The sequence below is a fragment of the Salmo trutta genome, chromosome 20 (genome assembly GCF_901001165.1).
Source record: "Salmo trutta chromosome 20, fSalTru1.1, whole genome shotgun sequence".
Classification (NCBI taxonomy): domain Eukaryota; kingdom Metazoa; phylum Chordata; class Actinopteri; order Salmoniformes; family Salmonidae; genus Salmo; species Salmo trutta.
This window is the reverse complement of record NC_042976.1, coordinates 20597714-20855213: the sequence shown is the minus strand read 5'-3', so window position 1 is coordinate 20855213 and position 257500 is coordinate 20597714. Positions and strand designations below refer to the sequence as shown.

At 44.7% G+C, this 257500-nt stretch overlaps 4 protein-coding genes across 6 annotated transcripts in view; 2 read left to right on the top strand and 2 right to left on the bottom strand.

The window, feature by feature from the left end:
• itprid2 (ITPR interacting domain containing 2) overlaps positions 1-30865 on the bottom strand; it is a 61341-nt gene extending 30476 nt beyond the window's left edge. The window contains exons 1-3 of one of the 2 annotated variants that reach the window (XM_029702516.1): positions 30737-30865; positions 4510-4781; positions 4186-4228 (exon numbers count right to left, since the gene is read on the bottom strand). In XM_029702516.1, coding sequence (XP_029558376.1) covers positions 4186-4228; positions 4510-4714 — 248 coding nt within the window. In that variant the 5' untranslated portion in view covers positions 4715-4781; positions 30737-30865. Of the gene's footprint in view, positions 1-4185; positions 4229-4509; positions 4782-5299; positions 5438-30736 lie in introns of those variants that run through there. The other variant, XM_029702517.1, reaches the window with a different exon arrangement.
• A 17526-nt stretch (positions 30866-48391) lies between these two features.
• On the top strand, positions 48392-51414 carry LOC115155662 (neurogenic differentiation factor 1). The gene is made up of 2 exons (XM_029702515.1): positions 48392-48538; positions 49152-51414. The coding sequence occupies exon 2, from the start codon at positions 49161-49163 to the stop codon at positions 50229-50231; it is 1071 nt and encodes a 356-aa protein (XP_029558375.1). The 5' UTR covers positions 48392-48538; positions 49152-49160; the 3' UTR covers positions 50232-51414.
• Positions 51415-60935: 9521 nt separating this feature from the next.
• Positions 60936-169425, top strand: cerkl (CERK like autophagy regulator). 2 transcript variants are annotated; one of them, XM_029702512.1, is made up of 13 exons: positions 60936-61412; positions 85120-85353; positions 109486-109617; positions 133419-133482; positions 149679-149821; positions 153694-153768; positions 159339-159516; positions 159958-160026; positions 160283-160308; positions 160416-160524; positions 165401-165497; positions 167105-167304; positions 168837-169425. In XM_029702512.1, the coding sequence occupies exons 1-13, from the start codon at positions 61061-61063 to the stop codon at positions 168916-168918; spliced, it is 1761 nt and encodes a 586-aa protein (XP_029558372.1). In that variant the 5' UTR covers positions 60936-61060; the 3' UTR covers positions 168919-169425. The 2 variants fall into 2 exon arrangements, with proteins under 2 accessions (XP_029558372.1, XP_029558373.1); XM_029702513.1 differs by having other exon boundaries at positions 167815-168919.
• itga4 (integrin alpha 4) lies at positions 169257-201226 on the bottom strand. Its single transcript, XM_029702511.1, has 28 exons — positions 200432-201226; positions 199979-200094; positions 199618-199712; positions 197970-198099; positions 197407-197474; positions 196977-197106; positions 195788-195873; positions 194733-194795; positions 194208-194345; positions 189151-189259; positions 188369-188463; positions 187448-187538; positions 186238-186283; positions 185670-185824; positions 184765-184919; positions 181662-181814; positions 181107-181183; positions 179789-179939; positions 179530-179628; positions 178404-178480; positions 176572-176661; positions 176376-176463; positions 176132-176239; positions 175491-175616; positions 173508-173633; positions 173283-173381; positions 171244-171363; positions 169257-171131 (listed from the first exon to the last, which is right to left on the bottom strand). The coding sequence occupies exons 1-28, from the start codon at positions 200605-200607 to the stop codon at positions 171039-171041; spliced, it is 3060 nt and encodes a 1019-aa protein (XP_029558371.1). The 5' UTR covers positions 200608-201226; the 3' UTR covers positions 169257-171038.
• Between the last annotated feature and the right edge of the window lie 56274 nt (positions 201227-257500).

Sequence of the window (257500 nt, the reverse complement as noted above, 5' to 3'; positions counted from 1 at the left end):
TGTCTACAACACAGAGACACAGACAGTTAGTCTACAACACAGAGACACACACTGTTAGAGACACCAGTGTCTACAACACAGAGACACAGACACTGTTAGTTAGAGACACCAGCGTCTACAACACAGACACACAGACACACAGTTAGAGACACCAGCGTCTACAACACAGAGACACACACAGTTAGAGACACCAGAGTCTATAACAGAGACACACAGTTAGTTAGAGACACCAGTGTCTACAACACAGAGACACACACAGTTAGCGACACCAGTGTCTACAACACAGAGACACACCAGTGTCTACAACACAGAGACACACAGCTAGAGACACCAGTGTCTACAACACAGAGACACACACAGTTAGAGACACCAGTGTATGCTACACAGAGACACACACAGTTAGAGACACCAGAGTCTACAACACAGAGACTAGAGGTCGACCGATTATGATTGTTTTTCAACGCCGATACCGATTATTGGAGGACCCAAAAAGCCAATACCGATTAATCTGACATTTTTTATTTGTAATAATGACAATTACAACAATACTGAATGAACACTTATTTTAACTTAATATAATACATCAAAATCAATTTAGCCTCAAATAAATAATGAAACATGTTCAAGTTGGTTTAAATAATGCAAAAACAAAGTGTTGGAGAAGAAAGTAAAAGTGCATTATGTGCCATGTAAGAAAGCTAACGTTTAAGTTCCTTGCTCAGAACATGAGAACATATGAAAGCTGGTGGTTCCTTTTAACATGAGTCTTCAATATTCCCAGGTAAGAAGTTTTAGGTTGTAGTTATTATAGGAATTATAGGACTATTTCTCTCTATACGATTTGTATTTCATATACCTTTGACTATTGGATGTTCTTATAGGCACTTTAGTAATGCCAGTGTAACAGTATAGCTTCCGTCCCTCTCCTCGCTCCCACCTGGGCTCGAACCAGGAACACATCGACAACAGCCACCCTCGAAGCAGCGTTACCCATGCAGAGCAAGGGGAACAACTACTCCAAGTCTCAGAGTGAGTGACGTTTGAAACGCTATAAGCGCACACCTGGCTGACTAGCTAGCCATTTCACATCGGTTACACCAGCCTCATCTTGGGAGTTGACAGGCTTGAAGTCATAAACAGCGCAATGCTTGAAGCACAGCGAAGAGCTGCAGGCAAAACGCACGAAAGTACTGTTTGAATGAATGCTTACGAACATGCTGCTGCCTACCACCTCTCAGTCAGACTGATCTATCAAATCATAGACTTTAATTATAATAAACACACAGAAATACGAGCCTTAGGTCATTAATATGGCCGAATCCGGAAACTATCATCTCGAAAACAAAACGTTTTTCCTTTCATGTGAAATACGGAACCGTTCCGTATTTTATCTAACGGGTGGCATCCCTAAGTCTAAATATTCCTGTTACATTGCACAACCTTCAATAGTGTGTCATAATTACGTAAAATTCTGGCAAATTAGTTCGCAACGAGCCAGGCGGCCCAAACTGTTGCATATACCCTGACTCTGCGTGCAATGAACGCAAAATGACACAATTTCACCTGGTTAATATTGCCTGCTAACCTGGATTTCTTTTAGCCAAATATGCAGGTTTAAAAATATATACTTCTGTGTATTGATTTTAAGAAAGGCATTGATGTTTATGGTTAGGTACAGTCGTACAATGATTGTGCTTTTTTCGCAAATGCGCTTTTGTTAAATCATCCCCCGTTTGGCGAAGTCGGCTGTCTTTGTTAGGAAGAAAGTCTTCACAGTTCGCAGCGAGCCAGGCGGCCCAAACTGCTGCATATACCCTGACTCTGTTGCAAGAGAAGTGACACATTTTCCCTAGTTAAAAGAAATTCATGTTAGCAGGCAATATTAACTAAATATGCAGGTTTAAAAATATATACTTGTGTATTGATTTTAAGAAAGGCATTGATGTTTATGGTTGAAGCAACGTGTACATAAGCGATTATATGCAACACAGGACAGGCTAGATAAACTAGTAATATCATCAACCATGTGTAGTTAACTAGTGATTATGATTGATTGATTGTTTTTTTATAAGATAAGTTTAATGCTAGCTAGCAACTTACCTTGGCTTCTTACTGCATTCGCGTAACAGGCAGGCTCCTCGTGGAGGGCAATGTAAAGCAGGTGGTTAGAGCGTTGGACTAGTTAACCGTAAGGTTGCAAGATTGAATCCCCGAGCTGACAAGGTAAAAATCTGTCGTTCTGCCCCTGAACAAGGCAGTTAACCCACCGTTCCTAGGCCGTCATTGAAAATAAGAATTTGTTCTTAACTGACTTTCCTAGTTAAATAAAGGTGTAAAAAAAAAAAAACAACGGCCAAATCGGCATCCAAAAATAACGATTTCCGATTGTTATGAAAACCTGAAATCGGCCCTAATTAAAATCGGCCATTCCGATTAATCGGTCGACCTCTAACAGACACACACAGTTAGAGACACCCGTGTCTACAACACAGAGACACCCGTGTCTACAACACAGAGACACCCGTGTCTACAACACAGAGACACCCGTGTCTACAACACAGAGACACCCGTGTCTACAACACAGAGACACCCGTGTCTACAACACAGAGACACAGTTAGTTAGAGACACCAGTGTCTACAACAGAGACATACAAACACTACAACTGTTTCTTCTTATTATTAGTCAACTAATCATATAAGCATGATCAATATACTATACATACAGAGTAGTCCTACATCCACAGATACACTAGTCCGACATCCACAGATACACTAGTCCGACATACACAGATACACTAGTCCGACATACACAGATACACTAGTCCGACATACACAGATACACTAGTCCGACATACACAGATACAGTAGTACTAGACAGTGACTGTCATATGTTCTCTGTCACAGAGCAGTAACAGAGCCTCCAGTCTCCACTGTTAGTGTACAGGAAGGCCTGGATGAAGCTAAGTCAAGTCTGGCTGAGCATTGTGAGAAAAAACAGCAAGTCAAACACAAGGCTCTAGTCTAAGGGCTAAAAATAGCAACGTGGCACAACATCCCTAACACTGCGCTGTGACGCTCCTAGCTCACCTCTTGGTCAACAGATCAAACAACTTCATATGGTCACTGTCCCAGACCTAATCAGGTCTATAGGCTTTCTGATGTCCTACTGTACTCTGATGCAACTATACTTCTATACTGAGTGAGTCAGACCAAGTCAAGTTGATATGCTTTCTGCTCATATAACATCTAGGACTGGGACAATACCAGCATCGCAATATTGTTTCCATGGCAAAAATGAAAACACGAAGCAGTAAGAATGCGCTGGTCATTTAAAAACCTGCTGTATGTAAAATATTGAGTTCTATATCTTGGAATATAAATAAATGTGACTCTGGGTGACAACACGATGTTTCCAACATTAGGGCTGTTTTTCTAAAGTTAAATCTACTTTGTGTTTTGTTTCCTTGCCATGATGCTAATGAGTATGACGATGCTGGCATCGCCCCGGCACTAGTAACATCTAGGTTAACAGCATGGAACACCTGTCTGTAGGCCTATACCAGAAAAAGACATATGACATGAACATTTCATAAAGAGACATTGTGTAAACGCTCATGATCAACATCATGCGACTTTCTGTTTGCTCTTTCTCCTCATCACTTCGTCTTGCTCACATCAGTTTTTGGGGGAATTTTTTACCATCTAGATTTTGACTCAATAAACAGATTCTAAGTTCCATGGTAATGTTTGTTGAATCAACTTGAGGCAGTACAACAGGACCAGACCAGTTGCTGATAACATAGGCCCTGGGCTAACGGAAAAACTTCCCAAAGGCATAGATAGCAGCATAAAGCGCACGGCCTTCACAAAGCAAATATAACATGTCTGACAAGGAGAGAGTTGGACCACAACAGCTTCCAGATACAAGGAAACACAATACATGGTTGCTATGCTGCTCTTTCTCTGTCATTATTAAGGGCTTTACCAGGGCCCTGTCTTCTGTGTTCATTAGACATCAAACTGAAGAAAACCAATTGAAACAAAGAGGGGCTACCCTGACTGGTCCAATAAGAAACACATTTTCGCTTTCTGTTGCACAACGTTTTACAACGTTGTTCATTGTGTGCCCTAATGTCAATTTACATGTCAATATAGAGGTTTCATTGTAACACAACATTACTATACCTGCAGTCCTTGAGCCAGCTTGCAATCTTGTTAGGGAAGCGCCCTGAGAGAGGAAAACAAGTACAATTCCTACATAACATCATACTGCCTGGAACTATTCTACAATGTCCGTAACCATAACAATTGGATTCAAACATCTAAATAAACGGTTTGCTGTTGGAGGATTTCATTCCTTTTTGGGCTAGTTACTAATAGAGCAATACGACCTTAAAGTAGGGTTTATTGTTTAATCATGACTTCCATGCAGCTTTCTATCAAGTCGTCAAAAACCCAAACCGGAATTATTCCCGTCTGCTGCTCTCTCTGTAGCTCTTCCTGACGTACCTGGCTCCTCAGCCGGGGCCGTCGTCTCCATGGTGGGCTCTGGGGACACCATGTCCTCGCTGCAACCCTCCTGATCCTGGGTGTCCTGACTCTCAGAGGGGCCCTGCCAGGAGTCTCTGCTCTGGGCCCAGGCCCTCCTCTTCATGGTCGCTGCCTTCCATGGGTGATCTCTGCTGGGGCTCGCAGAAGTCTCACACTGCTCCATGGTCCTCTCCTGGATCCACTCTTCCTCTTCTCCACAGGCTGGGTTGCTACAGCGAGGGGCAAGTCACCTGCAGTAGAGAGGAGGGAAGGAGGTGTCATGAGACTAAATGGAAGCCAAGCCTCCTCTTTAGTAATTTATGACTAGTTTATTACGGCTCTCTAAATATGCTAGGTTACATCACACCACACTGGGAGGGGACACACACACACACACACGAGCACAGTTAACGCCAAGGACACACCATTTAATTCTAGAAGGAAAGCTCTGCAAACCTGGCAAGGCCTGTAATAGAACATCAAACTGCATGATAACCATGTATGCTAACAGAACAGCCACAGCATGGAATGACAGTAACATTGAGCTGGAAACAAGCAAATGTCCAATAATCCAATAACAAAATTGACTTAGGAAAATAAGTTATTATACAAACTATGAAAAACAAGACTACGCAATTTGTTTCTTTCCAAAACTTTGATGGCTAAACGAATTAAGAGCAGAACACCAAATTAATAAATGTGATAACCTCTGCAAGAACAAGAAGCAAGACAACAAAACAATCCGCATAAAACGAGACACTAATAATACCTGGTGGGGATTCCTCCTTCCTCCAGAACTATTATCCTAACAATCCTAAGAATACTTCCAAAGCAGTCTGAAATGTCACTTAAAAGTAGTGCCTTCCCAGCCAGGCAGAGATATGGGACAGAGGGCAGGCAGAAAGGATGGATGAGTACAGAGGAGCTAATGAGAGCTAGAAGTCCAACTGACAACAACCGGAGGAGGAAATGTCTGTTTAGTTAAAAGATTACGAGTTGTTTCCTGTTGTGGATCAGCTCTTTTCTGAAGGGAGGGATAAATGGATAGACTGATGGAGTTCACTGGAGTGTAGAAGCCAAACCCCGATGGACAAATGAAGGAGGCTATTATTAGGTTACTTCTATTTCCAGAGTAATCATCTGAAATAAGGAATGTGACTAAACAACACAGACGATCACTCTGCTTTCCAAACAAACCAATGGCAGTGACGGCTAGCTATAGATGTGTGGGAATCTTAAAAAGGGGTCAGTACAAAAACACAACAAATAGGCTTGCCTCTTTCAATGAAGTACAGTGAGACATTGACGACAGGTGTCGATCAACTTAAAACTTGGGGTTTTCTGATGTCAAATAGAGTATCATCTGAGAATGTGTCAACATAATCCAGTCCCGTCCTTGTCCTCTCTTGCACAATATTTTCTGTTTCAAATCAAATCAAATTTTATTGGTCACATACACATGGTTAGCACATACACATGTAGCTCAGTTGGTAGAGCATGGTGTTTGCAACACCAGGGTTGTGGGTTCGATTCCCACGGGGGGGCCAGCACAGAAAAAAAAAGTATAAAATGAAATGTATGCATTCACTACTGTAAGTCGCTCTGGATAAGAGCGTCTGCTAAATGACTAAAAATGTTTAAAAAAAATTTTTTTTTAAAGTCTAGCGAAATGCTTATGCTTCTAGTTCTTACCTGATACACACACAAGTGTAAAGGAATGAATAAGAATATGTACATAGAAATACAGTTGAAATCGGAAGTTTACATAAACTTAGGTTGGAGTCATTAAAACTCGTTTTTCAACCACTCCACAAATTTCTTGTTAACAAACTATAGTTTTGGCAAGTCGGATAGGACATCTACTTTGTGCATGACAAGTAATTTTTCCAACAATTGTTTACAGACAGATTATTTCACTTATAATTCACTGTATCACAATTTCAGTGGGTCAGACGTTTACATACACTAAGTTGACTGTGCCTTTAAACAGCTTGGAAAATTCCAGAAAATAATGTCATTGCTTCAGAAGCTTCTGATAGGCTAATTGACATAATTTGAGTCAATTGGAGGTGTACCTGTAGATGTATTTCAAGGCTCAGTGCCTCTGCTTGACATCATGGGAAAATCAAAAGAAATCAGCCAAGATCTCAGAGAAAAAAACAAGTCTGGTTCATCCTTGGAAGCAAATTCCAAACACCTGAAGGTACCGCGTTCATCTGTACAAACAATAGTACGCAAGTACAAACTCCATGGGACCACGCAGCCGTCAAACCGCTCAGGAAGAAGATGCGTTCTGTCTCCTAGAGAGGAATGTACTTTGGTGCGAAAAGTGCTAATCAACCCCAGAACAGCAGCAAAGGACCTTGTGAAGATGCTGGAGGAAACCAGTACAAAAGTAGATCCACAGTAAAAACGAGTCCTATATCGATATAACCTGAAAGGCTCCTTAGCAAGGAAGAAGCAACTGCTCCAAAACCGCCATAAAAAACCCAGACTACGGTTTGCAACTGCACATGGGGACAAAGATCGTACTTTTTGGAGAAATGTCCTCTGGTCTGATGAAACAAAAATAGAACTGTTTGGCCATAATGACCATTGTTATGTTTGGAGGGAAAAGGGGGATGCTTGCAAGCCGACCAACACCATCCCAACCGTGAAGCACGGGGATGGCAGCATCATGTTGTAGGGGTGCTTTGCTGCAGGAGGGACTGGTGCACTTCACAAAATAGATTGCATCATGAGGAAAGGAAATTGTGTGGATATATTGAAGCAACATCTCCATCAGTCAGGAAATTAAAGCTTGGTCGCAAATGGGTCTTCCAAATGGACAATGACCCCAAGCATACTTGCAAAGTTGTGGCAAAATGGCTTAAGGCCAACAAAGTCAAGGTATTGGAGTGACCATCACAAAGACCTGACCTCAATCCTATAGAAAATGTGTGGGCAGAACTGAAAAAGCGTGTGCGAGCAAGGAAGTCTACAAACCTGACTCAGTTACACCAGCTCTGTCAGGAGGAATGGGGCAAAAGTCACCCAACTGATTGTGGGAAGCTTGTGGAAGGCTACCTGAAATGTTTGACCCAAGTTAAACAATATAAAGGCAATTCTACCAAAAACCAATTGAGTGTATGTAAACTTCTGACCAACTGGGAATGTGATGAAAGAAATAAAAGCTGAAATAAATCCTTCTCTCTACTATTATTCTGACATTTCACATTCTTAAAATAAAGTGGTGATCCTATCTGACCTAAGACAATTTTTACTAAGATTAAATGTCAGGAATTGTGAAAAATGGAGCTTAAAATGTATTTGGTTAAGGTGTATGTAAACTTCCGACTTCAACTGTACATATGAGATGAGTAATGTAGGGGATGTAAACATTATAAAAGTGGCATTGTTTAATTTGACTAGTGATACATTTATTACATCCAATTTATTATTATTAAAGTGGCTAGAGATTTGACTCAGTATGTTGGCAGCAGCCACTCAATGTTACTGATGGCTGTTTAACAGTCTGATGGCCTTGAGATCAAAGCTGTTTTTCAGTCTCTCGGTCCCAGCTTTGATGCACCTGTACTGACCTCGCCTTCTAGATGATAGCGGGGTGAATAGGCAGTGGCTTGGGCGGTTGTTGTCCTTGATGATCTTTTGGGCCTTCCTTAAATCAAGCCTACCACTGTAGTGTCATCTGCAAACTTGATGATTGAGTTGGAGGCGTGCATGGCCACGCAGTCAAGGGTGAACAGGGAGTACAGGAGAGGGCTGAGAACACACCCTCTAGCACAATATTTTTTATTTCACCTTTATTTAACTAGGCAAGTCAGTTAACCTGTTGGGGCTAGGGGGCAGTATTTGCACGTCCGGGAAAAAAAACGTACCTGATTTAAACTGGTTACTACTCTTGAGAGAATATGCATATAATTAGTAGATTTGGATAGAAAACACTAAAGTTTCTAAAACTGTTTGAATGGTGTCTGTGAGTATAACAGAACTCATATGGCAGGCCAAAACCTGAGAAGATTCCATGCAGGAAGTGCCCTGTCTGACAATTTGTTGTCCTTCTGTTACATCTCTATCGAAAATACAGCATCTGTGCTGTTACGTGACACTTTCTAAGGCTTCCATTGGCTCTCTAAAGCTGCCAGAAAGCGGAATGACGTGTCTCCCGTCTCTGGGCAAAGTACAGCAGCAGAGTTTGTAAGTGGCCTGCCTGGGGACAGTGAGACAGATGCGCATTCACGAGACTTCTCCATTTTTTTTCTTTCAGTCTTTGAATGAATACAACGTTGGTCCAGTTAGAATATTATCGCTATTTTACGCGAAAAATAGCATAAAAAATGATTTTAAACAGCGTTTGACATGCTTCTAAGTACGGTAATCGAATATTTTGACATTCTTTGTCACGAAATGCACTCGCGCGTTACCCTTCGGATAGTGACCTGAACGCAAGAACAAAACGGAGGTATTTGGATACAACTATGGATTATTTGGAACCAAAACAACATTTGTTATTGAAGTAGAAGTCCTGGGAGTGCATTCTGACGAACAACAGCAAACGTAGTCAAATTTTTCTAATAGTAATTCTGAGTTTAGGTTGCCCAAAACTTGGTGGGTGTCAAATTAGCTAGCCTGTGATGGCCGAGCTATGTACTCAGAATATTGCAAAATGTGCTTTCGCCGAAAAGCCATTTTAAAATCTGACACCGCGATTGCATAAGGGAGTTCTGTATCTATAATTCTTAAAATAATTATGTATTTTGTCAACGTTTATCATGAGTAATTTAGTAAATTCACCGGAAGTTTTCGGTGGGTATGCTAGTTCTGAACATCACATGCTAATGTAAAAAGCTGTTTTTTGATATAAATATGAACTTGATTGAACAAAACATGCATGTATTGTATGACAATGTCCTAGGAGTGTCATCTGATGAAGATCATCAACGGTTAGTGCTGCATTTAGCTGTGGTTTGGGGTTTTTGTGACATATGCTTGCTTTGAAAATGGCTGTGTGATTATTTTTGGCAGGGTACTCTCCTGACATAATCTAATGTTTTGCTTTCACTGTAAAGCCTTTTTGAAATCGGACATGGTTAGATTAACGAGAGTCTTCTTTAAAATGGTGTAAAATAGTCATATGTTTGAGAAATTGAAGTTATAGCATTTTTGAGGTATTTGTATTTCGCGCCACGCGATTCCACTGGCTGTTGACTAGGGTGGGACGCAAACATCACACTGGCCCAGAGAGGTTAAGAACCAATTCTTATTTACAATGACGGCCTACCAAAAGCCCTCCTGCGGGCTAGGATTAAAATACACACACACACACACACACACACATATATATATACATATACTGCTCAAAAAAATAAAGGGAACACTAAAATAACACATCCAAGATCTGAATGAATGAAATAATCTTATTAAATACTTTTTTCTTTACATAGTTGAATGTGCTGACAACAAAATCACACAAAAATAATCAATGGAAATCCAATTTATCAACCCATGGAGGTCTGGATTTGGAGTCACACTCAAAATTAAAGTGGAAAACCACACTACAGGCTGATCCAACTTTGATGTAATGTCCTTAAAACAAGTCAAAATGAGGCTCAGTAGTGTGTGTGGCCTCCACGTGCCTGTATGACCTCCCTACAACGCCTGGGCATGCTCCTGATGAGGTGGCGGATGGTCTCCTGAGGGATCTCCTCCCAGACCTGGACTAAAGCATCCGCCAACTCCTGGACAGTCTGTGGTGCAACGTGGCGTTGGTGGATGGAGCGAGACATGATGTCCCAGATGTGCTCAATGGGATTCAGGTCAGGAACGGGCGGTCAAGTCCATAGCATCAATGCCTTCCTCTTGCAGGAACTGCTGACACACTCCAGCCACATGAGGTCTAGCATTGTCTTGCATTAGGAGGAACCCAGGGCCAACCGCAACCAGCATATGGTCTCACAAGGGGTCTGAAGATCTCATCTCGGTACCTAATGGCAGTCAGGCTACCTCGGGCCCTCATGGAGTCTGTTTCTGACCGTTTGAGCAGACACATGCACATTTGTGGCCTGCTGGAGGTAATTTTGCAGGGCTCTGGCAGTGCTTCTCCTGCTCCTCCTTGCACAAAGGCGGAGGTAGCGGTCCTGCTGCTGGGTTGTTGCCCTCCTACGGCCTCCTCCACGTCTCCTGATGTACTGGCCTGTCTCCTGGTAGCGCCTCCATGCTCTGGACACTACGCTGACAGACACAGCAAACCTTCTTGCCACAGCTCGCATTGATGTGCCATCCTGGATGAGCTGCACTACCTGAGCCACTTGTGTGGGTTGCAGACTCCGTCTCATGCTACCACTAGAGTGAAAGCACCGCCAGCATTCAAAAGTGACCAAAACATCAGCCAGGAAGCATAGGAACTGAGAAGTGGTCTGTGGTCACCACCTGCCGAACCACTCCTTTTTTCTGGGTGTCTAGCTAATTGCCTATAATTTCCACCCGTTGTCTATTCCATTTGCACAACAGCATGTGAAATTTATTGTCAATCAGTGTTACTTCCTAAGTGGACAGTTTGATTTCACAGAAGTGTGATTGACTTGGAGTTACATTGTGTTTTTATTTTTTTGAGCAGTAATATATATATATATATATATATATATATATATATATACATATACATACATACATACATACATACATACACACACATATACATATACATACATACATACATACATACATACATACATATATAGCCGAGACAACACTACATAAAGAGAGACCTAAGACAACAACATAGTAAGGCAGCAACACATGACAACAGAGCATGGTAGCAGCACAACATGGTAGCAGCACAAAACATGGTACAAACATTATTGGGCACAGACAACAGCACAAAGAGCAAGAAGGTGGAGACAGCAATACATCACGCAAAGCAGCCAAAGCTGTCAGTAAGAGTGTCCATGATTGAGTCTTTGAATGAACAGATTAAGATTCAAACTGGACAGTTTTGTGTTTGTTGTAGCTCTTTCCAGTTGCTAGCTGCAGCAAACTGAAAAGACGAGCTGCCCAGGAAGGTGTGTGCTTTGGGACCTTTAACATAATGTGACTGGCAGAACGGGTGTTGTATGTGGAGGATGAGGGTTGCAGTAGGTATCTCAGATAGGGGGGGAGTGAGGCCTACGAGGGCTTTATAAATAAGCATCAACCAGTGAGTCTTGCGACAGGTATACAGAGATGACCAGTTTACAGAGGAGTATAGAGTGCAGTGATGTGTCCAATAAGGAGCATTGGTGGTAAATCTAATGGCCGAATGGTAAGAACATCTAGCCACTCGAGAGCATCCTTACCTGCCGATCTATAAATTATTTATCCGTAATCTAGCATGGGTAGGATGGTCATCTGAATCAGGGTTAGTTTGGCAGCTGGGGTGAAAGAGGAGCAATTAAGATAGAGGAAACCAAGTCTAGATTGAACAGCCTACAGCTTTGATATGTGCTGAGAGAAGGATAGTGTACCGTCTGGCCATACTCCCAAGTACTTGTATGAGGTGACTACCTCAAGCTCTAAACCCTCAGAGGTAGTAATCACACCTGTGGGGAGAGGGGCATTCTTCTTACCAAACCACATGACCTTTGTTTTGGAGGTGTTCAGAACCAGGTTTAGGGTAGAGAAAGCTTGTTGGACACTAAGAAAGCTTTGTCGTAGAGCATTTAACATACAATCCGGGAAGGGGCCAGCTGAGTATAAGACTCTATCATCTGCATTTAAATGGATGAGAGATCTTCCTACTGCCTGAGCTATGTTGTTGATGTAAATCGAGAAGAGAGTGGGGCCTAGGATTGAGCCTTGGGGAACTCACTTGGTGACAGGCAGCGGCTGAGACAGATTTTCTGACTTTATACACCTCACTCGGAGGTAGTTATCAAACCTGGCCAAAGACCCCTCAGACACCCCAATACTCCTTAGTCGGCCCACAAGAATGGAATGGTCTACCGTATCAAAAGCTTTGGCCAAGTCAATAAAAAAAGCAGCACAACATTGCTTAGAATTGCTTAGGAAAAAAATTAAATAGAGAATCAAGGGCAATGGTGACATCATTAAGGACCTTTAAGGTTACAGTGACACATCCATAACCTGAGCAGAAACCAGATTGCATACCAGAAAGAATACTATAGACATCAAGAAAGTCAGTCAGTTGATTATTTGCAAGTTTTTCCAGCACGTTTGCCATCCAAGCAATGGGAACCTACCCAGACAGGTTAAAAAGGTCAGAGATAGGCTTGGCGATGATAGGGGCAGCAACCTTAACTTACATCTAGATGTTCCGCTAGCGGAACGCCTCACCAATATCCAATGATAGGGCGTGGCGCGAAATACAAACTCCTCAAAAATCCCAAAACTTCCATTTTTCAAACATATGACTGTTTTACACCATTTTAAAGACAAGACTCTCCTTTATCTAACCACATTGTCCGATTTCAAAAAGGCTTTACAACGAAAGCAAAACATTAGATTATGTCAGGAGAGTACCCAGCCAGAAATAATGAGACACCCATTTTTCAAGCTAGCATATGTCACAAAAACCAAAACCACAGCTAAATGCAGCACTAACCTTTGATGATCTTCATCAGATGACACTCCTAGGACATTATGTTATACAATACATGCATGTTTTGTTCAATCAAGTTCATATTTGTATCAGAAAACAGCTTTTTACATTAGCATGTGACGTTCAGAACTAGCATACCCACCGAAAACTTCCGGTGAATTTACTAAATTACTCACGATAAACGTTAACAAAAAATTTTTTTTTTAAAGAATTATAGATACAGAACTCCTTTATGCAATCGCGGTGTCCGATTTTAAAATAGATTTTCGGTGAAAGCACATTTTGCAATATTCTTAGTAGATAGCCTGGCCATCACAGGCTAGCTATTTTGACACCCACCAAGTTTGGCACTCACCAAACTCAGATTTACTATAAGAAAAATTGGATTACCTTTGCTGTTCTTCGTCAGAATGCACTCCCAGGACTTCTACTTCAATAACAAATGTTGGTTTGGTTCCAAATAATCCATAGTTATATCCAAATAGCGGTGTTTTGTTGTGCGTTCAAGACACTATCCGAAGGGTAACGAAGGGTGACGCGCCCGGCGCGTTTCGTGACAAAAAATGTCAAAATATTCCATTACCGTACTTCGAAGCATGTCAAACGCTGTTTAAAATCAATTTTTATGCAATTCTTCTCGTAAAAAAGCGATAACATTCCGACCGGGAGTCGTTTTCGTTCAAAGACTGAAAATGAAAACATGGAGTCGTCTCGTGCACGCGCGCACCAGTCACATTGTTCTCAGATCGACCACTTACCAAATGCACTACTGTTTTTCAGCCATGGCTTGCAAAGTCATCATTCAACGTTCTGGCGCCTTCTGAGAGCCTATGGGAGCGTTAGAAAATGTCACGTTACAGCAGAGATCCCGTTTTGGATAGAGATGATCAAGAAGGCCAATAAATGGTCAGAGAGGGCGCTTCCTGTTTGGAATCTTCTCAGGTTTTGGCCTGCCAAATGATTTCTGTTATACTCACAGACACCATTCAAACAGTTTTAGAAACTTTAGAGCGTTTTCTATCCAAAGCTAATAATTATATGCATATTCTAGTTTCTGGGCAGGAGTAATAATCAGATTAAAATCGGGTACGTTTTTTATCCGGCCGTGAAAATACTGCCCCCTATCCATAACAAGTTAATATTTTAGATGACTCCAAAATGGCGGGTATCTGTATTGCCTAGTGTATTTTTCTGAGCCCAGTACTCAGATTATTGCAAAGTGTGCTTTCCCAGTAAAGTTATTTTGAAATCTTTCACAGCGTTAGCATAAAGGAGATGTTCATCTATAATTCTTTGAATGACAGTTTAATATTTTATCAACGTTTATGACGAGTATTTTTGTAAATTGTAGTGCTGATTCACTGGCAGTATTGGAAGCAAAATATTTTCTGAACGTCACGCGCCAATGTAAAATGCTGTTTTTAGATATAAATATGAACTTTCTCGAACAAAAAATGCATGTATTGTGTAACATGATGTCCTAGGAGTGTCATCTGTTGAAGATCGTCAAAGGTTAGTGCTTCATTTAGCTGTGTTTTGGGTATTTGTGATGCATGCTAGTTGCTTGGAAATGGCTGTGGTTATTTGTGTCTATGTTCTCTCCTAACATAATCTAATGTTTTGCTTTCGTTGTAAAGCCTTTCTGAAATCGGACAACGTGGTTCGATTCAGGAGAAGTGTAAAATAGTCATATGTTTGAGAACTTTGAATTATGACATTTTGTGCTTTTGAATTTGGCGCTCTGATTTTTCACTGGCTGTTGAATAGTGTGGGACGATTGCGTCCCACCTACCCTAGAGAGGTTAAGGGACATGGGCAGCTGTGAAGAGGTTTTATTCTCCAGGTTTTTAACCGTTTTCCAGAACTTCTTGGTGTTAGACCCACAGAAAGAGAACTGCTCCTTAAAATAACTAACTTTGGCCTTCCGGATAGCTTGAGTGCACTTATTTCTCATTTGCCTGAACCAGAGCCAGTCAGCCTGAGTATGCGTGTGCTGAGCCTTCCGCCAAATGCAATTCTTGAGGTGGAGTAACTCTGCAAGATCACGGTCGAACCAGGGGCTGAACCTGTTTTTAATTCTCTTTATGGGGGCGTGTTTGTTAATAACAATACCACTGAAAATATCAAAAAAGAAAGGCCAAGCGTCTTCGCTGATTCGCCGATTTTTCCACTTTACAGAGGCCAGTTCATGAAGGAATGATTGCTCATTCAAGGTTTTTTAGCAAACGTCTATGACAAATCAGGACAGGTCGTTTCACTGAGCAGCCATTATGAACAAAGGCTGTAAAACAGTTATCACTAAGGTCATTACAGAAAACACCAGACTGATACCTATCAGGATTATTTGTGAGGATAACACAAGAGAGTAGTAGCCTTTTCTGGGTGTTTGCAGTCATACCTTGTGGGATTGGTAATAATCTGAGAAAGATTTAGGGTCCCATTGCTTTAGGACTTGGTCAGGTGGTTTAAACATGTCCCAGTTTAGGTCACCTAGCAGGACCAATTCAGACTTAGTGTAAGGGGCCAGGAGAGGGCTTAGGGCAGGTAGGGTACAGGCCAGTGCTGATGGAGGAAGATAGCACCCAGCAACAGTCAACAAAGAGCTATTTGAAAGTTTAATACTTAAAACCAGCAAATGAAATTGTTGTTCGGGGATAGCTTTGGTGGAGACAACTGAGCACTGAAGGTGATCCTTGGTAAAGATTGCCACTCCCCCACCTTTGGAAGATCTGTCTTGCCGAAAAAGGTTATAACAAGAAAAGTTAACATCAGTATTCAACACACTTCATTAACCACGTGTCAGTAATGACCAACACATCTGGATTGGAGCTGTGAACCCACACTTTAAAATGTATCCATTTTAGGTAAGAAACTTCTAGTGTTAACGTGCAGAAAACCCTGGCATTTACGAGAGCAGAGCACAAGTCAGAATTGGGATAGCAACAGTTGGGTGGGCCAGGGTGTACTTACACATTTCCAGATATTATCAACAGTAATACAATCAAGGCACGGCATAAGACAGGGAGAACTCTGCAGTGATACTTTATGACATCTGAATGCATCAGATCGCAACAAGATCATATTGTACAGCAATTTCATCAGGTAACATGAATACAAAGCCGGCAAAGGTGGTTAGAATAGGATGGGAGGACAAAGTCAGCGTAACCAATAGACTGTCAGAGTCAAGTGTGGGAACAAACAGTCTGTCCCACGGTTGGGTAAAGAAAACTCGTAGTCAACAAAGCATGCAGGAGTCTTGAGGCAAATACCAAAATTCACAATAATTTTTTTATTTTTATATATATATATATATATATAACGACTTGGGGCTAGCCATTGTAAGTTAAGAGTCACTCGCCCCAACAGTGCCTGTGTGCTGGAGGCAAGCGAAAGCTCAGGAGGGGGGGAGTAGAGACAACCAGGGCAGATGGTGAACAGGCTCGCCAGGTGGAATCCAAGCAGCAGTGCAGCAGGAGTAGGTGTCACATCCACTTGAGAGAAGCTTTAACTTCTGGAGGAAGTATCTCCCCATATTAGTCAATGTTCCCAAGCAAAACATCCCAATCATTCATACCACATTCTTCCAAGGCTTGACACTGAATCCATAATAGTGAGGTTCTAGACATAGCCTTCAACATTGGTTGGCCACTTGGGAGTATACGGGCGGCAGGTAGCCTAGCGGTTAAGAGCGGTGGGTCAGTAAACGAAAGGTTGCTGGTTAAAATCCCTGAGCAGACTGAAAAATCTGTCGATGTGTCATTGAGCAATGCACCAAACCCTAAAAGACTCAAATGTAAATGTAATGGATATGCAAAGCGACAGTTTCCAGTCCATCTTTGAAATGGAGGGAATGGGATGTTCTTCAGCTGTAAACAACCCCCAGCCTTCCTCTCTCCACTCCATTTTAGACCTGTGGAAAAACATCCACTTTACTAAACAATCATGTCTGTACAAGGCCACATACTCTGCTTTAAATGGGTACAGGCTGGGGGAGACGGATTGGGGAAGCTCTCCTTTATCTAAATAACTGCCTCCCAACTCAGTGAGGGCAAAGGCCTACTCCTTCCACTGCCTATGAGAGATTGAGAGAGATATGGGAGAGAGGGAGGAGAGACTCGACAACAGACAGATCAGTCAGCCCAACTGTGTGCTGCACATGACAAAGCCATCTTCCCTCATAACTCTTCCACCTCTCTTTCTTAGGGTATTCTCTTCAGTGGGACAGGAAGAACATGTGTGTGTGTGAGTGAGTGAGTGAGCGAGAGAGAGATGGACAGGTCACCACTGTCTGTCAGTGCCATGACTGATGTGCTTCTCCTCTGGCTTGCTACACTACTCGACAACAGTACAGCTGTGGATGTCATAAGGCCTACCTTGCTAACTTCTGTTCTGAACAAATCAGTTCTGTTCATCACACGGACAGTTACAGAGAACCCAGGCTAGCAGCATTCATTCATTCATTGTGTTTCATGAAGACAGATCCTGATTTTTGGCCTAAGAGACAGTGCCTACATCCCAAATGGCACCTTATTCCCTATATAGTGCACTTATTTTGACCATGGCCCTATAGTGTACTATATAGGAAACAGGGGGCCATTTGGTATGTACCCTGAGACACAGAGGAAGTAATCTAGCAGCTTAAATCATCTCTGAGTGCAAATATACACAGATGCAGAGTCTCATATGCAGATAAGATGTTGGATAAACAAGTGTGAGAAAGAAGGAAACAGGCCAAGACGGATTAGTGTAGTGAGGGGTCGCTTTATTATAGCAACTGTGTTGATTATCACTCTTTGCACTTATAGGCCTATCCTCCGGATCAGACACCCAAACTGACTAACAACGCCTTGGATACACCCCAAATGGCACCCTATTCCGTACATTGTGCACTACTTTGGACCAGAGCTCTATGGGCCCTGGTCAAAAGTAATGCACTATATAGGGAAGTGTGTGCCATTTGGGACACACCCCTTGCCTGGAGCAAAGAGACTAGCTATTTCATATCAGGGTGTGCTAGGCCAGGCCGTTTGAAACTGTCGTCTCCAGTCCTTACCTCCTTATAAATATGTTTAAAGTGCTGATACTGCAGTACAATAGTGGATTGCTGTACGGAGTACAGACTTTCCCTGTCTAAAAGGCAGACAAACCAAGCACAGCACAGAGAGACTAGAGGGGAAACGTTAGCTTAGCAACAATGACCATAGCAAACACCTCGGCTGGAGCTGGATGTTAAGGATATAGAGAACAGAACAGCTGGAGTTCAGTGGGAGTGTGCTACAAAACTCTGTGCATGTCTGCTGGTCCAGCTTGGTCAGAATAAACACTCCTCTGCTGCTGGTCCAGCTTGGTCAGAATAAACACTCCTCTGCTGCTATCTCGCCTATTAACATCAAACCCCCTCAAGACCAAACATGTTGTAAAGAAGATATCTATATTTAGGTCCCAGTTTGCACCCCCTACACACATCAGCCCCTCTACCCCCTGACCCCTTTCAACAGAACTAAGGATGTCTCAGTTCCCACATCATGGGCCAAATGTGACCCATCATCCATCCACCCATCGTGATGTGACAGCCCCCACGTCCCAAACACCCATGCTGCTGAACAGCAACAAAGATAGACAAAGACACCGCACTGTTGGATACAGACACACACAGACAAGGGTTGTGTCCAGTAGGCACAAAAGGAAATGCGCCAAAACTGCGTGAAGCAGCGAGGTCCTAACTGAATATAGGCAGCAGGTAGCCAGGTGGTTAGAGCGTTGTACAAGTAACTGAAAGGTCGTTGGTTCGAATACCCAAGCTGACAATGTGAAAAATCTGTTTTGTGTCCTTGAGCAAGGCACTTAACCCTAATATGTTCCAGGGGCGCTGTACGGCTGACCAACAACACATTTCACTGCACCTATCCAATGTATTAGCATAAAAACATTTATGAACTTGTGCATTAAGAAACATTTGTTTAAGTGCTCCATTGCAAAATGTTTTGCTACAGTGAAAGATAATGAACGCGATCCAAGCATCAACTCCCAAGTCCCGACAAAACAAAGCACTTGTTAGAACTCCACTTAGCCAACAAGTAGGTTAACATGTTAACAGTTAAGTCCTCATAGGAGCAAAGATCCTGAAAGAACATCCTGAGCTTAACGGACAACTCAGGAGTGTAGGCCTACATAAGTTATTTAATCATGCTCCAACCCCTTGGGTTGTGTGTGTGTATGTGTATGTGTATGTGTATGTGTGTGTGTGTGTGTGTGTGTGTGTGTGTGTGTGTGTGTGTGTGTGTGTGTGTGTGTGTCTCTGGGGTGGGGTGGGGGGTTAACTTTAAAACACAATTTGTCTTCTTGCTTTTATCGGCAAATAAAAATTCTCTGTCTAGTTTCTCAAGGATTTTGCCTCTAGGGACAAACTACTATGTTGTTTTTCTTCTTCCCCATCTATCGGTTATGTGTGACCTTTTAAAATAAACATCATTGCACAGCAGAACTACTATGATGTTTCTTAAGCAGTGTTCAAATGGCTGGTCAAAATGGGTCAACCACAGTATCGAATCTTACTACAGGTCTATCTTACGAAATAAATTCATCTAAATGAGAACGACCTACAAATAAAGGTTACATGAAAAAGAACATAGGTTACTTCTTCTGGAAAAATAGGCCTGCTACATCTGTGCCAACAATGGCCTTTTGCTATGCCAAACTTCTTTCATCAAGTTCAGATCAAAGTTCAACAAATCCAAACATTCTGTGGTCAATTATGACGCAGTCTGCATCCCAAATGACACCTTATTCCCTACACAGTGAACTACTTTTGACCAGAGCCCTATGGACCCTGGGCAAAAGTAGTGCACTATATAGAGAGAGAATCCGTTCTGAGCCCCACCTGCTTTGTCTAGAACGGTAACAGAATACCTCAGCCTCCAGCCACCTTAGTGCTTCATCACACACATACACACGCACACAGCCTCCTGACCTTTTCTTCTGACAAAAGCGTCTAGCTAGCTACCAACTTGGGCAGTTGGCTACCACTGCAGCACACTGACTGACACAAATACCCTCCATTCTCTATTGTGATATTGTTTCAGAGAGCAGGGTAGCGCAGGGCGTCAACCTGCATCAGAGGAGGGCTGAGGTGGGTCACCTTCCTGTGCCCTTTCTCTTTGTTCTCCAGGGAGTCTAGGGAAGCAGCCCCAAGACCATTTGAAACCACCAGGCACTAAGGACTGGCGATATAGAGCTAAACTACCAACTCAATAACATGACAGGGATGGGGTGTGTCTCTGGGTAGCCTGTGACGTAGGCCAAAAAATGAAAAATTACCCAACACTCAAAGACAACCAGTTGTTGCTGTCATGTTTCCTTGTTTGGAAATCATACAGAGACAAGCCCACAGACAGTGGACTCAGAGACAAGCCCACAGACAGTGGACTCAGAGACAAGCCCACAGACAGTGGACTCAGAGACAAGCCCACAGACAGTGGACTCAGAGACAATCCCACAGACACTGGACTCAGAGACAATCCCACAGACACTGGACTCAGAGACAATCCCACAGACACTGGACTCAGAGACAATCCCACAGACACTGGACTCAGAGACAATCCCACAGACACTGGACTCAGAGAAAAATGAAAGGGAAATTGAATTTGTATACCCTTATTCAGTTCATTTGAAGTTATGGAGGATTATATTTACAGTGCCATCATCAGCACCATCATTGCAACTTTGGTGTAAAATGCACATTAAATCCTAATAAACGTGGATGCAAGTCCTGAAGAATCCAATACTTACATGCCGTTTGAGGTCCTAAAAAGTCTAATGAATAAAGTAGGGATGGGCAATATAGGCCAAATATCATATCACGGTATTTAAATAAATAATAATTGGATGGTATGACAGTATTGTGTTTTGTTAATAATAAAAGTTTGCTTTATGAGTAGTGTGTGACCCAAGGGTGGCAACACATACATTCTCAGTGATTTCAATAGGTCTTTCTCCATTCTGATTGTTTTATAGTATTCAATTAAAAACTTACACCCCCCCCCAAAAAATCTGCATTTTCAGTTACTTCCTGCACTAACTTGAGAATTTCCACACTGCGGCGTAGGGTTGCGCCATAAGGCCAAACAACCTAGGCCTTATTTTTAACAAAATGTTGCAGTTGCGATTTGACTTGTGATTTAGAGCCAAAACACTTGGGTGAATTGTTGGATTCATGGAAATATAATAATTATTCCAATTCTATAGCTAGAATATAATAGTGGGCATTTTGAATACAGTGTTGTTTGACATGACGAATTAAAACTCTAATTGTTGACAAGTGTTTCCTAGGGGACCCTATAATCTTTGGCTACATTTAATGTTCTCTCTTAGCTACTTCATGTTGCTAACATATTCATGCTTCGCGTATTCCTCTTTGATTTAAATGATACTGTTGCACAAACAATATGCTGAGGTCTACACTATCAGTGGTATTAGCAGGCTGTAGAGCTAATTGCATTTGCTCTGACTGAGTGCATTTATTACATAACTAGACAGCGAACTAGCAATTAGCATTAGCGGCTAACAAGATTTAGGCCCAACTTGCTAAGAAAAGACAAATTAGGTAACGCAGATGTAAGAAACAAACTAGTGTAACTATAGAACGCTAGTGGATTTATATTAAGAAGCAAAGTGAAAAAAGGCATTGCTGTCGTCAACGCTGCATGTGCTCCATTGACCATGAAGTGTCTTGTGGAGGAACAACAAAAGTGCTCCTTGACAGGGGGCGGGGCTAGGTATGTGTGGAAAGCGGCATGGAGAGAGATGGTATACATACACATTGTATATACACACACAATGACATTTGTAATGTCTTTATTCTTTAGGCAATGTTAACATATGTTTCCCATGCCAATAAAGCACCTAGAATTGAGAGGAGAGAGATGACTCAAGTAGCCTAAATCCCGAACGAACCTGAATGATCCACCTTCTAAGTCAAGAAGAGTCTCAAACACTCACTAAATATTATAACTTGGAAATGTCAATCTAAATAACTCAAATATGTAAAAGACTGCACTTTATTTAAGAACATTTTTACCCATTCAGCATTTTGTTATTTTAGTGAAGCTCACATTCCAACAGGGTAGAGCTTAGGCCTACGTTTCCGCTTCAATTTAAACAAAGCATCGTCGTGGCAATGTGAAGTTAAGATAAATCTTGGATAAATCTTGAGGAAGATCAAACTGTGCTTGACCTCAAGAGGCTCCAGGACTGACATGGCGGAAACACTCTCCAGCGAGTGAGAGTGAGCTTGAGAGTGAGAGTGGTTGTGAGTGTTTCTGTCACTTTAACCCTCGATCTCCTTGTAGAGTCGAGCAGACCGGAGGTAACCACTAAGGTTGCATCCCAAATGGCACCCATAATCCCTATATAGCACAATAATTTGGGGCCCTGCTCAAAAGTAGTGCACTAGTAAAAGGAACAGGGTGGCATTTGGGATGCAAGCCTAAGTCTAAATCACAATGCCCTAATTTAGAGAGCGACAGTGGAAAAATGATTGCTGCTGGCAAACCATGCCCTGGTTTACAGGAGGTTATTTAAATGTGAAATGGCAGGAGAAGTTTAGTGTCAAGTTTAACCCAATTGAAAAATCACTCACAGCTGGTGCAGATGAAGCATGAGACCAACAGAGTAACACTTAACATTAAAAGTGCTTTTATACCGGCGAATGTAATAATGCTGTAATTACACTAGTGAAAACATTGTATTAACATGTGGTTATATAGTACCTTAGCATTGTAATGTAAAGTGGTACCCATGATGAGTTTCAGTCATATGATTGTCAATGAGCTGCAGGCTAGAAGTTAGGCCATAGGCCTTAATGACCAGGTAAAAGAGAGGACTGTAATAAACTGTTTAGTTCCTCTCTGGCTGTTTGCTTTCCTCATTGTTCCTGCTCACTGGTACACTTTGTATGCTGAACATGCTGTTATAGGGACAAGAACAGGAGAACAGGGGTAGGGGAGCTCTGCTATGCACCAGCCAGCAACACACAAGGACACAAACCATTAGAGCGATCCTATTGCATCTTCAGGCTTTATAACATGTTTTATAAGCAAAGTCAACTCCCCATTTGCAAGACAGAGGTCAGGGGTTAGGCTAGTTAAGACTTTATGGGCCAAGTCCTAATCCCCAGATCACATGCTTCATACAAGACCCATCAATAACCATAAAACTACACATATCACTGTCTGGCAAAACAGCATTATGACTTCGGCCTAATTAGATAGATTTCAGTGATTTTGTCATTTAACACTTTAATTACTTTGATCTTACCATTAATTAGATCTACATGCATCTTTCGGGAGCTTTGCCTAATGCTCACAAATTCACTGTAAAGCTTGGACCAGTCCTGCAGACAGACAGACTCAATTGAGGAGAGGGAGTCTGGAGTCACATGAGACTAACAGTGCTTCTCGGAAAAAGATCTTGGAATTCAAACCAACCAGCTCCACAATCTACAGCACATTCGTTTTTCAGCGCCTCCTTTATCCAAGCCCCCTGCAGGGCACTTCCACAATGAGAGGACTGGATAGACTGACTGCCTCTTTGCAAAAACAGTCTGGGACCATTGTCCTGTGCTGTGTTCACCTCCTGAGGCTGCCTGCCTGCCCGTGCGCATGCCCGCCTGTTTGCCCGTGCGCATGCCCACCTGTTTGCATGCCTGTCCGCATGTCCGACTGTCCGTCCGCATGTCCGACTGTCCGTCAGTTTGCCTGTCCTCATGCCCGCCAGTTTGCCTGTCCGCCTGTCCTCATGCCCGCCAGTTTGCCTGTCCGCCTGTCCTCATGCCCGTTTGCCTGTCCTCATGCCCGCCCGCCCGTTTGCCTGTCCTCATGCCCGCCCGCCCGTTTGCCTGTCCTCATGCCCGCCCGCCCGTTTGCCTGTCCTCATGCCCGCCCGCCCGTTTGCCTGTCCTCATGCCCGCCCGCCCGTTTGCCTGTCCTGTCCTCATGCCCGCCCGCCCGTTTGCCTGTCCTCATGCCCGCCAGTTTGCCTGTCCTCATGCCCGCCTGTTTGCCTGTCCTCATGCCCGCCTGTTTGCCTGTCCTCATGCCCGCCTGTTTGCCTGTCCTCATGCCCGCCTGTTTGCCTGTCCTCATGCCCGCCTGTTTGCCTGTCCTCATGCCCGCCTGTCCTCACGCCCGCCTGTTTGCCTGTCCTCATGCCCGCCTGTCCACATTCCCGCCTGTCCTCACGCCCGCCCGTTTGCCTGTCCTCACGCCCGCCCGTTTGCCTGTCCTCACGCCCGCCCGTTTGCCTGTCCTCATGCCCGCCCGCCCGTCCGCCCGTCCTCATGCCCGCCCGCCCGTCCGCCCGTCCTCATGCCCGTCCGCTCGTTTGCCCGTCCGCCCGTTTGCCTGTCCTCATGCCCGCCCGTCCGCCCGTTTGCCTGTCCTCATGCCCGCCCGTTTGCCTGTCCTCATGCCCGCCTGTCCTCACGCCCGCCTGTTTGCCTGTCCTCACGCCCGCCTGTTTGCCTGTCCTCACGCCCGCCTGTTTGCCTGTCCTCACGCCCGCCTGTTTGCCTGTCCTCACGCCCGCCTGTTTGCCTGTCCTCACGCCCGCCTGTTTGCCTGTCCTCACGCCCGCCTGTCTGCCTGTCCTCACGCCCGCCTGTCTGCCTGTCCGCCCGTTTGCCTGTCCTCATGCCCGCCTGTCCGCCCTCATGCCCGCCTGTCCGCCCGTTTGCCTCTCCTCATGCCCGCCTGTTTGCCTGTCCGCCCACATGTCCGTCCATATGTCCGCCTGTCCTTCGACATGCCCGCCTGTTTGCCTGTCTGCCTGTTTGCCTGTCCTCATGCCTGCCCACATGTCCGTCCATATGTCCGCCTGTCCTTCGACATGTCCGCCTGTTTGTCTGTTTGTCTGGACAGCAATGCTACACCACCAGCCAAGAATACAGCAACACGCCATGTACCATCCAGCAGCATTATCATATTGCAAATCATTAACACCCAACAAGGCCAGCGTTGCCCTGGGCTTCCGTTTGACTAGTGTGAAACGCACATATGGAGCGAGAAAGAGGCTAGGAGAGATAGATGGGCAAAGAGGTAGAGGTAGAGAGAGCAAGAGAGCAATAGCAATGCAATAAACCTGGCAGAGGATTGTTACATTAGTGGCTTAATTTTCATATTACAGCTGAGAATGAACAGTTAAAGTTGTTTTTGACAAATGAAAACATGTCAGTTTGTCACTTTCACGAGGTTAGAGTAATAACATGTTGAGCTACTTAAGACATTGGCTCGAATCAAGGTTACGCCTTTAGATTGAGAAAATTAACAACTATGGAAGATTTGGCACTTTAATTTTCAATCCCAAACCCCAGCCTGGTCTGGTCTGCTTGGTCTATTTTGCAATCATTCCCGGAAGTCTTACGATGTTGCGCCTCTGGGTTTAGAAACTCTGTGGTAGTACTGTAAGAGATGTGCTTTTACAGTGATTGCATGAATTATTTTCATAAGATAAACATGGCTCTGAATAATATGGCATAAGGTTTCTCCTTGGCTGTTCGACATCTTGCTGATACTGGCTGCAAAAAAAATCCTGGTTATGAAATAGGAATGAGAAGGCAAAACCACACTGCTTAGGACCTTAGCCTGCTACAGTACACCTGCAAATACTTAGCTAGATGAATCAAAATAGAGGCTTACTGGCAATGGCAATTATGTTCTTTCACAAAAACATGATTACAAGATTCAGGATTCTCCCTCAAAGTCTCTCATAAATGACAGCGTGACAGGAAGAAAACAGCACGGAAATGTTGAAGTTTTGTACATCTGGAAATCACAAACAAAGCTCCCCAGCAACCCACACTACTCCCCGGATGTCACGTTGGTATTGACCCCGTCTTTCTCCCCCTCTCATGGTTACAGTAAATGGGAGCTATTCTGTTTGTGGGACTCAGGCCAACTTCATTTCCTGTGTCCAGACATAGCAGAGCCCCAAGACCTTCAGAATGCACTGAGAAAACACACACACACTCTCTCACCCCCCTCCCTCCCTCCGTCACCCTTCAGCAGTGTTGTTTCTGTGCTACGTGACTACACGGACCTGAAGCAGGCCAGACAAACAAACCATGGAGAACAAACTGTGATGTTGATAACAACGTCTTGTACATTGGTTCATGTGCTGACTGACCTGAAACATCGGTTTACAGATTGGATATTTCACACGGGCTGAGATCATTCTCTCGCAGCAGTGCGCTTGAAAGGACAGGATCAGATTCAGAACCAGCAGTCAACTTTACATCACAACCTCATAGCCCATTCACACATACTTCATAGGTTAACAGTGTGTACCAAATCAGTTCTAAATACCTGGGCCCGGTTTCCCGATAGTGATGGAACTTAGGCATAGGTTTTAACCACGCATCTTTCCTACAACGACCGAAGATGTAAGATGCGTTTCCAAAAACACCACTCAGAGAGCGAATGGTCACTAACTGCGTCGTTGGAGCATGGATGAACACTGATAGGATGGAAAGAAAGAGAGCACTGCTCTCGGATCAGCGCTCTCCTTTCAACGCTTTCCTTAACATTAGAATTATTTCACAATACTGACGATGGATAAGCACCTAGAGAGATATTACCGCATACGGCTGCAAATATTCTGCCGGCTTATTCTAATGCTTACCCATTAAAAATGCGTACATATTAGGCTACACATCATGAAATATGTTGAGACAAATTACAGCCAGTAGCCTACAAGTTGCAAAATAGAACCCAAATGACTGAACATGAAACGTATTTCTATATGATTGAAAGAGCCCTATAGAGCCCACTGTTTATACTTTAATGCAGTCATCTCCGTTTCATTTGAAGCATATTTTTATACTTCGCTTGTTTGTGTCAATTGCAAAGACATTGGAAACTTTGTATTTGCAGACAACTTTGTTCTGAAGTTATCGACGGTTACAGAGAAGCGGATAAACTATGTGATTCTGTTTAGCTGAGATTTCTGTGCATAAAGTGACACGGCAGGGCAAAAAAAGTATCTAACGACACACTTACAGGCCGACTATACCGCTCACGTTGCAAAATAAATGTTGAAATCTATATTATTAAATTATTGCACCCACACTGCTCGCTCGTGTCAACAAGCGTCTCCCGTTGCCAAGGGCTAAAATAGAAGGCAGTTCTATTTGACGCAGATCGCGCTGCAAGTCCTGCCTCTCCCATCTCCTCATTGGTTTATAGAAGAAGGTACCCATGTGCCATCTCCTCATTGGTTATACCCACATGGGTGACTGAAAGACGAACAAGGCCAGTGGAGGTAATGCACCTAATTTATGAAAGTTGCCAATCGCAATATAAAGTCATGAGAAGAAAAGGCCTGGAAGGAGGAGAGATGACTAGAAACAGTTCGGTTGACCGTTTTATGTGTGGATTAATTGTTGGAGTAGAGGACCTTGTGCATTTCAGGTAAAATAACTCAATGTTTATATCCCAGGACAAATTAGCTAGCAAGTGCAAGCTAGCTAGCTAAATTGCCATAAATGTTTTTCGCCCTGTTCCCAAATTAATATAATTGGTTCAGAGTTTGCTTTGATATTTTAACCTGCGTGTTGTGATCGCGTTTGGTGTGGGGGGACAAAATACATGTATTTTGTCCTCATTTTGTCCTCACCACATCATCATGATGCTATCCAAAGTGAAACCACCTTCGCCACGGTTGCACACCAGCCAGCTGAAGCTAATTGGCAAAATAATTTGGCTAACTCTTCAAAACTGCAAACACGCACCAAATCACACCCCGAAACCAACTCACAATTGAATTCATTTCTTGGCCGCTAACATTTCTTAATGAAACAAATCTCAAATGAGGCCAATACTTTCTGGTAAACCCCTTTACCATTTGTTTGACAAGAAATCAAAATCAAAGTGTTTGCTTATTCCTAATTTTAAGGATGGAGAATGGTTGAAAAATGCATATATGCCTTCATTTCCCAAAAATATAGACTTGACACCTAATTTTAAATGCTCCTATGAACTTCACTTTTTGATGCTAACGGATCTTTTACATTGGAAATTACAAAAAAATTGATAGAAAGCACATGAATAATTCAATCAAAATATGGCATGCCTTTGAAATCAAAGTCATGAAATGTCTTTAAAAGGCTTGCGAGTTGTTTTATTTTACATGTCCCTAATTCTTCAAGCATGAGTCATTCAGTCAGGGGCCTTCTCCTAGAATAATAACAGAGCATTTCTGACATGCAGGCCGGTCTGTTCTTTTTCCTTAACTCTCTCCTGTAGTTGTAGAAATATAAGCTACTGGCAACACTTTCACAAGTCTGGTAGAAATGTAGTCAATGGTCCCAATGCAGGCACGCATTCTGTGATAGTCTACTTGGTGGATCCACCTGTGTTAGTTCTGCAAACATTCACTATCAGCACAGGTGTGGCACACCCACCTGGATGACGTCATCAAGAAAAACACAGGCCACGTCCCAAAGGCCACCCTATTCCCTATATACCGCACTACTTTTGACCAGGGCCCATATGTCTCTGGTCAGAAGTATTGCACTATATAGGGAATCGGGTGGCATTTGGGACACACAAACACGAAGCATGTGACCCCAAGTCAGATAGGCAGCTAGTTTGCTCAAGGAGGAACGTCTGTGCCCTACTGTTTAATATGTAAGATAAAAACCAACACAGCAGGAGAAAGTAAAGGGCCCCTAGCCACTGTATAGCTAGCATATACCTCTACCAACTGATGCCTATTTATTTTTATTTTATCTTTATTTAACTAGGCAAGTCAGTTAAGAACAAATTCTTATTTTCAATGACGGCCTAGGAAAAGTGGGTTAACAGCCTTGTTCAGGGCCAGAACAACAGATTTGTACCTTGTCAGCTCGGGGATTTGAACTTGGAACCTTTCCGTTACTAGTCCAACGCTCTAACCACTAGGCTACCCTGCCTCTGCTGGTCCTATATCTTAGTTTCAAGTTCTATTATTTTAGTCCTTGTTGCCACCTTTATTATTCTGTGCATCTTGTAAAGTACTAGGCCACTAACTACCTTTTAATTCTTGGTTAATGTTTTTTGCCCCTATTCATTAAAGCCTTTTTTTAATGGTTGCTCACAATGTGGAGATGTGATGTATGTAAATTAAAATGCCTCTAGAAATGAAACGTATTATTATTTATATGGTATAGGCTGGCCTCTGAAGAGATGACAGACCTCCCCTGTGCAACACCTGAATTCAGAGAAGCACGTTAGCACAGGAGAGAATACCAGACACCAGTTCTATCTATGGCCTGTCTATGGCCCCAAATACTGTATGTATTCGGCTGGCCTCTCAGGAGACTACAGACCTCCTTCACACAATTCCTGGTTTTCAAGGAAGCACGTAACCACACACAGCAAAACGTTTATCTTGAACATGTAAAAACATTGTTGTGAACATTTCCTCATACAGGCATCAACCATTAACATAAAATGTCATCTAAGTTACTTCAAGGATGGGACACTCAGATATACAGTAACCTGTAAAACATTGAATAGCAGACATGAGTTCTAAGTCCTGTTTCTCCTGTACGAATAGAATACGTACAAAAGGCTTTACCTGGAAGTGCTGAATCTAAGGCTCTCTTGTTGGTCAATATTATGCAAATGTATGGCTATTTATATACACATTTGTTGGCAGAGTTTTTTTCTCTCCCACATCTATTCATGAACAGAACATGTCGGAAATAAAGTTATTGAAAAGCAGGCTAAGAGTAGAGGGATTCTTACTGCAACTTCTAACCTGCTTAAAGGTGATGTGGCCAGTATTTAAACACAACCAAAATACACAGCGAAATGAAAGCATGATATACAGGAGATATGTTTACTCGTTGCCTGGGAAGCCCACATAGAAAAAAGTATTATATGTTGTTCAATGTCGGGCAGAAACTAGCTTTTGAATCAGGAAAGTTCCCTCTCAGGACCTCTACAAGTCAGAATGTTTAATAAAATGATATGTTAAAATATAATTGTATTCAGCATTCTAGCTTGTAGAGGTCGTGAGAGGAAACGTTCCTGATTCAAACGCTCATTTCTGCTCGACGTTGGGGTCCAGGCAAGTTTACTCATTACGTTTCTAATGTGTCCCATGAGGGGGCGTATGGGACGAGGAACATTGGAAAGGAGATAGGCCTATTGACTTAACAATTGTAAAACAGTAGGCTACTTCGCTGATGTCTCAGCCTCCAATGTCTGAAAAATAAAGCCAGTATTGGGAACACGTCGGGTCTCAACACGTCTTGCACACAAAAAAAAGTGTAGTCTCTCACCTGAAGTGTTTTGCCTTTTATCCTAAACTGCCTTTCTAACGGCTATTCGTGACATAACATGTCGGGCAGTGTAGGCTATGTAATTACATTGTTTTGTGACTTCCATTTGCCATGTAAATCAGTTGATATAAAAGTCGTCAATTTGTTTCCCAAAAATTACTTGAGGATTGAAATCGGTGACAAGTGAGGTCCATGTGCATTGCATCAGGCAAAGTGCGCCACGGTAAAAGTTTGGCATCAGATGTCGAGTTATCCTCGTATGTTGTTTCCATAAAAACATAAACACTTACCATTGTGATGCGGGTTGGAAAGGAGTTTGAAGCGTTGAAAAGTAGCTCCGTTGATCTGGAATCTGACAAACTTTGCCGAACTTCATTTACGAAGAAAACTATTCTTCCGCTTCCGGAGGGAGTAAAGTAACATAACAAGGGGCGGGTGGCCAGCGAGTCTGTTTTCATATCTAGGATGAGATGACGTCTTCCACTAGGATATTCTGTAACCTGCTGGTGGCATACGCGTAGTGCAAACATCAGTCAAATACAGTAGGCGCCTAGTAATAGTAAATTAAAGTATTAGTGAAAAATGTTAATGTATTTGAACTTCCTCGGAGCAGGTCCTGACAATACAACAAAATGAATAAAATGTAATAACTTTATTTTTCCCACAGTGTAGGAGACACTTTGGCCTAGCCTGCATATGTTGCTGTTTTGTTTTGTAGACTATAGTTAGTCTGTCTTTGTATATTCTACTTAATTTGTACACTAGAGCAGGATTTTTCAAACCTCTCCTCGGGACCCCCAGCCAATCCATGTATTTTAACTATTCCTGATTCAACTTGTCAACTAATAATTATTTTAACTATTCCTGATTCAATTAGTCAACTAATAATTATTTTAACTATTCCTGATTCAATTAGTCAACTAATCATTATTTTAACTATTCCTGATTCCACTTGTCAACTACTCATCAAGCCCTTGCATAGATAAATCCAGTGAGCTAGTTCAGAGCAACAACACTATTGTGAAACGTCTGGGAGTCCCCGAGGAGAGGTTTAAAAACTGCATTAGAGGGCACTATATGTTGAGTCATGGGTCACTGATCACGTGAATTTAGGCCTTTGGCACACAGGTGACCTGGAAGTAGGGAAGCAGTTTTTTGTTTGTTCAGAAATTCAAAATCGAAATGTAATTTGTTACCATCCATTAAGTGGCACGACCACCTTACTCATTTACACCTTGTAACTATGCGTGTTTTCATCTTTGCTGCTAATAAATTGGCAAAAAAACCATCCAGGTCCACCTCTGGAAAGCATTTGTATTGCGCACATTTATGGACATTTGAAATCCCACCTGACTAGGTAAGCCACTTTTGACTAGGTTAGGCCTACACTATTGCAGAAACTTTTAAAATGTTTTAGGTGTTTATCATTTTAACAGCTGTGAAAGTAAGGGAGAGCAAGGTATGTTGTCATACTTTTCACACTGTCTTACATTTACTGGGCACAATACATCACAATGGTATAAATGTCATACCAAATGAAAGAAGGAAGTCTTGGGCACATATGTTGTATTCATTACATCTTCGTGTCTTGTTTCAGTACGGAGTTGTAGACCGTTAAATAGGGAGTGTGCACTTGTGACAATTTTCCCCATCAGCGGGTAAGTTGTCACATTGGATTATCAACAAATAAGAACACAACTAATTAATTGTGAATATTGATTTTAATTTCAAATTCAAAACCAAATTCAACTTCATTAAAGAACTCAAAATAAAAACAATCATGCCTATAGAATCTGGTAAATCATGCCTTTCAATCAAAACAATAATGCTGGAAGAGCACACATTCATTAATTGGCACGACCACCTTACTCTGAACTTTGAAATCGAACGTTCTCTGGCGTGCACATAGATCCACGGTAGTTGTTGTAATCAGAATGGAATGTAATGCTGCAGATAACTTGCTTAAATGTTTCAAGTCTTAACAAAACAGATGTGGTGTTTAAACACACTGATGCACTAATGCACCGTTTTGTAACAGTTTATACGACCTACATCCGTATCTGACTAATCAGACTCATCTTCAGAGTCACAGTTCTGGCACACATAAATTGCCTGGTCTGAGGTGCATTCATCATGGGCCCATTTGTTGCATCTCACACACTTCACCCAAGTCTCTTTTGGAAGGCTGTTTGAAAATGGCTCCACACAGACGAAGCAGAAACACTCCTCTTCATCTGATGATGACTCTTCTACGATTTTTCTTTTTTTTAGCTGCCTTCTTGTTCTTTGCAGATCCAGATTTTGACTCCCCCTTGCTTCCCTTTCTTCGGAAACAGCCTTTTGCTAGATCGTGCCTTATTCTTTTCCATTTCTAGTGCATGCTTGACTAGTGTGTCAGTTAGAATTGCTGTTTTGTGCTGTTTTCTTCCTTTGCAGCTCACCCTTGCCCAGTAATGCCATTGCTGACAGCGGAATACCGACTCCAGAGGAGATGCGGCCATATCCAAAAGTTGGCCCCCAGAAAGCTGGTTTTCTGGAGGGCCAGTGGCCATATCCAAAAGCTGGCCCCCAGAAAGCTGGTTTTCTGGGGGCTAGCTTTTGGATATGGCCGGATGTCCTCAATGGACAGATGAGACTCATGGTTGTCCAAAAGGAGTAAACAGGGCTTCTCCTTTGAACATTTCATATGCTCAACGAAATGTTTCAGGAAGTCAACAAAGTACACGTCTTTCAGCCACCCAGAGGGATTTACCCCTCCTTTGCTGCCAGGTGGCCCATTGATCAGGAAATGATTGCGGAAGTTGACACGGGAATATAAAATATGGAGGAATACTATTCCCTGTAGCTGAGATAGCATAGGCCAGTGTGACGAGGGTTCCCCTTTCAGCGGAGGTCAGTGACCCTACTTGTCTGAATCCACGTCTGCCCACCACTTTGTCAGGTTTATGTACAGTGGTCACCCCAGTTTCATCGACATTCCATATGTCTCCTGGTCCAAATTGATATCTCTGTAGCACTTATGCTACATTGTTGAAGAAAGCATTAACATTTTCTCTGTTGAAGCTATTTGCCCTGGCAAGGCTAGTTGCCTCTGACTTTCTCAGCGACAGCATTGGGTGCCGCTTTAAGAAGCCTGTAAACTACTCCGAGCTGGCCTTTTCTTTTTCTGTCCACATTGGCGCGAACTCCACCTGGTGTGCCACAGCAAACAGGTAGGCAAATCTTCTGACCTCACTTGGAGACAGACCAAAATAAATGTCAGCTGACCTAGTAATATACTGAACAAGCTGCATCTCCAAATCAGGTGAAAAAACCTGCCGTGGCTTTGTATAGCCAACCACTGTTGTTGGCGTGGCTGTCTGACTTTCAACTTCTTCTCTGGTAACCTTTTGACAATACCGAGTCAGAGTACGGTAATTTATGTCAAAATCCTTTGCCGTTCTCCTGATTGATTTGTTCTGCAACTTCACCTCACCTGCCTCTGCCTTTAATATTATGCCAGGTGGTGTGCTGCCATACTCTGTTTTTCTTTTATCATTTCTAACCATCTTTCTTTCCTTCACCACTTTCTTTCCGTCCTTCCTTCTTCCTTCCTTCAAACACACATTTCCTCATTGCAATTACATATTCATTACAGGCTTATTACTCCCACCTCCCTGTCTACTATCCTTGTTGGCACAATGCAATTCATAACGCCACACTAAATTCATGACACTGTATGAAGTAGTGTGTGTGTGTGTGTGTGTGTGGATATACTGTCTCATACAGTAGGCATGTAGTGTGTTAGTAGACACACACACACACACACACACCAAAGCTTGTCCTGTGTAGTCCAGGGATATGTCTGCTGCTCTAAACTATATGTATATATAATAATCCATTTACAGTAACATTTAATACTATTATCAGACCTGATTACACAATATCACAATGTATTTTGAGCATGTTCTATGTGTCTATGTATACTGGGGCAAATTGTCACATGTGAAGACTTGCCAAAGATCATTGAGACCACTTGTCCCAAACTGACAGGTTAGCTCAACATAGGACTGCAACTAAAGTATCAAAAGAGACGTTATTGTCTCCTTTACTCAGTGCAAAATTATAATTTTGAACATTCATACCTAACAAAGTTTTATTGCATAAAATGTAACGTGTCAATTTTTTACTTTTGACCACATGTGAACATGAAGTTGACCATAGAACATGTAGTCACATAAAGTAGCTATTTGAGATTGCGCCTCTAGTGTTAGAGGTATGAACAGTTTGCCAATTTACCCGAATGACAATTTACCTCGCTCTCTCCTACAACTTTATAGCAAAGTTTAAAGATGAAAAGTATAATATAAGCTCACCTACTGCCTCCGACGTAATGTTTCATATCCACCACAAGACGACGCCATTGTATTTCCAATGCAACCGCAGGCCTCATCCTTAAAAAAACAAATATTTTAGGAAGCGAAAAACATGTATTGCTCTGTTGTGAGAAATACAGATCTCTGACAGTGTGCCTGTGCACATATCAGTGACTGTGACGTCAAGCTTTCTCTCACCCACGCCAACTAAAATCTTATGGACCCATATTATGCGTTCCCGTTCTTAATGAATAAACAATGACATTTCATAATTTCATCACATATTCGAGTGGCACCTGTGTTTCTTAATTACAAAAACAAAAGTTACGATTACCGTTTTATTGTCTTCTTCGAAGAACGTAGTAAAAAGGAAAGATGTAATTATGATATATTGGTGACTGTTATCTGTGTTTTAATAGAACAACAAGACATACAATTAAAGTTCCCAACATTTTACAACATTGATTCCCTGAACATTATTATTGCCTTACGAAGAGGTGCGCTTTTTTGCCTTAAAATAATTGATTTCTTTACTTTTTCCAAAACTTTTATTCCAAGTCAAATCAAATTGTATTTGTCACATGCGCCGAATAGGTGTAGGTGTAGACCTTACAGTGAATGCTTACATACACTACAGTTGCACACACTGTGTGTAGTGCACTATTGGACATCATTCTGAGTCAAATTATAATACTTTTATACTACTTTAATTATTATTATATTACAACTGTAGGCCTAATATGTTAATATTTATATTACGACATAGTAATAATACTAACATTATTATGATTATTATTTATTGTTAGTATTAGGATATTGGTGTTATTATTAATTTCCCTAATAAGCTATATAGATCATGTGCACTCTATAGGGGGTTCAGGCAGGCACGTTTATGCAGCAGGTGGTCACCTGCTATTTGAAACCCCCGGAAGTGTTCTTAGCATATTATTGAAACCAAAATCCATCCCGCTATGGGCCACACCTGGGTCCCGAGCCAGGATTTTACTTTCGCATCCCAAATGGCACCATATTCCCTACATAGTGCACTACTTTTGACCAGAGCCCTATATGCGCCCTTGTCACAAATAGTGCACTAAATAGGGAATAGGGTGTCATTTGGGACATTTTCACTGTCTGCACCTTCCAGCGTGATTTATTACACGCCAATACCAAATAACTAATCAGTGGTCTAACTAATTAATGCACATTTGCATTTTTGCATAAGCAATTAGTGCGATGAAAGTGAATTAATTCCGTTTAGCATTTCATTGCAATCTAAGCGTCTATTCAAGCGGAAGGGCATTAGTGAAAGACTTGGAGTAGGGACTCAGGATGGTTTCCCTGCTCTGAGACAAGGCCGGGCGGGGTTCTGATTAGGGAATGGAAGGTCAGATACTCATATTCAAATAGCTGCAATGGGTTTAGGTTTTGTTTGCATCCAAACACCGAGTTGAACACAGTGCATGTTCTCTCTGGTGAGACGGAAGAAGGATTCGTTAAACTATGCTATGAGGTCACTGGGAAAACGGCTTGCTTTGCGGATTTTGACACAATATAAACCTGGTTTATATTTTTGCATTTAATATTTGGTTTTAAGAGCAAACAATAAAGTATCATATTATTGAGCACATAATACATTAATAATATTTGCAAAAAAGACAACACTATTACAATATGGATACAATATAAAGGAATTAGTTGAATTTGCACACTTCTATTTGTGTCTGAAAACGCTTGGCAAATATGTTTAGCTAATATGTTTAACCGATAGCCTGGTCTTAGGGCGGTCACCAGAGTTTCATAACATTTGGGGATAAGTCCTGAAGACCAGGGGCTGAGAAAAAAATAGCCTTTTCGAAAATAATTTCCTGCAATTCTACGTAACTTTAAATGACTGTAGACATTTCAATAATATGTTTTTTTATACCACACAAAATGACAAGCTACTCTGACATTGACATACTGAGATCAATAAAAGGACGACCCATGTCTTCGATGCAACCAATAGCATAGGCCAATGAAAAGACAGATCTCAAGCCTACAATATGATGAGGAAATTAATTCACTTCATTCACTTATTATACAAACAGTTTTTTCCATCAATTGTATTTTGAAATAATGCTAAATATAATTTAGCTGCTGGCTGCTGTTGATCGACAGCCACATTGACACCAGCAACAACTCAACAATCATCTGTTTGATATTTGTCGCGCGGGCTGACCATTTGCTTGATTCCCAACTCTAGGCCTATGCGCTCATAACGTGACAAAACACAATCTACAGAAATACATTTTTTAAATAAGCTATTAATCCTCTGTGGCTAAATTATGCTCTATGGTGTAGTATTCGCAATTATTTCATTTATTTCTGTAGAGACAGGAGTAATTATATAATTTGGCAAATGTATTTCAATTTTTCTGCGGCACTTCCAGCACCTCTTCCTGAAAACGCACGAAATGTACATATATGCACGAATTGAATGTGAGATTGTGTTGCTTCCTGCTGTGCTATGTTTTCTTCAGTACGCTGTGCTCTCCCTAAGGCCAAATAATCAACACTTGTTGTTATTAATTGAATGGATGGTGGTCAGTAACCCAATAGGAGATTATTGTGTAGGTAGGACTACTGTCACAATAATATTTAAAATAATCTATCAGCAAGTAGTCTAGCCTACAATTACAAGAGAATAAATGCAGTAAATCAATCAAGTAATAGGCTAGTGGTTTCAGCTAGATTGTTTTTCAAACGATGTAGGCATTATTTTTAACCAATAAGAAAATATGTCAAAATTACTTGAATAGCCTATAGGAAAGGTGTAAAAGTGGATTCGCATCAGTAGACTAAGTGAAATGCATCAGAAAGTATTGGAAAGTTCAGGAAAACATCAGGGAAACTCATCGGGTAGGCTATAGGCCTAATGTGTGTGTGTGTGTGTAGAGAATATCTGCATTGCTTTCAATTGCTAGACTAATGATCACGAGCACTCATAGCTAACATTTCCCAGCATAATTGTAACTAAATATCCAAACGGAGATTCAGCGCAAACAACAATCTGACATTGATTGATTTATCAAGGCTTGTCTCAAGGCAGCAACGATGCTGTCCCAATCAAAACTATGCTGTCCCAATCAAAACGATGCTGTCCCAATCAAAACGATGCTGTCCCAATCAAAACGTAGCTGGAACTATCAGTTGACCACAAATGGCAATTGCTTTACATTTATTATAACCAGTGGTGTAGTGCTATCTTTTAGGTAGCCTACCGGAGCGCCATTTTGTATTATTATTACATCATCATTTCTGAATGAAAGTTGGTACCTACATGTAGCCTATTGTAGGCTATAAAATCATTGTAGAATATACATACAATCGGCCTACATCCTCCACATTGCACGATTCCATATGCCTACACATAAGTGTAGGCATAAGTGGTTATTATAAATTAGGCCGTCATCACTGTCAATCATGAATAATAATTCTTCACGTTTTACAGGTAAAACGTCCATGCTGCATGCATGCCAACCATTGGATCCCAATCTGTTTCATGTGAATATGCATTTACGGTCTTCTTGAATGATGTAGGCTAAGTAGCCTAACTACTGTTTAATCGAATTTTAGAGCAGATGGAGTTGAACACAGCCACCTGTGTCTTGTGTCATTCAAAGCATAGTTTAGACTACGGCACCTGCTGTTGAGTTCTATTCACATGAGAAAAATCCTAAATTGTCATAAGAAATTAAGTGGTGTTTTTGGTATTCGTTTTGTTATGTAAAATACTAATGAATCATTAAGTGATCTTGCAAGACATAGCACCATTCTGAGAAGTGGCTGAGCGTGGAAGTGGCACTACACCCCTGATTATAACGGTTGGGTGACTTCGGGAGTTTCAGCTCTAACCACAGCTTAAATTGCTCATTCAGTTGACTGCATTTTTTTACACCATCACAGCAGTGCAAAATATTCATAGCTGACCCAAAAAGTCTGGTCTTACAGTGTATTATTGAAGCCTAAGTTAGTAATAATGGTCTGTAAAACAAACAAATTGTTTCGTTTATTTGTTGTTTTCCCCCTTTAGAGCAGCCCACGTTTAGTTTTTTGCCCCATCACTACACAGCCGATTCAAATAACCAACAAGGGGACAGGACCGAGGGAACCCTACCTTGGGCGGTGTTGAAGTGATGTGGGCGGTGTTGAAAATCTCAACCGTCTGCTTCCACTGTTTACATGGTCATAGAAATATATAGTCTGGGAAAATGTGTGATGGACCTTCTTCTAGCATTCTAGCAGGGTACTTTCGACCAACACAACTTGACCTGGTTTTATGAAAGAATCAAAATAAGGTGTTCCCTGCTTCTCTCTCAGGCAGTACTTCGAGGTGACCAGGTTCTGTGGCCACTTGAAGATTACCTAGTTATCACTAAGCAGAGCCGTGCTCTGGGCTGCTCAACAGGGCAATTTTAAAAGAACCTGTTAAATATAGACCCACGCGGATGATTCAGAGCTGAGCAAACTGTGTGAACTTGTGGTGTTTTTCTTGGGGTGTCAAACACTATGGAGTTTAACTTTAGGCATTTTGATGGAGATTGTTGCTGCCCGTAGCATTGAATGCAAGGGAAGCCAGCTAGAATTTGGCCTCCCTTGATAAAAAAAAGTACAACATAATAGCCCATCAGCATTGAGCTAAAGTGAGTGAGCTCAACTGTGAATGGTCCTGCTGTGCCAGTTTGGATTTGGCGTCAGTCCTATTAAATCGCATTGAGAGCATATGTCATTGACAGAAAAAACTTGAATTGTTGCATCTGATTGTGTTGTTGTCCTCCAGTGTTTAACTAGCTTGCTAAAATTGTCCCTTTCCTAAGTTTGCCATGGATGGAAATAGGGATTTGGACTTGTGGTTTACTTAATTCTCCATACTGGGCAATTCTCCATGTTGTTAAGATGGCGCCGAAGAGGATGGCTCACGTTTTACATGCTCGTAACCAATTGTGCTATTTTGTTCGTTTTTTGTTGTTGTTTGTAACTTTTTTTGAAAACTTATTTTGTACATAATGTTGCTGCTACCGTCTCCGACTCACCAAGAACTGAAAGGAGCTTTTTCCTTTAACAAGTCCGACGAGAAGGATATACTGCTCTGCCGGGAACAGGCCCAAATCCCCATAATTTGCGTGAAGAAAAGATGGAGCAAAAAGAGGATGCAGATCGGGCTGACATCTGAGAATCCGTAGGCGAGCGAGTAAACTCCCACTGCCATCCATTATACTTGCTAACATGCAATCAATGGAAAATAAAATTGATAACCTACGATTACGATTATCCTACCAACGGGACATTAAGAACTGTAATATCTTATATTTCACCGATTCGTGGCTGACGAATGACACGGATAATATAGAACTGCCGTGATTTTCCATGCACCGGCAGAACAGAGAAGCTACGTCTGGTAAGACGAGGGGTGGGGGTGTGTGTCTTTTTGTCAACAGCAGCTGGTGCGTGATGTCTAACATTAAAGAAGTCTCGAGGTATTGCTCGCCTGAGGTAGAGTACCTTATGATAAGCTGTAGACCACACAATCTACCAAGAGAGTTCTCATCTATATTATTCTTAACCGTCTATTTACCACCACAGACTGATGCCGGCACTAAGACTGCACTTAACAAACTCTATAAGGCCATAAGCAAACAAGAAAATGCTCACTTAGAAGCGGCACTCCTAGTGGCCAGGGACTTTAATGCAGGCAAACTTAAATCAGTTTAACACATTTTTTTACCAGCATGTCACATGTGCAACCAGAGGAAAAAAAACCCTAGACCACCTTTACTGCACACACAGGGATGCATACAAAGCTCTCCCCCGCCCTCCATTTGGCAAATCTAACCACAAATCTATCCTCCTGATTCCTGCTTACAAGCAAAAACTAAAGCAGGAAATACCAGTGACTCACTCAATATGGAAGTGGTCAGATGACACGGATGCTACGCTACAGGACTGTTTTGCTAGCAAAGACTGTAATATGTTCCGGGATTCATCCAATGGCATTGAGGAGTATACCACCTCAGTCATCAGCTTTATCAATAAGTGCACTGACGACGTCATCCCCAAAGTGACCGTACCTATATCCCAATCAGAAGCCATGGATTATAGGCAACATACACATCGAGCTAAAGGCTAGAGCTGCCGCTTTCAAGGAGCGGGACATTAATCTGGACACTTATAAGAAATTCCGCTATGCCCTCAGACGAACCATCAAACAAGCAAAGGGTCAATACCGAATTAAGATTGAATCCTACTACACCAGCTCTGACACTCGTCAGATGTGGCAGAGCTTGAAAACTATTACGGACTACAAAGGGAAACCCAGACGCGAGATGCCCAGTGACAAACTGAATGCTTTTATACTTGCTTTGAGGCGAGCAACACTGAAGCATGCACAAGAGCACCAGCTGTTCTGTATGACTGTGTGATAACGTTCTCAGTAGCCAATGTGAGCAAGACCTTTAAACAGGTCAACATTCACAAAGCCGCGGGGCCAGATAGATTACCAGGACGTGTACTCAAAACATGCGCTGAACAACTGGCAAGTGTCTTCAATGACATTTTCAACCTCTCCCTGACTGAGTCTGTAATACCTACATGTTTCAAGCAGACCACCATAGTCCCTGTGCCCAAGGAAGCAAAGGTAACCTGCCTAAATAATTACCGCCCATAGCACTCACATTGGTAGCCATGAAGTTCTTTGAAAGGCTGGTGTCACGTATTTCGTTGTGTTGAGGAAAGGAGGACCAAAATGCAGCGGGATTGTGAATACCCTCTGCCACGTCCTTACCAAACTACAATACCAATTAACCCTTACACTGGCCAGGACGTGACACTACCCCCCCCTAAAGGTGCTAACCCCGGAAGCACCATAAGAAAAAACAACAACCCCAAACAAAAACAACAACAAAAAAATTCCCCCTACTAAAGGGAGGGAAGGGGGGTGGCTGCCGTCAACGACAGCACTGTGCTACACCCCCCCTACCCAACCCAACTATATCTGGAGGAGGCTCCGGTTCTGGCCGCGTTCCAGGCAGTCGGGCCACTCTGGCAGGCCCGGGGGGCAGTCGGGCCGCTCTGGCAGGCCCGGGGGGCAGTCGGGCCACTCTGGCAGGCCCGGGGGGCAGTCGGGCCGCTCTGGCAGGCCCGGGGCAGTCTGGCCGCTCTGGCAGCTCGGGGCAGTCTGGCCGCTCTGGCAGCTCGGGGCAGTCTGGCCGCTCTGGCAGCTCGGGGCAGTCTGGCAGCTCTGGCAGCTCGGGGCAGTCTGGCCACTGTTGACTGGCGGGCAGCTCTGGCGACTGTTGACTGGCGGGCAGCTCTGGCGACTGTTGACTGGCGGGCAGCTCTGGCGACTGTTGACTGGCGGGCAGCTCTGGCGACTGTTGACTGGCGGGCAGCTCTGGCGACTGTTGACTGGCGGGCAGCTCTGGCGGCTGTTGACTGGCGGGCAGCTCTGGCGACTGTTGACTGGCGGGCAGCTCTGGTGACTGTTGACTGGCGGGCAGCTCTGGTGGCTGTTGACTGGCGGGCAGCTCTGGTGACTGTTGACTGGTGGGCAGTTCTGGCGACGTCGGACTGGGATGACGCACTTGAAGCCTGGTGCGTGGTGCTGGTACTGGACCACGCAAAAATAATTATTGGGGGTGCCTCTCGTGCTTCTCCCTCAGCGCGTCCAAGGCCTCGTACCTCCGCCTCTCTGCCTTGGCTGCCTCAATTTCCTCCCGTGGGCGACGGTACTCCCCAGCCTGGTGCCAAGGTCCAGCCCCGTCCAGAACTTCCTCCCAGGTCCATCTCTCCCACCAGTCCAACTCGAAATCCCTTTTCCTCTGCTGCTTGGTCCTTTGTTGGTGGGAGATTCTGTCACATATTTCGTTGTGTTGAGGAAAGGAGGACCAAAATGCAGCGGGATTGTGGACACTCATGTTTATTCCTGATAAAAACAGGTAAGGTATCCACTTGAAGAAAAAACAAAACAATAAACAATACTCACAACGGCAACAGTGTGGCAGGCTCAAACAAACACAGTGCACACAACAATCTCCCACAAAAGACACATACAAACACACCCTAATATATGGGACTCTCAATCAAAGGCAAATGACAACACCTGCCTTCAATTGAGAGTCCCAACCCCAATTGACCACACATAGATATACAACAGCTAGATCAATCATAGACATACATAACAAGGAACAGTGCCCAAAAACCCCAAAAACCCCGGAATACACAAATCAAACAAACACACCACCCCGAATACCATAAAACGAAAACCCTCTGCCACGTCCTGACCAAACTACAATAACAATTAACCCTTATACTGGCCAGGACGTGACAGCTGGTCATGGCTCACATCAACGGCATCCTCCTGGATACCCTAGACCCACTCCAATTCGCATACAGCCCCAACAGATCCACAGATGACGCGATCTCAATCGCACTCCACACTGCCCTTTCCCACCTGGACAAAAGGAACACCTATGTGAGAATGCTGTTCATTGACTACAGCTCAGCGTTCAACACCATAGCGCCCACGAAGCTCATCACTAAGCTAAGGACCCTGGGACTAAACACCTTCCTCGGCAACTTCCTGACATGCCACCCCCAGGGGGTAAGGGTGGCAACAGCACATCTGCCACGCTGATCCTCAACACTGGGGCCCCTCAGGGGTGTGTACTTAGTCTCCTCCTGTATTTCCTGTTCACCCATGACTGCATGGCCAAACACGACTCCAACACCATCATTAAGTTTGCTGACGACACAACAGTGGTAGGCCTGATCACAAATAACGATAAGACAGCCTATAGAGAGGAGGTCAGAGAGCTGGCAGTGTGGTGCCAGGACAATAACCTCTCCCTCAATGTGAGCAAGACAAAGGAGCTGATCGTGGACTACAGAAAAGGCGGGCCAAACAGGCCCCCATTAACATCAACGGGGCTGTAGTGGAGCGGGTCGAAAGTTTCAAGTTCCTTGGTGTCCACATCACCAACAAACTTTCATGGTCCAAACACACCAAGACAGTCGTGAAGAGGCCACGACAAAATCTTTTCCCCCTCAGGAGACTGAAAAGATTTGACATGGGTCCCCAGATGCTCAAAAAGTTCTACAGCTGCACCATCGAGAGCATCCTGACCGGTTGCATCACCGCCTGGTATGGCAACTGCTCTGCATCTGACCGTAAGGCACTACAGAGGATAGTGCGTACGGCCCAGTACATCACTGGGGCCAAGCTTCCTGAAGTACAGGACCTATATAATACGAGGTGTCAGAGGAAAGCCCATAAAATTGTCAGAGACTCCAGTCACCCAAGTCATAGATTGTTTTCTCTGCTACCACACGGCAAGCTGTACCGGAGCGCCAAGTCTAGGACCAAAAGGCTCCTTAACATTTTCTACCCCCAAGCCATAAGACTGCTGAACAATTAATCAAATGGCCACCTGACTATATCATTTCCCCCCCCCCCACTTGTTTTGTACACTGCTGCTACTCGCTGTTTATTATCTATGCATAGTCACTTCACCCCTACCTACATGTTCAAATGACCTCATCTAACCTGTACCCCCGCACACTGACTTGGTACCGGTACCCCCTGTATATAGCCTCGTTATTGTTATGTTATTGTGTTACTTTTTATTATTTAAAGGTTTTTACTTTTGTTTATTTGGTAAATATTTTCTTAACTCTTCTTGAACTGCACTTTTGGTTAAGGGCTTGTAAGTAAGCATTTCACGGTAAGGTCTACACTTGTATTTGGTGCATGTGACAAACAAAGTTTGATTTGATTATAATGGGGATTCTGATCCAGCCATTAATTCATACGTAGTGCCCCTGGCTTCAGAGGATGGAAGTTCAATGTAGCTCGATGTAGAAGGCCAATGTTAACTAGCTAACATTGCCCATGAAAGGAAGTTAGGCTAGCAAACAAGCATTTTAGCCAGGTAGCCTAGGACAACAAAAAATACAAGTTTGTATTGTATGATAGAGTGATAGACCATTTCGGATGTCACTGTTTAGACTAAGTGTAGGTGATTTGATGATGTTGAAATGTTGAAGTTGAAATGTTGCTGGAAAAGTGGAGGCAGCTCCTGTTTTCTTTGCGACTTGTGGTAACTCTCCGTGGTTCTAAATCAATAGTTGTTTAGTGGTCCGTCCAAAAATGTCACAAACATTAACTTGCTTGACCATGCTTTAAATCATGTAACTGTTTGTTACATGCAATATGCTTTGTGGACTTCACTGGACAGAGGTTGCTCTCTGGTTTTGTGATAAAACAAAGCTGTGGTTGAATTTATTCTGCCACTGTATCGTCTTATTGTCTCGGCCTTTGGGCCTATGTCACAGTTGCAAGGCATATGAACTAACAGGTCATAGAGCAAACAACACAATTATCACAACACAGGTTGTAATATGGCTTTTATGTATGGCTTCCCCAGTGATTATACACACGCATTGCTACTGCAACAATGCCATACTCTTTTGGACCAGACAGCATCAGATAGATGGCCTATACATACATAGACAGAGAGGGGGCTGTTTCGCTCACTCTGATGCTTTCTCCGGTGAGATACAGTACATTCAGCCTCTTGTGAATTAAAGGAAATTATGAACACAGAGAGAAGCCTGGCTTTTCTTGGCATCCATGAATACACACAACTGGCATATTTCCCATTTGCAAGTTAACATTTTTGTGATTGTCCATCATTTAGGCAAAATGGTTTTACTTTACGCCTTTTGTTTGGAATAAAGAAGGGAGTTATTTTAGCAATTATCCATCAGCAGGCCCAGGCTACTGTAGGCTATATATATATATATTTACTGAACAAAAATATAGACGCAACATGCAACAATTTGAACGATTTTACTGAGTTACAGTTCATATAAGGAAATCAGTCAATTGAAATAAATAAATTAGGCCCTAATCTATGGATTTTACCAGACTGGGCAGGGCCGCAGCCATGCGTGGGCCTGGGAGGGCATAGGCCCACCCACTTGGGAGCCAGCCCCATTTTTCCCCACAAAAGGGCTTTATTACAGATAGAAATACTCCTCAGTTTCATCAGCTGTCTGTGTGGCTGGTCTCAGACAATCCAGCGGATAAAGAAGCCGGATATGGAGATCCTGGGCTGGTGTGGTTACACGTGGTCAGCGGTTGTGAGGCTGATTGGCCGTACTGCCAAATTCTCTAAAACTAGGTTGAAGGCGGCTTATGGTAGAGAAATGCACATCCAATTCTCTGACAACAGCTCTGGTGGATATTCCTGCAGTCAGCATGCCAATTGCACGCTCCCTCAAAACTTGAGACATCTGTGGCATTGTGTTGGGTGATAAAACTGCAGATTTTAGGGTGGCCTTTTATTGTCCCCAGCACAAGGTGCACCTGTGTAATGATCATTCTGTTTAATAGTTTTCTTGATATGCCACACCTGTCAGGTGGATGTTTTCTATTGGCAAAGGTGAAATACTCACTAACAGAGTTGGAGTTGTAAACAAATTTGTTTTCAAAATTTGAGAGAAATAATATTTTTGTGCATATGGACAATTTTTGGGATCTTTATTTCATGAAACATGAGACCAACACTTTACATATTGCGTTTATATTTTTGTTCAGTATAAATAGGTTTATTTAAAGGTATTTATAAATGAATAAAATATTCCCATTGATTCTTGAAGAATATAACTTCTAAATGTCTCATAAGCTTAGTTCAACTGTCCTACCATATCACAACCCAAAATATAAACTTGTTTTGCTCCAATGTTTGAAAAGAAAGTAAATGTAAACAAATACTGTACAGCCTAAAAACATGGTTAAAACTTTAATTTTGATACCATGGATGGTCAGTCCTTGCATCCAAAGCTCTGTCTATGAATTTGAGAGTGGTACATTTCTCCAGCCCCATCCCTCAGCTTTTTACCAAAACAACGGCTGAGAGTCGCTTTGTTATTTTTTTCTACTGCTGGTTGCTGCTTTAAAGATATTCATAATTCATCCCTATGTGCTTATGGTTGCATTTCCATGTGACCAAATGCAAGTAACTGTCACGACTTCCACCGAAGTTGGTGCCTCTCCTTGTTCGGGCGGCGTTCGGCGGTCATCGTCACCGGCTTTCTAGCTGCCACCATCCACATTTCTTTTTCCATTTGTTATGTCTTGATTCTTCACACCTGGTTCCCATCTATGGTTATCATTATGTTTTGTGCGTGATTGTTTGCTTGTCATCGTGTTAGTTGTTTTGTGTCAGGATTATTTATCCCTGCGTGCATTTTGACTTGTGAGTTTCTTCGAGAGTAAAGCACGTTATTTTACTCAGTTCTGTGTCCTGCGCTTGACTCCATCCTCACCTCCACATAACTGACACTGATAGTAACCAATGATTATATCCTGAAGATATAAACTTACTCATTTTGTGAATGACCAGACAGTCCGTATGGTTTTAGTTTGGGTAGCAGATTGTCATTTTCATTATTTATATGGGGCACATTTTATAGTCCCGCTCTATAACTATTCTGCTTAAATATTAATAATTTCTCGTGGTTCAGTTCTGTTTTGATTGTCTGTTGTTACCCCCACTTGTTACGCTGTCTTTCTGTCCAACGGTCAACACTTCTATTTTTTGGGGGGCATTATATTGAACAGAAGACAGCAGATTTTGGACGTTGCATCAGGGTAGTGAGCTGTGAAACAGGCTTTTGTTAGTGCGCGTGCGACTTGCGTGCCGACCAGCAGACTGAAAAGAGAGGCAGATTCCAGGCTCATAACTTCAGCAGCTCCGTCCAGACATTACAACCACTGTTGCCAATCAACATCACGCACTGCTAGAGATGGGGGACAATAACACTTCAACTATTGCAGATAAACACTGATGCAGGCAGCAGTGAGCAAAACCCAAAAAAGTAATGCAGTTGGTCTAAATTCATTGTTGTAATTACAATGTTGCATAGCATATAATTGTATTAGGTCTTCTCCATGGATAGCCTACTTTTATTTGAAAAAATGTCTCACAATATAATCATTCGCTGATAAATAGATATGAAGGGCCAGTATGGGGCCTTTACGGTCAGCAAGGGCCTTATTCTTGCCTTGGTGACTTGGCGTGTTTATTAGGCTATTTAATGTGTGTTCAATATCCGCAAAGTGGGCTAATGTGCAAAACTACATTATTCTGTCATTATGATATTTATGATTAATAACATCATAATCAACCCATTATAAGAGGACACACGTGGGGAATGGGTTGGGCTTGAGTGTTAGTAGTGATTGAATATGTCCTATGCTCGAAAGGGTTAATCCATCCTGCGGGTCCACACGGATCCATGGAGGCCCTAACTGGCGACAGATGGCCACTTTCTTTTGGCCACAAAGGAGCGGAATACAGAGCCCTGGCGAATACAAATGGGACCGTGTCACGTGATGCTTGGGGCCGTTTCTGCTTGACGTAGATGGACCATATGGCGCGTGCCGAGAGTAAGGCCATGGGTGGGTGGAGCCTGTTCCTGCCAGTCATTGGGTGAAGCGGTGGTGATGGTATTAGGGATACAACCATAGAGACATACAGGTTCATCTCTCTCTCCCAGTCCCCCGCAGCATCAGCAGCAGCACTATATAACACGAGCATCCGTCGGCGCAGCCACATTACAGTCCATTCACCGGACCTCACACTTCAGGAGGGGCATGCCAGAGTCATAACAAGATCATTCTGCAAAACATAGGTATTTATTTATAAATCATATAATGTAATAACTTATTTATGCAAATGTTTTGGGTGAAAGGAATGCTGTGATTTGTCTGTTACATTGCCATAAAGCAGGCTACAATTATTCAGCAGTTAAAGGTTTTCTGAACAAGCTTGAATTATTTATTGATACAAACCTTCTCAGATGAGAGGTGATGTGACCATTTCGCACCTGTTACAGAAAGGAAACAGGGATTCAGATATTCTTATTGAACTCAGATTTCAGATGTCTCAGTTTACTGGAGATTTAAAAATAAGTAATTGAAAATAATTTTGATCAAATTGACTTATGTCAAGTTATTAGGTGATAATTTAATAATTTATGTATTATGCTCCTATGTTTTGGTTTATCCTGACCACAAATTAATGTTCTACATTTTGCTCTTAAATTCTTATGAATTTGTATGATACATATAATCATCGGTATTGCAAAAGTAATATTGGTTCTGATACAAAAATATGTTTTTGTTTGACTTAGATTAGTAGCCTAATACACCTGTTCCAAAACGAACTCTTACTGAATAGGCTGTTAGTCAAGTACCAAATGATGTCCAAATGAGTCTGCTCACGGATCTCTTTTTTATTGACAGATTTCCAATATGACTAAATCCTACACGGAACAGACCATGATGTCATCAGAACCCCAGGATTCTGCGACCTGGACTGACGAATGTCAGCGCTCCCAGAACGAACAGGATATGGAGAAGAACAACGGCGCGCTTGAGTCCATGCACGGGGGCCTCGAGGATGACGACGAAGATGGGTTAAACAGACTGGATGAGGATGATGAGGAGGAGGAAGAGGAAGAAGAGGAAGAGGAAGGCGACGATCAAAAGCCTAAACGTCGTGGACCAAAAAAGAAGAAAATGACAAAAGCCAGGATGCAGAGGTTTAAGATGAGGCGCCACAAGGCGAACGCGCGGGAAAGGAATCGTATGCACGGACTCAACGACGCGCTGGAGAGTTTGCGTAAAGTTGTGCCATGTTACTCCAAAACCCAAAAGCTCTCAAAAATCGAGACTCTGCGACTGGCAAAAAACTACATCTGGGCCCTGTCAGAGATCCTGCGGTCAGGGAAGAGCCCAGACGTCATATCATTTGTCCAGGCCTTGTGTAGGGGCTTGTCTCAGCCCACTACTAACCTAGTGGCAGGCTGTCTCCAGCTCAACCCCAGAACTTTCCTCCCGGAGCAGACACAGGAGATACCATCTCATATGCAACCAGCAAGTGCTTCCTTCGCCGCGCATCCCTACTCCTACCAGACTCCGGGTCTTCCCAGCCCTCCATATGGTACAATGGACAGCTCCCACGTCTTCCACGTCAAGCCCCATTCATACGGAAGCGCGCTGGAGCCATTCTTTGAGACCGCGCTGCCGCTTACAGACTGCACTAGTCCATCATTCGACGGACCCTTAAGCCCACCACTGAGTGTCAACGGGAACTTTTCCTTCAAACACGAGCCTTCGTCAGAGTTCGAAAAGAACTACGCCTTTACCATGCACTACCAGGCTGCTGCGGGACTGGCAGGTCCGCAGGGACACGGGCCCCTTTACCCGAGCTCTGCGCCGCGGTGTGAGATACCGATGGAAAACATTATGTCGTACGAAGGACACACTCATCACGAGAGAGTCATGAATGCTCAGCTTAACGCTATATTTCATGAGTCGTAAATACATTGAACGTGCATCAAAGACTGATAAGCGTGCGTCATGATATGGTATCCTCTTGCCACTGACGCAAAATAGCAATTATAATCCGCTTGTATGTATTTATTGTTGTTACTGCCTTTAGAAGTGCGGATGCATATGCATATTATTTTTCACCAAATGTACTGTATTGTATTCGCTTCTACATTATGGTACAGGTCACATTGTGGAAATAGTGGTGACCATACTGAGAATGTGTTGATTATCCATGTTACAAAATCACAAGCAATAATTTGGAAAACTATGCAATTTCTAAACAAATACTTGGGCCAATAAAAAATATATAATAAGTATTTCTATATTTTTCAACCTGCATTTTACAAGTGATCTATCTATCCTATCCTGAATAATTTTGTTGTGATTTTGTACAGCATTATTAATTATTAGTTCCTATTTCATTTCACGTAACTCCATGTTATGTTTTATAAAATAGTTATGTCATGTTTATATGATGCAACCGTTTTATGAAAGATCATTATCTATACAGAGGCAAGTGCTTATACTCTGTTGCGTTAGCGATTATTTACTGCAATTCATGCAAAGCTGCACAATATTGAACATTTTATTATCTCCCAAAACATAGCCTATCTTGGCTACTTAACAATCAGGAATGTTATATCGCTGAATAGGTGGACAATACATAGGGGATACTTACTTGCAAAGTAGCCTAAATACCTTGATTGTGTATAAAAAGCTTAACTATCACCTGGAAATACTCATTGTATAAAACGAATTACTTATTACTTCATATAAAACATGTACATTGACCGTGGGCCATACCCCATGCGAAATCATCTGCAGCACATTTTGGAACAAACCAGGCACCATCTCATTGTGCCATTGCATGAATGTGCAAATCAGTGAAGAAGAGCCATTTGCAGCATCTGATGCTCAAATTCAATGAGTGTTGTATATTATTTGTAAACATTTTACAATGTAGGAGGGTGTTAGGCCCCATTAGAGGACCGTGTGCCATTACATTACTCATAATATGTTCGTTATTTATCCTATATTTTATTTCGAAGGTTTAAACGTTTCATTCTCTCCCAATGTGATTCAAGTGTACATAATTGCGTTGAGATAAATGTATAATGTATATCTCATGAGGAGCACTCAATTATTTATATAATAAAGTGAATGAGTAGCCTACAATTTCTATCATTATTGTCTGTTAACCTACCAACATCTCTATTATAGGTTCATAATCACATTATAAGTAAAAATAACATCTAAAGTAAACGTACAGCTTAAACTCTCAAACCACGTGTTTTTAAGGCAAAACTAAGTAAGATTTCGCAACGGTTTAAAATCCCTCAGCCCGCATGGTTGCAAAATAACCTTGACTTCTATTGGGATTGTCCTTTTGGTCTGGCAAATCATCCGACACAATCTAGTCCCGATTATTATTTTCATAAATCACTGTTACGCACGATGGATAGTGAACATTTATTTGCCCATGTTGAAACTATATTATTCTCTTCTACAATATTGTCCTTTAAGATTGTTTGCTTAAAATCTTAATAGATTATTAAAATTACAAAGCAACTTAATATGAATGAAAATGAGCAAACACCCCCCCTATTAAATGTAGGCAGACCTTTAAGGCTGAAGGACAAAACAAGCGTTTTTCCTGCCATGCCACGGGTAGCTGCAGTCAATGGGCGTTCACATGCCTCCATGGCGAAGTCCCAAATGGAACCCTACTACTTTGGATCAGAACACCACGAGTCCTAGTCGAAAGTAGTCCGTGATATGTGCCATTTAGGACTTAGGACCATAGTGTATAGAAACCGAGCGAGGCACAGATGTTACTTCTGCAGGGGAGGTTTTTCATTTATGAAAATGATATTGTGTATGCATAAACACCCTGGCTGCATCTATAACCCAAAACTTCCATCATAAGGGAAAACCCCAGCGAGTGAGCTAGCCAGCCAACATCAATATGGTAGTCATATTCTGCATTGTGCTATATATTTCCTGTTAAAGTGGAATGAATAACAATTGGTGTATTGTATCCGCCCTTCCTCGATAATATACCACCACCACCGTTCAATTGGCATGGGTAAACCATTGGAATAATTTAATGACTACATCTTAGATGAAAGTAAACCCTTACTGCATGCCCCCAAAAATGACAGAAATATGCAATCCTGAAATCTGTATCCCATAGCCTCTGTCAACGGGTCTCCAGAACACTTATTTATAATTTCATACATGTACAGTTTTATTTTGAGACCTTTACCCTGGACCAATCAAATCACAGGGAATGTGCATCCTTCTGTGTCATCTGAATCTTTATAAATGGGTGTGCAGGGTCCCTGTGTTAAATCAGGAACTGTCCATGGTGCTGCCCTGTCTAGGTCTATACCTTTATTGCTCAGTATATAACAGCATATTCCATTGAATGTCAGAACTATATAAAGGCCACTGTTCTGTATTTAGTTCGATTGAGTCATAAACCCTGATAAAACAGAGTTAAACACAATGTCATAATAGACATCAGGATAGGCAAAAAAAGATCAACCATAGCCTACCTGTGCATAACTTAAACTTTATGCATACGCAATTTGGATACGGTTCTAGCCTATTGATAGACCAGGTTTATAATTACATTAGCACTTTAACCATGTAAAATAGTTGATAGAAAGTCAGGGTGACTAATAACTGTAGGTTACACCATGCATAATAATGATCCTACACCCTGAAAAAGCCGCGTTGTTTGGTTGACCTAACTGCTGGGTTGCAGGCGTTGGATCACTTCGTTGAGTTCTTTTCTTTAAAAAGAGCAAAGTTGGGTTGTTAGTGCTGTGTTACTGAGATATGACACAGCTGATCAGATCAGAAGACTAGAGGTATAGTTAAGTAGAGGCATGGCTTTCAGATAGTTCATTTTAGCCATACATATTAATCTGTTCCGTTGTATAGTTATCACATGTTTAGGTTGAACATTAACATTTTTGTAGCTTCAATTAGGCATACAGAAGTGTATAAGTTCCCTAAAGCCTGCAAATCCCATTGTTGGGATAGATACCATTTTATTATAATATGTAATAAATAATCTTAATATTCTAGAAGAATGTGTAAAATGCAAAAACAATTAACACAATGAACAGGAATGGCATTTACTCTTGTAGTGTCACGTTTGTTGTATAAAGGAGCGCACCAAAGCGCAGCGTGTGTATCGTTCCACATCTTTATTTATCTGTGAAACTATGCAATACATACAATAAACTAATAAACAAAAAACAAACCCTGACGAAGAGGTGCAACATACTCTAACTGAAAATAATCTCCCACAAAACCTAGTGGGAAAAACAACAACTTAAATATGATCCCCAATTAGAGACAACGATAACCAGCTGCCTCTAACTGGGAATCATACAAAAACCCCAACATAGAAAAAAGAAACTAGAACCAACATAAAAATAAATAAACTAGACAAAACCCCCTGTCACGCCCTGACCTACTCTACCATAGAAAATAAAAGCTTTCTATGGTCAGGATGTGACAGTAACCCCCCCCCCCCCCCAAAGGTGCGGACTCCGAATGCAAAACCTGGAACAACAAAAAAAGAGGGTTAGGGTGGGTGTCTAGTGTCGGTGGCGGTTCTGGTGCAGGACGAAGAACCCTCTCCTCCTGTGGATCCACCAGCATAGGATGCGGCTCTGGTGCAGGACGAAGAACCTTCCCATCCCGCGGATCCTCCTGCATTGGAGGCGGTTCTGGTGCGGGACGAAGAACCCTCTCATCCTGCTTATCCGCCAGCATAGGAAGCGGCTCTGGTGTGGGACGACGAACCCCCTCATCCTGCGAATCCGCCATCGTCGCTGGAGGCTCCGGACCGGGGCACGTCGCAGGAGGCTCCGGACCTGGGAAGTCGCAGGAGGCTCCGGACCGGGGGACGTCGCAGGAGGCTCCGGACCTGGGAAGGCACACTGGAGGCCTGATGCGTGGGGCTGGCATAGGTGGCGCCAGACTGGTAACACGCACCTCAGGGCGAGTGCTGGGAGCAGGAACAGGACACACCGGACTGGAGAGACTCACTGGAGGCCGGGTGCGTGGAGCAGGTACAGGATATACTGGGCCGTGGAGGCGCACCAGAGGTCTTGAGCGTAGATCTGGCACAACCCGTCCTGGCTGGATGCACGCCCTGACCTACTCTACCATAGAAAATAAAAGCTTTCTATGGTCAGGACGTGACATGCAGGTAACCAATAATACCTGATAACACTAGAGATCCTTTCAGTCTCCACATATTTGGGAAAATCTGCATTTAGTGTTTTTGCCCCTAATTTGTGGAACAATCTGCAGAGTTCACTGCAGTTAGATGTGCTGGTGCCACTTAGGCAGTTTAAATTATTGTAGTCGAATGTGATTACATTTATTAAATATGTTTATTTTGGTTAATTGTGTGTTGAATTATATTGTGTGCTGAATTATATAATTGTGTGCTGAATTATATTGTTACATAAACATATACGGTACCAAAAGTTGACACACCTACTCATTCAAGGGTTTTTCTTAATTTTTACTATTTTCCACATCGTAGAATAATAGTGAAGACATCAAAACTATGAAATAACACATATGGAATCATGTAGTAACCAAAAAAGTGTTAAACAAATCAAAATATATTTGAGATTCTTCAAAGTAGTCACCCTTTGACTTGATAACAGCTTTCAACACTCTTGGCATTCTCTCAACCAGCTTCATGAGGTAGTCATCTGGAATGCTTTTCAATTAACAGGTGTGCCTTGTTAAAAGTTAATTTGTGGAATTTGTTTCCTTCTTAATGCGTTTGAGCCAATCAGTTGTGTTGTGACAAGGTAGGGGTGGTATACAGAAGATAGCTCTATTTGGTAAAAGACAAAGTCCATATTATGGCAAGAACAGCTCAAATAAGAAATGAGAAACGACAGTCCATCATTATTTAAGTCACGATAGTCAGTCAATCCGGAACATTTCCGGAAAAGTGCTGTCGCAAAAAACATCAAGAGCTATGATGAAACTGGCTCTCATGAGGACCGCCACAGGAAAGGAAGACCCAGGGTTACCTCTGCTGCAGAGGATAAGTTCATTAGAGTTACCAGCCTCAGAAATGCCAACCCAAATAAATGCTTCACAGAGTTCAAGTAACAGACATCTCAACATCAACTGTTCAGAGGAGACTGTGTGAACCAGGCCTTCATGGTCGAATTGCTGCAAAGAAACCACAATGAAAGGACACCAATAATGAGAAGAGACTTGCTTAGGCCAAGAAACACGAGCAATGGACATTAGACCGATGGAAATCTGTCCTTTGGTCTGATGAGTCCAGATTTTTGGTTCCAACTGCTGTGTCTTTGTGAGATGCAGAGTTGGTAAACGGATGATCTCCGCATGTGTGGTTCCCACCGTGAAGCATGGAGGAGGTGGTGTGGGGGTGCTTCGCTGGTGACACTGTCAGTGATTTATTTAGAATTCAAGGCATACTTAACCAGCATGGCTACCACAGCATTCTGCAGCTATACACCATCCCATCTGGTTTGCGCTTAGTAGGACTATCATTTGTTTTTCAGCAGGACAATGACCCAGCACACCTCCAGGCTTTTTAAGGGCTATTTGATCAAGAAGGAGAGTGATGGAGCGCTGCATCAGATGACCTGGCCCCCACAATCACCCGACCTCAACCCAATTGAGATGGTTTGGGATGAGTTGGACTGCAGAGTGAAGAAAAAGCAGCCAAACTGTGCTCAGCATATATGGGAACTCCTTCAAGACTGTTGGAAAAGTATTGCAGATTAAGCTGGTAGAGCGAATGCCAAGAATGTGTAAAGCTGTCATCAAGGCAAAGGGTGGCTACTTTGAAGAATATAAAATATATTTTGATTTATTTAACCATTTTTTGGTTACTACATGATTCCACATGATGTGTTATTTAAATGTTTTGATGTCTTCACTATTATTCTACAATGTAGAAAATAGTAAAATAAAGAAATACCCTTGACTGTGTAGGTGTGTCAACTTTTGGCTGGTACTTTATATGTGTATGTTGTTTCATTATTCCTTTTTTATTGCAATGTATACAGGGCTCTTTTGTAAAATAGATGTTTAATCTCAATGTGACTTCCTGTTTAAATAAAGGTTCAATAAAAAAACAAGGGCTATCTGAAAGCCAAGTCCATAATAAGACACGCCTCCTGAAAATATCCTAATTATTACATAAAAAAAGACCCAGCTGCTAGGTCAACCCAGCATGAGAATAAAAAATACCCAAATAATGGTTCAATTAACCCATATTTGGGTTATTCACACAACCCAACTGGTTGTGTCAAAATAATCCAGCATGTGTTCTGCCCAATATTTACCCACCAAAAAAACCAAATAGTTTAATTTTTTGGCAATATGCAATTGGTAGTTACATTCTTGTCCCATCGTTGCAACTCCCGTACGGACTCGGAAGAGGCAAAGTTCGAGAGCCATGTGTCCTCCGAAACACAACCCTGCCAACCCGCACTAGTTCTTGACACACTGCTCACTTAACCTGGAAGCCAGCTGCACCAATGGGTCGGAGGAAACAAAAGTCAGCATGCACTGCGCCCGACCCGCCACAAGGAGTCGCTAGGACAAGGACATCCCGGCCTGCCAAACCCTCCCCTAACCCAGACGATGCTGGACCAATTGTACGCCGCCTCTTGGGTCTCCCGGTCAGCTGCGACACAGCCTGGGATCAAACCCGGGTCTGTAGTGACACCTCAAGCACTGCGAGCAGTGCCTTAGACCGCTGCACCACTCGGGAGGCTCCAAATTGGGTTGTTTTTAATCCAGCATTTTTAAGAGTGTAACATACTTCAATATAGAAAAATAAAATGAATTTTCTTTTGAACTTCTATTATGTTCAGTTTAATGTTTTACAGTGAACTATCCCTAATAGACTCTATGATAATACAGTTTTATTATGTTCAGTTTAATGTTTTACAGTGAACTATCCCTAATTGACTCTATGATAATACAGTTTTGCTTAGCATTTTAATAGAAGTTACAGTCAACCTTGTGTCAAACTAAACTACACAACAAAAATATAAACGCAACATGCACCAATTTCTAAGATTTTACTGAGTTACAGTTCATATAAGGAAATCAGTCAATTGAAATAAATTCATTATGCCTTAATCTATGGATTTTACATGAATGGGATTATAGATATGGATCTGTTGGTCACAGATACCTTTAAAAAAAAGTAGGGGCATGGATCAGAAAACCATTCAGTATCTGGTGTGACCACCATTTGCCTCATGCAGTGAGACACATTTCCTTTGCATAGAGTTGATCAGGTTGTGGAATGTTGACCCACTCCTCTTCAATGGCTGTGCGAAGTTGCTGGAATAGATATTGGTGGGAAGTGAAACACACTGGCCAATGAATGGCACGGCAATGGGCCTCAGGATCTCATCACGGTATCTCTGTGCATACAAATTGCCATCAATAAAATGTGTTCGTTGTCCATAGCTTATGCCTGCTAATACCATAACCCCACCACCACCAATGTTGTGAACATAGTGCCCCATGACATCAGCAAACCGCTCGCCCAGACAACGCCATACACGCTGTCTGCCATCTGCCTGGTAGAGTTGAAACCGGGATTCATCTGTGAAGAGCACACAACGAGCATGCAGATGAGCTTCCCTGAGACGGTTTCTGACAGTTTGTGCAGAAATGCTTTGGTTGTGCATACGCACAGCTGTCCGAGGGGCTGGTCTCAGACAATCTCTCAGATGAAGAAGCCGGATGTGGAGGTCCTGGGCTGGCATGGTTACACATGGTCTGCGGTTGTGAAGCCGGTTGGACGTACTACCAAATTCTCTAAAACAACGTTGGGGGTGGCTTATGGTAGAGAAATGAACATTCAATTCCCTGGCAACAACTCTGATGGACATTCCTGCAGTCAGCATGCCAATTGCACACTCCCTCAAAACTTGAGACATCTTTGGCATTGCGTTATGTGACAAAACTGCTAATTTTAGAGTAGCCTTTTATTGTCCCCAGCACAAGGTGTAATGATCATGATGTTTAATCAGTTTCTCGATATGCCACAACTGTCAGGTGGATGGATTATCTTGGCAAAGGAGAAATGCTCACTAACAGGGATGTAAACAAATTTGTGCAATACATGAGAGAAATAATATGTTTGTGCATATGGAACATTTCTGGGATCTTTTATTTCAGCTAATCAAACATGGGACCAACACTTTACATGTTGCGTTTATATTTTTGTCAGTGGTGTAAAGTACTTAAGTAAAAATACTAAGTAATTTTTGGGGGTACAGTTGAAGTCGGAAGTTTACATACACCTTAGTCAAATACATTTAAACTCAGTTTTTCACAATTCCTGACATTTAATCCCTGTAAAAATTCCCTGTCCTAGGTCAGTTAGGATAACCACATTATTTTAAGAATGTGAAATGTCAGAATAATAGTAGAGAGAATGATTTATTTAAGCTTTTATTTCTTTCATCACATTCCCTAGGGGTCAGAAGTTTACATACACTCAATTAGTACTTGGTAGAATTGCCTTTAAATTGTTGAACTTGGGTCAAACATTTTGGGTAACCTTCCACAAGCTTCCCACAATAAGTTGGGTGAATTTTGGCCCATTCCTCCAGACAGAGCTGGTGTAATTGAGTCAGGTTTGTAGGCCTCCTTGCTTGCACACACTTTTTCAGATCTGCCCACAAATTTTCTATTGGATTGAGGTGAGGGCTTTGTGATGGCCACTCCAATACCTTGACTTTGTTGTCCTTAAGCCATTTTGCCACAACTTTGGAAGTATGCTTGGGGTCGTTGTCCATTTAGAAGACCCATTTGCAACCAAGCTTTAACTTCCTGACTGATGTCCTGAGATGTTGCTTCAATATATCCACATAATTTTCCATCCTCATGATGCCATCTATTTTGTGAAGTGCACCAGTCCCTTCTGCAGCAAAGTACCCCCACAACATGATCACGGTTGGGATGGTGTTCTTCAGCTTGCAAGCTTCCCCCTTTTTCCTCCAAACATAACAATGGTTATTATGACCAAACAGTTCTATTTTTGTTTCATCAGACCAGAGGACATGTCTCCAAAATGTACGATCTTTGTCCCCATGTGCAGTTGCAAACCGTAGTCTGGCTTTTTTATAGCGGTTTTGGAGCAGTGGCTTCTTCCTTGCTGAGCAGCCTTTCAGATTATGTCGATATAGGACTCGCTTTACTGTGGATATAGATACTTTTGTACCTGTTTCCTCCAGCATCTTGACAAGGTCCTTTGCTGTTGTTCTGAGATTGATTTGCACTTTTCGCACCAAAGTACATTCATCTCTAGGAGACAGAACGCGTCTCCTTCCTGAGCGGTAGGACGACTGCGTGGTCCCATGGTGTTTATACTTGCGTACTATTGTTTGTACAGATGAACGTGGTACCTTCAGGTGTTTGGAAATTGCTCCCAAGGATGAACCAGACTTGTGGAGGTCTACAATTTATTTTCTGAGGTCTTGGCTGATTTCTTTTGATTTTCCCATGATGTCAAGCAAAGAGGTACTGAGCTTTAAGGTAGTTCTTGAAATACATCCACAGGTACACTTTTAATTGACTCAAATGATGTCAATTAGCCTATCAGAAGCTTCTAAAGCCATGACATCATTTTCTGCAATTTTCCAAGCTGTTTAACGGCACAGTCAACTTAGTGTATGTAAACTTCTGACCCACTGGAATTGTGATACAGTGATTTATAAGTGAAATTATCTGTCTGTAAACAATTGTTGGAAAAATTACTTGTGTCATGCACAAAGTAGATGTCCTAACCGACTTGCCAAATCTATAGTTTGTTAACAAGACATTTGTGGAGTGGTTGAAAAACAAGTTTTAATGACTCCAACATAAGTGTCTGTAAACTTCAGACTTCACCTGTATCTGTACATTACTATTTATATTTTTGACAACATTTACTTTTACTTCACTACATTCTTAAAGAAAATAATGTACTTTTTACTCCATACATTTTCCTTGACACCCAAAAGTACTCGTTACAATTTGAATCCTTAGGAGTACAGGAAAATGTTCCAATTCACGCACTTGTCAAGAGAATTTCCATTGTCATCCCTACTGCCTCTGATCTGGCAGACTCACTAAACACAAATACTTAGTTTGTAAATGATGTCTGAGGGTCGGAGTGTGCCTCTGGCTGTCAATTTAAAAAATAATAATAATAAGGAAATTGTGCTGTCTGGTTTGCTTAATATAAGGAATTTGATGTATAGCATTTACTTTTGACAATTGAGTACTTTTCCCACCACTGTACATAAGTACATTTAAAACCAGATACTTTTAGACTTTTACTCAAGTGACTTTCACTTTTACTTGAGTCATTTTCCGTTAAGGTATCTTTACTCCATACATTTTCCTTGTATGGAGTACTCAAGTACGACAATTGAGTACTTTTTCCAGCTCTGATTTATGTTCACAGCTTCTTAAACTGATGTAAGGGTCTATCCTTAATAAACGTAGTCATGATATATTATTTATCAAAGTAGCAAAGTCATCTTGGTCCCATATGTCATCCATAAGACGCAAATGAGCAACTTCAAGAAATAAACTCTGAACATGCAGGCGCATGACCGGGAGGAACGGCCCCTCCACGGGCGCGCGAGGCCGGGGGGGAAGTTTCAACTGGCGGACCAGCCATAATAACCTTACCGTCGCGGGCACGCGCCCACCCAGTAAATAGTCTCCAAGGCACCATTCCGGAAATTAGACTTTACTGTTATCGTATTTAAATCATGTTTGAATCCCCTTTAAAATCAAATGCACGGAACGCTTGGTCAGAGAGCCAGGAGGAGTTGAGCGAGACGGAACCGGTGTCGCCCGTGAGTAAAGGAAACCGTGGGAAGAAGAAGAAAAAGAGAAGGCAACAACCACAACAACAAAAAACGGAGAAACGCTCGGTCTCAGCTCCCCAGCTTTGCGCGGAGGAGTCGTTTGATCGGGAAGATGAACAGTCAGAGAAACGGTACACCGATTACGACGAGCCGATAGTGAGAGGGATATTTCAAATAGGGAAGAAGAGTCACGACGTCCTTCTGACATCGATGAGGGTTACATGGAGTCCTATTCAGCCAGAGACCCCTACAGGTGAGCTCACTGCCAGACTGCTGGTGTGCTGGTTTCTTCTGCCAGTGATGCAGCCGACTGTAGCACTGGCATACACCGGGGAGTTGATTCATAAACCATAGTATTTTAACATGAAAACACAGGTGTTCCATTTTCACAGCTTTAGTGAAACAGAATGTTCATGCATTCGATAAATTCTCATGAAGTGACAATGTCAGAATAAGCTGGATGAAGATGTAACTAACCTACAGCTACATGATTCAGTAGCTGACCGGAGAATATGAGCAACATCAATGACAGCCTATCAAACGCAAGTCATGACGTAGTGCAGCCCCTACTTGGCTGAGGCGTCAGCCAGAACTTTTAAACAAGGCTTATTGGCTGGCTCTGCTCTACATGTGGTCGAATACGATTTTAAATAATGTATTTCGGCCTACAGAAACATAACACAAAGTAGCCTAGTATTTGTTCCAGCATAATATGCCTGCCTATAAGGCGCATGATATCACTCTCACTTTAAGGTAGATGACCATTAACGAGGCTCATTATCCTACAGCAGGGGCTGGCCATTGACTGTGCTCTTCCATTTATGTCACCGTTGACAAGGAGGGATGAAATTGATTTAGACTTATCTTTGACATAGCTTGACAACTAATGAAACAAAAGTTTTGAACCATAAAGTTTTGAATATTGATAGGTAGGCTAAGCGACTATAGTAGTTTAGCAACAGTTATTAGGCCTAGCCCTACATCAAATGTTGTAAACAAATACTGTATGTGTAGGCCTACAGGAAGCTACCTTGTTTAATAACAAAGTATATTATACATTACATTTGTTCATCAATATTGAATTCTCTGAGCTGTTTGCAGAGATAAAAAAACAACACTGAAATAGATGACTAGAAGAGAGAACGTGTCCGTTGCCAGAAAGTCATGTGTAACAGATGTGTTGGTAATAGACTCCGTCTCTGACCAGCCGGCTGACTGTTCTAAACACCTAAAGCACGGCATCTGGCGCTACTGTGGACAGTTAGGATGCGTCACAAATGGCACCCATTTCCCTACATAGTGCACTACTTTTGATCAGGGCTTCTGTCAAATGTAGTGCACTGGGTAAAGAATAGGGTACCATTTGGGATGTAGAGCTAGAATGTCCAAGTAAAAGATACTAACACATCGCCATCTGCATCTCCACATTGAAGGATGGATACATGAAACATCGTGATCATCATGGGGTGGTTTAGGAAGCCCCACTTGGCTACATTTTTAACATCCTAAATGGGAATGTATTGTTATTTTTTAATGTACAAATATAGATGAACATTTGTATTCCATCACATTTGTTTTTAAGATTTACAATTTTACTCCAAGTTGAATTATATGAAGATTTACCTCAACACTTTTCATACTTTTAATTTTCACATAAAAATATTCACTTTTCATGATAATCAATGTAAATTCTAGCAGTTTCTAATGTCCAGTCAGACTTCATAAAAATGATGAAATGCTAATAATGGTTGATCCTGAGTTGAAACGTTTCCATCCAAATAAAATCAAAACATCTAAAACATATTGGAGAGTTTGCAGTAGACATTCAACTCTTTATGTTGTTGTTTGTTGTTGTACAGTTTTGCACAGTATAGATCTCATGCCTCTAATAATCAATTGCCTAGTGAAAGAGAGAGCAGACTTCATTTAGCTGAAGCTTATTTTTTATATATATTTTTTGTAGTAATTTTTACCCCTTTTTCTCCCCAATTTCGTGATATCCAATTAGTCTTGTCCCGTCACTGTAACTCCCGTACGGACTCTGGAGAGGTGAAGGTCAAGAGCCATGCGTCCTCCGAAACACGACCCCGCCAAGCCACACTGCTTCTTGACACACTGCTTGCTTAACCCAGAAGCCTGCCGCACCAATGTGTGGAGGAAACACTGTACAGCTGACCACCGAAGTCAATGTGCATGCGCCCGGCCCACCACACCACAGGAGTCGCTAGAGCTCGATGGCACAAGGACATCCCGGGCCGGCCAAACCCTCCCCTAACCCGGTCGACGCTGGGCCAATTGTGTGCCTCTCGGGAGTTCCAATTTTGCTTAAGCTTTAGAGGCAATACTTTTTGGTTATGTGTAATCCAAGCTAATTGTATTTAGCCAGCACTCCCAGAAAGCATCAGTCTAATAACCCCCTATGGCTGGTAACAAATGCTCATAAAAAATTACCACGTCTGATTCACTGGAAGTTCTCGATTTGATGGGTTCTGCCCGGGATAGCAGATCCTAACAGTGGTCTCAATCATCACATGAAAAACAAGTTACAGTTGCCTGTATATCTGACATGCAGAAGTTAACCTAATGCTCAAAGATATACAATGTTGTGGAGTTTTTAATTGACAGAAAATTAGCTTATGTTATTATTGAGGAATAGGTAATAACAGTTATTTATGAGGTAGCCTACTGAGCCTATCGAAGTAGATACTATTCTGAAATCATGCACTTATTATATAGCGTGACAATTCTTTTTGCAGTAAATATTCTGCAGTTTCATCACGCTTGCAATGATATCTGAGGGTGAAAAAAACAGTCTTCATTGTTTGTAGTTACTTCGTTGTTGTTGTAATATCCAAAATAGATGTTTCACCTAGAGGTCGACCGATTAATCGGAATGGCTGATTTAATTATGGCCGATTTAAAGTTTTCATAACAATCGGAAATCGGTATTTTTGGATGCCGATTTGGCCTATTTTTTTTTTCTTTATTATTTTTTGAATTTTTACATTTTAAATGTTTTTTTAGACCTTTATTTAACTAGGCAAGTCAGTTATGAACACATTCTTATTTTCAATGACGGCCTAGGAACGGTGGGTTAATTGCCTTGTTCAGGGGCAGAACGACAGATTTTTACCTTGTCAGCTCGGGGATTCAATCTTGCAACCTTACGGTTAACTAGTCCAACGCTCTAACCACCTGCTTTACATTGCACTCCACGAGGAGCCTGCCTGTTACGCGAATGCAGTAAGAAGCCAAGGTAAGTTGCTAGCTGATATTAAACTTATCTTATAAAAAACAATCAATCAATCAATCATAATCACTAGTTAACTACACATGGTTGATGATATTACTAGTTTATCTAGCCTGTCCTGGGTTGCATATAATCGCTTATGTACACGTTGCTCCAACCATAAACATCAATGCCTTTCTTAAAATCAATACACAAGTATATATTTTTAAACCTGCATATTTAGTTAGTATTGCCTGCTAACATGAATTTCTTTTAACTAGGGAAAATGTGTCACTTCTCTTGCAAACAGAGTCAGGGTATATGCCGCAGTTTGGGCCGCCTGGCTCGTTGCGAACTGTGAAGACTATTTCTTCCTAACAAAGACAGACGACTTCGCCAAACGGGGGATGATTTAACAAAAGCGCATTTGCGAAAAAAGCACAATCGTTGCACCACTGTACCTAACCATAAACATCAATGCCTTTCTTAAAATCAATACACAGAAGTATATATTTTTAAACCTGCATATTTAGCTAAATGAAATCCAGGTTAGCAGGCAATATTAACCAGGTGAAATTGTGTCACTTATCTTGCGTTCATTGCACGCAGACTCAGGGTATATGCAACAGTTTGGGCCGCCTGGCTCGTTGCGAACTAATTTGCCAGAATTTTACATAATTATGACATAACATTGAAGGCTGTGCAATGTAACAGGAATATTTAGACTTAGGCATGCGACCCGTTAGATAAAATAAGGAACGGTTCCGTATTTCACTGACAGGAAAAACGTTTTGTTTTAGAGATGATAGTTTCCGGATTTGACCATATTAATGACCTAAGGCTCGTATTTCTGCATGTTATTATGTTATAATTAAGTCTATGATTTGATAGAGCAGTCTGACTGAGCGTTGGTAGGCACCAGCAGTCTCGTAAGCATTCATTCATACAGCACTTTCGTGCGTTTGCCAGCAGCTCTTCGCAATGCATTGCGCTGTTTATGACTTCAAGCCTGTCAACTCCCAAGATTAGGCTGGTGTAACCGATGTGAAATGGCTAGCTAGTTAGCGGGTGCGCGCTAATAGCGTTTCAAACGTCACTCGCTCTGAGACTTGGAGTAGTTGTTACCCTTGCTCTGCATGGGTAATGCTGCTTCGAGGGTGGCTGTTGTCGATGTGTTCCTGGTTTGAGCCCAGGTAGGAGCGAGGAGAGGGACGGAAGCTATACTGTTACACTGGCAATACTAAAGTGCATATAAGAACATCCAATAGTCAAAGGTACATGAAATATAAATCGTATAGAGAGAAATAGTCCTATAATTCCTATAATAACTACAACCTAAAACTTCTTACCTGGGAATATTGAAGACTCATGTTAAAAGGAACCACCAGCTTTCATATGTTCTCATGTTCTGAGCAAGGAACTTAAACGTTAGCTTTTTTACATGGCACATATTGCACTTTTACTTTCTTCTCCAACACTTTGTTTTTGCATTATTTAAACCAAATTGAACATGTTTCATTATTTATTTCAGGCTAAATTGATTTTATTGATGTATTATATTAAGTTAAAATAAGTGTTCATTCAGCATTGTTGTAATTGTCATTATTACATTTTTTTTTTTGGCCGATTAATCGGCAGCGACTTTTTTGGACCTCCAATAATCGGTATCGCTATCGGCGTTGAAAAATCATAATCGGTCGACCTCTAGTTTCACCGTTACGGAATCAATCTTTAATAGAGAGTATCACCCCATTTCTTATTCTGTATGCATCAACTCACCACAGACAGATAATATTCATAGTGAATTCTAATTTCATGTAAACATACTGAAGTGTTGTGTTTTCCCAGAGGCTCCTACAGATGTAGGATCTTCATTTGAGCCAGTTTGCTACGGCAGAAAAATAATCCTGCAGCAATAGGAAATGTGAATTATTATGTGGATTCTAATTAATGGACATTTTTGTAGGGGTTGATAATATTTTTGAGTGGAAATGATAAACTTAGAAGCACTGACTGATGTTATCTGTGTGATGTACTGTATGAGTTCATGCCTCCAAATCTAATTATATTTGTCACATGCTTCGTAGGTGTAGACTAACAACAATGCAGAGTTAAAGATATAATAAAAATAGAAATAGTGACACGAGGAATAAATACACAGTGAATAGCAATAACGAGTAAAAATAACATGGCTATATACATTGAGTGTACAGAAGATTAGGGTTAGGGTTAAACATTAGGCTTACCTTCCTAATATTGAGTTGCACCCCCTTTTGCCCTCAGAACAGCCTAAATTCGTTGGGGCATGGACACTACAAGGTGTCGAAAGCGTTCCACAGGGATGCTGGCCCATGTTGACTCCAATGCTTCCCACAGTTGTGTCAAGTTGGCTGGATGTTCTTTGGGTGGTGGACCATTCTTGATACACACGGGAAACTGTTGGGCCTGAAAAACCCAGCAGTGTTGCAGTTCTTGACACACTCAAACCTGGTGCGCCTGGCACCTACTACCATACCTCGTTCAAAGGCGCTTAAATATTTATTCTTGCCCCTTCACCATCTGAATGGCACACATACACAATCCATGTCTCAGTTGTCTCAAGGCTTAAAAATCCTTCTTTAACCTGTCTCCTCCCCTTCATCTACACTGATTTGAAGTGGATTTAACAAGTGACATCAATAAGGGATCATAGCTTTCACCTGTATTCACCTGGTCAGTCTATGTCATGGAAAGAGCAGATGTTCCTAATGTTTTGTACCCTTGGCTGTATGTATATGCATGTAGCTTAGCGCTTAGAGCATTGGGACAGTAACTGAAAGGTTGCTGGTACGAATACCCGAGCTGACAAGGTGAACAATTTGTTGATGGGCTCTTGAGTAAGGTACTTAACCCTAATTGGCTCCAGGAGGGCCGTACTACTATGGCTGACCCCCCCCCCCTTTCACTGCACCTATCTGGTGTATGTGACAATAAAATGTATTTATACCAGCACCGAGTCGATGTGCAGGGGTATGAGTTAATTGAGGTAGCTAAATACATAATGGTAGGGGTATAGTGACAAGGCAACAGGATAGATAATAGACAGTGAAAGAAGTGTATGTGGTGAGTGTGTGTGGCATCAGTATGCATGTATGCGCGTGTGTGTGTGTGTGTGTGTGTGTGTGTGTGTGTGTGTGTGTGTGTGTGTGTGTGTGTGTGTGTGTTGGGGCGTCAGTGTAAGTATGTGTGAGTGTACTGAGCCGTACTCACCACTAGTGAGGGGGGGAAAAATCGATACAGTTACAGTCAAAATAAATATTCTGATATGTATCGCAATATTATTTTGGCTCTAGTTGGCTGTACCTGCACCAAAACTTCAGTATTTCTTTCCTTCATAGTTTGTTCTCCATGTTATTTTTAAATAGGGAGCCAATTTCTTTTCATTTTTTTTATTTTGTATTTTTTATGACTGATAAAAACTGTGTCTGCAGCAGACATATGGTGAGCAATGTGTTTGAAACACCGAATCGCAATAAAATCACAGTATTGAATCGCAGAACATATAGAATCGTGAGAATCGCAGTACATATCGTATAGGCACCAAAGTATTGTGATATCATATTGTGAGGTCCCTGGCAATTCCCAGCCCTACTCACCACCCTCTGTAGCGCCTTGTGGTCGGGTGCCTTGCACTTGCCATACCAAGCGGTGATGCAGCCAGTCAAGATGCTCTCAATGGTGCAGCTGTAGAACCTTTTGAGGATCTGAGGGCCCATGCCAAAATATTTCCAGACTCCTGACGGGGAAGAGGTCCTCTTCTGTCATTCCCTCTTCACAAATGTGTGGGTGTGTGTGGACCATGCTAATTCCTTAGTGATATGGACACCTAGAAACTTGAAGCTCTCGACCCGCTCCACTACTTCCCCATCGATGTGGATGGGGGCGTGTTCGGCCCTCCGTTTCCTGTAGTCCATGATCAGCTTTGTCTCGCCGAAGTTAACTTAAGGATCGGTGTCCTGCTAGCGGGACAATTTCCGTTAAAACTGGAGGGTGCGCATTTCAAATAAATAATCATAAATCTTATGGATTTTAAACATTTAGGTACATATAAGTGTCTTATATCGGCTGAAAGCTTAAATTCTTGTTAATCTATCTGCACTGTCTGATTTACAGTAGCTATTACAGCGAAAACATGCCATGCGATTGTTTGAGGATGGCGCCCCACATCAAAATATTTTTCCAACAGGCACAGGTTTCATACATTCACATAAAACGATTAAATATTCACTTACTTTTTGAAAATCTTCCTCTGATTTGTCATCCAAAGGGTCCCAGCTATAACATGTAGTGTTGTTTTCTTAGATAAAACCCTTCTTTATATCCCAAAAAGTCAGTTTAGTTGGTGCCATCGATTTGACTAATCCACTCGTTCAACTTGCAGAGAAAGGAATCTGAAAATCTACCCCTAAACTTTGTTTCAACAAGTCAAAATACATTTCTATTTACTCCTCAGATACCCTAAATTGTAATCGAACTATAATATTTATTTCGGAAAGAAGTATGTTCAATAGGAAACCGATTTTGGCAGGTGCGTAATGTCTTCATGGCGCATGCAAACACGAATTTCCAAGACTGTGTCCTTCTACTAAAACGGATATTTCTTATTTGTTTTTGAAGTTACAAGCCTGAAACCTTGAACATAGACTGCTGACACTTTGTGGAAGCCATAGGAATTGCATCCAGGGAGCTAATTTTCAATATAACCTTTCTCTTGCGATTCTAAGAGGATGGTCTCTCTCTCAAAGAAAAATCTGGTTGGTTTTTCTTTGGATTTTCTCCTACCATATCTATTGTGTTATATATTCCTACATTATTTTAAAATGTTTTCTTTCCAATGGTACCAATTATATGCATATCCTGGCTTCAGGTCCTGAGCTACAGGCAGTTTACTTTGGGCACATCATTCAGGCAGGAAGTGGAGAAGAAAGGGGCCTAGCCCTAATAAGTTTTAAGGGAGAGGTTGTTGTCCTGGCACCACACTGCCGGGTCTCTGATCTGCTCCCTATAGGCTGCCTCATCGTGGTCTGTGATCAGTCCTACCACCATCGTGTCATCAGAAACTTGATGATGGTGTTGGAGTTACCAGTCATGAGTGACCAGGGAGTAAAGGATTGGATTAAGCACACACCCCTGAGGGGCCCCCGTGTTGATGGTCAGCGTGGTGGATGTGTTGTTACCTACCCGGCCCGTCAGGAAGTCCAGGATCCAGTTGCAGTGGGAGGTGTTCAGTCCCAGGGTCCTGAGCATGGTGATGAGCTTGGAGTGGACTATGGTGTTGAATGCTGAGCTGTAGTCAATTAACAACATTCCTACATACAGTTGAAGTCGGAAGTTTTCATACACATAGGTTGGAGTCATTAAAACTCGTTTTTCAACCACTCCACAAATGTCTTGTTAACAAACTATAGTTTTGGCAAGTCGGTTAGGACATCTATTTTGTGCATGACACAAGTAATTTTTCCAACAATTGTTTACAGATAGATTATTTCACTTATAATTCACTGTATCACAATTCCAGTGGGTCAGACGTTTACATGCACGAAGTTGACTGTGCCTTTAAACAGCTTGGAAAATTCCAGAAAATGATGTCATGGCTTTAGAAGCTTCTGATAGGATAATTGACATAATTTGAGTCAATTGGAGGTGTACCTGTGGATGTATTTCAAGGCCTACCTTCAAACTCAGTGCCTCTTTGCTTGACATCATGGGAAAATCAAAATAAATCAACCAAGACCTCAGAAAAAACATTGTAGACCTCCACAAGTCTGGTTCATCCTTGGGAGCAATTTCCAAACGCCTGAAGGTACCACGTTCATCTGTACAAACAATAGTACGCAAGTATAAACACCATGGGACCACGCATCCGTCATACCTCTCAGGAAGAAGACGTGTTCTGTCTCCTAGAGAGGAACGTACTTTGGTGCGAAAAGTGCAAATCAATCCCAGAACAACAGCAAAGGACCTTGTGAAGATGCTGGAGGAAACAGGTACAAAAGTATCTATATCCACAGTAAAATGAGACCTATATCGACATAACCTGAAAGGCTGCTCAGCAAGGAAGAAGCCACTGCTACACAACCGTCATAAAGAAGCCAGACTACGGTTTGCAACTGCACATGGGGACAAAGATCGTACATTTTGGGAGAAATGTCCTCTGGTCTGATGAAACAAAAATAGAACTGTTTGGCCATAACGACCATCGTTATGTTTGGGGGGAGACTTGCAAGCCGAAGATCACCATTCCAACCGTGAAGCACGGGGGTGGCAGCATCATGTTGTGGGGGTGCTTTGCTGCAGGAGGGACTGGTGCACTTCACAAAATAGATGGCGTCATGAGGCAGGAAAATTATGTGGATATATTGAAGCAACATCTCAAGACATCAGTCAGGAAGTTAAAGCTTGGTCGCAAATGGGTCTTCCAAATGGACAATGACCCCAAGCATACTTCTAAAGTTGTGGCACAATGGCTTAAGGACAACAAAGTCAAGGTATTGGAGTGGCCATCACAAAGCCCTCACCTCAATCCCATTGAAAATGTGTGGGCAGAACTGAAAAAGCATGTGCGAGCAAGGAGGCCTACAAACCTGACTCAGTTAGACCAGCTCTGTCAGGAGGAATGGGCCAAAATTCACCCAACTTATTGTGGGAAGCTTGTGGAAGGTTACCCTAAACATTTGACCCAAGTTCAACAATTTAAAGGCAATGCTACCAAATACTCATTGAGTGTATGTACATTTCTGACCCGCTGGGAATGTGATGAAAGAAATAAAAGCTGAAATAAATCATTCTCTCTACTATTGTTCTGACATTTCACATTCTTAAAATTTAGTGGTGATCCTAACTGACCTAAGACAGGGAACATTTACTAGGATTAAATGTCAGGAATTGTGAAAAGCTGAGTTTAAATGTATTTGGCTAAGGTGTATGTAAACTTCCGACTTCAACTGTAGGTGTTCCTTTTGTCCAGGTGGGTGAGAGCAGTGTGGAGTGCAGTAGAGATTGGGCCATCTGTTGGTCTGTTGGGGTGGTATGTGAATTGGAGATGGTGGAGACCACAGAGAGCATGTTGAATGTTGAACAGATCATCTGGTCAGAACGAATGGTCTTGACCTGATCAAAGAGGACTGTAAAGACTTTATTATATTTAGGCTATTGTATGTTACTAAACCCCTGGCTACAGCAGAGACTAAATGGCATGTAAAATATGCCACTTCATTTCTCAAATGCCTCTTATTACATGATAGGCACCTGAGGAAACAATATCATCTCACAATTTAGAATACAAGATTAGTTAAATTATCAAATCACAATTTAGATTGACACACATAGCATTTGTTTTTTCTAAATGTAATTTAAAAAAAATTCACTCTGGCCTAGATATATTTTGGTCAGGATCAGTTCCTAAGAGAGGGATATGATTTCTCTGGCCAGTTCTCGTGTGGGTAGTCAGATGTTGAAGTGAGATGTATAAATAACCTGTCATCCCCAAAACTCTGAGACAGTTCTTGGCTCATCAGAAACCTCAGTCCCCACTACTGGTCAGCCTGGACAGCCTAGTCCCAGTTTTCTGAGTTTTATTACCCCACAGAGGTTTTTGGTAGTGTCTAAAGAAAGTCACATTTTATTTTTGTCTAGAATAGAGTCCTATTTTGAAAGATTAAAATGTATTATGGAATAGAATCTATGCAGTATGTCCAAGCTTGAAAACCAATGAGGATAATTGGGATTTCAGTTTACTTCATGAATAAACAACTACAATCCCTTCTTATAACACAAATATAACAATATTATCAGCTAATTGTCAGCATAAATCTCAGGCAACAGGCTTGAGGATTGATGGCTAATGCAACATGAGCATGTGTAGGCTACATAGAAGTTGAAATATGAGCATGTGTACAGTCGTGGCCAAAAGTTTTGAGAATGACACAAATATACATTTTCACAAAGTCTGCTGCCTTAGTTTGTATGATGGCGATTTGCATATACTCCAGAATGTTATGAAGAGTGATCAGATGAATTGCAATTAATTGCAAAGTCCCTCTTTGCCATGTAAATGAACTGAATCACAAAAAAAAACATTTCCACTGCACTTCAGCCCTGCCACAAAAGGACCAGCTGACATCATGTCAGTGATTCTCTCGTTAACACAGGTGTGAGTGTTGACGAGGACAAGGCTGGAGATCACTCTGTCATGCTGATTGAGTTTGAATAACAGACTGGAAGCTTCAAAAGGAGGGTCATGCTTGGAATCATTGTTCTTCCTCTGTCAACCATGGTTACCTGCAAGGAAACACGTGCCGTCATCATTGCTTTGCAAAAAAAGGGCTTCACAGGCAAGGATATTGCTGCCAGTAAGATTGCACCTAAATCAACCATTTATTGGATCATCAAGAACTTCAAGGAGAGCGGTTCAGTTGTTGTGAAGAAGGCTTCAGGGTGCCCAAGAAAGTCCAGCAAGCGCCAGGACCGTCTCCTAAAGTTGATTCAGGCCCGGAATTGAATTGACAGCATGCCAGGGCGGATTGCAGAGGTCTTGAAAAAGAAGGGTCAACACTGCAAATATTGACTCTTTGCATCAACTTCATGTAATTGTCAATAAAAGCCTTTGACACTTATGAAATGCTTGTAATTATACTTCAGTATTCCATAGTAACATCTGACAAAAATATCTAAAGACACTGAAGCAGCAAACTTTGACACAAATATTAATTTCCACTTTCTCAAAACTTTTGGCCATGACTGTAGGCTACATGGAGGTTGAAATATGAGCATGTGTAGGCTACATGGAGGTTGAAATATGAGCATGTGTAGGCTACATGGAGGTTGAAATATGAGCATGTGTAGGCTACATGGAGGTTGAAATATGAACATGTGTAGGCTACATGGAGGTTGAAATATGAGCATGTGTAGGCTACACATGGAGGTTGAAATATGAGCATGTGTAGGCTACACATGGAGGTTGAAATATGAGCATGTGTAGGCTACACATGGAGGTTGAAATATGAGCATGTGTAGGCTACATGGAGGTTGAAATATGAGCATGTGTAGGCTACATGGAGGTTGAATATGAGCATGTGTAGGCTACACATGGAGGTTGAAATATGAGCATGTGTAGGCTGCGTACATGTTCTGAGACCAAAGTTGTTGACATTTTCAACAAGCCTTTGTTTTTCCTCTCTAGTTTAGGATTGACAGGGAAACCCAACCCCATGCTGAGGCCCTATAGTTGTCTGCTATTGTCTTTAACTGGTGATGTATATATCTGCTCCAGGCCACACAGCAGAGTCTATGTTCAGCCCATATGTTATGGGTCACGGCTGTATAAGGGCCAGATCAATACAACACGTAGTTGACACACAGGGTCATATAACATAGAGCCTCTCCTCTCTAGAGTCTGACTATAGATATATATTATATCTCCACTATGTCTCCAGAGATCTTATCTGAAAGATAGATAAACCTGTGGGGGCTCTCCCTGCTCTGATGGATTTACAGTTGAATCCTGAGTACATTTTGGGAATACTCAAACATTTATCAAGGTGTGCTGAAAGCAGCCATTCAATTTGTGATATAATTCAGTATAGTCATATAATTGTGATGAAAAGTTGGATGTCATCATGCCTTTAAATCTGAACACAAAATACGATAAAACATAATAATGTGACATTGATGGAATTCTTTCGGGGGCCTAAAATAATCTAGTGTGGTGTCCCGCAACGCTCCATACAAGGGCCTCACTTGTTCCTGATATACAGTACCAGTCAAAAGTTTGGACACACCTACTCATTCAAGGGTTTTTCTTTATTTTTACTATTTTCTACATTGTAGAATAATAGTGAAGACATCAACACTATGAAATAACACATATGGAATCAGGTAGTAACCAAAAAAGTGTTAAACAAATCAAAAAATTTTTTATATTTGAGATTCTTCAAAGTAGCCACCCTTTGCCTTGTTGACAGCTTTGAACACTCTTGGCATTCTCTCAACCAGCTCCATGAGGTAGTCACCTGGAATGCATTTCAATTAACAGGTGTGCCATGTTAATTTGTGGAATTTCTTTTCTTAATGCGTTTGTGACAAGGTAGGGGTGGTATATACAAGATAGCCCTATTTGGTAAAAGTCCATATTATGGCAAGAACAGCTCAAATAAGCAAAGAGAAATGACAGTCCATCATTACTTTAAGACAGTCAGTCAACCTGGAAAATATCAAGAACTTCAAGTGCAGTAGCAAACACCTTCAAGCGCTATGATAAAACTGGCTCTCACGAGGACTGCCACAGGAAAGGTAGACCCAGAGTTGCCTCTGCTGCAGGGGATAAGTTCATTAGAGTTAACTGCACCTCCGATTGCAGCCAAAATAAATAATTCACAGAGTTCATTTAACAGACATATCTCAACATCAACTGTTCAGAGGAGACTGCGTGAATCAGGCCTTCATGGTCGAATTGCTGCAAAGAAACCACTACTAAAGGACACCAACAAGAAGAAGAGACTTGCTTGGTCCAAGAAACACGAGCAATGGACATTAGACCGGTAGAAATCTGTCCAAATGTGAGATTTTTGGTTCCAACCGCTTTGTCTTTGTGTGACGCAGAGTAGGTAAATGGATGATCTCTGCATGTGTGATTCCCATCGTAAAGCATGGAGGTGTGATGGTGTGGGGGTGCTTTGCTGGTGACACTGTCAGTGATTTATTTAGAATTCTAGGCACACTTAACCAGCATGGCTACCACAGCATTCTGCAGCGATACGCCATCCCATCTGGTTTGCGCTTAGTGGGACATCAGATGACCTGGCCCCCACAATCACCCGACCTCAACCCAATTGAGATGGTTTGGGATGAGTTGGACTGCAGATTGAAGGAAAAGCAGCCAAACTGTGCCCAGCATATGTGGGAACTCCTGGTTGAGAGAATTCCAAGCGTGTGCAAAGCTGTCATCAAGGCAAAGGGTGGCTACTTTTTGAAGAATCTAAAATGTAAATATATACTTTGATTTGTTTAACACTTTTTTTTGGTTACTAAATGATTCCATATGTGTTATATCAATGTTTTGATGTCTTCACTATTATTCTACAATGTAGAAAATAGTAAAAATAAAGAAAAATCCTTGAATGAGTAGGTGTGTCCAAACTTTTGACTGGTACTGTATGTTAATATTTGCTTTACCCCAAAATGAATCTAATCAACTCAGTCAAACAATGACAGGCACACTGGTCCATATAAATACGGTAGAATTAGAGCAGTTCTGATATATCTTATATCTCTAAACTCTTCTCTCCAGCCTGACTTGTGTCTTTCTCTGATGAACATGATTCTGATTTGAAAGGACATGATGGGTACACCCCTTCATTTGGGGCACAGTGAGGAGCTCTAGAAAACGGAATTGCTGCCAGATGGAGACAAGATTCCCCCCAACACTGCTCCTGCTTGCAGCAGACGGGGCAAAGCATATCATGTACTGTAAATAATGTATTGTTAATGTATGGACACAACGCATCAATTCAAAACCCATTTTCAAACATGCATTTCATCTGATATCAAGAAATTACTTTTTTTAAATAAATCTGTACGTTACAGTAGATGTGTAAATATGAATCTCTGTTGGGTTCTTCTTCATTCAATGTGTTAATGTGTGATCAACAACAATGGCTACAAGACAAAGAGCAGTTTAAGGAGAATAACAACGTTTTAGAGATAACTATGTCTTAGTTATCTCTAAAACATGTTTTTCTCCTCAGATTAAACTTCTCTTTGTCTTATTTCAGATGTAGCCGCTGTTGTTTCGTACAGTAGAGTGCTCTGAGTCCCAGATGAGTCTGATGTTTGTTGTGTTGACAAGTGTCCAAGCATAGCCAGTCTGTGCCAGGTCAGTGTAACGCTCTTCTTTCCCCCCATGTTGTGTGGTTCACAGTGTGGTGCCTAGGATCATATTTTCCACCTGTGCCTTCGGTGGTCTGCCTACGCGTCCACATGCACGCGCACACACACACACACACACACACACAGTGAAACCCAATATTTCAGTTTTTATATTGCTGTTTTGAAGCACCCAGGAAGCAATCAGAGCATACGCCAGTGTCTGTTTGTTCCCTTTGTGCAATTAGACTGTGACACAGTCAGTCCCAAATGGCACCCTATTCCCTATTTGGTGCACTAAAGTAGTTCACTATATAGGGAATAGTATGCCATTTGGGACGCATCCTCTGTCTATCTGTCCCTCTTGTAATATGGAGGGGTCACACACATTCTGAACCCTCACTGTGGTTACTGTACTCACTGTACCGTTCAGCTAATTCATTTCACTGTCATAAATTGTGGCGCAAATATGACTACAGATTAGTCCTCTCAATCTGTCACTTACTCTTCCAACAATCATGATGTATAGTCTTGATTCGGCTGAGGAAACTACAGGATAGTATTTTCTGGCAAATGCAGTCCATCAATGTATTTAGTTTTTATCAATCAAAGCATTTCTACACACACACCTGTCTAATGACTAGTTGTTGATAGTAGTGAGTAATCCTTTGTATTTTCCCGGCCAAAATTTATGAGAGAGAGAGATGCACCCATCTGTTTTCATTTTCAGTAGTGATGAGGCTTCTTCTATCACAGTCACTTAAGATAGATAGATAAAACCTGAGTTTTAAAAATATTCCCATCCTCTATAGTCTAGAACATAACATATTATTGAATTGTAATTTAATGCCATGACTTGGAAATGATGAAGGATAATCCATTAGGGACTATGTTTGCATCCCATACAAACCAAATCCACCCTTAACTCTTCCTAATTAGTTTCACAGATTTAAGTGCCAAAACCCTGAATAACCCAAACCATGTTCCAAACAACTCTCAGCCAGCCAACTTTGTTAATGTGAATCTGGGCCTGAATGAAGGCATGAGCAGCCCTTTCTGTATGGAGTGAATCTTTATATGCAGAGCAGAGTAGCACCTGAAAGATTGGGCATGTGCAGAAACTGCGAACACAATTAGCGTCAAGCGGATGAGTTCCCCTATAATCCTGTTTACGGTCTGAATCAGGCAGATGTGCCAAGATTGATTCAGACAGGACAGGGTGCCAGCACCAGCTTACTGTAATGTTGGAGGTGAGGGAGGGTAGTTTTGGGACAGGGGGGAAATCATAAGCCTAAACCTCCCTCTCCACGCTTTACCAAAACTACCTCCCTTCCTTTAGTGCCTTTTCCCCTGTACATCACTGTATTGTTGGAGAGGAGAGTGCGAAGGAGGTGGGTGAGGAGGTACACTCTTCCCCCCCTTTCCCAAAACAATTCACCTACCCCTCTACCCCCCTTCTCTCGGTGGCTTTTTCCCCTGTAAGTATATCACTGTTGTTAACACAGCCCTGTTTGTCATTTGGTCCCTGTCTCCAGCCAGCTCTCTCTGTCAGTCGGGGGAGATGATCTTTATTCTTCCCTCTAATTAAATTGGCTTGCTTCTTTTTGCAGCCACCAACAATGGAGTGAGACGGAGAAGTTAGATCAATATAATGATTTTGAGGAGTTAGAGGAGAAGAAGCCTGAGCATAGCTGACCTGGGTTCAAATAGGCTACTCTATGAAATCATTTCAACAAGTACTTTATATTGAGCTGCATCCCCCCTTTTGCCCTCAGAACAGACTCAATTCGTCGGGGAATGGAATTTACAAGGTGTCAAAAGCGTTCCACAGGGATGCTGGCCCATGTTGATGTTCTTTGGGAGGGGGACCGTTCTTGATACACACGGGAAGCTGTTGAGCGTGAAAAACCCAGCAGGGTCGCAGTTCTTGACAAAAAACGGTGTGCCTGGAACCTACTACCATACCCCGTTCAAAGGCACTTAAATATTTTGTCTTGCCCATTCACCCTCTGAATGGCACACATACACAATCCATGTCTAAATTGTCTCAAGGCTTAAAAATCCTTTTTTAACCGGTCTCCTCCCCTTCATCTACACTGGTTGAAATGGATTTAACAAGTGACATCGATAAGGAATCATAGGCTGACCAGGTGAAAACTATGTCATGGAAAGAGCAGGCGTTCTTAATGTTTTGTACACATTGTATGTACTTTCATTGAACTTGCCTGGCGTAATGGAACCAATAGAATAGTCCCACAACTGCAAACCCCGCCCATATGGCACTTCAGGCAGGCTAGAGCAAATGATCATGGTATTTGAAAGATTTCAAATAGTATTTGAACCCAAGTCTGGAAGAAGCCTGAACACCAGGAACAGATGGTGGCAGCCGGTTTGTCCCGCTCTAACCTGCTCCGTTCAGTAATGTGAGAGGATAGATGGTAGTTAATGTTCTGAAACACTGAGGAGCAGGCTGGAGCCGGGGCTTGGGATTTTACTAATGAAGAAAGGGTTTCACATGAAGGGAGACGGACTCATTTAGGGAAGAGAGTGAATCACATTCAGGACAGGTCAGCCTTCTTGGACAAAGATTTCAGAGCTGTTAAATTGTGTTTGATTGTCCTCAGCAGGAGCGCCACAGAGAACAAGACACTAAAGATATAACGACTCAGGATAAGACCCCCCAGATGTAGACACAGGAGGCGGACAGTTTGAATCTCAGATATTTATTATAAAAACTGGGGGCAAGCAAATGGCAGGTCAAGGGCAGGCAGAGGTCAGTAATTGAAGGCAGAGTCAATCAGAGACAGAACAGCAAGACTAGAAAACAAAACTAGAGAAACAGGAAAAACGGGAAACACGCTGGAACTACTTGACAGTACAAGACGAACTGGCACAGACAAACAGAAAACACAGGTATAAATACACAGGCGATAATGAGGACAAATGGGAGACACTTGGTGTTGGGGTGGAGACAAGCACAAGACAGGTGAAACGGATCAAGGTGTGACAGTACCCGTCCCCCCGTCACCCCGGGTGTTCTACCCGGGGTGATGGCGGTGGAACTCAGTGATGAGTCCAGTATGTTCCTAGCGGGGACCCAGCACCTCTCCTCTGGGCCATAACCCTCCTAGTCAACCAGGTACTGGAATCCCCTTCCCCGAGGTTGAACACTCAGGAGATGCCTCACCGTGTATGCCGGATGGCCATCGGGGGAGAGGGGTGGTCCTCAAAACCTAAGACAAAGGGCTATGAGACAGAGGTTTAATCCTAGACACATGAAAAGTGGGATGTATATAGAGGGTGCAGTGCAACAGAAGATGAACAGCAGAGGGGCTAAGGATTTCAGAGATGGGGAAAAGGGCCGATATAATGGGGAAAGTTTACAGGACTCCACCCGGAGGGGCAGATCCTGAGTGGAAAGCCATACCCTCTGCCCGAGATGATAGCGGAGGTGGTCTTGAGAAGAGCAGACCGGGCTCCCTTCCAGGTACGACGACAGCGGCAGACGAACATCTGGGCAGAGGGTATGCTGACTTCTTGCTCAGGGAAGAGTGGAGGCTGATATCCCAAGGAACAATTAAAGGGGCGAGAGGCCAGTGACCGAGCACGGAAGGGTGTTGTGTGGGTGGAATACGCCCACATGAGTTGCTGGCTCCAGGTAGTGGGGTTGTCGGAGATGAGGCAATGAAGAGCCGTCTGCAGGTCCTTATTGGCTTGCTCTGACTGGCTGTTAGACTGGTGTTGGAGGCCAAAGGGCAGGCTGGCCGGATATATGAGACCTGGGGCGGTGAGGAACATGGAGTGGTTGAAGGAGGCCCGCCGAAGCTTGCCGCGGAGTCTTATTCTGCGCACACACAGTGCAGGCGGCGATGAACTCGGAGACGTCAGGAACCATGGTGGGCCACCAAAAACGTTGTCGGACGAAAGCCAAGGTCCGACGGGAGCCAGGATGGCAGGTGAGTCTAGAGGAATGGGGCCCATTCCAGGACCGGAGAACGGACAGAGTCTGGGAAAAACATCTCTATACCTCACATGAGTGCAGCCGCCAGACACGAGGTAGGGAGGGTGGTCTCGGAGTCAGACGGTGTGGCAGCGGGGCTATACATGCATGAGAGCGCGTCAGGTTTGACATTCTTGGACCCAGGGCGGTAGGAGATAGTGAAATTAAAACAAATGAATAACAGGGCCCATCGAGCCTGCCTTGGGTTGAGGCGTTTGGAGGTGCGGAGATATTCCAGGTTCTTATGGTCAGTCCACACTAGGAATGGATGTTCCGACCCCTCTAACCAGTGCCTCCACTCCTCCAACGCCATCTTAACCGCGAGTAGCTCTCGATTTCCCACATCATAGTTCCTCTCAGCGGGGTTAAGACGATGGAAAAGTAAGGCGCGGGGATGCAGCTTTTGGTCCTGGGCAGAACGCTGGAACAAGACGCCCCCCACTCCGATGTTGAGGCGTCGGCCTCCTACACGAACTGACATGACAGGTCCGGATGGATTTTGAATATTTTTTTATTTCACCTTATTTCATTTGCAACTGCAACCTGGCCAAGATAAAGCAAAGCAGTTCGACACATACAACAACACAGAGTTACACATGGGAAAAAAACATACAATCAATAATACAGTAGAAAAATCTATATACAGCATGTGCAAATGAGGTAGGATAAGCGAGGTAAGGCAATAAATAGGCCATGGTGGCGAAGTAATTACAATATAGCAGTTAAACACTGGAATGGTAGGGTGTGCAGAAGATGAATGTGCAAGTAGAGATACTGGGGTGCAAAGGAGCAAGATAAATAAATAAATACAGTATGGGGATGAGGTAGATTGGATGGGCTATTTAGAGATGAGCTATGTACAGGTGCAGTGATCTGTGAGCTGTTCTGACAGCTGGAGCTTAAAGCTAGTGAGGAGGTAAGAGTCTCCAGCTTCAGAGATTTTTGCAGTTCGTTCCAGTCATTGGCAGCAGAGAACTGGAAGGAGAGGCGGCCAAAGGAAGAATTGGCTTTGGGGGTGACCAGTGAGATATACCTGCTGGAACGTGTGCTACGGGGGGGTGTTGTTATCGTGACCAGTGAGCTGAGATAAGGCGGGGCTTACCTAGCAGAGACTTGTAGATGACCTGGAGCCAATGGGTTTGGCGATGAGTATGAAGCGACGGCCAGCCAACGAGAGCATACAGGTCGCAGTGGTGGGTAGTATATGGGGCTTTGGTGACAAAACGGATGGCACTGTGATAGACTGCATCCAATTTGTTGAGAGGAGTGTTGGAGGCTATTTTGAAAATGACATCGCCGAGGTCGAGGATCGGTAGGATGTCAGTTTTACGAGGGTATGTTTGGCAGCATGAGGGAAGGATGCTTTGTTGCGAAATAGGAAGCCGATTTTATATTTAATTTTGGATTGGAGATGTTTCATGTGAGTCTGGAAGGAGAGTTTACAGTCTAACCAGACACCTAGGTATTTGTAGTTGTCCACATTTTCTAAGTCAGAACCGTCCAGAGAAGTTATGCTGGACGGGCGGGCAGGTGCGGGCAGCGAATGGTTGAAGAGCATGCATTTAGTTTAACATGCATTTAAGAGCAGTTGGAAGCCACAGAAGGAGAGTTGTATGGCATTGAAGCTCATCTGGAGGTTAGTTAACACAGTGTCCAAAGAAGGGCCAGAGGTATACAGAATGGTGTTGTCTGCGTAGAGGTGGATCAGAGAATCACCAGCAGCGAGAGCGACGTCCATGTTTACAGCGGTGCCCGTGTTTACAGATATGGGGTTGTACCTGGTGTGTTCATTGATAATTTGTGTGAGATTGAGGGCATCTAGTTTAGATTGTAGGATGGCCGGTGTTTTAAGCATGTCCCAGTTTAGGTCACCTAGCAGCATGAGCTCAGAAGATAGATGGGGGGTAATCAATTCACATATGGTGTCCAGGGCACAGCTGGGGGCAGAGGGTGGTCAATAGCAAGCGACAACGATGAGAGACTTGTTTCTGGAAAGGTGAATTTTTAGAAGTAGAAGCTCCAATTGTTTTGGTACAGACCTGGATAGTAAGACAGAACTCTGCAGGCTATCTCTGCAGTAGATTGCAACACCGCCCCCTTTGGCAGTTCTATCTTGGCGGAAAATGTTATAGTTAGAGATGGAAATTTCAGGGTTTTTGGTGGTTTTCCTAAGCCAGGTTTCAGACACGTCTAAGACATCTGGGTTGGCAGAGTGTGCTAAAGCAGTGAATAAAGCAAACTTATGGAGTTGGCTTCTAATGTTAACATGCATGAAACTAAGGCTTTTATGGTTACAGAAGTCAACAAATGAGAGCACCTGGGGAGTAGGAGTGGAGCTAGGCACTGCAGGTCCTGGATTAACCTCTACATCACCAGAGGAACAGAGGAGAATTAGGATAAGGGTATGGCTAAAGGCTATAAGAACTGGCCGTCTAGCACGTTCGGAACAGAGAGTAAAAGGAGCAGGTTTCTGGGCACGATAGCATAGATTCAAGGCATAGTGTACAGACAAGGGTAAGGTAGGATGTGAGTACATTGGAGGTAAACCTAGGCATTGAGTAATGATGAGAGAGATATAGTCTCTAGAGACGTTTAAACCAGGTGACGTCATCGCAAATGTGGGAGGTGGAACAACATGGTTGGTTAAGGCAAATTGAGCAGGGTTAGAGGCTCTACAGTGAAATAAGACAGTAATCACTAACCAGGACAGTAATGGACAAGGCATATTGATATTAGGGAGAGGGATGTGCAGCCAAGTGAATCGTATGGGTCCAGTGAGTGGTTGGGCTGGCTGGGGGCACGGCGATTCAGACAGTTAGCAGGCCAGGGCTACCAAGTTAGCAGAAGGGCCTTAGAGGGACGTCCTCCTCGTGCGGTGACCAGTCGTGGAATTAGTAGGGGTCCAAGTCCAATTGGCAAAATGGGTATAGGGGTCCAAGAAACTGGCCGATGGATCAGCTAACAGTCTAATATGCTCTAGATAGCTAGCAGGCCGCGGTTAGCAGAATGGGCCTTCAGGGGACGTCGCACCTGAGGAACCTGTTGGAATCCTCGTGCAGATTATGTCGGTATTACAGTCGTGAAGGATCGGCGAGGTTCCGTGTCCCGTACCGGCAGTAGAAGGGGTCTGGATATTGTAACCGAGGAGTGGGTTCAGGAGTAGCCCAGGTGCCCTCGCCGGCAGATTGGCCTAGCGTGGGCTAGCTCCAGGCTAATTGGTGCTTGCTCCGGGACGGAAACATTAGCCAGGAGTAGTCAGCCCGGGTTGCGGTTAGATAGCTGCGATGATCCAGATTAAAAGGTTCAGAGTTTGCGGTAGGAATCCGTGGATATGGAGAGAAAAATAGGTTCGGTATGCTCTGGTTTGAAACGCGTTGTACGAACTGGCGAGAGCTTTCCGAGCTAAAGGTTAGCTTATGACCGCTAGCAGTGGTTAGCGTTGAGGTATTCCAGTTCCGATGTAAGTAGAAATACTTTAGAAAAAAAACAGATCCACGCCACATTGGGTGAGGCGGGTTGCAGGAGAGTATTTTGAAGTTGAGAGTTAGGAAAAATATTAAAAAGAATGCGAAGAAAAAGATATATACATGGGACAAGACAAGACAAAGACGGGAGCTGTAGATGGGAGCTGTAGTGAATCGATGCTTGAGGTCCAAAAACACCCGGTCACCCCGGCCAGCTGCTGGAGACCACGTGAAAGGAACCTTGGGAGAGGTGAGTGCTGAGAGGGGGGAAGCTCTAACCTTGTCAGAATCCATCTGAATAAACTTCAGACAATTCATGTGGCATAACGGGCTCCAACCTATGATAGATCCAAAAGCCCAGTCGATCAGGGGATTGTTCCTCTGGAGCCATCAAAACCACGGCTACATAAGGTGATTTGATGATCAGGAACGACATAGACTCACTGTGATTACCTGACACTCGCAGGTTGATAGGAACCGTATTGTGGGTAACTCTGCCAATAGAGCGCCCATCCAGCGCAGTGACGTCCATGGGAATGCAGAGGGGATGTGTGGAGGTACCCAGCTCCGACACCAGGGTAGTGTCCATAAAACTCTCATCGGCCCCAGAGTCAATGAGCACCCGGAGAGATTTGGACCCGTCACCTCACAGCAGGATGGAATGAAGAGGGGTACGAGTAAGGGGAGATTGTAAACTCCCCGTACGGCTCACCAGCATACTCGTATCTGCTGATGAGCCTTGTCTTTTAATGGACAGGTAGATATCTAATGTCCTGTAGTACCACAATACAGACAGCGCTTGGTGCTCAGTCTGCGCAAGCGTTCAACAGGAGACAATCAAACCCTGTCCAGTTGCATGGGCTCCGAAGGAAACGGGTCGACTGCCTTCTGTGATTCCCGAGGGAACTCGGGTGACATCGGATTCTCCCAGCCATCTAGAATTCGGGAGCTTCCGTGATTCCTCGGAGGCGAGGTGGGAATCGTGAATGAGCGAGTGTGACCGGGAACAGACCTCTCCCTCCTACGTTCCCGAAGCCGGCCATCGATCTGTAGGGTCAAGGCTATGAGAGAGTCGTGGTCTATGGACAGCTCCCGGGCTGCGAGCTTTAACCACCTCCGATAATCCATGCAGGAACGTGTCAAACAGGAATTCCGGCAGCAATTATGGCAGCATCCTAGTGAAGGGCTCCTGCAATATTTGCAATACAATATTTAGCTATATCATATTCTTTCTTCCTGTGTATCTCCAGGTCAATCGGAGACGCTGAGGCGTAAGGAGTACATGGAGCTGAAGGATGTGTTTGTTCCTTAGCTTTTATATACGTTGCCTGTAGCATATAATATCATCTGTCTCTCTGTGTTCCAGGTCAGTCGGAAACTCTGAGGAGGACAGAGTACGTGGAGCTGAAGGATGTGTTTGGAGTGAAGGTGAAGAGACGGCGTTCTGCGGGCCAGGAGACAGGGGGCACTCTCCTGGGCATCACTCTGTTCCACTGTAAGAAGAAGGGACCAAAGCTGAAGGACCATGCCATTCACTTCAACAACATGAGCGTGGACCACTGTGAGATCTGGTTCAAAAAACTTAAGGAGATACTCAGTGGTAAGTGTCAGTGTCCTTCACAAAAAATACTTTAAACACATAGGACTGATTTCTCTAACAAAGATTGAGCCTAGTTCTAGACTCAATGGTGATTCTGCTTTTTAGTCTAAGGCTTAATCTGGGTCAGGTAAACCCATACAGTATTTGGTACAACTGAGTAGTGCATTTTTATGTGACTGAACCTATGGCCCCAAACTCAACTGTACTGCCCTAAGTGGGCCATGGTTTTGACAAATATTTGAACAGCAAACATATCAAGCTGTTTATGGTAGACAGCAGTTTGCAGTGATTTTGTTAAGTGCAACAGCCCAGAATGATTTTGAGGCAGGCTCGTATATTTGGTCATTAGGATATCACAGTCTTTTTACAGGTTGTCACACAAATACAGTCTCCAGTATCTTCCTATTGTGATTTTTTTACGACTTATTTTAAGCAGCAAGTGAAAAAGATTCACACAGATGTTTTGGTAAAACCTGTGTGGAAATTCAAACCATGAAATATAAAAAAGCAGCGCTGGAAGTGTCCTGGAAGTTTGTGCTGCTAGATATGTCATACAACTTAGTGACATATTACCAGACAGGATAAGCTCCCATGTGTTCCAAGCATAGAGATCACATGCTCGGGTTAACACAACACCTCCCAACAATTGCTCACTTTATATCATGCTAACAAACAAGAGGATTGGAAAGGGTCCTTAAGATATTGTTGATGAAACCTGAGATACTTTTTCTAAAAGGATGGAACCATTCCAACAGCAGTTAGTAGTTACAGTGGCACCAGAGCAAGCATTATATCTGAATATGAGTTAAATATAAGGCTTAGAGTGGCACCACCACCACTATGTGGTTATTGGCCCTCTGAGTGTCTCCAGGAAGAGACCTCCCATGATGGGGACACCTGTCTCTGAGGGCCATGCTGGGCTGCTCTGGTCCTGACAGCCTGTCTCCCTGTCTCCCCCCATCAGCTCCGTAGAACGACAGATAATTACTAACTACAGGGTGGCCACCATCAACCTGTTCTTCAGGCCCTTGTGGCCAACACCTCCTCATCCTCATTCCACCCTCCCTCCCTCCTCTCTCCCACCCTCCCTCCCCCTCCTCTCTCCCACCCTCCTCCTCTCTCCCACCCTCCTCCTCCTTATCCACAACTCCTCCTACCACCTCATCTCCCACCCTACTCCTCCTCTCTCCCACCCTCCTCCTCTTTCCCACCCTCCTCCTCCTCTTCAGGCAATGCCATGACCGTCACACAAAAAAGTGGCCATATCCAACACCTCTCAATGAATAAACTACATGGCTGACAATTTAATATCCACCTCAGACATTTTGACTAATATACAGTGTGTGCATAGAATGTATGTTGGAGTCTGACTGTTTCTGTAAGTGAGAAACCTGGTTTAGAGATAGCTCTACCAGGTGTAGTTTAGACAACCTAGACAGCCCCAGTTAGTGACACTGTCAGTCTGTGCATAATCCCTGTAATGTTCGTAGCTAACAGCAGCAGCCAGCTAATACAACATGATGATGTAACACCTACACTCAGTAGGTACATTAGTCATCTAAGATTAAAGAGGATTGTTGTTCTGTTAGCTCAATCTAGCCAGGATTACACCATCTCTCCTTTCACAGGCCTCTCTGCTCCTCTCTGTGAAGCTCTGTTCCGTCTTCCCTGTTCCGTTCCTCAGACAAAACAAGGATGTGTCCCAAATGGCACCCTATGCCCTATATAGTTCACTACTTTTGACTAGAACCCCATGGGTCCAGTTCAAAAGTAGTGTACTACATTACCTATGAAAGAGGGTTCTATTTGGGATGCAGTACAACTTTGGCACAGACAATTTTTAAAGCTGTATCTCCCTCAGCCTGAAGAGGATCCAAATCCTTGGCTAAATTCCAAATGGCACCCTATTCTCTATATAGTGAACTACTTTTGACCAAGACCCATAGGCCTCTGGTCAAAAGTAGTGCACTATGTTGGGAATAGGGTGCCATTTGGGATGCGAGCTTTGGGTTTTTGTGTGAGAGGCCTGCGAGTACTTTAACATGAATAAATTAACATAATTAAAACAACATGTCTGGAGGCAGCCTACAGGACACTGAATAAGCTAAAACAAAAGATTCTAGATCGTCTGCTATTAAAAACAACAATTTGATATTAGCTGGCATTTTTTGGTTAGGAATATGCAGAATAGATCATCTTATGAAACTAAGTCTGGGCTCCTGTTAAAAAAGCCTCATTGTACAGAATAGTTTTCACCAAATCTATTTCCAATTCTGCTTTTGATGTAAGACAGCGGCAGTGTATTTGCACTACTACAGTATATATTAAATGATATCAACAAGAGACATTGGTTGTTGGGTGGCAGGTAGCCTAGTGGTTAGAGCGTTGGGCCAGTAACTCAAAGGTCGCTGGTTTGAATACCCGAGCCGACAAGGTGAAAAACCAGCAGATTTGCCCATGAGGAAGGCACTTAACCCTAATTTACTCCAGGTGTGCCGTACTACTATGACTGATTCTGTAAAACAACACATTTCACTGCACCTATCCGGTGTATGAGTGAATATGGTTAAACCTGACAAAGATCCACTGCGGCTGAAAACATTGTCACTATTAAAGCGTGGTATTAGAAGCATAATGTAGAGGCCTTAGCCTTCACCTGGCGCTATGAGGCCTAAGTAAGTAGGTAAGTAAATTAGGAAAATAACAGACCTTTTTGTCCTTATCAACAAAAGATGTATAATCTTATATAAGATCCAATAATAGCTACATGAATCATTCATATATTCATATAGGCTCTATACAAAGAGTTAAAACATAAAGGGTTAAAAAGAATCCTCTCCATTGTGTTGTTAAACAACTTTGCTAGGGTGTTTTATGTAGCTCTTACACTACATCTTATCAAAAGACTTATTCCAATGCACATATCAATTCATTTTAGAGGACAATGGTCAGTGCATCAACTGGGATGACCTTTTAGTTGAACTCTGAGCTTTTTCCCTTCTCTCTCTATTTTTGTCCTCTCCTCGCTCTCTCTTTTTTTCCCCCTGAGGGCCTTTAGCGGCAACAACAATAAAGTTCAACTTGATGCAGGAGTGTGACCATCCACTTTGACAAGAGCACCAAGGCCACATTATCTGTCCGGAGAGGGGAGACGGCCTGGTGGCGATGCAGGTCTGATTGACCTGCCCGATAGACGGACCACTAATCTGTGACTGAAAGGAGGCTTTAAAAATGCCATGAAGGCGATTGTAGGTCTACACAGTGTTGCTTGCTCGCACAAGGCCAAGGGTATCAGAAAGACACAGACATCCTGCCTTGTACAGGTGTTGCCATTGTTAGCTCTGGCCTCTTGCACACGTTGGTCTGTCTGTGACCGGGCTGGAGACATTATCACACGACTGACGGCTGGTTTCATTTGGTGGCTGACACCCTCAGCTGGACCACGCCACCTCATGTGTCAGACCACATCACATGGCTTGTCACTGCGATGGCCCAGCACTGGCCAAGGCAATGTCCCCATTTGATTTCCAGCATTCAGAATCCACTTCTAGGAAAGGAGAAAGAGGGGTTGATAAAAAGGCAAGGAGGGAGACGAGTTTTAGAGCAACACCTTTTGTGTTTAACTGTCAGCTGGGACACTCCCTCCATTGTACGACGTTATTAGAGGCTCCCTGGGAAACGAGGGTGCAGGGATTCACCGTTCCCTCTGTAACAGGTGAGAGCTCCTGTAGTCCAGCGTGCCACAGTTTCTATTCCCCTAAGGGAGAAATGATTCAGCAGCACCACTGACTTAACAACAGCTTCACAATAAAACAAGATACATAATCCCCCAATGGAAAACAGAGCGAGAGAGAAGGAGAGGGAGAGCAGAGTGCTCTGTGTACCATTGTGTTAGGCTATCCAGGTATAATTGTAACAGGCAGTCATGTGTGCTGAGGCTCAAAGTGACATGTGGCCCAAAGTAGTGCATTTGTCTCCCAGATGGATTATCTTGGCGAAGGAGAAATGCTCACTAACAGGGATGTAATCAAATGTGTGCACAAAATTTAAGAAAAATAATATTTTTGTGCGTATGGAACATTTCTGGGATATTTTATTTCAGCTCTTGAAACATGGGACCACCACTTTATATGTTGCCTTTATATTTTTGTTCAGTATTAATAGTTTTATGGCATATAACTTAATCTGTTTTATAAGAGTCCAGCATGTAGTCATATCCTGTGAATGATATTACTCTGCCTGTGTTGTGCTGTGCCTGCTGAAGGAGTGTATTAAGGACTTTACCCTGGTCCCTGCCTGCTAGCCGACTGGAGTACTGTATTAAGGACTTTACCCTGGTCCCCTACCTGCTAGCTGACTGGACGAGTGTATTATGTTACCCTGGTCCCTGCCTGCTAGCTGACTGGAGGAGTGTATTATGTTACCCTGGTCCCTGCCTGCTAGCTGACTGGAGGAGTGTATTATGTTACCCTGGTCCCTGCCTGCTAGCTGACTGGAGGAGTGTATTATGTTACCCTGGTCCCTGCCTGCTAGCTGACTGGAGGAGTGTATTAAGGACTTTACCATGGTCCCTGCCTGCTAGCTGACTGGAGTACTGTATTAAGAACTTTACCCTGGTCCCTGCCTGCTAGCTGACTGGAGTACTGTATTAAGGACTTTACCCTGGTCCCTGCCTGCTAGCTGACTGGAGGAGTGTATTATGTTACCCTGGTCCCTGCCTGCTAGCTGACTGGAGGAGTGTATTATGTTACCCTGGTCCCTGCCTGCTAGCTGACTGGAGGAATGTATTATGTTACCCTGGTCCCTGCCTGCTAGCTGACTGGACGAGTGTATTATGTTACCCTGGTCCCTGCCTTCTAGCTGACTGGAGGAGTGTATTATGTTACCCTGGTCCCTGCCTTCTAGCTGACTGGAGTACTGTATTAAGGACTTTACCCTGGTCCCTGCCTTCTAGCTGACTGGAGGAGTGTATTATGTTACCCTGGTCCCCTGCCTGCTAGCTGACTGGAGGAGTGTATTATGTTGCCCTGGTCCCTGCCTGTTAGCTGACTGGAGGAGTGTATTATGTTACCCTGGTCCCCTGCCTGCTAGCTGACTGGAGGAATGTATTATGTTACCCTGGTCCCTGCCTTCTAGCTGACTGGAGGAGTGTATTATGTTACCCTGGTCCCCTGCCTGCTAGCTGACTGGAGGAGTGTATTATGTTGCCCTGGTCCCTGCCTGTTAGCTTTCTGGAGGAGTGTATTATGTTGCCCTGGTCCCTGCCTGTTAGCTGACTGGAGGAGTGTGTTATGTTACCCTGGTCCCTCCCTGCCTGCTAGCTGACTGGAGGAGTGTATTATGTTACCCTGGTCCCCTGCCTGCTAGCTGACTGGAGGAGTGTATTATGTTACCCTGGTCCCTGCCTTCTAGCTGACTGGAGGAGTGTATTATGTTGCCCTGGTCCCTGCCTGTTAGCTGACTGGAGGAGTGTATTATGTTACCCTGGTCCCTCCCTGCCTGCTAGCTGACTGGAGGAGTGTATTATGTTGCCCTGGTCCCTGCCTGCTAGCTGACTGGAGAAGTGTATTTAGTTACCCTGGTCCCTGCCTGCTAGCTGACTGGAGGAGTGTATTATGTTACCCTGGTCCCTGCCTGCTAGCTGACTGGAGGAATGTATTATGTTACCCTGGTCCCTGCCTGCTAGCTGACTGGAGGAGTGTATTATGTTGCCCTGGTCCCTGCCTTCTAGCTGACTGGAGGAGTGTATTATGTTACCCTGGTCCCTGCCTTCTAGCTGACTGGAGGAGTGTATTATGTTACCCTGGTCCCTGCCTGCTAGCTGACTGGAGGAGTGTATTATGTTACCCTGATCCCTGCCTGCTAGCTGACTGGAGGAGTGTATTATGTTACCCTGGTCCCTGCCTGCTAGCTGACTGGAGGAGTGTATTATGTTACCCTGGTCCCTGCCTGCTAGCTGACTGGAGGAGTGTATTATGTTACCCTGGTCCCTGCCTTCTAGCTGACTGGAGGAGTGTATTATGTTACCCTGGTCCCCTGCCTGCTAGCTGACTGGAGGAGTGTATTATGTCACCCTGGTCCCTGCCTTCTAGCTGACTGGAGGAGTGTATTATGTTGCCCTGGTCCCTGCCTGTTAGCTGACTGGAGGAGTGTATTATGTTACCCTGGTCCCTCCCTGCCTGCTAGCTGACTGGAGGAGTGTATTATGTTACCCTGGTCCCTGCCTGCTAGCTGACTGGAGGAGTGTATTATGTTGCCCTGGTCCCTGCCTGCTAGCTGACTGGAGGAGTGTATTTAGTTACCCTGGTCCCTGCCTGCTAGCTGACTGGAGGAGTGTATTATGTTACCCTGGTCCCTGCCTGCTAGCTGACTGGAGGAGTGTATTATGTTACCCTGGTCCCTGCCTGCTAGCTGACTGGAGGAATGTATTATGTTACCCTGGTCCCTGCCTGCTAGCTGACTGGAGGAGTGTATTATGTTACCCTGGTCCCTGCCTGCTAGCTGACTGGAGGAGTGTATTATGTTGCCCTGGTCCCTGCCTTCTAGCTGACTGGAGGAGTGTATTATGTTACCCTGGTCCCTGCCTGCTAGCTGATTGGAGGAGTGTATTATGTTACCCTGGTCCCTGCCTTCTAGCTGACTTGAGGAGTGTATTATGTTACCCTGGTCCCTGCCTTCTAGCTGACTGGAGGAGTGTATTATGTTACCCTGGTCCCTGCCTGCTAGCTGACTGGAGGAGTGTATTATGTTACCCTGGTCCCTGCCTGCTAGCTGACTGGAGGAGTGTATTATGTTACCCTGGTCCCCTGCCTGCTAGCTTACTGGAGGAATGTATTATGTTACCCTGGTCCCTGCCTGCTAGCTGACTGGAGGAGTGTATTATGTTACCCTGGTCCCCTGCCTGCTAGCTGACTGGAGGAGTGTATTATGTTACCCTGGTCCCTGCCTGCTAGCTGACTGGAGGAATGTATTATGTTACCCTGGTCCCTGCCTTCTAGCTGACTGGAGGAGTGTATTATGTTACCCTGGTCCCCTGCCTGCTAGCTGACTGGAGGAGTGTATTATGTTACCCTGGTCCCTGCCTGCTAGCTGACTGGAGGAGTGTATTATGTTACCCTGATCCCTGCCTGCTAGCTGACTGGAGGAGTGTATTATGTTACCCTGGTCCCTGCCTGCTAGCTGACTGGAGGAGTGTATTATGTTACCCTGGTCCCTGCCTGCTAGCTGACTGGAGGAGTGTATTATGTTACCCTGGTCCCTGCCTTCTAGCTGACTGGAGGAGTGTATTATGTTACCCTGGTCCCTGCCTGCTAGCTGACTGGAGGAGTGTATTATGTTACCCTGGTCCCTGCCTGCTAGCTGACTGGAGGAGTGTATTATGTTACCCTGGTCCCTGCCTGCTAGCTGACTGGAGGAGTGTATTATGTTACCCTGGTCCCTGCCTGCTAGCTGACTGGAGGAGTGTATTATGTTACCTGGTCCCTGCCTGCTAGCTGACTGGAGGAGTGTATTATGTTACCCTGGTCCCTGCCTGCTAGCTGACTGGAGGAGTGTATTATGTTACCCTGGTCACTGCCTGCTAGCTGACTGGAGGAGTGTATTATGTTACCCTGGTCCCCTGCCTGTTAGCTGACTGGAGGAATGTATTATGTTACCCTGGTCCCCTGCCTGTTAGCTGACTGGAGGAGTGTATTATGTTACCCTGGTCCCTGCCTTCTAGCTGACTGGAGGAGTGTATTATGTTACCCTGGTCCCTGCCTGTTAGCTGACTGGAGGAGTGTATTATGTTGCCCTGGTCCCTGCCTGTTAGCTGACTGGAGGAGTGTATTATGTTGCCCTGGTCCCTGCCTGTGAGCTGACTGGAGGAGTGTATTATGTTACCCTGGTCCCTCCCTGCCTGCTAGCTGACTGGAGGAGTGTATTATGTTACCCTGGTCCCCTGCCTGCTAGTTGACTGGAGGAGTGTATTATGTTACCCTGGTCCCTGCCTTCTAGCTGACTGGAGGAGTGTATTATGTTGCCCTGGTCCCTGCCTGTTAGCTGACTGGAGGAGTGTATTATGTTACCCTGGTTCCTCCCTGCCTGCTAGCTGACTGGAGGAGTGTATTATGTTACCCTGGTCCCTGCCTTCTAGCTGACTGGAGGAGTGTATTATGTTGCCCTGGTCCCTGCCTGCTAGCTGACTGGAGGAGTGTATTTAGTTACCCTGGTCCCTGCCTGCTAGCTGACTGGAGGAGTGTATTATGTTACCCTGGTCCCTGCCTGCTAGCTGACTGGAGGAGTGTATTATGTTACCCTGGTCCCTGCCTGCTAGCTGACTGGAGGAATGTATTATGTTACCCTGGTCCCTGCCTGCTAGCTGACTGGAGGAGTGTATTATGTTACCCTGGTCCCTGCCTGCTAGCTGACTGGAGGAGTGTATTATGTTACCCTGGTCCCTGCCTGCTAGCTGACTGGAGGAGTGTATTATGTTACCCTGGTCCCCTGCCTGCTAGCTGACTGGAGGAATGTATTATGTTACCCTGGTCCCTGCCTTCTAGCTGAATGGAGGAGTGTATTATGTTACCCTGGTCCCCTGCCTGCTAGCTGACTGGAGGAGTGTATTATGTTGCCCTGGTCCCTGCCTGTTAGCTGACTGGAGGAGTGTATTATGTTGCCCTGGTCCCTGCCTGTTAGCTGACGGGAGGAGTGTATTATGTTACCCTGGTCCCTCCCTGCCTGCTAGCTGACTGGAGGAGTGTATTATGTTACCCTGGTCCCTGCCTGCTAGCTGACTGGAGGAGTGTATTATGTTGCCCTGGTCCCTGCCTGCTAGCTGACTGGAGGAGTGTATTTAGTTACCCTGGTCCCTGCCTGCTAGCTGACTGGAGGAGTGTATTATGTTACCCTGGTCCCTGCCTGCTAGCTGACTGGAGGAGTGTATTATGTTACCCTGGTCCCTGCCTGCTAGCTGACTGGAGGAATGTATTATGTTACCCTGGTCCCTGCCTGCTAGCTGACTGGAGGAGTGTATTATGTTACCCTGGTCCCTGCCTGCTAGCTGACTGGAGGAGTGTATTATGTTGCCCTGGTCCCTGCCTTCTAGCTGACTGGAGGAGTGTATTATGTTACCCTGGTCCCTGCCTGCTAGCTGACTGGAGGAGTGTATTATGTTACCCTGGTCCCTGCCTTCTAGCTGACTGGAGGAGTGTATTATGTTACCCTGGTCCCTGTCTTCTAGCTGACTGGAGGAGTGTATTATGTTACCCTGGTCCCTGCCTGCTAGCTGACTGGAGGAGTGTATTATGTTACCCTGGTCCCTGCCTGCTAGCTGACTGGAGGAGTGTATTATGTTACCCTGGTCCCTCCCTGTTAGCTGACGGGAGGAGTGTATTATGTTACCCTGGTCCCTCCCTGCCTGCTAGCTGACTGGAGGAGTGTATTATGTTACCCTGGTCCCTGCCTGCTAGCTGACTGGAGGAGTGTATTATGTTGCCCTGGTCCCTGCCTGCTAGCTGACTGGAGGAGTGTATTTAGTTACCCTGGTCCCTGCCTGCTAGCTGACTGGAGGAGTGTATTATGTTACCCTGGTCCCTGCCTGCTAGCTGACTGGAGGAGTGTATTATGTTACCCTGGTCCCTGCCTGCTAGCTGACTGGAGGAATGTATTATGTTACCCTGGTCCCTGCCTGCTAGCTGACTGGAGGAGTGTATTATGTTACCCTGGTCCCTGCCTGCTAGCTGACTGGAGGAGTGTATTATGTTGCCCTGGTCCCTGCCTTCTAGCTGACTGGAGGAGTGTATTATGTTACCCTGGTCCCTGCCTGCTAGCTGACTGGAGGAGTGTATTATGTTACCCTGGTCCCTGCCTTCTAGCTGACTGGAGGAGTGTATTATGTTACCCTGGTCCCTGTCTTCTAGCTGACTGGAGGAGTGTATTATGTTACCCTGGTCCCTGCCTGCTAGCTGACTGGAGGAGTGTATTATGTTACCCTGGTCCCTGCCTGCTAGCTGACTGGAGGAGTGTATTATGTTACCCTGGTCCCTGCCTGCTAGCTGACTGGAGGAGTGTATTATGTTACCCTGGTCCCTGCCTGCTAGCTGACTGGAGGAGTGTATTATGTTACCCTGGTCCCTGCCTGCTAGCTGACTGGAGGAGTGTATTATGTTACCCTGGTCCCTGCCTGCTAGCTGACTGGAGGAGTGTATTATGTTACCCTGGTCCCTGCCTGCTAGCTGACTGGAGGAGTGTATTATGTTACCCTGGTCCCCTGCCTGCTAGCTGACTGGAGGAATGTATTATGTTACCCTGGTCCCTGCCTTCTAGCTGACTGGAGGAGTGTATTATGTTACCCTGGTCCCCTGCCTGCTAGCTGACTGGAGGAGTGTATTATGTTGCCCTGGTCCCTGCCTGTTAGCTGACTGGAGGAGTGTATTATGTTGCCCTGGTCCCTGCCTGTTAGCTGACTGGAGGAGTGTATTATGTTACCCTGGTCCCTCCCTGCCTGCTAGCTGACTGGAGGAGTGTATTATGTTACCCTGGTCCCTGCCTTCTAGCTGACTGGAGGATTGTATTATGTTGCCCTGGTCCCTGCCTGTTAGCTGACTGGAGGAGTGTATTATGTTACCCTGGTCCCTCCCTGCCTGCTAGCTGACTGGAGGAGTGTATTATGTTACCCTGGTCCCTGCCTGCTAGCTGACTGGAGGAGTGTATTATGTTGCCCTGCTCCCTGCCTGCTAGCTGACTGGAGGAGTGTATTTAGTTACCCTGGTCCCTGCCTGCTAGCTGACTGGAGGAGTGTATTATGTTACCCTGGTCCCTGCCTGCTAGCTGACTGGAGGAGTGTATTATGTTACCCTGGTCCCTGCCTTCTAGCTGACTGGAGGAGTGTATTATGTTACCCTGGTCCCTGTCTTCTAGCTGACTGGAGGAGTGTATTATGTTACCCTGGTCCCTGCCTGCTAGCTGACTGGAGGAGTGTATTATGTTACCCTGGTCCCTGCCTGCTAGCTGACTGGAGGAGTGTATTATGTTACCCTGGTCCCTGCCTGCTAGCTGACTGGAGGAGTGTATTATGTTACCCTGGTCCCTGCCTGCTAGCTGACTGGAGGAGTGTATTATGTTACCCTGGTCCCTGCCTGCTAGCTGACTGGAGGAGTGTATTATGTTACCCTGGTCCCTGCCTGCTAGCTGACTGGAGGAGTGTATTATGTTACCCTGATCCCTGCCTGCTAGCTGACTGGAGGAGTGTATTATGTTACCCTGGTCCCCTGCCTGCTAGCTGACTGGAGGAATGTATTATGTTACCCTGGTCCCTGCCTTCTAGCTGACTGGAGGAGTGTATTATGTTACCCTGGTCCCCTGCCTGCTAGCTGACTGGAGGAGTGTATTATGTTGCCCTGGTCCCTGCCTGTTAGCTGACTGGAGGAGTGTATTATGTTGCCCTGGTCCCTGCCTGTTAGCTGACTGGAGGAGTGTATTATGTTACCCTGGTCCCTCCCTGCCTGCTAGCTGACTGGAGGAGTGTATTATGTTACCCTGGTCCCTGCCTTCTAGCTGACTGGAGGATTGTATTATGTTGCCCTGGTCCCTGCCTGTTAGCTGACTGGAGGAGTGTATTATGTTACCCTGGTCCCTCCCTGCCTGCTAGCTGACTGGAGGAGTGTATTATGTTACCCTGGTCCCTGCCTGCTAGCTGACTGGAGGAGTGTATTATGTTGCCCTGCTCCCTGCCTGCTAGCTGACTGGAGGAGTGTATTTAGTTACCCTGGTCCCTGCCTGCTAGCTGACTGGAGGAGTGTATTATGTTACCCTGGTCCCTGCCTGCTAGCTGACTGGAGGAATGTATTATGTTACCCTGGTCCCTGCCTGCTAGCTGACTGGAGGAGTGTATTATGTTACCCTGGTCCCTGCCTGCTAGCTGACTGGAGGAGTGTATTATGTTGCCCTGGTCCCTGCCTTCTAGCTGACTGGAAGAGTGTATTATGTTACCCTGGTCCCTGCCTGCTAGCTGACTGGAGGAATGTATTATGTTACCCTGGTCCCTGCCTGCTAGCTGACTGGAGGAGTGTATTATGTTACCCTGGTCCCTGCCTGCTAGCTGACTGGAGGAGTGTATTATGTTGCCCTGGTCCCTGCCTTCTAGCTGACTGGAGGAGTGTATTATGTTACCCTGGTCCCTGCCTGCTAGCTGACTGGAGGAGTGTATTATGTTACCCTGGTCCCTGCCTTCTAGCTGACTGGAGGAGTGTATTATGTTACCCTGGTCCCTGTCTTCTAGCTGACTGGAGGAGTGTATTATGTTACCCTGGTCCCTGCCTGCTAGCTGACTGGAGGAGTGTATTATGTTACCCTGGTCCCTGCCTGCTAGCTGACTGGAGGAGTGTATTATGTTACCCTGGTCCCTGCCTGCTAGCTGACTGGAGGAGTGTATTATGTTACCCTGGTTCCTCCCTGCCTGCTAGCTGACTGGAGGAGTGTATTATGTTACCCTGGTCCCTGCCTGCTAGCTGACAGGAGGAGTGTATTATGTTGCCCTGGTCCCTGCCTGCTAGCTGACTGGAGGAGTGTATTTAGTTACCCTGGTCCCTGCCTGCTAGCTGACTGGAGGAGTGTATTATGTTACCCTGGTCCCTGCCTGCTAGCTGACTGGAGGAGTGTATTATGTTACCCTGGTCCCTGCCTGCTAGCTGACTGGAGGAATGTATTATGTTACCTTGGTCCCTGCCTGCTAGCTGACTGGAGGAGTGTATTATGTTACCCTGGTCCCTGCCTGCTAGCTGACTGGAGGAGTGTATTATGTTACCCTGGTCCCTGCCTGCTAGCTGACTGGAGGAGTGTATTATGTTACCCTGGTCCCCTGCCTGCTAGCTGACTGGAGGAATGTATTATGTTACCCTGGTCCCTGCCTTCTAGCTGACTGGAGGAGTGTATTATGTTACCCTGGTCCCCTGCCTGCTAGCTGACTGGAGGAGTGTATTATGTTGCCCTGGTCCCTGCCTGTTAGCTGACTGGAGGAGTGTATTATGTTGCCCTGGTCCCTGCCTGTTAGCTGACTGGAGGAGTGTATTATGTTACCCTGGTCCCTCCCTGCCTGCTAGCTGACTGGAGGAGTGTATTATGTTACCCTGGTCCCTGCCTGCTAGCTGACTGGAGGAGTGTATTGTGTTGCCCTGTTCCCTGCCTGCTAGCTGACTGGAGGAGTGTATTTAGTTACCCTGGTCCCTGCCTGCTAGCTGACTGGAGGAGTGTATTATGTTACCCTGGTCCCTGCCTGCTAGCTGACTGGAGGAGTGTATTATGTTACCCTGGTCCCTGCCTGCTAGCTGACTGGAGGAATGTATTATGTTACCCTGGTCCCTGCCTGCTAGCTGACTGGAGGAGTGTATTATGTTACCCTGGTCCCTGCCTGCTAGCTGACTGGAGGAGTGTATTATGTTGCCCTGGTCCCTGCCTTCTAGCTGACTGGAGGAGTGTATTATGTTACCCTGGTCCCTGCCTGCTAGCTGACTGGAGGAGTGTATTATGTTACCCTGGTCCCTGCCTTCTAGCTGACTGGAGGAGTGTATTATGTTACCCTTGTCCCTGTCTTCTAGCTGACTGGAGGAGTGTATTATGTTACCCTGGTCCCTGCCTGCTAGCTGACTGGAGGAGTGTATTATGTTACCCTGGTCCCTGCCTGCTAGCTGACTGGAGGAGTGTATTATGTTACCCTGGTCCCTGCCTGCTAGCTGACTGGAGGAGTGTATTATGTTACCCTGGTCCCTGCCTGCTAGCTGACTGGAGGATTGTATTATGTTACCCTGGTCCCTGCCTGCTAGCTGACTGGAGGAGTGTATTATGTTACCCTGGTCCCTGCCTGCTAGCTGACTGGAGGAGTGTATTATGTTACCCTGGTCCCTGCCTGCTAGCTGACTGGAGGAGTGTATTATGTTACCCTGGTCCCTGCCTGCTAGCTGACTGGAGGAGTGTATTATGTTACCCTGGTCCCCTGCCTGCTAGCTGACTGGAGGAATGTATTATGTTACCCTGGTCCCTGCCTTCTAGCTGACTGGAGGAGTGTATTATGTTACCCTGGTCCCCTGCCTGCTAGCTGACTGGAGGAGTGTATTATGTTGCCCTGGTCCCTGCCTGTTAGCTGACTGGAGGAGTGTATTATGTTGCCCTGGTCCCTGCCTGTTAGCTGACTGGAGGAGTGTATTATGTTACCCTGGTCCCTCCCTGCCTGCTAGCTGACTGGAGGAGTGTATTATGTTACCCTGGTCCCTGCCTTCTAGCTGACTGGAGGAGTGTATTATGTTGCTCTGGTCCCTGCCTGTTAGCTGACTGGAGGAGTGTATTATGTTACCCTGGTCCCTCCCTGCCTGCTAGCTGACTGGAGGAGTGTATTATGTTACCCTGGTCCCTGCCTGCTAGCTGACTGGAGGAGTGTATTATGTTGCCCTGCTCCCTGCCTGCTAGCTGACTGGAGGAGTGTATTTAGTTACCCTGGTCCCTGCCTGCTAGCTGACTGGAGGAGTGTATTATGTTACCCTGGTCCCTGCCTGCTAGCTGACTGGAGGAATGTATTATGTTACCCTGGTCCCTGCCTGCTAGCTGACTGGAGGAGTGTATTATGTTACCCTGGTCCCTGCCTGCTAGCTGACTGGAGGAGTGTATTATGTTGCCCTGGTCCCTGCCTTCTAGCTGACTGGAGGAGTGTATTATGTTACCCTGGTCCCTGCCTGCTAGCTGACTGGAGGGGTGTATTATGTTACCCTGGTCCCTGCCTTCTAGCTGACTGGAGGAGTGTATTATGTTACCCTGGTCCCTGCCTGCTAGCTGACTGGAGGAGTGTATTATGTTACCCTGGTCCCTCCCTGCCTGCTAGCTGACTGGAGGAATGTATTATGTTACCCTGGTCCCTGCCTGCTAGCTGACTGGAGGAGTGTATTATGTTACCCTAGTCCCCTGCCTGCTAGCTGACTGGAGGAGTGTATTATGTTACCCTGGTCCCTGCCTGCTAGCTGACTGGAGGAGTGTATTATGTTACCCTGGTCCCTGCCTGCTAGCTGACTGGAGGAGTGTATTAAGGACTTTACCATGGTCCCTGCCTGCTAGCTGACTGGAGTACTGTATTAAGAACTTTACCCTGGTCCCTGCCTGCTAGCTGACTGGAGTACTGTATTAAGGACTTTACCCTGGTCCCTGCCTGCTAGCTGACTGGACGAGTGTATTATGTTACCCTGGTCTCCTGCCTGCTAGCTGACTGGAGAAGTGTATTATGTTACCCTGGTCCCCTGCCTGCTAGCTGACTGGAGGAATGTATTATGTTACCCTGGTCCCTGCCTTCTAGCTGACTGGAGGAGTGTATTATGTTACCCTGGTCCCTGTCTTCTAGCTGACTGGAGGAGTGTATTATGTTACCCTGGTCCCTGCCTGCTAGCTGACTGGAGGAGTGTATTATGTTACCCTGGTCCCTGCCTGCTAGCTGACTGGAGGAGTGTATTATGTTACCCTGGTCCCTGCCTGCTAGCTGACTGGAGGAGTGTATTATGTTACCCTGGTCCCTGCCTGGTAACTGACTGGAGGAGTGTATTATGTTTCCCTTGTCCCTGCCTGCTAGCTGACTGGAGGAGTGTATTATGTTACCCTGGTCCCTGCCTGCTAGCTGACTGGAGGAGTGTATTATGTTACCCTGGTCCCTGCCTGCTAGCTGACTGGAGGAGTGTATTATGTTACCCTGGTCCCCTGCCTGCTAGCTGACTGGAGGAATGTATTATGTTACCCTGGTCCCTGCCTTCTAGCTGACTGGAGGAGTGTATTATGTTACCCTGGTCCCCTGCCTGCTAGCTGACTGGAGGAGTGTATTATGTTGCCCTGGTCCCTGCCTGTTAGCTGACTGGAGGAGTGTATTATGTTGCCCTGGTCCCTGCCTGTTAGCTGACTGGAGGAGTGTATTATGTTACCCTGGTCCCTCCCTGCCTGCTAGCTGACTGGAGGAGTGTATTATGTTACCCTGGTCCCCTGCCTGCTAGCTGACTGGAGGAGTGTATTATGTTACCCTGGTCCCTGCCTTCTAGCTGACTGGAGGAGTGTATTATGTTGCCCTGGTCCCTGCCTGTTAGCTGACTGGAGGAGTGTATTATGTTACCCTGGTCCCTCCCTGCCTGCTAGCTGACTGGAGGAGTGTATTATGTTACCCTGGTCCCTGCCTGCTAGCTGACTGGAGGAGTGTATTATGTTGCCCTGGTCCCTGCCTGCTAGCTGACTGGAGGAGTGTATTTAGTTACCCTGGTCCCTGCCTGCTAGCTGACTGGAGGAGTGTATTATGTTACCCTGGTCCCTGCCTGCTAGCTGACTGGAGGAGTGTATTATGTTACCCTGGTCCCGGCCTGCTAGCTGACTGGAGGAGTGTATTATGTTGCCCTGGTCCCTGCCTTCTAGCTGACTGGATTAGTGTATTATGTTACCCTGGTCCCTGCCTGCTAGCTGACTGGAGGAGTGTATTATGTTACCCTGGTCCCTGCCTGCTAGCTGACTGGAGGAGTGTATTATGTTGCCCTGGTCCCTGCCTGCTAGCTGACTGGAGGAGTGTATTTAGTTACCCTGGTCCCTGCCTGCTAGCTGACTGGAGGAGTGTATTATGTTACCCTGGTCCCTGCCTGCTAGCTGACTGGAGGAGTGTATTATGTTACCCTGGTCCCGGCCTGATAGCTGACTGGAGGAGTGTATTATGTTGCCCTGGTCCCTGCCTTCTAGCTGACTGGATTAGTGTATTATGTTACCCTGGTCCCTGCCTGCTAGCTGACTGGAGGAGTGTATTATGTTACCCTGGTCCCTGCCTTCTAGCTGACTTGAGGAGTGTATTATGTTACCCTGGTCCCTGCCTTCTAGCTGACTGGAGGAGTGTATTATGTTACCCTGGTCCCTGCCTGCTAGCTGACTGGAGGAATGTATTATGTTACCCTGGTCCCTGCCTTCTAGCTGACTGGAGGAGTGTATTATGTTACCCTGGTCCCCTGCCTGCTAGCTGACTGGAGGAGTGTATTATGTTACCCTGGTCCCTGCCTGCTAGCTGACTGGAGGAGTGTATTATGTTACCCTGATCCCTGCCTGCTAGCTGACTGGAGGAGTGTATTATGTTACCCTGGTCCCTGCCTGCTAGCTGACTGGAGGAGTGTATTATGTTACCCTGGTCCCTGCCTGCTAGCTGACTGGAGGAGTGTATTATGTTACCCTGGTCCCTGCCTTCTAGCTGACTGGAGGAGTGTATTATGTTACCCTGGTCCCTGCCTGCTAGCTGACTGGAGGAGTGTATTATGTTACCCTGGTCCCTGCCTGCTAGCTGACTGGAGGAGTGTATTATGTTACCCTGGTCCCTGCCTGCTAGCTGACTGGAGGAGTGTATTATGTTACCCTGGTCCCTGCCTGCTAGCTGACTGGAGGAATGTATTATGTTACCCTGGTCCCTGCCTTCTAGCTGACTGGAGGAGTGTATTATGTTACCCTGGTCCCCTGCCTGCTAGCTGACTGGAGGAGTGTATTATGTTACCCTGGTCCCTGCCTGCTAGCTGACTGGAGGAGTGTATTATGTTACACATTAACAGCCTTTCCATTAAGTCACCCTGTGTATCCATGGAGACACTACCTTCTCTCCAGCTCCTCTGAACAGATAGCAGTCCCTTGCTCAGCCTAGCTTAGTCCACCATGTTTTCTGTTGTTGGTCCTTGTAAACTTAGTTTGAGGTGGAGAAAACTTCCCACCGGGCAAGTCAAGTGAATTAGTTCGAGAGAAAGTGGGTTGGGAGGATTTACTGGATGTACTGGATGAATGGGTGGGTGAATGAATCAGTAAGGGATCGAGGTTTTGTGGTGAAGGATACAGGACATGGTGGATAAGGCAGTTAGTGATTGACTGTTTTAATTGAATCATGGGAGACAGTAGTTGAGTTCGATGAGTAGGAGAGTGTTTAAGTGTGCCACTAAATGACCATGTGAGTTACATCAAGGGAGAGCGTGAGTGAATCGGAGTTTGTGTGTGCCTGTGTGTGTGTGTGTGTGTGTGTGTTTGTGCTTCAGGGTGTGTGTGTTCTCTCATCATGGGAGAGTGGTAGTGTGTGTGTTTATAGCCGTCTGCTCTTGTCTCTCTCTGTGGAGGATGAAACCGAGCGTAGCAGATGCTCAACTCTGTACCAAAGGTATCACAGACACAGTATTACTTTCACTGCATGGAGTACCAGTCCTGTCTCAGTGTATTCCCCACAGACTGTCTGCCTGCCTGTCTGTCTGTCTGCCTGTCTGGCCTCGTCTCTCTGTCACACCAAACCCTGTTATCAGTCATTGTTGAAGCACAGACCACATGTCACTGTCTGACACATACACACTGCATTTCTAAAAGAAAACACAGCAGCAGTATAACACAGGTTCATCACCTACAGTGAAAACACAGCAGCAGTATAACACAGGTTCATCACCTACAGTGAAAACACAGCAGCAGTATAACACAGGTTCATCACCTACAGTGAAAACACAGCAGCAGTATAACACAGGTTCATCACCTACAGTGAAAACACAGCAGCAGTATAACACAGGTTCATCACCTACAGTGAAAACACATATGATGCTGTGAATCTCTTCACTGCAGTCATTTTATTTAATGTAATATTGTGGTTTATAGTGTACTTAGTGCTGGTACATATTCACATAGCTAATTTTGTTAACCTTTAGTGAAAGGAACCAGAGACACATTCCCATAGGGGTTTTGGATTATTTAAGGATGAACCCAGATCGCACGCTGATAAAATGTTCTGTTATAATCACAACACAGTTTTTATATTCACAACACAGTTTTTATATTCACAACACAGTTTTTATATTCACAACACAGTTTTTATATTCACAACACAGTTTTTATATTCACAACACAGTTTTTATATTCACAACACAGTTTTATATTCACAACACAGTTTTTATATTCACAACACAGTTTTTATATTCACAACACAGTTTTTATATTCACAACACAGTTTTTATAATCACAACACCGTTTTTATATTCACAACACCGTTTTTATATTCACAACAGTTTTTATATTCACAACACCGTTTTTATAATCACAACACCGTTTTTTTATAATCACAACACCGTTTTTTTATAATCACAACACTGTTTTTTATAATCACAACACTGTTTTTTATAATCACAACACTGTTTTTTATCATCACAACACTGTTTTTCATCATCACAACACTGTTTTTTATAATCACAACACTGTTTTTTATAATCACAACACTGTTTTTTATAATCACAACACCGTTTTTATATTCACAACACAGTTGTCACAGTTCTGTCTTCTGGGAATCAATCCTGATGAAATGTTACTGTCAATCTGGGAGATCTTTGAATGACATCCCTCTGTTAAAAGCAATATAGACTATTCACGCAGCCCAAATAATCCCAAATATCTAGTCCATTTATTCAGCATGGAGGGAGGATTGGGTTGGGTTGGGGGGCAGAGTACATATGGACGGGGGGCTTGTGTGTGTGTGTATCTGTATGAGTGAGTGTGTGTGTTCGGAGCCAGATCCAGAGCCTTAGCCAGGTGATCCCCCTGCTTGAGATGTCCGGGTGGGGAGGGGACTCAGGGAGGGGTTTGGTGGAGGGACTGGGGGCTCTCCCATCGCTAATGCGTTCTAATGCCAGCTCCTGACCCAGCGGCAGATGCTCCCGGTTTGGCAGGGGATCTGAGGATCTGAACAAGGGTTTGGGTGTTGGGTTCACCCCCTCCCCCCCTCGTATGGAGGCTACACCACGAGACGGAGCAAAAGATGGGGTCAAGACGCGTCCAGCCTAAACAACTCAGTCCCAGATCTGTTTGTGCTTTCTTGCCTACACCTATGGTCGTTGTCGCACGTGACCGCAAACACAGATCTCAGGCCCACTCTAGTTCTCCATCTCCTGTATGTCTCTCTCTAAATACCCCTTCCTCTCCTGGATCCAACAGATGAGATCCAGGACCCAGCCATATGAGGCCCTGACCTTCCCCACACCCAGGCCTCCCATCTCAGGCTCAGCCAAGACTGTCGTTTACCACCCAGCCAGCCTGCTTGTCAGGGATTTTCAGCGGGGGAAAAATAAGACATCTGTTCCTAAAGGATTAGCAAATATTTGGTGCCCTTCTGAAATCCTATCTGTGTGTCTCTGAGCAGTCACTGAGCTGCATATGTGCCTTACATCTCTCTCTCTCTCTCTCTCTCTCTCTCTCCCCCCTTCTCTCTCTTTGTTTCTTACTCTCTCTCTTTCTCCCTCTCTGGTGACCCCTCACCCTCCCAGTGTTTTTAAGCTCATTAAATGGAAGAATAGCAGCCTACAGTCAAATGAAAAGAATAGGGACAACACAACACTGATACTGATAGAACAGGAGGCTGAGGCGGCTGAGTAATTGGCCTCAGCTATAATAGCCATACTTGCGTTCCAAATAGCACCCTATTTCCTATATAGTGCACTACTTTTGGTCAAGGCCCTATGTAGGGTGCCATTTGGGACAGAACCATATATTTCCCATCAGATCCCCATTGTGGTCGTTAGCCCACCAGAAGGGAGGAGGCTCGTAGTCTTCCTGGTACTGGATGGACAGAAACTTTATTTTCCAACAGAATCAATGAGAAACCTGACCTCAGCTCCAGGTAATTTACTGGTGATTATGGGAAAAGTAGTCCCTGGTGACTTGTGGTTGTCTCCAGGGGTAGAGAGAAGCCCTTAGCAGGTCGAAGCAGCAGATGCTCTGGTGACTGAGTCTCGACCACAGCCACAGGAGCCACCCTCCGCTCCTCCTTGTTCTGTCTGTCTGCACTTAGTGGGGCTGGAGGTCCGACAGATGTAGTCACTGTGTTGGGCGACGTGTGGTGTGTGTGTTGGGTGACATTAGGCCAGGAGTATGGTCCTCAGGGGTAATGCAGCATTAAACCCATGAGTCAGAGGCTGAAGATATTATCATCGGATGCAAACTGATGATCTCATGTTGTTGTCCTCAAGTGGCTGCAACATCACTCTCTAATCGCACATACAGTAATTCAGTCAATGTATTCAGTCAATGTATTCAGTCATTCTATTCAGTCAATGTAGCATCATCATTGGTTGTCAGGTTAAGCTCCCACGAATGTTAGCAACTCATAGGATAACTAATATAAGCTTTGTGTTTGTAAGGCCGATTATTAGGATTTTCAGGAATCAATTGAAAACCATAGTTTGCAAGTATTTGTCATCTAGCAGGAAAAAGTCAGTAAATGAGCATATTGATGCATTTTTGGGTGAACTGAAGTGACCCAATAAGTCCATGTTGCTGTTGTGTGTGTTATCCAGTGTTGATGCTTAACATGTCCTTGCCTCATATATATATATATATATATATATATATATATATATATATATATAGAGAGAGAGAGAGAGAGAGAGAGAGAGAGAGAGAGAGAGAGAGAGAGAGAGAGAGAGAGAGAGAGAGAGAGAGAGAGAGAGAGAGAGAGAGAGAGAGAGAGAGAGAGAGAGAGAGAGAGAGAGAGAGAGAGAGAGAGAGAGAGAGAGAGGAGAGAGAGAGAGAGAGAGAGAGAGAGAGAGAGAGAGAGAGAGAGAGAGAGAGAGAGAGAGAGAGAGAGAGAGAGAGAGGAGAGAGAGAGAGAGAGAGAGAGAGAGAGAGAGAGAGAGAGAGAGAGAGAGAGAGAGAGAGAGAGAGAGAGAGAGAGAGAGAGAGAGAGAGAGAGAGAGAGAGAGAGAGAGAGAGAGAGAGAGAGAGAGAGAGAGAGAGAGAGCTTAGTTAAACCCTGATTGAAGAGAGAGATCCCTCCCCAGCCTGGCTCCCCTGCCAGCCATGTTGCTATGGTACATAATCCTCTGTGTAGTCTGAAGCCTGTAGGAAAGCGCTACTGAGGACTGGACTGAAACAGCCTAATTCTCTGCATCATATGAAGACTCAGGTTTCATGTTGTTTTAGAAAGCAGAAGGCCAACCGGATTTACAGTCATGGGGTTCCAATTGCCTAATTAGGTTTCCAATGACCTATGGTCACTAACAGTATAATAAATGTTGTGATCCACAATATGGTGTTTACAAAAACAAACTGCACAATAATGCACAATCTAGTGATCATGTTGCCAATGGTCTGATAGATCGATCTTACAGCTAGGTCTGTCTGTCTGTCTGTCTGTCTGTCTGTCTGTCTGTCTGTCTGTGTCTGTTCTATGATCAATAGATACAATGTGGCTTAGTGTGTGTCTGTGGTCCCCTCCCTCTGCGAGGCTGTGGGCTGTGTGGAGTAAGCTGGGGTGATGATGATGAACTCTCGTGGCTCCCCTGGCCTCCTCCTAACCCTCCTGAGCCTCCTGGGCTGAGCCTCCTGATCCTTCCCCTGGCCTACCCTGTTCCTCCTGAGCCCCAACCCAGGCAGCAGTGACAGCATCCTTCCTGCACCTGCTCCCAGCGTCAGGGCCTCAGAACCCAGGAGGAGTGGGAGAGGATGGAGAGACCAGAGTGTCACAGTGAGCCTGAAGGTCTTAGGAGCTAGAGAGATAGGAGCACCACAGTGGACCTGGAGGTCTTAGGGGGTGGATAGAGAGATAGGAGCACCACAGTGGACCTGGAGGTCTTAGGGGGTGGATAGAGAGATAGGAGCACCACAGTGGACCTGGAGGTCTTAGGGGGTGGATAGAGAGATAGGAGCACCACAGTGGACCTGGAGGTCTTAGGGGGTGGATAGAGAGATAGGAGCACCACAGTGGACCTGGAGGTCTTAGGGGGTGGATAGAGAGATAGGAGCACCACAGTGGACCTGGAGGTCTTAGGGGGTGGATAGAGAGGAGTGGAAAGTCTGTCTGTCCTTCTTCACAGCCCGCTTCTCTCCTCTCCCCACCCCCCACGACATCATCTCTCCTTGGGACCTGGATGTTAGTCCCCTCTGTCTGCACCTCCTCCTGGATTGTTGCTTGTTCCTTTCCTTTTGAACCTGTGACCCCCCAAAACCCTGGTGATCACAATGTAATGTAAGAATGGATAGCTGGGGGTCGGGCTGAGGGTCTGGGTCCGGGGTCAGAGTGGGAGTGCCAGAGCAGAGGCTGAGGGGCCATAGGGCTCATTAGCGGGTCGAATTCAGGACCTTCAGGGACCAACCACCAGGGATTAGAGTAATGAGGGGATAATGGAGACCATGAGGGGATGAGGGGTTCAGCATGCTGCCTCTCCCTATCGATCCCTGGGTCTCCACCAGGCTCCAGGAAGGCCCAGGAGGGAACACTCCCTAATTCTGCCTAATTATGATTGAGTGTGGAAACTCAGTAGCTCAGTGGCTAGGTGCTTAGTGGAGGGCAGGGGGAGAGAGAGAGGACAGGGGGAGCACAGAGAGAGGACAGGGGGAGCCCAGAGAGAGGACAGGGGGAGCACAGAGAGAGAGGACAGGGGGAGCACAGAGAGAGAGGACAGGGGGAGCACAGAGAGAGGACAGGGGGAGCACAGAGAGAGGACAGGGGGAGCACAGAGAGAGAGGACAGGGGGAGAGAGAGAGAGAGAGGAAAGGGGGAGAGAGAGAGAGAGGACAGGGAGAGAGAGAGAGAGGACAGGGGGAGAGAGAGAGAGGACAGGGGGAGAGAGAGGGTTGGGGAGGGGGGAGAGAGAGGGTTGGAGGGGGCAGACAGACAGACAGACAGACAGACAGACAGACAGACAGACAGACAGACAGACAGACAGACAGACAGACAGACAGACCTACCTACCTACCTACCTACCTACCTACAGGGCATCTGTCTTTATTCATGTCTCCCTGGCTGCAGTTCTGGCTGTTAAAGCGAGAGCCTCAACCCTCCTGACCTTTAGAAGTGAAGCAGACTCATCTCACTCTTTGTTCAGGTGATTTTACAGCAGGTGTCTCAGACTAATGCTTAATACACAGTGATACAACTGTTCATGTCTAGGTGGGATGGCTGCTTTCACTGCCTAACAGATGTGCTGGACCTGGACTGTAAAACCCATTGAAGCAGAAGTTGACCTGTTTGTTTGCTCTTTTTAATTCTATTCTCTTCTTTTTCTGTTTTTCCTGGATCTTTTGGGGTCTAGACCAGGACTTTATACTGTGATATAAATTGGCTTTATCAGTACATTTTGATTGATTGATTCTGCTCTTGTCTTGCAGGTTTCCAGAACAGGCCCAAGTCCCTGAAGGTGTTTGTGAACCCTGCCAGTCATAAGAAAGAGGCCTACCAGATTTACAGAGATGATGTGGCACCCCTCTTTCAGCTAGCAGACATCAAGGCTGATGTGACCAGTAAGTGTCCCTTGAGAATGTTATGTCAGGGGCGTGGTCCTGTGTGGCTTATTTGGTAAGATTGTGGCACTCTATCACATATACATATTGTGAAAATTTTTTTTCTCTCACTGCATTTTGAAGGATTCAATTCATAGATGGGTCTAGCGCTGGACAGCCAACAATTCGCCTTTTAAAGGCATTTTCCCCAAAGTTCGTGCAGATCACATTCACAGTGAAATATGGATAAAATGTGTGCTAAAGTTTGATATCTCATTAGACTGGTGTGTGGGCTGCGCACAACCGTACATCTGACCACAGATGTTCTTTGTCCCTCGGAGTGCTGCGTGGTTTCCCTGCCTGAGACAGTTATTCCTGGGCTAGGTGCTTTCATGATCTGCCCTCAGGCCTTATCCACTCACATCACTCCCTCTTCACCGCTTCACTATCACATCAACACCAGGCTGTCCACCAGGGTCAATACCTTTTCATTCCGTTAATTCAATTTCCTGAATTGACTAAATTAAAGTGTGCGTGTGTGTGTGTTTGCGTGCGTGCGTGTGTGTGTTTGCGTGCGTGCACAATATAATGACAGTCAGGTAGAAGTATGTGTTGCAGTTGTGCATCCTGAGGTACAATGCTGACTGATGTACTATGCTGACTGAGGTACTATGCTGACTGATGTACTATGCTGACTGATGTACTATGCTGACTGAGACACTATGCTGACTGATGTACTATCCTGACTGATGTACTATGCTGACTGATGTACTATGCTGACTGATGTACTATGCTGACTGAGGTACTATGCTGACTGATGTACTATGCTGACTGATGTACTATGCTGACTGATGTACTATGCTGACTGATGTACTATGCTGACTGATGTACTATGCTGACTGATGCACTATGCTGACTGATGTACTATGCTGACTGAGGTACTATGCTGACTGAGAACTATGCTGACTGATGCGCTATGCTGACTGATGCGCTATGCTGACTGATGCACTATGCTGACTGAGGTACTATGCTGACTGAGGTACTATGCTGACTGAGGTACTATGCTGACTGAGGTAATATGCTGACTGATTTACAATGCTGACTGATGTACAATGCTGACTGAGGTAATATGCTGACTGATTTACAATGCTGACTGATGTACAATGCTGACTGATGTACTATGCTGACTGAGGTACTATTCTGACTGATGCGCTATGCTGACTGATGCGCTATGCTGACTGATGCGCTATGCTGACTGATGCACTATGCTGACTGAGGTACTATGCTGACTGATGTACTATGCTGACTGATGTACTATGCTGACTGATGTACTATGCTGACTGATGTACTATGCTGACTGAGGTACTATGCTGACTGAGGTACTATGCTGACTGATGCACTATGCTAACTGAGGTACTATGCTGACTGATGTACTATGCTGACTGATGTACTATGCTGACTGATGTACTATGCTGACTGAACACTATGCTGACTGATGTACTATGCTGACTGATGTACTATGCTGACTGAGGTACTATGCTGACTGATCCGCTATGCTGACTGAGGTACTATGCTGACTGATGTACTATGCTGACTGATGCGCTATGCTGACTGATGCACATTGCTGACTGATGTACTATGCTGACTGATGTACAATGCTGACTGATGTACAATGCTGACTGATGTACAATGCTGACTGATATACAATGCTGACTGAGGTACTATGCTGGCTGATGCACTGTGCTGACTGATGTACTATGCTGACTGATGTGCTATGCTGACTGATGCGCTATGCTGACTGATGCGCTATGCTGACTGATGCGCTATGCTGACTGAGGTACTATGCTGACTGATGTACTATGCTGACTGATCCACTATGCTGACTGATGTACTACGCTGACTGATCCACTACGCTGACTGATGCACATTGCTGACTGATGTACAATGCTGACTGAGAAACGATGCTGGCTGATCCGCAATGCTGACTGATGCACTATGCTGACTGATGCAAAATGCTGACTAATGCACTATGCTGGCTGATGTACTTGCTGGCTGATGTACTATGCTGACTGATGTACTATTCTGACTGAGGTACTATGCTGGCTGATGCACATTGCTGACTGATGTACTATGCTGACTGATGTACTATGCTGGCTGATGTACTATGCTGGCTGATGTACTATGCTGGCTGATCCACTATGCTGACTGAGGTACTATGCTGACTGATGCACTATGCTGACTGATGCACATTGCTGACTGAGGTACTATGCTGGCTGATGTACTATGCTGACTGATGTACTATGCTGACTGATGTACTATGCTGGCTGATCCACTATGCTGACTGATGCAAAATGCTGACTAATGCGCTATGCTGACTGAGGTACTATGCTGACTGATGTACTATGCTGACTGAGGTACTATGCTGGCTGATGCACATTGCTGACTGATGTACTATGCTGACTGATGTACTATGCTCACTGAGGTACTATGCTGACTGATGCGCTATGCTCACTGATGCACTATGCTGACTGAGGTACTATGCTGGTTGATCCACTATGCTGGCTGATCCACTATGCTGACTGAGGTACTATGCTGACTGAAGTACTATGCTGGCTGATCCACTATGCTGACTGAGGTACTATGCTGGCTGATCCACTATGCTGACCTATGTACTATGCTGACCTATGTACTATGCTGACTGATGTAATATGCTGACTGATTTACTATGCTGACTGATGTACTATGCTGACTGATGTACTATGCTGACTGATGTACTATGCTGACTGAGGTACTATGCTGACTGATGCACTATGCTGACTGATGCACTATGCTGACTGAGGTACTATGCTGACTGATCCGCTATGCTGACTGAGGTAGTATGCTGACTGATGTACTATGCTGACTGATGCGCTATGCTGACTGATGCACATTGCTGACTGATGTACAATGCTGACTGATGTACAATGCTGACTGATGCACTATGCTGACTGATGAACTATGCTGACTGATGTACTATGCTGACTGATACGCTATGCTGACTGATGTACTATGCTGACTGAGGTACTATGCTGACTGATCCACTATGCTGACTGATGTAGTACGCTGACTGATCCACTATGCTGACTGATGCACATTGCTGACTGATGTACAATGCTGACTGAGGTACTATGCTGGCTGATCCACTATGCTGACTTATGTACTATGCTGACAAGGTACGATGCTGGCTGATCCACTATGCTGACTGATGCGCTATGCTGACTGATGCAAAATGCTGACTAATGCACTATGCTGGCTGATGTACTTGCTGGCTGATGTACTATGCTGACTGATGTACTATGCTGGCTGATCCACTATGCTGACTGAGGTACTATGCTGACTGAGGTACTATGCCGGCTGATGTACTATGCCGGCTGATCCACTATGCTGACTGAGGTACTATGCTGACTGAGGTACTATGCTGGCTGATGTACTATGCTGACTGATGTACTATGCTGACTGATGTACTATGCTGGCTGATCCACTATGCTGACTGAGGTACTATGCTGACTGAGGTACTATGCCGGCTGATGTACTATGCTGGCTGATCCACTATGCTGACTGAGGTACTATGCTGACTGAGGTACTATGCTGGCTGATGTACTATGCTGACTGATGTACTATGCTGACTGATGTACTATGCTGGCTGATCCACTATGCTGACTGAGGTACTATGCTGGCTGATGCACATTGCTGACTGATGTACAATGCTGACTGATGTACTATGCTGGCTGATGTACTATGCTGGCTGATGCGCTATGCTGACTGATGTACTATGCTGACTAAGGTACTATGCTGACTGAGGTACTATGCTGACTGAGAACTATGCTGACTGAGGTACTATGCTGGCTGATGCACATTGCTGACTGATGTACAATGCTGACTGAGGTACTATGCTGGCTGATCCACTATGCTGACTGATGCAAAATGCTGACTAATGCGCTATGCTGACTGAGGTACTATGCTGGCTGATGCACATTGCTGACTGATGTACTATGCTGACTGATGTACTATGCTCACTGAGGTACTATGCTGACTGAATCACTATGCTGGCTGATGTACTCTGCTGACTGATATACTATGCTGACTGAGGTACTATGCTGGCTGATCCACTATGCTGGCTGAGGTACTATGCTGACTTATGTACTATGCTCACTGAGGTACTATGCTGACTGAGATACTATGCTGACCGATCCACTATGCTGACTGATGCGCTATGCTGACTGATGGACTATGCTGACTGATAGACTATGCTGACTGATGCGCTATGCTGACTTATGCACTATGCTGACTGAAAATTATGATGACTGATGCCCTATGCTGACTGATGCACTATGCTGGCTGAGGTACTATGCTGACTGATGCGCTATGCTGACTGATGCCCTATGCTGACTGATGCACTATGCTGGCTGATGTACTATGCTGACTGATGTACTATGCTGACTGATGTACTATGCTGACTGAGGTACTATGCTGACTGATGTACTATGCTGACTAATGTACTATGCTGACTGAGATACTATGCTGGCTGATGTACTATGCTGGCTGATGTACTATGCTGACTGATGTACTATGCTGACTGAAAAGAATGCTGACTGATGCACTATGCTGACTGATGTACTATTCTGACTGAGGTACTTTTCTGACTGAGGTACTATGCTGACTGAGGTTCTATGCTGGCTGATGTACTATGCTGGCTGATGTACTATGCTGACTGACGTACTATGCTGACTGAGGTACTATGCTGACTGCTCACATATGTGTTATTTCTAAATATATTTAGTTAATTGTTGACAAGTTTATTGCAACACACTGGCCACCTACGCATCTTCTTACAGAAGTCAGTACAGAAGTCAAATTCAGTCATGTGGCTGAGATATGCAAATTCTTCTTTTATGCAGATTTTTCAATGAACAGGCTAGCTTCTGAATAGCAGAAGATGTTATCAGCATAGTTTTGTAGTGTATGTACACAACATACTGTACATCAACATCATGTTGATGTGATAATACAAGGGCAGAACAGGGACCAAGACATCCCCTGGTACCAGAGACAGGGCCAGGACATCCCCTGTTACCAGAGACAGGGCCAGGACATCCCCTGGTACCAGAGACGGGGCCAGGTCTAGGACATCCCCTGATACCAGAGACAGGGCCAGGGCCAGGACATCCCCTGGTACCAGAGACGGGGCCAGGTCTAGGACATCCCCTGATACCAGAGACAGGGCCAGGGCCAGGACATCCCCTGGTACCAGAGACAGGGCCAGGGCTAGGACATCCCCTGGTACCAGAGACAGGGCTAGGACATCCCCTGGTACCAGAGACAGGGCCAGGACATCCCCTGGTACCAGAGACGGGGCCAGGGCTAGGACATCCCCTGGTACCAGAGACAGGGCCAGGACATCCCCTGGTACCAGAGACGGGGCCAGGTCTAGGACATCCCTTGGTACCAGAGATGGGGCCAGGTCTAGGACATCCCCTGGTACCAGAGATGGGGCCAGGTCTAGGACATCCCCTGGTACCAGAGACGGGGCCAGGTCTAGGACATCCCCTGGTACCAGAGACGGGGCCAGGTCTAGGACATCCCCTGATACCAGAGACAGGGCCAGGGCATCCCCTGGTACCAGAGATGGGGCCAGGTCTAGGACATCCCCTGATACCAGAGACAGGGCCAGGGCCAGGACATCCCCTGGTACCAGAGATGGGGCCAGGTCTAGGACATCCCTTGGTACCAGAGACAGGGCCAGGACATCCCCTGGTACCAGAGACGGGGCCAGGTCTAGGACATCCCCTGATACCAGAGACAGGGCCAGGGCCAGGACATCCCCTGGTACCATAGACAGGGCTAGGACATCCCCTGGTACCAGAGACAGGGCCACGACATCCCCTGGTACCAGAGACGGGGCCAGGGCTAGGACATCCCCTGGTACCAGAGAAAGGGACAGGGACCTGTACATCCCCTGGTACCAGAGACGAGGACAGGAACCAGGACATCCACTCGTACCAGAGGCGGGGACAGGGACCAGGACATCCCCTCGTACCAGAGATGAGGACAGGATACAAGACATCCCCTCGTACCAGAGACTGGGACAGGGGCCAGGATCCCACCCTTACCAGAGGCGGGGACTGAACCAGGACATTCCCTCATACCAGAGACAGGGCCAGGGCCAGGACATCCCCTGGTACCAGAGACAGGGCCAGGTCTAGGACATCCCCTGATACCAGAGACAGGGCCAGGGCCAGGACATCCCCTGGTACCAGAGATGGGGCCAGGTCTAGGACATCCCCTGGTACCAGAGACAGGGCCAGGACATCCCCTGGTACCAGAGACGGGGCCAGGTCCAGGACATCCCCTGGTTCTGGAGACGGGGAAGAGGAAAAGGAGATGAACAGATGGGTCTAGCCCCTCCCCATAGGTCACCTGTTACCAGAGATGGGGAAAGGGACCAGGACATCCCCTGGCACCAGAGACTGGGGCAGGGGCCAGGACATCCCCTTGTACCAGAGAAAGGGACAGGGACCTGTACATCCCCTGGTACCAGAGACGAGGACAGGAACCAGGACATCCACTCGTACCAGAGGCGGGGACAGGGACCAGGACATCCTCTCGTACCAGAGATGAGGACAGGAACCAGGACATCCCCTCGTACCAGAGGCGGGGACAGGGACCAGGACATCCCCTCGTACCAGAGATGAGGACAGGAACCAGGACATCCCCTCGTACCAGAGACTGGGACAGGGGCCAGGATCCCACCCTTACCAGAGGCGGGGACTGAACCAGGACATTCCCTCATACCAGAGGCAGGGACAGGGACCAGGACATCCCCTGGTACCTGAGACGAGGACAGGGACGAGGACATCCCCTTGTACCAGTGACAGGGACCAGGACATCCCCTGTTACCAGAGACGGGGACCAGGACATCCCTGGTACCAGAGACGGGGACAGGGACCAGGACATCCTCTTATACCAGATACGGGGACATGGACCAGGACATCCCCTGTTACCAGAGACGGGGACCAGGACATCCCCTGTTACCAGAGACGGGGACCAGGACATTCCCTGGTACCAGAGACGGGGACCAGGACATTCCCTGGTCCCTGTCTCTGGTACCAGAGACAGGGACCATTCCCTGGTACCATTCCCTGGTACCAGAGACCCTTACCAGAGGCGGGGACTGAACCAGGACATTCCCTCATACCAGAGGCAGGGACAGGGACCAGGACATCCCCTGGTACCTGAGACGAGGACAGGGACGAGGACATCCCCTTGTACCAGTGACGGGGACCAGGACATCCCTGGTACCAGAGACGGGGACAGGGACCAGGACATCCTCTTATACCAGATACGGGGACATGGACCAGGACATCCCCTGTTACCAGAGACGGGGACCAGGACATCCCCTGTTACCAGAGACGGGGACCAGGACATTCCCTGGTACCAGAGACGGGGACCAGGACATTCCCTGGTACCAGAGACAGGGACCAGGACATCCCCTGGTACCAGAGACGGAGACCGGGACCAGGACATCCACTCATGAAATATTAATGTGGTCCTGCTGATAATAATGATGCGCATTCTCACACAACAATACTCATCTGCAAGTGTCACATCAGTCGTGGTGGAGCCTGTGATGTGTGTGATGGGTTGGTACAGCTGGGACTCACCCGCTCCGACGGAGAGGAGATGCCCCAGAAATGCTAAGTGGGGCATGGGCTTATGATGCCATCTGCGTTCCCCCATTTCCACTATTCACTGGCATCTGAGTGTGTGTGTGTGTGGTGGGGGTGGGGTGGGGTGGGTGGGGGGGTGCTTGTGTGTGTGTGTGTGTGTGTGTGTGTGTGTGTGTGTGTGTGTGTGTGTGTGTGTGTGTGTGTGTGTGTGTGTGTGTGTTTGCCACGGTGGGCAAGCCGATACATTGTGACAGTAACCTAGTCTATAGTGATTCAGGAACATGGGTTCTCCTCTCCATGGCGTGCCACTCTCTCCCCCTGTCTCCTCCACTAGCCACCCCCTGTCAACCTCTCTCCCCCCTGTCTCCTCCACTAGCCTTCCCCTGTCAACCTCTCCCCCCTGTCTCCTCCACTAGCCTTCCCCCTGTCAACCTCTCTCCCCCTGTCTCCTCCACTAGCCTTCCCCCTGTCAATCTCTCTCCCTGTCTCCTCCACTAGCCTTCCCCTGTCAACCTCTCTCCCCCTGTCTCCTCCACTAGCCTTCCCCCTGTCAATCTCTCTCCCCCTGTCTCCTCCACTAGCCACCCCCTGTCAATCTCTCCCCTGTCTCCTCCACTAGCCTTCCCCCTGTCAACCTCTCCCCCTGTCTCCTCCACTAGCCTTCCCCCTGTCAACCTCTCCCCCTGTCTCCTCCACTAGCCACCCCCTGTCAATCTCTCCCCTGTCTCCTCCACTAGCCTTCCCCCTGTCAACCTCTCCCCTGTCTCCTCCACTAGCCTTCCCCCTGTCAACCTCTCTCCCCCTGTCTCCTCCACTAGCCTTCCCCCTGTCAACCTCTCCCCCTGTCTCCTCCACTAGCCTTCCCCCTGTCAACCTCTCCCCCTGTCTCCTCCACTAGCCTTCCACCTGTCAACCTCTCTCCCCTGTCTCCTCCACTAGCCTTCCCCTGTCAACCTCTCTCCCCTGTCTCCTCCACTAGCCTTCCACATGTCAACTTCTCTCCCCCTGTCTCCTCCACTAGCCTTCCCCTGTCAACTTCTCTCCCCCTGTCTCCTCCACTAGCCTTCCCCCTGTCAACCTCTCCCCCCTGTCTCCTCCACTAGCCTTCCCCCTGTCAACCTCTGCCCCTGTCTCCTCCACTAGCCTTCCCCCTGTCAACCTCTCCCCCTGTCTCCTCCACTAGCCTTCCCCCTGTCAACCTGTCCCCCTGTCTCCTCCACTAGCCTTCCCCCTGTCAACCTCTCCCCCTGTCTTCTCCACTAGCCACCCCCTGTCAACCTCTCCTCCACTAGCCTTCCCCCTGTCAACCTCTCTCCCCCCTGTCTCCTCCACTAGCCTTCCCCTGTCAACCTCTCTCCCCCTGTCTCCGCCACTAGCCTTCCCCTGTCAACCTCTCTCCCACTGTCTCCTCCACTAGCTTTCCCCCTGTCAACCTCTCCTCCACTAGCCTTCCCCCTGTCAACCTCTCTCCCCCCTGTCTCCTCCACTAGCCACCCCCTGTCAACCTCTCCTCCACTAGCCTTCCCTCTGTCAACCTCTCTCCCCCCTGTCTCCTCCACTAGCCTTCCCCTGCCAACCTCTCTCCCCCTGTCTCCTCCACTAGCCTTCCCCTGTCAACCTCTCTCCCCCTGTCTCCTCCACTAGCCTTCCCCTGTCAACCTCTCTCCCCCTGTCTCCTCCACTAGCCTTCCCCTGTGAACCCCTCCCCCCTGTCCCTCCACTAGCCACCCCCTGTCAACCTCTCCCCCTGTCTCCTCCACTAGCCACCCCCTGTCAACTTCTCTCCCCCTGTCTCCTCCACTAGCCTTCCCCCTGTCAACCTCTCCCCCTGTCTCCTCCACTAGCCTTCCCCCTGTCAACTTCTCTCCCCCTGTCTCCTCCACTAGCCTTTCCCTGTCAACCTCTCTCCCCCTGTCTCCTCAACTAGCCTTCCCCTGTCAACCTCTCTCCCCCTGTCTCCTCCACTAGCCTTCCCCCTGTCAACCTCTCTCCCCCTGTCTCCTCCACTAGCCACCCACCTGTCAATCTCTCCCCTGTCCTCTCCACTAGCCTTCCCCCTGTCAACCTCTCCCCCTGTCTCCTCCACTAGCCTTCCCCTGTCAACTTCTCTCCCCCTGTCTCCTCCACTAGCCTTCCCCTGTCAACTTCTCTCCCCCTGTCTCCTCCACTAGCCTTCCCCCTGTCAACCTCTCCCCCTGTCTCCTCCACTAGCCTTCCCCCTGTCAACCTCTCCCCGTCTCCTCCACTAGCCTTCCCCCTGTCAACCTCTCCCCCTGTCTCCTCCACTAGCCTTCCCCCTGTCAACCTGTCCCCCTGTCTCCTCCACTAGCCTTCCCCCTGTCAACCTCTCCCCCTGTCTCCTCCACTAGCCACCCCCTGTCAACCTCTCCTCCACTAGCCTTCCCCCTGTCAACCTCTCTCCCCCCTGTCTCCTCCACTAGCCTTCCCCTGTCAACCTCTCTCCCCCTGTCTCCGCCACTAGCCTTCCCCTGTCAACCTCTCTTCCACTGTCTCCTCCACTAGCCTTCCCCCTGTCAACCTCTCTCCCCCCCTGTCTCCTCCACTAGCCTTCCCCTGTCAACCTCTCTCCCCCTGTCTCCTCCACTAGCCTTCCCCTGTCAACCTCTCTCCCCCTGTCTCCTCCACTAGCCTTCCCCTGTGAACCCCTCCCCCCCGTCCCTCCACTAGCCACCCCCTGTCAACCTCTCCCCTGTCTCCTCCACTAGCCTTCCCCCTGTCAACTTCTCTCCCCCTGTCTCCTCCACCAGCCTTCCCCTGTCAACCTCTCCCCCCCTGTCTCCTCCACTAGCCTTCCCCTGTCAACCTCTCCCCTGTCTCCTCCACTAGCCTTCCCCTGTCAACCTCTCTCCCCCTGTCTCCTCCACTAGCCTTCCCCCTGTCAACCTCTCTCCCCCTGTCTCCTCCACTAGCCTTCCCCTGTCAATCTCTCCCCTGTCTCCTCCACTAGCCTTCCCCTGTTAACCTCTCTCCTCCTGTCTCCTCCACTAGCCACCCCCCTGTCAACTTCTCTCCCCCTGTCTCCTCCACTAGCCTTCCCCTGTCAACCTCTCTCCCTGTCTCCTCCACTAGCCTTCCCCCTGTCAACTTCTCTCCCCCTGTCTCCTCCACTAGCCTTCCCCCTGTCAACCTCTCCCCCTGTCTCCTCCACTAGCCTTCCCCCTGTCAACTTCTCTCCCCCTGTCTCCTCCACTAGCCTTCCCCTGTGAACCTCTCCCCTGTCTCCTCCACTAGCCACCCCTGTCAATCTCTCCCCTGTCTCCTCCACTAGCCTTCCCCCTGTCAACCTCCCCCTGTCTCCTCCACTAGCCTTCCCCCTGTCACCCTCTCCCCCTGTCTACTCCACTAGCCTTCCCCCTGTCAACCTCTCTCCCCCTGTCTCCTCCACTAGCCTTCCCCCTGTCACCCTCTCCCCCTGTCTCCTCTACTAGCCTTCCCCCTGTCAACCTCTCCCCCTGTCTCCTCCACTAGCCTTCCCCTGTCAACCTCTCTCCCCCTGTCTCCTCCACTAGCCTTCCCCTGTCAACCTCTCCCCCTGTCTCCTCCACTAGCCTTCCCCTGTCAACCTCTCTCCCCTGTCTCCTCCACTAGCCTTCCCCTGTCAACCTCTCTCCCCTGTCTCCTCCACTAGCCTTCCACATGTCAACTTCTCTCCCCCCTGTCTCCTCCACTAGCCACCCCCTGTCAACCTCTCTCTCCTGTCTCCTCCACTAGCCTTCCACATGTCAACCTCTCCCCCTGTCTCCTCCACTAGCCTTCCCCCTGTCAACCTCTCCCCCTGTCTCCTCCACTAGCCTTCCCCCTGTCAACCTCTCTCCCCCTGTCTCCTCCACTAGCCTTCCCCCTGTCAACCTCTCCCCCTGTCTCCTCCACTAGCCTTCCCCCTGTCAACCTCTCCCCCTGTCTCCTCCACTAGCCTTCCCCCTGTCAACCTCTCCCCCTGTCTCCTCCACTAGCCACCCCCTGTCAACCTCTCCTCCACTAGCCTTCCCCCTGTCAACCTCTCTCCCCCTGTCTCCTCCACTAGCCTTCCCCTGTCAACCTCTCCCCCTGTCTCCTCCACTAGCATTCCCCTGTCAACCTCTCTCCCCCTGTCTCCTCCACTAGCCTTCCCCCTGTCATTCTCTCTCCCCCCTGTCTCCTCCACTAGCCTTCCCCTGTCAACCTCTCTCCCCCTGTCTCCTCCACTAGCCTTCCCCTGTCAACCTCTCTCCCCCTGTCTCCTCCACTAGCCTTCCCCCTGTCATTCTCTCTCCCCCCTGTCTCCTCCACTAGCCTTCCCCTGTCAACCTCTCTCCCCCTGTCTCCTCCACTAGCCTTCCTCCTGTCAACCTCTCTCCCCCTGTCTCCTCCACTAGCCTTCCCCCTGTCAACCTCTCTCCCCCTGTCTCCTCCACTAGCCTTCCCCTGTGAACCCCTCCCCCCTGTCTCCTCCACTAGCCTTCCCCTGTCAACCTCTCTCCCCCTGTCTCCTCCACTAGCCACCCCCTGTCAACCTCTCCCCTGTCTCCTCCACTAGCCTTCCCCCTGTCAACCTCTCCCCTGTCTCCTCCACTAGCCTTCCCCCTGTCAACCTCTCCCCCTGTCTCCTCCACTAGCCTTCCCCTGTCAACCTCTCCCCCCTGTCTCCTCCACTAGCCTTCCCCTGTCAACCTCTCCCCTGTCTCCTCCACTAGCCTTCCCCCTGTCAACCTCTCCCCCTGTCTCCTCCACTAGCCTTCCCCTGTCAACCTCTCCCCTGTCTCCTCCACTAGCCTTCCCCCTGTCAACTTCTCTCCCCCTGTCTCCTCCACTAGCCTTCCCCTGTCAACCTCTCCCCCCCTGTCTCCTCCACTAGCCTTCCCCTGTCAACCTCTCCCCTGTCTCCTCCACTAGCCTTCCCCTGTCAACCTCTCTCCCCCTGTCTCCTCCACTAGCCTTCCCCCTGTCAACCTCTCTCCCCCTGTCTCCTCCACTAGCCTTCCCCTGTCAACCTCTCTCCCCCTGTCTCCTCCACTAGCCTTCCCCTGTCAACTTCTCTCCCCCTGTCTCCTCCACTAGCCTTCCCTTGTCAACCTCTCTCCCCTGTCTCCTCCACTAGCCTTCCCCTGTCAACCTCTCTCCCCCTGTCTCCTCCACTAGCCTTCCCCTGTCAACCTCTTTCCCCCTGTCTCCTCCACTAGCCTTCCCCTGTCAACCTCTCTCCCCTGTCTCCTCCACTAGCCACCCCCCTGTCAACCTCTCTCCCCCTGTCTTCTTCTCTAGCCACCCCCCTGTCAACCTGTCCCCCTGTCTCCACTAGCCTTCCCCTGTCAACCTCTCTCCCCTGTCTCCTCCACTAGCCTTCCCCTGTCAACCTCTCTCCCCCTGTCTCCTCCACTAGCCTTCCCCCTGTCAACTTCTCTCCCCCTGTCTCCTCCACTAGCCTTCCCCTGTCAACCTCTCTCCCCCTGTCTCCTCCACTAGCCTTCCCCTGTCAACTTCTCTCCCGCTGTCTCCTCCACTAGCCTTCCCCTGTCAACCTCTCTCCCCTGTCTCCTGCACTAGCCACCCCCCTGTCAATCTCTCCCTTGTATCCTCCACTGAACACCCCTGTCAATCTCTCCTGTCTCCTCCACTAGCCTTCCCCCTGTCAACCTCCCCCTGTCTCCTCCACTAGCCTTCCCCCTGTCACCCTCTCCCCTGTCTCCTCCACTAGCCTTCCCCTGTCAACCTCTCCCCCTGTCTCCTCCACTAGCCTTCCCCTGTCAACCTCTCTCCCCCTGTCTCCTCCACTAGCCTTCCCCTGTCAACCTCTCTCCCCCTGTCTCCTCCACTAGCCTTTCCCTGTCAACCTCTCTCCCCCTGTCTCCCCTCCACTAGCCTTCCCCTGTCAACCTCTCTCCCCCTGTCTCCTCCACTAGCCTTCCACATGTCAACTTCTCTCTCCCCCTGTCTCCTCCACCAGCCACCTCACTGTAAACCTCTCTCTTCCTTTGTCGCCGGTGTTTGACTGATAAACCCACATCCCAATGTATCGGCTCACCCATCTGCTGTTGTGTATTTCCATCATAGTAATCAGTCCTTCCTGTATCCTTCCCCCCAAACAAACCTTTGACCTCTCTTTACCTGTACAAATTCTGCCCTACACTGCAACGGATTTAGGATTTAGAATTACACACCAACTACAATAATATGTAGTACATATAACTACATATAATATGTAGTACATATAACAACATATAATATGTAGTACATATAACAACATATAATATGCACTACATATAACTACATATAACTACATATAATATGCAGTACATATAACTACATATAATATGTAGTACATATAACTACATATAATATGCAGTACATATAACTACATATAATATGCAGTACATATAACTACATATTATATGCAGTACATATAGCTACATATAATATTAATATGTAGTACTGTCACGACTTCCGCCGAAGTCGGCTCCTCTCCTTGTTCGGGCGGCGTTCGGCGATCGACGTCACCGGCTTTCTAGCCATCGACGCTCCATTTTTCATATATCCATTTGTCTTGTCTTGTTTCCATATGTAACAGTGTAGGTTCCGTCCCTCTCTTCGCCCCAACCTGGGCTCGAACCAGGGACCCTTGCACACATCAACAACTGACACCCACCGAAGCATCGTTACCCATCGTGCCACAAAAGCCGCGGCCCTTGCAACGCAAGGGGAACAACCACTTCAGGTCTCAGAGCGAGTGACGTCACCGATTGAAACGCTATTAGCGCGCACCACCGCTAACTAACTAGCCATTTCACATCGGTTACACATACACACCTGGTTTTCATTTCCCCAATTAAGCTACTTGTATTTAACCCTCTGTTTCCCATCATGTTTTGTGTGTAATTGTTTCATGTTGCTGTGTTGTCTTTTTACGCGCTTTACTTTTGTTATGTTCCGTGTTTTTGAGCGCATTTGATTTATGTTGTGCTCTCTTTTTGGAACTTTAATAAAGTGTGCCTGTTTACATCACGCTACTCTCCTGCACCTGACTTCACCTCTTTTACACATGCTGACAGAATTACACACCTTCAATGGAGTCAGCAGGAGCAGGTAACCTGGTTAGAGTCGTCGAGGAGCGCGTCCAGGAACATTCGGCCATGTTACAACATCTTGGTGCCATGATAGATCGCGTTGTCCAGACCATGGACCGCTGGACCGCTGGGAGAGACAGGAGAGAGTTCCAGTGGGATGCGTCTCTCCCTTCCCAGGGAGTATGATGGAACGGCAGCACAGTGCCAGGGATTCCTGTTACAACTGGACCTCTACCTGGCCACCTCAGGAGGGGAGTGAGTGGCCGCCCTCGTCTCCTGTCTCACAGGAAGAGCGCTGGAGTGGGAAAATGCCGTGTGGAAAGAAGGAGACACGGCGCCAGACCACTTCGAGGATTTCACCCGTCGCTTCAGGGACGTCTTCGACCATCCACCTGAGGGCAGAGCGGCGGGGGAGAGGCTCTTCAATTTGAGACAGGGGACGAGGAGCGCCCAGGACTTCGCTCTGGAGTTCCGGACCTTGGCCGCCGGAGCAGGCTGGAACAACAGGGCCCTCACCGACCACTATCGATGCAGCCTACGAGAGGACGTCCGACGTGAGCTGGCCTACAGGGATGCCACCATTTCCTTCGACCAACTGGTGGATTTGTCCATCCGGTTGGATAACCTGCTGGTCACCCACGGACGTCTGTCGGTTCCATCGTCCAGCACCCCCGCTACGGTGCCCATGGAGTTAGGAGGGGCTGCTCATAGGGAGACTGGAGGAGGAGCCATCACGTGCGCCATCTGTGGCCGCAGAGGACACACTGCCGGTTTTTGCCGTGTTGGCTCCTCTGGGAGTCGAGGCAACAGGTGTCACCCCACTCTGGTGTCACCCCAGGTGAGTTTGCACCACACTCATCCAGAGTCCTCTGTTGATCAACTGTTTGTGCCTGTTTGTTTCCCTGAGTTTTCCCCACATTCCCAGCATAAGGCCCTCGTCGATTCAGGCGCAGCTGGGAATTTTATCGACAGAGCATTAGCCATTAGGTTAGGGATCCCTATTTTTCCTATAGTTAGACCCTTCCCGGTACACGCTCTAGATAGTCGACCATTAGGGTCCGGGCTAATCAAGGAGGCCACCATCTCCTTGGCCATGGTTATGCAGGGGAATCATGAGGAGAGAATCAGTCTCTTTCTCATTGACTCTCCTGCGTTTCCTGTGATACTAGGCCTTCCTTGGTTGGCTCTGCATAACCCCACTATTTCCTGGCAACAGAGGGCTCTCACGGGGTGGTCGCGAGAGTGCTCAGGGAGGTGTGTAGGGGTTTCCGTTGGTCCTACATCCCCCCAAAATATGCCGATTTGGCTCTCGCCTTCTGTAAAAAGAAGGCGACTAAATTACCACCTCATCGACAAGGGGAATTTTGCGATAAATTTCCTGTCAGACGCTGCACTTCCCAGGAGTCACGTGTATCCCCTGTCGCAAGCGGAGACGGTGGCTATGGATACATATGTCTCTGAATCCCTACGTCAGGGGTACATTCGGTCCTTTACTTCACCCGCCTCCTCAAGTTTATTTTTTGTGAAGAAGAAGGATGGAGGTTTACGCTTGTGCATTGACTATAGAGGTCTCAATCAAATCACGGTTAAGTACAATTACCCGCTACCTCTTATCGCCACGACGATTGAGTCAATGCATGGGGCGCGCTTCTTCACGAAACTGGATCTCAAGAGTGCGTATAACCTGATGCGTATCCGGGAGGGAGACGAGTGGAAGACGGCGTTCAGTACCACCACAGGGCATTATGAGTACCTCGTCATGCCGTACGGGTTGATGAATGCTCCATCAGTTTTCCAATCCTTTGTAGATTTTCAGGGACCTGCACGGGCAGGGTGTAGGGGTGTATATCGATGACATTCTGATTTACTCCGCTACACACGTCGAGCATGTGTCCTTGGTGCGCAAGGTACTTGGACGACTGTTGGAGCATGACCTGTACGTCAAGGCTGAGAATTGCCTGTTCTTTCAGCAGGCCGTCTCCTTCCTAGGGTATTGCATTTCCACATCAGGGGTGGAGATGGAGAGGGATCGCATTGCAGCTGTGCGTAATTGGCCGACTCCCACCATGGTAAAGGATGTGCAGCGATTTTTAGGGTTTGACAATTACTACCGGAGATTTATCTGGGGTTTTGGCCAGGTTGCTGCGCCCATTACCTCACTGCTGAAGGGGGGTCCTGTAGGGTTGCGGTGGTCGGCTGAGGCGGACAGGGCTTTTGGGCAACTAAGAGCTCTGTTTACTTCGGCTCCAGTGCTGGCCCATCCGGATCCCTCTTTGGCATTCATAGTGGAGGTGGACGCTCGGGCACGCCACCGAAACTCCGCCCCTGTGCTTTCTTCTCGAAGAAGCTCAGCCCAGCGTAGCGTAACTATGATGTGGGGGACCATGAGTTGTTGGCTGTGGTTAAAGCGTTGAAAGCGTGGAGACATTGGCTTGAGGGGGCTAAACACCCTTTTCTCATCTGGACTGACCACCACAACCTAGAGTACATCCAGGAAGCGAGGAGACTGAATCCTCATCAGGCAAGGTGGGCCATGTTCTTTACCCGTTTTGTGCTTACCTTATCCTACAGACCAGGTTCCCAGAATAAGAAGGCAGACACACTGTCCCGGCTGTATGACACAGAGGAGCGGCCCATGGATCAGACTCCCATACTCCCGGCCTCCTGCCTGGTAGCGCCGGTCGTGTGGGATCTGGATGCGGACATTGAGCAGGCATTATGTACAGAGCCCACTCCCCTTCAGTATCCCGTTGGGCGTGTGTACGTTCCGTCTGCTGTCCGTGACCAGTTGATCTCTTGGGCCCACACGTCTCCCTCCTCTGGTCATCCGGGGATGGATCGAACGGTGCGCTGTCTGACTGGGAAGTACTGGTGGCCCACTTTGGCTAAGGACGTGAGGGTTTATGTCTCCTCCTGCTTGGTGTGTGCCCAGTGTAAGGCTCTGAGACACCTGCCCAGAGGTAAGTTACATCCCTTACCCGTTCCACAACAACCTTGGTCACATCTGTCAGTGGATTTCCTAACGGATCTTCCTCCCTCACAGGGAAATAACACAATCCTGGTCGTTGTGGATCGTTTTTCTAAGTCCTGTCGTCTCCTCTCTCTGCCTGGTCTCCATACGGCCCTACAGACTGCGGAGGCCCTGTTTACACACGTCTTCCGGCACTACGGGGTGCCTGAGGATATAGTGTCGGATCGGGGTCCCCAGTTCACGTCGAGAGTTTGGAAGGCGTTCATGGAACGTCTGGGGTCTCGATTAGCCTTACCTCAGGTTTTCACCCCAAGAGTAACGGGCAGGTAGAGAGAGTCAACCAGGATGTGGGCAGGTTTCTGCGGTCCTATTGCCAGGACCGGCCGGGGGAGTGGGCACAGAACTTGCTTCGCCACTCCTCCAATAACCTCTCCCCCTTTCAGTGCGTATTGGGGTACCAGCCGGTTCTGGCACCGTGGTATCAGGGTCAGACCGAGACTCCTGCGGTGGACGACTGGTTTAGGCGCACGGAGGAGACATGGGAGGCCGCCCGTGTCCATCTCCAGCGAGCCGCGCTTCGCCAGAAAGCCAGCACGGACTGTCACTGCAGTGAGACCCCGGTGTTCGCACCAGGGGACCGTGTCTGGCTCTCGACCCGTAACCTGCCCCTCCGCCTGCCCTGCCGGAAGCTGGGTCCGTGGTGTGGGGCCATTTAAAGTCCTGAGGAGGGTGAACAAGGTATGTTATAGATTACAGCTTCCCTCTGATTATCGTATTAAACCCTTGTTCCATGTGTCTCTCCTCAGGCCGGTGGTGGCTGGTCCGCTCCAGGAATCTGAGGTGCGGGAGGTCCCTCCGCCCCCTTTGGACATCGAGGGGCCCCGGCGTACATCGTTCGTTCCATCCTGAATTCGAGGCGTCGGGTGGGGGGCCTTCAGTACCTCTTAAAGTGGGAGGGGTACGGGCCGGAGGAGAGGTGCTGGGTTCCGGTTGCAGATGTTTTGGATCCTGAACTGCTGCGGGAGTTTCACCGTCGCAGGCCGGATCGCCCTGCGCCTCATCCTCCGGGTCGTCCTCGAGGCCGGTGTCGGCGCGCCGCTGGAGCCGTGAGTCAAGGGGGGGTACTGTCTCAACTTCCGCCGAAGTCAGCTCCTCTTTTTACGCGCTTTACTTTTGTTATGTTCCGTGTTTTTGAGCGCATTTGATTTATGTTGTGCTCTTGTTTTGGAACTTTAATAAAGTGCGCCTGTTTACATCACGCTACTCTCCTGCTCCTGACTTTGCCTCTTTTACACACTCTGACAAGTACATATAACTACATATAATATGTAGTACATATAACAACATATAATATGTATTTACGTATAACTATATATAATATGTATTTACGTATAACAACATAAAGTGCCTTGGGAAAGTTTTCAGACCCATTTACTTTTTCCACAGTTTGTTACGTTACAGCCTTATACTAAAATGGATTCCATTTTTTACGAATCCTCAAGAATCTACACACAATTTGAAAACATTTCTTCAAACCTGTTTTCGCTTTGTCATTATGGGGTCTGAATGAATTGTATTAAAAATAAAAACAGAAATAACTTATTTACATAAGTATTCAGACCGTTAGCTATGAGACTCGATGTTGAACTCAGGTGCATCCTGTTTATATTGTTCATCCTTGAGATGTTTCTACAACTTGATTGGAGTCCACCTGTGGTAAATTCAATTGATTGGACATGATTTGGGAAGGCACACACCTGTCTATATAAGGTCCCACAGTTGACAGTGCTTGTCTGTGCTGTTGTCTGTGCCCAATAATGTTTGTACCATGTTTTGTGCTGCTACCGTGTTGTGCTGCTGCCATGTTGTGTTGCTACTAGAGGTCGACCGAATATGATTTTCAATGCCGATACCAATTATTGGAGGACCAAAGATAGCCGATACCTATTAATTGGCCGTTTAAAAAAAAAAAATATATATATATATATATATATATATAATATAATATATATATATATATATATATATATATGTGTAATAATGACAATTACAACAATACTGAATGAACACTTTTATTTTAACTTAATATAATACATAAATAAAAATCTATTTAGTCTCAAATAAATTATGAAATATGTTCAATTTCGTTTAAATAATGCAAAAACACAGTTTTGGAGAAGAAAGTGAAAGTGCAATATGTGCCATGTAAAAAAGCTAACGTTTAAGTTCCTTGGTCAGAACATGAGAACATATGAAAGCTGGTGGTTCCTTTTAACATGAGTCTTCAATATTCTCAGTTAAGAAGTTTTAGGTTGTAGTTATTATAGGAATTTTAGGACTATTTCTCTCTATACGATTTGTATTTCATATACCTTTGACTATTGGATGTTCTTATAGGCACTTTAGTATTGCCAGTGTAACAGTATAGCTTCCGTCCCTCTCCTCACTCCTACCTGGGCTCGAACCAGGAACACATCGACAACAGCCACCCTCGAAGCAGTGTTACCCATACAGAGCAAGGGGAACAACCACTCCCAAGTCTCAGAGCGAGTGACGTTTGAAACGCTATTAGCGCGCACCCGCTAACTAGCTAGCCATTTCACATCGGTTACACCAGCCTAATCTTGGGAGTTGATAGGCTTGAAGTCATAAACAGCGCAATGCTTGAAGCACAGCGAAGAGCTGCTGGCAAAACGCACGAAAGTGCTGTTTGAATGAATGCTTACGAGCCTGCTGCTGCCTACCACCTCTCAGTCAGACTGCTCTATCAAATCATAGACTTAATTATAATATAATAAACACACAGAAATACGAGCCTTAGGTCATTAATATGGTTGAATCCGGAAACTATCATCTCGAAAACAAAACGTTTTTCCTTTCAGTGAAATACGGAACCGTTCCGTATTTTATCTAACGTGTGGCATCCCTAAGTCTAAATATTCCTGTTACATTGTTACATACAATGTTATGTCATAATTACATACAATTCTGGCAAATTAGTTCGCAACGAGCCAGGCGGCCCAAACTGCTGCATATACCCTGACTCTGTTGCAAGAGAAGTGACACATTTTCCCTAGTTAAAATAAATTCATGTTAGCAGGCAATATTAACTAAATATGCAGGTTTAAAAATATATACTTGTGTATTGATTTTAAGAAAGGCATTGATGTTTATGGTTAGGTACACATTGGAGCAACGTGTACCTAAGCGATTATATGCAACGCAGGACAGGCTAGATAAACTAGTAATATCATCAACCATGTGTAGTTAACTAGTGATTTATGATTGAGTGATTGTTTTTTATAAGATAAGTTTAATGCTAGCTAGCAACTTACCTTGGCTTCTTACTGCATTCGCGTAACAGGCAGGCTCCTCGTGGAGTGCAATGTAAAGCAGGTGGTTTGAGCGTTGGACTAGTTAACCGTAAGGTTGCAAGATTGAATCCCCGAGCTGACAAGGTAAAAATCTGTCGTTCTGCCCCTGAACAAGGCAGTCAACCCACCGTTTCTAGGCCATCATTGAAAATAAGAATGTGTTCTTAACTGGCTTGCCTGGTTAGATAAAGGTGTAAAAAAAGAAGAAAATTAGGCCAGATCGGTGTCCAAAAATACCGATTTCCGATTGTTATGAAAAGTTGAAATATGCCCTAATTAATCGGCCATTCGATGAATCGGTCGACCTCTACTCTCCAGAGATGTACGATCAGGTTCCAGCATAACTTCTCTGGACGGTTCTAACTTAGAATTTGTGGACAACTACAAATACCTAGGTGTCTGGTTAGACTGTAAACTCTCCTTCCAGACTCACATCAATCATCTCCAATCCAAAGTGAAATCTAGAATTGGCTTCCTATTTCGCAACAAAGCATCCTTCACTCATGCTGCCAAACATACCCTCGTAAAACTGACCATCCTACCAATCCTCGACTTCGGCGATGTCATTTACAAAATAGCCTCCAATACCCTACTCAACAAGCTGGATGCAGTCTATCACAGTGCCATCCGTTTTGTCACCAAAGCCCCATATACAACCCACCACTGCGACCTGTATGCTCTCGTTGGCTGGCCTTCACTTCATAATCGTCGCCAAACACATTGGCTCCAGGTCATCTACAAGACCCTGCTAGGTAAAGTCCCCCCTTATCTCCGCTCACTGGTCACCATAGCAGCACCCACCTGTAGCACGCGCTCCAGCAGGTATATCTCTCTGGTCACCCCTAAAGCCAACTCCTCCTTTGGTCGTCTCTCCTTCCAGTTCTCAGCTGCCAATGACTGGAACGAACTACAAAAATCTCTAAAACTGGAAACACTTATCTCCCTCACTAGCTTTAAGCACCAGCTGTCAGAGCAGCTCACAGATCTCTGCACCAGTACATAGCCCATCTTTAATTTAGCCCAAACTACTACCTCTTCCCCTACTGTATTTATTTATTTTATTTATTTTGCTCCTTTGCACCATATTATTTATATTTTAACTTTCTTCAAACTACAAATCTACCATTCCAGTGTTTTTCTTGCCATACTTTATTTCCTTTTCCACCATGGCATTTTTTTGCCTTTACCTCCCTTATCTCACATCATTTGCTCACATTGTATATAGTCTTATTTTTTTCTACTGCATCATTGATTGTATGTTGTTTTACTCCATGTGTAACTCTGTGTTTTTGTATGTTGTCGAACTGCTTTGCTTTATCTTGGCCAGGTCGCAATTGTAAATGAGAACTTGTTCTCAACTTGCCTACCTGGTTAAATAAAGGTGAAATAAAAAAAATAAAAAAAATAAAAAAAAGGTTAATGTCCAGGCTCTGGCTGGGCCAGGACATTCAGAGACTTGTCCCGAAGCCATTCCTGAATCTTGTTTCTCATGGTCTGAGAGTCCTTTAGGTGCCTTTTTATTTCACCTTTATTTAACTAGGCAAGTCAGTTAAGAACAAAATTCTTATTTATATTGACGGCCAAACCCTCCCCTAACCCGGATGACACTGGGCCAATTGTGCGTCGCACTGTGGGACTCCCGATCACTGCCGTTTGTGATACAGCCCGGGCCCAGGGTCTGTAGTGACGCCTCTAGCATTGCGATGCAGTACTTTAGACCGCTGTGCCACTCGGTAACCCCTAAATTGATGAGGGGGAAAAAACTATTTAATCAATTTTAGAATAAGACTGTAACCTAACAACAGTGGAAAAAGTCAAGGAGTATGAATACTTTTCGAAGGCACTGTATAATATGTAGTAGTGTTGTATGTACTAGTAATATGTAGTAGTGTTGTATGTACTAGTAATATGTAGTAGTGTTGTATGTACTAGTAATATGTAGTAGTGTTGTATGTACTAGTAATATGTAGTAGTGTTGTATGTACTAGTAATATGTAGTAGTGTTGTATGTACTAGTAGTATGTAGTAGTGTTGTACAGTGAGGGAAAAAAAGTATTTGATCCTCTGCTGATTTTGTACGTTTGCCCACTGACAAAGAAATGATCAGTCTATAATTTTAATGGTAGGTTTATTTGAAGAGTGAGAGACAGAATAACAACAAAAAATCCAGAAAAACACATGTCAAAAATGTAAATCATTTTATAACATTTTTGACATGCGTTTTTATGGATTTTATTGTTGTTATTCTGTCTCTCACTGTTCAAATAAACCTACCATTAAAATTATAGACTGATAATTTCTTTGTCAGTGGGCAAATTTACAAAATCAGCAGGGGATCAAATACTTTTTCCCTCACTGTATGTACTAGTAATATGTAGTAGTGTTGTATGTACTAGTAATATGTAGTGTTATAACCAGATAATGAACATGAGTAGTATCATTGCTGACTGTGTTTTGCATTAGTGAGAGGAGCTTTAACACTCAGGAGCCAGTCTTTTTGTACAGCTTCTATTTTCTTGATTAAAAATGCAAACAGCATGCAAGTATATATTCTGCTTCACAGACACCACCATATGTTCATCACAGCCACGTGCCAAACTAACATTGGATAGAGTTACTAAAAGCATTTTTTTTGTGCCAGCCATTCGATTTCATCTCTCCTTCATTAACACATTAACTATTTTTTTCTCTTGTCTTTCTCTCTTCACAGTCACTGAAAGAAAGGGCCACGCTCTCTCCGTTCTGAAAGAATCCAACTTGGACGGATATGACGGGTAGGGTTGCTTGCCACACTATCTGTTAGATGGTCTGTATAAATCCTCTCCAAAAAGTGATATCAGACAGAAAGAAAATGAACCAATACACGGATGTGTGCCAGTGCTCCCAGTACGAGAATGCAGCCGCAGCAGACTGAATTCATTCTTTAATTCAGGGGTTAGCTAGGTAAACATAAACACCACTTTGATATGGGCTTGTGTAATCAGCATTGCGATATTCTAATTAATTTGAGATTTTGTAGTGGACTGTGATGGAGGGAGGGAGGGAGGGAGGGAGGGGAGAGGAGAGGGAAAGAGAGAGATGCCGTGACACCAAGTCAACCCAGCCGAGGTGTGTGTCCTCTCCGGTGGGCACGGCAGGTGGCACTTTAATTACTTGTTCTGGAAAAAGTGATGAAGTACCTTCCGTCCAGCCAACTGCTGGTGTGCATGTACGTTTTACACCACAGCTCCCATGTGTCTGCATTACAGTCACAATTACATTCTCTGAGGCAGCTCCGGCCTCCTGTTAAACCAGGGATGCTGCATAGGTGTCGCTCAGCGGATCAGCACAGGCTAGTCTACACCACGACCCCACCCTTAGGATGGATGGGGAAGAGAGGGGTAGGGGGAGAGAGGGGTAGGGATAGTGGAGAGATAAATGGGGAGAGGAGAGATGAAGGGGTAGGGGAGAGAGGGGTAGGGGGAGAGGAGAGATGAAGGGGTAGGGGAGAGAGGGGTAGGGGGAGAGGAGAGATGAAGGGGTAGGGGAGAGAGGGGTAGGGGGAGAGGAGAGATGGGGTACGGGAGAGTGGGGTAGGGGGAGAGGAGAGATGAAGGGGTAGGGGAGAGGGAGAGATGGGGTACGGGAGAGAGGGGTAGGGGGAGAGGAGAAATGAAGGGGTAGGGGAGAGGAGAGATGGGGTACGGGAGAGAGGGGTAGGGGGAGAGGAGAGATGAAGGGGTAGGGGAGAGAGGGGTAGGGGGAGAGGAGAGATGAAGGGGTAGGGGAGAGAGGGGTAGGGGGAGAGGAGAGATGGGGTACGGGAGAGTGGGGTAGGAGGAGAGATGAAGGGGTAGGGGAGAGAGGGGTAGGGGAGAGGAGAGATGAAGGGGTAGGGGAGAGAGGGGTAGGGGGAGAGGAGAGATGAAGGGGTAGGGGAGAGAGGGGTAGGGGGAGAGGAGAGATGGGGTACGGGAGAGTGGGGTAGGGGGAGAGGAGAGATGAAGGGGTAGGGGAGAGAGGGGTAGGGGGAGAGGAGAGATGGGGTACGGGAGAGTGGGGTAGGGGGAGAGGAGAGATGAAGGGGTAGGGGAGAGGAGAGATGGGGTACGGGAGAGAGGGGTAGGGGGAGAGGAGAGATGAAGGGGTAGGGGAGAGGAGAGATGGGGTACGGGAGAGAGGGGTAGGGGGGTAGGGGGAGAGGAGAGATGAAGGGGTAGGGGAGAGAGGGGTGGGGGGGAGAGGAGAGATGAAGGGGTAGGGGAGAGAGGGGTAGGGGGAGAGGAGAGATGAAGGGGTAGGGGAGAGAGGGTTAGGGGGAGAGGAGAGATGAAGGGGTAGGGGAGAGAGGGGTAGGGGGAGAGGAGAGATGAAGGGGTAGGGGAGAGAGGGGTAGGGGGAGAGGAGAGACAGGGAGAGAGGGGTGGGGGAGAGGAGAGATGGGGTACGGGAGAGTGGGGTAGGAGGAGAGGAGAGATGAAGGGGTAGGGGAGAGAGGGGTAGGAGGAGAGGAGAGATGAAGGGGTAGGGGAGAGAGGGGTAGGGGGAGAGGAGAGATGAAGGGGTAGGGGAGAGAGGGGTGGGGGAGAGGAGAGATGAAGGGGTAGGGGAGAGAGGGGTAGGGGGAGAGGAGAGATGAAGGGGTAGGGGAGAGAGGGGTAGGGGGAGAGGAGAGATAAAGGGGTAGGGGAGAGAGGGGTAGGGGGAGAGGAGAGATAAAGGGGTAGGGGAGAGAGGGGTGGGGGAGAGGAGAGACAGGGAGAGAGGGGTAGGGGAGAAGGGGGTAGGGGAGAGAGGGCTAGAGACGGGTAGAGATGGGTAGAGACGGGGAGAGATGGGGTAGAGACGGGGAGAGATGGGGTAGAGATGGGGAGAGCGGGGTAGAGACGGGGAGAGATGGGGTAGAGATGGGGAGAGCGGGGTAGAGACGGGAGTGATGGGGCGAGATGGGGAGAGGGGGAGAGATGGGGAATTTCATGGAGAGAGGGGGAATGACGAGAGAGGGGGAATGACGTGGAGAGGATGTAGGGGAGGGAGGTAGGCAGGGGAGGGAGGCAGGGGAGGGAGGGAGGTAGGCAGCCAGGGGAGGGAGGGAGGCATCCAGGCAGGCAGGCAGGGGAGGGAGGGAGGCAGGCAGGGGAGGAAGGAAAGGAAGGAGGTAAGGAGGTAGGGTGGGAGGTAGGGGAGGGAGGGAGGGAGGCAGGGGAGAGAGAGGGGAAGGAGGGATGTAGGTAGGCAGGCAGGGGGATGGAGGCAGGGAGGGAGAGGGGAATGAGGGAGGTAGGTAGACAGGGGAAGGAGGTAGGCAGGGGAGGAAGGGATGGAGGGAGGGATGTCTAGCTCATGCTCTGCTAGGCAGGTCTGATATGAGAGACAGATGGAGCAGGTGAGAAGGATGACTGGTGGAAAAGCTGAGCTCAGGATCCTGCTGTCTGTCCTTCTTTCACAACCTCATTACTGTGGCCCACATATAATAGACAACCAATATCTCAGCAGACATTATAAGAAAACATCTATACCTCAGTAGGCATTATATGGAAAACGGTATACTGTTTAATGTTTGGCTGTTCATGTGGATTTATGGTCGATATTCAGACATACACTAATGTTCAAAAGTTTGGGGTCACTTAGAAATGTCCTTGTTTTTGAAAGAAAAGCAACTTTTTTGTCCATTAAAATAACATCAAATTGATCAGAAATACAGTGTAGAAATTGTTAATGTTGTAAATGACTATTGTAGCTGGAAACTGCAGATTTTTTTAAATGGAATATCTACATACAGTTGAAGTCGGAAGTGTACATACACCTTAGCCAAATACATTTACACTCAGTTTTTCACAATTCATGACATTTAATTCTAGTAAAAATTCACTGTCTTAGGTCAGTTAGGATCACCACTTTATTTTAAGAATGTGAAATGTCAGAGTAATGGTAGAGAGAATGATTTATTTCAGCTTTTATTTCTTTCATCACATTCCCAGGAGGACAGAAGTTTACATACACTCAATTAGTATTTGGTAGCATTGCCTTTAAATTGTTGAACTTGGGTCAAACGTTTCAGGAAGACTTCCACAAGCTTCCCACAATAAGTTGGGTGAATTTTGGCCCATTCCTCCTGACAGAGCTGGTGCAACTGAGTCAGGTTTGTAGGCCTCCTTGCTCACACACGCTTTTTCAGTTCTGCCCACAAATTTTCAATAGGGTTGAGGTCAGGGCTTTGTGATGGCCACTCCAATACCTTGACTTTGTTGTCCTTAAGCCATTTTGTCACAACTTTGGAATTATGCTTGGGGTCGTTGTCCATTTGGAAGACCAATTTGCGACCAAGCTTTAACTTCCTGACTGATGTCTTGTGATGTTGCTTCAATATATCCACATAATTTTCCTGCCTCATGATGCCATCTATTTTGTGAAGTGCACCAGTCCCTCCTGCAGCAAAGCACCCCCACAACATGATGCTGCCACCCCCGTGCTTCACGGTTGGGATGGTGTTCTTCTGCTTGCAAGCCTTTTTCCTCCAAACATAACGATGGTCATTATGGCCAAACAGTTCTATTTTTGTTTCATCAGACCAGAGGACATTTCTCCAAAAACTACGATCTTTGTCCCCATGTGCAGTTGCAAACCGTAGTCTGGCTATTTATGGCGGTTTTGGAGCAGTGGCTTCTTCCTTGCTGAGCGTCCTTTCAGGTTATGTCGATATAGGACTCGTTTTACTGTGGATATGGATACTTTTGTACCTGTTTCCTCCAGCATCTTCACAAGGTCCTTTGCTGTTGTTCTGGGATTGATTTTCACTTTTCGCACCAAAGTACATTCATCTCTAGAAGACAGAACGCGTCTCTTTCCTGAGCGGTATGACGGCTGCGTGGTCCCATGGTGTTTATACTTGCGTACTATTGTTTGTACAGGTGAACGTGGTACCTTCAGGCGTTTGGAAATTGCTCCCAAGAATGTACCAGATTTGTGGAGGTCTGCAATTTTTTTTCTGAAGATCTGATTTCCCCCTAGCTGATTATTGTCTGCTGCCGGCTCTGATCGTAGTGTAATGATACAGACAGGGAGAGTGAGCTCGTCTGTGGTGGTCGGCGAACCCTCAACCTTCTGGCCCGTAGCCCTGCGTGGCATTGACGAGTTATTGTTGTTTGTGGTCGTAAACATTATTTTGAGTTCATTCTATGAGGGGGGAGGGTAATGTAAAGGGAGGGTAATGTAAAAATATTTGTAACTTTTGGGACGGGGATGCTTTTTTTTATGACCCTTTGATTTGGACCAGCCCTCCCCCCAGTAAATTTAGATCTTTCCCTTATCAAAATTGTTTTTTCTATTTGCATGATGAAATCATTGGGTAAGTCCGTGAAGATTCAAGATAAGCTACTTAACCCAATATAGCCTTGTTTGGTTGTTTGCAAAACAGGAAAATCTTTAAGCAGGGAAGCTGTGGTAATATAATACAAGTGTCATGCAACGTCAGATTTATTTGCAATATCACTCAAACTAGTCAGAGACAGGCCTCATAACATGCACTTCATGTCACAACCTAGTTGTACAGGATTCACACAAGGCATATTTCACACGATATTTGTAAGTTATTGGTTGTCTGTTTCAACGGAGGTGGCTTTTCAACAAGGTTTTGTTAGAGCTCTGTTTTACTTTGGTTAGAGAGGAATTGTGCCTAGCTATATAGGAAGCTATCACAGACTGTGTGCAAGACATATCAAAGAGGTGAAGGCAATTTCCCAAAGAGGACTAGGTGTTATAGAGTCGTCCAGTTTAGGAGAAGCTTTCTGTGTGGAAGAAATATTCCCCATAGAGGATGAGGTGTTATATATACAGGGTCCTTCACAGTGGTCTTGTCAACACCATGTTAAATTAATCACAGATTTCTTCATTAATAGACAATAAGTCATTCATTATTTCCTCTATAATATACAGGAGCTGTTCTCTGCATTTAATGAAACTAGTCTATTTTAACCTGTTCCACTAATTCATACTGTGTTGGACAGTGTGACATCCCCAGTCCCTGTTACATGGGTTATGACCCAAATGGTACACTATTCCCGGTATAGTGCACTACTTTTGACCATGGCCCATATGGCTCTGGTCTAAAGTAGTGCACTATAAACGGAATTGGGTGCCATTTTGAGATGCAACCATGGAATCATAGAGTGTGTAACACAATAGGAATATCAAAGACGCGGTGGCGCTATCGTAGGCTGCTGCTACATGTGCAATTATTTCCAGATCACATATTAATGTTAATTATCAGCACCTCAAATTAAAACCTTATATTTATCCACAAATCTTTACTCCGGTATACAACTTTTATTAGTGCCTTTCTGACTGGGGGTGACGGACAGGATGAGGGGTGTTTACTGGGGAGCCTGTGTTCTTTAATAGAGGGATATGTTGCCAGTGTATAACCAGATAGTGGCAGAACATAAAGGAGAATAATGTGACATTATAAAGCATTGGAACCTGACTATATAACCTGTATACAACCTAATCTGACTTTGTCATACACTGTGAAGTGGGCCTCATCAGCCCAGCATACAGTATGAAAGCCCAATTTCTGTCTCGTGTTTTTTTTTTCAGTGAGTAAAACATAGAAATCTTGAATCTAACAATCTATCCAAGGAAAGCTAGAATTTTACAAAATGTTGCTACATTTTATTACTTAGCACTGCTTAGTAAATTACAGCTCAATAGCAAAACCTTACTAACAGGCATATAATCCAACGGGAGGGGCCAATAAAATACAATTTTACACAGTATAATCACCCTTTAATTACAACTAGCCATGGATTGGAGGCTAAATTAATCTTTTCAGAAACAGTAATATAAGGTATTGTTCAAAAGCATTTCTGAAATGAACTATAATAAGCTTTCCTCCTCAGTCAGTGTTCATGTATTAGTAATGTGCTTATAGGAGCTTAGTAGGCTCAGGCTCAGCCAATTTTAATGAATTATTTTGCAGCAGGCAGATGACAGATTGCAACCAATTCCTTAATAAAAAGAAAGAAACATTAAATTTGCCTATTTCAATGCTGCATCCATAACATATTCTGACTGTTTAATACATTTAATGAGAATTATCCTTTCAAATAATCAACATAGATTTGACAAAAATACTAGATAGTTCTAGGTCAACCAGCATTGTAATAATAAAATAAAATTGTATTGGTCACATGCACCAATTACAACAGGTATATACATTACAGTGAAATCCTTACTTATGAGCCCGTTCCTAGCAATGCAGAGGTAAAAAGTAAGAAACATATTTGTTAAATAAAAAAGGACATAGTAACGCAATAAAAACAACAGCGAGGCTATATACAGAGTACCAGTACCGGGTCAATGTGCAGTGGTACGAGATACGGCAGTTGAGGTAATAGAGTATGTACATGTGGGTAGAGGCAAAACTGACTAGGCAATCAGGATATATAATAAACAGAGTAGCATCAGCGTATGTGAAAGTGTGTGAGTGTGTGGTGTCAATATGCTGGTGTGTGTGTTTTGTGTGTGTGAGTATATGTAGTGTGTGTTTTGGAGTTTCAGTGTAGTATGTGTGAGTACGTGGATAGAGTCAGTGCAAGGGAGTCAGTGCAAAAAAATGGCGCTAAATAAATAATAAAGGGAGGCAATGTAAATAGTCCGGGTAGCCATTTGGTTAACTGTTCAGCAGTCTTATGACTTGGGGGTAGAAGCTATTCAGGAGCCTTTTGGTCCCAGGTTTGGTGCTCTGGTACCGCTTGCTGTGCAGTAGCAGAAAGAACAATCTATGACTTGGGTGGCTGTCTTTTTTTGGGCCTTCCTCTGACACCGCTTGGTATAGAGGTCCTGGATTGCAGGGGGTTCGGCCCCACTGATGTTCTCGGCCGTACGCACTACCCTCTAGTGCCTTGCGGTCGGATGCCGAGTAGTTGCCATACCAAGCGGTGATGCTGCAAGTCAAGATGCTCTCAATGGTGCAGCTGTTTAACCTTTTGAGGATCTCAGGGCCCTTGGCAAAACTGTTCAGCATCCTAAAAGGGAAGAGGTGTTGTTGTTCCCTCTTCACGACTGCGTTGGTGTTTTTGGACCATGATAGGTCCTTAGCGATGTGCACACAAAGGAACTTGAAGCTCTTGACCTGCTTCACTACAGCACCGTTGATGTGAATGGGGTGTGTTCTGTCCTCTGTTTCCTGTAGTCCACGATCAGCTCCTTTGTTTTGTCCACGTTGAGGGAGAGGTTGTTGTCCTGGCACCACACTACCAGGTCTCTGACCTCCTCCCTATAGGCTGTCTCATCATCGTCAGTGATCAGGCCTACCACTGTCGTGTCATCGAAAAACGTAATGATGGTGTTGGAGTTGTGTTTGGCCATGCAGTCGTGGTTGAACAGGGAGTACAGGAGGGGACTGAGCACGCAACCATGAGGGGCCCTGTGTTGAGGGTCAGCATGGCAGATGTGTTGTTGCCTACCTTTAGCCCGTGGGGGCGGCCCGTCAGGAGGTCCAGGATCCAGTTGCAGAGGGAGGTGTTCAGTCCCAGGGTCCTTAGCTTAGTGATGAGCTTTGTGGGCACTATGGTGTTGAACGCTGAGCTGTTGGCAATGAACACCAATCTCACATAGGTGTTCCTTTTGTCCAGGTGGGAAAGGGTAGTGTGGAGTGCAATAGAGATTGCGTCATCTGTGGATCTATTTGGGCAGTAAGCAAATTGGAGTGGGTCCAGGGTTTTTGGGATGATGGTGTTGATGTGAACCATGACCAGCCTTTCAAAGCATTTCATGGCTACAAATGTGAGTGCTACGTGGCGGTAGTCATTTAGACAGGTTGCCTTGGTGTTCTTGGGCTAAGGGACTATGGTGGTTTGCTTGAAACATGCGGGTATTACAGACTCAGTCAGGGAGAGTTTAAAAATGTCAGTGAAGACACTTGCCAGCTGGTCAGCGGATGCTCTGAGTATGCGTCCTGGTAATCCGTCTGTCCCTGTGGCCTTGTGAATGTTAACCTGTTTAAATGTCTTACTCACATTGGCTACGGAGAGCGTGATCATACAGTCGTCCGGAACAGAGTCGTCCGGAACAGCTAGTGCTCTCATGCATGGTTCAGTGTTGCTTGCCTCGAAGCGAGTATAGAAGGCATTTAGCTCATCTGCTAGGCTCGTGTCACTGGGCAGTTCTCAGCCGAGTTTCCCTTTGTAATCTATGATAGTTAGCAAGCCCTGCCACATCCGACGAGCATCAGAACCGGTGTAGTGGGATCCATATTGACACTTTGCATGTTTGATGGTTTGTTGGAGGGCGTAGCAGGATTTCTTATAAGCCTATGGATTAGTGTCCCGCTCATTGACTCTAAACTTTAGCTCAGTGCGGATGTTGCCTGTAACACATGGCTTCTGGTTGGGATATGTACGTACGGTCACTGTGGGGACGACGTCGCCGGTGCATTTATTAATGAAGCCGGTGACTGATGTGGTAAACTCCTCAATGTTATTGGATGAATCCCTGAAAATATTCCAGTTTCTGCTAGCGAAACAGTCCATTAGCTTAGCATCCGCTTCATCTGACCATTTACGTATTGAGTGCGTCACTGGTACTTCCTGTTTGAGTTTTTGCTTGTAAGCAGGAATCAGTAAGATAGAGTTATGGCCAGATTTGCCAAATGGAGGGCGAGGGAGAGCTTTGTATGCATCACGGTGTGTAAAGTAAAGGTGATCTAGAGTTTTTTTCCCCTCTAGTTGCATTGGTGACATGCTGGTAGAAATGAGGTAAAAACAGATTTCAGTTTTCCTCCATTAAAGTTACTGGCCACTAGGAGTGCCGCCTCTGGATTGAACATTTTCATGTTTGCTTATGGCCCTATACATCTCGTTGATTGCAGTCTTACTGCCAGCATCGATTTATGGTGGTAAATAATGGTGGCCATCTTGAAGCATGTGGGGACAGCAGGCTGGGATAGGGATTGGTTGAATATGTCCGTAAACACTCCAGCCAGCTCTATTAGAGGTTAATTTATTGTTTACGCTAATTATTGAAGGGTCACTTTATTTTATTTGTAAACTAAAATGCTTAATTGCATTTCAAATCATGAATGACTGGTATGCTGTGTGATGACATGAACTGGTGAATGATTGGTTGATACAGTAGCCTATATATTGAAATATGCCTAAGTTACGGTATTAAGACTAAACAGGATGCGCTCCTAGTCTACAGCTCAATGGTGGTTATACAAGGCTGCTATACTAAGCCTACTAATGATAATGACGTTACCTATTATTATAATGATATCATAATAATAATATTAATAATGACAATAAGAAGGAGATCAAGAAAAAGGAGGGTTATTATTATTATGAAGCATATATTTTTTTGGACAATTTGGAACAACGTTAAATGAATTATAAATAATACCAGAGAGGCTGTTCTAACATAGCAAAGATTAAAAACAGACGGATTTGTGAAATTGTTCTTCCGACGTGGTTGAGTGAGGCTTGGTGCTCAAGAAAACAGTAGTCTATTAAACAAACACTCAAACAGGCAACAGAAGCAGAATCTGTCTTTTTTTCTGTAGATATATATGGATTATTTATAAATCCAGGCACATTCAACAGTTAGGCTATTGATTTTAGACCTAATTAAGTTAGGGTTTCTTAGACAATAAGGCAAGGGGTGTTTTCTCGTCTCCTCATTCAGCTGCTGCCTCCTCCACATTGTTCTCAACACCAATGTGCTGGTTAACGTTGCTATTATGCACATAGCAACATGGTCTAGGAAAAGGCGGCAATTCAACAGCGTACTGATGTGTTTCAGAACCGTGGACAGCGACCGCTATCCAATGCGGGAGAAAGGGCATTTGTTATAAAGTAATATTATTTTTATTAGTGTAGCACAGTTGTTCTTACATAATATAACCATATACAATTTCAGTAGCACGTGTCTTAGAGTGATGGACTGTGCCATCCCCATGGCCTCCACAATGGATCAGTCCACTCAGATAGCCGCGAATCAGACCAATGTCTTGTACACCATGAAAATATATATATATTTGTTAGCTACTGCTTGACTAAAGAAGTCTCCAAAGCAGCTCCATTCTCATTCAGTAATTATGATGAGTGTAGACAGTAGGGGTGTGCGCATGTGTGCGTGCGTGCATCTGTATGTCTGTGCACATTTGTGTGTGTGTGTGTGTGGGGAGGGGGGGGGGGGGTTCTTGCGTGTGTATGTGTCTGTCTGGCCATGACCTGTGTTTCACACGCCTTTGTTTAGTCAGGTGATTAATATGACTGATTTATCATGCTATGTCAGTATGTCATGTTTACCTAGTGATCAGTGATCAGCTATATAGGCTGAGGGGAGCAAGTCCTTACTCATGCATTTACCCTGAGCTGTTTCATGGTATTGGCAGTGTGTGTGTGTTGCTGTGTGGGTGTGTAACCCTGTACTTTGTCCTCTCCTCTGTCGGTGAAGACTGCTCAGTGCACACTAAAAACGAATGGTTCTATATAGTGCCAAATTAGTTTTTTGGGGCTTGTAACCATAGCATAACCCTTTTATGCACTATATGGAACCTTTTTTGAAGGTTCTTTAAATAACCATGCTTATAAGGTTCTAAATGGAACTTTTATGGTGCTGTAGAGAATCCTTCCTAAGGTTCAATAAAGAACATAAAAAAAGTTATATCTAGTACCATCAAAAAGGTTCCGCTGTGGTTACAACCCATTTTGGGGCTATATAAACTCAGCAAAAAAAGAAACGGCCCTTTTTCAGGACCCTCTTTCAAAGATAATTAGTAAAAATCCAAATAACTTCACAGATCTTCATTGTAAAGGGTTTAAACACTATTTCCCATGCTTGTTCAATGAACCATAAACAATGAATGAACATGCACCTGTGGAACGGTCGTTAAGACACTAACAGCTTACAGATGGTAGTCAAATAAGGTCACAGTTATGAAAACGTAGGACACTAAAGAGGCCTTTCTACTGACTCTGAAAAACACCAAAAGAAAGATGCCAAGGGTCCCTGCTCATCTGCGTGAGCAGAGAGGCACGCTGCAAGGAGGCATGAGGACTGAAGATGTGGCCAGGGCAATAAATTGCAATGTCCGTACTGTGAGATGCCTAAGACGGCGCTACTGGGAGACAGGACGGACAGCTGATCGTCCTCGTAGTGGCAGACCACGTGTAACAACACCTGCACAGGATCGGTACATCTGAACATCCCACCTGCAGGACAGGTACAGGATGGCAACAACAACTCTCGAGTTACACCAGGAACGCACAATCCCTCCATCAGTGCTCATACTGTCCATAATAGGCTGAGAGAGGCTGGACTGAGGGCTTGTAGGCCTGTTGTAAGGCACGTCCTCACCAGACATCACCGGCAACAACGTCACCTATGGGCACAAACCCAGCGTCGCTGGACCAGACAGGACTGAAGTGCTCTTCACTGACGAGTCACGGTTTTGTCTCACCAAGGGTGATGATCTTTCCAAGATGGCGTAGCAGTGCAGACGTGGTTTGTCGTCCTCTCCTTTACTTTTTGTATTTTTCATCTTTTTTGTATATATTCCAATTTATTTTTCCATCTCTTTTTCCATTTTTAAATGAAATATACCTTCCGGTAACCCGCCTCACTCAATGTGACACAGATCCACAATTGTTTTTTTTTTGGACCTCATAACCAAAACTTTCATCAGGAGCTAGCCAGTTAATTAGCTACTAGCTATTTAGTCATTGTTTGCCGCTGCTAGCGGCCTTTACCCTCTGCTCAGGGTAAAGCCGTTTTTTACCCTGGATAATACCTGCCAGCCTTGGACTGTTTTTCTCCACTACAATGCCGGATTCTTGCCGTAAACCCTGGACCATTACTCCTGATCATCACAACTAGCTAGCTGCCATTGAGTGACCCAGCCCTGAAGGTAGCCCTGAGCCAGGCGCATCTCCCGGCTAGCAAACAAAATTACCACAACTACAATACCTCTTTCGCTATCTGGCCTGGTACCTTCGTCGACACAGCTGTGCCCTGGACACCATATGTGAATGGATTGCCCCCCATCTATCTTCAGAGTTCGTTCTGGACCTAAACTGGGATATGCTTAACACCCCAGCAGTCCTACAATCTAAGCTAGATGCCCTCAATTTTACACAAATTATCAAGGAAACCACCAGGTACAACCCTAAATCCATAAACATGGGCACCCTCATAGATATTATCCTGACCAACTTGTCCTCCAAATACACCTCTGGTGTTTTCAATCAGGATCTCAGCGATCACTGCCTCATTGCCTGCATCTGCTATGGGTCCGCGGTCAAACGACCACCCCTCATCACTGTCCAACGCTCCCTAAAACACTTCTGGGAGCAGGCCTTTCAAATTGACCTGGCCCGGGTATCCTGGAAGGATATTGACCTCATCCCGTCAGTCAAGGATGCCTGGTCGTTCTTTAAAAGTAATTTCCTCACCATCTTAAATAAGCATGCCCCTTTCAAAAAAGGTAGAACTAAGAACAGATATAGCCCTTGGTTCACTCCAGACCTGACTGCCCTTGACCAGCACAAAAACATCCTGTGGCGGACTGCAATAGCATTGAATAGTCCCCGCGATATGCAACTGTTCAGGGAAGTCAGGAGCCAATACACGCAGACAGTTAGGAAAGCAAAGGCTAGCTTTTTCAAACAGAAATTTGCATCCTGTAGCTCTAACTCCAAAAAGTTTTGGGACATTGTAAAGTCCATGGAGAATAAGAGCACCTCCTCCCAGCTGCCCACTGCACTGAGGCTAGGTAACACGGTCACCACCGATAAATCCATGATAACCAAACATTTCAATAAGCATTTCTCTACGGCTGGCCATGCTTTCCTCCTGGCTACCCCAAAACCGGCCAACATCTCCGCACCCCCTGCAGCTACTTGCCCGAGCCTCCCCAGATTCTCCTTCGCCCAAATCCAGATAGCAGATGTTCTGAAAGAGCTGCAAAACCTGGACCCGTACAAATCAGCTGGGCTAGACAATCTGGACCCTCTCTATCCGCTGCCATTGTTGCAACCCCTATTGCCAGTCTGTTCAACCTCTCTTTCGTATCATCCGAGATCCCTAAAGATTGGGAAGCTGCTGCGGTCATCCCCCTCTTCAAAGGGGGTGACACTCTAGACCCAAACTGTTATAGACTTATATCCATCCTGCTCTGCCTTTCTAAGGTCTTCGAAAGCCAAGTTAATAAACAGATCACTGACCATTTCGAATCCCACCGTACCTTCTCCGCTGTGCAATCCGGTTTCCGAGCTGGTCACGGGTGCACCTCAGCCACACTGAAGGTACTAAACGATATCATAACCGCCATCAATAAAAGACAGTACTGTGCAGCCGTATTCATTGACCTGGCCAAGGCCTTCGACTCTGTCAATCACCGTATTCTTATCGGCAGACTCAATAGCCTTGGTTTCTCAAATGACTGCCTCGCCTGGTTCACCAACTATTTCGCAGACAGAGTTCGGTGTGTGAAATCGGAGGGCCTGTTGTCCGGACCTCTGGCAGTCTCTATGGGGGTGCCACATGGTTCAATTCTCAGGCCGACTCTTTTCTCTGTATATATCAACGATGTCGCTCTTGCTGCTGGTGATTCCCTGATCCACCTCTACGCAGACGACACCATTCTGTATACATCTTGCCCTTCTTTGGACACTGTGTTAACTAACTTCCAAACGTGCTTCAATGCCATACAACACTCCTTCCGTGGCCTCCAACTGCTCTTAAACGCAAGTAAAACCAAATGCATGCTTTTCAACCGTTCGCTGCTCACACCCGCCCGCCCGACTAGCATCACTACTCTGGATGGTTCTGACCTAGAATACGTGGACAACTACAAATACCTTGGTGTCTGGCTAGACTGTAAACTCTCCTTCCAGACTCATATCAAACATCTCCAATCCAAAATCAAATCTAGAATCGGCGATGTCATCTAGAAAATAGCTTCCAATACTCTACTCAGCAAATTGGATGTATTCTATCACAGTACCATCTGTTTTGTTACCAAAGCGCCTTATACCACCCACCACTGCGACCTGTATGCTCTTGTCGGCTGGCCCTCGCTATATATTCGTCACCAGACCAACTGGCTCCAGGTCATCTATAAGTCTATGCTAGGTAAAGCTCCGCCTTATCTCACTGGTAACGATAACAACACCCACCCGTAGCATGCGCTCCAGCAGGTATATCTCACTGGTCATCCCCAAAGCCAACACCTCCTTTGGCCGCCTTTCCTTCCAGTTCTCTGCTGCCAGTGACTGGAACGAATTGCAAAAATTGCTGAAGCTGGAGACTTACATTTCCCTCATTAACTTTAAACATTAGCTATCTGAGCAGCTAAACCGATCACTGCACCTGTACATAGTCCATCTGTAAATAGCCCACCCAATCTACCTACCTCATCCCCATATTGTTTTTATTTACTTTGCTGCTATTTTGCACACCAGTATCACTACTTACACACCATCATCTGCTCATCATCATCTGCTCATCTATCACTCCAGTGTTAATCTGCTAAATTGTAATTACTTTGCTACTATGGCCTATTTATTGCCTTACCTCCTCATGCCATTTGCACACACTGTATATAGACTTTCTTTTTTTTCTATTGTGTTATTGACTGTACGCTTGTTTATTCCATGTGTAACTCTGTGTTGTTGTTTCTGTCACACTGCTTTTCTTTATCTTGGCCAGGTCGCAGTTGTAAATGAGAACTTGTTCTCAACTAGCCTACCTGGTTAAATAAAGGTGAAATTCGTGTTTATCGTCGAAGGAATGAGCGTTACACCGAGGCCTGTACTCTAGAGCGGGATCGATTTGGAGGTGGAGGGTCCACAATCATCGGACTGAGCTTGTTGTCATTGCAGGCAATCTCAACACCGTGCCTTACAGGGAAGACATCTTCCTCCCTCATGTGGTACCCTTCCTGCAGGCTCATCCTGACATGACCCACCAGCATGACAATGCCACCAGTCATACTGCTCATTCTGTGCGGGATTTCCTGCAAGATAGGAATGTCAGTGTTCTGCCATGGCCAGCAAAGAGCCCGGATCTCAATCCCATTGAGCACGTCTGGGACCTGTTGGATCGGAGGGTGAGGGCTAGGGCCAATCCCCCCAGAAAAGTCCGGGAACTTGCAGGTGCCTTGGTTGAAGAGTGGGTTAACATCTCACAGCAAGAACTGGCAACTCTGGTGCAGTCCATGAAGAGGAGATGCACTGCAGTATTTGATGCAGCTGGTGGCCACACCAGATACTGACTGTTACTTTTGATTTTGACCCCCCTTTGTTCAGGGACACATTATTCCATTTCTGTTAGTCACATGTCTGTGGAACAGTTTATATGTCAGTTGTTGAATCTTGTTATGTTCATACAAATATTTACACATGTTAAGTTTGCTGAAAATAAACGCAGTTGACAGTGATAGGACATTTCTTTTTTTGCAGAGTTTAGAACCCTTTTTTATGGTTCATTTACATTTACGTCATTTAGCAGACGCTCTTATCCAGAGCGACTTACAAATTGGTGCATAGTACATCTATATCTTTTTTTGGGGGGGGGGGGGGGGGTTAGAAGAATGACTTTATCCTATTCCTTAAAGAGGTGGGGTTTCAGGTGTCTACGGAAGGTGGTGATTGACACTGCTGTCCTGGCGTCGTGAGGGAGCTTTTTCCACCATTGGTTCAGTATAGAACCTTCATGGAGAATGGATCTATAAACATCCTTTCTCAATCTCAAAGGTTCTTTGTGGAACCATACAGGTTTTTATATGAAATTCATTTTAGTTATCACAACAACAAAAAAATGCAAAGATCCTTTGACGGGCTTAAAGGGTTCTCAGTATGGTTCCGCATAGAACCATCACCCTTCCCTAAGAACCCTTGAGAAACAATTTTTGTGTGTGGCGATTTCTGTGTGCTGTGTCTCATGTGTGTGTGTGTGTGTGTGTGTGTGTGTGTGTGTGTGTTTTCCCCAGGGTTGTGGTTGTCGGTGGGGATGGCTCGGTGGCCGAGGTGGCCCATGGGCTGTTGCTCCGGGCCCAGATGGATGCAGGCAGGGACACAGACTCCATGTTCACGCCTGTCCGAGCAACACTTCCTCTAGGGCTAATACCAGCAGGTGATGAGCAAGGATGGTGGCGCACACACACACACACACACACACACACACACACACACACACACACACACACACCCCAGCAGGTGAGGAGCAAGGGTGGCTTGACCGCTCTCCTCTGCAGCTGTTCTCAATCCTCCCCCAATATTTAGAACAGCTTTTCTCTTTTCTCTGGGCTTTTCTCTTGGTTTGAATGGTTTTAGTTTGTATGTTACTACACACCATCAGGCCATAGAGGTCAGAGGCGTTCTAAATGTTTTCTTGAAGCATAGCAGACAGAGGATTCTTACATTTCAGCACTGTAAAATTGTGCTAACAGATCTTAAAGATTTTTTTAGCTAATCAAAACGTATTCAGAACCATGTAATTGACAAACATCTCAATATTATCCCATATCAAGGACATTTCCATAGAGAGAGTGATTTCTTCTTCTATTGAAAACACTGTTCGTTCAAGCAAATGTATCATTTTTAATTTGGTTTAATTTGGTTTGATTGCACTGGGAGCTAATTGCCTTCTATTTGAGACGGAACCACGATTATACAGCGTTCTACTGCACTTTAGAATTGTGAACATTGGCAGTCTATCAACCTTTGTAAATGCATGTGGCTCAGACATTAGCCGATTCTGAGCCTCATGCAGTGGATGGTTATAAAGAGCTCATCACTCCAATTATTAGTGGATTAAACCCTCATAGCCACACACACACGCCATGAATGACCCTACACACCACAGCCAGCAGCGATGGTATCAACAATGCTGGCTTTTTAAGCCAACAGTTTGACCTTCATGTGTCATTCTAGGCTGTGGTGGTAAAATTGAGTGCTGCTGTTAGCAGCCAAGGATGGAAGCCGTCCAACTCTGCACCCCCTGCAAATTGGATGCTCAGAAGTCACTGTATCTCTTCATTAGTGGGTTTCCCAATGGAGTATTTGTAAACAGTTTCCCATCACAAACAGGAGAGCGAGGTGAGACAGGCACCCTAGGAGGAATAGATACCGCTGTACCAGGAAAAGGTCACTTCTGACACTGAGGAGGGATGTGATCATATCTCTTTTGTTGAAGGAAGTAATAAACAAGCTCCACATCAGCCTTGTGTTCAAATACTGTTTCAGGGATTTCAGTTACTTTCAAAGTAATTTGGTAAGTAAGTATTTTGAAAGGTTTTATTTGAAAACAGAAGTAGTTGAACATTAGAATGTTTTTGGAAATACACATGGAAAGTATTGAAAAAGCAGTTGATTCGGGCCCCATGATTAGAAAATACACAAATACACAGAAAACAAGTATTTAAATAACAAATACTCAAATACACAAGTCTGCTCCACAGTTTATCAACATTACACCATTTGAATTGAAAAGATAGGTGGTATTATGGTACTGTCAAAGTTAACAATTATATAGATAGTCTCAACAATATCCATATCTATTATCTATCTCACACTTGCATTTAATGCATTTGTTTGTTTTCTGAGATTTTAAAGTTGAGCTAACTAATTGCTATTGCTGTCATAGTTAAAACTTTTACATCGTAATTTCCAAAAATAATATTCCAGTAATCTTACTTAAGAAACAGAATCAGTAGTGTTACACAGAGGATTACAAATACATTTCATTTAGAGAAAGGCCAATTAAATGCACTGAGCATGCTAATCAAGAAACCATTTCTAATTTCTACATACATATTATACAGCTGTTTGGTATGTGTAGCATATAAACAACAGGATTCAAATTAATTGGACCGGTTTAAAGGGTTTCAGGGGGACTATTAATTTCTTTGATATTCCAGACAAACCACCAAAATGTTGGTGCCGTTAGTTTTCCCTTCCAGAGTCTCTCTCCCTCTCTCTCTTTCGCTCTCTTTCTCTCCCTTTTTCTCCCTATCTCTCTCTCCCTCTCTCTCTTTCACTCTCTTTCTCTCCCTTTTTCTCCCTATCTCACTCTCCCTCTCTCTCTTTCGCTCTCTCTCTTTCTCTCCCTCTGTCTCTCTTTCGCTCTCTTTCTCTCCCTCTGTCTCTCTTTCGCTCTTTCTCTCCCTATCTCTCTCTCGGTTTCTTATTCTCTCTCTTTGAGACATGCTTGACTAGACTAGCATCACATTCATCTGCCAGCCAGGGTGGGGAGACATTAACAGGTGTATGAATATTCATGACGTCTGCTTAATTAAGTTAATTGTTCTGCAGAAGTGCCTTGCACACTTCCAAGTACATTTTATTTCTCTCTCACTCTCTTTTTTTCTCTTCCTCTTTCTCTCTTTATTTGCTCTCTCTGTCTCTCTATCTCTAGCTCTCTCTTCCACCCCTTCCTCCTGCATGTTCTCTCTTCATCTGTAGTGCTGTTGTATGTATGGGTGATGTACAGTGTTCATATGGAGATATTAACATTGTTGGCGCAGTATGAACAAGCGTGTGCCTTTTGGGAAGAGGTACTTAATGAGGGTGGAATTACCATCGCTGGTGATAATGTGAGCACCACACACAACAATGGCTAGGAACAATAGATGCTAACACAACTGATGATGTAAAATACTATATTATCATCGACACTAGTTCCATTGTAGTATTGTGGAAATCTCAGGTGGCGTTTATCTACACTGTAGATATATTGGATTATAAGGGACAATAGAGTAAAGAGGTTATTAATCACACTATGCAAATTATTAGTTCATGCATAATAAGCAATTACAATGCTTATCCCCTCTAAACATTTAGAAATGTATTAGCTACTTTAAGTACCTTAATTACATGTAACTCACATTTCAATGTATTTTTAAAATTAAATTCTATGACTAATCAACATTCTGTATTTTTTATGAATGAAAATATAGCTGAAATTCCCTTTATCCCCTTATCAAATGTAAATGTAAATGTTGGTTTGGAGGGGGGATGGGGGAGGGGGGATGGCGGATGGGGGTGTAACAGTATAACAGAAGCAGAAACTTGGGAGGTCTATCTCTCTGTAGCCGATCTGTCTGAATATGACTCCTGTATGTGTTCCGTGGTATCCACGCCACCATGTCAGAGGAGAGACGGGAAAGGTCAGTTTCTCACCCAGCCTGTCTGTCTATAGACCTACTCATTTACAGACATCAGTTCGTATATCCTGTTCATCTGAGCAAACAACATGGCAGATAGCAGCATGAAAGGAAATGCCTACTCATCAAGTGACAAACAACATTCTGTCTCTGTCTCTCTCTCTCTCTCTTCTTTCTCCCACTCTCTCTTGCTCTTTCTCTGCTTTATCTCTCTCTCTCCATCTCTTTCTCTCTCTCTCTGCTCTCTCTCTCTTTCTCATGCTCTATGTCTCTGTCTCTCTCTCTCTCTGCTCTCTCTCTCTCTTCTTTCTCTGCTCTATCTCTCTCTCTCCATCTCTTTCTCTCTCTCTCTGCTCTCTCTCTCTTTCTCATGCTCTATGTCTCTGTTTCTCTCTCTCACTCTCCTGTGTGTTTGTCTATGTCTGTAATCAGTACAAACACACTGACACCTGTTCTTTTCTGGCCACTGCTGACCGCAAGGTAAACTCGGCCTAATTGACATCAGACAATATTAAGGTTAATGACTTCCCTCTAACAAAGTGCTCATTTTGTTCATTATTAACCCAACCTCTACAGATAGTGAGATACAGCGTGTTTGCATAGGTTTCCTCGTCTTTTGTATCACTGTGAATCGTGATAGCTTGCTACAATCAGGTGGCTTACTTCTGCAATAATAAGGTCAGCCATTATAGGTTTGGGAAATCCGAGAATTGATATACTGTAAGTGAATGAGTGAATAGCCGAACTACCTGGATGGTAAAGACATTCCCCTGTGAGAACTACCTATTGCTTGATGACTGTATCATTTGTATTCTACTGTTCTGCATGTCTTTCTCTCCAGGCTCCACTGACGTGGTGGCCTGTTCTGTCCATGGCATACGGCATCCTGTTACTGCTGCAATGCACATCATCATGGGTACGTTCTCATGTTCTCCTGTGTTATCCCATTTCATCTGTAGACATCACTACAATACTACTTATTATAGAGCTGCAATGGAACAGCCTGGCGGGTAGGAGTGTTGGGCCAGTAACCGAAAGGTTGCTGGATTTAATCCCCGAGCTGACAAGGTAAAAATCTGTAATTCTGCCCCTGAGTAAATCAAATCAAATGTTACTTGTCACATGCGCGGAATACAACAGGTGTAGACCTTAGTGGGTTAAGGCGGTTAACCCACTGTTCCCCAGGCAGCGAAGACGTGGATGTCGATTAAGGCAGCCCTCCACACCTCTCTGATTCAGAGGGGTTGGGTTAAATCCGGAAGACACATTTCAGTTGAATGCATTCAGTTGTACAACTGACTAGGTATCCCCAATTTCCCTAATGGAGCTGAACTATACACTGACTGGATTAATATGTAAATGGCATGCATATTTACTTTACTATTCCACCGAGTTGTGTGAGCACGCATGTGTGTGTGCGCGCGTGTGCGAGCGTGTGTGAGCGCGTGTGTGAGCATGTGTGCGTTTGCGAGCGCGTGTACGTGTGTGAGCGCCTATGTGCGTGTGAGCGTGGTGTGCGTGTGTGAGCGCGTGTGTGTGTGTGTGTGAGCGTGGTGTGCGTGTGTGAGCGCGTGTGCATGGTGTGTGTGTGTGAGCGTGGTATGTGAGCGCGTGTGCGTGTGTGAGCGCGGTGTGTGAGCGCGGTGTGTGAGCGCGGTGTGTGAGCGCGGTGTGTGAGCGCGTGTGCGTGTGTGAGCGCGTGTGCGTGTGTGAGCGCGGTGTGTGAGCGCGGTGTGTGAGCGCAGTGTGCGTGTGTGAGCGTGTGAGCGCGGTGTGTGAGCACAGTGTGCGTGTGTGAGTGCGGTGTGTGAGCGCGGTGTGCGTGCGTGTGAGCGTGTGTGAGCGCAGTGTGCGTGTGTGAGCGCGGTGTGTGAGCGCAGTGTGCGTGTGTGAGCGCAGTGTGTGAGCGTGTGTGAGCGCAGTGTGTGAGTGAGGTTTGTGTGTGTGAGCGCAGTGTGTGAGCGCAGTGTGCGTGTGAGCGTGGTGTGCGTGTGTGAGCGCGGTGTGCGTGTGGTGTGTGAGCGCGGTGTGCGTGTGTGAGCGCGGTGTGTGTGTGTGAACGCAGTGTGCGTGTGTGAGCGCGGTGTGCGTGTGTGAGCGCGGTGTGCGTGTGTGAGTGAGGTTTGCGTGTGTGAGCGCGGTGTGTGAGCGCGGTGTGCATGTGTGAGCGCGGTGTGTGAGCGCGGTGTGCGTGTGTGAGCGCGGTGTGTGATGCGGTGTGCGTGTGTGAGCGCGGTGTGTGTGTGTGAGCGCAGTGTGCGTGTGTGAGCGCAGTGTGCGTGTGTGAGCGCGTGTGCGTGTGTGAGCGCAGTGTGTGAGTGAGGTTTGTGTGTGTGTGAGCGCAGTGTGCGTGTGAGCGTGGTGTGCGTGTGTAAGCGCGGTGTGTGAGCGCGGTGTGCGTGTGTGAGCGCGGTGTGCGTGTGGTGTGTGAGCGCGGTGTGCGTGTGTGAGCGCAGTGTGTGAGTGAGGTTTGTGTGTGTGAGCGCAGTGTGTGAGCGCAGTGTGCGTGTGAGCGTGGTGTGCGTGTGTGAGCGCGGTGTGTGAGCGCGGTGTGCGTGTGGTGTGTGAGCGCGGTGTGTGTGTGAGCGCAGTGTGCGTGTGTGAGCGCGGTGTGCGTGTGTGAGTGAGGTTTGCGTGTGTGAGCGCGGTGTGCGTGAGCGCGGTGTGTGTGTGTGAGCGCGGTGTGCGTGTGTGAGCGCGGTGTGTGATGCGGTGTGCGTGTGTGAGCGCGGTGTGTGTGTGTGAGCGCAGTGTGCGTGTGTGAGCGCAGTGTGCGTGTGTGAGCGCGGTGTGTGAGCGTGTGTGTGAGCGTGGTGTGCGTGTGTGAGCGCGTGTGTGAGTGCGGTGTGCGTGTGTGAGCTCGGTGTGTGAGCGCGGTGTGCGTGTGTGAGCGCGGTGTGTGTGAGCACAGTGTGCGTGTGTGAGCGCGGTATGCGTGTGTGAGCGCGGTGTGCGTGTGTGAGCGCGGTGTATGAGCGCGGTGTGCGTGTGTGAGCGCCGGGTGCGTGTGTGAGCACGGTGTGCGTGTGTGAGCGTGTGTGCGTGGTGTGTGTGTGTGAGCGCGGTGTGTGAGCGCGGTGTGCGTGTGTGAGCGCGGTGTGCGTGGTGTGTAAGTGCGGTGTGTGAGCGCGTGAGCGCGGTGTGCGTGTGTGAGCGCGGTGTGCGTGTGTGGTGTGCGTGTGTGAGCGCGGTGTGCGTGTGTGAGCGCGGTGTGTGTGTGTGAGCGCAGTGTGCGTGTGTGAGCGCGGTGTGCGTGTGTGAGCGCGGTGTGCGTGTGTGAGCGCGTGTGTGAGCGCCGTGTGTGAGCGCGGTGTGCGTGTGTGAGCGCGGTGTGCGTGTGTGAGCGCGGTGTGTGAGCGCGGTGTGTGTGTGAGTGCGGTGTGTGAGCGCGGTGTGCGTGTGTGAGCGCGGTGTGTGTGTGTGAGCGCAGTGTGCGTGTGTGAGCGTCGGGTGCGTGTGTGGGCACGGTGTGTGTGTGTGAGCACGGTGTGCGTGTGTGTGCGTGGTGTGTGTGTGTGAGCGCGGTCTGTGAGCGCAGTGTGCATGTGTGAGCGCGTGTGTGTGGTGTGTGTGAGCGCGTGTGTGAGCGCGGTGTGCGTGTGTGAGCGCGGTGTGTGTGTGAGCGCGGTGTGCGTGTGTGAGCGCGGTGTGCGTGTGTGAGTGCGTGTGTGAGCGCGGTGTGCGTGTGTGAGCGCGGTGTGTGTGTGAGCACGGTGTGTGAGCGTGGTGTGCGTGTGTGAGCGCGGTGTGCATGTGTGAGCGCGGTGTGTGAGCGCGGTGTGCGTGTGTGAGCGCGTGTGCGTGTGTGAGCGCGTTTGTGAGCGCGGTGTGTGTGTGTGAGCGCGGTGTGTGTGTGTGAGCATGGTGGGCGTGTGTGAGCGCGGTGTGTGTGTGTGAGCGCGGTGTGTGAGCGTGGTGTGCGTGTGTGAGCGCGGTGTGCGTGTGTGAGCGCGGTGTGTGAGCGCGCGTGTGTGTGTGTGTGTGTGATCCACACACAGAGTATCAGTTTCAGAATTATAAGGTTCTCTTCCGCCACAATAGAATGATAGGTAAGGAACTAGTATTGGTGCAGTCTGGTGCTTAAAGTCCTTAATCAGCTCTATGAAGTCCTTAATTAGTTCCATAAAGTCCTTAATTAGTTCCATAAAGTCCTTAATTAGTTCCATAAAGTCCTTAATTAGTTCCATAAAGTCCTTAATTAGCTCCATAAAGTCCTTAATTAGTTCCATAAAGTCCTTAATTAGTTCCATAAAGTCCTTAATTAGTTCCATGAAGTCCTTAATTAGTTCCATGAAGTCCTTAATTAGTTCCATAAAGTCCTTAATTAGTTCCATAAAGTCCTTAATTAGTTCCATAAAGTCCTTAATTAGCTCCATAAAGTCCTTAATTAGCTCTATAGCTGACATTGTGGGATGTGGGAGGTTCTGAGCAGAGCTGCTGGTATTGTCGTCTAGATCTGGTTAATAGGTCTTCTGGAAGAATGTACAGTCCCTGGAGAACGACAGGGAAGGGCTGTCATTCTGTCCCTCACACGGTCTCTGTTTTTTCTCATATGACTAGATAGGGCTTTCTCACACTCACTGAGTCTGTTGTGACAGACTGAACATAAACGTTAATAAATCTAGTAGCTGCCTTGGTTCTGGTGTTACATAGAATACAAACACCTAAAACCATACACACTCACACACTCTCACACGCTCACACACACATACCTATACTATACATCTGTTGGCTGGTCTGCTGGTCCGCTGGTCTACAACTGACTGCAGTGATCTGCTTTTTAGGCTATCTGTCTGTCTGTCTGTCTGTCTGTCTGTCTGTCTGTCTGTCTGTCTGTCTGTCTGTCTGTCTGTCTGTCTGTCTGTCTGTCTGTCTGTCTGTCTGTCTGTCTGTCTGTCTGTCTGTCTGTCTTGCTGTCCGTCGGTCTGTCGGTCCGTCGGTCTGTCTGTCTGTCTCTGTCTGTCTGTCTCTGTGTCTGTCTGTCTCTGTGTCTGTCTGTCTCTGTGTCTGTCTGTGTCTGTCTTGCTGTCCGTCGGTCCGTCTGTCTGTCTGAGGAAGGAGTTGGAAGTTCCTGGTAGTTAACTGTCTGGTCTGTTGTGTTGTCAGTGCTGTGTGAGTCTGGGATTAGCCTGACAGACAAGAGGATTGTGTCAAGGGATTACACATAATAGTAGGGCTTGGAAAACATGACACACAAAATAGAAATGGTAGGTTTCTCCTGTTGCGCTTAAGGTAGAGACTCAAAATCATAGAACAATAGAAAATAATCCTCTTTATGTGGACATTCCAGCAATACATTTCTTGCATTATCTGTCTCTGTGATATAAGTGCAGTACAATGTGTACTGAAATCAGTTTGAAATGTTCTGAAAAAATAGCATCTATCCCATGCAGAAAATTGTGTGTACAGTACAAATGAAAATCCTATTGAAACAATCACTCATGCTACAATAGACTTCCATTATAAACCCAATGCTGACCTCAACTAAACGAGATAAACCTACTCTTCATTAAATCATCTGTCTTACGTTATGAACCATATGGTGCTGTAATCCATAACACTGAGCTAGGTGAAACTTCTAGCAGCACCCAGGCTGTGCAGTTCAGTCCAATTTAGTCCAGTTTAGTCCAGTTCTGTCAGCGGTTATGTAGATGGATGAGCTGTTTTGTGTTCACATTCTTGTACACATATAATAGCACTGTGAGAATATGTCATACAATTCACACTGTATTCTGAGTTAACAATATGGAGCAGCATTTGATCGTTTATCTCCCTGTCTAAGCATCTTATTCAGGGAATGCAAACAAACATTTCTTAAGTCGTCTTTTTGACAAGACTGAACCCTTCCTCCTTCCAAAAAGCTGTCAAATCTCACCTGATTAGAAATGAACACACAGACAAATGTTTTTATTTTGGTCTTAAAATATGTCTAGCCTTTTGGCTTCGAGGCAAACTAATGTAAACAACACAGAACACCTGACACCAACAGGACAGGGTGATGCGTATTTACGACAGGCTGATATGGGGCTTGTTGGTTTTCTAATTAAGCAATATTTACGCATGTGAATAAGGCCAACTGGCAGGACGTTTTAGACCATAATGAATATTCATGAGGTATGGGATCGGGGAGCCATATATGGGCGAGACAGAAAGAGGTCAGGAATGTATGTAGACCAATAGGATGGGACCTGTGTCTGTACCATCAGAAGCCTATATTGCCGCAAGAGCTATGGCTATGACATAGTCTGATTATAATGGAAGTTATTAACCAGAGGTAAATAATTGGCCATTTTGATGCTGGACTAAATGTAGCCATACCGCTGAAGTGGAGGAATGCCATACATCTCCGACAGAAAACACTTTGTCCAGTAGAAACATGTCATTCGAGCTGCAGCATCGGGATGCCAACTTCATACTGTACAGTCATTGATATCTGTGATATCTATACTTCTGCCGTCTTTGTTTCCAATCTGTGTGTCTCTCCAGGCCACCATCAGGAGGTAGATGTGTGTAGTTTCAGTTGTCTGGGTCGCCTTCTGCGTTTCGGCTTCTCTGCCATGTTTGGTTTCGGCGGGCGGACGCTGGCCTTGGCAGAGAGACATCGCTGGATGCCACCCGGGCAGAGACGGGAGTTTGCCGTGATCAAAACGCTGGCAAACCTCAAGTAAGACAGTCTCTCTCTAGAGAGTCACATGCAAAGACACACATGCACAGTGTACACACACACACACACACACATCACACCAGTTCCCTCATAAAGTGTGGCCTAATTCTCCAGGGACTGAGACTTGCCAGCCTGCTATCAAAGCTAGGGTTTCCTTCTGAGCAGTCTCTTTATCACACATGAATCTGTCTCTAGAGAACCATCCCTCCTCTTCTCCAATCCAGCCATCTGAAGTCTGCGCTCTCTCTTCTCTTCGTTACTCTTCTCCCCTCCCTCCCTCCCTCCCTCCCTCCCTCCCTCCCTCCCTCCCTCCCTCTCTCTCTCTCTCTCTCTCTCGCGCTCTCTCTCGCGCTCTCTCTCTCTCTCTCTGTCTCTCTCTCTCTGTGTCTCTGTCTCTCTGTCTATCTCTCTGTGTCTCTGTCTGTCTGTGTCTGATTGCAGGCCTGAAGACTGTGAGTTGTCCTATCTTCCTGTGAAGAAGGTCCAGACTGAAACACTGGATCCAGTAAAGTAAGTGACAGAAGTCTGTCTGATGATTAGACTCTGCAGTCCAAGTTTGATAGTATTTAGCTGTGTGAAATTGATTTAAAAACAGTCATCTGTGGGCTTAATTGGTCATTGGAAGGAAACCAAAATGCCTCCGATGTAGAAGATCAACCGACTAAATATGAGGGGAGAATCTCACACAGAAAGACAAAAGACAAAATTATGCATCTGAAAACAAATTTCAAAACTGTTTTTACAACCGTTTTTTTCTTTGTTGCAGAAATGAGTACTTAAAGGACGACATGGGTGAGTTTGTCATGGATGATGTTTATCAATGTGAACTTTTCAAAATATCATCTTCTAGTGTAACTCTCTCCTCACTAAAACTTCTCCCCCTCCTTGGTCTTCTCTAGAAGAGGAAGAGTCATGGACGACCACCCGGGGTCTGTTCCTCAACGTCAGCATCATGGCCATCCCCTGTCTCTGCTCCATGGCCCCCAGGGGCCTGGCCCCTAACACCAGGTATGTGAGTCTCTTTCTTTCAAACATTTTATTTTACGTTTTCAATACATCACAGTCAACAACAACAACAACCACAACAACATATACACAAAACAACAGCGATGTCAAGGTCTTCTAAAAATTAAACATGTTCGAAAAAGCAAATGAGGAATATGGGTCTCTCTGATCACAACTACCTCCTGCATGTGTGACTGCAATACATGCATGCAAACCTGCATCAATCCCTACATGTGCGTGAGTGCATACGAGCCTGCATCAATGCCTACATGTGCGTGAGTGCATACGAGCCTGCATCTATGTCTAGTATGTGTGTGTGGTTGACTGAGCAATGTGCATGACCTAAGTCCTGGACCAGTGATAATGGCTTGATGATTCCGAGCTGCCATGCCATGCTGTGTTAGGTGTGAGTAAATAAGCCAATGAGTGAACCGGGTCAGTATGTCTGTGGTGTTTCAGTAGACATGGAGCCCAGCCTCCCAGCCAGGCCATTGCCATACAGGGGCCGTACCAGCCAGTTCCAGGTAATCCTCTAGCATTGAGATCAGACTACCGAGGTCAAAGGCTTCTAACTGGACTAATCAGCACATAATGACTCTGATTAAAGGGAGTGGCAGAGTTTATTAAAGGGAGTGGCAGAGTTTATTAAAGGGAGTGGCAGAGTTTATTAAAGGGAGTGGCAGAGCTTATTAAAGGGAGTGGCAGAGCTTATTAAAGGGAGTGGCAGAGTTTATTAAAGGGAGTGGCAGAGTTTATTAAAGGGAGTGGCAGAGCTTATTAAAGGGAGTGGCAGAGCTTATTAAAGGGAGTGGCAGAGCTTATTAAAGGGAGTGGCAGAGCTTATTAAAGGGAGTGGCAGAGCTTATTAAAGGGAGTTGCAGAGCTTATTAAAGGGAGCGGCAGAGTTTATTAAAGGTAGCGGCAGAGTTTATTAAAGGGAGCGGCAGAGTTTATTAAAGGGATCGGCAGAGTTTATTAAAGGGAGCGGCAGAGTTTATTAAAGGGAGCGGCAGAGTTTATTAAAGGGAGCGGCAGAGTTTATTAAAGGTAGCGGCAGAGTTTATTAAAGGTAGCGGCAGAGTTTATTAAAGGTAGCGGCAGAGATTATTAAAGGGAGCGGCAGAGTTTATTAAAGGGAGTGGCAGAGATTATTATTTTTTATTTATTTCACCTTTATTTAACCAGGTAGGCAAGTTGAGAACAAGTTCTCATTTACAATTGCGACCTGGCCAAGATTAAGCAAAGCAGTTCGACACATACAACAACACATGGAGTAAAACACATGGAGTAAAACAAACATACAGTCAATATTACAGTAGAAAAATAAGTCTATATACAATGTGAGCAAATGAGGTGAGATAAGGGAGGTAAAGGCAAAAAAGGCCATGGTGGCAAAGTAAATACAATATAGCAAGTAAAACACTGGAATGGTAGATTTGTAGTGGAAGAAAGTGCGAAGTAGAAATAGAAATAATAGGGTGCAAAGGAACAAAATAAATAAATAAATAAATACAGTAGGGGAAGAGGTAGTTGTTTGGGCTAAATTATAGATGGGCTATGTACAGGTGCAGTGATCTGTGAGCTGCTCTGACAACTGGTGCTTAAAGCTAGTGAGGGAGATAAGTGTTTCCAGTTTCAGAGATTTTTGTAGTTCGTTCCAGTCATTGGCAGCAGAGAACTGGAAGGAGGGACGGCCAAAGGAGGAATTGGCTTTGGGGGTGACCAGAGAGATATACCTGCTGGAGCGCGTGCTACAGGTGGGTGCTGCTACGGTGACCAGTGAGCTGAGATAAGGGGGGACTTTACCTAGCAGGGTCTTGTAGATGACCTGGAGCCAGTGGGTTTGGCGACGAGTATGAAGCGAGGGCCAGCCAACGAGAGCGTACAGGTCGCAGTGGTGGGTAGTATATGGGGCTTTGGTGACAAAACGGATGGCACTGTGATAGACTGCATCCAGTTTATTGAGTAGGGTATTGGAGGCTATTTTGTAAATGACATCGCCGAAGTTGAGGATCGGTAGGATGGTCAGTTTTACGAGTGTATGTTTGGCAGCATGAGTGAAGCGATGCTTTGTTGCGAAATAGGAAGCCAATTCTAGATTTAACTTTGGATTGGAGATGTTTGATGTGAGTCTGGAAGGAGAGCTTACAGTCTAACCAGACACCTAGGTATTTGTAGTTGTCCACATATTCTAAGTAAGAACCGTCCAGAGTAGTGATGCTGGACGGGCGGGCAGGTGCGGGCAGCGATCGGTTGAAGAGCATGCATTTAGTTTTACTTGTATTTAAGAGCAGTTGGAAGCCACGGAAGGAGAGTTGTATGGCATTGAAGCTCGTCTGGAGGTTAGTTAACACAGTGTCCAAAGAAGGCCAGAAGTATACAGAATGGTGTCGTCTGCGTAGAGGTGGATCAGAGACTCACCAGCAGCAAGAGCGACATCATTGATGTATACAGAGAAAAGAGTTGGCCTGAGAGTTGAACCCTGTGGCACCCCCATAGAGACTACCAGAGGCCCGGGCAACAGGCCATCCGATTTGACACATTGAACTCTATCAGAGAAGTAGTTGTTGAACCAGGCGAGGCAACCATTTGAGAAACCAAGGCTATTGAGTCTGCCGATGAGGATGTGGTGATTGACAGAGTCGAAAGCCTTGGCCAGGTCAATGAATACGGCAGCACAGTATTGTTTCTTATCGGTGGCGGTTACGATACCGTTTAGGACCTTGATCATGGCTGAGGTGCACCCATGACCAGCTCTGAAACCAGATTGCATAGCGGAGAAGGTGGGGTGGGATTCGAAATGGTCGGTAATTTGTTTGTTGACTTGGCTTTCGAAGACCTTAGAAAGGCAGGGTAGGATAGATATAGGTCTGTAGCAGTTTGGGTTAAGAGTGTCCCCTCCTTTGAAGAGGGGGATGACCGCAGCTGCTTTCCAATCTTTTGGAATCTCAGACGACACAAAAGAGAGGTTGAACAGGCTAGTAATAGGGGTTGCAACAATTTCGGCAGATAATTTTAGAAAGAAAGGGTCCAGATTGTCAAGCCCGGCTGATTTGTAGGGGTCCAGATTTTGCATCTCTTTCAGAACATCAGCTTACTGGATTTGGGAGAAGGAGAAATGGGGAAGGCTTGGGCGAGTAGCTGTGGGGGGGTGCAGTGCTGTTGACCGCGGTAGGGGTAGTCAGGTGGAAAGCATGGCCAGCCGTAGACAAATGCTTATTGAAATTCTCAATTATAGTGGATTTAACGAGGTGACAGAGTTTCCTATCCTCAGTGCAGTGGGCAGCTGGGAGGATGTGCTCTTATTCTCCATGGACTTTACAGTGTCCCAGAACTTTTTTGAGTTTGTGTTGCAGGAAGCAAATTTCTGCTTGAAAAAGCTAGCCTTGGCTTTTCTAACTGCCTGTGTATATTGGTTTCTAACTTACTAAAGGGAGTGGCAGAGCTTATTAAAGGGGGTGGCAGAGTTTATTAAAGGGGGTGGCAGAGTTTATTAAAGGGGGTGGCAGAGCTTATTAAAGGGGGTGGCAGAGCTTATTAAAGGGAGTGGCAGAGCTTATTAAAGGGAGTGGCAGAGAGGGAGGACTTAAAGATCAGAGCATCTGTGGGCACTGCTGGACCAGGACTTCTAGGTGGTTTAGACAAATGGCATCCTATTCCCTACACTCTTAGAATGTCTGGTTACTTGAAGAACCCTGGAGATCCTCAAGGAAACTCTGGTTTTCCTCAAGGAACCATTGCTAGTCAATGGTTCATATTTGCACTTTTGTTTAGTAGAGGGGTTCTTGGAGGAACCTTTAATGTTTCAATGTAGCAACTGATTCTTGCAGGAACCCTGGAACAGAAGCATGGCTTAGTAGGGGCGTGCCATTCATATAGATATTTTTCTGCCACCCGTGGGGCTAAACGTAATTCCTGTTCATCTGTTCTGTTGTATTGTCAGGTTGAACACTTACAGTTTTGTAGCTTCAATGAGTCTTACAGAGGTGTATGAGTTCCTCAAGAGCCTTTGCAAGAGTTGGAATGGTTACCACTTTACTACTATATGTAATCACTAAAATAAGTATTATTGATATTATATTGTAAAATGCATAAATATTGATGGCAAATTTGAGGTGTACAAACTGAACATGATGAACAGGAATGTCATTTACTCTAACGGGTGGACAAAAAGAACCAGCTCAATGCCACGCCTCCAATAAGACACACCTATAATCTTCTGATAGGCTGACACCTCTACCATATATTATTCAAAAGGTTTGAATCTCCAATCACAAAAATGTTCTGGTTTGAACCTTTACACAGGGGTTCCTCAAAGGCCCTCTTCAGAGGGGCTCCTCAAGGAACCTTTTTGAACTGGAAAGGTTCCCCCTGTGCAGCAATTTTTAGAACCCCAAAAGTTTCTTCCAAGTTCCTGTATAGTGCACTACGTAGGGAATAGAGTGCCATTTGAGACAGCTCCAGTCTGAGACTGGCCTCAGTAATGATATAGCATGTGGTAGAGCAACAGGCCCCACACAGTGAAGTGGAACCACTGTTTATTATAGCATCATCAACCTTAACTACACAAGACAGAAACAGTAGTGTTTGTAGAACTGACTATTAGTTGACCCGTATACAATAACACATACAGTAGTACGTGTAAGTAGAACTAATGTATACCACTCTCTGTTCTGTTCCTGACATTCTTGATTCTACTGCATGGTGACAGATGACAGGAAAAATATTGGATTTGTTGCTTTATCAACCTGTTTGGCCACAGACTGATGTATCTAAAACCTGCTATGCATGTGTAAAACGTGTTTGGATTGCATTGGTCACAGCAATGTAGTATACAAATGAAAAGATTTAAAAAAATACATCTCTCTCTCTCTGTAAGACTGAACAATGGCAGCATGGCCCTGATCGCAGCAGGAAACACTTCCAGGGCAGAGTTTATCAAACACCTGAAGAGATACAACAGTGTAAACAATCAGGTGAGGTTACCAGGTCACCCTTCCTTCCTTACACACATAAATGCACCCACGTACTTACGCAGTTACACACGCAGGCATGCAAAAACACACACGCACACACGCACGCACGCACGCACGCACGCACGCACACACACACACACACACACACACACACACACACAGAGGAAATCCTGCAGTCACTAATGGAGTTAGCTTAGATACAATTTTAAGTGGAATTAGCATACTGTCAAGTCAAATGAATCGCTGATTGTCAGATTTCCCTAAAACACTTTTCAGGCTTATATAGATTAGTCCATTTCAGAGGCCAGCAGCCCGTCTGTCCCCTTTTTCCATCCAACACAATCTAATCTAAGCATGTTTGTTAACCTACATTCTAAATATACATTTGGAGGTATAGGGTGCTGTACGACACGCTACTGGCTGGCTGTATGACTGGCTGGCTGTGTGACTGGCTGGCTGTGTGACTGGCTGGCTGTGTGACTGGCTGGCTGTGTGACTGGCTGGCTGTATGACTGGCTGGCTGTGTGACTGGCTGGCTGTGTGACTGGCTGGCTGTGTGACTGGCTGGCTGTATGACTGGCTGGCTGTGTAACTGGCTGGCTGTGTGACTGGCTGGCTGTATGACTGGCTGGCTGTGTGACTGGCTGGCTGTGTGACTGGCTGGCTGTGTGACTGGCTGGCTGTATGACTGGCTGGCTGTGTGACTGGCTGGCTGTGTGACTGGCTGGCTGTGTGACTGGCTGGCTGTGTGACTGGCTGGCTGTGTGACTGGCTGGCTGTGTGACTGGCTGGCTGTGTGACTGGCCAACTGTCCATCAGTCCGGGAGAAATTCTGACTAATGTTTATGTTATTGGGCTATTTCCCATGAATACAAGCAGGAAATGGAAATTATTCAATTATGACTCAGACAAACAAACAGCCCAGAGTTTATTTATAGTCGGACTTCTATTGAAATGTTTTAATTTGATTTGAACGATGTCTGGGATACGTCTGAAAAACTACTCTTGAAAAATCAATTTCCAGATGGGAAGTCAGAACATAAACCAGTTGAGGTCGGAAATATTCTACTATCATGTCTAGACCCTGTCCCCCTCCATGTCCCCCTCCATGTCCCCCTCCATGTCCCCCTCCATGTCCTCCTCCATGTCCCCCTCCATGTCCCCCTCCATGTCCTCCTCCATGTCCTCCTCCATGTCCTCCTCCATGTCCTCCTCCATGTCCCCCTCCATGTCCCCCTCCATGTCCTCCCTGTTTACTTCATGAACAAATGATATGCTTGGGTGTTCATATGTACTATGTTCATGGTTACGATGGCTTAACTGAACTGAACTGTTGTCAAGGACAGGATGGAACCTCTGTGACCAGGGTCATAGATGGCGTCATTACTGTGTAGGGAATTGTCTTGTTGGGGATGCTGTGCATCATTGCCCCCTAGTGGTTGGAGTTGCTACTGACTGAGACGATGGTCTTGTTCTCTCAGTCCTTCTTTCCTCTATTCCTCGCCTCCCTCTAAAAGCTTATTGGAGGTCCTAGGGAGGGATGTTGGATCCTCCTTGTATACAATTGGACAATAATATAATCTTCTTCTTCTCCTCCTCCTCCCCAGTTCAGTTTCTCCTTCGTGGAGACACAGACGGTGTGGGCTGTGAGGCTCCGCCCCCGCTCTCAGAGCAGCTGGTCTGATGACATTGCTGAGGACAATGGAGAGTATGACTCTAAGAACACGCCCATCATCTCCTCCGAGGGGGCCTACCCCTGGAACATAGACGGAGACCTACTGGAGGTGCCCTCAGAGCTGCTCATCAGGTACAGCTCCTGTTCTTGACCTGACCCAAAGCCCTCCATGATCCTAGATCAGCAGCCCTACTCTGAGACGCTGTGTGAACACTGGCCGATGTAGTAGGTAGAACTCTATCCTTTAGCTGGTCTAAAGCCCCATAGCAACTACACTGTCAGACCTTCAACCTGGATACAAACCCTGTCTCAAATAACATGTTACCAAGGCAATGACCTACCGCTGCTCACTAAGTATAGCCCTACCTGTAATCTCATGGTCATATTACTCTGGGTTAAATTTACACTCCTCAAAGACAGTTCTTAGAGGTCATGTTCAGTGTAATTTAACCGTTAGTCTTTTTTCGATCATATATTTAAATTTAAAACCGGTATCCAAGAATTGCTTCACTGAAGTAGAAGACAGTTAGTAGTACTGTTATGTCAGTCACATATGGGACATTTAAAACCTCTGTAACTGATTCATTTGTTTCACCACCAGGTTAGATCCTCAACTCCTGACCCTGTTTGTTTCACCACCAGGTTACATCCTCAACTCCTGACCCTGTTTGTTTCACCACCAGGTTACATCCTCAACTCCTGACCCTGTTTGTTTCACCACCAGGTTACATCCTCAACTCCTGACCCTGTTTGTTTCACCACCAGGTTACATCCTCAACTCTTGACCCTGTTTGTTTTACCAGGTTACATCCTCAACTCCTGACCCTGTTTGTTTCACCACCAGGTTATATCCTCAACTCCTGACCCTGTTTGTTTCACCACCAGGTTACATCCTCAACTCCTGACCCTGTTTGTTTTACCACCAGGTTACATCCTCAACTCCTGACCCTGTTTGTTTTACCACCAGGTTACATCCTCAACTCCTGACCCTGTTTGTTTTACCACCAGGTTACATCCTCAACTCCTGACCCTGTTTGTTTCACCACCAGGTTACATCCTCAACTCCTGACCCTGTTTGTTTCACCACCAGGTTACATCCTCAACTCCTGACCCTGTTTGTTTTACCACCAGGTTACATCCTCAACTCCTGACCCTGTTTGTTTCACCACCAGGTTACATCCTCAACTCCTGACCCTGTTTGTTTTACCACCAGGTTACATCCTCAACTCTTGACCCTGTTTGTTTCACCACCAGGTTACACCCTCAACTCCTGACCCTGTTTGTTTCACCACCAGGTTACATCCTCAACTCCTGACCCTGTTTGTTTCACCACCAGGTTACATCCTCAACTCCTGACCCTGTTTGTTTTACCACCAGGTTACATCCTCAACTCTTGACCCTGTTTGTTTCACCACCAGGTTACACCCTCAACTCCTGACCCTGTTTGTTTCACCACCAGGTTACATCCTCAACTCCTGACCCTGTTTGTTTCACCACCAGGTTATATCCTCAACTCCTGACCCTGTTTGTTTCACCACCAGGTTACATCCTCAACTCCTGACCCTGTTTGTTTCACCACCAGGTTACATCCTCAACTCCTGACCCTGTTTGTTTCACCACCAGGTTACATCCTCAACTCCTGACCCTGTTTGTTTCACCACCAGGTTACATCCTCAACTCCTGACCCTGTTTGGAGTGGACATCGAGGAGGCAGAGGAGGCACACATCAAGTGCAGCTGCATTTAACACTGTATGTAGAGCGGAATCAATACCTTTTAAAGCCGTCTAAAGGGTGGATGAGTCTATACACATACCAACCTCCACTGGCATTGCCACAGAATGTAACATAGTCTTTCCTACTCTGCTTTACAAGAAACTGTCTTCAGTGTATAGACTGTCTACAGTTTAAACTATCTACAAGAGAGGAGTCTTTACACACAACCTAAAACTGTATGTATGTAGGGGTTGTCTATACGCACAACCTCAGTTTGCACTATCACTGAATGTCACCTACAGGCTTTACTACTGTACATCTTTGAATGTTAGACGTCAAATAACCAAATGGAGGACAGACAGGCACATTAAATAGAAAAAGTTGATTTATATTAAAGCAAAGACAACATAATAATACATTCCAGTGCACAATTACATAAATTATCAGACCAAAGTGAAATGTGTTGACAAACAAAATGTTATCTGTCCATTTTTACACGCCACACACTTATTTATTAAAAATAAAAAATGATTTCAATTTATAGAAATGTGGAATGTGCCCCCTTTATTTTTGTCAAAACTGACAACTTGGTCAGGAAAGGTTGACTCCCTGAAAATTCAAGCAGTAAAAACATGTTACTCTTCCGCATGCACCACCATCATCATAGCCTACCATCTCTCCAAAACCTGAATGTTCCAATCCCTCACAGCTACAGTAAGAACACAGAATCCAAAGATTCCAACACAAATCCAAAGGGATGAAAATGTTCCAAAAGGTAAGGCCGGTGTTCCGTGTGTTCCATTTGAGTCATTTCTGAAGAACAAGCTCTTTCATTTTTAATTTCTGACTGTGTTGGAAACTTCTGCTGCCATGGTGTATGAGTTGCTGTCGTACGCACACATTAAAATGCATACACGCAAACGCACGTACACACACACACACACACACACACACACACACACACACACACACAGGGTGCTGTCCCCTTGAGGAGTGGCATGTGTCATTCAGTGAGTGAGTCAGTGAACAGATGCCTTTTTTCACTGATGACACTTCCCTGACCTCCTCATCCTTCTGTTACCTTCAGTTCTATATTATAACCATTAAACCTTCTGTCCCATTCACTCCATAAGCTGGTGAGCAAAAATACAAATTGAAGAATAAAAACCTATGCAGGGTGCAGGTACTGGTCTTTCCGGTCTGCTACACTGGACACGTAACTTTTGCAGAGTGTGAGATGCTCCTATTCATTTCTATGAAACATGGGTTTAGGCTGTACGGCTCGGCAGAGGCTCTCGCTGGGTCTCACAGATCAACCAGAATAAACGTTCCTTCTTTCAGTCTGATGGTTTCTCACTGTAGTGAGAACTAGTTTCACAATAAATGTGTGACAGTTTGAGGCTGTTTCCCCTCCCTACCCATAGCATGAAGATAAAAAAGGAAATGTTTAAAAATGGTGATAAAGAAAGGTCCTCTTGATATATCTATATACACAGTATATACACACCTAATGAGGATAGATTTGGCATATAGATGTGTATATATCATTATATACAAATATACTTCCTATCCATAGAGAAAAGCTTCAGCAGTGCATTCATAAATTTTTTGTACAGCAGACCGAATCCAAGTAGTCAGGTATGTGAGAATGTTTTGCTACGTAAAATGAACGGTTCTTAATTCATGGACAGGCACAGAAAGTACCTCCCTGTTTCACTCTGTTTTGGAGCGTTTTCTTCTGTTTCATATTGAACAAGACCATGGAATGTTCCGCTTCATATCCTGAGTTCTTGGTGGGGAATAAAAACAGGAATGATTGGCCTGTTCTTGTGAGGTCACATAGCCCATGTTCTAATGTACATTCCACGTATGCAGTCCAATGTTCTATAGTCTCACTGCACCAAGCCCAGAGGTAAAGTGCAATACATTTGTCCCACTGACAACAAAGTTTACGTTTTTCCTCTTGCATGTTTTAGAGAAATTACATCATTTTGTTGATTCCTAGATTCTGAGCCACAAACATTTGAATTGTCCTGCAGTTCTTTCCCTTGGGTTTGGATGATCTCAATCAAAATGGGCCTTTTAGTAGAGAAGCTGTTCCCCAGCAGTTAGTTCATGTTGTAGTATAGAACCATTCTGTATTAGTACACTCTTAGGATATACTCTCAGTCTTCTCATTCTTTGGTACATAGTCCCAGCTATCTCTCCTGATCTCCTTCTTAAACTGCCTCTTGAAGAAACCAGCCTGGGAATGAAAGAACAAGGTTTGGTTTCAGATGAGAAGGAGAGGGAAAAGAATGCAGTGTGTTTGTATGCCATTTTGTGTGTAGCGTAAAAGCTGAAGGTGTCCTACTGACCTTCCAGAGGGCGAAGATGAGCAGGGCCAGGATCAAGAGTCCCACCAGTAGACTCCCTACAATGATGAACGCCTCCACTGCTGCCTGAGGCTTCTGGTTGAAGTGGGCCTCCAACACAACCTGGAACATCAGAATGAAATAAAACGTTATTACATTGTACATCTATGACCTGGACATCAGACAAGGTCGGAAATGTCCTGTCATTTCCACCACTGTCCTAACATGGATACTGTACAGTCCAGCGTTTTATAATAGTAAGGCACTCGGAGGTTGCATAGGCAATTTCCTGACACTTCTTAACCCTACCAGAACATTTGTATTTGTATTTATTATGGATCCCCATTAACTTCTGCCAAAGCAGCAGCTACTCTTCCTGGGGTCCAGCAAAATGAAGGCAGTTATACATTTGAAAAACATTACAATACATTCACAACAGATTTCACAACACATTAAGTGTGTGCGCTCAGGCCACTACTCTACTACCACATATCTACAACACAAAATCTATGTGTGTATAGTGTGTATGTTATCGTGTGTTTGTATACTTGTGTTGTGTTGCTTCACAGTCCCCGCTGTTCCATAAGATGTATTTTTATCTGTTTTTTTAAATCCAATTTTACTGCTTGCATGAGTTACTTGATGTGGAATAGAGCTCTATATAGTACTGTGCGCCTCCAAGTCTGTTCTGGACTTGGGGACTGTGAAGAGACCTCTGGTGGGATGTCTTGAGGGGTATGCATGGGTGTCAATACCTCTCACAAATACAAGTAGTGATGAAGTCAATCTCTCCTCCACTTTGAGCCAGGAGAGATTGACATGCATATAATTCATGTTAGCTCTCTGTATACATCCCAGGGCCAGCCGTATTGCCCTGTTCTGAGCCAATTGCAATATTCCTAAGTTCCTCTTTGTGGCACCTGACCAGACGACTGAACAGTAGTCCTGTTTCGACAATACAAGGGCCTGTAGGACCTGCCTTGTTGATAGTGTTATTAAGATGGCAAAGCAGCGCTTTATCATGTACATACTTCTCCCCATCTTAGCTACTGTTGTTTCAATACGTTTTGACCATGACGGTTTACAATCTAGGGTTACTCCAAGCAGTTTAGTCACCTCAACTTGCTCAATTTCCACATTATTCATTACAAAATTTAGTTGAGGTTTAGGGTTTAGTGAATGATTTGTCGCAAATACAATGCTTTTAGTTATATAGGACTAACTTATTCCTTGTCAGCCATTCTGAAACTTACTGCAGCTCTTTGTTAAGTGTTGCAGTCATTCCAGTCACTGTAGTAGCTGACGTGTATAGTGCTGAGTCATCCTCACACATAGACACACTGGCTTTACTCAAAGCTGATCGGTCGGCTATTTGAGCCAGTAAAGGGGGCTTTACTATTCTTAGGTAGCGGAATGACTTTTTCCCCTCCAGGCTTGAAGGCACACACTTTCTTGTAGGCTTAAATTGAAGATATGGCAAATAGGAGTGGCAATATCGTCCGCTATTATCCTCAGTAATTTCCCATCCAATTTGTCAGACCCCGGTGGCTTGTCATTGTTGATAGAAAACAATATTTTTTTCACTCACTTTACGGAAATCAAAATTACAATGCTTGTCTTTCATAATTTGGTCAGATATACTTGGATGTGTAGTGTCAGCGTTTGTTGCTGGCATGTCATGTTTTTACTATCATTCATCTTTGTTTCATAGTATATTTTCTTCTTTTTATTCAGTTTAGTCACATGATTTCTCAATTTGCAGTACGTTTGCCAATCGGTTGTGCTGCCAATTTATTTGCCATACCTTTTGCCTCATCCCTCTCAACCATACAATTTTTCAATTCCTCATCAATCCAAGCGGACATAACAGTTTTTACTGGAATAAGCAATTTTAGTAACTGGAATAAACAATTTCATAAATGTGTCAAGTGCATGGACTTGGCCTTGAGTGATCTCCATTGTGGAACAGTGACATGGTATCCTCCAAAAGATTACTGTATAAGGCCAATGTATCACTACTGTATAGGCCTATCATTTCTTACCTGAGCGATAGGGATCTGCTGTAATAGGATGGTGTGAGGGTCCTCCCTTGGTGATGTGATGATGCCAGTACTCTCTATCAGCATAACTCCATGACGACCCTGAGGAGAGGGAGGGTAATACTTTATTTTATTACATTAGAACACTTTAATATCCTCAATGAAGAAATTATGATTCATGTTGCCATTTTAAGAGATTTGAAAGTGTAGCATTAGTGAAGTGTTTACCGGTGTGAGCTGTAGAACGGTGGGGTTGAGCTTCACTTCCATCTGAATGGTGGCTTCTTTCCCAATGTCCATGTCTCCTAGTCTACACACCAGAGTCAGGCACAGGTCGTCTCCGTGAGCACAGAACTATGGAGAGAAACAACACTATTGTGATTTAATTTTAAAACATCAACATCAGTGGAATACAGCACTGCTACATAATAAGGTTAGGGCCAATACCATTTCAACTCAGGAAGTAAACAAAAATGTAAATGTTCCTCATTGAAAAGATGAGAGGAAAATAAGAATTCCAATTCATTTACTTCCTGAAATGACTGCATCAATATGGAATTGACCCCAACACTGCTACATACTGTAACTATATACACTGCTCAAAAAAATAAAGGGAACACTTAAACAACACAATGTAACTCCAAGTCAATCACACTTCTGTGAAATCAAACTGTCCACTTAGGAAGCAACACTGATTGACAATAAATTTCACATGCTGTTGTGCAAATGGAATAGACAACAGGTGGAAATTAAAGGCAATTAGCAAGACACCCCCAATAAAGGAGTGGTTCTGCAGGTGGGGACCACAGACCACTTCTCAGTTCCTATGCTTCCTGGCTGATGTTTTGGTCACTTTTGAATGCTGGCGGTGCTTTCACTTTAGTGGTAGCATGAGACGGAGTCTACAACCCACACAAGTGGCTCAGGTAGTGCAGCTCATCCAGGATGGCACATCAATGCGAGCTGTGGCAAGAAGGTTTGCTGTGTCTGTCAGCGTAGTGTCCAGAGCATGGAGGCGCTACCAGGAGACAGGCCAGTACATCAGGAGACGTGGAGGGCGTGGACGTGGCAACAACCCAGCAGCAGGACCGCTACCTCCGCCTTTGTGCAAGGAGGAGCAGGAGAAGCACTGCCAGAGCCCTGCAAAATGACCTCCAGCAGGCCACAAATGTGCATGTATCTGCTCAAACGGTCAGAAACAGACTCCATGAGGGTGGTATGAGGGCCCGACGTCCACAGGTGGGGGTTGTGCTTACAGCCCAACACCGTGCAGGACGTTTGGCATTTGCCAGAGAACACCAAGATTGGCAAATTCGCCACTGGCGCCCTGTGCTCTTCACAGATGAAAGCAGGTTCGCACTGAGCACGTGACAGACGTGACAGAGTCTGGAGATGCCGTGGAGAACGTTCTGCGGCCTGCAACATCCTCCAGCATGACCGGTTTGGTGGTGGGTCAGTCATGGTGTGGGGTGGCATTTCTTTGGGGGGCCACACAGCCCTCCATGTGCTCGCCAGAGGTAGCCTGACTGCCATTAGGTACCGAGATGAGATCCTCAGACCCCTTGTGAGACTATATGCTGGTGCGGTTGGCCCTGGGTTCCTCCTAATGCAAGACAATGCTAGACCTCATGTGGCTGGAGTGTGTCAGCAGTTCCTGCAAGAGGAAGGCATTGATGCTATGGACTGGCCCGCCCGTTCCCCAGACTTGAATCCAATTGAGCACATCTGGGACATCATGTCTTGCTCCATCCACCAACGCCACGTTGCACCACAGACTGTCCAGGAGTTGGCGGATGCTTTAGTCCAGGTCTGGGAGGAGATCCCTCAGGAGACCATCCGCCACCTCATCAGGAGCATGCCCAGGCGTTGTAGGGAGGTCATACAGGCACGTGGAGCCCACACACACTACTGAGCCTCATTTTGACTTGTTTTAAGGATATTACATCAAAGTTGGATCAGCCTGTAGTGTGGTTTTCCACTTTAATTTTGAGTGTGACTCCAAATCCAGACCTCCATGGGTTGATAAATTGGATTTCCATTGATTATTTTTGTGTGATTTTGTTGTCAGCACATTCAACTATGTAAAGAAAAAAGTATTTAATAAGATTATTTATTTCATTCAGATCTAGGATGTGTTGTTTAAGTGTTCCCTTTATTTTTTTGAGCAGTATACATTATAGGAGTAGGAGATGTTCTACCAAAATGTTCTACCATTTTGCGTTTGCTGGTTTTGGAGAAGAAGAAGACCAGTTCCTTGATTAAAGACGACCGTGGCACCTCACAATCATCTTCTACTGTGATGGAGCCATTTTTAATGGAGCATTCTCCAAGAGAGGTCTAACAGATGAGGAAAGAAAATAAGTTAGATATTGGTGATTATAAACTGGGTGGTTCGAGCCCTGAATGCTGATTAGCTGAAAGCCGTGGTATATTTAAGCAATATGGCCCGAAGGGGTGTGGTATATGGCCAATATACCACGGCTAACGGCTGTTCTGGACACAGCCCTTTGCCGTGGTATATTGGCCATATATCACAAACCCCAGAGGTGCCTTATTGCTATTATTATAAACTGTTTACCAACGTAATTAGAGCAGTAAAAATAAGTGTTTTGTCATACCCGTGGTATACGGTCTGATAAACCATGGCTGTCAGCCAATCCGCATTCAGGGCTCGAACCACCCAGTTTATAATAGACCGTATACCATTGGTTTGACAGAAATGTACTATTTAATGGTCTAATTACGTTGGTAACCAGTTTAAAATAGCAATAAGACACCTCAGGGGTTTGTGGTATATGGCCAATATACCACGGCTAAGGATGGTATTTTTCATCAATCAATCACACACTTACCTGAAAATCTGCAATGTGGAGTAATCTGTATGGATATGGTGATAGTATTTTGGGAATATCAATCTCAACTTCCGTGTTGAGAGATTTGCTTGGACCGATATTGACAACCTGTCAAGGCACACCGATACAATGTCAGTATAAACTCAGGCAGTCAGTCAGTCATTCAAATACTCCAACTAGGCTGTAATGATCACATCAGTTTCTGTTAGAAAACAATGTTATATTGTATCCCTATAGTACAAACCTTGTAAGTGTAGTTGAATGTCTCTGTGTAGCAATCAACTGGAGTAGGTTCCTGATCACCAAATACAAAGGATGTTGGAGTCACAAACCTGCAAGGGAGATCAGTAATTAGCTTATGAAGTACAATAAGAGATGTTTATATATACTGTTAATGAAGAGCGAGGAACTGTCTTTGTTACTGTAAATAAATGTCTTACCCATGGACGCTTACATCCACGCCATATCTCAACGGTAACATCAGAGTGGCTGAGTTGTCATGCAGAAGATCCTCATTTTCATAATTGTCTCTGGAAAAGACAATGTCAGAAAAACCCCAGAAATTATCTATTTGGATTCCATTTCATATTAATCAATTTTATATATTGAAAACAAAATATTTAAGCACAGCCAATGCCACTATAGTGTTAAAGGAATTCAACTCAAAGCCAAAGAATTTCCAAACATCAGACGTTGCAGAACTTCACATTCCTAGTGTTTCTCAGAGTTAGAGGCCAAAGCATACCTTCACGCATTACAAGACACTTGAAGATGGTTTTCAGAGGTGTCATTCCCATAAGGGCACAAGGGCACGTGCCCCCTCAGATTTGTCCTGTTTTTAAAATGTTCAGATGTTAAAGTAATGACTAAGCTTCATAATTATTTCTAAAAGGATTTGTCAGTGGTATTTTGTGGAGGGGGCACACTGACTGGACCAGGCAAAGAGTACCCCCCCAGTAAGTGGTTCCTTCCAAGGTGCACTAGCAAAGAGATATGTATGCAGACAGTATTGCCAGTGGAGGAGGAGAGAGAGAGTGTCACACACAGCATTTGATTTGATTTTAGCTTCCGGTGATGGGCAGGACTTGCAGGAGGTGTTTGTAAATTAATTTGATCAAGCTATGTAGCCTATTGATTCCTTCTTGATGAATAAATAAATAATAAATAAATAATAAAACAAAAATGTCCCAACCTCATAACTAGCTACCAATCAGGTTAGAGTAGCTAGTCTATCTTAGCTGACATGCCTGCTGGCAAGGTTGCTAGACTTTAGAAAATAATACAACTGCTTTATTAATGATTGGGTTATGATACTATGTACCAATGTAGCAGTTGTACTAAACCTCTACGGCATAACGGTTCTTAAATAATCAATGTGCCTCATTAATTTAAATTACAATTGAACAGGGAAAGAAGTATGCTTCGATAACCTATGCAGAAAAAATATACATCTTTTTTTTTACATAGAACTAGGCATAACAATCATGGCTTTAGATTGCAGGAAAAAGCTGTTTCAGCTGTTCGAAAAATTTGACATTCTCTGAACAAAAGTTAAGTGTTACTAGATATGAAAATGGAGTGTTTTAGAGTGTTCTGGAACTATCAAACATTCCAAAGCTTTTCTTTACCCAAGCGACAAAACAGGGGCTGCCAGATGTACTTCTCAACTACACAACTATGTAACAACTACAGGAGGAAACCAAGAGGGACTGTTTCCTGTTCCCCTAGCAACAGAACAAACACACACACTGAGTGTACAAAACATTAGCTGAAATTGGCTGAATGTCCTTTGGGTGGTGGACCATTTTTGATACACACAGGAAACTGTTGAGCGTAAAAAAAAACACTGGCACCTACTACCATACCTCATTCAAAGACATAGCTTTCACCTGGATTCATCTGGTCAGTCTATGTAATGATAGGAACAGGTGTTCCTAATGTTTTGTCCACTCAGTGGCTCATTGGGCTGTTGTACGATCCGTCTGTTAGGTTTGATAAGGCTGGCCAGTAGCAAGACGTCACCGGCGGTGTAACAGGATGTCAGTTTAAAAAACGAGCCATTCGATTATTTAATGTATTTTGGAGAAAGATTGCGTTCGTGGGTTAGGGGGATCTGTGCTAAGGTCAGAAGTAGTGTAAGCAGATCCAGTTACTTGCAAAAGTCAAAAGAAAGATTATGACAAAGACCTAGGGTCAAAACATTGCACTCAATAACACTGCAGGCGCGTTCAGTGTGTGGGTATCTATCTTTCTTTAATGGGTATGTACTTACCCACTAGTGTTGATGGATATGCTAATGTCACCAGCACTGCTACTCTGGTTTACATCCAACAGAAAGCTGATGTTCACCTGCAGAAAATACAGAAATTCTGATTAGATAGCAATTAAGATATTACCCTCTTAAACAGCAGTTTATAAAACGCTGCCTTTAAAACAGCAGCAGCATTGGCAGCAAACAGAAGATATGGGTCTGGATACCCACTGGGCACACACTGGTTGAATCAACATTGTTTCCACGCCATTTCATTAAATTACGTTGAACCAACAGGGAATAGACATTGAACAGGGCAATCTGATTTTTTTTTAAATGTAACTGTAATCAGTTAGTTACATTACCAGCAAAAATAGTGTAATCAGATTACAGATACTTTAGAAAAACTAGTTAATTGCTTCTTGGATTACTTTTAAAATCAGAAAGGATGTTTGAAAAAAAAATACATTAAGACACCTTTCTGTTTTTCTCAAAGACATTCAATTCAGATTTAAAAAAGGTGCAATTTAAAAACAAATTGCTCCTGATCAAGAGACCACTATGATGACACACTAAATGCATTTGATGGGTCCTTTTTGTCTTCTTCTAATGCATTTTAAGGGAAGGTAACTAAAAGTAATCAGATTACGTTACTGAGTTTGTGTAATCCAAAAGTTATGTTACTTGTTACAATTTTAGACAGGTAACCAGTAACTGTAATGGATTAAATTAAGAAAGTAACCTATCCAACCATGACGTTGAATTTATGTCTGTGCCCAGTGGGGTAATTAGTTAAAGTATCCAGTGAAAGTATCCAGACCCAGATTAATAGAGTAACATGGAAGTAAAGGTTGAGTAACCTTGGAGTAATGATAGAGTAACAGAGTAAGGTTGGAATAATGTTAAGAGTAGCATTATAGTAAGGCTGAAGTAACAGAGTAAGGATGGAGTAACATTAGAGTAAGGCTGGAGTAACAGAGTAAGGATTGAGTAACATTAGAGTAAGGCTGGAGTGACAGAGTAAGGTTGGAGTAAAAGAGTAAGGCTGGAGTAAAATTAGAGTAAAGTTGGAGTAACAGTAGAGTAAGGCTGGGATAAGGCTAACAGATTAAGGTTGGAGTAAGTTTGAGTGTTGTGGCTACAGTACCTTGGCTCCAGAGCTGAAGTACAGGTTCCCAACACTACAGTCCATTCCTACTATTGTCTTGTTCTCCTCTGAAATGTCACAGCTCACATACTTCTCCTCCTGAAAATAATAACAGATAATGGGATTGTGTGTGTAATTTATTACAATCCAAGAGCGCATAGATTCACATGATTTTGTGAATCTAAAATTCCATTGGTGATTATGTGAGAAATGTAATAACTGCTACTTTGAGTAATCAATAAATCAATCAAACACGTACTGCATCAAGCACTTTGATGTAGTGCAGGTTGGAGGGGAAGCGTAACCGGAGCCTGGGAAGGAAGGCATCATCTCCAGCGTTCACCAGGGTTGTGTTCAACATGATGGTCTTCCCATTACCCAATGCAAAGTACTGTATGTTGTTGTGTTTCCTGCAAGATTAACAGTCTTAGGGGCTGGATTGAATAGAGCCCTATGTATAAAACTGGAAGGCTGTCGCCTCATACAGGACCAGTCAAAGGTTTGGACACACCTACTCATTCCAGGGTTTTTCTTTATTTTTACTATTTTCTTCATTGTAGAATAATAGTGAAGACATCAAAATGATGAAATAACACATATGGAATCATGTAGTAACCAAAAAAGTGTCGTACAAAAAAATAATATCTTATTTCATATTTTGATTGACTTAAATCATACAACTTTCCATAAAGTGCCAGAATCATGGTTTCAGAGGAGAGCAGACTAAACAGTCACAGTTACGGAAACATCAGAATGTACTTGTTATGCAGTCCTGTAGATTTCCTGGCTTTACAGCAAGGACTTAGTCACTATACACCTTAGGGAGGGGAACTGACCTGGCACTGAGACAAGCATCTCAAATGACACTCTATTCCCTACGAAGTGCACTACTAGGGATTAGGGTACCATTTGGGACGTACCCCTAGACAAGCTGTATTGTTAGGGGAAGAGGCTATGTATATTCAGCTTTTCAACGAAGCACTGTGTGTCCAGTATGGGGAGGAAAAAGGCATTTTTAAATGACTAATGTCCATGTTGAAGAATTCGCTGCTTTGTGGGTAAGTGGGTCTGAAGGTGTGTGTGGGGTGTGGGGGGGGGGTATGTGTACATGTGCGTGCGGACGTTTCCATGACATAAACAACGAGGGGCTCACAAGTCTGATGTTTCTCATCTAACTTAGCAAGGTAAGACACACACACACACCTCTGCGTCATGAATAATCAGATACTATATTAGCCTGGCCGTAACATAAATTAGCCTGGCAGTTAAGTGTTTAAGGGGAAATGTGACCATGAATAAACATGTACAACAATCCCCTCTTAATGAAGTGAACTGGAGAGTATTGACATCATGGGCACTACAGTCAACACCTGATCTAATCCTATGAAAGTTGTTTTCCACAGAAATATTCTTTGTTTCGGGATGCTGTAATGAATTTGTAAAGTAAACCTTCAACAGCTCAGTTTTGTCCACAGAAGAGATAAGAAATAGAAAGTAAAAGCTTCAAGACAAAAGATTGTATTACAAAGAAAACACCAACATATTCTAATTGAACATTTATGCTAAATGCTACTTACTGTGGTAAGACCAGGTAAGCAGAGACCTGCAGATTGGTTGAACAGTTGGCCAATGAACAGTACCGAGCAAACTCAGTCTGGAGAAGGAAGGTTACTGTTAGATGATGATGATGGCATCACTGAAAATACAGTAATGTAATCTAATATACAGTAACTACCATACATGGATGTAAGTGGAGAAATCTACACTCTTAGAAAAAAGGGTTCCAAAAGGATTCTTCGGCTGTCCCCATAGGAGAACCCTTTTTGGTTCCAGGTAGAACCTTTTTGGGTTCCGTATAACACACTCTGTAGAAAGGATTCTACAAGGAACCCAAAAGGATTTAACCTGGAACCTTTTAGGTTCTACATAGCAAGTTTTTTTCTAAGAGTGTAGCATCGGTTCCCCGGACATAGATTAAGCCTAGTACCTGGACTAAAGAGCAATTTCAATGCAGGGAAATTCCCATTAAGTATGATTTTTAATTCCAGGACTAAGCTGACCTTGTGTCTAAAACATTGTTCCTATTCTCCTAACCATGCATCGATATGAGTGGAGAGATGTAAGAGACTCACCTTATTGGCTACCAGGTTGCTGTGCCCCCCTCTCTGCTGCAGGATGGGTTTCAGGGCTGGGAAAATTCTGGATCCCCAGTTACGGACAGTGTGCTGTCTGAGGGCGTACGTCGCCTCAAAATGGATGGGCGTGAAGATATCCCGGACATCTTTCTAAAAAGGAAAGAGATACAGAGAATGGAAGCTTTCATTTACTGTACATACAACCTTGGGTAGAGGGGAGCTTCTGGCTTGACTGTGCTAATTGACTGTTCTTGGGTAAGTTATTGTGGGGGCCTTGGTGGATAGAGCGAGACATGATGTCCCAGATGTGCTCAATTGGATTCAGGTCTGGGGAACGGGTGGGCCAGTCCATAGCATCAATGCCTTCCTCTTGCAGGAACTGCTGACACACTCCAGCCACATGAGGTCTAGCATTGTCTTGCATTAGGAGGAACCCAGGGCCAACCGCACCAGCATATGGTCTCACAAGGGGTCTGAGGATCTCATCTCGGTACCTAATGGCAGTCAGGCTCTGGCGAGCACATGGAGGGCTGTGCGGCCCCCCAAAGAAATGCCACCCCACACCATGACTGACCCACCGCCAAACCGGTCATGCTGGAGGATGTTGCAGGCAGCAGATCATTCTCCACAGTGTCTCCAGACTCTGTCATGTCTGTCACGTGCTCAGTGTGAACCTGCTTTCATCTGTGAAGAGCACAGGGCGCCAGTGGCGAATTTGCCAATCTTGGTGTTCTCTGGCAAATGCCAAACGTCCTGCACGGTGTTGGGCTGTAAGCACATCCCCCACCTGTGGACGTCGGGCCCTCATACCACCCTCATATAGTCTGTTTCTGACCGTTTGAGCAGACACATGCACATTTGTGGCCTGCTGGAGGTCATTTTGCAGGGCTCTGGCAGTGCTTCTCCTGCTCCTCCTTGCACAAAGGCGGAGGTAGCGGTCCTGCTGCTGGTTTGTTGCCCTCCTACGGCCTCCTCCACGTCTCCTGATGTACTGGCCTGTCTCCTGGTAGCGCCTCCATGTTCTGGACACTATGCTGACAGACACAGCAAACCTTCTTGCCACAGCTCGCATTGATGTGCCATCCTGGATGAGCTGCACTACCTGAGCCACTTGTGTGGGTTGTAGACTCCGTCTCATGCTACCACTTAAGTGAAAGCACCGCCAGCATTCAAAAGTGACCAAAACATCAGCCAGGAAGCATAGGAACTGAGAAGTGTTCTGTGGTCCCCACCTGCAGAACCACTCCTTTATTCGGGGTGTCTTGCTAATTGCCTATAATTTCCACCTGTTGTCTATTCCATTTGCACAACAGCATGTGAAATTTATTGTCAATCAGTGTTGCTTCTTAAGTGGACAGTTTGATTTCACAGAAGTGTGATTGACTTGGAGTTACATTGTGTTGTTTAAGTGTTCCCTTTATTTTTTTGAGCAGTGTATATATTTTTAGCTGTTGCTGCTAAATTGTTGCAAAGTATTCTAAGTTACAATGTTATGAAACAGAAAGAGAACTGCTAAACATTTCTACGACTGAATTATTGAATACACTGTCAAATAAAGCATGGTATCTATAGAACAAGACTCTTGAATGGCTCCTATGTCCCACCCTCTCTTCTTTTATCAGTGAGCAGACATAGTAGCTAGAAACCAGTGCTTCATTAGCCATGCATGCACAGCTTTCTCCACTCTCTGAGGTTTAGTTTAACCACAAACTAAGTAACTGTATGGTGGTGTTCTCTCTCAATGTAAAACCACTCACCAGAGCCCATTCATTAACATACAGGAGCTTGGCAACACAGCGCTGATCATACATACTGACTCATGTGTACTGTACAGTATGTGAGTGGCAAAATAAACCTAAAACACATCTAACCATTACATAAGAATAACTCTATATCAAACCTTAAAGATGCATACAGTATGAGGGGGATGTGTGAGAGTAAGAGAAAAGACAATGCAAAAGCCCCTGAGCCAGTATTTTTTATTCAACTAGGCAAGTCAGTTAAGAACAAATTCTTATTTACAGTGACGGCCTACTGGGGAACAGTGGGTTAACTGCCTTGTTCAGGGGCAGAATGACCAATTGTTTGTTACCTTGTCAGCACAGGGAGTCAATCCAGCAACCTTTCAGTTACTGGCCCAACGCTGTAACCACTAGGCTACCTGCTAGTGGTTACATATCCCTATGTGACCTCAGTCATAGTCTCATTCCCCTACCAGTCCCCTGTACTATCCTACTGCCACATCTGCTGTTTATAACATTCATTACTGCCATGACCCATTCATTCAACTTTAAAAATACATCAAATGTATAGTCACACAAACACTCACGCACACACACACATTTTGATTTCCTCTGACATATAATGACACTGGTTTATGGTCTCCAATAACTCCATCTCTAGCTATTAATAAGAAAAAGCCAGTATGGTTCAGCTCAAAGAGAGACTTGAGAGTCATCCATTAATTAGTGAGTGGGTTTAAACATGAGCTAACTTACATGGCCCTGATTAGAAGAGAGAATGAGGGAAGAGTCAGGAGGGGCCCCACCAAACACCTGGAACATTACACACACACATGCACGCATGCACACTGGGGCAGCAATGTATTCAATGTATTTTTTACCAATCTACCAATCGGTGTACTTTGATATGAGGCATTGGAAAACTTCCCTGGTCTTTGTGGTTGAATCTGTGCTTGAAATTCACTACTTGACTGCGGGACCTTACAAAGATAGGGAAGTCATTCAAAATTCATGTTAACTACTTGTATTGCACTCAGAGCGAGTCCATGCAACTTATTTTGTGATTTGTTAAGCAAATGTTTTCTCCTGAATTTATTTAGGATGGCCATAACAAAGGGGTTGAATACTTTTTGACTCAAGACATTTCAGCTTTTCATTTTAAATTAATTTGTTAACATTTCTAAAAAGAAAATTCCACTTTGACATTTTTTTATATTTATCCTTTATTTAAATAGGAAGTCCAATTGAGGTCTGAAGACCTCTTTCCTAAGGAAGACCTGGAAACACCCATCAGTGGTTACAGCTGTTGACCTCTCGACCCCTAACCTTTGAACTCTAAACCCTGACCTCTGACTCACCCTCATGAAGGCCTGGTGGGTGACGCAGGTCAGCTGGTCATGTCTGGCCTTGACTTGCCCTGTCGTAACGTTGGACGTCCCGTTGCCGTGGAAATGGAAGCGGGAGGGGAAAGACTCCTTGTGGTGCGTGTCGGCTGTCAGGTTATACTGCAGTTCTATGGGAGGGAGGGAGGGAGGGAGGGAGGGAGGGAGGAATTAAGGGAGGGAGGGAGGAAGGTAACGGTATTTAGTTTCAGAGAGCACCCAGAGTTCGTATAAACCAGGGCCACAGACATACATAGACCTAGAACCAACCTCACCCCAGCCTCAACCCCAGTCCCAGACTCAACCCCAGTCCCAGACTCAACCCCAGTCCCAGACTCAACCCCACCCCCAGTCCCAGCCCCACCCCCAGTTTATCTATCAGGACATGGCTGTGCCAGAGCCTTCTTGCTGTAACGGACACTTTCACCAAAGGAATGCTCTGCATTCTTTTCAGGTTGGGTTAACATACTGGACCAACTGCCCCAGGCCTCAGGGACTAGTGATAACATGGAGAGACTGACAGAGATAAGGAAAAGGGTTGTCTCGGACACAACAGTGTTTTCTGTCAACCAGTCCAGGGCAGAGGCTTTCATCACTATTTTCTAAGAGACACAGGAGACTAGACATTGTACATTATACCATTTTACACATACAAACTAGTAGCATAATTATGCTCGCAGTACTATAGCACGGTTGCGAAATGAGTTTTTGGTCACTATTAAGTACACACACTAGAACCAAAACTGGCTTTTGTTTGTTAGTACCACTGCTGTGTATATAACCTTCACTAATGTAACGATTAACGCAGTGCAAATAGACAGGTTGGTTTTGCAGTGCAGGGCTAAGAGGGAGCCAGGGGCAAAGAGAGAGGGTCTGCTCACCTATGAGTCCGTTGTAGCGTCGAGCGCGGACCCTGAAGCAGACTGTCACGTTGATGCAGACAGCAGGAAGACCGTTGTCAGAACACAGAGCTACAGAGCGGTTTACACTTGCAGGCAGGGGCATGGAGGCCTCAACCACTACCACCGGACGAGTCCTGTTGGAGGGCAACGACAACATATCAACATAAATAACAACAATAACAAAACATAAACACAGTAACCAAATCAAATTTTATTGGTCACATATGCGTGTTTAGCAGATGGTATTGCGGGTGTAGCGAAATGCACATGGACATCTACAATATGGTGGCTCTATGGGCCAGGAGGCCAAAAAAGATTCAAAATGTAATACAGAAGTCCTAAAATATGGTAGATATATGGACCAGAGCAGGTGCGAATTAGGTCAAAATCAATACATTTAAACCAGTTAAAGTAAAAGTTCACCCCTATGAGTGAATGTTGACCCTTTAACCTACATCTACGTGACATGTAACAATGCAGGAATTCCTGCTAATAGGTCAGTTATCTTGTGGATGTGTTTGACATTTTTCCATGATCATGGTCTTACCTCAGAACCACAGCGGAGTCCGAGAGAAAGGCCCCTACCGCAATGTCTGTGGGTTACAGATGAAAATATGTTGAACACAACATTTCCTTCATACTCTATTTGTAAACCTGTCCTTCCTGCTGTACCCACAAGACTCTCTAGACTTGTTAAAAGCCCTAAGACAGTTTGTTCATCAATTTAGAAGAGCTGGAGACATCAGTCTCATTTGTCATTCATTCAGTCATTTATTTATTCAGTCCACAACAGCCTGCAAATGTATGCACCCTGTTGACTACAGTAGTTACTAGCATGCTAATCACTTTAAAAGGCTTTTCATAGGTAGGATATCTCAGTATAATCTGTAACAGTGCAATATTAAACTGGAAATCTTGTTTGGGGCATTTGCTATGTTTATTTGGCCGATTAATGCAACTCTGATCCCAGAACAGTGTACTGTTACAATGATCAATCAGTATGTGCTCCCTAATACTAATCCAAACATCTCAACAGACTTTTTCAACAATTCCTGTTCTATCTTCTAACAAGATATCAACTGTACTAAGCTGACGTGTTTTGTTTTTAGACAAGTACGTCTAAACAGTCCCGTGTGGCTCAGTTGGTAGAGCATAGTGTTTGCAATGCCAGGGTTGTGGGTTCAATTCCCACGGGGGACCAGTACGGGGGGAAAAATGTATGAAATGTATGCATTCACTACTGTAAGTCGCTCTGGATAAGAGTGTCTGCTAAATGAGTAAAATGTATGTAATTCTTGCCCTTATGAATAAATCTATAGAAACAACAACTAACACATATAACACCAAATAATACATAAATAAAATGTTGGAGACAGACAGTACACAGTACTTTAACAATGTACTAGATGAGAGGATGGCCAAACTAAAGTGAGACTTGTGGAAGATGAGAATGTGAGAAGCAGCGAGGGAGTAGAAAACTATGTGACCACCTAGTTATAGAAATTCCCACTGCCCAGTTCTCTCTGGGTAGCTGCACACATATTTCCCCATCCCCTGTCCTCTGTTCTGTTTCCACCACTGCCATATTTTGTGTTTTGACGACCTTACTAATTTAAGACACAGCGTGTGTGACATCATAGCGGGACACTACAGTGCGTTCTGTTCTAGTCAGCAGCAGAGAAACAGAGACAGACTCCATCATTGTGCTGGAGGGAAGTACTCTACACAACAGTGACAGTCAAGAAAGGGAGCACTACCTTGGTAACCGTTTCCGTCAACATCGATGCCTCCGGAAACAGACTGGCCGAACATCTTTAACTCATTACCCAGAAGAGACCCGGTGATCCTCTGATGAAACAAGAACAGCTTGATTAGTCATACAGTTAACAATCCTCTGTACTGTACACACTTTATACACTACTGTTCACATACACAAGTACACATGGATTTTGTGTTGTAGTTATGTGGTAGTAGAGTAGTGGCCTGAGAGCACACACTTAATGTGTGGTGAAATATGTTGTAAAAGGTAATGTAATGTTTATTTAATTGTATATAACTGCCTTCATTTTTCTGGACCCCAGGAAGCATAGCTGCTCCCCCCTAATACATGGAGCTTTGAGATGCAAGCAATGTAATCTCTCTATATTTGGATACACAGTAACTGCATTTTCTCCAAGAGGTTGTACTCCACATTGACAGAAATCTATTTACATACAGTATAATTTGAGTTATCTTCATGGTATGTCTCACATGCTCAGACAGAGAAAAGAAGGGGACCAAACAGTTTCAGGAAATTGCAGCAATTCAAAGTCAGGAACTCTCTTCTGACTGTCTGAGAGCACACAGAAAAAAACAAAGGAACATTTGTCACAGCAGGATAGGGGAGAGCATTGGTCAGAGGGAGGAAGACCCTCACCCCCCTTTTTCCGTCACTCCCTCCTTCCTTCCCTTTTCCTCCCTCTCTTCTTTCCCTTCTTTCTTTCCTCCCTTTAATCTCCTGGCCCTAATAATTACTCGGAGAAGGGAGAACACAACCCCATCCTTCCCCCCCTTCAATCCCTGACAGCCCAACTCCCTCCCTCCCTAATTTTTCCTTCCTTCTTCCCTCCCAGTAATCTCCTGTCCCTGAAGCCTGCAGACAAACAGCAGCTGTGACATAGCCGTAGCTGTGTACATACTTGAGAGTAAGTCTGAGAGATCCCTGTCTTCCTCCCATTGTAGATATATATAGCCCCACGCAGCTCTTCCTCCTGTGGAGCACCCACCGCCACATCTGGAACATATTTACAGTCAGCCAGTCAGGGGTTAACTTAGGATGCATCTCAAATGGAACCCTATTCCCTAGTAGTGCACTATATTGAAAATAGGGTGCTTTTTTGGATGCACACATGAGTTAACTTACAGGTTTACAGGGACATAATGCATAATGACCTAAATAACACCAGGCAGACCCCCACCACTCCTCTCAGACTGGCTGTACATGCTCTAACCTATGGCTAGTCTACACTGACCTGCCACACTCTCTCTCTGTGTGTGTGTGTGTGTGTGTGTGTGTGTGTGTGTGTGTGTGTGTGTGTGTGTGTGTGTGTGTGTGTGTGTGTGTGTGTGTGTGTGTGTGTGTGTGTGTGTGTGTGTGTGTGTGTGTGTGTGTGTTAAGGACCTAGGCTGGTGTAAGTGGCAGTTGGAAGTACATTGAGGCCCTCTGATCAGCTTTGGGGATGTAGTTAGCTGGTTGGTGAGTGGTGATGCTCAGTGTGGAGCGTGGCTGTTATATGGTGTATGTCACTTACTCTAGTCTAGTTCGTCCTGAAAAAGACTGCTAATGTGTTTAACTAAAATGTGGGGAGATTTGCTTGCGCAACAATAAGCACCAAAAAATTAGAACAGCACCTACTCGGAATATCACATCATTAACATATAAATAGTTATGCATCTTTGCTAAAATGATGATTAAACTCACCAGGAAAGCCATCGTCATCAATATCTCCCAGATCGGTTATGGTCTCCCCAAATCTTGCAGCATACGATTTGCTTCCAGCCAACTGAAACTCTGCTTCCTTCATATTAGCCTGAAAAATAAATATATTCACAGTCTTAAGATTCATTCTCTACTCATCCCAAGGTAATCGCTTGTAGAAGAAAAAATAAGTAATTTGATGAAGTAGATATATTGCGGAAGTAGCTAGCTAAGCTTCATGATTGTGTAATTGCAGTTATTTAGTCACTAGGTTGGTAAGGAAGTTAGTCATGTCATTCAGAGTTGCCTGGTCCTTAGTGGAACACTGTAAATGTAGCAGATATCCTCTGGTTTAGTGTTCCGTAATACAAACTTATCAGTCATAGAAACAGCCCTCAAGTCCTGCTATCATTATGCTGGGTTGTTTTAGATCATCCGCCAGTGCAATATAGTATCTCCAGACACTTCTTGAATAGGAAATGACCATGAAAGGAAAATATATTTACTTCATGACCATATGCTTTCTATAGAAGTATCTGATTGTTCTGAAAGCTGCATAGGTAGTCTAGATGTTAGGTAGTCTGGATGTTACTAGCCAATTATAAGAGCAACTTAATGTAAAGTGATACCATCATTGGTATTGAAAAGTGTTTGTTATAACAGCGCACACCACCAGTATTCTATGAGATGCTTAACTATCATATTATAGTAACTACAGCGTTAAGTTGTGATGGTAAGAGTGTGTGTGTGATATGTGATGTGAGGAAGTGCCTGTTGGTGTTGTTCAGTTTTATTAAGTATCTGAGATGGCCAAGTTGTTCATGAGGGTGTACTTTGAATATCACACATACGTGTTTATGGAGACCAACACACTATACAGGCCGAAGCCTTCATTTGTTGACATTCAATCTATTAATAAACTGAAGGAAAAAAATGAAGAAAAAAAAATGCATGAAATGAAATGAAAATGTATGAAATGTATGTATTCACTACTGTAAGTCGCTCTGGATAAGAGCGTCTGCTAAATGACTAAAATGTAAATGAATTTAAGGCATTTTTCAGGGAAGTGTTCCATATAACAGCCATGCAAAGTTTAAAGTAAACATTTCAATAGGTAATGGGCCATCAAATTACTGTAGAACCAATGCAATTTGCAAAACACAATAACTGCACACTAATGTTTTCATGATAGGGTTGAAAGAAAGGTTGACTCGCTCTCAATAATTTTTTCCGAAATTACTCGCATCCGCTCATATCTCCTTCTCAAGCCACATTGGAGGAGAAAATCCAAGGTCCCTCCCCTCTGACGTTCTCCTCCAATGAGTTTTGAGAAGGCAAGAAGAGGAATCAGGGAAATCAAAGTGTTCTGTTATGTACTGTATTTTTTTTATGTGAAAGGTGTTGTGTTGATTATGAAACTTTTAAGTATCATGCCTTTCTTAATTTCCTTTGAGGGCATACAAACAGTCAAAACATTTGGACCCACCTAATCATTGAAGGGTTTTCTTTATTTTTACTATTTTCTAAATTGTAGAATAATAGTGAAGACATCAAAAATATGAAATGACACATATGGAATCATGTAGTAACCAAAAAACTGTTAAACAAATCAAAATATATTTTATATTTGAGATTCTTCAAAGTAGTCTCCCTTTGCCTTGATAACAGCTTTGCACACTCTTGAAATTCTCTCAACCAGCTTCACCTGGAATGCTTTTCCAACAGTCTTGAAGGAATTCCCACATATGCTGAGCACTTGTTGGCTGCTTTTCCTTCACTCTGCAGTCCAATTCATCCCAAACCATCTCAAGTGGGTTGAGGTCGGGTGATTGTGAAGGCCAGGTCATCTGATGCAGCATTCCATCACTCTCCTTCTTGGTCAAATAGCTCTTACAGTCTGGAGTTGTGTTTTGAGTCATTGTCCAGTTGAAAAACAAATGATAGTCCCACTAAGCGCAAACCAGATGGGATGGCGTATCACTGCAGGATGTTGTGGTAAGTGTGTTCTGAATTCTAAATAAATCACTGACAGTATCACCAGGAAAGCACCCCCACACCATCACACCTCCTCCTCCATGCTTCACGGTGGGAACCACACATGCGGAGATCATCCGTTCACCTACTCTGCATCTCACAAAGACACGCTGGTTGGAACCAAAAATCTCAAATTTGGACTCATCAGACCAAAGGACAGATTTCCATCAGTCTAATGTCCATTGCTCATGTTTCTTGACCCAAGCAAGTCTCTTCTTATTGGTGTCCTTTAGTAGTGGTTTCTTTGCAGCAATTCGACCATGGAGTCTTGATTCACGCAGTCTCCTCTGAACACTTGATGTTGAGATGTGTCTGTTACTTGAACTCTGTGAAGCATTTATTTGGGCTGCAATTTCTGAGGCTGAACTTCTTCTCTGAAGCAGAGGTAACTCTGGGTCTTCTTCACTGTGGCGGTCCTCATAAGAGCCAGTTTCATCATAGCGCTTGATGGTTTTTGCAACTGCACTTGAAGAAACTTTCAAAGTTCTTGACATTTTCCGGATTGACTGACCTTCATATCTTCAAATAATGATGAACTGTCGTTTCTTTTTTCTTATCTGAGCTGTTCTTGCCGTAATATGGACTTGGTCTTTTACCAAATACAGCAATATTCTGTATACCAACCCTACCTTGTCACAACACAACTGATTGGCTCACACGTATTAAGAAGGAAAGAAATAGAAACTGGAAACCATATATCTTGAGGCTGCATTTATTGTAGCTATCAGCATATCGAATGCGCAACACAAGCTGGTAGCATTCTTGACCATTGCTACTCTAAGTTCCGCAATGCATACAAAGCCCTCCCCCGCCCTCCCTTCGGCAAATCTGACCACAATTCCATTTTGTTTCTCCCAGCCTATAGACTGAAACTAAAACAGGAAACGCCCGTACTCAGGTCTATCCAACGCTGATCTGACCAATCGGATTCCATGCTTCAAGATTGCTTCAATCACGTGGACTGGGATATGTTCCGGGTAGCCTCAGACAACAACATTGACGTATACGCTGACTCTGTGATCGAGTTTATTAGCAAGTGCATCGGTGATGATGTACCCACTGTGACTATTAAAACCTTCCTTAACCAGAAACCGTGGACTGATGGCAACATTTGCACAAAACTGAAAGTGCGAATCCCCGCTTTTAATCATGGCAAGGCGACTGGAAACATGACCGAATACAAACAGTGTAGCTATTCCCTCTGCAGGGCAATCAAACAAGCAAAGCGTCAGTATAGGGGCGGCAGGTAGCCTAGTGGTTAGAGCGTTGGACTTGTAACCAACATTGAATCCCCGAGCTGACAAGGTAAACAAATCTGTCGTTCTGCCCCTGAACAAGGCAGTTAACCCACTGTTCCTAGGTCGTCATTGAAAATAAGAATTTGTTCTTAACTGACTTGCCTAGTTAAATAAATAAAAACAAGAGACAAAGTAGAGTTGCAATTCAACGGCTCAAACACGAGATGTATGTGGCAGGGTCTACAGTCAATCACGGATTACAAAAAGAAAACCAGCCCCACCACGGACATTGACGTCTTGCTCCCAGACAAATTAAACAACTTCTTTGTTTTTAGGACAATACAGTGCCACTGATACGGCCCGCTACCAAAGTCTGTAGGCTCTCCTTCACCGTGGTCAATGTGAGTAAAACATTTAAACGTGTTAACCCTCGCAAGGCTGCTGGCCCACACAGCATCCCTTGCCACGTCATTAGAGCAATACCTATGTAAGAATGCTGTTCATCGATTACAGCTCAGCATTTAACACCATAGTACCCTCCAAACTCATCATCAAGCTTGAGACCCTGGGTCTTGACCCTGCCCTGTGCAACTGGGTCCAGGGACTTTCTGATGGGCCGCCCCCAGGTGGTGAGGGCAGGAAACAACATCTCCTCAACACTGGGGCCCCACAAGGGTGCGTTCTCAGCCCTCTCCTGTTCACCCATGACTGTGTGGCCATGCACGCCTCCAACTCAATCATCAAGTTTGCAGACGACACTACAGTGGTAGGCTTCATTACCAACAACGACGAGACGGCCTACAGAGCGGAGCTGAGGGCCCTCGGAGTGTGGTGTCAGGAAAATAACCTCTCACTCAACGTCAACAAAACAAAGGATATGATCGTGGACTTCAGGAAACAGCAAAGGGAGCACCCCCCCCATCCACATCGACGGAACAGTAGTGGAGAAGGTGGAAAGTTTTAAGTTCCTCGGCGTACACATCACGGACAAACTGAAATGGTCCACCCACACAGACAGCGTGAAGAAGGCATAACAGCACCTCTAAAAGACTCACAAACTTTTACAGATGCACAATCGATAGCATCCTGTTGGGCTGTATCACCGCCTGGTACGGCAACTGCACCGCCCACAGCTGCAAGGCTCTCCAGATGGTTGTGCGGTCTTCACAACACATCACCGGGGGGCAAACTACCTGCCCTCCAGGACACTTACACCACCCGATGTCACAGGAAGGCCAAAAAGATCATCAAAGGACAACAACCACCCGAGCCACTGCCTGTTCACCCCGCTATCATCCAGAAGGCGAGGTCAGTACAGGTGCATTAAAGCTGGGACCGAGAGTGAAAAACAGCTTCTATCTCAAGGCCATCAAACTGTTAAACAGCCATCACTAACATAGAGTGGCTGCTGCCAACATACAGACTCAAATCTCTGGCCATAAATGTAATAAATTGATTTAATTTAAGGTATCACTAGTCACTTTAAATAACATCACTTTCATAATGTCTACATATCCTACATTACTCATCTCATTTCTATATACTGTATGGCTACCTATAAAATGTATATTTGTTTAACACTTTTTTGGCTACTTACATGATTCCATATGTGTTATTTCACAGTTATTTCATAGTTTTGATGTCTTCACTATTATTCTAGATTGTAGAAAATAGTCAAAATAAAGAAACCCCCTGGAATGAGTAGGTGTGTTCAAACCTTTGACTGGTCCTGTATAAAGTTGGATTGAACTGAAGGAAAAACGAATACGGAAAGATCCCAGTACTTACAGCTCCTTGGTTGATGTAGACATGGACTCGTCCCTCCTCTCTCATGGTGCTGTACATGGGAGCTCCTACCAGTAGATCAGACAGGCCATCTCCATTCAGGTCCACGGCACACACACTGGCACCAAAATATGAGCCCAGCTACAGTATAGGAAAGCAGGTTTTATGTCTATATAGTCAATCACATCAACCAAATGTATTTTTAAAGCCATTTTAGACATCAGTAGTTGCCACAAAGTGTTTTTGCAGTGAGGAGGTATGATCTAGTTCTGTGTCAAAATTAAGACATTAAGAACTGAGACATTAAAGACTGGTTTCCCAGACACAGATTAAACCCAGTCCTAGACTAAAGAGCATGTCCAATGGAGATTGGTCCCACGTTGGTAGAGCAAGGTGCTTACACTGCCTGGGTTCCCACGGGGGACCAGTACGAGGGAAAATACATGTAGTCACTAATGTAAGTCGTTCTGGATAAGAGCGTCTGCTTAATGACTAAAATGTGAAAGATATATGGCTACTAATTTTCACCTTGCTTCCCTTGACTTCACTGATGATCTTCAGCATGTTTTCTTCAGCTCTGAATAGGTAGGCCTGGAGAAGAGGAGAAACAAGACCTGGTCACATCAGGACCTAAAGCCAACTAAGGATGAGTATACAGGTGGTAAAATGCATACACTACTTAGATTGTATCACAATACCCACACAGACCCAGACCCAATACCCACACATCATCTGCTTTCTACTGATCAAATATAATTAATCTATCATATTAACACTCCTGTGGGGGATGCATTTGATAAGGTCATTGACAACTGGCAACTTGTACAGTAAAAAAACATGTAAATAACAATTCCTTCATAAAATGTGCACTGAATTGACACATGACATAATGATTCCCCACTTCCTCTTTCTGCAGAGAGATACATTTACATTAGTTTAGCAGACATACGAACTTATACATATAGCAGAGGCAGAGGTAACTACAGTATATGTCATCAATCTATCACTCATATACAGTTACTTGCCCACATTGTATCTACCTTGATTGAATGCAGTGACTGTATGTCGCTCTGGAAAAAGAGCTTCTGCTAAATTACTTAAATGTAAATATATTTACAACCAAATCCTTTCAGCTATTTCAGAATAAAGGCCTTCTGCCTTAGTGCCATCAATCAACAGAGGGCCTATCATCACAAGATCTTACTATAGTAATAGACATACCTGAGCAGCTAAAACATGGTATGTGTCCCCCACATGTCACCCCCATAGGGCTCTGGTCAAAAGTAGTACAGTATAGGGAATAGGGTGCCATGGTCATTTTCAGCAACACATATTTCATACATTTCACCAGCAGAAGGAGGAATGCCCGATGCATCATATATTTTGCATCAGCCTGGATGGTGATTTAAACACACATACTGCATTGTACTTACCGCTTTACTACCCCCTGCTTGTCAGTTCATATGAAACGAGCCGATACATGTGCAAGTGTTGGTACTGTGCTTTCTATCTACGGGCAGGTGATGGAGTGATGGGGATGGGACGGGGGTAAAAGGAAAAACAGGAATTAAATGAACTCTTACTTTACCAGTCTGCCTGTGCTGGGGTGCACCTCCAACGATCTCTGTGGAGTCAGGGTGAAGGAAGTGGCCGGCGCCAACTGAGTAGCCTGGTGATGAAATTAAGGATCATAACGTTAGTACAACACCAGTACAACTTTATTATAACCAACGAATCAGACTACCAAAGTTGCCTGGCAATGGAAACGTATTACAACGTTAAAACTTCTTTGGGATCGGTGTCCCATCCACGGGACGTTTGAGCTAACGTAGGCTAATGCAATTAGCATGAGGTTGTAAGTAACAAGAACATTTCCCAGGACATAGACATATCTGATAATGGCAGAAAGCTTAAATTCTTGTTAATCTAACTGCACTGTCCAATTTACAGTAGCTATTAGAACTGTTTTTTTGTGTGTATTATCTTTCACCAGATCTATTGTGTTAAATTCCCCTACATTCCTTTCACATTTCCACAAACTTCAAAGTGTTTCCTTCCAAATGGTACCAAGAATATGCATATCCTTGCTTCAGGGCCTGAGCTACAGGCAGTTAGATTTGGGTATGTCATTAATTAATAGAAGGGCGGATTCTTAATTAATACAATGTCCGTACAATGTTAGTAAAACCTTAATACAACCTTGGTACAACCTTAGTATAACCAACAATACAGGTAGAACCAGATGGTACTGGTTGAGATAAGAGCAACAAGCCACACTGTGACTGGCTTGATGAGAAAACAACATTCCTTTGATAAGAGCTTTAAAAAAGGGTTACACGAGAGGTCTTTTCCATGCATGAAAGTATGTTTGAAAAATGCACTTTTTGACGGCACTTGTTTGGTTAAAAACACTGATATGGATCCCCTTGACAGAGAGACAACATCATTTTTTGCAGTAACTACAATTGATCACATACTGAGCAATAGCGTGTGTGTGTGTGTGTGTGTGTGTGTGTGTGTGTGTGTGTGTGTGTGTATGCACCTGACAATCAGCTTCCTGTTCACACACACAGAGCGTGTTCTCTCAACACACAAAGACACAGAAAAAGCATGCTTCCTCTTCAAATTTCATTACGTTACACTTCACTAACTTACAGCCTCTGCAGAAAAACAAATGAGACGTGTGACAACAAGACAAGTCCTTCTGATTGTCTCCAACCATGATATTATTAATGTACCTAATGTGCCATATGTTGTATTACATATATGTACCCAGATAACTGCCATAGAGGACAGTGCTGTCGTCATCCACATAGGCAGACAGGACCATACTGGAGGTGTTGTAGACCAGAACAGACCCAGTCCAGTACGATGTCCCAGGGGCTCCCATTATTATCAAGTCCTGAAGAAAAACAACACAAAACATACATTATAGAATGGCAGTTTGTGATGTATCTTTGTGATTTACTGTATATTTGTGATTTTCTGTACGCGCTTGTAAGTTTGTGACTTGTATTACCAGCACAGGCTGTATTTCCAGCATAGGCTGTATTACCAGCACAGGCTGTATTACCAGCACAGGATGTATTTCCAGCACAGGCTGTATTACCAGCACAGGCTGTATTACCAGCACAGGCTGTATTACCAGCACAGGCTTCACATAAACTATGGATCTAAAAAGAATATCTAGATGAATTAATACCTCATTCAGAAAGTTGGATATTCCTGCTTGGCATGATCCATAGTCTTCACCAAACTTCCGTTGATGATCTGGAAAGAGACGCATGTAATTTCATTCAACCTCTCAGTGCAGATTAATTACAGGAGTGGCCTTGGTCATGGTGAGAAAAAAAACATATGGATTACTCCTGTTTGTCCTGGGTTATTGACTGATTGATGTGCTTGTGTATAGGCCACACTGGTAGGCCTACAGGTGATGGTTTAGATTACTTTTCTGTGAGTAATCTAGAAGAAAAAGAAACGCACACCTATATAAACGAGTCATCTCGCAGTGTTTGTGATCATACCCTGATGAAGACAGCTTGGCTGTAGAAACGTTGGATATTACATTTTTGCATCTGAGCTCCTAGAGTGTGCGGCTCTCCCTTATTTTCTACTTTTCTGTGAGTATCTAGCTAGTCTAGCAGACTGCATACTCCCAATCATCTGAGAAGAAGCAATGTTTCAGCACTATGGGGTTATCTAGACAAGTCTCACAACAAGAAAAAGGTAGTTTTACAGGTACTAAACAGAAAGACGTTGTACCTTTATAGCATGGGATAAGTGGTTGAGACTGTTTGAGGTCAGCTTCGTATCTGTAGCAGACACCATGAGGCAGCTTGTTCTGGTTGTCTTTCCTGGAATAGAACACGTTCTTCCAACGATGCCCACATGCCTGTGGAACGAGAAGCAGCACACATGTTTTGGATGAAATGCAACTGTTTGAGCAACAATGGAATAAGCTACACACAAAACATGTCAACTCGATGGTTCTTCTAACGAGTGACATAATGCAAGCCCTGTCCAGCAGCTACACTACATGACCGAAAGTATTTGGACACCTGCTTGTCGATCATATCATTCTGAAATCATGGGCATTAATATGGAGTTGCCCCTCCCCCCCATCTTGGTGCTTTATAGCCTCTAATCTTCTAGGAAGGGTTTCCACTAGATGTTGGAACATTGCTGGATTTGTTTCCATTCAGCCACAAGAACATTAGTGAGGTTGGGCACTGATGATGGGCAAACAATTTTTGTATGGACCTCCCTTTGTGCACAGGGGCATTGTCATGCTGAAACAGGAAAGGGCCTTCCCCAAACTGTTGCCACATAGTTGGAATCACAGAATCGTCTAGAATGTCATTGTATGCTGTAGCGTTAAGATTTCCCTTCACTGAAACTAATGGGCCTAGCCCGAACCATGAAAAACAGCCCCAGACCATTATTCACCAAACTTTACAATTGCCACTATGCATTCGGGCAGGTAGCGTTCTCCTGACATCTGCCAAACCCAGATTCGTCTGTCGGACTGCCAGATCGTGAAGCGTGATTCATCACTCCAGAGAGCGTTTCCACTGCTCCAGAGTCCAATGACGGCGAGCTTTACACCACTCCAGCCGACGCTTGGCATTGCGCATGGTGATCTTTGGCTTCTGTGTGGCTGCCTGGCCATGGAAACCCATTTCATGAAGCTCCCAACGAACAGTTAGGATTTCGGTAGTGAGCGCTTTTTACGCGCTACACATTCAGCACTCGGCAGTCCCGTTCTGTAAGCTTGTGTGGCCTACCACTTCACGGCTGAGCCGTTGTTGCTCCTAGACGTTTCCACTTCACAATAACACCACTTACAGTTGACTGAGGCAGTTCTAGCAGGGTAGAAATTTGAGGAAGTGACTTGTTGGAAATGTCGCATCCTTATGACGGTGCCACATTGAAAGTCACAGAGCTCTTCAGTAAGGCCATTCTACTGCCAATGTTTGTCTATGGAGATTGCATGGCTGTGTGAACTATTTTTATAAAACTGTCAGCAACGGATGTGGCTGAAATAGCAGAATCCACTAATTTGAAGGGGTGTCCACATACTTTTGAATATATAGTGTAGTTTCCAAAATAACATTCACCAACAATAGACTATAAGGCTAAACAAAACATGTACATTTTGTGGGTCTTCTAACTAGTGACATAGGTCTGATAGGGTTGTAAATGATGCTAGCCTTGTTTCTTATTTAAACTAAATTCACCAGATGTTGCCCATCTCATCATTTGATTTAGGTCTCAGAATGGGCACAAAGACTGTGTATCACTGTACTGTTACATATCAATACATGGCCATCACTGTAATGCAATGTGTGATAGCTGCTGCTGTAAAAAGGGCTTTATAAATCAATGTGATTAATTGAGAGACTTAACATACCAATACATGGCCATCACTAGGCTGTCTAGACAGGCTGACTCCGAGCCACTGGTTGTCACTCTCAGAGACACAAGTCTTCCCACAACTGTCCACACCTGTAGTACACACACGTTGAGAAAGAGAGAGAGAGTAAGAACAAGAGCAAGATATGAGAAGTTGCCATAACCAGTAATATTGCCTTATAAACCCTTCGATTAAAACATTAAGAAAAGTATTATGTTTTCTTATAATCCAATGTCAGTGAACAAATACCCCAAACCACCTTGGTCAAATAAACAGAACCACTTAATCTTTAACATGGAGGTCACACATTCTTTCTTTGTAAAGTTGAGTGGATATGCAATACATCAATAATACAAACCCGTTGATATTTGTTGACATTCTTTATTGCCTGAGATGTTGCACTTATAAATTGCTCCTGGTTTTATAAGGGATGGATCGAATGTTGAATTCGCGACTGGGGCTCCGACTAATAACCTATAACAGACAATTATGGAAATCACCATCAGCCAACCATTCACTAACGTTATAGTTTTACACCCATCAATATCCCAACTGTGTGATTTAAAAAAATATATATATTTCACACTCAAAAAGTTGTCAAACGGCAACTGGACAGCAGTTACTGGTCAAAGTTCATTGTGCTCATAGACTCCTTAATTAAAATGTATCACCGTTTCAATTTGAAGAACCCCTAAAGGACCCCCCAGGAAACGTTTATTCTTAGAGTATAATACATGTGTGATGCCTATTCAGTTAGTGTTTTATGACTAATGTTTTAAAAATAAGCCTACAAACTGTTTTAATCGCTTACCATGTGTGTTGCTTGTTCTTATGTAACAACACAGAATATCCAAATGAAGATCCATTTGGGCCAGTGAAACTAACCGGATGGTCTACATCCAAATTGTAACAGTCAGTGAGACTACAGCACCAAGCGAGAAGAAAGCTCCAACAGCAATAAACATTCACCGGCTTCTTTCGCTCCATTTAAAAAAGGAAATAAAACACAAATTTTTCCAACACGTAGAGACTTCAATTGATGGCAGAGGGAAACAAAAGAAAGGTCAAACTTTTCGATGATTAAAAGTCAGGATAACAGCGGAAAGTTGTACATAACGATAAGAAGTTTAGAATGGCGGTTGAATAGTCTGAACACTCTTGTTGCGAGCTGCGTGAGTCCGTCAGGCTGCTCGTGCTCATGGATAAATTCCGTCACGTGAAAGTTCTCAGCTTTGAACCTCTGGTGGGCGGCGGGCTCATGCTGCTCCCCAAACTCACAGCGCTGAACCCTCCTACCTACACACCAGTCAAACTAAGAGAACGATGTGTTCCCTGGAATTAACAGTACAGTGAAAAGTTTCAGAAAGGCTTGAATCAAATCCACACTGTACAGTTAACTGCCAAAATAAAGGAGATGGCAATATAAAGTGACTTAATAGGGCGTTGGACCACCTCGAGCCACTAGAACAGCTTCAATGAGCCTTGGCATACATTCTACAAATGTCTGGAACTCCATTTGCGGGATGCAACACAATTCTTCGACAAGAAATTCCATCATTTGGTGTTTTGTTGATGGTGATGGAAAACTCTGTCTCAGGCACTGCTCCAGAATCTCCCATACGTGTTCAATTGGGTTGAGACTTGGTGACTGACTGATGCAGGCGCGAACACACCCATTCACACTCAAACACACCCATTCAGACTCCAACACACACACACACACACAATCACACACACAAACATATAAACCCCACCTTTCCTCCTTTGAGACCCCTCTTTCAGTCACTGAGATCTCTTCTTCTAGCCATGGTAGACAAAATAATGGGCACCTGGGATTTTTTATACATGACTCTAAGCAGGAACCACACCTGTGTGGAAGCACCTGCTTTCAATATACTGTACTTTGTATCCCTCATTTACTCACCTGTTTTCTTTATTTTGTCAGGTACATGTAGATGCTGCTGAAATTGATTGTTGGCTATATATGGCTGGACTACTATATATTTCTGATGCTGTCATTTCGTGCCAGAATAATGCTCATTTGCTTTTTGTAAAAGGTGAGGAAATAGAAAAAGTAACACATACAAAACATAGACTTTATCTTTCTGACAGAGTTCATTGTATATAGCCAAGTTAACTTGACTTATTGTGTATTTATTCCTTGTGTTATTATCTTTCTATTATTTTCATATTTTTCTCTCTGCATTGCTGGGTAGGGCCTGTAAGTAAGCATTTCACTGTTAGTCTACACCTGTTGTTTACCAAGCATGGGACAAATACAATTTGATTTGATTTCATAAAGTTCATTAAGAAGGAATGGAATTAGGCTATTGATATTTTATTTAAAAAAAACAAATTAATATGGACAATGATTGAGTGTCAGGAAACAGGGAATGTTATCCTACGGGGCGAGACCGTCTGGAATGTCTGTCTACGATATTTTCCCATATTGGTCCGTCCGGAACATGATGTAAATTTAGCATCTGTCAGGATTTTTTTCCCTGTGTCCATTCATTTCTGTACATCGTTATTTGCAGTAACTACAATTGAGCTAATATTGAGCAACAGTGTGTGTGTGTTTTCTTTGTGCGCTAATAATCTCCTGCAACCAAGCCGGTATTATTCCCACGGTGTAGGTCTAAATGAACCATGCAGAGCCAGTGCTGGTCTTAACAGTGTTCTGCTGGGACAATTACCTGTTCAGTTATATTAGGTGAAGGATAGAGGGAGGGTTTGTCCACTGAACGCTGGTGGTTAAAACCTGTGTTTCGTGAGAGAGACCACACACAAGTTGACACAACAAAGCAAATATTTGGTGTTGTGCTCTTTGGCTTATAATGTGGTGTTTTCCCAACAGAAGGAACGGAAAGAGCAAATCAAGTAAAGAGAAGAAAAGAGAAAGGAAAGAGAGAGGAAAACAAGGAAGGAGGTAGCAGGTCTAAGTGTAATGGAACTTGATTCATGTCTTATTGCTAAACCCTCAGAGGTCGATGGCCGCGCAGGGACAGACATTAGTGACTAAATAAAACCCAGTGTGCTTATGCTGGAGACTTCATGTTCCACCCAGTGTTGTGTTCAGACCACCTAAAGCGAGACCGAGTTAAGACTGGAGCAAATCCAGTCAGAGTCAAGACCAAGACTGGAGGGGGGGCGAGACTGAGTCAAGACCGAGACCGGGAGTGGGGAGAGGGCTGAGAGTCTGAGTCAAGACCATGATTGTAATTGTGTCAGATCGGCACCATAAGAAGAGCTACCAAAATTACAGTACTTCTGTGTTAATATTTCAGAAGAACATATGGAATCCTTAGCCATTCATAATGGTTAAAAAATGCATACTGTGGACAAATAGAGAGCTGCTCTACAAATGATTAAACTAGTCTAAACCAAAGGCTTAGACTCAAGAGGCAGTTCATCAGCTGTTTTGAATTCTGCGCTGTACTACCAGTTTGCTTTCAATCAAATTTTCCTCACATATGACACCTCCAAGAAGAGTGGCTAGACGTTGGCAGTCATAACATATAATGCAATAAAGCACATCTCTGTCTTTTCAAAGACGTACTTAACATTTCACATGCATGGCTGTCTCATGGCTGAGACAAAGTCATGTCTTTCAGATTCATGAGGTAGTCACCTGGAATGCATTTCAATTAACAGGTGTGCCTTGTTAAAAGTTAATTAGTGGAATTTCTTTCCTTCTTAATGCGTGTGAGCCAATCAGTTGTGTTGTGACAAGGTAGGGTTGGTATACAGAAGATAGCCCTATTTGGTCAAATACCAAGTCCATTTTATGGCAAGAACAGCTCAAATAAGCAAAGAATAATGGCAGTCAATCTTTGTTTTAAGAAACTTGGACAGTTTCTTTAAGTGCAGTCGCAAAAACCATCAAGTGCTATGATGAAACTGGCTCTCATGAGGACCGCCAAATGAAAGGTAGACCCAGAGTTAGCTCTGCTGCAGAGGATAAGTTCATTAGAGTTACCAGCCTCAGAAATCGGCAATTAACTGCACCTCAGATTGCAGCCCAAATAAATGCTTCACAGAGTTCAAGTAACAGACACATCTCAACATCAGCTGTTCAGAGGAGACTGCGTGAATCAGGCGTTCATGGTCAAATTGCTGCAAGAAACCACTACTAAAGGACACCAATAATAATGAGAAACTCTTTTGGTCCAAGAAACATGAGCAATGGACATTAGGCGTACAGAGACACTCTAATGTACTTGTCCTCTTGCTCAGTTGTGCACCGGGGCCTTCCACTCATCTTTCTATTCTGGTTAGAGACAGTTTGCGCTGTTCTGTGAAGGGAGTAATGCACAGCGTTGTACGAGATCTTCAGTTTCTTGGCAATTTCTCGCATGGAATAGCCTTCATTTCTCAGAACAAGAATGGACTAATGAGTTTCAGAAGAAAGTGATTTGTTTCTGGCCATTTTGAGCCTGTAATCGAACTCACAAATGCTGATGCTCCAGATACTCAACTAGTCCAAAGAAGGCCAGTTTTATTGCTTCTTTAATCAGGACCACAGTTTTCAGCTGTGCTAACATAATTGCAAAAGGGTTTTCTGATGATCAATTTGCCTTTTAAAATGATAAACTTGGATTAGCTAACACAACGTGCCATTGGAACACAGGAGTGATGGTTGCTGATAATGGGCCTCTGTACGCCTATGTAGATATTCCATTAAAAATCTGCCGTTTCCAGCTACAATAGTAATTTACAACATTAACAATGTCTACACTGTATTTCTGTTCAATTTGATGTTATTTTAATGAACAAAAAATGTGCGTTTCTTTCAAAAACAAGGACATTTCTAAGTGACCCCCAAACTTTTGAACAGTAGTGTATATACACATTTTATTTTTGATTATTCACTGTTGCTGCAACACCCTCAGCACCCCTACTTTCCGTGACTATGCCTCTCACTACTTTCCCCCTCTCTCCCCATCTCTCTCTCTCTCTCTGTTTATATTTGTTTATGTGTGTGATGACTTTGCATGTCTTTCTCCTCCCGTATCTCATCACCATTACTTAATATTCTCTGAAGTTTCCTGAGTACCAATGAAGTCATAAACACAACAAAAGCCTTGTTACATCCCACTGTCCTCAATATTGGGAAAACCTTCATAAGGATCTCATCCAGATCTCTGTAACTCTGTAGAGGAAATGTCATCATGTAAACAAACAATGGACCCCACTGTATAGTTTCTCTAGTCAGAGGTAATTGAGTTGATTTGTGGAAACTACCCATGGGGTACGTCAAGGGACAAGTGAGGGACATCTTTAGTTTGGCCATTGAACAAACAAAAGTTCACGTGTGGCCAGCCCATGGATGTGCTAATGCATTGTGTATGTAGCATATGACTGGGATAGGAGTGGAACATGGAGGGACTTCAATTCCACAAACTGTCCATGCAATGGTTGGACGAACGGTCGAGGGTTCCATATTTTACAAGACATGAGTGAAGTGGACTCCAGATCATCCCATCACTGTAAACAACCCTTCTTGTTGTTGAATATGACATCATGTCTGCTCTTCTTACTCTAATCTCATAGGCGTATTTACTACTACTCTCTCTCTCTCTCTCTCTCTCTCTCTCTCTCTCTCTCTCTCTCTCTCTCTCTCTCTCTCTCTCTCTCTCTCTCTCTCTCTCTCTTTCTCTCTCTCTCTCTCTAGTGACAGACAGGTAACTGAATTGAATGGTCAGTGAATAAATGGAAAGGCAGCAGCAGCTTGGAATAGCTGATTCATGCTCTTTTCCAGCAGGCAGATAGGCAGTGTTTGCATCCCAAATGGCACCCTATTCCCTATAATGTGCAATACTTTTGACATCTGGTCAAAAGTAGTCGACTAAATAGGGAATAGGGTGCCATTTGAGACACAAGCAGTCAGACCTCCCCTCCCAGGGGCCTCCTCCGCAAGTCTACCTCTGTCGTAACATCCTTAACATGGCTGTTTGGTGTGTGTGTGTGGGTGTGACCCGCTCCGCCCGACCTGAGGTCAGGGCTTTCCAGAGAAGATCATCCAGGAACCCTTTCTGTACACCACACACACACACACACACACACACACACACACACACACACACACACACACACACACACACACACACACACACACACTCACACACACACACACACACACACACACACACACACACACACACACAATCTAACACAGCCTAGATTTGAGCATTGTTTTAGCCGTACACCACCAGGCATTCCCAATCATTTCATAAAAGCAGTTTTACGACAATCTTGGCAACTGAAGAGATACATCCCTGTTTCCTTATTCAGGTATTACTATCATGACTGCCCTTTATTACGCACACCTGTCACCATCATTACGCAAATTTGCGCTCATTGGACTCACCTGGACCCCTTCACGTTTGTTGATTGCCCCTCCTATATCTGTCTGCTCCTCAGTTTGTTCCCCGTGTCAGCATTATTGTTGTTTTGTTTTCCCCTGTCCAGACGCTGCCTGTATTCTGTTCCTGTCTGTGTTTCATTAAATGTTCTCCTTGTACTTGCTTCTCGTCTCCAGGATCTGTCCTTACAATTACGAATGAATAAACAAATGACACACATGGCTGTGTTTAAACATTTAACCTAACTGTCTATGTTGTCTGTGTCCAGATATCCAGCTCCCTCAGCTGTCTCCTTTATCTTATCTCGTGTGCCGGTTTGCCAGCTACTGCCATGGAGTTAAAGGGATCTGGTTAAAGCACCAAGTACAGGAAGCATAAAGGTCACTTACATTTTTCCTAAAGAAAGAAAAATCATCTTTTTTGTTGTTGAAGAAAAAAGATCATTCACAGTTTCTGACTGTATGTACCCTTTACAGTATATCCATGTGAGGTTATTTTCTAAAGCCTGGATGTTTAATGTGGTCTTTGTCTGGTTATCTGAGATATTTGAATACATGTACTAAACTGTTATACCTCTGGCGCTATAGAACATAAAGGCAAGGTGAGGATCTTCCCTTCTGAACACTGATGATCACCTTGAATCACTGTGACATTCCTGATACTGTGGGAAGTGGAACAATATCAGGGCTATGTTCATTAGGATATGCAATGGAAAATGATTATGAGCATTTCTTGTTGTGAAGTTCAGGTAGTCCCTTCTGGTTTCAGTCTATTTTCTTCTGTTTAGTTCCTAATTAACATGATCCAGGTAATAATTACAGTAGCTGAACGGTCATTAGTTGAATCTCTTACCTCTGTGTATGCCATAGCAGGATGTGGTTATTCTACTCTACAGGGTATGTACCCTACTACCCCATGCGACCACCACCCACGCATCTTTGGCCTAACGTTTTATCACTACCCTTATTAAAGGAGTTAAATTAGAGGGAGCTCCTGAAGCGCTCTCTCTCTCTCTTACAGCAGTTTGTAATGACTTCGGTCATGAGAGTGCCTGTGTTGGCATTACGTGGTGGCTGGTGAATGCCCACCCAGTCTCTCCATGTTATGGTCTCAATAGGTAGGTGAACTCATTATGTAGCCTGTGTCCCAGAGCCACTGTAAACCATTATACTCAGCCCTTGTATGCCACTGTAAACCATTATGCTCAGCCCTTGTATGCCACTGTAAACCATTATGCTCAGCCCTTGTATACCACTGTAAACCATTATGCTCAGACCTTGTATGCCACTGTAAACCATTATACTCAGACCTTGTATGCCACTGTAAACCATTATACTCAGACCTTGTATGCCACTGTAAACCATTAGCAAGGGGAAATATTAAGTGTTGCTTCAAAACTACAAAAACGAATTCCACACCGAGTGTAACATGTGACATGCCTTGTATTAGATACCATTGGGAAAAGGTACCACTCATTACACCAGCCTTGTTGTACCACTGTAAACTGTTAGCATGACGGTATCATACTTACAGGCAAAATATTATTAAGTGTTCACTGTAATAATAATAAAAAACAGCCAAACATGATTATATTCTGTTTGTTATATTATATTCATGATTATATTCTAATCGACCTGGCCCTGGTATCCTGGAAGGATATTGACCTCATCCCGTCAGTAGAGGATGCCTGGTTATTTTTTAAAAATGCCTTCCTCTCCATCTTAAATAAGCATGCCCCTTTCAAGAAATTTAGAACCAGGAACAGATATAGCCCTTGGTTCTCCCCAGACCTGACTGCCCTTAACCAACACAAAAATATCCTATGGCGTTCTGCATTAGCATCGAACTGCCCCCGCGATATGCAACTTTTTAGGGAAGTTAGAAACCAATACACACAGGCAGTTAGAAACGCCAAGGCTAGATTTTTCAAACAGAAATTTGCTTCGTGCAACTCCAACTCTAAAAAGTTCTGGGACATTGTAAAGTCCATGGAGAATAAGAACACCTCCTCCCAACTGCCCACTGCACTGAGGATAGGAAACTCTGTCACCACCGATAAGCCCACTATAATTGAGAATTTCAATAAGCATTTTTCTACGGCTGGCCATGCTTTCCACCTAACTACCCCTACTGCATTCAACAGCACTGCACCCCCCACAGCTACTCGCCCAAGCCTCCCCCATTTCTCCTTCTCCCAAATACATTCAGCTGATGTTCTGAAAGAGCTGCAAAATCTGGACCCCTACAAATCAGCTGGGCTTGACAATCTGGACCATTTCTTTCTAAAATTATCTGCCGAAATTTTTGCAACCCCTATTACTAGCCTGTTCAACCTCTCTTTCGTGTCGTCTGAGATTCCCATAGATTGGAAAGCAGCTGCTGTCATCCCCCTCTTCAAAGGAGGTGACACTCTTGACCCAAATTGCTACCGACCTATATCCATCCTACCCTGCCTTTCTAAGGTCTTCGAAAGCCAAGTCAACAAACAGATTACCGACTATTTCGAATCCCACCGCACCCTCTCCGCTATGCAATCTGGTTTCAGAGCTGGTCATGGGTGCACCTCAGCCACGCTCAAGGTCCTAAACGACATCGTAACCGCCATCGATAAGAAACAATACTGTGCTGCCGTATTCATTGACCTGGCCAAAGCTTTTGACTCTGTTAATCACCACATCCTCATCGGCAGACTCAGTAGCCTTGGTTTCTCAAACGATTGCGTTGCCTGGTTCACCAACTACTTCTCTGACAGAGTTCAGTGTGTCAAATCGGAGGGCCTACTGTCTGGACCTCTGGCAGTCTCTATGGGGGTACCACAGGGTTCAATTCTTGGGCCAACTCTTTTCTCTGCATACATAAATGATGTCGCTCTTGCTGCTGGTGAATCTCTGATCCACCTCTACGCAGACGACACCATTCTGTATACTTCTGGCCCTTCTTTGGACACTGTGTTAACAACCCTCCAGACGAGCTTCAATGCCATTCAACTCTCCTTCCGTGGTCTCCAACTTCCCCTTAAACACAAGTAAAACTAAATAGCATAACTTCTCTGGACGGTTCAAACTTAGAATTTGTGGACAACTACAAATACCTAGGTGTCTGGTTAGACTGTAAACTCTCCTTCCAGACTCACATCAATCATCTCCAAACCAAAGTGAAATCTAGAATTGGCTTCCTATTTCGCAACAAAGCATCCTTCACTCATGCTGCCAAACATACCCTCGTAAAACTGACCATCCTACCAATCCTCGACTTCGGCGATGTCATTTACAAAATAGCCTCCAATACCCTACTCAACAAGCTGGATGCAGTCTATCACAGTGCCATCCGTTTTGTCACCAAAGCCCCATATACTACCCACCACTGCGACCTGTACGCTCTCGTTGGCTGGCCTTCGCTTCATAATCGTCGCCAAACACATTGGCTCCATTTCATCTACAAGACCCTGCTAGGTAAAGTCCCCCCTTATCTCCGCTCACTGGTCACCATAGCAGCACCCACCTGTAGCACGCGCTCCAGCAGGTATATCTCTCTGGTCACCCCTAAAGCCAACTCCTCCTTTGGTCGTCTCTCCTTCCAGTTCTCTGCTGCCAATGACTGGAACGAACTACAAAAATCTCTAAAACTGGAAACACTTATCTCCCTCACTAGCTTTAAGCACCAGCTGTCAGAGCAGCTCACAGATCACTGCACCTGTACATAGCCCATCTATAATTTAGCCCAAACTACTACCTCTTCCCCTACTGTATTTATTTATTTTATTTATTTTGCTCCTTTGCACCATATTATTTATATTTTAACTTTGAACTTTCTTCAAACTACAAATCTACCATTCCAGTGTTTTTCTTGCTATACTTTATTTACTTTGCACCATGGCCTTTTTTGCCTTTACCTCCCTTATCTCACATCATTTGCTCACATTGTATATAGTCTTAGTTTTTTCTACTGTATCATTGATTGTATGTTGTTTTACTCCATGTGTAAGTCTGTGTTGTTGTATGTTGTCGAACTGCTTTGCTTTATCTTGGCCAGGTCGCAATTGTAAATGAGAACTTGTTCTCAACTTGCCTACCTGGTTAAATAAAGGTGAAATAAAATAAATAAAATAAAATATGCGTTTTGAAACACACAACACAACAACGAAAACGTAACGGGGAAAGAAAATATGATCAAGGGAATTCTTTGAAGGTTGTATTTGTGACCACCCTGTGTGAAACACGCCATTGATTTAAAACATATGAAGAGTTTATTTCCAAAACGTTATATCCCCCCAAAATTTACCAACTTTAATTTACCAACTTTTCTGAAAATGGATATGTAGTGTTTTGGGAAGAAGCTCTTCATATTTACTGTTATCCCTCTGTTTACTTTGAATTTGATAACCCCTCATCAGAAATATCAGTTTCTCCCATCAAAAGGAAGCCATGAAATCCCAATGTTTGTGTGGATAAAGCCAAGAAAATATGAACGATACCTAATTCCCCAATATGTTCCTCTCCTCCTCTACTCTACTCTACTCTTCCCCTGGGCTCCATCCACATGGTTGTCACATGGTTGTCGTGTCTATTCGAGACACGCATGCGCACGCACACACACACACGCACGCACGCGCACGCGCACACAGACACACACACGCACACACACACACACACACACACACACACACACACACACACACACACACACACACACACACACACACACACACACACACACACACACACACACACACACACTCCCCTTGAGCTCCATGCACAAGGTTGTGAGAGGCCCTAGTGTCTCTCAGGAGAACCATGATGAGCTGCCTGTGAATTGCACCCAGGGCAGCAGCTCATGACAGGCCCCAGCTGTGGCCAAGGCATGCATTGGTCCCACAGGACCCACTACAAATCTTATAATGGTGCTCTCCAATGGGCCAGGAGGAGAGGGGGGAGGGGCATGGAGGGGTGGTTCCGCTTCATTGGCAGGCGATGCACTACCTTGTTCATGGGTTTGTATGAAGAGCTGCTCCTTAAGAGTAAATACATGATGGAACTAGGGGGGGTTCAAGGATAGAGCACTCCATAAAGATCTCCAAAAACAAGCACACACAGAGGTTGATGGTGTTCCAACTAGAAGGAGCATCCCCCTTACGGGAAACAACGATATCACATGATTTGACGTGTGACATTTCCACATATAGCACATGGGGAAACCATGTGTTTTTGAAACACTTCACATGTGACGATGTGGATTTTCACATGTGCAAGCAGTAGAATCGGATTTAAAAGATAAAAATACACCTTATGTAACAGTGGGGACTGTGAAGAGACACACACTGGCACAGACACACATTCACATGATAAAACACAAACTCTACACACACGTGCACATGGATCTTGTATTGTAAATATGTGGCGGTGGAGTGGTGGCCTGAGGGAGCACACTGAATGTATTGGGTAATGTGCTATGAAATGTAACGTCATGTAGTATTTCAAACTGTATGTAACTGTGTTATGTTGCTGAACTGCTGGAAGAGTAGCTGCTGCCTTGGCAGCACCTAATGGGGATCCATAATAAGTACAAATACAAATGTGAAACCATGTGTTTTTGAACACTTCACATGTGGATTTTTCCCATGTGATCACATAACCTTCCAGATGTGGATTCAAATTTTCACATGAGATCTCACATGTGATGCCTTGCAAACAAAATGCAGTCAACATGATACACACAGTGTTCTCAATTTAGATATTTGACAAACAACTACGTTGGGGATGTTTATTTACGCAGTAATTATTATTTAACATTTTCTTACCTGGGGTTTGAAATGACAACCTCTTGGTTCACAGCATTCCAAACTGCCCGCTATGCCACAATGTCTGTGTGAGTAAATCAGTTCATCTGAATTCCTACACTTTGAACTTCAAAGTACTGTAAATCTCTGCCTTGTTAAAAAATAAAAACTATTATATTTATCATAGTGATTCAGGTGTAACATTAAAGTAAAATAATATGCCCACCAACATTAGACAACGTCACAGAAAACCCTCAAATTGCTGAAATAAGTAAATGTAATCAATGATGAGAGAATAGTCCGAATAACTGAAATAGTAGTGCAGATGGCACTTTGCTAAGTGCAGAGATGTAGTATAGGTAATGAATGTCAAGTGTCCTTGAGCATTGGTAGCTTTAAGTTGATGTTACATTGGTGGTGATAATTGGACAGTTATTTACTTAATTCTGGGCAGCTTTTAGAAAGTGCACAAATCCATTCTTGCCAATAAGTCTTTGGCCAAATCGCTTAAATGTTCACAGATCTGGTGGTGTTGCTGCACTGTAGCAGGACATTTCAGGTTGTTAGCCACAAAGAGGTTATGAGTTCAAATCCCATTTAAGGCTCAGTCATAATTGTGTTCACAGTACAAGATTCTACAGTAATTGAAATCAGCATACTGTTACTTGATATAAATAATGCCTACTAGTTGTTGAATATATTTACTTTATTTTTACTGCAACTTTAGTCAAAGTGCAGAAGTGTGTTCTTGCTAATCTCCATTATGTCCACAGACCTGGTGGCGCAGCAGAAACTTCAGGTATTTTTAGCAGTAAAAATACTCTAAGTAGTTGTATATTTTCACCTCAACTAGACAAAAACCTCCAGGGGACCATGAAACAACGTTCTAAGAACGTCCTTGGGGACATCCCTGGAACAAACTGGGAACTACACATAATCTGCAGGGGACCATGACTGTTTAAATGGAATTAATGTCAGTTGTGCCTCTCAAAGTAAAAATGTTGTAAATCACATTTGAAACCTGGGTTTTCACATGTGCTCAAATGTTGTCACTTGTTTAGTGTCATGGTATCACGTGGAGATTTTGCATCCCTATGTTGTCACATTTATTTCACATGAGATTGTGTTTTCACGTGCTCATATTATCACATGTTGTTTCACATGTTGTCACATTAACTTCACATTAACTCACGTGATCACATGAGATCACACAAGATCACACATTCACATGTGAAATTCATGTGTTTTTACCATAAGGGCCAGCTTAGTGGATAAATGCTTTTCATTGTCAAAAACTGGGCGACTCGATGGTAAATGTTTAACCATTCACAGCCGATCATGAGGTCAGTCAGATGATGATGCAGAAAAGCTGTCAAAATAACAAATGAGTGAGAGAATAGACGAGTAGATCCCTAGCAACAGAGTCCCCCTCAGGACAAACAAACCCACTAGCAACAGTCCACGCGGGTGCCGATACGTTGCAGCTAATTGAATCCATCAGCAGATGGGTGTGTGTGTGTGTGTGTGTGTTTGTGTGTGTTTGTGTTTGTGGGTGTAATCTGTTACAGATACTAGTTACTTGTCCAAAATTGTATTCAGTAACGTAACTTTTGGATTACACAAACTCAGTAACGTTATATGATTACTTTCAGTTACTTTTAGATTGCTTTCCTCTTAAGAGGCATTAGAAGACAAAAAGGACCCATCAAACGCATTTAGTGTGTCATCAAATCAAATGAAATGTTATTGGCCACATACACATATTTAGCAGATGTTTTTGCGGATGTAGCGAAATGCTTGTGTTCCTAGCTCCAACAGTGCAGTAGTATCTAACAATTCACAACAATACACACAAATCTAAAAGTAAAATAATGGAATCAAGAAATATATAAATATTAAGACGAGCAATGTCGGAGTGGCATTGAATAAAATACAGTAGAACAGTATATACCGTACATATGCGATGAGTAAAGCAGTATGTAAACATTATTAAAGTGACTAGTGATTCCATGTCCATGTATATAAGACAGCAGCCTCTAAGACGCAGGGTTGAGTAACCGGGTGGTGGCCGGCTAGTGATGGCTATTGAACAGTCTGATGGCCTTGAGATAGAAGCTGTTTTTCAGTCTCTAGGTCCTAGCTTTGATGCACCTGTACTGACCTCGCCTTCTGGATGATAGCGTGGTGAACAGGCTGTAGCTCGGCTGGTTGATGTCCTTGATGACCTTTTTGGCCTTCCTGTGACATCGGGTGCTGTAGGTTTCCTGGAGGTCAGGCAGTGTGTCCCCGGTGATGCGTTGGGCAGACCACACCACCCTCTGGAGAGTCCTGCAGGGTACAGTCCTACAGCCCAACAGGATGCTCTCAATTGTGCATCTGTAAGAGTTTGTGAGGGTCTTAGGGACCAAGACAAATTTCTTCAGCCTCCTGCGCCTTCTTCACCACACTATCTGTGTGGGTGGACCATTTCAGATTGTCAGTGATGTGTACGCTGAGGAACTTGAAGCTTTCCACCTTCTCCACTGCGGTCCCGTCGATATGGATAGGGGCGTGCTCCATCTGCTGTTTCCTGAAGACCACGATCAACTCCTTCATTTTGTTGACGTTGAGGGAGAGGTTATTTTCCTGGCACCACTCCACCAGGGCCCTCACCTTCTCCCTGTAGGCTGTCTCGTCATTGTTGGTAATCAGTCCTACTACTGTTGTGTCGTCTGCAAACTTGATGATTGAGTTGAAGGCATGCAGTCATGGGTGAACAGAGAGTACACGAGGGGGCTGAGCACGCACCCTTGTGGGGCGCCTGTGTTGAAGATCAGCGAAGTGGAGGTGTTGTTTCCTACCATCACCACCTGGGGGCGGCCCGTCAAGGAAGTCTAGGACCCAGTTGCACAGGGCGGGTTTCAGACCCAGGGCCCGGAGCTTAATGATGAGCTTAGAGGGTAGGGTGCAGTGCGATGGCGATTGAATCGTCTGTGCATCTATAAGTTAGTTAGTATAAGTGGGTCTTGGGTGTCAGGTAAGGTAGAGGTGATATGATCCTTAACTATCCTCTCAAAGCACTTCATGACGACAGAAGTGAGTGCTATGGGGCGATAGTAATTTTGTTCAGTTACCTTTGCTTTCTTGATTACAGGAACAATAGTGGACACCTTGAAGCATGTGGGGACAGCAGACTGGGATAGGGAGAGATTGAATATGTCCGTAAACACTCTAGCCAGCTGGTCTGCGCATGCTCTGAGAAGTGCTACGGGGCGTCGGTGTCCGCGACGTGGCTGGTTTTCCCATCATAGTGGTCTCTGACTTCCGGTCAGACTAGCTCAGGTGGAACAAACTTAAACTTTCACCTTTTTTCAATGCTGAATTGAATGTCATTATGAAAACAGAATGGTGCCATAATGTCTTGTTCCGCAAACATCCTTTTCTGAATGTAGAAGTAATGCTTGTTTTTCAAAAGTATCTGTAATCTGATTACAACATTTTAGCTGGTATTGTAACTGATTTCATTACTCCCCAACAGTGTGTGTTATGTGTGTGTACCTGCGTGCGTATGTGTGTGTGTGTGCAACCATGGAGCATCTGAACCACATCCATGGGAATAGGAAACGGCTATTTAAATCAGACTATGTTAAAGAGTTTGTCGAGGTACTGAAATGTCTCACTGCGGACTAGAATGAGTTGTTATTATCCCACCAGAAACAACAGTCATCTGAAATGGACCTTAACAGGCAACTTTCTGTGGATCTCTCACTGAGAACACCCCTGTCCCATAATGCTTTTCATTTGCTTTTTCTACAATCTAGCTTTTATTCTTAAAGGGAAATGTCACAATTTATTATTAGTCCCGATTCTCCTTTGTTTTCATACTCGCTCTCTCTCTTTTCCTCTTTCTCTTTCTTTCTTCCTCTCCATTCTCTCTCCTGCTCTCTCTCTCTCTCCCTGTCCTAGGATCAGTTGTGGTCCAGGTGACTGTTATAGAGGGGCCCAGCCATGCACACATCCAGCTGAATCCAATCAGCCGCCCTTTCCATCATCTAGGATGTAATTACCCTCATCTGATTTCCACGCTGAGCAGGACATTTGACACAGAGCAGGCCAGGCTTAGCCTCATCCTTGACATCTTCACCAGGGGGCCAGGCAGGCAGCATGCAACAGGCTGAAAGAGAAAGTGGGGCATCGCTGCCCTGTTTCTGCACAGCACATCACTGCTGGGTGTTCATGTGTGTTTGTCTTTGTCTGTGTGCATGCCTTGGCCTGGTCAACCCTTTTAAAGGGAGAGATCTTCTGGGGTGTGGAGAGGAGCAGTGAGCACGTACTAAGCCTAGCGTGCCAAAGAAGCTCAGCTGTAGCTGCAGTTTGGCACCAGCAGCCCAGGTACCATATACTGTACCTGCACCATCCTGGGATTTTAATTGGCATTCAGTGGCTTGATAAATGGATTGGCATAATGGGACGATATACTTGACATATGCAGGGCTCTCCTGAGGGATTTATCTTTCGTACTTCACACGTCGCTTGCTCGACATGCTGCAGATACCAACACAGCGAGAGAGGCTCTTCTACCAGCTGCGTCCCTGTCACCGATACACCCCCTTCTCCCCCATCACCTCCCTCTCCCCCTCACCCCCATCTCCACCCACTCCCCCTCTCTAACCCCCTCTCACCCTCTTCTAACCCCTCCTCACCTTAGCCAATCAGATCGCAGCCAAGTTCACAGCACTGCACTTCTCTCCATGGGGGCTATAGATTAAAGCGGAGTAGAGCCAAGAGGCCACACCACAGCAGAGCAGAGTACTCTCTCTCTCTCACTCTCTACTCAATTCAATTCAATTCAATTTCAAATTAAGGGCTTTATTAGCACGGGAAACATATGTTAACATTGCCAAAGCAAGTGAAGTAGGTAATAAACAAAAGTGAAATAAACAACAAATGAACAGTAAACATTACACTCAAAGAAGTTCCAAAAGAATAAAGATATTCCAAATGTCATATTATGGCTATATACAGTGTTGTAACGATGTGCAAAAGTACAAAAATAAACATAAATATGGGTTGTATTACAATGGTTGCCCTTTACTTGTGGCAATAGGTCACAAATATTGCTGCTGTGATGGCACACTGTGATATTTCTCCCAGCAGATTCTCTCTCTCTCTCTCTCTCTCTCTCTCTCTCCTACAGCATCAAGATGGCAGTTGAAAACACTAACATTACACTATCAGATGTTCATACATTTAAGCGTAAAAATTCCCTGTCTTAGGTCAGGTAGGATCACCACTTTATTTTAGGAATTTCAAATGTCAGAATAATAGTAGAGAGAATGATTTATTTCAGCTTTTATTTCTTTCATCACAGTCCCAGTGGGTCAGAAGTTTACATACACTCAATTAGTATTTGGTAGCATTGCCTTTAAATTGTTTAACTTAGGTCAAACGTTTTGGGTAGCCTTCCACAAGCTTCCCACAATAAGTTGGGTGAATTTTGGGCCATTCCTCCTGACAGAGCTGGTGTACCTGAGTCAGGTTCAGTTCAGTTCTGACCACAAATTGTCTATAGGATTGAGGTCAGGGCTTTGTGATGGCCACTCCAATACCTTGACTTTGTTGTCCTTAAGCCATCTTGCCACAGCTTTGGAAGTATGCTTGGGGTCATTGTTCATTTGGAAGACCCATTTGCTACCAAGCTTTAACTTCCTGACTGATGTCTTGAGATGTTGCTTCAATATATCCACATAATTTTCTACCTCATGATGCCATCTATTTTGTGAAGTGCACCAGTCCCTCCTGCAGCAAAGCACCCCCACAACATGATGCTGGCACCCACGTGCTTCACGATTGGGATGGTGTTCTTCAGGCTTGCAAGCCTCCCGCTTTTTCCTCCAAACATAACGATGTTCATTATGGCCAAACAGTTCTATTTTTGTTTCATCAGACCAGAGGACATTTCTCCAAAAAGTATGATCTTTGTGCAGTTGCAAACCATAGTCTGGCTTTTTTATGGCGGCTTTAGAACAGTGGCTTCTTCCTTGCTGAGTGGCCTTTCAGGTTATGTCGATATAAGACTCTTTGTTGTTGTTCTGGGATTGATTTGCACTTTTTGCACCAAAGTACGTTCATCTCTAGGAGACAGAACGCGTCTCCTTCCTAAGTGGTATGACGGCTGCGTGGTCCCATGGTGTTTATACTTGCGTACTATTGTTTGTACAAATGAACATGGTACCTTGAGGCATTTGGAAATTGCTCCCAAGGATGAACCAGACTTGTGGAGGTCTACAATTTTTTTTCTGAGGTCTTGGCTGATTTCTTTTGATTTCCCCATGATGTCAAGCAAAGAGGCACTGTGTTTGAAGGTAGGCCTTGAAATACATCGACAGGTACACTTTCAATTGACTCAAAGGATGTCAATTAGCCTATCAGAAGCTTCTAAAGCCATGACATCATTTTCTGGAATTTTCCAAGTTGTTTAAAGGCACAGTCAACTTAGTGTATGCAAACTTCTGACCCACTGGAATTGTGATACAGTGAATTATAAGTGAAATAATCTGTCTGTAAACAATTGTTGGAAAAATTACTTGTGTCATGCACAAAGTAGATGTCCTAACCGACTTGCCAAAACTATAGTTTGATAACAACACATTTGTGGAGTGGTTGAAAAACAAGTTTTAATCACTCCAACCTAAGTGTATATAAACTTCCGACTTCAACTGTATATGGGTATACACTGAATATACAAAACATTAAGAACTCTTTCCGTGACATAGACTGACCAGGTGAATTCAGGTGAAAGCTATGATTCCTTGTTGATGTCACTTGTTAAATCCACTTCAATCAGTGTAGATGAAGGGGAGGAGACAGGTTAAATAAGTATTTTTATGCCTTGAGACATGGATTGTGTATGTGTGCCATTCAGAGGGTCAATGGGCAAGACAAAATATTTCAGTGTCTTTGAACGGGGTATGGTAGTAGGTGCCAGGCGCACTGGTTTGTGTCAAGAACTGCAGAGCTGCTGGGTTTTTCATGCTCAACAGTTTCCCATGTGTATCAAAAATGGTTCACCACCCAAAGGACATCCATCCAACTGGACACAACTGTGGGAAGCATTGGAGTCAACATGGGCCAGCATCCCTGTGGAACGCTTTCGACACCTTGTAAATTCCATTTACCGACGAGATAAAACTCAATATTAGGAAGGTGTTCCTAATGTTTCATATACTCAGTGTATGCCACAATGTGTTTTTTATCAATTAAATCTGGATAAACAAGATTGAATCAACAACGAAGCACCAGCCTAACTTGTCTCTGGGGCAGTGAATAACAATAAGCATGGATCCAGACATTTGCATATCCCAAACAAATTTGCATACCCAATGAAACACAAAGTGGTCACATCTGTGAGTGCAACGCATCACAACACACTCAGAGGTCGCCATGGTGACAGATGAATGAATCAATGAAAGTTTATGCTGTATTTTAGTATATTTTCTATTCCCCAATTAATTAAAACCAGCTCAAAGTCAGTAAATCATGAGTAAACAGGGTGCCCAGCAGGTAACTGAAGACATTAGATATCCCCTCTCATGTTGAGGACTGCCAGGGAGGGATATAATCCTATTATAGATTCCCTGGGATGAAGAGCCCTGCTGGGGCAGAGAGTGGTGGAGATGTGGTCACTGTTCGTACCTGACCTGTGACTTTCCACATGGTTAGAGTTTAAAGCAAGCAACGTTGTGGTCAGACACCCCTATTAGACTTGTATATATGGAGAAAGATGGAGATAGAGAGAGGAAGAGAGAGAGAGAGGGAGAGAGAGAGATCTAAATGAACCATCAGAGGAGTTGACCTGGATAATGTGGTTATATGTGTCACTGGAGACCTCATCGGGAACGGGAGCCAATGATTGCCCTTCAGGCTAGGCATGATGGTGAGGGAAGCTATCATGTGAAGCTTAATCCATACACATCAACCAGGTTGTGTTTGTGTGAGAGAGACATTTTGTGTGTGTATGTGTGTGTGTGTGTGTGTGTGTGTCTGCGTGTGTGGAGAGAGACAGACAGTGGAAAATAAAGAGGGAGCGATAGAGAGACTCAAAGACAGATTCTAATTACTGTGTAAAAACAACATATGGAATCTTCAATGTCCATTTCATGCCTCAATGTGCCATCAAGTCAAATCTCTCCTGCTCAATCATCCTCAGAGATTGTGTGGAGGTCACTGTGTTTGTCTGGGTGCATGTGTGTGTGTACGTGTGAGAGAGAGAGAGGCAGCGAGAAACAGAGAGTGAGAGGAAGTGTGAAAGAGAGTGAGAGTCATATAGGCATTGTGCTCATCAAGCAATCACAGACTGTTCCTTTGTGTGCAGACTGCTAGCATGCTGGATGGACACAGTCAAGGCCTTGCCCTTCTGACTGGACTTAGAGTAACTAGAGCCAAACAGATCTCTATATATGGTTCTGACAGTATCTAGATTAGGATGACAGCATCACAACACATTCTCTGAAGAGAATGAATGGCTGGAAAACGCTGTTGTTCCAGGCAAGCAACACTGAATCATGCACGAGAGCACCAGCTTTTCTGGATAACTGTGTGATAACACTCTCGGTAGCCGATGTGAGCGAGACCTTTAAACAGGGCCAGACGGATTACCAGGATGTGTACTCAAAAACTGGCAAGTGTCTTCGCTGACATTTTCAACCTCTCCCTGACCAAGTCTGAAATACCTACATGTTTCAAGCAGACCACCTGTGTCCCTGTGCTCAAGGAAGCGAAGGTAACCTGAATAAATGATTACCACTCCGTAGCACTTATGTCGGTAGCCATGAAGTGCTTTGAAAGGCTGGTCATGGCTCACATCAACAGCATCCTCCCGGATACCCTACACCCACTCCAATTTGCATACCGCCCCAACAGATCCACAGATGATGCAATCTCAATCACACTCCCCACTGCACTTTCCCACCTGGACAAAAGAAACACCTATGTGAGAATGCTGTTCATTGACTACAGCTCAGCGTTCAACACCATAGTGCCCACAAAGCTCATCACTAAGCTAAGGACCCTGGGACTAAACACCTCCCTTTGCAACTGGATCCTGGACTTTCTGACGGGCCGCCATGAGGTGGAAAGGATAGGCAACAACACGTCTGCCACGTTGATCCTCAACATTGGGGCTCCTCAGGGGTGTGTACTTAGACCCTTCCTGTACTCCCTGTTCAGCCACGACTGTGTGGCCAAACACGACTCCAACACCATCATTAAGTTTGCTGACGACACAACAATGGTAGGTCTGATCACCGACAACGATGAGACAGCCTATAGGGAGGAGGTCAGAGAATTGGCAGTGTGGTGCCAAGACAACAACCTCTCTGTCACGTCCTGACCAGTAAAGGGGTCATTTTGTTATTGTAGTTGGTCAGGACGTGGCAGGGGTGTGTTTGTTTTGTGTGTTTCGTTTTTTTTGGGGGGTTATGTTCTATGTTAATATATTTCTATGTTTGTTCTAGTTCTTCTATTTATGTTTAGTTTATTAGGTTGACCTTCAATTGGAGGCAGCTGTTCCTCGTTGCCTCTAATTGAAGGTCCTATTTAGTAGGGGTGTATTTCCACAGGTTTTGTGGGTAGTTGTTTCTTTGTATAGCTGTGTAGCCTTACAGGACTGTCATTCGTTTTCTTGTTTTGTTTAGTGTTCACATTTAAAAAATAAAAGTATAAGTATGGACACTTACCACGCTGCGTATTGGTCCAATATTTCTTACTCCTCAGAAGACGAAGATTATGACACTATCCCTCAATGTGAGCAAGACAAAGGAGCTGATTGTGGACTACAGGAAAAGGAGGGCTGAACAGTCCCCCATTAACATCAACGGGGCTGTAGTGGAGCGGGTCGAGAGTTTCAAGTTCCTTGGTGACCACATCACCAACAAACTATCATGGTCCAAACACACCAAGACAGTCGTGAAGAGGACACGACAAAACCTTTTCCACCATAGGAGGCTAAAAAGATTTGGCATGGGTCCCTAGATCCCCAAAAAGTTCTACAGCTGCACCATCGAGAGCATCCTGACCGGTTGCATCACCGTAAGGCGCTACAGAGGGTAGTACAAACAGCCCAGTACATCACTGGGTCCACGTTTCCTGCCATCCAGGACCTTTATAATAGGTGGTGTCAGAGGAAAGCCCATAAAATTGTCAGAGACTCCAGTCACCCAATTCATAGACTGTTTTCTCTGCTACTGCACTGCAAGTGATACCGGAGCGCCAAGTCTAGGACCAAAAGTCTCCTTTACAGCTTCTATCCCCAAGCCATAAGACTGCTGAACAATTAATAAAATGGCCACCGGATTATTTACTGTACATTGACACCCCCCTGTACATTGACACCCCCTACTCGCTGTTTATTATCTATGCATAGTCACTTCACCCCTACCTACATGTACAAATTACTTCAACTAACCTGTGCCCCCAGCACACTGACTCGGTACCGGTACCCCCTGTAGATAACCTCGTTATTGTTATTTTATTGTGTTACTTTTGATAATTTTTTTACTTTAGTTTACTTGGTAAATATTTTCTTAACTCTTCTTGAACTTTTTAAGGGCTTGTAAATAAGCACTTCACGGTAAGGTCTACACTTGTTGTATTCGGCGCATGTGACAAATAAAGTGTGATTTGATTTTTGATTTGATTTGAAATATAGTTGTGGTCTCATGGATATGAGGAGCTTCCTCTAGCAGAGCATATGTAATGGATGTTACACTGCTAGCTTAGCCAGTACCGTTTCCTCCTGATTTGACTCATACTGAGGCTCGAACCCAGAACCTCTGCCTCGCAAATACACATGACCACCCTCCTTAAACATTTTACCCAGTTGTGCCACTGAAAAGCTAACTATTTGGCAGCGCAAATGGAGACACCGAAAAGCTGAGGAGTGAGTTTCACAGATCCCCATCTGCTACATATACACACATCCCACACTTACGGTACAACACAATGTAACATCGGAAACCAATGACAATATTCCCCAACATCATGTTCAATTAACTAAATTACAAATGTAACAGGACGTGGATAATGTGTTCTTATTGCAGCTCTAGAAATAGAGGATGTCCGCTGTCAACAATGGACAATGACTCTTACATGAAAAGGGCAAAGCCTTATTCTTCCCTTTATCCATCCATCCTTCTATCCATAGCTCAACACACAATGTACCGTGACAAAAGGAATAGACCAAGATGTCATTTCTAGAACACAAAATCCCTGCAATTACTCAGCCTTGAATAGAGTCAACCAATCAGTAAGGGATTACGTTTGATTTACTTGACTTTAATCTTTGGGTGCTCAGTCACTTTAGATTTCTTCTCAGGATTAACATCCAATTTAATCAGCCTGACTGAATGGAATTACATTTCAATTCATGTTTCTTTCTTTTCAAATCTGCCTGGTTACGATTCATACAGACGAACTCTGAATGTAATTAAATCTGTATGACAAGTGTGTAGCTCTATTTAGTGGATCTGAATATCTTTAAATGTAACTCCTTTTCTTACATCTAACCCTACTTATGTGGAACTAAAACTGTCCCAAAACAAAATGAGCCATAAGAGTAAATGGTTTCAGATTGATATAGGAAGTGTTGTTTAACACTGTTAGGTGTAAGACATGTAGACGTGTTTGCTACAGTGATACTTCGACAAGGTACAGTGTAACTGTATTTACAGTATTCTTATAACAAAACTGCAAGCCTCTGCAACATCTCATTCTACATGTACTGTAGCCTATGATCATTTAAAAGAATTGAACAGAGAACTCAAGGCGGGTCCAGATATAGTAGACATACAGTAATGGTCTCAGCTTTGAGTCTTCCAGGAAGGAAGTTAAAATCTACAGGGAACAATGCTTCTATGTTTCTGTAATGTGTGTGTGTGTGTGTGTGTGTGTGTGTGTGTGTGTGTGTGTGTGTGTGTGGATGTGGATGTGGATGTGGGTGTGGGTAGATCCTGTTGATGTTGACTCCCTGTACAGCTCATCCTGGAGGTCAGAGATTAACAAATGAACACTTCCTATGTTCCTTTATTTTTGCTAGTCCTCTTTTAAACATATTACCTTATTGTTAGTAAGTGACCTCTTCTTCTGTATTGTTAGTAAGTGATCTCTTCTTCTGTATTGTTAGTAAGTGATCTCTTCCTCTGTATTCTTAGTAAGTGACCTCTCCTACTATATTGTTAGTAAGTGACCTCTTCTTCTGTATTGTTAGCAAGTGAGCTCTTCTATTGTATTGTTAGTAAGTGACCTCTTCTTCTGTATTGTTTGCAAGTGAGCTCTTCTATTGTATTGTTAGTAAGTGACCTCCTCTTCTGTATTTTTAGTAAGTGACCTCTTCTACTGTATTGTTAGTAAGTGAACTCTTCTATTGTATTGTTAGTAAGGGACTTCTTCCACTATATTGTTAGCAAGTGACCTCTTCTATTGTATTGTTAGTAAGTGACCTCTTCTACTGTATTGTTAGTAAGTGATCTCTTCCTCTGTATTCTTAGTAAGTGACCTCTCCTACTATATTGTTAGTAAGTGAACTCTTCTTCTGTATTGTTAATAAGTGACCTCTTCTTCTGTATTGTTAGTGACCTCTCCCACTGTATTGTTAGTAAGTAACCTCTTCTGTTGTATTGTTAGTAAGTGACCTCTTTATTGTATTGTTAGTAAGTGATCTCTTCTACTGTTTTGTTAGTAAGTGGCCTCCTCCTCTGTATTCTTAGTAAGTGACCTCTCCTACTATATTGTTAGTAAGTTCCTCTTTTGTATCGTTAGTGACCTCTCCTACTGTATTGTTAGTAAGTGATCTCTTCTACTGTTTTGTTAGTAAGTGGCCTCTTCCTCTGTATTCTTAGTAAGTGACCTCTCCTACTATATTGTTAGTAAGTTCCTCTTTTGTATCGTTAGTGACCTCTGCTACTGTATTGTTAGTAAGTGATCTCTTCTACTGTTTTGTTAGTAAGTGGCCTCTTCCTCTGTATTCTTAGTAAGTGACCTCTCCTACTATATTGTTAGTAAGTTCCTCTTTTGTATCGTTAGTGACCTCTCCTACTGTATTGTTAGTAAGTGACCTCTTCTGTATTGTTAGTAAGTGACCTCATTCATTCTTTCTTTCTTACTTTCTTTCTTTCTTACTCGGTCGTTCTCTCTGTCGTTGTCTCTATCGTGCTCTCTCTCTCTTTCTTTCTGACTCGCTCACTCGCCGTCGTTCTCTCTTTCGTTCTTTCTTTCTCTTTCTTTCATTCTTTCTTTCTCACTCACTCTGTCGTTCTCTCTCTGTTGTTCTCTCTCTCTCTCTGTCTCTGATGGAACAACAGGATTCCAATCTACTGACATGATGACATCTTTTGTACTTCCATAGAGTCACACTGTAACAGCTCATGGTCAATCTCTCTGAACACCCATCTCTCTCTCTTCTCAATTCCATTTCAATTTCAATTTAAGGGCTTTTTGGCATGGGAAACAAATGTTAACATTGCCAAAGCAAGTGAAGTAGATAATAAACAAAAGTGAAATAAACAATACAAATGTACAGTAACATTACTCACAAATGTTCCAAAAAATAAAGATATGTCATATTATGTGCAAAAGGGAAAATAAATAAACATAAATATGGGTTGTATTTACAATGGTGTTTGTTCTTTACTGGTTGCCCTTTTCTTGTGGCAACAGGTCACACATCTTGCTGTTGTGATGCACACTGTGATATTTCACCCAGTATATATAGGTGTTTATCAAAATCGGGTTTTGTGGATCTGTGTAATCTGAGGGAAATAAGTTTCTCTAATATGGTCATACATTTGGCAGGAAGATAGGAAGTGCAGCTCAGTTTCCACCTCATTTTGTGGGCAGTGGACACATAGCCTGTCTTCTCTTGAGCCAGGTCTGCCTACGGCGGCCTTTTTCAATAGCGAGGCTATTCTCACTGAGTCTGTACATAGTCAAGGTTTTCCTTAGGTTTGGGTCAGTCTCAGTAGTCAGGTATTCTGCCACTGTGTACTCTCTGTTTAGGGCCAAATAGCATTCTAGTTGGCTCTGTTTTTTTGTTAATTCTTTCCAATGTGTCAAGTAATTATCTTTTTGTTTTCTCATGATTTGTTTGGGTCTAATTGTGTTGCTGTCCTGGGGCTCTGTGGGTTCTGTTTGTGTTTGTGAACAGAACCCCAGGACCAGCTTGCTTAGAGGACTCTTCTCCTGGTTCATCTCTCTCTCTCTCTCTCTCTCTCTCTCTCTCTCTCTCTCTCTCTCTCTCTCTCTCTCTCTCTCTCTCTCTCTCTCTCCCTCTCTCTCTCTCTCTCTCTCTCTCTCTCTTTTTCTGATTCACTAGCTGATGTTGCTGCTGTGACCAGAGGACTGTACAGTGGAGAGGAGAACTGAGGAAAAGAGAGGAGGAGGGAGGTGGTGAGGGGTTTTGGGTAGGTGCGGGGAGGGAAGGGGGAGGAGGAGGCAGCAGTGGGGGTAAGAGATGTGGGAGGTGAGGGAAGAAGGGGGTAGTATGGGTGGGGGAAGTTCACAGCCTGGGAGGTGTTCTGTGAATACCTCATCCCTTACATAAGTGATGAGGACCACAAAGCTGAGTACTCACAATAACTAATGTGATCTGAGAGAGCCCTTGTCTGTGGAAAAACACACACACACACACACTATGACAATTGCCAAGTTGCCCACATTTGTGTAGAAAATAGACAGTATATAGAGATACATTTACTTCACGCTTCCCTAATAAATAGGCTATTACTATAGAAACCATACATCTCAAACCTGCTCATTCATTTCTACAAAATATGCAGAAGGATTGCTCCTAACACTCTCAGTGTGTCTTGTATCATTTATTTCCTAACAGCACAGCACAGATCCGCAAAAGCATTATTAATTCCAGCATTCCGTAATTATGCAAATTAGTTGCAATTAACTAATCTCTTTCTAAGACACCACTTGCATGGTAATGAACTACATGGCTGTGACACAATTTAATTGGTTAGATAGGTGCATTAAATGCACAGTGTGTGTGTAGTAGACTATCACAATGTGTGTAGCTAGATCAACAAATCTATGTAGCATAAAAGTAATACAACTGTAAATTACATTTACAGTATAGCACTTCATACTAAATTAACGTAGCGTACATTTCCTCAATGGTACATTTTTTAAAGCAGTTACAGTAATATGTAATCTTTGATCATTTCTTTGTCAGGAAGTTGGCTTCTACAAGTCAGTGGAGGAGTGTACTGTAGATGTCTGTAATATAATGACAGGGTCCAAGTGATGGTTAGTATCTCAGTGACCATCATGCGACCTCTCCTCTCCAGGTGATGTCTAAGGTCTGGGGAGACCTTGCCCTGCATAATGAGGGGGTGAAACCCTTTAAAATGACCTGCCTTGCTTATCTCTGGCTTAGGAGGCTGCATCACACACCACAAGAACGTTTATTAGACTGTTAGAGGTTAGGGTTAGAAGTTTTTGAGGGAAGGGGGAAAACCAGGGATTTTGTAGATTAGCCTTCACAGATCAGAGAACTGGCAACATTACACTAGACTAGAGAGTTTGTGTATTGTAACCTAAGTGCTGAATAACACTCTGAAACACAGTGTGGACTGTGACTTCTACATCCGTGGTGTTAACAACGAACATCTCTATCATTGGTCCTTCCATCCTGACCCTGGCAATTTCCCTGATGTTCGTTGTTAACACTGCAGATGTAGAAATCACAGTCCACACTGTGTTTCAGAGTGTTATTGCAGTCTGTTTTGGAAGGGGTGGCCAGTAATAAACTGGTCCTGAACGTCTCTAAAACTAAGAACGTTGTATTTGGTACAAATCATTCCCTAAGTTCTAGACCTCAGCTGAATCTGGTAATGAATGGTGTGGCTGTTGAACAAGTTGAGGAGACTAAATGACTTGGCGTTACCTTAGGTTGTAAACTGTCATGGTCAAAACATACAGATTCAATGGTTGTAAAGATGGGGAGAGGTCTGGCCGTAATAAAGAGATGCTCTGCTTTTTTGACACCACACTCCAAAAGCAAGTTCTGCAGGCTCTAGTTTAGTCTAATCTTGATTATTGTCCAGTCGTGTGGTCCAGTGCGGCAAGGAAAGACCTAGTTAAGCTGCAGCTGGCCCAGAACAGAGCGGCACGTTTTGCTCTTAATTGTAATCAGAGGGCTGATATAAATACTATTAATGCCAGTCTCTTGGCTAGGAGTTGAGGAGAGACTGACTGCATCACTTCTTCTTTTTATAAGAAACATTAATGTGTTGAAAATCCCAAATTGTTTGCATAGTCAACTTACAGACAGCTCTTACACACACACTTATCCCACCAGACATGCCACCAGGGGTCTTTTCATAGTCCCCAAAAACTTACAGTATTATATAGAGCCCTTATTGCATGGAAATTCCTTCCTTCTCATATTGCTCAAATAAACAGCAAACCTGGTTTCAAAAAACAGATAAAGCAACACCTCGCGGCACAACGCCTCTCCCCTATTTGACCTAGATAGTTTGTGTGTATGCATTGATATGTAGGCTACGTGTGCCTTTTAAAAAATGTATGTAGTTCTGTCCTTGAGCAGTTCTTGTCTAATGATGTTCTGTATTATGTCATTCTGTATTATGTTTCATGTTTTGTATGGACCCCAGGAAGAGTAGCTACTGCTTTTGCAACAGCTAATGGGGATTCTAATAAAATACCAATAAATACCAATACCCTGCTTCCCTGCTGAAGGATAGCCACCAGGCTTTCAGGCTTCTCTCCTACTGTTCGTCTTATCAAAGACAGGATAGGACAGAGATGTTACAGTGTGGGTCCTTTTTATTTATTTAACTTGTATTTAACTAGGCAAGTCAGTTAAGAACAAATTCTTATTTACAATGATGGCCTACCTCTGGCCGGAGTCTTAGCTTTCCTAGTTTGGACCTCTAGCTGGGACCCGGGCCTTATCAATCTCTTGATTGGGTGGAGGCTTCAGAAGTGGGAGACAGGACTGAAGAGAGAGGTTATGGTGTGGGCCTGGACTTCTGGCAAGAGGGTGGGAGGATGGGTGGAGGGGTTCTCTATTATCTCCACTGGTTTCCACTATCTCCTACCAGTGAGGGTCCCTCAACCCCCACCTCCGGTTGTCACTATTGGGTCCAGCTGCAAAGATGAAAGTAAACCAATTTATCCATGTAAAACCCATGCCTGCTAAGCTGCATCTCTATCTGTGTCCACTCTGTATCTCTGTGTCCACACTGTACATGTCAGATAGAAAACCTTGGCTCGATGCGGTTTCCTCTGCAGACAGGAAGGGATCTGTTCTGGAAGTGTGGAGGGAAACACAGGACACAGCTGTGACTTTAACATGCAGTGTTCAGGGGAGTAAATTGAGACATTTTACTCCTACTCTTATGGTTAAAAATATAAGCTATCTATGAAGCCTCTTTAGTCATAAGAGTCTCAGCTAGTCAACAGATATTTAGGACACCTCATGATTTCACGAGGCCTATTTCACACTTCGGAAAGTATTCCACATTTTGTAATTTAACAGCCTTATTCAAAATGTAATTAAAATAGTTTTTCCCCCTCATCAATCTACACACAATACCCCATAATTACAAAGCAAAAACCAATTTTTAGAAATTTTTGCAAATGTATAGAGAAAACACCCCCCCCCCCTCCGGAACGGAAATATAACATTTACATAAGTATTCAGACACTTTACACAGTACTTTGTTGAAGCACTTTGGCAGCGATTACAGCCTTAAATCTTCTCGGGTATGACACAATAAGCCTGGCACTCCTGTATTTGGGGAGTTTCTCCAATTCTTCTCTGCAGATCCTCTCAAGCTCTGTCAGGTTGGATGGGGAGCGTCTCTCCAGAGATGTTCGATCGGGTTCAAGTCTGGGCTCTGGCTTGGCCCCTCGAGGACATTCAGAGACTTTTCCAGAAGTCAGTCCTGCGTTGTCTTGAGTGTGTGCTTAGGGTCATTGTCCTGTTGGAAGGTGAACCTTCGGCCCAGTCTGAGGTCCTGAGAGCTCTGGAGCAGGTTTTCATCAAGGATATGTCTGTACTTTGCTCAGTTCATCTTTCCCTCGATCCTGACTAGTCTCCCAGTCCCTGCCGCTGAAAAACATCCCCATAGCATGATGCTGCCATCACCATGTTTCACCGTAGGGATGGTGCCAAGTTTCAAATGTAGTAGATGAGTGTGTTGATATAACGGAAGTAATATTGTCAAAATTCTGCTTTAACATCCATCAGAATTGGTAAAAAATGTCTCAGCCTCCAGTATTTGTGCTGCAGTAGTTTATGTGTCGGGGGGCTAGGGTCAGTCTGTCACATCTGGAGTATTTCTCTTGTCTTATCCGGTGTCCTGTGTGAATTTAAATATGCTCTCTCTAATTCTCTCTTTCTCTCTCTCTCAGAGGACCTGAGCCCTAGGACCATGCCTCAGGACTACCTGGCATGATGACTCCTTGCTGTCCCCAGTCCACCTGGCTGTGCTGCTGCTCCAGTTCCAACTGTTCTGCCTGCGGCTATGGAACCCTAACCTGTTCACCGGATGTGCTACCTGTCCCAGACCTGCTGTCCCAGACCTGCTGGAACCCTGACCTGTTCACCGGACATGCTACCTGTCCCAGACCTGCTGTTTTCAACTCTCTAGAGACAGCAGGAGCGGTAGAGATACTCTCAAAGATCAAAGAAAAGGAGAGTTTACAGTCTAACCAGACACCTATGTATTTGTAGTTGTACTCTCAAAGAAAAAGCCAACTGACACTTACTCTTGTGTTGCTGACTTGCACCCTCGACAACTACTATGATTATTATTATTTGACCATGCTGGTCATTTATGAACATTTGAACATCTTGGCCATGTGCTGTTATAATCTCCACCTGGCACAGCAAGAAGAGGACTGGCCACCCCTCAATGCCTGGTTCCTCTCTAGGTTTCTTCATAGGTTTTGGCCTTTCTAGGGAGTTTTTACTAGCCACCGTGCTCCTACACCTGCATTGCTTGCTGTTTGGGGTTTTAGGCTGGGTTTCTGTACAGTACTTTGAGATATCAGCTGATGTAAGAAGGGCTATATAAATATATTTGATTTGATTAATATTCATGCCAAGATTTTAGGCAATAATGAAGAGTAGGCAAAGGAAATTGTCAGTCAATGGAAATTGTTTGGTGGCGATTTTTATGAATTGTTCAGCAGTCTAATGGCTTGGGGTAGAAGCTGATGAGGAGCCTTTTGGTCCTAGACTTGGCGCTCCGGTACCGCTTGCCGTGCGGTAGCAGAGAAAACAGTCTATATCTTGGGTGACTGGAGTCTCTGACAATTTCATGGGCTTTCCTCTGAAATCGCCTAATATATAGGTCCTGGACGGCAGGAAGCTTGGCCCCAGTGATGTACTGGGACGTTTGCAGTACCCTCTGTAGCGTCTTACAGTCAGATGCCGAGCAGTTACCATACCAGGCGGTGATGCAACCGGTCAGGATGCTCTCGATGGTGCAGCTGTAGAACCTTTTGAGGATCTGGGGGCCCATTACAAATCTTTTCAGTCTCCTGAGGGGAAAAGGTTTTGTCGTGCCCTCTTCACGACTGTCTTGGTATGTTTGGACCATGATAGTTCGTTGGTGATGTGGACACCAAGGAACTTGAAACTCTCGACCCGCTCCACTACAGCCCCATCGATGTTAAGGGGGGCCTGTTCGGCCCGCCTTTCCCTGTAGTCCACGATCAGCTCCTTTGTCTTGCTCACACTGAGGGAGAGGTTGTTGTCCTGGCACCACACTGCCAGTTTTCTGACCTCTTCCCTATAGGCTGTCTCATCATTGTCGGTGATCAGGCCTACCACTGTTGTGTCGTCAGCAAACTTAATGATGGTGTTGGAGTTGTGTTTGGCCATGCAGTCGTGGGTGAACAGGGAATACAGGAGGGGGCTAAGTACACACCCCCGAGGGGCCTCAGTGTTAAGGATCAGCGTGGCAGAGGTGTTGTTGCTTACTCTTACCACCTGGGGGTGGCCCGTCAGGAAGTCCAAGATCCAGTTGCAGAGGGAGGTGTTTAGTCCCAGAGTCCTTAGCTTAGTGATGATCTTTGTGGGCACTATGGTGTTGAATGCTGAGCTGTAGTCGATGAACAGCATTCTCACATAGGTGTTCCTTTTGTCCAGGTGAGAATGCCTCATCTGTGGATCTGTTGGGGCGGTATGCGAATTGCAGTGGGCCTAGTGTCCGGGAGGATGCTGTTGATGTGAGCCATTACCAGCCTTTCAAAGCATTTCATGGCTACCTACATGAGTGCCACGTGGCGGTAATCATTTAGGCAGGTTACCTTCGCATCCTTGGGCACAGGGACTATGGTGGTCTGCTTGAAACATGTAGGTATTACAGACTCGGTCAGGGAGAGGTTGAAAATGTCAGTGAAGACACTTGAAAGTTGGTCCGCGCATGCTTTGAGTACACGTCCTGGTAATCCGTCTGGCCCAGCGGCTTTGTGAATGTTGACCTGTTTAAAGGTTTTGTTCACATCGGCTACAGAGAACGTTATCACACCGTAATCCAGAACAGCGGGTGCTCTCGTGCATGCTTCAGTGTTGCTTACCATGAAGCAAGCATAAAAGGCATTTAGCTCAACTGGTAGGCTTGCGTCACTGTGCAGCTCACGTCTGGGTTTCCCTTTGTAGTCCGTAATAGTTTTCAAGCCCTGCCACATCCGACGAGCGTCAGAGCCAGTGTAGTAGGATTCAATCTTAATCCTGTATTGACACGTTGCTTGTTTGATGGTTCGTCTGAGGGCATAGCGGGATTTCTTATAAGCGTCCAGATTAGTCTCCCGCTCCATGAAAGCGGCAGGTCTAGCCTTTAGCTCGATGCGGATGTTGTCTGTAATCCATGGCTTCTGGTTGGGATATGTACGTACAGTCACTGTGTCAGGACGACATCATCGATGCACTTGTTGATGAAGCCGATGACTGAGGTGGTGTAATCCTCAATGCCATTGGATGAATCTCGGAACATATTCCAGTCTGTGCTAGAAAAACAGTCCTGTTGTGTAGCATCCGCGTCATCCCCATCATTTGCAACAATGTCAGTGAACGTCATTACTATCTTTCCTTTGCGGTATCTCAAACTGTCGTGATAACCAGCTGAGATAAAATGTTATGAGTTGATTTTACACCTGGCTCAGAGGTTGTCTGAGCAGTGTCTTAACATCCTAAAGCTTACTCTTAGCTGGGAGTAAAAAATAAATAATTAAAACAGGTTTTAACATGATTCCTTGGATCTTTTCTGAGATGCTTTGTGGATACGGACCCTGGTCTTCATAATGAGTTCGGCCTGTCCTACGATGTGATGGTGCATAATTAGCAAAGCCTCTCCCCACTCCTCTCCTCTCCTCTCTCCCCTCTGCTCTCTCCTCCCCTCTCTCTCCCCTCCCATCTCCCCTCTGCTCTCTCCTCCCCTCCCTCCCCTCCCCTCTCCTCTCACCTCTCCCCCCCTCCTCTCCTCTACTCTCCTCACAAAGGCACCAGAAGGAAGATGTTTAATTTTGTTTCCACCCTCTTCTCCACAAGACGGCCCTGGTATAATTAGCATGCTTCTCACCCCTGAAGAATAGAGGGGTGATTTGGAAGTCGTCCAAATTGCAAAGCCTTAATGAAAAGAAGCCGCATGCGTTGGTTGAAGGGTAGTCTGTCAAAAGATGGTAAACTTCTCTAGGGCAAAATGTGTTGCTATGACTTGGCCATGTTTAAATGAGATCTATTAATCCCATGTGGCGGTAGAGAAAGAGGGGAGGGGCGGGGAGCAGGGGAAGGGAGGAAGAAGTGGGGAGAAGGCAAGGAGGTGGTGGGGAGGAGGGTGGAGGAGCAGAGGAAAGGGAGTGGGAGCAGGATGGAGGAGGGGGGGAGACGGAGGAGGAGAGGAGGAAGGTTTGGGGCAAAACTAAACAGATTTAGAGCTCAAAGGGCTCTGCAGTAAAAGTTTAATGGAAGAATTGAAGTGATAAAATATCATGACCCATGCTGTATGCTGGTGATGTCACTGTCGTGACAAGAGCTCACTGAGAGTCCCTGCTTTGTTCTACTGTAGTAACAAACTTCAGAACTACCTGTAGACAATTATAGGTTTTTTGTTTGCATTGTAAAATTTTGTCACCAATCTGTATCATTTTTAGAATATTCATATTCACATCCAAAAGGAATGTGAGCAGAATTACAGTGAGGGAAAAAAGTATTTGATCCCTGCTGATTTTGTACGTTTGCCCACTGACAAAGAAATGATCAGTTATAATGTTAATGGTAGGTTTATTTGAACAGTGAGAGACAGAATAACAACAACAAAAAATGCAAAAAAACGCATGTCAAAAATGTTAGAAATTGATTTGCATTTTAATGAGGGAAATAAGTATTTGACCACCTCTCAATCAGAAAGATTTCTGGCTCCCAGGTGTGTTTTATACGGGTAACGAGCTGAGATTAGGAGCACACTCTTAAAGGGAGTGCTCCTAATCTCAGTTTGTTACCTGTATAAAAGACACCTGTTCACAGAAGCAATCAGTCAATCAGATTCCAAACTCTCCACCATGGCCAAGACCAAAGAGCTCTCCAAAGATGTCAGGGACAAGATTGTAGACCTACACAAGGCTGGAATGGGCTACAAGACCATTGCCAAGCAGCTTGGTGAGAAGGTGACAACAGTTGGTGCGATTATTCGCAAATGGAAGAAACACAAAAGAACTGTCAATCTCCCTCGGCCTGGGGCTCCATGCAAGTTCTCACCTTGTGGAGTTGCAATGATCATGAGAATGGTGAGGAATCAGCCCAGAACTACACGGGAGGATCTTGTCAATGATCTCAAGGCAGCTGGGACCATAGTCACCAAGAAACCAATTGGTAACACACTACGCCGTGAAGGACTGAAATCCTGCAGTGCCGCAAGCTCCCCCTGCTCAAGAAAGCACATATACATTCCCGTCTGAAGTTTGCCAATGAACATCTGAATGATTCAGAGGACAACTGGGTGAAAGTGTTGTGGTCAGATGAAACCAAAATGGAGCTCTTTGGAATCAACTCAACTCGCCGTGTTTGGAGGAGGAGGAATGCTGCCTATGACCACAAGAACACCATCCCCACCGTCAAACATGGAGGTGGAAACATTATGCTTTGGGGGTGTTTTTCTGCTAAGGGGACAGGACAACTTCACCGCATCAAAGGGACGATGGACGGGGCCATGTACCGTCAAATCTTGGGTGAGAACCTCCTTCCCTCAGCCAGGGCATTGAAAATGGGTCGTGGATGGGTATTCCAGCATGACAGTGACCCAAAACACACGGCCAAGGCAACAAAGGAGTGGCTCAAGAAGAAGCACATTAAGGTTCTGGAGTGACCTAGCCAGTCTCCAGACCTTAATCCCATAGAAAATCTGTGGAGGGAGCTGGAGGTTCGATTTGCCAAACGTCAGCCTCAAAACCTTAATGACTTGGAGAAGATCTGCAAAGAGGAGTGGGACAAAATCCCTCCTGAGATGTGTGCAAACCTGGTGGCCAACTACAAGAAACGTCTGACCTCTGTGATTGCCAACAAGGGTTTTGCCACCAAGTACTTAGTCATGTTTTGCAGAGGGGTCAAATACTTATTTCCCTCATTAAAATGCTAATAATTTTATAACATTTTTGACATGCGCGTTTTTCTGGATTTTATTGTTGTTATTCTGTCTCTCACTGTTCAAATAAACCTACTATTCAAATTATAGACTGATCATATCTTTGTCAGTGGGCAAACGTACAAAATCAGCAGGGGATCAAATACTTTTTTCCTTCACTGTAGTTATTGCAGGAAATGAAGAGAGAAGTGCCAATGGGTTCAGCTGTGTTCAATCAGAGTCAGTTAGTGGTTGCGATAGAGATGCTAAAAAATACATAAGTACATAATTTATCTTTCATTTCAATGAAGCCAGAGTCCTGCATGGCGATGATGAGTTTGAAGTGTAAAGTTTTCTTTAATCCAAAGGAACCAAAGGCAGTCCAAGCAGAGGGGGACAGATTAAAGACGCACACCCATCTCCTTCTACACACACAAACATACACACACTCGCTCTGTCTCCATGGTGTCTGAGTGGTGTAGTTCTAGTGCTAATGAAGACAGTCTAAACATAGCTAACCCCAGCCCTCCAGCTCTAACACCTCCCAATTAACACTCCCACAGTATGCAGCCTCCTATTACCTAGAAACTGAGCACGCAAAACACACGCAGGCATCACTCCTCTCCTCTGCTCCCTCTTTCCGTCAGTAATGGAAAATAATGGAAAAGTTAAGAGGTTGTGATTACTCCGACAGCAGGGTAGCAGCCACACACAGACCCCAGCTAGGCTAATACCTTGGTTCATCTTCACAAAATGTCTTTGATAATAATTAAATTGGCTTCCATCTGATGATTATTCCTTAACGCTTCATTCTTTTTGTGAAAGATCATTTCACCACCTATTCCACCTCCCTCTCCCTCTTTCTCATTGTCTCTCTCTCTGTCTCTGGACTCGAATAGCGAACATGCCATCACTGAGAATGAGTTAATTGCTGAGAAAAGTTGTTAATTCACTGGGGAGTTGCTGCTTGCGTTCCTGCTGGCTTAAACTAAACGACAGTGTTCTGAGATTCCCTTAAGGTACGTGTCAAACTCGTCCCCCTGAGGGCCAAGTGTCTGCAGGTTTTCACTCCACCCCTGTACTTGATTGATCAATTAAGGTCACTGATCAGTAAGGAACTCCCCTCAGCTGGTTGTCTAGGTCTTAATTGAAAGGAAAAACCAAAAACCAGCAGAAACCATGCTCTCCATCGAATGCTTGACACACCCTTTTATTGTCCACAACACAAGGTGCACCTGTGTTATGATCATGCAGTTTTGTCAGCTTCTTGATATGCCACACTTGTCAGGTGGATTATGTTGGCAAAGAAATACTCACTATCAAGGAAATAAACAAATGTTTTAACAATAACATATTCACTTAAGATCTCACTGGGTGAAGCCGATAAGTCCATGTCTCTGTCACTAACAAATTCAGTCATTGGTGGTAACGCTACAATTCTATATGTCTATATGGATCCACACTTTCAGTGTTAATTTAACACTGGTGAATTTTCTGTGTGCAATTGTAGGTAAAAACTCTACAAAACAAGTCTCTAATATAAACAAAATGCCATACATTTCAGCTGTTTCAAAGACATTGCTCTGCTATTACGATTTATACTGTAGGAATTTTGGCCTCAATGAGACAACTCTGTTTACACTGCTCTGCTTGGTGAGGGGCAACTATCAGGCGAGTGTTGTGCTCTAAAATCAAATCAAATAAAAATCCACACGAGTTGTAAACAACAGGTGAAATGCTTACTTACGGTTGAGACGTGACAAGTTCACAAGTTTACATTATAGTTAAATGTCTAGTCAAGCTTTTTTCTCTCAGAATCTCTAGGCAATCTCTCCTAGTGAGAAGAGTCCCTTAGTCAGAGGTTGTAGACTACACTTTACTACTATTTGGTTGCAAGGCAGGAGAACCGACAGTCATGAGGCTGGCCATCACTTATAGAGAGAATGATTCGTGACGTTTCCAATTCTGATTGGTTTATCACAGAGATCTTCAACCTTGTCTTGCCCGGGAACCCTCCTAGGCAACTGGCGACCCAGGGACCCCCATGATACGTTAGCAATTTTTTCTCTCTCATGTCTTATCATCAGATGAACTAAAATTGCAAGGATAATAATCAACATTTTAAAATAGATTTGGTAGATTTTCATTATTTGTAGTCTAGACTCTAACATAGTCTATTAGCAAGAAAGGTAAGTCCAAACAGACTTTCACCAAGAGCGGCCTTTTAGCTACACTGTTAGCCATTTTTGGTATTTTATCAGTAACACTGTATTAATCAACAGTATGATACTGTACAAACTGAATACAGTAGATTACTATAGAATGCACAGTAAAATACTGTGCATTTGTTTTACAGCACAATGTAAAGGCGTCAGCATGCTTCAGTTCGGCTGGCACCAAGCTGAACTCGGCTAGCCGAACCGAGCGAGTGTGCTCACATACTTCCTTAAAAGTATGTGAGCCTCAGCCACGCTCAAGGTCCTAAACGATATCATAACCGCCATCGATAAAAGACAGTACTGTGCAGCCGTCTTCATCGACCTGGCCAAGGCTTTCAACTCGGTCAATCACTGCATTCTTATCGGCAGACTCAACAGCCTTGGTTTCTCAAATGACTGCCTCGCCTAGTTCACCAACTACTTCTCATATAGAGTTCAGTGTGTCAAATCGGAGGGCCTGTTGTCCGGACCTCTGGCAGTCTCTATGGGGGTGCCACAGGGTTCAATCCTCGGGCCGACTCTTTTCTCTGTATATATATCAATGATGTCATCTTGCTGCTGGTGATTATCTGATCAAATTTACGCAGACGACACCATTCTGTATACTTCTGGTCCTTCTTTGGAAACTGTGTTAACAAACCTCCAGACGAGTTTCAATGCCATACAACACTCCTTCCGTGGTCTCCAACTGCTCTTAAATGCAAGTAAAACTAAATGCATGCTCTTCAACCGATTGGTGCCCGCACCCGCCCACCCGTCTAGCATCACTACTCTGGATGGTTCTGACTGACAACTACAAATACCTAGGTGTCTGGTTAGACTGTAAACTCTCCTTCCAGACTCACATTATTAAGCATCTCCAATCCAAAATTAAATCTAGAATTGGCTTACTATTTCACAACAAAGCCTCCTTAACTTATGCTGCTAAACATACCCTCGTAAAACTGACTATCCTACCGATCCTTGACTTCGGCAACGTCATTTACAAAATAGCGTCCAACACTCTACTCAGCAAATTGGATGCAGTCTATCACAGTGCCATCCGTTTTGTCACCAAAGCCCCATACACTACCCACCATTGCGACCTGTATGCTCTCGTTGGCTGGCCCTCGCTTCATATTCGTTTCCAAACCCACTGGCTCCAGGTCATCTATAAGTTTTTGCTAGGTAAAGCCCCGTCTTATCTCAGCTCACTGGTCACCATAGCAACACCCAACCGTAGCACGAACTCCAGCAGCTATATTTCACTGGTCATCCCCAAAGCCAACTCCTCCTTTGGCCGCCTTTCCTTCCAGTTCTCTGCTGCCAATGACTGGAACGAATTGCAAAAATCACTGAAGCTGGAGATTTATATCTCCCTCACTAACTTTAGGCATTAGCTGTCAGAGCAGCTTACCGATCATTGCTGGCAATCAGCCTTCCCTGTCGTCTCTGGCAATCAGCTTACCGATCGTCTCTGGCAATCAGCCTTCCCTGTAGCTCAGTTGGTAGAGCATGGTGTTTGCAACACCAGGGTTGTGGGTTCGATTCCCACGGGGGGCCAGCACAGAAAAAATAAATACAAATGTATGATATGTATGAAATGTATGCATTCACTACTGTAAGTCGCTCTGGATAAGAGTGTCTGCTAAATGACTAAAATGTAAATGTAAAAATGTATTGCACCTGTAAACAGCCCATTTGTAAATAGCCACCCAACTACCTCATCCCCATATTGTTATTTATTTTTGCTCCTTTGCACCCCAGTATCTCTACTTGCACATCATCTTCTGCACATCTACCACTCCAGTGTTTAATTGCTAAATTGTAATTATTTTGCCACTATGGCCTATTTATTGCCTTACCTCCCTAATCTTACTACATTTGCACACACTGTATATTTTTCTATTGTGTTATTGACTGTACGTTTGTTTATTCCATGTGCAACTCTATGTTGTTTGTGTCGCACTGCTTTGCTTTATCCTGGCCAGGTCACAGTTGTAAATGAGAACTTGTTCTCAACTGGCCTACCTGGTTAATTAAAGGTGAAAATAAAATAAAAAAGGAAAACAAGAAAAAAGCAGCAATAGCACTGTTTGCCCATTTTAAGACGCCGTAGCCAGTATACACGTCCTCAAAATACTTTTGACGTTTTTGCCACGGAGCTCTTAATTATTTTACATCTAACTAAGAGGTTTGGTATTTCTCAGTGAAAATATGTGCATGAAAACGAGTCATCTCTTGTTGAATGACAACAAATACTTTATAAAAACATCACAAAATGTCATCATAAACTCTTCCGAACTGTTTCAGCTAGGAAGCGGACACGTTAAGACCTTTCTATAATTTCAACAGTAAAACACTGTAGAATGCAGAGTAAAATAATGTAAATGTCTTTTACAGTATTAGTTATGGTGCGTTGTAGGAAAATGTTGTGGGTGGGGAAAGAGTCTCTGGCTCATTAACATATTTTAAGACATGCCTTGTAAGAGACTATATTTGTTGCACCCGTGAGTAAGAATGCTGTACCCCCACAGAATACGGTAATATACTGTATTTTATGAATTTTACTAACCTTGTCCTGAAACTCTACAGTATCAGTAATTTGCTGTAATGCAGAATACAGCACCATACTACATTTTTAGGAGTGCCGAAAACCCTTTGAGCACTAGTGGGTGCATGGTATTGTTGTTTTTCACTCGTTACCATATTTTGAGGTGTGTTTTGTAAGAGACTTTATTTTAACACCATTAGTGAGAGTGCTGTACTTATTTAAATGCAACACAACCACTCCACGAGACCAACCATGACTGACTGACAAATTGATGAACTGATGATTGTTATTTGAATTAATGCATTTTTGTTTTTGGTCAATGTTTGTTTTTCTTTTGATTTTATTAACTACTTAATTTGGTTGATTATTTATTGTTCATATTTTTTTTTAAGTTTAACGAAATTTGATTTGAAATTGTAACGTAGTGAATTTAGGAAAAAACAAATGAATTGATCTTTAATGGTTCAGTGGCTAGCCATGTACTTTTGATCTTCACCCTATATTCACGGTCAGTTTAGAAGCCTTTCTTAAGGCCTAAAGTGCAGGTGATATAAGACAACAAATATCAGTTGGTATGCTGTAATATATAATACAGTTTACAATGGATGGGTCTAATCCTGAATGCTGATTGGTTAAAACCGCATTCCCGCTGGTGTTTATTCCACAAGTTACCACCAGCTAATGCCTATTTACTCTGTTCCATCTGACTGCGCTATCCATTGTCTCATCAGCCCAGCCAAGCAATTTATAAACTTGATCTCCAATATAAAAAAGCATCAAGCCATTATCTCACATTTCTTTTAGACTAACATTTCGTTTTCAACAGCGGAGATTTGAATAAACCTTGCTGTCTGTCTCTCCGACATTTGCAACATTGTTTCAATATTCAAATTCAATCTCCAGCTGTTCCATAGTAATGAACGAGTCAGGACGAGACAGACAGGCAGGCAGCGTTTCTCAGCCAGTCAAAATCATGAATCAGCTGGCATCATTTTTATGGCTATATACAAATTGAAAAAATGTAAATCGAAATGAAGTGCAGCTAGTTTAAAGTCTTTCCAGCTTCAGATTGAAGTGATTGTGTTAGCCATGTTGTTGGCTAGCTCCTCTGAACAACAGTGTCCTGACGAAAGAGCACATTTTCTATGCCAGGTGAAATCGCGCCTCATTAGCTCATTGTTATGAATGTATCCAGATAAATGTCACTATAAAGCAAATTAAACAAATGCAAATGAAGCTACTTTGCTGTTATTCAGGCTGCACATTTTGACGTGACTGTAAGTTAGCCGTAGTTGGCTAGCAAGCAAGGGATAAGGACGTTGCCAGCCATTATGGCAATGGAAAATTTAGAACGAACGACTGGGTCACTACCATAGACACAGAACAAAAAGACTGAACGACTGGGTCTCGTCTCTGGCAACTGAACCGATAGAACGAACTACCAGCCGACTTGAGTAGCAACCCTAGATTTGTGTCGGGACTACAGTACCAGTCAAAAGTTTGGACACACCTACTCATTCAAGGGTTTTTCTTTATTTTTACTATTTTCTACAATGTAGAATAACAGTGAAGACATCAAAACTTTGAAATAACACATATGGAATCATGTAGTAACCAAAAAAGTGTTAAACAAATCAAAATATATTTTCTATATGAGATTCTTCAAAATAGGCAAATTGACAAGGACAAGAGCGCCCGCTAAATGACCAAAATGTAAATGTAAAAATGAAAACTTGCAAAGAACATGTCGCTGCATGGGTAATTACAGTAATATGCTGTAAATTAGATTAGTCCTTTTCTTTAACTTCAATTTTTGGTTGAGATGGAGACACAAATCCTTGGTACATGTACAGTCGTGGCCAAAAGTTTTGAGAATGACACAAACATTAATTTCCACAAAGTTTGCTGCTTCAGTGTCTTTAGATATTTTGTCAGATGTTACTATGGAATACTGAAGTATAATTACAAGCATTTCAAAGGCTTTTATTGACAATTACACGAAGTTGATGCAAAGAGTCAATTTTTGCAGTGTTGACCCTTCTTTTTCAAGACCTCTGCAATCCACGCTGGCATGCTGTCAATTCACTTCTGGGCCACATCCTGACTAATGGCAGCCCATTCTTGCATAATCAATGCTTGGAGTTTGTCAGAATTTGTGGGTTTTTGATTGTCCACCCGTCTCTTGAGGATTGACCACAAGCTCTCAATGGGATTAAGGTCTAGGGAGTTCCTGGCCATGGACCCAAAATATCAATGTTTTGTTCCCCGGGCCACTTAGTTATCACTTTTGCCAAGGTGCTCCATCATGCTGGAAAAGGCATTGTTTGTCACCAAACTGTTCCTGGATGTTTGGGAGAAGTTGCGCTCAGAGGATGTGTGGTACCATTCTTTATTCATGGCTGTGTTCTTAGGCAAAATTGTGAGTGAGCCCACTCCCTTGGCTGAGAAGCAACCCCACACATAAATGGTCTCAGGATGCTTCACTGTTGACATGACACAGGACTGATGGTAGCGCTCACCTTGTCTTCTCCGGACAAGTTTTTTTCCGGATGCCCCAAACAATCGGAAAGGGGATTCATCAGAGAAAATGACTTTACCCCAGTCCTCAGCAGACCAATCCCTGTACCTTTTGCAGAATATCAGTCTGTCCCTGATGGTTTTCCTGGAGAGAAGGGGCTTCTTTGCTGCCCTTCTTGACACCAGGCCATCCTCCAAAAGTCTTTGCCTCACTGTGCGTGCAGATGCACTCACACCTGCCTGCTGCCATTCCTGAGCAAGCTCTGTACTTGTGGTACCCCGATCCCGCAGCTGAATCAACTTTAGATGAAGGTCCAGGCGCTTGCTGGACTTTCTTGGGCACCCTGAAGCCTTCTTCACAACAATTGAACCGCTCTCCTTGAAGTTCTTGATGATCTGATAAATGGTTGATTTAGGTGCAATCTTACTGGCAGCAATATCCTTGCCTGTGAAGCCCTTTTTGTGCAAACCAATGATGACGGCGCGTGTTTCCTTGCAGGTAACCATGATTGACAGAGGAAGAACAATGATTTCAAGCACGACCCTCCTTTTGAAGCTTCCAGTCTGTTATTCAAACTCAATCAGCATGACAGAGTGATCTCCAGCTTTGTCCTCGTCAACACTCACACCTGTGTTAACGAGAGAATCACTGACATGATGTCAGCTGGTCCTGTTGTGGCAGGGCTGATATACAGTGGAAAGTTTTTGCGGAATTCAGTTAATTTGCATGGCAAAGAGGGACTTTGCAATTAATTGCAATTCATCTGATCACTCTTCATAACATTCTGGAGTATATGCAAATTGCCATCATACAATCTGAGGCAGCAGACTTTGTGAAAATTTATATTTGTGTCATTCTCAAAACATTTAGCCACGACTGTACTTCAAGGTTTCAGTGAGTGACGTCACCAATTGAAACGCTACTAGCAATCACTGCTAACTAGCTAGCCAATTGACACCGGTTACACTCACCCCCCGTTGACCTCCTCCTTCTCCGCAGCAAACTCAGTATCTGGGCAGAGCCCAACTGAGTGATCTGGGTCGACAGCATCAATGTAACAGTCCTGCTTCCGTCCCTCTCCTTGCACCAACCTGGACTCGAACCAGGGACCCTCTGAAAAACATAGACATCTGTCTCCAACGAAGCATCTTTACCTATCACTCCACAAAAGCCATGGCTCTTGCAGAGCAAGGGAAACAACTACTTCATGGTCTCAGATTGAGTGACGTCACTGATTGAAACGCTACTAGTGCACACCGCTAACTAGCTAGCCATTTCACACCGGTTACATAGGCATCAGGATAGATAAGAATAAGAGTAAAATAAATAATTGAGCAGCAGCAGCATATGATGTGTGAAAATGTGTGTTCGTGTGTGTAGTGTATGGGAATGTGTGTGGGTTTTGTGTATATATAGTCTTGTGAGTGAGCATAGAGCCAGTTCAAGATAGGATTAATTCAGATATTCTGGGTAACCATTTCATTAACTATTTAGCAGTCTTATGGCTATTTATCAGTCATAAGGCTTGGGGGTGGAAGCTGTCTCGGAACCTGTTGGTCCGAGAGCCTATGCTCCGGTACCATTTGGGTGGCTGAAGTCTGTGGCAATTTTTCGGGCCTTCCTCTCATACTGCCTGATTTAGGGGCCATGGATGGCAGAGAGCTCGGCCACAGTGATGTACTGGGCCGTCCACACCACCCTCTGAGGCGCTTTGTGCTCGAGGGTGGTGAGCTTATGCAGTCAGTCAAGATGCTCTCGATGGTGCAACTGTAGAACTATTTGAGGATCCGAGGGCCCATGACAAATCTTTCAGCCTCCTGAGGGGGAAGAGGCGCTGCTGTACAGAGCTGAGTGTTCTGCGTCACACATGACCCTAAGGCGTTTTGCTTATTGCTTCTGTGTGTTCGCATTAGTCTTGTTTTGCTTAGAAAATAGTGCTAACGTTCAATTATACACATGCTGGCTCAAACTATCAGCCCCAAGCTTGTCCTGAAGCTGCAGCATATGATTGTTTTGTCATCGGAACAGTCCCCATAACCCAGCTACAAGTGGGTCAGTGTAAGCCTTAGGTACTGTACTCTCTCTCCTCGACTCAGGCAGATAACATACTTACTGTATTTCATTTATTTTACCATATATCCCTTGTCAAAACAGTGTTTGGCGAAGTGCAAGACAAGGGCTTTGTAAATTGTGTCAATGTCAAATACTGCCACAACCATCATAACCTCACAGATCAGATTAGTTAACAGGACATATTTATCTAGTAAATATTGCCATCGTCTTGGCAACCACAGTGCATTTCCCTTTTTATTTGACAGCAGATTTGTATCAGTGTTCTGTAGACATCGTCCAGGGTGGACCCATCGGCCCAAAACAGATGTTTGCTGATTCAGTTTCCTCGTTCCTCCCATTCCTCTCGCCTCTATTATCTATTTCTCTCTGTTTTGTTCTCTTTCGCCTGGCTGCCACAAAACCTGGTTGCTACCATGCACTCTGTGAGACAGCTCTGTCAACGCATGGAGAACACAACACATGCAGTCAGAACCCTGTCACATCCAACGGGCCTCACATCCACAACAACAACCCCCCTGACATAGCCTACACTGAAGGATATCACACATTATCATGATGTCTGTTTTAGGGAGATAATTTGATTTAAAGCAACTGAGAAAGCTCCTTTCCACAAGTCTATCATTTCCTCCTGACTCCTCTGACACCCAGCTTCACCATGTGTATCATAACACAGTAAATCTCCTACACAAAAAGCACCTTGTTCAAACGTGGCACTTGTTGGAAATACACAGTACATACGAGACACCAATGCCTGTGTGTATGTGTTACATTGTGTCAGTATGCATGTGTGTTTGTGTATGTGTGTGTATTTGAATGTGAATGCGTGTGAGTTTTGTGTGAGAGTGTCAGTGTAGTGTGTGTGAGTGAGTGAGTGAGTGAGTGAGTGAGTGAATGAGTGTGTATGTAGTGTGTATACAGCATATAGTCTGTGAGTATGTATAGATAGTGCAAGATAGGGTCAATGCAGATAGTCCGGGTAACCATTTAATTAACTATTTAGCAGTCTTATGGCTATTTAGCAGTCTTATGGCTTGAGGGTAGAATGTGGCACTTGTTGGCAATGTACATATATACCGATGCCTATACCGATGCCTTCCATTGAGGTCTTAGTTGTCTATACAGACTATAGAGACTACAGTATAAACATTGAAACACATCTAATACTATCTATGAAAACAGTTTCAAAGCTATTTATGATCTCACAAACAGGACGTGAAAATAGAAAGCATCATTATGCTTCCCCTTTACATGAAGGCAGGGATGTGCAAAAACTATAAAATACAATAAAAAAATACAACAACAAAATACCATAAAGATCAATGTATCGAAATAAACTACAAAATACTTGTATTTTGAAAGTATTTAATTAAAATACAGAAATGCATTTGCAAGTAGCTTGCCCGAACAGCAACAACATTCTGGGGCGGCAGGTAGTGGTTAGACCATTGTGCCAGTAATTGAAAGGTTGCTGGCTCGAATCCCCGAGCTGACAAGGTAAAAATAAGTGATTCTGCTCCTGAACAATGCAGTTAACCCACAGTTCCCTGGTAGGCCTTCATTGTAAATAAGAATTTGTTCTTAACTGACTTGCCTAGTTAAATAAAGGTCAAATAAAAAATTCTCAGTAACGTGTACAGAAACTTTTTTGCTTGCTGTGACTGTGACATGCTGTTATGTTTCACTCCAATATATTGGTATATCACTCTGCAGTGGAGGTACACATGCGAGGTGATTTTCTCCAGTGTACACCTGTGTCACGGCTAGGGTCCGCCCCTATATAGACCCCATTGGGGTTCTCTTTAATTTTCTCGGCGGACGTCCGTATGGTTTGAAGGTCGTTTAGTAAGTCACTGGTAAGTGTAATAGCTTACGTGGAAGTATACTCAATGGCTGTTTGCAGCCTGGAGCAGCTGGCCACATGGCGAGCCCCTCCTCTTGAGTGCTCCACTCGCTGCGCGCGGTTGATCTGAATCTTCCGCCCGTGGTTTGTCGTACTTGTGTTTCGTTAGCGTTACACTACAACTCTGTGTGCATCCATTAGTATGGTGGCTCTTGCTGCCACAAACTGTAATTTACCTTACACAACTTGCCCACTGGCTTGTTCTATGTGTGTGTTGTGAATTGCTTTAACATGCTGCTTCTCTGCTAATTACCCTGCAGGGTTTTTTCTTGTTCTTTCCCCTGCAGAGTGTAAGAGTATCGTGGTGGGCTTTCCACTACGTTGAGACATTATCTTAGGAGTTCCTTAACGGAGTTTTTTCCATCATATTGTTCTGTTTTTACTGCTTGGATATTACACTGGCTAGGTAATATTGCAGTTGACTTAAAACAAATACAAACAAACTAATAAACCAAATCAATTACCTGGTTGCTGTTTTTTTTGTCTGTCTGCTTTTCGCACATGGGTCTTCCAGTTTTTTGCAGAAGTACTGGGTAATTGTTCCTCTAAGTGGGTTACGACATAAGCTCTCCCACACGGAGAGGGCGGTGGAGCGCCCTACTGGATGCCTGTTTGTGTGGTGTTCTCTGAACACCTGCACCTGGCGCGATTGGAGGCCATACGCGAGTGGGTCAACCAGGCTCGGGCTCAGGCTGGGGACAAGCTCCCTCCCTCAGTAGTGGTGCGCCAGCGAGCTGTTAGTCCCTCTACTGGGCCCAGTACCCCTCCCAGAAAGCGTGGCCGGAGCCACCGCAGGCAGAGCTCATCTGCTGCCAGTCCTGGATGGGGGCAGGAGTCGGACCGCTGGGACCACCTTGAACAGAGGTTGAATGCCCTGCGTCAGGAGTTTGATAGCTTTGATGGCGACGACAGCTGTTCCCTGTTGGCCAGTGATAGGCTGTTCCTGGGGGACGATGCCGGCACTGTTCACCACCGTGAGCGGGGCTATCAGGCTGACAGGCCGTCAGAAGCCGGCAGCGGGGCTTCATTTTCCCCCAGTTGCTCGAGAGGCTACGTGGAGCCTACTCACTCAGGTAGCCACTGCACTGGACATCAAACTGGTGGACAGTGATGACTCTCCATTTGCAAGGCCTTGCAGGAGAGCTGGGCATCTGCTAGGGGGCACTTCGGACTCACAACAGAGACTGGACCATGGAGTTATGTTGTGGGCACGGAGTCACTCAGCCTCCGGGAGTACCCGACCATGGACACCATGATAGCTGCCAGTGGTTTGTGACGCTGGCTCATTGGCAGTACCTCCAATTCACTTTCACAGGGACGGCTTACGAATTCATCGTTCTTCCCTTTCGGCCTCTCCTTTGCACACCACACTTTCACAAAGTGCAGGGACGCTGTCATGGCACCTCTCATGTCCCGAGGATTGTTGATCCTCAATTACCTGGACAATTGGCCTCCATCTTATGGCACGGGAGCTCCTTCTCTGGGCTCAGGGATGTCTAGCATCTCTACCCACACGCACCTGGCATCCTGAATGTGGCAGCGGATATGCTCTCGAGGGAGGGCCCACCTCCTTGGGACTGGAGCCTACATCCCCAGGTGGTGCAACACCTGTGGGACACGTTCGGGAGGGAGCAGGTGGACCTGTTTGCCTCCTGGACAATGCACACTGCCCCCTGTGGTACTCCATGTCGGAGCCACCAGAGCCTCTGGGCTTAGATGCTCTGGTTCACGATTGGCCAGGACTGGAGCTTTACGCATTACCCCCTTTCCCCTGATCCAGGCTGTGCTGGACAGGACCAGGATGGCGGAGCATCGTTCGCTGCTGGTGGCCCCATACTGGCCCAGACGACCCTGCTTCAGCCTTCTCCTCTCCCTGTTGTCTGGGACACCTTGACAACTGCCCCTGAGACCCTGCTGTCTCAGGCCGGGGGAACTCTGTGGCATCCGAGAACACACCACCTCAGTCTGTGGGCTTGGCTGCTGAAGGCACCATGGTCCATGTTAGGACTACAGGAGGGCAGACCATGCAGAGGACACCATGCAGAGCACAAGTGCACCGGCTACAACCACGACATACCAGTTGCGCTGGCAGTTGTTCTGCTCTATTTTTTATTTTATTTTATTTTTTTTCTTGCCGTTATTTTACCAGGAAAGTAGACTGAGAACACATTCTCATTTACAGCAATGACCTGGGGAATAGTTTCAGGGGAGAGGAGGGGGATGTATGAGCCAATTGTAAGCTGTTGAGGTTGTGCCCGAGTCATGCGGGGTGCAGTATGTCCTTCAATACCTGCAGTCTCGCTTGGATGAGGGCTTGCAACTTCTACACTGCGAGGGTATTTGGCCACTCAATTTGCCTGCCATGTGGGGTTGATGGACAGGCCAGTGGGGAGCCATCCCTTGGTCTCCAGGTTTATGAAGGGGGTTTGTCGCCTGCGTCCAGCTAGGACCCGCTCAATGGCGAGCTGGGTTCTGGATGTGGTCTTGGCAGTTTTGGCAAAGCCGCCTTTCGAACCGTTGGAGTCTGCCTCCCTGAAACACCTCTATATGAAGGTGGCTTTCTTGGTAGCAATTACTTCCATGAAGAGGGTGGGTGAGCTCAATTCTCTTTCGTTAAGTTCTGAGTGCTACGGATGGACTCTGGTGGGAGGAGTATACAGTGCCTTGCGAAAGTATTCGGCCCCCCTTGAACTTTTCGACCTTTTGCCACATTTCAGGCTTCAAACATAAAGATATAAAACTGTAATTTTTTGTGAAGATCAACAGCAAGTGGGACACAATTATGAAATGGAATATTGGATATTTCAAACTTTTTTAACAAATAAAAAACTGAAAAATTGGCCGTGCAAGATTATTCAGCCCCTTTACTTTCAGTGCAGCAAACTCTCTCCAGAAGTTCAGTGAGGATCTCTGAATGATCCAATGTTGACCTAAATGACTAATGATGATAAATAGAATCCACCTGTGTGTAATCAAGTCTCCGTATAAATGCACGTGCTCTGTGATAGTCTCAGAGGTCCGTTTAAATCACAGAGAGCATCATGAAGAACAAGGAACACACCAGGCAGGTCCGAGATACTGTTGTGGAGAAGTTTAAAGCCGGATTTGGATACAAAAAGATTTCCCAAGCTTTAAACATCCTAAGGAGCACTGTGCAAGCGATAATATTGAAATGGAAGGAGTATCAGACCACTGCAAATCTACGAAGACCCGGCCGTCCCTCTAAACTTTCAGCTCATACAAGGAGAAGACTGATCAGAGATGCAGCCAAGAGGCCCATGATCACTCTGGATGAACTGCAGAGATCTACAGCTGAGGTGGGAGACTCTGTCCATAGGACAACAATCAGTCGTATACTGCACAAATCTGGCCTTTATGGAAGAGTGGCAAGAAGAAAGCCATTTCTTAAAGATATCCATAAAAAGTGTTGTTTAAAGTTTGCCACTAGCCACCTGGGAGACACACCAAACATGTGGAAGAAGGTGCTCTGGTCAGATGAAACCAAAATCGAACTTTTTGGCAACAATGCAAAACGTTATGTTTGGCGTAAAAGCAACACAGCTCATCACCCTGAACACACCATCCCCACTGTCAACATGGTGGTGGCAGCATCATGGTTTGGGCCTGCTTTTCTTCAGCAGGGGCAGGGAAGATGGTTAAAATTGATGGGAAGATGGATGGAGCCAAATACAGGGACCATTCTGGAAGAAAACCTGATGGAGTCTGCAAAAGACCTGAGACTGGGACGGAGATGGAGTTGCTTTTGTCTTCCAACAAGACAATGATCCAAAACATAAAGCAAAATCTACAATGGAATGGTTCACAAATAAACATATCCAGGTGTTAGAATGGCCAAGTCAAAGTCCAGACCTGAATCCAATCGAGAATCTGTGGAAAGAACTGAAAACTGCTGTTCACAAACGCTCTCCATCCAACCTCACAGAGCTCGAGCTGTTTTGCAAGGAGGAATGGGCAAAAATTTCAGTCTCTCGATGTGCAAAACTGATAGGAGACCTACCCCAAGCGACTTACAGCTATAATCGCAGCAAAAGGTGGCGCTACAAAGTATTAACTTAAGGGGGCTGAATAATTTTGCACGCCCAATTTTTCATTTTTTTATTTGTTAAAAAAGTTTGAAATATCCAATAAATTTCGTTCCACTTCATGATTGTGTCCCACTTGTTGTTGATTCTTCACAAAAAATTACAGTTTTATATCTTTTGTTTGAAGCCTGAAATGTTGGCAAAAGGTCGAAAAGTTCAAGGGGGCCGAATACTTTCGCAAGGCACTGTATCTCTCCACCGCAACCCTTCATTCCTCCCGAAGGTTCTGTCTGACAGGCATGTGAACATCCCTTTTATCCTGTCTGCTTACGACCCCCGGCAGTGGCAAGGGAGTCTGGATCTCCCACCGGCATGCTGTGCCCTGTGCTGGCACTGACTGCCTATGTGGAGTGAACACGGTCAGTGAGAACAACAGACAGCTCTTTGTCTGCTATGGTGAGAGAGTCCTGGGGGTTAAGCTATCGAAACAGAGGCTCTTTCACTGGATCGTGGACATGATTACAACAGCATACCGCTTGGCTGGCAGGCCAGTGCTGGGATCTGTGGTGAAACATTCAACACAAGGTGTGGCTTTGTCCTAGGCTCTACTGAAAGGGGTGCCTCTCACTGATATCTGTGCTGCGGCCAGCTGGGCTTCCTCTTGTACCTTTGCTAGGTACTATCGGGTAAATGTGGTACCTCCCTCTGCAGATGGTTTAGTGGTCCTGGGCGTCCGTCTGGATAAGTGTAATGTATATGTGAAAATGAACATACCAAAATGAACTCCAAAGCACACTGGGTATTATTATTGGCCTTGTTTCGGGGTCATGTCTATATAGGACACATTTTAACCTTATTCTCCTAACTTGCTACGTTAATTATCCTAACCTGCAGCTTAAATTATCCTAAACATTCTACAGAAAGTACATTTTGACAAAAGCTTATCCCTTCTACACAAACCTTGTTTCAGTGCAGAGCTTATTAGAATAATACTCAGGATGCTTTGGCGCCGACAGAGATGGCCACCTTGCTTCGCGTTCCTAGTAAACTATGCAGTATTTGTTTTTTTATGTGTTATTTCTTACATTGTTACCCCAGGAAATATTAGGTTTTATTACATACAGTCGGGAGGAACTATTGGATATAAAAGCAATGTCAACTCAAATCCCCAACATTACGACAAGGAGTACGACTTTCCCGAAGCGTGTCCTCTCTTTGGACCACACCCAGGACAATGGATCGGATCCCAGCCGGCGACCCAAAACAATGGCTCTGCAAAAGGGGCAGACGGAGCGGTTTTCTGGTCAGGCTCCGTAGACGGGCACATCGCGCACCGCTCCCGAGCATACTACTCGCCATTGTCCAGTCTCTTGACAACAAGGTAGATGAAATCCGAGCAAGGGTTGCCTTCCAGAGAGACATCAGAGATTGTAACGTTCTTTGTTTCACGGAAACATGGCTCACTCGGTATACGTCATCAGAGTTGATACAGCCACCTGGTTTCTTTATGCATCGCGCCGACAGAAACAAACATCTCTCTGGTAAGAAGAAGGGCGGGGGTATATGCTTTATGATTAACGAGACGTGGTGTGATCATAACATCATACAGGAACTCAAGTCCTTTTGCTCACCTGACCTAGAATTCCTTACAATCAAATGCCGATCACATATCTACCAAGAGAATTCTCTTCGATCATAATCACAGTCGTGTATATCCCGCCCCAATCAGACACATCGACGGCCCTGAAAGAACTTAATTTGACTCTATGTAAACTGGAAACCACATATCCTGAGGCTGCATTTTTTGTAGCTGGCGAATTTAACAAGGCTTATCTGAAAACAAGGCTCCCTACATTTGGTCAGTATATTGAATGCGTGACCCGGGCTGGCAAAACCCTGGATCATTCTTCCGCGACGCATATAAAGCCCTCCCCCCGCCCTCCTTTCGGGAAAATCTGACCACGACTCCCAGCCTATAGACAGAAACTAAAACAGGAAGCGCCCGTGCTCAGGTCTGTTCAACGCTGGTCTGAAGAATCGGATTCCACGCATCAAGATTGCTTCGATCACGTGGACTGGGATATGTTCCCGCATAGCGTCGGACAATAACATTGATAAATACGCTGATTCGGTGAGCAAGTTTTGTTAGCACGTGCATCGGTGATGTTGTACCCACAGCGTCTAATAAAACATTCCCCAACCAAAAACCGTGGATTGATGGCAGCATTGGCAGAAAACTGAAAGCGCGAACCACTGCTTTTAATCAGGGCAAGGTGACTGGAAACATGACCGATACAAACAGTGTAGCTATTACCTCCGCAAGGCAATCCAACAAGCTAAGCATCGGTATAGAGACAAAGTAGAGTCGCAATTCAACGGCTCAGACACAAGAAGTATGTGGCAGGTTCTACAGTCAATCACGGACTACAAAAGGAAAACCAGCCCCGTTACAGACCACGATGTCTTACTCCCAGACAAACTAAACAACTTCTTTGCTCGCTTTGAGGATAACACAGTACCACTAACAAGGCCAGTTACCAAAACCAGCGGGCTCTCCACTGCAGCCAACGTGAGTAAAAAATGTAAACGTGTTAACCCTCGCAAGGCTGCCCGGCCCAGATGGCACCCCCAGCCGCTTCCTCAGAGCATGCGCAGACCAGCTGGCTGGTGTGTTTACGGATATATTCAATCAATCCTTATCCCAGTCTGCTGTTCCCACATGCTTCAAGAGGGCCACCATTGTTCCTGTTCCCAAGAAAGCGAAGGTAACTGAGCTAAATGACTATCGCCCCGTAGTACTCACTCCCGTCATCATGAAGTGCTTTGAGAGACTAGTCAAGGATCATATCACCTCCACCCTACCTGACACCCTAGACCCACTCCAATTTGCTTAACGCCCCCAACAGGTCCACAGACGACACAATCGCAATCACACTGCACACTGCCCTAACCCATCTGGAAAAGAGGAATACCTATGTAAGAATGCTGTTCATGCTGTGCAACTGGGTCCTGGACTTCCTGACGGGCCGCCCCCAGGTGGTGAGGGTAGGGAACAATATCTCCACCCCGCTGATCCTCAACACTGGGACCCCACAAGGGTGCATTCTCAGCCCTCTCCTGTACTCCCTGGCGTCATTACCAACAACGACAAGACGGCCTACAGGGAGGAGGTGAGGGCACTCGGAGTGTGGTGTCAGGAAAATAACCTCACACTCAATGTCAACAAAACAAAGGATATGATCGTGGGCTTCAGGAAACAGCGCCCTATCCACATCGACGGGACAGTAGTGGAGAAGGTGGAAAGTTTTAAGTTCCTCGGCGTACACATCACAGACAAACTGAAATGGTCCACCCACACAGACAGCGTGGTGAAGAAGGTGCAGCAACGCCTCATCAACCTCAGGAGGCTGAAGAAATTCATCTTGTCACCAAAAACACTCACAAACTTTTACAGATGCACACAACCGTAAGGCTCTCCAGAGTGTAATCGGGGGCAACTACCTGCCCTCCAGGACACCTACACCACCCGATGTCACAGGAAGGCCAAAAAGATCATCAAGGACAACAACCCCTGCCTGTTCACCCCGCTATCATCCAGAAGTGAGGTCAGTACAGGTGCATCAAATCTGGGACCGAGAGACTGAAAAGCAGCTTCTATCTCAAGGCCATCAGACTGTTAAACAGCCATCACTAACATTGAGTGGCTGCTGCCAAAATACTGACTCATCTCTAGCCACTTTAATAATGAAAAATTTATGTAATAAATGTATCACTAGCCACTTTAAACAACGCCACTTATATAATGTTTACATACCCTACATTACTCATCTCATATGTATATTTATTTATTTTATTATTTCACCTTTATTTAACAAGGTAGGCAAGTTGAGAACAAGTTCTCATTTACAACTGAGACCTGGCCAAGATAAAGCAAAGCAGTGCGACACAAACAACAACAGAGTTACACATGGAATAAACAAACATACAGTCAAAAATAGAATAGAGAAAGACTATATACAGTGTGTCCAAATGAGGTAGGTGTTAGGTATGCATAACTGGCTCTAAGGAGTCAGGCGCAGCAGAGCAGAAGTTTGGTAGCCAAAGGAGCCTTTTATTTCGGCGAACAAAACACACGGCACTAAGAACACTAAACACAATATGGGTTGACATAACCCAGCGCAAACCAGTCTAGCGTGAACATACACAAAACAACAAACAATTCCACACACAGACATGGGTGGAAAAGAGGGTTATATACACGTCTAATACTGAGGGAATTGAAACCAGGTGTGTAGGAAAAACCAGACAAGACAAATGGAAAAATGGAAGGTGGATCGGCGATGGCTAGAAAACCGATGACGTCGACCGCCGAACGTCGCCCGAACAAGGAGAGGAACCGACTTTGGCGGAAGTCGTGACAGTAGGATAAGGGGGGTGAGGCAATAAATAGGCCATAGTGGCGAAATTATTACAGTCAGGCAAATAAACACTGGGGTGATAGATGCAGAAGATGAGTGTGCAAGTAGCGGTACTGGGGTGCAAAGGAGCAAAATAAATAACTATATGGTGATGAGGTACTTGGATGGGCTATTTACAGATTGGCTATGTACAGGTGCAGTGATCTGTGAGCTGCTCTGACAGCTTGTGCTTAAAGCTAGTGAGGGAGATATGAGTCTCCAGCTTCAGTGATTTTTGCAGTTCATTCCCATCATTGGCAGCAGAGAACTGGAAGGAAAGGTGGCCGAAGGAGGAATTGGCTTTGGGGGTGACCAGTGAAATATACCTGCTGGAGCACGTGCTGCGGGTGGGTGCTGCTATGGTGACCAGTGAGCTGAGATAAGGTGGTCGTTTACCTAGCAATGACTTATAGATGACCTGGAGCCAGTGGGTTTGGCGACGGATATTAAGCGAGGGCCAGGCAACGAGAGCATACAGTTTGCAGTGGTGGGTAGTATATGGCGCTTTGATGGACAAAACGGATGGCACTGTGATAGACTGCACCCAAGTTGCTGAGTAGAGTGTTGGAGGATATTTTGTAAATGACATTGCCGAAGTCAAGGATCAGTAGGATAGTCATTTTATTAGGTTATGTTTGGCAGCATGAGTGAAGGATGCTTTGTTGCAAAATAGGAAGCCAATTCTAGATGTAATATTCGATTGGAGATGCTTATGTGAGTCTGGAAGGAGAGTTACAGTCTAACCAGACACCTAGGTATTTGTAGTTCACATATTCTAAGTCAGAACCGTCCATAGTAGCGATGCTAGACAGGTGGGCAGGTGTGGGCAGCGATCGGTTGAAGAGCATGCATTTAGTTTTGCTAGCGTTTTAAGAGCAGTTGGAGGCCACGGATGGAGAGTTGTATGGCATTGAAGCTTGTCTGGAGGTTAGTTAACACAGTGTCCAAAGAAGGGCCAGAAGTATACAGAATGGTGTCGTCTACGTAGAGGTGATCAAAGAATCACCAGCTTTAAGAGCGACATCATTGATGTATACAGAGAAAAGAGTTGGCCTGAGAATTGAACCATGTGGCACCCCCATAGAGACTGCCAGAGCTCCGGACAACAGGCCCTCCGATTTGACACACTGAACTCTGTCTGAGAAGTAGTTGGTGAACCAAGCGAGGAAGTAATTTGACTGAATTGAAAGCCTTGGCCAGGTTGATGAATACAACTGCACAGTATTGTCTCTTATCAATGGCGGTTATGATATCGTTTAGGACCTTGAGCGTGGCTGAGGTGCATCCATGACCAGCTCAGAAACCAGATTGCATAGCGTAGAAGGTACGGTGGGATTCGAAATGTTCAGTGATCTGTTTGTTAACTTGGCTTTTGAAGACCTTAGAAAGGCAGGGTAGGATAGATATAGGTCTGTAGCATTTGGGGTCTAGAGAGTCTCCCCCTTTGAAGAGGGGGATGACCGGGGCAGCTTTCCAATCTTTGGGGATCTCATACGATACGAAAGAGAGGTTGACAAGCTAGTAATAGGGGTTGCAACAATTTCGGCAGGTAATTTTAGGAAGAGAGGGTCCAGATTGTCTAGCCCTACTGATTTGTAGGGGTCCAGATTTTGCAGGTCTTTCAGAACATCAGCTATCTGGATTTGGGTGAAGGAGAAATGTGGGAGGGTTGGGCAAGTTTGCAGTGAGGGGTGCAGGGCCTGTTGACCAGGGTAGGGGTAGCCATGTGGAATGCATGGCCAGCCGTAGAAAAAGGCTTATTGAAATTCTCAATTATCGCAGATTTATCGGTGGTGACAGTGTTTCCAAGCCTCAGTGCAGTGGGCAGCTTGGAGGAGGTACTCTTATTCTCCATGGACTTTACAGTGTCACAGAACTTTTGGGGTTAGTGCTACAGGATCCAAATTTCTGTTTGAAAAAGCTAGCCTTTGCTTTCCTAACTGCCTGTGTATATTGGTTCCTAACTTCCCTGTTATGGTGTTGTGTTTGTTAGAAACAGCTTTTTACTAGAAGCAACTTCATTTATAGTACATGTAGTGCTGTTATTTTGCCTCTGCAAAAGGATGGCATGTGGCAAACCACTGAATCAAAACTCAATATCATACATATTCATAGGCACATCTAAAGGCCCAAATAAAAATGTGCTTAATTAAACACCATATTTGATTCACTATCAAAACCCATAACTAACTGGCCCAACAGAATATCATGCTCAAACTTACAGAGTTTGTTTAAATCTAACAGTTAAGTATGTTTAAACGTAATTGTCACAATAATGTTCGAATAAATTAAAACAATTACAGACTGAGTGAGACAGCTGCTGGTACAGCTTGATGGTGGTCCCTTTCTAAGCTAGCCAG

Excerpts from the sequence above, each read along its gene's own strand:
- LOC115155662 (XM_029702515.1), top strand. The coding sequence starts at position 49,161 with ATGACTAAATCCTACACGGAACAGACCATGATGTCATCAGAACCCCAG.
- cerkl (XM_029702512.1), top strand. The coding sequence starts at position 61,061 with ATGTTTGAATCCCCTTTAAAATCAAATGCACGGAACGCTTGGTCAGAG. Across the intron at positions 133,483-149,678 it reads AACTTGGACGGATATGACGG|GGTTGTGGTTGTCGGTGGGG; the intron begins GTAGGGTTGCTT and ends TGTTTTCCCCAG. Across the intron at positions 160,525-165,400 it reads GGCCTGGCCCCTAACACCAG|ACTGAACAATGGCAGCATGG; the intron begins GTATGTGAGTCT and ends TCTCTCTGTAAG.
- itga4 (XM_029702511.1), bottom strand. The coding sequence starts at position 200,607 with ATGGAGCGAAAGAAGCCGGTGAATGTTTATTGCTGTTGGAGCTTTCTT. Across the intron at positions 181,815-184,764 it reads CCCACCAGGCCTTCATGAGG|AAAGATGTCCGGGATATCTT; the intron begins GTGAGTCAGAGG and ends TTTCCTTTTTAG. Across the intron at positions 171,132-171,243 it reads TCATCTTCGCCCTCTGGAAG|GCTGGTTTCTTCAAGAGGCA; the intron begins GTCAGTAGGACA and ends TTTCATTCCCAG.